Source organism: Thamnophis sirtalis, unplaced genomic scaffold (assembly GCF_051295495.1).
Source record: "Thamnophis sirtalis isolate CommonGarterSnake01/CBP01778 unplaced genomic scaffold, rThaSir2_p1.2 scaffold_11, whole genome shotgun sequence".
Classification (NCBI taxonomy): domain Eukaryota; kingdom Metazoa; phylum Chordata; class Lepidosauria; order Squamata; family Natricidae; genus Thamnophis; species Thamnophis sirtalis.
In genome coordinates, this window is record NW_028261391.1 from 64,176,250 (window position 1) to 64,424,776 (window position 248,527).

The window sequence follows — 248,527 nt, forward strand, 5'->3', positions numbered from 1 at the left end:
CACAACAGTCATACCATTCGAGACGGGGGCAACAGCTCTTTAGCCCCAGGCCTGTCGGAACAGCCAGGTTTTAAGGTTTAAGGTTTAAGGTTTTATTGGGATTTATATGCCGCCCTTTTCCCTGAGGGGACTCAGGGCGGCTTACAACCACAGGGGAGGGGGGTGCAAGGTCAAAAACAAAACAATATGTGCACAAAGAAAAAAAAAAAAAAAAAAAAAGAAAAAATAATAAAACACAACTTTCATTCAGCGATCAAACACTCGGGCGGGTAATTGGAAACCTATCCCCAGGCCTGCTGGGAGAGCCAGATCTTGAGGGCTGCGCGGAAGGTCTGGATAGTGGTGAGGGTACGGATCTCCATGGGGAGCTCGTTCCACAGGGTCGGGGCGGCAACAGAAAAGGCTCTCCTCCGTGTGGTCGCCAGTCGACATTGACTGGCAGATGGAATTCGGAGGAGGCCCAGTCTGTGCGATCTAATTGGTCGATTTAGGGAGGTAATCGGCAGAAGGCGGTCTCTCAAGTACCCAGACCCGCTACCATGGAGTGCTTTAAAGATGGTCATCAGTATCCTGAAGCGCACCCGGAGACCAACAGGCAGCCAATGCAGCTCGCGGAGGACAGGTGTAACGTGGGCGAACCGCGGTGCGCCCACTATCACTCGCGCGGCTGCATTTTGGACTAGCTGCAGTCGCCGGATGCACTTCAGGGGCAACCCCATGTAGAGCCCATTGCAGTATTCCAGTCTAGAGATCACAAGGGCTCGAGTGACTGTTGTGAGAGCCCCCCGGTCTAGGTAGGGCTTTGCGGAAGGCCTGGAGGGTGGTGAGGGTTCGAATCTCCACGGGGAGTTCGTTCCAGAGGGCCGGAGCAGCCACAGAGAAGGCTCTCCTCCGGGTGGTCGCCAGTCAACACTGGCCGGCGGATGGAATTCGGAGGAGGCCTAATCTGTGGGATCTAATCGGTCTAGTGGAGGTAATTGGCAGCAGGCGGTCTCTCAAATAGAAGTTTCATCAGATTAATTTAAAACTATTTAAATGTATCAGTTTTCAGATTCTGGTATATTAAATTTCTAATGCTGAAGTGGAAAAAATCATGGGTCATACAGACCTTTTACCCATCAGTATAATTAAAATATTGTTTCTTTTTTTAAAAAAGATGTTTTTTTTCCTTTCCTTTTCATTGGATTTTCTTATTTTGGGGGAAATACAATCAACTTCAATTTGCAAATGACAATATTTCTTTATTTTTATTTTATATTATTGTTATTATTATTTAAGATGTAACCTTCAATTTGATTTTCAGTCTGGGACTGGTAAAAACCTAACAGTTCAAGTCATACCCTAGAACCTAAGCTGTTAAGATAACATCGGAGCATAAAGGCAGTTCCAAGTAAGGTGGTTTTTTGCAAAGTCAGAATATTCAGGCCTGATAAGTTCAAAAGTTCCATGTTTCAAAGTTTCAAAGTTTAATAGCATTTGTATTCCACCCAATCCCGTAGGGGTTCCTATTCAAAAGGAATAGAAAAAAAGAAGAGATAGATTTAAAAACAAACCATGCACTCCATTCCATGTGGGGCTGGACCATATTTTGGGGTCAACAGCCCCAGGCCTGCCGGAACAGCCAGGTTTTAGTGGCCTTACGGAAGGGCGCGAGAGTGGGAAGGGTCCGGATCTCTGCGTATCTAGGCAGCCCTTTGGGTATTGCTACAAAGGCTCCTGTTAATATTGGTATTGATTTTTTTTTCCTTCCACAGTCCCTCAACTCCAATTTGCAGATCCCGATATTTCGTTATTTTTTTCTAGTTTCTCTTCAATTCATGCATCACCCGCTATCGCAGATCAATTATTAGTATTATTGTTATTCATATTAGTATTCACTCATAAACAGAGCAGCCTTTGAGGAAGGATACTGTATATGTGTGTGTGTGTCAATTGTATCTGTCTGATGAAAGCAATGTTGTCCCCCATCTCTAACTACTAAGAGCCGAGGTGGCGCAGTGGTTAAATGCAGCACTGCAGGCTACTTCAGCTGACTGCAGTTCTGCAGTTCGGCTGTTCAAATCTTACCGGCTCAAGGTTGACTCAGCCTTCCATCCTTCCGAGGTGGGTGAAATGAGGACCCGGATTGTTGTTGGGGGCAATATGCTGACTCTGTAAACCGCTTAGAGAGGGCTGAAAGCCCTATGAAGCGGTATATAAGTCTAACTGCTATTGCTATTGCTATTTTTTCATTGCTATAAACCAGTGATGGCACCATGTCCAAACAGGAACACACATGCGCGCATGCGCCGGAGCACTGGAAACCTGAAGACCAGCTGGCCAGTGCACATAGACCGGTCTTTGGGTTTCCAGTGCACACATGGACGCTAGTCAGTTGGTTTTGGGGTTTCCGCACTCTGGCATGCGCAAAGACCAGCTGACCAGCGTGCATGCTGATCTTTGGGTTTCCAATTCTCCGGCGCACAAGAAGACCGGTGTAAGAGCCGAAGTGGCTCAGTGGTTAGAGTGCTGTACTACAACCACTTCAGCTGACTGTTATCTGCAGTTCGGCGGTTCAAATCTCACCGACTCAAGGTTGACTCAGCCTTCCATCCTTCTGAGGTGGGTGAAATGAGGACCCAGACTGTGGGAGGCGATATGCTGACTGTGTAAACCGCTTAGAGAGGGCTGAAAGCCCTATGAAGCGGTATATAAGTCTAACTGCTATTGCTATTGTGCCGGAAACCAGAAGAACAGCTGGCGACGGCACGCATGCCCACAGAGAGTGCTCTGGGTGCCACCTCTGGCACATGTATATAAACATGTATATGTAATATACAGCTATACTTTCCATATATATCTAGGAACAAAAAGAAAAAAGAAAATATCCTCAGAAGACTATCACTCTTTTAATCATTCCCAGTTTTCTTTTCTTCTGTACCTATCTGCAAATCCTAGTCTTATCCCCTGCTTATTAATCCGAGAGCCGAGGTGGCACAGTGGTTAAATGCAGCACTGCAGGCTACTTCAGCTGACTGCAGTTCTGCAGTTCGGCTGTTCAAATCTCATCGGCTCAGGGTTGACTCAGCCTTCCATCCTTCCGAAGTGGGTGAAATGAGGACCCGGACTGTGGGGGCGATATGCTGACTCTGTAAACCGCATAGAGAGGGCTAAAAGCCCTATGAAGCTGTATATAAGTCTAACTGCTATTGCTATTGCTATCCTTCAAGTGACCTTTTATGCAAAGAGGCCTTTATAAACCAAAGGAGATACAGCCTTTGACCTTGCCCAGATTTCTGTTGATGTCTACTTAACAATGCTTGTCTGAGCACGACTTCTTCCAGTTTCTTCTGTTCAGACTGGCCATGTCGTGTTCTTATCCTTGGCTTATATCTGCTTCTTAAACAATGTTATTTTTTTTCCCCCCTTCAAGGCATTTGGCAACAGAATGAGAATATGATTGCACATTAATAGTAGTATATGATGCTGCACGATTCTGCTTCTCTTTTTGTTCGGCAAGAAGATGCATTGAAAATACCTAAGCAATGTAAGCTCTTGAGAAAAGATTGGGTGAGGCCAGTGGTGGGTTTCAAAAATTGTTCGAACCTACTCTGTGGGTGTGGCCTTCTTTGTGGGAGTGGCTTGCCACCCATGTGACTGGATGGGAGTGGTTTGCCGCCCATGTGACCGGATATGAAGATGCCGACGACACTTGTCAGAAGCACCTTAAATTACCTCACACACAGCACTGGCCTGCATAAGAATAGGATGTAAACTTGTTTTTTAAAAGGCATCTTTGGTTTGCGTTAAAACAACTTCAACACACGCAATGTTCTGGTTGCACCACAAACACAGTAGTCATCCTTACCTTTCACAGAGGCACTGAGTTTTATAAATAGGAGCATGATAGTGTAGAATAATCATATTCAAGGACCAGTGGTGGGTTTCAAAAAATTTTGGAACCTCTTCTGTAGGTGTGGCCTGCTTTCCGGGTCCACTGGTGGAACCTCTTCTAACCGGTTCGGTAAATTTGACGAACCGGTTCTACCAAATAGGTGCGAACTGGTAGGAACCCACCTCTGGGTGAGGCTGATAAGGCCATGACTCCATCATTTGATTAGTCAGTTCTCTAAAAGAGCAGGCCGTGTATTGATAATGTCTTGCTTAGATTATGGTTGTTGAAGTACTAACTGTTGGAGAATACAGGTGTATTCCTCGACTTACGACAGTTCATTTCGTGACCACTCAAAGTTACAACGGCCCTGAAAAAAGTGACTTGTGACCGGTTTTCACACTTGCAACCATTGCGGCGTCTCCAAGGCCATGTGATCAAAATTCAGGTGCTTGGCAACTGACTCATATTGACGATGGTGGATGTGTCCCAAGGTCATGTGATCACCTTTTGTGATCTTCCGACAAGCAAAATCAATGGAAAAGCCAGATTCACTTAACAACTGTGTTACTAACTTAGTACATGTAGTGATTCACTTAACAACTGTGGCAAGGAACGTTGTAAAATGGGACACTTAACAAATGTTTCACTTAGCAACATAAATTTTGGGCTCAGTTATGGTCATAGGTCGAGGGCTACCTGTACTATAATCATTTTATCCCAATGTTATATCATTCATTTTATCTTAAATGTGTATCCAGTTCAAGGATATAGTATATACAGTTCCCTGGGCCCCAATAATTGATTGCATCACCTTCAACCGATGTAAAAATTTGCATTTTTAGAATGATTGGAAGGAAAGGTGGCATTCACATCCATGAGTTTTTTTTAATTATTATTATTTTAATTTTATCAATTTCATATATACATTCACAATTATATGATCTCATAACTGTTATTAATAATATGTATTTATAACAATTTTTCCCTACTGTTGACAATATACTTGAAGATTGCTTTTTTAACATCCCATAGATCCATCTTATCTTACAACGGTCCTACTTCTTCTTCCCTCCCTCCCTCTTTCCTTCCCTCGTTTCTTCTCTCCTACTCCCCTTCCTTCCCTCCCTCCTTCCCCTTCCCTCCTTCTCTCCTTCCCTCCTTCCTTCCCTCCTTCCTTCCTTCCCTCCTTTCTTTCTCCTCCTCTCCTTCCTTTCCTCTTCCTTTCCTCCTTCCTTCCCCCCTTCCTTCTCTCCTACATTCCCTCCTTCCTTCCCTCCTTTCTTCTCTCCTTCTCTCCTTCCTTCCCTCCTTCCTTCCCACCCATGAGTTTTTAGTACCCTAGGCCGGTGCCGATTTGGCTGACTCAGATTGTATTATTCCTGGTGCCATCTAATTTATTTAAAAAAATACTGATTTTCACTCTACGAAAGCTATTGTATGTAAGAACTTCTTTTGTTCATATATTTTTATCCTTATCTAGAAATAATCAAATAACATCCTGCTCTAGTCCCATTCATATTCAGGATCAGTAGAAACTAAGGTGGCAAACTTGAGACATCGCGTTGTTGTCACATGACGTTTCATGATGTTTTTTCCCTTCCCGGAGCTGGGGTAGGTGTCGCCTGCACATGACGCATTCGACCCCCAGGCCCCCAATTTGACACCCCTGTCCTAGGTGAATCTGCTGGATGCTGTCAATCTTGGGGGTATCATGAGATTTGAATGCTTATTTTTAAACAAAAGATTGTTATTTTTTAAAATTCCAAATCAATGCTATAATTTGCTAGACTAATTCTGGATTGTTTGGCTGGTTATGTTCTGCTTTTAGAATGTCATAAATTTTATATCTTCATTTAGTTAGTTTATCCATTTATTATTGTTTTTATTGGTTTAAAAAGCTTTGCCTTAAAAAGCTTTGGTTACATGGAAGTTTTATAAATGAAATAAGTTTTCATATTTGACCAGTTCCTTTATTGGGGCCGCCGCGGGGCGCACGCATCGCAGCAGGCGGAACCCCGGGGCGACTCTGAATAAGCTTTAATGGGCTCGTCCGGCGACGGGGGTCCCGGGCATCGGGCCGAGCGCTGCCCCGGGTGGATGGGCCGGGCTGCCACCGCGAGCGGCCCGGGCATGGGGTGGGCGCGTCACGGGAAGGGCGTCATGCTGTAGAGGGAGTGGACTTGCTTGGAGCGGCTGGGCGAGGCGCTGCCCAGGCCGGCGGCGCGGGCAGGCGCCTTCTCCCTGAGCCGCTTGTTGGTCACGTAGGCGCTGGCCGAGAAGCCCGAGCCGGGCTTGCGGAAGTTGGGCAGGTGGTGGAAGTGCTGCAGGGTGGTTGGATCATAGATCACATTCATCTAAAAATAGGAGTAGAAGAATTATATTAAAGTTATTGTGGAATTGCCCTCATTTTAATAAAGGCAGTTAAGCCATTTATATATTCTTGTAGCCATTGTAATTCTATATATGTGTGGCATTTCAAGTCTCAGACAACCGACTTACAATGTTCTATGTAAATTCTCAGTGTAGTCCTCAAACTCCAAAGCAATTATCAAACATCAGGTCTCAAGAGTAATTTTTTCTTTAAATAGAGAAATGGGCTCTCTCGGGAGTCCTCAACCCCAGGACTGCAGCTCACTATCGGGCTGTGACCCAGTCGGAACTGGGTCACGGAAGCAGCCGGCGAGAGTGCGCGCAACTTCACTTGCATGAGCAACAGGCATGTGTGATTTTGGTTATTACCTTTGGTCTCTGTGGTTATAGGCAGCTGCCTTGAGCCACAATTAGTTGACTGGGCTATTGTTTCCATTTCCCAAATATTCTATCGCCTCCTGCCCCCCACTAGAGCTTAAAATTGAGATAATGGACAGCTTGTGTTGGGGATGGCTTCAATGCTACGTGACATGTTATTAATCTTGGGAAATCCTGTAACTAACCTGTTCTGACCCCCCTTCTCCGTCCAGGAATGAAAGCCGAAACCAACATAACTAAAAAGGTTTCTTTTAATCAGTCAAGACTCTCGTTGGCTGCAAGCCACGTAAACAAAGAGATAAGCACTCAGGCAGCAAGTCCTACAAAGCTTGGCAGCAATACACACAAACTCTGGCAGCAATCCAGCCTGCCAAGTTTGTTTCTTGTTAGTCCTTAACGTGAATGTTGACTTCTGCAAAAGGGCATGGCACAAGCAGTCTCTTTTATAATCAGGAGAGGATCTTAAGCATCAACTGAGCGTAATCATCTCCTATAATTACGCAGTTGTTCCTTCCTTCGAGTAGCCCTTCGACGGCGTGCATCCTGAAACAACTCCCAAATGTTTTCCTGAACATTCCCTTTGATCCAATGCTCTGCCGCCACTTGATGGCCAACCAGTCTCTCCTCGCCCTGCTCAGAGTCGACACCCTGTCCAGGGTCCTCCACCTCCTCCAGGGCCGACTCATAAGACCCCTCGCTGTCGGAGTCTGGCGGCAGCTCCAACGGCTCCTGCCAGGCCACAACACATACATACATAAGGAGCACTAAGACTGGTGTCTTAAAAAAGCAAAAACAAGTTAAACCTGAAAATATTTTTGCAAAGTATTTTCTTAGGCATTCACAGGACACTTGGAGTTGTCTGCCAAATGTGATTCCAGAAGAAACCTGAAAGAGATGTCAAATTGTGATCTGTCTTTTGTTCACTTCTTCCTCCAGGAAGGAAATGTTATAAATATAACAGAACCTTGGCTCCATTTTCATAAACTGGATAAATTATTCAAATATGGCTAGAACCATATTTTAAAGTTTTTCTTTGTGTATCACTACTCAAAGCCTTCATTAAATCATAACATTCAGAAGTCTATGTATATTGGACTGAAATGTGACAGCAACAATCTAGACTAAATCATTTATAAGAATACATGGTATTAACGTTATGGGTTGAAATATCACTAAGAAAACATCATACAGTGTCAAAACATATGCAGCGAAAGCCATTTTTTAAATACATAAGCTATATCATCATATACCCTGCTTCCCCAAAAATAAGATCTCCCTGGATAATAAGCCCAATCGGGCTTTTGAGCGCATGCACTAAAATAAGCCCTCCCCGACAATATTGCAACACAACAACAGCCATGAGGTGACCATGCTCGCTGCCTCCTGCACCTCAAAAATAATAAGACCTCCCCGAAAACAAGGCCAAGCACTTATTTCGGGGGTCAAAAGAAAATAAGGCCCTGTCTTATTTTTGAAAAAACACAGTATGAATTACTTTGCGGAAGTCTATAATGGATTAATTGTTACTAGGCTTTAGGACAAAGGATAAATTTTGGTTATTCCAAACAGTGGAATCTCTTTTGGGGATATTTGTGCACACAGTAACAGAGTAGATGGGTTTGTATTTGTTTCATTGAACACATACCGTATTTTTCAGAGTATAAGACGCACCTTTTTCTCCCCTAAAAGAGCGTGGAAACGTTGGTGTGTCTTATACACCGAATACAGCCATTTTTGGCCTCCTGAAGCCCCTTCCCTGCATCCCATTTTTGTGGGCCTTTTTTTGCAAAACCACTCTGCATTCTGCAGGCTTCAGCAGGGCTGGGGGAAGGCAAAAATGCCCCCATTTTTGTGAAAAACTGCCCATTTTCCATCCATTTTCCACAAAAACAGGGGCGTTTTTGCCTCCCCCCCTGCCTGCAGAGTGTTCTTGTGGGCCAGGGAGGACAAAAACTTTTTTTTCTTAACTTACCTCTTCAAAATCTTGGTGCGTCTTATATATCAGTGCTTCTTATAGTCCGAAAAATACAGTAAGTAGAAATTTTAAAATTAGGGCTAATGTGTAGCATCAGAAAAACTAGTAGTATTATTGAAAATTGTTAGGGACTTTCAGTATTAACCTATTTAATAGAAAACTATTGTCCTGTATCAAGGATACTATGTACAGCAGGACTGTCCACCCTTGGCAGTGACGTGCGGTCAGCTTTAGGGCTGGTGAGGCACTTTTTAGACTTGTGGACTTCAACTCCCAGAATTCCACAGCCAGGCATGCTCAGTTCCGATTTAAAGCGACAGCATTTTTCCCCCCTTGCAAAATAAGTTTTCCCATTTTTTTTCTTCTCCCTCCCCCTCCTCCCTCCCTCTCTCCCTCCCTCCCCCCTCTCTCAAACAGACACACGCACACAGAGAAATTGGATCCCTCTCTCACTCACACACTCACTCTCAAACAAACACAAACACAGAAGTTGGATTGGATATATTTTCCAAAGACTTGAAAGCAGCTCCTCTGCCATACCCCCTCCCCCGCATTCCCCTACTGCCTTCCGATCAAACTTTTTGAATTCCTCGCCCCTCCCCACACACGGACCTTTTCCAGCTGTTTCAGAGACGATTTCAACTCTTCTTCTCCCTGCCCTGCCCTCCCCTCATGAAAGGCCAGAGCTCTGTCAGACTGAGCTAGTTGCTCCCAGAGAACTCTAAAAAGCCTCTAAAAATGCCCTCTACAGGAGGCGAGAGAATACGTGCCTCATTTGCATAAGGAATTTTTTTGCTTGTTAACCCTTGCTTAACTCTTAAAAGCCGAAAAATTCCTTATGCAAAAGAGGCCCCTAGTTCTCTGGCCTCCTCCTATGGTTAACACAAAGCACTGTTCCAAGTCACTGTGAATCTGGCAGCAACTACCTTGGCTTTAATTATTTTTTAAAAATTCTTTAAAATTCTTTCCTTTTCCTCATGACTGGTGAGGCCACGTCTCCCTTGCCTCTAGTGACTGCACGTCCCTGACCCTTGGTATCTTTAAGCTTGTGGACTTTAACTCACAGAATTGATGCTGGCTAAGAAATTCTTGGAGTTGAAGTCCAGAAGTCTTAAAGTTGCCAAGATTGTACACCCCTGATCTACAGTTTACATAACCACGTTCTCAGAGGTAGATTATTGAATGGTAGCGCCTTTGCCCTGTGTTGAAATTATTTTATAGAATCCTTTGTGCTCTCTGACCTTGGCTGTTTTCTTGCAAATGTTTCATTACCCAACTGGGTAACATCATCAGTGCACAGATGGTTGGGTAATGAAATGTCTGCAAGAAAACAACCAAGCTCATAGGGCCTCAAGGTCTCCACAATTTAACCCTGAGCTGCAAATATTTTTTTCTTCTCTTGCTGACTTGTTAATAAATCTGTTTACTCTTTATAACTGTATTTAATCCATTTAAATTTATTTAAGTGCAATTGTATATTAAAACTAATTAAACATAACTGTTCTGACCCCCCCCTTCTTCGCTCGTTTAAAGACGACAGTCAGACAGACTTACAAGGAAATAACTTTATCAGTCCTGGCTTCCGCTGGCTGCGAGCCCAAAATAAACATAAATAAAGTCTCTGGCAAGAAGATAACAGAATGCAAAAACAAAGATCTCTTACGGCAACAACAGGTGTACAGAAAGAAAGCAAATCACTTCTCCAAGTGTCTCTTTGAATCAGGGTTACAGAAAGCAAATCACTTATCCAAGTGCCTCTCACAAACAAACCACGACCGATGAACAATGAACGTTGACTTCTGCAACCAGGGCGTGGCACCATCAGTCCTTTTATCTCCAGAAGACCACACTAACGAGCCCCAGCCGCATTGTTATTCCTGCATCCTGACTCAACTCACAGCAAACTTCTGCTGAGTCCCAACACATAACTAAATGGGAAGCTGACATGTCACATTCAGCATCACTTGCATTACTTTCTACAAGAATGCTTGTTAACCTGTGATTAGTTCCATAGACCTTCTTAGAAAAAAGAAATGGTGTGACGAAGTTAAGATTGTAGAGAGTGTTATAACCCAGCAACAACCTGTGTTGCATTCTAATTGGTTGGTCAAGGCACAGCATCTGATTGGCTGGCCTCGTGACAGTTGGGCTTGACAGTTGCTTCTGGCTAGTATAAATACCCTGACAGTTGCAGGGAACGTTTGAATCGCTTGTCATCTGGTACTAATAAAGATCTGTCTTGCATACATGGCTCCTGCGTGTCAATCCCTCACAACAACAACCCACACTCACAACACGAGTTTACAATACTGGCGACGAGGATGGGATTGATATGCGATTCCCGCAGGAGCCAAACAACATCAGCCAACTAGTAAGGAGCCACAGGACAGCCAGAAGCCTGTCGCTGCCTCCGTTCTCCGGCCGTGCTGCCTGCGCCCACTGCGAGCCTTGCCGCCCTGCCTCAACTCCTGCCGAAGCCGCTCATTGCAAGCCTTCGGCGCCTACATGCCTCCAGGGCACGAATTCCTCCCTGCGATGCCTCTGCAAGCATCTCAAAGCCCCTGTCTCCACTTCGCTGCCTCCAGGGCACGAATTCCTCCCCGCGATGCCTGCCTGACCAGGAGAGAGAGAGAGGAAGAAGGAGGAGGACTGAAGCGTGTCCCTGCCATCCGTCTCCTGCCTTGCTTCCTCGGCCTCCTGGCCTCAGCTCCGCGCCTCAACGAAGGGAAAGGAGAAGCCTGCCTTCTTGGACTTCCGACGCCTCCTCGGCCTTCCGTCGTTCCCTGTCTTAGCTGCCTCCAGGGCTTGAAATCCTCCTGTCCTGCCTGTCTCCTAAGATACAAACCTGCTTCCCACTCTGCTCGAGGCCTTCAACGAGCCTGGACTGGGGAATTCATTGGGCATGCGCAGGATTGTGAGGGAAAATGTAAATAAAGAAATAAAATGTGAAATGTGAGAAATGTAATTTTCAAAGTTGCTTGTTATTGCAAATATGCAAATGTAATTTCAAAGTTGCTTGTTATTGCAATGTAATTTTCAAAACTAATTGAAGCTACTAGCCCAGAATGTTCCTGGACAGAGTTGCTAAATTTCTACTTCTGTTACAAAGTTAAGCATTACATTAAAGTGGTTACAAGTGGTTACAGTTATCAGGTTGACTGGGGGGAAGGAGAGAACACAATTGCAAATGGTAAAACTGGAAGAAAAAAAATGTGAATGAATTGTACAACACAGAAGGGCAAATGTACAATGTACAATTGATTGGTTATTATACAAATAACTGGGGGGAAGGAGTGTTATAACCCAGCAACAACCTGTGTTGCATTCTAATTGGTTGGTCAAGGCACAGCATCTGATTGGCTGGCCTCGTGACAGTTGGGCTTGACAGTTGCTTCTGGCTAGTATAAATACCCTGACAGTTGCAGGGAACGTTTGAATCGCTTGTCATCTGGTACTAATAAAGATCTGTCTTGCATACATGGCTCCTGCGTGTCAATCCCTCACAACAACAACCCACACTCACAACACGAGTTTATAATAGAGAGAGTTCATAAGGATCAGATAGTCCAGAACAACCTTATCTGTTTTCTGATAAATAGGTATCCTGTGACTGACTAGAGCAATGATATGAATGCTCATACTTCATAGATACTCACTTCTCCTTATCTTTGCTGTACAAATGGAAAAGATTCAGGAAATGGTAGCAAGATAATTAAGATGTTAAAGCACAATATTTATAAAAAGCATTCAACATTTTAAAATGGAAAAAGCTGCATAGGAGGAATATAATAGGTACAAACGCTATTATTTATATTATGGGAAAAGTACATCTTTTCACTTTTTTAAGGAAACAGTTTTTCCCCATTAAATTGATTGGCAGTGGCTCTAGGATAAATAAAAGGAAACAACATGTCATAGAATACATAAACTGAAAGAATTTCAAGTACACTATAAGCTGAAAGAATTTCTTATTGCATTCCTTGGCAATGATGATAGCTACTAGTTTATATAACTTTAAAAAGGGTTTAGGCAAATTTATTGAGGATTACAGACACAAATACAATTTCAGAGTTATGATGGACCAGGTTTTTTGAAGCCTAAGCCATTTAGCTTCTGAAAAAAAATGATTGCTCTTAAATTAAAATTATTCTTTTATTATGATGACATTTTATAAACATGAAGTTGGGAAATACTTACCACCGACTGATCAAATCTGAATCAGTTGACATGCATAAGGGAACAATGCTTGCTATTTCCCTTAAGGGCAGATGGCTTTTACAGACCTGTTCATAGCACAGAAAATTGTATTATATCAACAGTTCATTCATGTTAAAATACTTTCTGCTTTAATTGCCTTTGTGTTGAAGGATTTGTTTTTTAATCATTATATATCATAATGCCTCAAGACTGTCTTCAGTTTAACTGATACCCCTTCCCCGTCTCCAAAAGTTAAAAATTTGTTTCCTCCTGGGTAAAACATAGTTGTAAAATACTTGAAAAAATGCCTAATATTATAAAACGTCACTATTTTAGACATGCTATATCTGGGCTGGAGAGGATTTATATTCCTTGAAGACAGCTGGTCATTTGCATCCTTCTAGAAGGTCATTGAAGCACTTGGAGGTTTATCTGTGTCCTCAGGGTCACCTGAGTAGTGTTCCTGGTTCCTGTATTTATTTATTTATCTATTTATCTATTTATCTATTTATCTATTTATCTGTTTATCTGTTTATCTGTTTGTTTGTTTGTTTGTTTGTTTGTCTTGTATGCCGCCCACTCCCGGAGGACTCCGGGCGGCTCACAAAAGACAAGGGAAAGGGGGAAAACGAGACAAAGACAACATATTAAAAACAAAACCAACATTCACAATTTCCGTGGAGGTAAACGGTTCTCAGCCGCCCCCCCCCCCCGCCCAGCCTGCTGGAACAGCCAGGACTTGGTGGCTTTGCAGAAGGCCGGGAGGGTAGTAAGGGTCCGGATCTCAACAGGGAGCTCGTTCCAGAGGGCCGGAGCTGCAACAGAGAAAGCTCTCCCCCGGGGAGTCGCCAGCCGACATTGGCTGGCAGATGGAATCCGGAGGAGACCTAACCTGTGCGATCTAATTGGTCTGAGAGAGGTAATCGGCAGGAGGCGGTCTCTCTTAGGTACCCAGGTCCAATGCCATGTAGCCTGCAACATTCCTACTCCCACACGGTTCAAAGGGTGTTCATCCCAAGTGGCATAGCTAAAATCTGTAGCGATTCTTAGTCATCCAGGTCATGGTTGTCCTAAAGGTGCTTTTTCAGGAGGCAACTGGACTTTCTTGTAGGTTTTTCCCCCAGTTTTTTTTTCCAGTCCAGTTGTCTTCTGAAAAAGCACCTTTGGGACAGCAATGACCTGGATGACAGAGAATCTTTACAGACAATTCGCACTTTACTTGGCAGAGACAGCAAATACATGTTCTACTTGAGCAATATCAAATTACTATGTAAGTATTGTCATTATATATGTGGGCTACGACCGGTACACCCCGGTACAGGCGTACTGGTGCCTGCCAGGAGCACCAGGAACCATTCCGATACGGTACTCCAGAAGGCCCACCCGCCCGCCCGCGCTCCTTACCGGTACTTGAGCTCTTTGGTGCTTCTGCGCACACAGCATATGGCACCTTCGCGACGCTCCACCGGCCAGCATCACATCACAAAACACTATTACCTTCCCACCAAAGTGGTACCTATTTATCTACTCGCATTTGCATGCTTTCAACTGCTAGGTTGGCAGGAGCTGGCGTAGGGACGAGAGCCACCCCATTGTATGGCGCTCGGGTCTCAAATCTGGGCTGCTGGCTTTTCAGCTGACAAGTACAGCATCTTAACCGCTGAGCCATCGCAATGCCCGTATACTACATAGTTCATAAATAATATTTTTTATGGGAACAAAGAAAAATGTGATAAAATGTTGTTGAATCAGGCCAAGGCATCATCATCATCATCATCAATAATAATAATAATAATAATAATAATAATAATAATAATAATAATAATAATAATAATAATAATAAAATTTATATGCCGCCCAATCCTGAAGGACTCCGGGCAGCTTACAAAAAAGAGGGGGGGAAAAAGACACATAACGAACACATAATGAGAAAAAAATGGTTTAAAATCGCAACATCACATACATTCATTCTAATCGGGGCTGGACCTCAACAGTGAGGTCAATAGCCCCAGGCCTGCCGGAACAGCCAGGTTTTTACAGCTTTCCTGAAGGCCATGAGAGTGGGTATGGTCCGGATCTCTGGGGGTAGCTGATTCCAAAGAGTCGGAGCAGCCACAGAGAAGGCTCTCCTCCGGGGGCCCGCCAGCCGACACTGTTTGGCTGACGGCATCTGAAGGAGGCCCAATCTGTGGGATCTTACTGGCCGCTGGGAGGTATGTGGCAGCAGGCGGTCTCGAAGGCATCTTGCTGAACCTCAGAATGTTAAGGGGGGGGGTTGTATGTTTCACTAACATTTCACTTGTGACTTTACAAAGCAAATAGCTGATATGAACATGCTAATGTGTCAGTCCCATCTGTTTTATCTGGTTATAACTCTAGCGGTAATAAGCTTCAACCAAACAGTTTCTAGGCAGCAAAATGGGAAGAGGCAGTTCACTTTCTAATTCAAGTATTTTATCCTTTTTACTAAACATGTGTTCCACATCATGTGCTTTCAATGCAACTATAGCTTAAGGCTTCCAAACAAAGCTATCAGACTAAATTGGCTACATGTTAAATATTCATGCCTTGCCTTTGTAAGAAGGGAACTCTTTCTCTCCCCACCATTCAGTCAAATAGTGCATTGTAATCATTTTCTTAAAGATTTTATTTAAGAAAGCTTGTGTTTGGCACATCCTGCCTTATATATCCATGAAGTTATTTTGGTGGAACTTATTGAGAAATGAATACTTAAGTCACCTATTATAGTCCTGTACCCTAAATCTACTCTTATTTTTTTTTCCTGTACACTGAACATATGTTAGCATAAAATGCAGATGCCTGCATTTTCCCTAAAATATATCTAATGTATGCTTTTTAAAGTCGTGCCTCTTATCTGCTTGGAATTGAGTTGCAAAAATTAGGAAAAGTTCATAAATGGAGAATGCCTGTCTTATGATTGCAAATCATATCAATTTGACATAAGATGATGACCAAGCAGTTTTGAAAATCTCTTGTCTTACCAAGAGCCGAGGTGGCGCAGTGATTAGGGTGCAGTACTGCAGGCCACTTCAGCTGATTGTTATCTGCAGTTCAGCGGTTCTAATCTCACCGGCTCAAGGTTGGCTCAGCCTTCCATCCTTCCGAGGTGGGTAAAATGAGGACCCAGACTGTGGGGGCGATATGCTGACTCTGTAAACCGCTTAGAGAGGGCTGAAAGCCCTATGAAGCGGTATATAAGTCTTACTGCTATTGCTATTGCTATAGGTGGAGTTAAGCAGGTGCGTAAAGGTGAAATAATTAGAGGAAGGGATGCATAGCCTGTTTCTGTTGTTTTTTTTACGTGTTTCCCTTGACTACCTTCAGAGTATAGCCAAGAGCAGTAGCTGGTGAAAAGATTTAGCAAATATACTAGTTTCCATAGATGTTAAGAGGCATTATGCTTTTAACTGCAGAATGTTGCAGAATGGAGGCAGTGAGGCTCTAAATGAATATTGAAATTTATGTTCTACTCCACTGTGTATTTTTGAATTCTTTTCATTGGAAGCTTAGAAGATAGCATTGTTATTTAATAATATTTAAAGGCTATTATATGTTGCTTGATCCTTCTATTCTGAATTTGTAATTTTGATTTTATGACGTAACTAACTTTAATCTGTTTTGAAATGGGGTTTTAGTTTTTCTTCTGTATAATGGTGGTATGAAAAAAGGATGACGTTTCTATTACAAATACTAATTGATCTGTTCTGTAAAAGCAGTTGCTATTTATCTTGAAATTATCACTCCGGGAATCTAAAAATTATCTTTCTTTTAAGAAAATTACTTCGGTTATTTGTATTTTGAGTTATTATATGAGAATTTGAATTTACCAATTTATGTTTCATTAACTCCAAAACTAATTCTTTTGTTTCTTCAAAAATAGCAATAGCAATTAGACACATATATTGCCCCATAGTGCTTTACAGAACTCTCTGGGTAGTTTACAATGTCAACATACTACCCCCAACAATCTGGGGTTTCATTTACCAATCTTAGAAGAATGGAAGGCAGAGTCAACCTTGAGCAGGTCAGGATTGAATTCCCGGCTGCGGGCAGAATTAGCCCGCAATACTGCATTCTAACCACTGCGCCACCAGGGCTCCATGATGTGAATGTCCCCTTAGCACTTGTTATGTGTAAAAAAGGCAACCTCTTTTTCTTTTTTAGAAAAACTAAAATCCTATCACCATACTTGCCTTCTGGAAGAGTAGTATAGCAATAGCAATAGCAGTTAGACTTATATACCGCTTCATAGGGCTTTCAGCCCTCTCTAAGCGGTTTAAAGAGTCAGCATATCGCCCCCACAGTCTGGGTCCTCATTTCACCCACCTCGAAAGGATGGAAGGCTGAGTCAACCTTGAGCCAGTGAGATTAGAACCGCTGAACTGCAGATAACAGTCAGCTGAAGTGGCCTGCAGTACTGCACCCTAACCACTGCGCCACCTCGGCTCTTTCCTTGAGATCCATCTTGTTCCCATCCTGCAATCCTTTTTGAAGGCCTTAAAAATCTTGCTCCCCTAGCAGGAGTCATCTGAGGTGGTTTCTAAATGTAATATGGTAAATTTAAGTTTTTATCTTTTCCTAGCATGGAATCTCTTTAACTGTTTTAATATTAATTCAATAATCTATATTTATTCAGTTCTTTGCAAACCTGCTTGACTCAATTGTGCAGCCCCCTAGATTTATTTAAATGAACATATAATTAAATAAATTGTGGAAAGGAATATATACGCTTGTCATTAATTAGCTACAGTAGCATCCATTGTTCATTCCAAGTTGTCTTTATTTATGTCAGAAGCACCTACAAACTATAGAAATATAATGTTCAACACTGAGCAAGTAAAACAGGCATTAAATAGGTCACAAAAATATAGCATGTTTAAAAGTATATAAAGTAAATAGGATTAAAACTAAATAACATTTGCCCAATATCAGGCCATGTTAGCAGCATTTTGTCATATGCGCTGAAGGAAATAGTATACACCGTAGCATGTGTGAGATGGATTCTCCCAAAGGTGTTTTTCAAGAAGCAACTGGGCTTTTCTTTGTGTTTCCTTGAAGAAGTTTCGCTTCCCATCCAAGAAGCTTCTTCAGTTCTAAAGATTCAGGAGATTCAAAAGCGAAGAATTATTTGCGATTCTAACTGTGGAAGGAACTGGGCTGTTTTAGAAATGTCGTGTTCTTGTAGGAATTTCTAGAGTTCACAAGTGCAAAATATTTCCTTCTCCTTCTCAAGAATGGCATTTCAGGAAGTTAATAGAATTCTTTTTATCTCTCATAATATTCTGAAGTGCTGTTTTGAGCAACTTTGTTGGAAATAGCTCAGCACTTAAACTTTTACAGACTTTGACTAAGTGTTCAGAGAATTTATGGGAATTTGTATACATTTATTGGGCAAAAAGACACATGAATTGTAAATGCTTACTGTGCCTCTGCTTTGCTGTTGCTTCGGCTGCCATGAAACGGGGAGGGAGGGCATGGTATTTGGGAGGGGTTACTCATTGAGCTGGAGGAAGGTTCTGGAGTTCAGCTGCCTGTCAGACTACCCGTGCGTGGGAGATTCCCGCCAGGACTAACGGCACCGACATTCCATCTTCGTGATGCCTTTTGAAGTTATCTCACACCTGACACTTGAGAGAATTATGATTGGACTGTAACTGTGATGCCAAGGGGTGGGGAATGGGCTATTCTATATATCAATCGCTTTCGCGCCTAAATAATCAGACTTCGCTTCGCTATGCCTTTAATCATTTATAATTAGTAAAAGTACACTTGATTTCTACACATGGAGTCTCGTGGTCTTCTTTCCTAATTATCTAATGGAGAGGTCCTGACACTTTCCCATAATTTTCCAATTGTGTTTCAAAAAAAGAAAAGTAAAGCAAAAAAGATTTTGAAAAAGGAAAACGCAGATAAGACTGTGTTTAGCATTTAAAGTTGTTTATGGAATGTATGCACAACAATTATGTATGTATTTATAAATATTTAATCCTCTTTGCAGCGTTAAAAAAACAAACCTGCCAACTAAGAATGATGCCCTGCAAACTTTTGAAAAGTGTTCTCTTTTTTTCAAAGCAGAATACATGAATAAGTCCAAACAGTCTGCTCAGTAAAATAAAGAGTTTTGTCCAAAAAGGGAAATGGCAAAATTCCCATTCTTAAGCTTTTTTTTTTTATTCTCACCAGAGCAACTACAGGAAGTTGAAACCTATCCTTTTAAAATGTTTTATGTTTCTCTTCCATTAGTTACAACCATACGAATGAGGCTAGAAAAAGGTGAGCACAGTTTGCATACCTGCAAATCTCATTGAGACCTTTTACCTTCCATGTTTTCCTCTCGCAAACCCAAACAAAATTATTTACACAGATGTTCCTTCAGAGCACATCAATCAGTCTCTTGTGAAATGCGCAACGCTTGGTTTCCAAATATCTACACTCATCCCCAACTGTTTCAGGATGTCTGTTTTCTGTCTTATTACCTTTCTTTTTTCCAAAATTTCTTTGAAGATAGAACTATGTGATAGCTGACTTGAGGCTCATGTGTTGCATCCTCCATCTGTTCTATTTCCGCAAAGGAATTCTTTTTATAAGTCTGTTTTTTCTTTTGTTTTTCTATAAAACAAAATAAAATTCATCATTACCGTCACAGATCAGGATATATGAACATCCAATAACAGTTAAGTCATTGTCATTTTCTCTGGGGAAATCAGAAATATTCGTTCTTGGAAATACTATTTTAAAATGTTCAGTTTTTTTAATTAAAAAAAACATATTGTGTCTCTGGGTTTTAAAAGTGGCGCAATTCCTTTAGAGACGGAGTGTATAACAAAATATGCATTGAGAATTTTGGCAAAAATATCCACAAGAGTTTTGAACGACAAGCTATTGGTAGCTATGAAGCGGTTATATTTTACCTCTAGCAGAGAAGAGAGTTACTTTCTATTGTCTGAGAACTGCTTCTCTTTTGATGTTGTTTATATTTGGTGTATTACCTGTTGTAGTACCTACACTTTGGATAACGTACCCGCTCAGCTTTATTAAGCCCCAACCAGTGGTGGGTTTCAAAAAAATTTCGAACCTACTCTGTGGGTGTGGCCTCCTTTGTGGGAGTGGCTTGCCAGCCATGTGACCTGGTGGGAGTGGCTTGCTGGCCACGTGTTCTCTCTCTCTCTCTCTCTTTCTCTCTCTCTCTCCCTCTCTCTGTCTGTCTCTTGCCTTCCTTTTGTCTCTCTGTCCCTTTTTCCTTTTTTTCTTTCATCTCTCACTTTTTCTTTCTTTTTTATTTATTTCTTCCTTTCTTTCTCTTTCTCTCTCTGTGTGAGTCTGTGTGTGTGTCTGTCTGTCAGTGGTGGGTTTCAAGAAATTTTGGAACCTCTTCTGTAGGTGTGGCCTGCTTTCCGGGTCCACTGGTGGAACCTCTTCTAACCGGTTCGGTAGATTTGACGAACCGGTTCTACCGAATAGGTGCGAACTGGTAGGAACCCACCTCTGACGTAGGTTATGTTATCATGCTAAGCAATCATTAACAATGGTTTATTGAATCATAAAAATCTTGATCATAGTTTAGAAAGCTACATTGGCTAAGTCAAAACATAATGTTTGCAGTATCCTAAACTTTGGCTATGTTCACATGTCAAACTTTGGTTCTACCGAATAGGTGCGAACTGGTAGGAACCCACCTCTGGCCCCAACACTGCTGGCATTTTAGAAATCCTTGAAGACCTGGATGTTCCCCCAAGTCTGAGGCCTGTAGGATGGATGACCCATCATGTAATTTTGTTAGCATGACTGTGGTTATCTGTCTGACTTAATTTCTCTCAAGCGCTGTTGTGTTGTTATTGTGTTATTGCTGTTTATTCATTAGTTTCATTTTGTTGGCTTTTATGTTTGCTGCCGAGACTTGGCAATTGCAATCATTGATATCATATAACAATATAACAAAGAAATAAATAGCAAAGTGTGTCTTATGCAAACGAAAAATGAGAAATATTAAAATCCTGAATAGGACAAGTGTCAATCCTTGGAGGTAGGCCAGAACAACGATCAGATTCCACAGGGACTATTAAAACTCGACAGTATTAATGCAGGGTATAATAATAGAATCTTGAAAGGCTGATCTTGTTTTTCTCTCCTCATCTTATATGAAATGCAACAAAGGCAGGGAGTTACTCCCTCCCTCCCTTCTGTTGGGTTTGGCCAATGGCTAGTTAACTACTTCTTTAAGGACATCTCTGTATTCCTCTGCAACAAATTAAGTAATGTAGCCAAAGATTATTTCTACTAAGGAAAAAGATTGCAGTAAAAGCACAGGTGCTGTGATTATCAGGTGACAACCACTGGTTCAGCAACTGTTCAAAATTACAGTGGCACAGAATGAGTGGTAGTTCTAACCAGTCCTTCTGGTTCTAACCAACCAAGTTCCGGCCATTGCAGCGCTCCTCCAGTCATGTGATCAAAATGTGGGCACTTGGGGAGTGGCCTGCGTTTACGACCTGTCACAGAATCCCACGGTCACATTCTGCTGAAAGGAGTTGAAGTACGAATCTGTATGCTTCAATTCCTTTCTCACCTATCTCTCTCATCTTTGCCTTTTAGATTGCCCCACAACTCACCTCTAACCTCTTCTACCTTCCCATTCTCATCTGACCTTGCCTTCTTCCTCCTGAAGCTGGCAGGCCAGGTCTTCGGGAACACATTGGAAATGGCTAACCGTTCACAAGGATGGAGGTGCAGGAGGAAGTCTGGGACAGTTGAGTAGAGGGCCTGCAGTAGGCTCTGTTGGCACTGGGTTTGCTCCCAACCCTTGCTGAAGTCCACAGTCCAATTCTCCATAATACTTCCAACATGAGCTGCAGAGTGTGCTGTATTCCTGTGCCGTGGCACGACAAAACCACGAAGCCCTTATCTGCGGAGACATAAGCGTGTCGCTAAAGCCGCGACGTCATCATCGCGCATCATCACCGCCGCGACAACAGCGCAGCAACAGAAGGGCGCTTTAAAACGGCGCCGTGGCAGAAAGCTGATTTCCATTAAGGTAAGGGTTAGGATTAAGTTTAGGGGTTTGTTTTAGGGTTAGGTTTAGGGTTAGGTTTAGGGTTAGGGTTAGGTTTAGGGTTAGGGTTAGGGTTAGGGTTAAGGTACTGAGTGCTTGGGAATACGCGGATTTGCCCTCCGCGATTATGTCATCGCGGTAGGGTCGCGTTTTTCCTTACCGCTTTGAACAGCGCGAATTAGTCTTCGCGCTTATGTCTCCGCGGATAAGGGCTTCGCGGATTTGTGGTGGAACCTCCCTGTGCACCTCCCACAGAGCTGCTACTTTCACCTAAAGAGCTGCATTGCTTGTCCCAGAGACACAGTTCACTGTGCCATGTGATGAGGGAGATGGGCAAGTCAAGAGAGTTAAAGTGAAGGGGAGCTGAGAACGGCAAGAGAAGCTTGAAGTCCTTGCTAATCACAACGCAGTCCTGACTTAAATTTAGACTGCTGGGGCTACTGTCACCAAGGGGCGTAGTCATATGATTTTTGCTTAATGAGTGCTTCCCTTAGTGATAGAAATTCCAGTCCTAATTAGGATTGTAACTCAAGGACTACTTGTACATTTAATTATGTGAAGGTTGCCTTTCAGTTCCCACTGGGACTGCTCTCCTTATTCCCAGAAGAAAATCTAATAGCGTAGGTGGCCTCACTTCTCATAACACTTAAGTGTTCTGCAGTTTCTTTACCTTATACATCTATTACCTCAACTTGAAAAGCGTTCGGAGACTGCAACTAGTCCAGAATGCAGCCGCCTATCCTCCGCGAGCTGCACTGGCTACCTATTGGTCTCCGGATGCAATTCAAGGTGTTGGTTATTACCTTTAAAGCCCTACATGGCCTAAGACCAGCATACCTGTGAGACCGCCTACTGCCACATTCCTCCCAGCGGCCGGTAAGATCCCACAGGATTGGCCTCCTTCAGATGCCGTCAGCCAGACAATGTCGGCTGGCGGCTCCCTGGAGGAGAGCCTTCTCTGTGGCTGCCCCGACCCTTTGGAACGAACTACCCCCAGAAATCCGGACCTCACCCACTCTCATGGCCTTCAGAAAAGCTGTCAAGACCTGGCTTTTCCGGCAGGCCTGGGCCTGTTGACCTCATTGTTGAGGTCCAGCCCCGACTGAAATGAATGTATCTATGTCGTTTTAACTTGTCTTATTTTATTTTTATTTTTTTATTTTCTTTCTTTTCCCTTCTGTAAGCCGCCCGGACTCCTTCGGGATTGGGCAGCCTATAAATAAAATTAAACTTACAAACTTAAACTTACTTACAAACTTACTTCCCTGTCTGTCTCTTAAAACCAGTTTTATAAGACTGTGGCCAGAAGATTGTGGGGGAAAAGATCAAGCTATCTTTCAGAAAGATCACTGGTAATAATAATGTTCAATTTATTGAACATTTACAATTTTCCTGAACACTTGTAAGATAATACTCAAGATTTTGCAATCTAAACTTCAATAAAACAGGCAACAAAAGCTTCTAGAAGTACCAGCTCATTTAAAAAAAATTAAAACCAGCAAGGCACAGATTTCCAGGAGATAGTGAAAAAGGCACAAAGTGTTTCAAAAATACATTTAGTTTTGCTTTAACACTTATTTATTGCTAACTTAATTCCACAGATAGCAATAGCAATAGCAGTTAGACTTATATACCGCTTCATAGGGCTTTCAGCCCTCTCTAAGCAGTTTGCAGAGTCAGCATATTGCCCCCAACAACAATCTGGGTCCTCATTTTACCCACCTCGGAAGGATGGAAGGCTGAGTCAACCCTGAGCCGGTGAGATTTGAACAGCCGAACTGCAGAACTGCAGTCAGCTGAAGTAGCCTGCAGTGCTGCATTTAACCACTGCGCCATCTCGGCAGATCAATTTTAGATGGCTAGCATTCAAAGATAAGAGCATACCCAGCCACTTCATCTGCATATTTAAGTTTTTGCACCTTGATGAAGAAAAAACAATCAGAACGGAATATGGGACCACATGGTGGTTCACAAGTAGGAAAGGAGTTGCCTATTGTTGCCTTGTGCATTTATTTATTCTATTTTTATTCTGCCACAAGCGTGAACTCACGGAGCACGTCATTAGAAATTTATCAGTTTATTTGCTTGCTAGCTTATTTTGATTTTCATTATTGTACGTGGAGTTGCTTCTTTGAAATGGACAGCCATCTAAATAAGAAGATGGATGCATGGGAATGGAGGGATGAAGGAAAGGAGTGGAGGGTAGAAGAGAGAGGAAGAGAAGGAGAGAAAGTAGGAGAGGAAGAAGAAGTGTGGAGGAGGGGTAAGGGAAGAAGAATGAGGTAAGGGAAGGTGGGTAGAAGGGAGAGAAAAAGAAGAAGAGGAGGGAGGAAGAGAAAGAAAGAGAAGGAGAAAATGTAGGAAGGAGAAGAAAAAGGGTAGGAGTAGGGAAGAGATAAGGGAAAGAAGAAGGGGATGGAGACGAGGAAGGAAGGAAGTAGAGAAGGGAGGGAGAAAAGAAAAGAAAGAGAAAACGAGGTGGTGTCTTAGCAGGTGCGAAGGATGGTAAACAAAGCATTTTAAACTATACCTTATAACCTTCCAAATGGAATAATAATAATATAAGAATGGCAAAGAAAAAGAATAATTATGTGAATGTATAATCTGTATGTAAGAGAATAAATGACAATAAAAATATAAAGCATAATATAGGTAAATAATATTTGGTCATAAGTAGCTAAGTTTAAATAAATAAAGGAATGTACATAAAAATGGATAACGAATAAGGAGATTATGAATGAAAGATAGAAATGTATAGTAGGGAAAACACTAACTGCAAAGAAACCAATTCGGAACTGCGGTATGATATACGATGGAACTTATTGTTCCTCTGTTGTTTTTAAGTTACGTGTTTGTTTTTGTTGATGTGCTTATGTGTTTAAAATATTTTTAAAAAATTAAAAAAAGAAGATGGATGCACGGATGCCTGGATGGATGGATGTGGGAGGGAAGGAGAGAGATTCAGGAATTAAAGTTGCTGAAGAAAAGATTGACAATCTCGGATATGCTAATAATGGCATTTCGGTGGCTGGAAGTGAGAAAGACTTAGGGAATATCTTGAGGAAGGTGAAGTACAAGGGTTACAGTCATACCGATTCTTAATTATTTTTTAAAAAAAGGGATGTCAGCTGTTAGAGGTAACTGAATGCAAATAGATGAAGATGAAGTAATGGAAATAGTAACAGACTTTATGTTCCTATGCTCAAAACTCCACAGGGATGTTGCTTGTAATTTTGACATAAATAGACATCTGCTACTCTGGGGGAAAGCTTGTAGCAAATCCCAACAAAATACTAAAGTACAGAAATATCAGGCTTCAGAAAAGGCATGGGTATGGTGTTCCCAGTCCAGTGGTGGGTTTCAAAAAATTTTGGAACCTACTCTGTGGGTGTGGCCTCCTTTGTGGGAGTGGCTTGCCAGCCATGTGACCTGGTGGGAGTGGCTTGCCGGCCATGTGTTCTCTCTCTCTCTCTCTCTCTCTCTCTCTCTCTCTCGCTCTCTCCCTCCCTCCCTCCCTCCCTCCCTCCCTCCCTCCCTCCCTCCCTCTTTCCTTCCTTTTGTCTCTCTGTCCCTTTTTTCTTTTTTTCTTTCATCTCTCACTCTTTTTCTTTCTTTTTTTCTTTTTTATTTATTTATTTCTTCCTTTCTTTCTCTTTCTCTCTCTCTCTCTCTCTCTCTCTCTCTCTCTCTCTCTCTCTCTCTGTCTATGTGTGCGTGTGTGGCAGTGGTGGGTTTCAAAAAAATTTGGAACCTCTTCTGTAGGTGTGGCCTGCTTTCCGGGTCCACTGGTGGAACCTCTTCTAACCCGTTCGGTAGATTTGACGAACCGGTTCTACCGAATAGGTGCGAACTGGTAGGAACCCACCTCTGTCCCTGTCATAATGTAAATGCTGGTTCACCGGAAAAGATGCTCAGGAAAAATCAGTGTTTTTCAACTGTGGTGCTGAAAAGAAATGCATTTAGAATACCTTGGACAGCAAAAAGAAAAAAAAGTCATTCAGTAATAGTTGTAAAACCAGAGAGTTCACTGGAAATGCTAATAATTAAGTACTAAGTGTTAAAATATAAGATTTAATAATAGCTGTTATAATGGGGAATCAACAGTCTTTGGAGAAGATACTAATGCTTGAAAAAAAAATCAAAGGCAATAGATAACTAGTCAACCTCACTGATTTCATGAGCTTTAGCTTACAGGTGAAACTCGAAAAATTAGAATATTGTGCAAAAGTTCATTTATTTCAGTAATGCAACTTAAAAGGTGAAATTAATATATGAGATAGACTCATTGCATGCAAAGCAAGGTAGTTCAAGCTGTGATTTGTCATAATTGTGATGATTATGGCTTACAGCTCATGAAAACCCCAAATCCACAATCTCAGAAAATTAGAATATTGTGAAAAGGTGCAATATTCTAGGCTCAAAAGTGTCCCCACTCTAATCAGCTAATTAAGCCATAACACCTGCAAAGGGTTCCTGAGCCTTTAAATGGTCTCCCAGTCTGGTTCAGTAGGAATCACAATCATGGGAAAGACTGCTGACCTGACAGTTGTGCAGAAAACCATCAGTGACACCCTCCATAAGGAGGGAAAGCCTCAAAAGGTAATTGCAAAAGAAGTTGGATGTTCCCAAAGTGTTGGATCAAAGCACATTAATAGAAAGTTATGTGGAAGGAAAAAGTGTGGAAGAAAAAGGTGCACAAGCAGCAGGGATGACCGCAGCCTGGAGAGGATTGTCAGGAAAAGGCCATTCAAAAGTGTTGGGGACTTTCACAAGGAGTGGACTGAGGCTGGAGTCAGTGCATCAAGAGCCACCACACACAGACAGATCCTGGACATGGGCTTCAAATATCGTATTCCTCTTGTCAAGCTGCTCCTGAACAACAAACAACGTCAGAAGCGTCTTACCTGGGCTAAAGAAAAACAGACCTAGTCTGTTGCTCAGTGGTCCAAAGTCCTCTTTTCTGATGAGAGCAACTTTTGCATCTCATTTGAAAACCAAGGACCCAGAGTATGGAGGAAGAATGGAGAGGCACACACTGCAAGATGCTTGAAGTCCAGTGTGAAGTTTCCACAGTCTGTGTTGATTTGGGGAGCCATGTCATCTGCTGGTGTTGGTCCACTGTGCTTCATTAAGTCCAGGGTCAATGCAGCTGTCTACCAGGAGATTTTGGAGCACTTCATGCTTTCTTCCACAGACGAGCTTTATGGGGATGCTGACTTCATTTTCCAGCAGGATTTTGCACCTGCCCACACTGCCAAAAGCACCAAAACCTGGTGGGATTACTGTGCTTGTTTGGCCAGTAAACTCACCTGACCTGAACCCCATAGAGAATCTATGGGGCATTGCCAAGAGAAAGATGAGAGACATGAGATTGAACAATGCAGAAGAGCTGAAGGTTGCTATTGAAGCATCCTGGTCTTCCATAAAACCTCAGCAGTGCCACAGGCTGATAGTTTCCATGCCACGCCACATTGAGGCAGTAATTGCTGCAAAAGGGGCCCAAACCAAGTACTGAGTACATATGCATGCTTATGCGTTTCAGAGGTCCGATATTGTTCTATATACAATCCTTGTTTTATTGATTGCATGTAATAGTCTAATTTTCTGAGATTGTGGATTTGGGGTTTTCATGAGCTGTAAGCCATAATCATCACAATTATGACAAATCACGGCTTGAACTATCTTGCTTTGCATGTAATGAGTCTTATCTCATATATTAGTTTCACCTTTTAAGTTGCATTACTGAAATAAATGAACTTTTGCACGATATTCTAATTTTTTGAGTTTCACCTGTACAATTGAGTTCAAAAGAGGGAGCTATTGGCAAACTCTTGTCCATCAAGCGTCAAAAGTGACTGGATGAAAAGAACAATTTAAAAGAATAAGGAACAGTTTCCCCCTCTTTTCCTAATGAAATCCAGGCCAATTATTTCTTTCCTTGTAGCAGTCCTCCCTTATAACCCAGACTTTGTTTGTTTAACTTCTTAAATCTGCATCCAAGACAACAAAATTAGGAAATTCCGAAATTATGTTCAGTTGACAAAAAGCAAAGCTTTATTGTCTTTGGAGAAATGCAATCTGTACTTGAAAAGAACTAGAACAGATGTTTGTTAACTGCACAATGCTTGGAAGAGACGAATTATCAGGTCTGCGGTTTCAAAGATTGGTTTGAATTCCAAGGAGGAAAGTATTGAAGAAAGCAAGGAAAGGGATCAAGTGGAGGAAGCAGCTGTGCGGATGGAGAAAAAGCAGCAAGAGATAAAAATCAATCCCCCATCCACCCATAGCCCAACACTTTGTATGAAGTACATAAAGCACCATTGCGAGTTGGATAAAAACATAAATTATGATGCACTAAATATTGTACTCTACTAAGCATCTCCAGTCATAAATTGTGATAGAATCCCTTATGCATTCACACTTTTTGAAACTATTCAAAAATTGCCAACCGCATTTTTAATATTAAGCCACCTGTGTTATGACTTCTCTTTGTGGAAAATTATGTCTTCTAATCTCACTCTAAATGCAGCTAATCTAATAAAGGAGGGATGTGGGGCAGATGTGTCAGGTCGTGGCACGACAAAACCGCGCTCGTCAAAATAGCGGTGATAAAACCGTGTCGCTAAAGCCACGACGTCATCACCGTGATGTCATCACCGCCGCGACAACAGCACGGCGACAGAAGGGCGCTTTAAAACAGCGCTACGGCAGAAAGCCGATAAATTAAGGTAAGGGTTAGGATTAGGTTTAGGGGTTTGCTTTAGGGTTGGGTTAGGGTTAGGGTTAGGGTGAGGTTTAGGGTGCTGAGTGCTTCGGAAGGCGCGGATTTGCTCTCCGCGGTTATGTCATCACGGTAGGGTCGCGTTTTTCCTTAGCACTTCGGACAGCGCGGATTTGCCCTCCGCACTTATGTCAGCGCAGATAAGGGCTTCGCGGTTTCGTGGTGGAACCGTGTCACGTGCTGGCCACACCCACCCCTGGTTTAGCGAAGGAAAAAGCTGTGATTTGTCATGTGATGATATGCCATTGCGAGTTTGACACCCCTGCAATAAAGCAATACAAACTTTACCAAATATGTACAATAACTAACCATTTTAACATACTTAAGGACTATAAAACTTATGTTAATGATTTCCATAATAATGAGAAGTTCAATTCATTCTGTTGCTTTGAATTGACCCGTTCTAAGTCAATGAAAAACATTGTCAGATTCAAGATCACTTGTGTTTTAGTAGATTACTCCTGTGCACCATTTAGCAGCAGAAAGAGCAGTGTGAAATCAAATTTAACTCTTGGAAATGATAATTAAAAATGATAGAAGGACAGAGTTTTATTCTCCTGTCACCTCAAATCTATCCACACTAAGGTGTATCATATGATCAACTGTATAGAAATATGGCTATAGACACTTAGGTATTCCCCTCAATCTAGCCATATGATTAAAGGTAAAGGTTCCCCTCGCACATATATGCTAGTCATTTCCGACTCTAGGGGGCAGTGCTCATCTCAGTTTCAAAGCTGAAGAGCCAGCGCTGTCCGAAGACATCTCCATGGTCATGTGGCCGGCATGACTAAATTCCGAAGGCGCACGGAACGCTGTTTCCTTCCCACCAAAGGTGGTTCCTATTTTTTCTACTTGCATTTTTACCCACTTTCGAACTGCTAGGTTGGCAGAAGCTGGGACAAGTACGGGAGCTCGCCCCGTTATGTGGCGCTAGGGATTCGAACTGCTGAGCTGCCGACTTTCTGATCGACAATCTCAACGTCTTAGCTGAGCCACTGCATCCCTATATGATGAAAGGGGGGGAGGGGGATAAGTACAAGATACTTCAGTTTTATCGAGGTAGGAAAGGGTTTATTTCCATCACTCAAAACAATCTCATCTTGAATTTGGGCAATCGCATCTTTTAGAGCAGTGATGGCGAACCTATGACACGCGTGTCAGTGCTGACACGCGTAGCCATTTGGGGTGACACGCACAGGATTTCATGCGATTCATCCTCGGCTCCTGCACGGCCGCCGAGGATGAAAGAATCTGTGCTGGAGGAACGGGGGGGGCGGGATGTGTGATCTCCCCCGCCCACACTCACTTACTGTATCGCCGCCGCCCCTTTCTGAGCGCAGGGGCTGCTGGTAAGGCGTGCGTGCCGTGCGCACACACGTCATCAGCGCGGTGAGGGAGGACCCGCAGGAGAGGAGCGCGGGAACAGTGCGCGCCTCTCTCCAGTCAGGCCGGCACAGAGAGTCTACTCCTGGGACTGTCGGTTACGACCGCACCACACTTATCTCAGTTCACGGCAGGGCTGTGGAGTCTGCTGCTTCCAGCTCCACGCCCTCATCAACATGCCGCTCCGGCCCGCCCCCGCTATGAATATTCATATTCTTCGCCCTCGCGTCACTAGGAATATTCATAGCAGGGGCGGGCTGGAGCGGCATGTTGATGAGGACGTGGAGCTGGAAGCAGCCGACTCCACAGCCCTGGTTCACGGCACCCCAAACAAGTTCAATAATATCAAGGGCAACATACGAAATCGACTGATGAACAAAGAAGTTACTAAGCAGGTATGTTAAATAATTTGTTTTTGGTTTATTAAATACAATTATATATTGCAATTATACATTTTTGTAGTTTAAACTATAAATTGCGCAAAATTATGTTTTTGTCGAAGTGACACACAACGCGAGTTATGCTCGATTTTTTGCCGATTTTTGACACACCACGCCAAAAAGGTTGCCCATCACTGTTTTAGAGCATGGATGTCATACTCACCATGTCACATTGCTGTCACATGACATATCTTAATTGTTCATCATGTTTCAGAGGCAGCCAGCCAATCGGATAGCTAACCTGCCTCATCCTGTGCATCTATAGAAAATATCCATTTGCTAAGCATAACAGGACTATTAGTATCTTTTAATGTAAGGGCCTGAAACAATACCAGAGAACGGCTGACAGGACATTGTGTCTCTCCTTCTTTAGTTATTCTTGCTCAGTATGACTCAGTGTTCTTATTAAACGGCTACATTAACACAAATATGTTGTTGCTTCAGGTAATTGTTGTCATTCTGGATTTGTTTAAATAAACTGAAACACGCTTCCCTTCCTTTTCCTTGAGCTATGGGCTTGCTTTCTATGCAATCAAAATTTCATTTCATTTCATTTTCATTTTATTACAATTATATGCCGCCCTTTTCCCCAAGGGGACTCAGGGCGGCTCACAACTCAAATCAGGGGAGGGGGATACAGACAAGAAATAAAAAGACAGAACATAACAATACATAATTTAAAAAACACACAGCAGTCATACCATTCGAGGCGGGGGGCAACAGCTCTTTAGCCCCAGGTCTGTCGGAACAGCCAGGTTTTAAGTGTTTTGCGGAAGGCCTGGAGGGTGGTGAGGGTTTGAATCTCCACGGGGAGCTCGTTCCAGAGGGTCGGAGCAGCCACAGAGAAGGCTCTCCTCCGGGTAGTCGCCAGTCGGCATTGGCCGGCGGATGGAATTCGGAGGAGGCCTAATCTGTGGGATCTAATCGGTCTATTGGAGGTAATTGGCAGCAGGCGGTCTCTCAAGTACCCAGGTCAGACCATGAAGGGCTTTATAAGTGGCGACTAGCGCCTTGAAGCGTATCCGAAGACCAATAGGCAGCCAGTGCAGCTCGCGGAGGATAGGTGTTATGTGGGTGAACCGAGGTGCACCCACGATCGCTCGCACGGCTGCATTCTGGACAAGCTGAAGTCTCCGAATGCTCTTCAAGGGCTGCCCCATGTAGAGCACGTTGCAGTAGTCCAGTCAACTTCATCCTTAGATGAGTTTCCAGCCTTGTTGCTAGCATTTGGAAAGCATTTCATAGCTTATTATCTCTGTACTCCTCCGAAGTTAAAACAGAAGGAAGCATGAACAAAATGTTTTTGACATATCAATATTATATATAATTCGTAATTCTTTACTTTTTTCCTGTCCAGAAAAACACACATTGCTTTCAGCTAGATCCACAGCCAATAACTGAAGACAATTTTTTCCCTGGAGGCTTGTAAGAAATATTTTGGCTCGCCAAAATATAAGAGGAAAGCATTATTTTTTTCCTTATATAGGTAGGAGGCAGTCCCATGAGGATGCTCTAATTTCTAATAAACTACAAAAATAGCTGTGCCCCGGTTAAGGCTCTTAATGGTCAGAATATTTATGAATATGTTCTTCTGTACAGAAATAGCTGGAAAAGGATTATTGCTATAAAATGGATTTGAAAATTCTTTCATTCTCTTTCTCCATCTCCGTCTCCCTGAGGAGTGTTCGGAGACTACAATTGGTCCAGAATGCAGCCGCGCAAGCGATATTGGGTGTACCAAGATACACCCATGTCACACCTATCCTCCGCGAGCTGCACTGGCTTCCTATCGGTCTCCGAACGCGTTTCAAGGTGCTGATTATTACCTTTAAAGCCCTACATGGCCTAGGACCCGGATAACTGCGAGACCGTCTTCTGCTGCATACCTCCCAACGGCCGATAAGATCACACAGGGTGGGCCTTCTCCGGGTACCGTCGACCGGACAATGTCATCTGGTGACCCCCGGGGGGAGGGCCTTCTCTGTAGCCGCTCCGACCCTATGGAACGATCTACCGCCGGAGATCCGGACCCTTTCCACTCTCGCGGCCTTCCGAAAGGCTACTAAAACCTGGCTATTCCGGCAGGCCTGGGGCTGTTGACCTCATGTACGAGGTCCAGCCCCGCCTAGATTGAGTGTATGAAGTGATCTTTTAATCTGTTTTTACTCTCTCTATTTTAATTTTTTTATTTTTGAAATGTATTTCTGTAAGCCGCCCGGAGTCCTTCGGGATTGGGCGGCCTATAAATTTATTAAACAGTTAAACAGTTAAACTCCCTCCCAGGTACACACCAGCTCTTATAATTTTAAAACCATGATGATATATTTGTATTTTTATTACAGAAAATGAATTCTCTTTTCTTGTACTTTGCAGCCATACTAATGCCATAGGAACATGGAGCCAAATTTCCACCTCTCCCAAAGATTAGGATAGAAGAGGCAGAATTTCTATACATAACCTTTCTAGAATTGTAGATTAGGAGGTAATAGTTACTTGCATAAAAGGGTGTCCGGTAAGACTGAATAAATAACCTATCTATCCTATTAATTTATGAGCAACAAATGATGCCCACTGTTGTCACTACAAGGTCCCACTTAATACTCTTTTACACTACATTAGCACATCAGGATATTATATCAAAATTGCAGTATAGTTACTAGCTTTTCTCTTGTGATTGCTACCCATGTGTTTTAATCGGTGTTAAGTAACCACTGAAAAAACCCCTGTATCTTATTTTAGGGATTTCATTATTACTATATAGGGTGTCAGCCAATATTACCCTGTGGGAAAGTTATTTTGAAGCATCTGGAATAATAGAGCTTGGAGCTCAGCCTTTACAAGATTATGGAAGTACTTTTACCCATTCATTTTAATAAAGCTCTGTGACTGAATTTAGGACACAGTATAGTGATTTATGTAATGAATGAACTTTATTGAAAATGAATGTCTGAAAATACAGCCATTATTTTGTAAATTCCACATACTAAGCTAGGAGAAAAAAATGGTATTTTTACATTAATAAAACCTCTATAAAATAACTTGACTTATTTTAATAGAATAAGGGAAAGAGATTGGCAATTATGGGATCTTTTTTTATTTACTCTGCAGCTTTATCAGCATTAAAAGAGTGCATAAACTATGTTTGCACATTTCACAAACCCATAACATATTCCATATATGAAGTGATTGGACTCACATAAAAACATTAGGCCAAAATCAAAACAAAACCATATTATAGCTTAGAAAAAGTATTAACTCAATCAAAGTCCTTCATTAGCTAGATCATACAAAGCTGGTTTGATGTATCAAAAGATCTAGAAAGACTTGTGTTTTGAATTTTTATTTATATATTTGGTACAGTTACAAGTACATAGCATTCCTTCTTGTAATTCCGCTCCCCCCCACAACACTACTATTGTTGGAGAGAGAGGGAGTGAATTATCCCCAAGTCATTCAATGAGCTTCCAAGCCTGATGGCAGACTTGAACCTGGAAAATGCTGGTCCCAGTCCAGTGGTGGGTTTCAAAAATTGTTCGAACCTACTCTGTGGGTGTGGCCTCCTTTGTGGGAGTGGCTTGCCACCCATGTGACCGGATGGGAGTGGCTTGCCGCCCATGTGACCGGATATGAAGATGCCGACGACACTTGTCAGAACCACCTTAAATTACCTCCCACACAGCACTGGCATGCATAAGAATGGGATGTAAACTTGTTTTTTAAAAGGCATCTTTGGTTTGCGTTAAAACAACTTCAACACACGCAATGTTCTGATTGCACCACAAACGCGGTAGTCATCCTTACCTTTCACAGAGGCACTGAGTTTTATACATATGAGCATGATAGTGTAGAATAATCATATCCAAGGACCAGTGGTGGGTTTCAAATTTTTTTGGAACCTCTTCTGTAGGTGTGGCCTGCTTTCTGGGTCCACTGGTGGAACCTCTTCTAACCGGTTCGGTAGATTTGACGAACCGGTTCTACCGAATAGGGGCGAACTGGTAGGAACTCACCTCTGTCCAACACTCTGCTCAAGCAGAAGATCCTACACCATTTCTGTCCAGTCTCTTCTTGAAATCCTCCAGTAGTGAAGCACCCACAACCTCTGAAGGCAAGCTGTTCCACTGGTTAATTGTTCTCCCTGTCATAAAATTTCTCCTTATTTCTAGGTTGAATCTCTCCTGGATCAATTTCCATCCATTGTTCTTTGTCTGGCCTTCCGGCGCTATGGAAAATAGGCTGTCCCTCTCCTCTCTGCGACAGTCCCTCAGATAATGGAATACTGCTAGCATGTCGCCCCTGGTCCTTCTCTTCATTAGACTAGCCATGCCCAGTTCTTGCAACATTCCTTCATATATTTTAGCATCTTGGTCTTAACAATTTAACATGAAAAAGCTTGACCTCTATTTTCTTTGAAACCATGGCATTATTTACCAGTCACTCCTAAAAAGTGAAACGCTTACATCCTGTATTTTCTATTTTGAGTTATCAGCTGTGTAAATCATCCACTTGTGATTGTCCCCAGAGACAATTTATCTCCGAATCTTATCTAGTTCCTCCCATAGCTACAGAAAACTCTCTAACTACCGAACCCCAATTCTCAACAATTATTAACTGTTGTGGAAAGTTATCACCCAGCCCTCTCCCAGAAAAATGAAATATCCTAGGAAATATTGAAAAGGCAGGATATTTCTCTGGGTGTGAAAAGGGAGAAACATTTTAAAGACAGAATAGCTTCCTGTAGCTTCCTGCCCCCACCCGGTTTGTCAATGGGCCATTAAGCCAGTCCCTTTACATAATAATAGCAATAGCAATAGCAGTTAGACTTATATACCGCTTCATAGGGCTTTCAGCCCTCTCTAAGCGGTTTACAGAGTCAGCATATCGCCCCCACAGTCTGGGTCCTCATTTCACCCACCTCGGAAGGATGGAAGGCTGAGTCAACCTTGAGCCGGTGAGATTAGAACCGCTGAACTGCAGATAACAGTCAGCTGAAGTGGCCTGCAGTACTGCACCCTAACCACTGCGCCACCTCGGCTCTTGTAAAATAAAGAGTTAAAAATAAAAGAATAATAAAGAGTTCTCCCCTCCAGCTCCAGGGGGATGGGATTAAGGCATGATAATATTGGCACGATACCCAACTCCCCACATGGCATCTGAGAACTCAACCAAACCTGGATTCAAATCGCAGCCTAGAGAGTTGCCCCTGCATGGCCCTATGGGAGTCTGACAACCAATCAGAATACAAGCTCAAGATCAAAGGCCAGAGAGGGCATAAAACCAGGGACTCAGCATCTCGGTCCTTCCTTCTTCACCAACACTGAAGCATGTGATCACCTTTTCTGTTCAGGACTCAAGCCATGTGGTCCTGACCACCAGTAAACCATCTTTCCAAGCAGCCTCCATGTCTCCAGTATCTTTTTCCCCACTTGGAGCCGAACCCAGAAGGATATTTCTTTCATCACTGTAAATAAGATTCTTTTTTCTTCATGTGCTCTAGTATTTATCTTTTCAGAACATTGTTTTAGTAAAATCATTCTTCTTAAATATGATTTAATACCATGACCACCTCCTTCACTTAACTTCATTAAAAAACCCTGGGAGGTAAAGGAAGCAAACAGAGAGAAAGTTCAGGGTTTTTGAGACATGTAAAACTGCGCATTGAATACAGTTCTACTTCTTTTTCCAATGCAATGGTATCTTAATTTACTTCTATTTGCTTCTGGAAATATTGTTTGCAGTGCAAGATTGAGATGAAGGTCGGGAGACTGCAGCCAAGAGGAAGTGGTGTGTAGCAGAAAACTAAACCTGGCTCCAATTTCTGGCATGTCTCAACTTGTAGACTAGTAGTTATGAACAATAAGAAAAGCAGAGTATTTAATAGCTGTAGTACATCCTCTGTTGTACAGCTTTTTTGTTTCAGGACTAAATAGAGATTTGATTCATTCCTCCACCTTAGCTACTATTCTACATTAATTGTTATATTAATATTCCTTTCTGATTTGACGATTAAAACTAACATTCTGCTTCAAATATTCTTCCATCCATTGAATAAATAGGTTGAATCTGTGATTTGTTTATATCATTTTACACTATTGGTAAAAATTCATGTCATTTTGAATTCTAAAAAAAAAAATTCTACATAGACTGGTTTATTAATTTAGCAGGAAGAAAGTTTGGCTGAAACAATTATGCCTGACTTAGCATTTTCCATGTGAAGGATTTTTGTTTATTTAATACTCAGCTATGGAACTTTACTTAAACCATTAGTTCCCTGTAAGGTTTTAAGTAGCATAGGTCACTCTACCACCATTGGCAGTGGAAAAACACAAGGTCCATTCTTTATTTTCAAAACATAGAAATTACAAAGGTGAAGAAGCAGAAGACGGGAACAAGGCCCATTGAAAGCTTTACAAATTGTGCACAGAGGTCAAAGTTCGTAAAGCGCATATTTTATGTACGTCCAAAGAAAATCGTGGGCTTGCTGTGAAATATAACAATCTTGAACAACTATTTCAAATTTTTCGTCCTGTCAAAAGGACCCCATGCCAAGTCCCTTCCCGTTTATTTTCCTCTGTAGTCATAAAAACTCTGCATATCATGAGGGCTGCTTGGATAATGTGGAGGGTAATACATTGGGCTGCGATTAACCTGGTCACTCAAGCAAGGCAGGTCGTTGTGAATAAATCAAACCAAGTCAGTGCCCCAGGCTGACATTTGGAAACTGTCTACTTCCTTCCATGCCTTTGTATGCTTGTACTGACCTTTACTGATGTGTATTGCAGACGCAGGAATACCACCACCTCAACAGAGGAAACTAATTTAAGAGTTGCCAGATAAAATTAAACAAAACCAAAACAGTTAGTGGCAATGATATAGAGACTATCTTAAAAGGAAAAGATGACATGCAGGATCAGACTTCCCCAAGTGATCACCCTGGGCGATCTGTACGGTTCACCGACAAATGCGCGCTCGACAAAAGTGCGCTGACAAAACTGCGGTAAAAAAATGGCAAGTTCGAAATCACAACGACGAATGAGCGCAGAAGCGCGCCGACAGAAGCGCGCCGACAGAAGCGCGCTCTAAACCTAACCCTAACCCTAACCCTAAACTTAACCCTAAACTTAACCCTAAACCTAACCCTAAACTTAACCCTAAACCTAAACCTAACCCTAAACTTAACCCTAAACCTAAACCTAACCCTAAACTTAACCCTAAACCTAACCCTAAACTTAACCCTAAACCTAACCCTAAACCTAACCCTAAACCTAACCCTTACCTTAACCGTAATCGCACTTCTGTCGCTGCTCTTTTGTCGGCGCGCCTTTGTGGGCACGCTGTCGACGTCGCGGTTCTATCGCCGCAGTTTTATTGGCGCGATGTTGTCGGGCGCGCATTTGTCGGGTCACGGATCTGTACAACTCTTTCCACAAAATCAGAACCAGCAAATGGACTGACTGGACAGTTCCATCCAACCAAAGATGTGTTATGTTAACAACTACAGTTGTAAGATAACCTGGAAAACCCAATTGTAGCCCTTCTTTGAAGAAAATGTGATTCTTGATTCCTCAATTAATAACCCACAATGTGAGCACAACTCCATTTTTAAACCGTTGGCTTTTATTCATTTAACAACTTTTACTATCTACTATCCCAGCTTGACTGCAGCTGTTTCAATCAAGGCTGCATCTCTTCATAATTCAATGGCTACTGTAGCGCACAGCACAAAAGAGACTTGAGAGACCGCCTGCTGCCAATTACCTCCCAAAGACCCATTAGATCACACAGGGTTGGCCTCCTCCGGCTTCCGTCTACTAGCCAATGCCACCTGGCTACTACCCGGGGGAGGGCCTTCTCTGTGGCAGCTCCGGCCGTCTGGAACGAACTCCCCGCAGGGATTCGAACCCTCATCTCTCTTCAGGCCTTCCGAAAAGCTGTCAAAACCTGGCTTTGCCGGCAGGCCTGGGGTTGATGAGTTCCCCTCCCCTCTCGACTTGTGTGGCTGTGTGATTCTTGCCTATTTTAATTATTCGTATTCTGTTCTATGTTCCCCTTTTCCCCTTTTGAGTTGTTCGCTGCCCTGAGTCCTTCCCGGAGAAGGGCGGCATACAAATAATAAAATTCAATTCAATTCAATTCAAAAAAGAACATTTTTCTAAACGTTAATTGTGCCCAGTTGTGGCTTACAGCCATGATAAGGTTCAGTTCTAGTCAACGTTCATAATTTCCTACTTAACAATGTATGTTGTTATTCATTATAAGAACTATCTGAAGGTTTCCACGGTCTGCTTCAAAGTTAACTGGAAGATATCTATAGAGATTCTCAATCATCCAGGTTATGGTTGCTCCAAAGATGCTTTTTCAAAAGGTCACTGGACTTTGTTTTTTTCCTTCAAATCATTTAACTTCTCATTCAAGAAGCGTCTTCAATGCTTGGATGAGAAGCAAAATGTCTTCAAGGAAAAACCAAAAAAGTCCATTTGCTTCTTGGAAAAGCACCTTTGGAACCGTGACCCGACAAAAGCGCGAACGTAATAAGCGCGCCGACAACACCGCGGCGCTAAAACCGCGATGTCAAAAGCACGCCGACAACAGCGCGCCGACAACAGCGCGCCGACAGAAGCACGATTTAATTTAAGGTAAGGTTTACAGTTAGGTTTAGGGTTAGGGTTAGGTTTAGGGTTAGGTTTAGGGTTAGGGTTAGGTTTAGGGTTAGGTTTAGGGTTACGTTACAGCGCGCTTCTGTCGGCGCGCTTTAGGGCTAATTCGTCGCTCATTCGTCGCGCGGTTTTGTCACCGCGGTTTAGTCACCGCGATTTAGTCAGGTGCGCTTTTGTTGTGCGCGCATTTGTGGTGGAACCCTTTGGAACAACCATGACCTGGATGACTGAGAATCTCCACAGACATTAAGAACTGAAGAAGTATCTTGGATGAGAAATGAAAAGTCTTCAAGGAAGAAACGAAGTCGAGTGGCTTTTTGAAAAGGCACCTTTGGGTTAACTGGAAGACTGAGTTATTCAATTCAAATGTCTGTACGTTCCTCCCTCTCTTTCATTTCTAGTTGAGTAGTACATTTTAAAGAGCAAATTTGCGTGTAGTAGTAAAAGCATCAGACTAAAAGACTGAGGAGTTTTAATCTCGCCTTAGGCACAAAATCAGCTGGATGGCTTTGGACTTTCTCTTAGCCCCAGGAAAGACACAATGGCAAACCGCTTTAGAAATACCTTGCCGAAAAAATTGCAGACTCCTAGAATTGGACATGAATTAATGGAAGAAAAAAAAAGAATGAATAAAACTTAATATAGAGAATTCCACTATTTACTTTTCCCTGTATTAACTATTTACCTTAATTTCTTAACCAACTGCTAATCTCTTAAAGCAGTGTTTCTCAACCTTAGCAACTTGAAGATGTCTGGACTTCAACTCCCGGAATTCCCCAGCCAGCGAATGCTGGCTGGGGAATTCCGGGAGTTGAAGTCCGGACATCTTCAAGTTGCCAAGGTTGAGAAACACTGTCTTAAAGGGTACCTCTTTTGATGCCAATTTAATTTCTTGCTTCTGGAGGGTCACTGATGAAGGCCCTTGTCAAAGATAATGATAGATGATAGATGATAGACAGACAGACAGACAGACAGAAAGAAAGAAAGAAAGAAAGAAAGAAAGAAAGAAAGAAAGAAAGAAAGAAAAAGAAGATAGATGGATATAAATAAATATTTTTTATTGGCCAATTGTGATTGGACACACAAGGAATTTGTGTATTGACACAAATTACTGAAATGAAAAAATATTGAAACAGATGTTGAAATAAGTAAATTGTACGTCAAAGGTCATCACGAATCACAATTTTGTAAGAACCTCATAGATGCTATGGGTTATGAAAAAAAATTGGTTTCTTTTGACAAACCTTTGACAAACTACCTTAGCATACTGTGGGGGTTTCTGAAAATAAGTACTGTTTTCAACAGTGGTTCCAGTTTATTGATCCAATACAAATATCGTTAGAAGAGATATTTGATAAACAGGAAACAGCATGATTTTTTTTCCCTTGTCTGTGCTCTCTTCTAACTCATTCCGAAAAGTGCATTAAAAAAAAAATCTTAGCTAAATATTGTTAACTTGGCCAAATAAAGATTTTTCCAAGTGTGGACTTGCAGTAATGTTGAAAATTAATTTACTGGATTCTTGTGTGGCTTTTGGACCTAACTCATCTTTCAGAAAAGAAAGAGTCAATATTTAAACTGAAACAAAACTAAAATTAAAATGCAGAAAGTATATGAAGAAAAATAAATATTAAAATGCAACTTCTGATCAAGTGAAAAGAAATATTGCTGAAAAATTCAAGGCTCCCAAGAGAGCTACTATGGTGATGTGTTCAGAGCAGATCTACTCACCTGGGACCTAAAAATATCCTAGATTGTAAATCCTAGATAGAACAGTGAATTCTAGTCCCTATCCATTTTGCACAATTTAAGTTTGTGAAAGGCTAATTCTTCAGTTAAGATCAATCAAAGCCAAGTTCAAAGATTAGGGTCTAATCCAAGCCATATTCAAATCTACAGTACTTTGCTCACTATGAGGTTATGAGGATAAAAGGGAAAATGGATGAAAGAATGCATATGCTAATCTGAAATTTGTGGAGGAACACCAGAATTAATTTTTTTTAATTACATTTAAAAATGTAATATATGATGTGAACCAGTGGTGGAATTCAAATTTTTTACTACTGGTTTTGTGGGCATGGCTTGGTGGGCATGGCATTGCTTGGTGGATGTGGCTTGGTGGGCATGACCAAGGGGAAGTTATAACGTTGTTTTCGCGTCCCACTATGTTGTTTGTTGATGGTGTGCCTTTGTGGGCGTCCTTTTGTGGGCGCGGTTTTGTCGGCGCGCATTTGTCGGGCGCGCATTTGTCGGTGAACCCATGTCTTGCTATATTGTACTCTGTATAAAGATCATGGATTCATTTCATAACTCCCCACCTGATAAAATATCTGGGAAATTTTGATCTTGTATGTGCAGCTATTTAAGTCTCCTTAAATGTAGCTGATAAACAAGCATCACGGTAAACAGAGGTATCAGCACGATAAACAGGAGTATCATAAGGAAAAGGAAGACTTCAAGCTTGAGATGTCACCTTTCCCCTGATCTTGAATGTTAACAGCTATATGTAAAAATCTAAATTGCCCACGATCTTCAAGTGCTAATTTTTATTTAGAATTTGCTTCCTCGTTTGGTTTGGAAATGTTTGGAAATGTTTATTACACTTGTATGCCGCCCTATTCCCGAGGGACTCAGGGTGGCTAACAAACCCAGATTGGGGGGGGGGGGAATACAAACAACAGACGAGACAAAAAACAAGTTAAAAGATAAACAACAGTCGCAACAAATTCGAGTGGGGCTGGGAACTCATCAGCCCCAGGCCTGCCGAAATAGCCAGGTCTTAATAGCTTTGCGGAAAGCCTGAAGGGTGGTGAGGGTCCGGATCTCCACGGGGAGATCGTTCCAGAGGGCCGGGGCAGCCACAGAGAAGGCCCTCCCCCGAGTGGTCGACAGTCGACATTGGCTAGCGGATGGTATTCGGAGGAGGCCCAATCTGTGGGATCTAATTGGTGGTAGGGAGGTATGTGTATGTTTTGTTTCAGGTTTCATATGTTGTTAGTAGGTTGGGGTAATTGTAAATTGTTCCATGGTTATATAGGATCCCATCCAACTATGCATCAGGAATTCAGCTCTTAAATTCATGGAAGGCATCACAGATGTCTTACCCTGGCAGCATAAGAGTAGATTTAATTGATAGTCTAGTTTATTGTGGAACATAATTTACTGTCCTCACCAATCCTGCCCCAATTTGTTTAAGCTCCTCTAACGCAGTGTTTCTCAACCTTGACAACTCTGGAATTCTGGGAGTTGAAGTCCACAGGACTTCAAGTTGCCAAGGTTGAGAAACACTGCTCTAAGGTACCTAGGGTTCAAATAGAAATTACACTTGAAGGAGCATGGGCTTCCTTTGGTACGTGGCTTATGGAAAAGACTCATTGCCATCTCAGTATCTTTGAGAAGGCCTAAAAACAAAGAAGATGTTTGAAATACAGTATTAATAAAGAAGAATTACACAAGGCGTTAATTGTTTAAGACAACCCAAGCATGAAAACTTGCAGCTGGTTTTCTATCATTTACATTTCTATCCAAACCACATCGTTTGGTTAAATCACTAACCTGAAAATTAGAGGGCTGTATGGAAATGCTGACAACTCTAAGCTTCAGCGGCACAGTAATCCTGAGGGCCATTTTAAACTAAGCTCAGAGTTGTCGTTGTTTTTTAAAAAAAATGCAATTTATGGGTGTCCTGGACCACAAAAATTAAATTACAGGCTTTCTTTTTCTGTCATACAGTGCTGCTCAAGATGATAACTAGTTCTAGGATTGGCCTTACAAACATACCAGTCCTGACATTTCTATCAACACCTCCATGTTTTCTCTGAAATGTTCCATTTCCTCTTTCTAGCTTGCATAGTCTCCCTTTAAACTGCCTGGTTCTCTTCTTGTTTTTATTCTGCCTTCTATGATTTTTACATTTTTGCTTTGATAATGATAGTAACTAAATTAGTGATGTCGCTAAAATGAAACAAGAAGACACCCCCCCCCACTGCTTTGTAACCAGAAATTTTCAGAGAGACCTCTCAAGTCAGCTCTGTAGAAAACAATTACAAAGAAAAAAAATGAAATTTAAGGGTAAATAAAACCCATAATGAATACATTTATCTGATAAATCTACAAGGACAAAATAAATTGGATGGCTGCTTTATTCTATTTTTGTGTGGGTTTTTCCCACTCACACAAAAGCTCCTATAATATGCATTGTTTTGCCTAAAACTAAAATGGGAAAAATGATAAGTGCATTAACAGCCCAAAGTCAGAGAGGACTTAGGACACAATCTGTCCATTATACTAAGCAATCAAAAAGTGTTTCTGAGTACATTTAAGAATATGTTTATTTACAAAAATTTTATGCTACCTTCAGACCGCACCTGGAGACTTTCAGCAGATTATTTAATTTTTAAAGCTGTATATGGCTTTGTTTGTTCCTAGGTATTTTTAGCACCATCTTCCCTATATAGAATAGGGTTCACCAACAAAAGCGTGCTCGACAAAAGCTCACCGACGAAACCGCGGTGAGAAAACCGCGAGGTCGAAATTGTGCCGACGAATGCGCGCAGAAGCGCGCCGACAACAGCACACCGACAAAAGCGCGACTTCAACAAACAACTAATAACAACCTAATAACCCTAATCCTAAACCTAACCCTAAACCTAACTCTAAACCTAACCCTGAACCTAACCCTAACCCTTACCTTAACTTAAATCGCGCTTTTGCACCGACAAAAGCACGACTTCAACAAACAACTAATAACAACCTAATAATCCTAACCCTAATCCTAAACCTAACCCTAAACCTAACTCTAAACCTAACCCTGAACCTAACCCTAACCCTTACCTTAACTTAAATCGCGCTTTTGTGGGCGCGCTTTTGTCGGCGCGTTGTTGTGGGCGCGTTTATGACGTCGCGGTTTTTTTCGCTGCGGTTTTGTCGGCGCGCTTTTGTCGTGTGCGCATTTGTCGGGTCACGTAAGAATAGACTAACCCAGTTCATGCTCCTTGGCAAAAATCTATTAACAGTTCTCAATTCTTGAAACGTAAAGAAGATAGGGGCTCAAACAATGTTGTTACTGCAGCACCCATGCTAATGCCCACCCTAATTGTTCTTCCTGGAGGGAGTAAAAACAGATTTTTTCTGAAATAAATCTGAGATAAGTTGGCATGATTGGGTTCCCCCCCCCATTTTAGAAAGTTTAGTTATTAATTTGTTATTGTTTTATTATTATTAATTATGCTGTAGGCTTCTCAAAGTAGTTTGAAATGAGATAGGAGGCAAAGAAAAATCAAGTAAGTAATTAGGCAGGCAGACAAGCAAGCAAATATGTTATATAATTCATGCTTATGACTGATTCCCAATCACTGGGACATCTTCCTTCTGTTTCTCATAGAACAGTCTTCTATGACACTGATGGAAAATGCTTATAAAGGAAGGAATAATTTTCTTTTTAAAATGCAATATGTAAGTCCTTAGATGGAGTAAATAATTAAATTATAATTGCTTTCTTTAAGAGCTGTAATCAAATCATTTCTTCCCAAAGGATTTAAGTTTTTCTGCAGGAATTATCTTAGGACTTTCAACAATGAAGCTCCACTGAATACTGTCCTTATTTTCTGGATTAAAATGAAGTTTCATTGAAAATCTTTGGCCTTGGAAATTAAATTACTTGAGTTGGCTCACAGACAACCTCAAGCAGGGGATATCATAACCTAGCCATGATTCGAAAGGCTAAAAATAATAAATTCATTCAGAACGGTCACGTAAATCAAGAAGAGTTGGCACATACAAGAGGCTTGCAAGCCTGTGACAGCTATCGCAATACAATATTTTCAGTTTAGATTAAAGAGCTATAAATGTATAGTAGCCCCAAAGAAATAAATTCAAAAGAGAGCTGTAAGAAAAGTCCGAATAAATAGAGGGCAGAATCTGGCCTCCTGTGAATTGGTACATTGAAAATGCTGAAGTAAAATGAAATATTGGCGTGTTCCCTATTCATAAAAATAAAATAATGTGAAATGGTAGCATTTTAGCACTTTCTACAGACACACTACAAATAAACAATTGCATTATTAAATAACTCTGGACAGGGGGAAAAAAGCGTAACATAAGATCTTTGCAATCCCTGAATCCAACACTTCTGATCAGCAGTTGGGAAAAAAAAGCAAGCTTTTTTAAAAGCTTGGGGTTTCATTGCTTTTTTGAATGTCTTGTCCCATAAATCAAGCAACAGCCCCAAATTTCAATGCACCAATGTGCATTTGACAAAGGGATAGTATTTGTTGGGAACTGGATAGCAACTGAATACTACGTCGCCTTCCCCTCCCCACCTCCCAAATCTGGTAGAGAGCCAGACAATTATAGCTTTCTTAGGGTTATTCCATTGCTAAATAATTTTTTTTCCTGTCAAAAGTTGTTACCTAGAATGCAAGGGCTGGATAAATCATTATATTCTTCCTTGGAGAGCGAGCTGATCTCTTGAATACATGGATTTATTCCAAGCAGAGTATGAGGCATGAACCATAGAGATTCCACTCTAAGCAATATACAGAATTGTGTACATATGGCACTATAATCTATTGTGCATTTAAGCTGCCATGGAGTGACACAACTGAATCATGCATTTTGAATAACCGTCAGTCTGGTCAAAAACTTCAGAATAAAGACATGAAAACTGGAAATCCCAGCCGAAGCAGAACAGAGATGAGTACTAACAAATCTAGGAAGAAGCAGACATCGTTTAGCGCCACAGAAGCCCTTAGAACAAAAAGATAATACCTTAACTGAACGTAGGATATTGCTCAACTAACAAAACCAGGAAGAATGACATTTGATTTAATCTCAGGGAGCTGCTGATAACAATGTATTTAGTTGCCTTGGCCAGGCCAAACATGGCAGCAATAAGAATTGTGTATTTATATAAGTTTGAAAATAGTACAGTTCAGTGGTGGGTTTCAAAAATTGTTCGAACTTTCTCTGTGGGTGTGGCCTCCTTTTTGGGAGTGGCTTGCTGCCCATGTGACCGGATGGGAGTGGCTTGCCGCCCATGTGACCGGATATGAAGATGCCGACGACACTTGTCAGAACCACCTTAAATTACCTCACACACAGCACTGGCATGCATAAGAATAGGATGTCAACTTGTTTTTTAAAAGGCATCTTTGGTTTGCGTTAAAACAACTTCAACACACGCAATGTTCTGATTGCACCACAAACGCAGTAGTCATCCTTAGCTTTCACAGAGGCACTGAGTTTTATAAATATGAGCATGGTAGAGTAGAATAATCATATCCAAGGACCAGGGGTGGGTTTCAAAAATTTTGGGAACCTCTTCTGTAGGTGTGGCCTGCTTTCCGGGTCCACTGGTGGAACCTCTTTTAACCAGTTCGGTAGATTTGATGAACCGGTTCTACCGAATAGGTGCGAACTGGTAGGAACCCACCTCTGGTACAGTTATAGTAGCGCAAGTTGCAGTTACAGTCTGAATATCAAATCTTTCTATCTCTCACAGACATGGATGCTTAAATAAATAGCAATAACCATGGCGATTTTTAAAACATCATTGCCTGACAAGGATATGGGATACAGTGATTTGAGGGTGATCTCTGGAAATATCTTATATTGTATATTTGCACAGTTCCCTTGTCCCTTCTGTGCATTTTTTTTTTTTTAGAATGCCCCAAATTCTACACTTTACTGGTAAAGACATCAGGCTAAAAAGTAGGAACTGTTCATTTGAGTGTTGCCTTAGTTATGAAAGCCTGCTGGATGATCTTGGGCGTTAATTCTCAGCCCAATTCACCTCCCATGCTTGTGGTTGCCAGAAAAATAGGAGGAGGAAGGTGCGTTGGATATGTTCATCGCATTGAGTTACTTGTTAAAATAATAAAGGTGGGATACTAACAGATGAGCAAACAAACAGATGTGTTCATTGAGCAGTTTTAGCATGTTTGAAGAATTTATGTTAGTCACTAAAACCTAGATCAAAAAGTGAATTGAATTGAATTTATTTCATTTATATGCCGCCCTTTTCCCCAAAGGGGACTCAGGGCGGCTCACAATCCAAGTCAAGGGAAGGGGTACAAATAAGAAATAAAAAGACGAACAGAACAATACACAATTTAAAAGCACACGACAACCATACCATTCGAGGGGGGGGCAAAAGCTCTTTAGCCCCAGGCCTGTCGGAACAGCCAGGTTTTAAGGGCTTTGCGGAAGGCCTGGAGGGTGGTGAGGGTTCGAATCTCCACGGGGAGCTCGTTCCAGAGGGTCGGAGCAGCCACAGAGAAGGCTCTCCTCCGGGTGGTCGCCAGTCGGCATTGGCCAGTAGATGGAATTCGGAGGAGGCCTAATCTGTGGGATCTAATCGGTCTATTGGAGGTAATTGGCAACCGTTTTAACAGGCAAATATATCTGAACCAATTCCTTCCCCCTCATCCTGCAGGAACATCACATTTCAAATAGGGCTAGTATGATATTTATCCCATTTGAGGGCAAACTTAAAAACCTTCTCAAAACCAGCTGGAAACAGGCAATCGGGTTGCAACATGTAAAATCCGAGTGAGGTTACAACTGTGGTTTTACCAAAATAAGCTCTGTGCTTGTTGTCAATTGGTTTCCATGGTACCCACTCACACAATCACTTTACTTATTAATATATCATTAAATTAGCCTCAAGAACTTTCAGGTTTGACCAATACAAGGAGAAGTTTACGGCAACACGAAGTTGGGGTGGAAGTTATGAGTAATTTACAAGCTGCTTTTCCCTGAACCACAAAGTTATGCTAAAGATTTGCAAAACAGCTTTTTGGTCTTGTCCGTGTACAAAAAGCTTTCATGAAAAAGCACCACCAGGAGTGTTTCTCCCCCCCCCCCAAAAAAAGCAAACACATACAAAAAAATAAATCAGATGGCAATGATGAATATAACATGAAAACATTTAATAGTTCTTCAGAAGAAAAAACTTGATTTATGAACTGCATGCCATGGTTATAAATAAACTGCATTTTGCTTCCAATGCAGCTGGTCAAGAAAATTAATGTTTTGTTTTCTGTAACCTTTGTACGTTCTCTTCCTCTGCTACTATGGTGAAGCTTAATGCATATTTAGCTGGTTTTTCTCAGGAAAATCATAGACTGTACCCAAGAAGTACTTGTAAAAGCTTTGATAGTGCTGAAGATGGAAGCCATAGCTTTGCACATTAGCCTTTTTCAGAGGTTTAACTTCTTGCTAGAATTTCTTTTTTGCAAGCATCAGCCCGCCTTCTATGTGTATCGGGAAAAAATGCTACAATGCTTACTTGTGTATAACTCTTGAAACTTCCAAATAAATAAAAATGTATTAAATTAAGGTAGAAGAAAAATGCCTGCCTGGATTGAACCAAAGTCTACAGTATTACAGTATAGTGCTAGACATTTAAATCAGGCAGGGAATGTAAGAGTAGGAAGAGGGGAGGAATGGGAAGAAGAGGGGAAGGGTAAAGGGGAGGAAGGGGAAGGAGAGAAGGGAAAGGAGAGGAGGAAGGAAGGAAGGAGAGAAGAAAGAAAAGAAAGGGGGTAGGAAGGAGGGAGGGAAGCAAGGAGGGAAGCAAGGAGGGAAGCAAGGAGAGAAGGAGAGAAGAAAGGAGGGAAGGAAGGAGGGAAGGAAGGAGAGAAGGAGAGAAGAAAAGGAAGGAAGGAGGGAATGTAGGAGAGAAGGAAGGGGGTAAGGAAGGAGGAAAGGAAGGAGAGAAGGAGAAAAGAAAGGAGGGAAGGAAGGAAGGAGGGAAGGAGAGAAGGAAGGAAGGGGAAGGAGGGAGGGAAGGAAGGGGAGTAGGAGAGAAGAAATGAGGGAAGGAAAGAGTGAGGGAGGGAAGAAGAAGTAGGACCGTTGTAAGATAAGATGGATCTATGGGATGTTAAAAAAGCAATCTTCAAGTATATTGTCAACAGTAGGGAAAAATTGTTATAAATACGTATTATTAATAACAGTTATGAGATCATATAATTGTGAATGTATATATGAAATTGATAAAATTAAAAAAATAAATAAATCAGGCAGAACCCATCTTGAGTGCAATAAGCTTGGATGAAATATTACAAATCAGCTTTAAAGTATTTTACAAATATTTTTCAAATGATGATAATGATTAATTTAAATGTATTGGCCATCAAACTCCAGTGGAACATTAAGTTCTGTAATGTGATGCTATTGAATGGTATTGTATACATTCAAATTGCTAACTAAATGAAATATAAAACTTTGTTTACATTAATATAAATTACTGTTGTACAGCAACAGCTACTTTCAATGGAAGAAAAGATTTCAGGATTGTTTTGCTGCCTAATTTTCTTTTGGGGGGGGGCTGGGGAAGCAAAAGCTTTTACTCAGGAATGCATTTGCTGAGAGAACAAAAAGAATAAGAGAAAAAGAAGTCTCTTTAGGCAACACAGGAATTATACTTGAAAGTAGATTCAGAAAACGGGTTTGCACAATGTGCTTTTTGGCAAAACAGAATCTCTACTTAAATAAGGAATAAAATCTGATGGATCTCTAGCCAACTATTGTTAATCACTTTTTGTGGTCTAGCTATTTCATACAGAGGTCAATGAAGTTATGAAATAAATAGTTTTTTTTAAAATAGCAAAGAAGATCATAAAAACAGTTAAGAAACGCCCTGAAATGAAATTGTATAGCACAGAAGTTAGGATTTACTGATGCCCTGAAGATGGTTAAAGACAGGCTGTGAAACAAAACAGCACTTTCAAGACTAACAATTTTTAAATCTATGATGCGGAATGTATTTGGAAGGCAAGTTCAAAAGAGCTACAATGGAAATAAACCTTGATTGGGTTTTATAAAAAAAATGTAAGCATAGATAGAAAATGGAAAAAGCCTATATTCATGTGATCTAGCTAAACACAGTTACACTGCTTCATAAAATATAAAAACCCAATTCACACACCACATTCAGTTGAGTACAGTTTACAATTTTGCTTGATCCAGACTTATAAGGGGAGGTCACGAGTGGGAATAATTAGCAGCCGTAGGCAAATGGAGAACATATTCTTTACTTTGGCATTGAAAGGATCAGAAGGACACCTCAGAAAAGGAAGTAAAAGAAGCAGAAATTACAAAAATGAGTAAAACATGGATTTTGAACTCCCAAACTCATCTTTGGGAAGTTACAAAGCTGTTGACCTTATATTTCCATATGAAATATAGACCCAGTGTGGTATCATAGTAAAGGTGTTGGACTGGGACAGAGGTGGGTTCCTACCAGTTCGCACCTATTCGGTAGAACCGATTCGCCAAATCTACCGAACCGGTTAGAAGAGGTTCCACCAGTGGACCCGGAAAGCAGGCCACACCTACAGAAGAGGTTCCAAAAATTTTTGAAACCCACCAACGGTCCTTGGATATGATTATTCTACACTATCATGCTCCTATTTATAAAACTCAGTGCCTCTGTGAAAGGTAAGGATGACTACTGCGTTTGTGGTGCAATCAGAACATTGCGTGTGTTGAAGTTGTTTCAACGCAAACCAAAGATGCCTTTTAAAAAACAAGTTGACATCCTATTCTTATGCATGCCAGTGCTGTGTGTGAGGTAATTTAAGGTGGTTCTGACAAGTGTCGTCGGCATCTTCATTTCCGGTCACATGGGCGGCAAGCCACTCCCATCCGGTCACATGGGTAGCAAGCCACTCCCACAAAGGAGGCCACACCCACAGAGTAGGTTCGAACAATTTTTGAAACCCAGCACTGATGTTGAACTATATAACCTACAAGATTGCTTCCAACTCTGTAAGGATTATATAGCATTTTATACTATACTATCACATTACATGCTGAGCCAAAAAAAGTATATTATGGCTTAATGTGTTGTATGAACCAATTCTGAAATTAAGGATGGTTTTTTTTCTGAAGCATGGGGTGCACATTTTTTTCTGTAGAAAACACACGGCTAGTTTAAAACTTGCAAACGAATGTATTTGTGCCCCCACTGATTTGAAATGCCACTTTGCCTTCAACTCCAAAGCGCTGCACAATCCTATAAATTAATTCTCCTCTATGCTGCTTTGAACAGATACATTGCTTTTATTACTTAACGATGCCTTCTCCCAATTTAATGCATCTACATGTAATACTTCAACTTTTTATTTGCTTTTATGGAAAAGCAAAACGACCATTGATTCCAACTCAGAAAAAGCCAGTTAAATTGATTGATGGTTGGTTTCTTTTTATAAAGTTTGCAAAAATTATCATTAAAACAGAGCAAAGTTTGGAATGAATCCATCCACTCAGTTTTTCTTTGAAAGCTAAAAGAAATATCTGAGTTAGACTCAATTTTTTTCCCTGACACAGTGACAGTTCTCAGTTCATTAATTAGTTCAGAAAAATTCTATGAATACTTCAGAGGTGTGAAGATTTTCACCTTTTAAAGCAATAGGAAATTAGAAGATATTATGCATTAAGGCCTGAGAAAGTTTTCAGAGGCCTGGATGTAAACATGGCTTGTTTCAGTTATATGTAATTTATCCTCTCCAACGTTTTGTGAAAACCAGACACAGAAATCCTACAAGCGAAAAAACCAGGTGGGGATTATTTATTTTATTTTTTGCTTTATGTTCCTTTTCTGTTCAAAACCTTTCTCTTCTAAATGTTTCCAGAAGTTTTCTCTTAACAAGAATAAAGCAATTCGGGTTATTTTTCTTTGCATATACAATATAATAGCAGAGTTAGAAGGGACCTTGGAGGTCTTCTAGTCCAACCCCCTGCCTAGGCAGGAAACCCTATACCCTTTTCAAGACAAATGGCTATCCAACATCTTCTTAAAGACTTCCAGTGTTGGGGCATTCACAGCTTCAGGAGGCAAGTTCTGTTCCACTGATTAATTGTTCTAACTGTCAGGAAATTTCTCCTTAGTTCTAAGTTGCTTCTCTCCTTGATTAGTTTCCACCCATTGCTTTGAGGAAGAAATAATAAATAATGATTAAAAAAAGAATGTCATTCTCTCTTCCAGTACTGTTTTTAAATTTAAATTTCCATTTAAATACAGAATGTGCACTGTATATAATCCATAGTTCGCCCCAGAGGAATTAAACATTGCTGGAGTCCAGTAAACTAAGAATTGTAGAAGTCCATCATCTAAAAGGCTATATTTAAATGTGCTGCTACTGATAAATCTGTATGGACCCTAAAATATGTTTGGTTGGTTGGTTGGTTTGGATGCAGAAACAGTGACGTGCAGTCAGGGGAGGCAGGGGAGGCAGACCCTCACCACTGTCATCATGAAAAGAAAAAAAAATTAAAAGGAAAAAGGCTGAAGTAGTTGCTGCCAGAGTCACAGTGGATGACTCTGCTTAGTGCTTAACTGTTTAAAAAAGCCTCTAAAAAAGTGCCCTCTACAGGAGGAGGCGGGAGAACCATGTGCCTCATTTAGTCTGACTTTATGATCACTCATTTCATTTCATTTTAATTTATTTGTATGCCGCCCTTTTCCCTAAGGGGACTCAGGGCGGCTCACAACTCAAGAAAGGAGGGGAAATATAAACAGAGTTACAAAAAACATAAAAACCATACATAGTTAAAAGCACAACAATCATACCATTTGAAGTGGGGCAGCGAGTCTTTAGCCCCAGGCCTGTCGGAACAGCCAGGTTTTAAGGGCTATGCGGAAGGCCTGGAGGGTGGTGAGGGTACGAATCTCCACGGGGAGTTCGTTCCAGAGGGTCGGAGCAGCCACAGAGAAGGCTCTCCTCCGGGTGGTCGCCAGTCGACACTGGCCAGCGGATGGAATTCGGAGGAGGCCTAGTCTGTGGGATCTAATCGGTCTAGTGGAGGTAATTGGCAGTAGGCAGTCTCTCGAGCAGAGTTAAGCAAGGGTTAAAAGGCGAAAAATTCCTTATGTAGATGAGGCACGTGGTTCTCTCGCCTCGTCCTGTAGAGGGCATTTTTTTAGAGGCTTTTTTAAACAGTTAAGCAGAGTCATCCATTGGAGGCTCTGGCAGCAGCTAACCCAGCTTGACCTCAGCAGCTCTTGCCTTTTTCCTTTTACATTTTGACATTTTCATCATGGCAGGCAAGAGCAGAGTTGAAATCCTCTGTGAAACAGCTGGAAAAGGTATATGGGTCGGAGGAAGGGGGAGGAATTCAAAATTAACGTAATTTGTAAGTGTATTATTGTAACTAATTTGTGTGTGTGTGTGTGTGTGTTTTACCGCCTTTGCTAGCACGTGGGCTGGCACTTTTTTTATGTCGGACACAGCGGCAGGGCTTTTGGTGCTGTGTCCGCCATAGAGGCGGGACACCTCTATGTCGGACATAGTGCCGGGGCGGCAGGGTGGCTTTTGCCTCTTGAAAGCTCTGCTGCGGGCGAAAGAAAGCGCTTTAATCAGTGGGGCGCTGGGAGAGAGGAGGGAATGCTCAGGCGTTCTGTCCTCTCCCCCGGCATCCCGCTGACTAAAGCGCTTCCTTTCGCCCGCCTGAGCTCTGCTGCGGGCAAAAGAAAGCGCTTTAATCAGTGGGGTGCCGAGGGAGAGGACTGCCTCACCAGCCATAAACTTCACCGCATGTCACTGTGCAGAAACAAGATTAGGTTGTATGACAGAAAAACCAGTCTTTTTTTCTTGGCCTTCTCTCCAAGAGTTTATCTCTGGGTTCAATAGGTTTTCTGTAGGTTTCCTTAGATTCTCTGCAGCTCTTTTTGAGATTTGTCTAAAAACAGTCCAGCTCTGTAATTTGTAAAGGAGAGAATTGCTTCAAGGTTACTTAACAGAGAAGAGGAACATTTTTACAAAGAACATCCTGGTGGAAGGTATTAAAGTAATCGAAAGATTTTTTTTAGAAAGTTTTAAATATGTGCATTGAACATACTCATTAATCCATTTTCTGTTGCTTTAGTCCGGCCAGCATAATTCCTAAATTGCTGTTTTTTTAAATGGTTGCTTGATTTCTTAAGCCAAGTATTCTTTATCTAAGCCATTGTATCTTTGATCTTTCCAGAGCTGCAAAAGTGTAGGAATTTTTATTACTATTATTATTTGCTCTGAATATTAGGCTGTTTGAATTACCCGAGTTCCACTTGACTTGGGATGGATATGATGATAGAATGTTTCAGTTTACTCTGTGCTTCATTGATGGAATTGGAATAGAGTTACATGCACGCTTCTCCTCTCCTCTTTTTTTCTTCCTAGCTATTCCTACACACCTTTCCCTTCCCTTTTCTCAGTTCCTACATTCTGATTGAAGTCTAAAACACTTACTTGTTCCATCCAAAATGGTACATTTTGTACACCTGTACATTTTGTTTTTCTTGCCTAAATGTAGAACCTTACTTTTTTCACCATTGAATTCGTTTTGTTAAATAGTGCCCAATGTTCAAGTTTGTCAAGATCCTTCTGTATCTTAAGCCTATCTTCTGGAGTGTTGGCTATTCCTGCCAACTTGGTGTCATCTGCAAATTTTTATGAGTTCCCCATTTATCCCCTCATCCAGATCATTGATGAAGATGTTGAAGAGTACCGGGCCTAAAACAGAGCCTTGGGGTACTCCACTGCATACCTCCCTCCATATAGATGGAGTTCCATTGTGGACTACACATTGAGTGCGGTTGGTCAGCCAGTTACGAATCCATCTGGTGGTGATGGTGTTTAACCCACATTTTTCTACTTTGTCTAGTAGTAGGTTATGGTCTACTTTATCAAATGCCTTACTGAAGTCCAAGTAAACTATATCGATGGCATTCCTCTGGTCCACTAATTTTGTCACTTTGTCAAAGAATGCAATAAGATTAGTCTGGCATGATCTATTTTTGACAAACCCTTGTTGGCTTTTGGCTATTACTTTGTTTACTTCTAGGTCTTTGCTAATTTGTTGCTTGATTATCTTTTCCAGAATCTTTCCTGGTATTGAAGTCAGGCTGATAGGTCTATAGTTTCCTGGATCTATTTTGTTTCCTTTTTTGAAGATGAGAACCACATCAGCTCTTTTCCAGTCCTCTGGCAGTTCCCCAGTACTCCAGGATCTCTGAAAGATATAGTTCAGTGGTTCTGGGATCTTGTTTGCCAGTTCATTCAGAACCCTGGGTTGTAATCCATCCGGTCCTGGTGATTTGAACTCGTCTAAGGTAGACAGGGGATCACTTACCATTTTCTTCCCTATTTCAACTTGTGTTCCTAATCTGATTTATATGGTGCTGTTTTTGGTAGGTTAGACTGTTTTTTCCCCTTTGTGTAAAGACAGATGCAAAAAATGAGTTAAATAGTTCTGCTTTCTCCCTGTTGCTTGTTACCTTCTTGCCATTTTCTCCCAGCAATGGACCAATTGTTTCCTTAACTTTTTCTTGTTTTTAACATGTTGGAAGAAGCTTTTTTGGTTATTTTTTACTTTTGTGGCAAGCCTTTCTTCATTGTGAGCCTTAGCTTTCCTCACTTCATCTTTACAGGCTCGGGCTATTTGCTGTTATTCTGCCTTAGTTATGTCCCCCCCTTTCCACTTTTTATATTTATCCTTTTTGTCTTTCAATTTGTCAGAGAGTTCTTTATGCAGCCATGCTGGTTTCTTTTGGGAGCTGTTATTTTTCTTCTTCATTGGTATTGTGCTAGACTGGGCTTTTATAATCTCATTTTTCAAAATTTCCCAAGCTTCTTGAGTTGTCTTCCCCTTGAGGATTCTCATCCATGGAATCCTTCCCAAGCTCTCTCTAGGTTTATTGAAATTAGCTCTCTTAAAGTCCAAAACTCTAGTTTGACTTTGTTCTACTACTTGTGTTTGCGTAATGTTGAATTCCAGTATTGCTTGATCGCTTGCCCACAAGGTTCCTGTAGCTTCAACACCTTCTATCATTTCCTCTCTGTTAGTGAGAATTAAGTCCAATATGGCCAATCCCCTTGTTTTCTTCTCTACCTTTTGGGAAACAAAGTTGTCTGCTAGGTTTGTTAGGAACTTTTGGGATCTTCCACTTGGTGCAGAGTTTGTTTCCCAGTTGATGTCAGGGTAATTAAAATCCCCCATTACTACTGTGGTGTGCTTCCTACATACCTTAGTTAGCTGACTAGCAAAAAGTTCATCTACTTCCTCTGCTTGGTTTGGTGGCCTGTAGTATAGACCTATGGCAATGTCATCCCCCCCCCTTTAATATTGACCGAAATGCATTCAAGATAGTTCTCATCAATGTTGTGCTCTATTTCTGTAGAGATGTAGTTATTTCTTATATATAGTGCAACTCCACCTCCTCTTTTATTTGGTCTATTTCTTTTAAATAATTTAAATCCTTCTAGATGTATGTTCCAATTGTGGGTTTCATCCCACCAAGTTTCTGTAATGGCAACAATATCATATCTGCCCTCATTTACTTGAATTTCTCATTCACTCTGTTTATTCCTCATACTGTGCATTGGTGTATAGACATTTGAGTCCATTTTGATTGACCCTGTGTTTACTGTCTACATAACCTGTGTTATGCCTGATTGCCCCTATTTTCTTGCCACTTGTATGATTTGTGCACATGGTATGGCATTCACTATTAAATGCTTGGTTTTGCTTGACAGCAGGACTGATAATCTTACCCGCACAAACATCTATGTCACATGCACTGATAACCCTATGAATTTTAGATTGCTGGGGACAGAAATGTTCTGTATCAATTAATTCTCTCTCCCCGCTGTTCAGTTTAAATATTTATCCAGAAAATCTGTGAATTTAATGCCAAGTAACTCAGTCCCTTTCTTGGATGAGTGCAAACCATCTCTTTTATACAGTTTTTCATTGGACCAGCTGCAGGCATCATGACTAATAAAACCAACGACTTTTTACACCACTCCTTTAGCTGCACATTAAACTCTGCTACACGCTGGCCCTTCCCTTTTTGTTCCTTATATACTGGTATAACCTCTGAGAAGATAAGCCTACAACCTATACTACTAAGTTCATACCCCAAGCTCTGGAAATAATTTTGCACAGAAAGTACATCTTTTTGGGACAGATCATTTGTGCCCAGATGTAAAATAGTATCAACATCACAGTCCTTACTTGCATTCTTGACTGTCTTAAGAATACACCTCTTGTCTCTACTGGCAGTAGCACTTGGCAGACACCTGACCTCTTTCGAAACCTCCATATCCTTTCTTAAATTTACATCCCTTACGATTGAATCACCAACCAGAAGGTGACTTCTCTTTTTAGATATCTTGCTCTTCTTGTGCAACTGATGTGTGATACCTGATTCACACTTTTGCCTTTCTGAAGTAAGTTCTTCGTTTTGGACCACGATCCCCTGCTTATTTGAGTCATCATTATCACAACTACCTTGACCTGTCTCTTTAGTGTCCCCATTAAGGTCAGCAAGGGCACCATATCTGTCATGCTGGGACACAGCAAAAGCTTTGTGTTTATGGTTCACAGTTCTCACCTTGCCAGATCCCACAGTTGTCCAGACTGCTCTTCTCTTGCGGGATCTTTGGGGTAGAGGGGGCTGGTAGCGTGGCAGAAGGCTGAAAATGTGTGCTGGAGTTGATGTGCTCGGCAGATATGGCTCTGCGTGCCACCTGTGGCACACATGCCATGGGTTCGATATCATGGCTATATAACAAGGAGGACATGTGGAAGAGCCTAAGAACCATTTCAGAAATGCTCAACAGTATCGTTCTTTCTGCTGTTATATGATTTAAAATATATATATTTATTTTATTTTATTAATTTTTATCTCCCCCCCCCCCTTTATTATTGATTTATAAATAACTCAAGGGAGTGAACATATCTAATATTCCTTCCTCGGTCAGCACCTTAACCATTAGATCAAACTATGTCTTTTAATTGTCTCAAGTGTGCTTGAATTTTCTTATTAATCTTATTTGTCACTCAGGTTTGTGGGTTATTTTATTTTTTTAACATTCTGTGAGCCTAGCAAACACTGCAATTTCCACATGAGATTAATTATCATGGCAAAAGCTGCAGGCCACAAATAAATACTTAACTGATCTCAATGCTGGATATGTAACTGAGAATCGCAGGTGGCAAAATTCCTTTTTCTTTTTACTCATGGAGCTTCCATGTAGACTAGAAAAAATGCATGTATTTTTATTTTAATAGAATAAATTACTAATATCAACTTTAATAATGGATTTATCTAGAATTGTATTGCACAACTTCTTAAAATCTACCTCTTTAAAAGCTTTACATTCAAATGCTGGGAAAGGTAAACAAAAGTTCATAAAAGAATTCTCTTTTGTTCTTTATACCTGAGAGTTGCTTAAAATATATATTTGTATTTACTGTATTTGCCATCTGCCCTCATTGCAGAACATTATGAGAGAGGTGAAACCTTAAATGAACAGGAGCATTAGTATGTTGGTCTGTGTTCACTATTTATATATAGAGAGAATTTAGTCACAACTGAGGATTTTTCTGACTCACTTAAGCACTTCAGTTTATTAAATGCAAACTTGAAGTATTAGCACTCTAGAAATAGAGGAGGTTCTTTACCATGGTTCACCGACAAATGCGCGGTCGACAAAAGCGCGCGGACAAAACCGTGGGGAGAAAAGTGCGAGTTCGAAATTGCGCCGACGAATGAGCAGAGAAGCGCGCCGACAACAGCGCGCCGACAGAAGCGCACTCTAAACCTAACCCTAAAGGTAACCCTAACCCTAACCTAACCCTAAACCTAACCCTAAACCTAACCCTAAACCTAAACGTAACCCTAATTCTAACCCTAACCCTTACCTTAACCGTAATGGTGCTTCTGTCAGCGCTCTTGTCGGCGCGCCTTTGTGGGCGCGCTGTCGACATCGCAGTTTTAGCGCCGCGGTTTTGTTGCCGCGCTGTTGTCGGGCGCGCATTTGTCGGGTCACGCTTTACCATATAGGTATTTCCTCACCCAAACTCTTTCTTTTCTGTATTCTTGTTTCACCCAACTCTCCAACCATAACAGAAGTCTACATATCCAGGGAGACATCAGAAGTGGATCTCAGCCTAAAGAAGAGTTTTGTTTAAAGTATAGGCATATATATGAGCATGAAACTGAAATTCTTTTGAAGACCTTTAATAACATATGAGAGTAAGCATTAAAACTGATTGTGAAACTGTAAGCTTATTCACTTCTGTAGTGGTTCTTTTCATATTGCATATGCTATATGTAAACAGATAATTATATTGGCCTCTTTTAACCCTCACTCAAGATAATACAAAGGCAAGCATATTTCTTAATTTTATTCAAGGCCAGTCCCATCACATGACAGGAAACGTAGCCCAGATATTTAAACTGTGTGTCAAATTGTTGAACATGTAATGCATCTTACAGCTCTTCATTGCGGGCTTTAAAATAGAGACATATCTATAGAAGTATTATGGCCAGGATATTTATGGTGATTACATCCTTCTTATTCAAAATTAAGGAAGAACTCAAGGAGTTGAGCAATGGTAAACACAAACATCAGTTAAATGTGAACAAAATCAGCAAAGGAATAGCAAAACAAAAAAAAAGAGCAAAAGTTAAATTAAAAATCAATGGCATATGAAAATAAGCAAAACCTAAACTTGTTTAGGTAAAATGGGCAACTTTTTCAGGTACTGAATACCATTGCATAAAGTCAATCCTTCTAGTGTACAAAATCTTTCGAAGTCATCATATCTCAGAAAAATTCAATGTCCTCACCTTTGAGATCTTTGCCATTTGCATCTTGAAACTTCAAAAAATTTGGAATTCTTTTTTTTTTAATTTATTAATTTTTTTTAATTTTATCAATTTCATATATACATTCACAATTATATGATCTCATAACTGTTATTAATAATATGTATTTATAACAATTTTTCCCTACTGTTGACAATATACTTGAAGATTGCTTTTTTAACATCCCATAGATCCATCTTATCTTACAACGGTCCTACTTCTTCTTCCCTCCCTCCCTCTTTCCTTCTCTCGTTTCTTCTCTCCTACTCCCCTTCCTTCCCTCCCTCCCTCCTTCCCCTTCCCTCCTTCTCTCCTTCCCTCCTTCCTTCCCTCCTTCCTTCCTTCCCTCCTTTCTTTTTTCCTTCTCTCCTTCCTTTCCCCCTTCCCTTCCTCCTTCCTTCCCCCCTTCCTTCTCTCCTACATTCCCTCCTTCCTTCCCTCCTTTCTTCTCTCCTTCTCTCCTTCCTTCCTTCCCTCCTTCCTTCCCTCCTTTCTTCTCTCCTTACTTCCCTCCTTACTTCCCTCCCTCCTTCCTACCCCCTTTCTTCTCTTTCTTCTCTCCTTCCTTCCTTCCTCCTCTCCTTTCCCTTCCTCCCCTTTACCCTTCCCCTCTTCTTCCCATTCCTCCCCTCTTTCCTACTCTTACATTCCCTCCCATTCTTCCTCTGCCTTTCCCTTTCTCCTATTTTGGAATTCTTATATGATGATCTTTGATGTCAACGGCCAGCATTTTGGTTTATAGATTTGATTGATCTCCATTGTCTTTCAGTAAAAAAATATATATCAATGTTGTAGGATGCTTAGCGTTCCAGTGAAGCAACAATGAGCTTCTTAAAGCAACTGTGACTGCAAATAAATCTTCCTTTATCTAACAGACACACCTGAGGTAGGCATTGATTATACACAAAACCTGTCCATTGTTTATGTAGTAACCTACCAGATCCAAAACCGACTTGTTGCCTAAGTAGTCAGGGGTACTTTTGTCTACTCAGAATTACATTTGTTAGGCTAATTCCAATTCCAAATATTGAGCAAGATTTTATTCATTCATTGAGTCAGTCAGTCAACTGGCAAACAACTTAAATGAATGTTCATCTAACCACAATTTAAAAAGAAAAACGAAGCATGAAAACAGAAATACAAGTCGAATACTGTTGATGAGTGTTTCTCAACCTTGACAACTTTAAGATGTGTGGACTTCAACTCCCCAAACTCCCCAGCCATCATAGGCTGATTGCCAAGGTGGCGCAGTGGTTAAATGCAGCACTGCAGGCTACTGCTAGATCAGCAGGTCAGCGGTTCAAATCTCACCGGCTCAGGGTTGACTCAGCCTTCCATCCTTCCGAGGTGGGTAAAATGAGGACCCAGATTGTTGGGGGCAATATGCTGACTCTCTGTAAACCGCTTAGAGAGGCCTGAAAGGCCTATGAAGCGGTATATAAGTCTACTGCTATTGATTGGAGAATTTTGGGAATTCCACGTGTCTTAAAAGTTTCCAAGGTTGAAAAACACTACTGTAGATAATTGATAGCTAGGATTAAAAAAAAAAATCCATAGAGATACAGTGCAAATATTTCAAGACAACTATTTTTCCAGATTCCAATAGACATTCTGATTCCCAAACCAATTCAAAGAACCATGTCTTCAGAGCCTTCCAAAAAACCAAGAGGGTCAGGACCTATCTGATCTACAGAAAGATGAGGTTCCACGGGGCAGATACAACAACAGGAACCTGAGGAATCTAAAGAAAGAGTAAACCATGTATTTCGTAGGCATATTTGGCGTTAGAACTACTTTTGGACATTTTTCTTCTGCGCTATTTGTTGTGGTTTTACTTTTCCATTTTCTATTGCACTTGAGTCATTGAAATAGTGATACTTCTTTGCCAAGAAGTAATAGTTATAAACCCAATTTTTAAGAACTACAGCAATATATTTTCTTATAGTTTTGTTGGCAATATGTACTCTGGAGTGTCAGCTTCTGCTTTGCTATCGCTTCAGCTGCCATGAAACGGGGAGGGAGGGCATGGTATTTGGGAGGGGTTACTCATTGTGCTGGTGGAAGGTTCTGGAGTTCACCGACTGATCGGACTGCGCATGCGTGGGTGTTTCCCGCCAGGTCTAACGGCACTGACATTCCATCTTCATGATGCCTTTTGAAGTTATCTTGCACCTGACATTTGGAAGACTTATGATTGGGCTGGGACTGTGATGCCAAGGGGTGGGGATTGGGCTATTCTATATATCAACTGCTTTCGCACCTAATTAATCAGACTTCGCTATGCATTGCCTTTAACCATTTTTAATTAGTAAAAGTACATTTGATTTCTACGCATGGAGTCTCATGGTCTTTCTTTCCTAATTAACTAATAGAGAGGAGCTGACATGGAGTACATGTCTTTGTGTCAAGATATCAGAGTGGTACTCCATAAGGTGAGTGATGATCTCCCCATACAGGGCCTTGTTACCCTGGCTGGTATCAGGCAGAACGGACAACAAGACCATAAGCTGTTATCTGCCAACGGAAGTTATATCAGGTTGAAATGAATATGTTAATCTTGGCTGCCTCCCTGTTTAAGTTTAAGTTTAAGTTTTAATAGATTTGTATGCCGCCCAATCCCGAAGGACTCCGGGCAGCTTACATAAAAACAGTTTAAAAACAAATACTAAAAAAGTTAAAATACAAAACAGCAGATTAAAAAGGGACACAACATACATTAGATGTTAATGGGGCTGAAGCTCAATCAGAGATCAGCAGTCCCAGGCTTGCCGGAACAGCCAGGTCTTAACAGACTTTTAGAAGGCCGAGAGAGTAGGGAGGGTCCGATCTCAGGGGGTAGATTGTTCCATGGGCCAGGGCAGCTACAGAGAAGGCTGTCCCCCGAGGAGCCGCCAGATGACATTGTGTAGCCGATGGCACCCAGAGAAGGCCCGCCCTGTGCGATCTTATTGGGCGCTGGGAGGTATGTTGCAGGAGGCGATCACGGAGATATCCAGGTCCTAAGCCATGTAGGGCTTTAAAGGTGATAACCAGCACCTTGAAGCGTGTTCGGAGACCAATAGAGAGCCAGTGCAGCTCATGGAGGATAGGTGTAACATGGGTATATCTAGGTACACTCAGTATCGTTCGCGCGGCTGCATTCTGGACCATTTGTAGTCTCCGAACACTTTTCAAGGGCAGCCCCATATAGAGCGCTGTTCTTTAATGGTCCCCAAGTTGCCCTTTTACTCCAGCCTCTATTGGCTTTGAGCATCTCTAACGAAACTTTTTCTGTTTTTCAAAGTTTTATTAATTTGATTCAAAATTTTGTCCAATCTACAACTATCCCAGATTGTTGGGGGCAATATGCTGACTCTCTGTAAACCGCTTAGAGAGGGCTGAAAGCCCTATGAAGCGGTATATAAGTCTACTGCTAAGTCTACTGCTATCCCATCTTTATTTGTAATTTGTAATTTGTAAGTTTATTTATAGGCTGCCCTTTTCCCTGGGGGGACTCAGGGCGGCTTACAACTTATAGGGAGGGGAATACAAACAATAACATATAAGCACAATACATAATTAAAACATAGAAACAACATTCATCATTCGGGTGGGGACGGATTACAATCTTTAACCCCAGGCCTGACGGGATAGCCAGATCTTGAGGGCTGTGCGGAAGGTCTGGAGGGTGGTGAGGGTACGAATCTCCACGGGGAGATCATTCCAAAGGGTCGGAGCTATTACTGAAAATCCCATCTTTATATCAATCATTTAGGATATTTAAATCCTAAAGAGCCAAGGTGGCGCAGTGGTTAAATGCAGCACTGCAGGCTACTGCTAGATCAGCAGGTCAGCGGTTCAAATCTCACCGGCTCAGGGTTGACTCAGCCTTCCATCCTTCCGAGGTGGGTAAAATGAGGACCCAGATTGTTGGGGGCAATATGCTGACTCTCTGTAAACCGCTTAGAGAGGCCTGAAAGGCCTATGAAGCGGTATATAAGTCTACTGCTATTGCTATTGCTAAATCCATGGTTCAATTAAAAAAAAGTGTCCTGATTAAATTCCAGGTAATGCAGAGATTTAAGAAGGCATGTTTAACCAATAATTTCTGCTTCCATAAAATATTTTATGAGAACAAAAGGAGATAAAAGAACCTATTAAAGAAAAAAAAAGAACAAATATGCCAAGGAATGCTTGGCAGAGAGTCAACAGACAAACAAAAATCATAAGATTATTTTGGCTTCTTATATAAAAAATCTGAAGTTCTCACAAGAACAGAAAACAATATTAATTCAACCCCCTCCCCTAATGCCTGGTATAGGCATTTTCAAAGTGTATTTTGACCCATTTAAGATTATTTCTCAGAAGTAATGCACCCCTTCTTGAGCCTGATAGACTCCACTCATTATGAGATTATTAATACTAAACGATAAATACTGGGTGTTTTGAATGCAGTCACAAAATCTTTATTTATAGCCTTAGCTTGTAGAAATTGTTTGTTGCCTCCAATGAATTGCTAATTTTATAGTGTTTCTTCCTCATATATATGTTGTCTTGCTATGTCTGTATGTATTGGTGTGCTGTATTTTAAATTTTGTGACTTTTGGATAGTTAGGTAGTTTGGATGGATGGAAGGATAGATGGATGGATGGATGGATGGATGGATGGATGGATGGATGGATGGATGGATGGATGGATGGACGGACAGACAGACGGATGCCTGCCTGCCTGCCTCATTTTGGGCCTTAGATGTTTTATAAACTTATGTTGATTGAACTGTATTCCATTATTATATATTTTTTCTTTTTATCATTGCTGACCAAGCAATATTGAAACATTAGAAGTATGTAGAATTGGGTTTCCTGAAGTAGATGTTCAACACATGCTTCAGTATGTTAAATTTAATCTTTGTGATTTAGAAAAAGAGTGGTAAATGGTATTGGAAACATCAAACGGGGAGTCAGATAAATGTGAAAAGATGTTTGACTGAGTTATCCTTCTCGTTCTTGAGCAAGAAGGATTTTCTGTGTCACTGAAACTCTATAATTAGCTCGCCAGAGCTGTGTCATCTCTCAATTACAGGAATAGAATCAAATTTCATTTTTACATCTTATATTTTACTGAAAGGTCATAAAGTAATAACGAGAGATAGATTGCATGATATGCCAACTTGTTTCTGTTTCTTTGATCTGTGGTGTAATTAATTCTACATAAATGCCTGGGTTTATATGGTGTTCCTATGAAGGAATGAATATACAGTACATACTCTTTCTCTATTATCTGTGCATAAAAGACACACACAGGTTTTTCCTTTCCTGTTTGTTAGGTTGATCCTTTTGCATCAGTGGAGGGAGACATCAATGTTTGTTTTCAGTCTTGGTGGGCAGATTGAACCAACCTCCTCAATGACCATTAAAGTTCCTGCGTTACTAGCAAATTATTATACAGGAAGCATAGAAGTAATGCTTTGTTGATAGAAGTGTTATTACCAATCCAGGCATTTCTAAAGAAAACCTACCTATTTAAAAAAATGTTATTTTCTGAGGCTACTATCTAATCCACATAATAGGCATAGGTTTTCATTAATATTGCTTCAGATAAACATCCTTTTTATATTATAAAAGTGGAAATCTGTATCTAAAAGTCAAATAGAATTTGTTTGGTCAAGTGGTTAGGACACCATGACTTCTAGTACTATGAAAGTTGGAGGGGTGACTTTGAGCCAGTTACTCTCTCTCAGTCTAGCCCACCCGGTGGTGGGTTTCAAAAATTGTTCGGACCTACTCTGTGGGTGTGGCCTCCTTTGTGGGAGTGGCTTGCCGCCCATGTGACCGGATGGGAGTGGCTTGCCGCCCATGTGACCGGATATGAAGATGCCGACGACACTTGTCAGAACCACCTTAAATTACCTCACACACAGCACTGGCATGCATAAGAATAGGATGTAAACTTGTTTTTCAAAAGGCATCTTTGGTTTGCGTTAAAGCAACTTCAACAAACGCAATGTTCTGGTTGCACCACAAACGCAGTAGCCATCCTTACCTTTCACAGAGGCACTGAGTTTTATAAATATGAGCATGATAGCGTAGAATAATCATATCCAAGGACCAGTGGTGGGTTTCAAAAATTTTTGGAACCTCTTCTGTAGGTGTGGCCTGCTTTCCGGGTCCACTGGTGGAACCTCTTCTAACCGGTTTGGTAGATTTGACGAACTGGTTCTACCAAATAGGTGCGAACTGGTAGGAACCCACCTCTGAGCCCACCTCAAAGGGTTGTTGTTACAGGGAAAATAAGAGGTGGAAGGCGTGTTAGGTATGTTTCCTGCCTTAAGTTATTTGTAAAAATAAAGGTGGGATATAAATAAATAAACCAAATTTTACTTGAGACAGATTAAATGATATTTTGGTAGGATTGTGCATTGAGTCCTCTTGTACATGGTCACCTCATGTGTAAGGATTGCCTTCCTAAATTATTATTAGCATATTTAATATACAGACTTGTATCTGCATTGCTCAATGTCGTTAGAAACTAAAATACTGGATTCCAGTTTTTTAGGCAGCTTGAGAGAAATCAAAAAGTGAACATCTCAAATACACCCTATGTAATTCTGTAGCCTAATTTCAAGTTTTTTTTTTATATTTGGAAGCCTATTTTTTTTCATGAAAGATTACTTTTCATGATAATATCGAATTACCATGATACAGAACAGGCCACTTGGGGGGGGGGGGGGGGAGAGATGGAGAGGAATCAACAATGTAGCTCACAATTAATAAAACCGAGTTACAGGGATATTAGCCCAGATTTAATCATTGAACTGAAAGCTCTTTTCACAATTTTCTCAATAAATTGGTCTAAGGGGATAAAATGGGAATAGTTACTGTTTCGGATGAGGGGAGGAGAAAGAGGCCCCGGTTTATTGAAAACAGCTGTGTTCCAGTCCCCAAAAACAGTTTTTCTTAGTGTATGTATATTATTGGATATATTATTACTAGTAGTAGTATATATTAGAGGGTTCACCGACAAACGTGCGCTCTACAAAAGCGCGCCGACGAAACCGCACTGAGAAAACCACGAGGTCGAAATGACGCCGACGAATGAGCGCAGAAGCGCGCCGACAACAGCGTGCTGACAAAAGCGCGGCTTCAACAAACAACTAATAACAACCTAATAACCTTAAACCTAATCCTAAACCTAACCCTAAACCTAACCCTAAACCTAACCTTAACTTAAATCACGCTTTTGTGGGCGCAGTTTTGTCGGCGCGTTGTTGTGGGCGCGTTTATGACATCGTGGTTTTCTCGCCACGGTTTTGTCGGCGCGCTTTTGTCGTGCGCCCATTTGTTGGGTCACGATATTAGAGGGGCTGTATAATTTTATATGTATGTATGTATGTATGTATGTATGTATGTATGTATGTATATACGTCTATCTATATCTATCTATCTATCTATCTATCTATCTATCTATCTATCTATCTATCTCTCTCTCTCTCTCTCTATCTATCTATCTATCTATCTATCTATCTATCTATCTATCTATCTATCATCTATCTATCTATCACCTCTAAGCCTACAGTCCTATCATTCTTTTCCATATGATAATTTAGCATCAATATAATCCCCAAATGCGTGACTTATTAGCCCGGAAAGGTTTTTAAAGTTAGCAGGTGAACCAAAAGGAAGAAAAGAGTAGATAAGAATTATCACCAAAAGGGTGGACGCTTTTGGTGATAATTCTTAAAAGCAAAGTGGCAAGTTTCAAATATCATCCCCAGGATTAGAGAAAACCACTAGAGGGTATTGTAGCTTTTTCATTCTTTCCAACCAAGGAGTTGTCTGATATTGAAGTATACATTCTGAGCATTGCCCAGAGCAGCTGGCAAAAGCGTCTCTCAGCACAGATAAGCAGACCAAGAAGCTTTTCCCGCAGTTGGGTGACCAGGCCCTGAGCAATATATAATGTGAATATATTGGTAGGCAACATTCAGCGCTCCATTTACGGCACGATGTAAAGGATTCCTTCTTTCCTTTTAATTATGTAATAACAAAGAATGTGCCTTTATATATTGTTTATACAAAGCGCACATCAAATGTACATGAATCAAATGCATTTACAAAGTTTTGAAATGTGACAACACTTTTCTGTGTCCGATTTTTGATTTTTTGCACAAAATATGCATACCGGGGGCAATGCCGAAACGAGCATTAAGGGCATGATAAGAACTGTGCACTAAATGGACCATTTTAGGAGTATTGTGCACAAGATGCAACTTCTTGTGACAGAATTTAGAAACTTGGCGTTAAACTCGCGACCAGGAAAATGAGTAACTGAGTGAAAAATCGATGAATTGAATCTATAACTAGTTGTAATAGGAAATAGCATGATTATCTTCCTTTTACTGCCATACATATTCTTCCCATAATTTTTGTTTTAAAGGGAAGGGGAAATATGATGAAACTAATAACTTTGCAGGGGGAACGTTCCAATGACAATAAAGTCTAAAAGGATGGTGTTGGAACACATGCTTTGCATACATTTGATCCAGATTTAATCCCTGTCATATTTAATTAGCAGTGAGAAAGACCTCTATTCAAAGTCCTAGAGAGTTACTAGGCTGAAATGATTAACAGATGTCTTGAGCAGTACAAATTGCTCTGGGAAAGGAAAGGCCGGTGATAAAAAAAAAATATCCTTTTTTTAAAACCAGACAGGACTATTGATTCATATTCACAAAGAAAATGAACATCCTTTAAGAATTCCATCCATATAATTAACAGTTTTATAGAACGGGGAGCTGGGACAATATCTGTTGCGGTTCTCCTTTTCACATCCCCATCACTGGTTGGGGAGAAGATTTATAAAGAGAAATATGCATGTTCAATATGTATGCATCTCACCAAAGACACACACGCCACAGTTCTGCAGATCAGTTTTATGTGGTTGCGAGACTTTTGACCTTCACGGGGATGTGGTGATTGGTTTGATTGAGGATGTGATTAGATGACATTTGCAAATTACCACATGTTAAGAAACCATAGCTCACCAGGTTAATTGTGATCACAATGTAAGTCTGCGCATTAATGAAAGTAATTACAGGGCTGAAAGGGATTCACCTCCTGGAATGGGGGAATTTGTTCCCTAAGGCAAAAAGGATTGTGTGAATCTTCCTTGGGAATTATGGAATAATGGTTTTGCTTCCTATGTACCTTTGCATTTTGTAAAATTTGATGTTGTCTGGACTTAGGATAAATGCTACTAGCATGTGTTATTTTATAGATGTTGAGAGCCGAGGTGGCGCAGTGGTTAGAGTGCAGTACTGCAGGCCACTTTAGCTGACCGCTGCAGTTCAGCGGTTCTAATCTCACCGGCTCAAGGTCAACTCAGCCTTCCATCCTTCCGAGGTGGGCGAAATGAGGACCCGGACTGTGGGGGCAAGTTGCTGACTCAATTTGCTAAAAAAATTGTAAACCGCTTAGAGAGGGCTAAAAGCCCTATGAAGCGGTATATAAGTCTAATAAATAAATAAATAAATAATTTACTCTTCAAAATAATAAAAATAAACTTTATTTCATCTATGAGAGACACTGAATAGTTCTAGGAGATTTATTCCCCCTTTTGTGCGAATATATATTTACTGTCCTTGGGGGTGTATTTAACTGAAATTCTTTGAAGCTGAAGAGTTGAAAGAACCAGCTAAACAGATCTCATTACTATTAAAATTACTGTTTAACTGTAATTATATATTGTTTTGCTCTTACCACTGTATTTTGTTGTTGTTGTACATTGATTTAGCTGTTGCTTCTGTAAACTATAGTTTCTTTGAAGTAGTTTATAAATGCATAGCAAATACCTATTTCTAAAGAAAAACTTAATTTAATATGATGATAATTAGATTATCATTGTATAATTATTTATGTAAATGTAAATTTTACAGCATTGATCTTAGTGAAAATTATGGGTATACAGTAGCATATTACCTCAAAGAAGTGGCAAAACTGAAATTTTGCTTCTTAAATTCGTATGTTTGAAGCAGCATGAACCCTGGTATAAGAGGGAGGGAGGGAAGGGGGAACAGAGAGTGGGGGGAGAGAGAGAGAGAGATTGACAATATTTCATAATTAGGCTATGACTGTCTAGAATCCTTCTTTCTTACATTTCCAGAAAGTGATGATGGGATATAACCCATGGCAACATGGTTCAAAGTTCAAGATTCATTTTATTTATATGCCGCCCTATTCCCGGGGGGACTCAGGGCGGCGCACAAACCCAAGGAGGGGAAGGGAAACACAAGAACTACAACAAAAAGTACAGGGCATTTAAAACAACCAACAGCCACACGATTCGAGAGGGGAAGGGAACTCATCGACCCCAGGCCTGCCGACACAGCCAGGTTTTAACAGCTTTTCGGAAGGCCTGGAGAGAGGTGAGGGTCCGGATCTCTGCGGGGAGCTCGTTCCAAAGGGCCGGAGCCGCCACAGAGAAGGCCCTCCCCCGGGTAGTAGCCAGATGACATTGGCTAGTAGACGGAACCCGGAGGAGGCCTACTCTGTGTGATCTAATGGGTCTTTGGGAGGTAATTGGCAGCAGGCGGCGGTCTCTCAAGTACCCAGGTCCAATACCATGAAGGGCTTTATAAGTGACGACTAGCGCCTTGAAGCGTATCCGGAGACCAATCGGTAACCAGTGCAGCTCGCGGAGGATAGGTGTAACGTGGGTGTACCGAGGTGCACCCACAATCGCTCGCGTGGCTGCATTCTGGACGAGCTGGAGTCTCCGAATGCTCTTCAAAGGCTTCAAAGGCAGCAAACAGATTTGATACATAAATTAAAAAAATAAATAAATACCAATAGCAGAAGGAGTGTGTACTCAACTGTCATATTCTCCAAAGCTCCTTCCTATTCAGGGATTTGAGTCCGATCCCTGATATCCTGAGAAGAGACTGGGAGCATTTAGCAACTAGTCATGCAACATACAATTAAAATCAGTAAACAAGGGGTTCTTGATTACATGGTTGACAGTAGATTAGCTAATGCATTGTCTATTTGCTGCCTTCTTATTTCATCTTTGAGAGCCAGAGGTGTTTAGAAAGCAGAGATGCATCAAGGACAGCTATTGTTATGGTTGACAGACATTGATATAATTAAGATGCCTAACGCACATAAGAAGCAGATTAGAGTTGGAAGAACTGCTTAATGTGAAACTTGTTTATACTGGAACTAGAGTCTTATTTTCATCAATAATTCTTGCCCGCCAGAAAGCAGACTGCAGTCACTCTGCCAGAAGTGGTTGAGAAAGTAGATTTGTAAAAATATCCCTGGTTTTCAATCAGTTGCACAGCCAGTGATCATTTTCACAGTATGAGTGCTTTCAATCTTATCTTCCCTTGTTTTGTTTATCGTTTCTCTTTCTTAACTGCACATATTTGTCTTTAGAAGTGTATTGTGGAATACATGTAAAATGAATGCAATTATCTGCAGTTATTTATTCTCATTAACAAAACTCCAGCATTCTAATACTAGATTTTACCGTACTCTGCAACGATTCTCAACCTTGGCAACTGTGAGATGTGTGGACTTCAGCTCCCAGAACTCCCCAGCTCAATGCTGGCTAGGAAATTCTGGGAGCTAACTTTATGCCAAGGCTGAGAAACACTGCTCTGAAACTTTATTTTAATTAAATCACTGAAATTTGCTCTTGGGTGGCAGAGGAAAAGCAAAAAAAAACTAGAAACCTAAATGCTATCATAAAGCAGAAGGCTTCCCGCTATTTTTATTCATTTTGATTCAATACGCGCTCTTATCCTATGAAATTTAATGGGATTTTCGTTCTAAATGTGGAGGCATGAGCCTGTATTTTTAGTAACAATGCTAAGGTGATACAGGAAAAGAAGAACTTGATAAGTTGGTGTTTGCACTATGAAGTTGTATGTATTTATTCTGTAGCACATGGGATTGCTTTGGAATAATGGAAAATTGTAGTTGCTGTAGGAAACTGGCTTTGCTCCAGCACAATAGAATCACTTTTGAAAAATCATACGATGCTTCCATTTTCTACGCACCAAAGTTGCGCAGGAATTCTTCCCTAGTGATCTTTATCTTCACTTTGTTAGCTTTCTTCTCTGTTCATCAGGAATATGATGGAGCCATATTGTTAATTATTTATTCGTATTGTTAATAGTCATCTGACAATTGTGAACCAAAACAAAGGACTTGGAGCAAGGTGACAAGTCCGTTCTCTCTAATTCTCTCTCTAATGCTTCCTGCCAAATCTACCCAGCATCCTCAGTTTGCACACGCAGTATTTTACAGTGCCAACCAGTTGTGGGTTTCAAAAATTGTTCGAACCTACTCTGTGGGTGTGGCCTCCTTTGTGGGAGTGGCTTGCCACCCAATGTGACCAGATATGAAGATGTTGTCAGAACCACCTTAAATTACTCACACATAGCACTGGCATGCATAAGAATAGGATGTAAACTTGTTTTTTAAAAGGCATCTTTGGTTTGCGTTAAAACAACTTCAACACACGCAATGTTCTGATTGCATCACAAACACAGTAGTCATCCTTACCTTTCACAGAGGCACTGAGTTTTATAAATATGAGCAAGATAGTGTAGAATAATCATATCCAAGGACCAGTGGTGGGTTTCAAAAATTTTTGGAACCTCTTCTGTAGGTGTGGCCTGCTTTCCGGGTCCACTGGTGGAACCTCTTCTAACCGGTTCAGTAGATTTGACGAACCGGTTCTACTGAATAGGTGTGAACTGGTAGGAACCCACCTCTGGTGCCAACCTATCAGAGGTGGGTTCCTATCAGTTCTCACCTATTCGGTAAAACCGGTTCATCAAATCTACCGAACTGGTTAGAAGAGGTTCCACCAGTGGACCCGGAAAGCAGGCCACACCTACAGAAGAGGTTCCAAAATTTTTTGAAACCCACCACTGGCAAGGATCTTGTAACTTGACAGCTTTAAGACTTGCATGCTTCAATGCCAGAGTTTCTGAATAGCTACTTGGACCGACCTAAGTAATTCAAAATTTCATATCCGGTCACATGGGCAGCAAGCCACTCCCATCCGGTCACATGGCCGGCAAGCCACTCCCACAAAGGAGGCCACACCCACAGAGTAGTTTCCAACAATTTTTGAAACCCACCACTGCAACCTATGATCTTCAGGCATCAAGGATATTGAAGAGGAGAGCAAAAAACACGAGGTTCCTGTATCAAAATGCAAACTTGTTGGTCTCTGAGGTAAATCTCCTTGGCCAGCTCTTTTATTTTATCAGCATGCAGACTTGCTGGAAAAAAACAGTAGCAGGAAACACAAGACAAAGACTGGGGTTTCCTGACATTATTCAATTTACCTATTTATTTATGGAAATAATTATTTTACCTTCCTGATTATGTACAGTCTTCTTCCCAGCGTTATTCCCGCGTTATGCCAGGGTTCGCTGATTCCCGCTACGGATTGGTCCTTTCCTGTGCAGTGAAGAAAAATATAAATCTATGGTCAGTTATCTGGTCTGTCCATGATAAATAATCTTAATGTGATGAGCTTTTTACATGATGAGCTCTAATGTCTTTATTTTACTCCCTCCCTCCTTATTAAAACTGTGCAGGGAATAATTTCATTAGCTGAATGTAGTCGCCATTTTAAATATCGTACGTTGCATCTCTCCTTTTGATAGTATTTAGAAATTAAAAGAGAGCGCGTTTTTTTTTTTAATCACATAAAAGAAACAAATAGCAGATTATGTGCTTTAAATTAAGCTGACATTTACAGTAAAACAGAATCTTCCATTTAAAAGAACTTGGTTCTTGGCCCGGAAGAAATAATGCAATCCTAGCCATGGAAAAATGGTGGGTGGCTGCAGCTAATGTCTCTGAAAGTCAAAGAACAAAACTATTGAAACTTTAAAAACAAAACAAAACGTGGCTTTGTATGACAGTGTCTTCTGCGCAGGCAACTCCTGAGTCCTGTATTTGTGCATGGGACTAGATTAAGATAATCAAGGGTGGATCACTTGTTATTCAGGCTTATTCGGAAATGGAATCAATTAGTCTGCGTGGGCATGCTTGCCACAAGATTTATGGCTTAGCATGAGATGTGAACAAAGTCATTATCTGAGTTCCCACATCACAGTCAGCCATAGTTCACAGATCTCTTAGACCAAAGCTGTAGGGGGCACAGTTCAGTATGTGAATACTCTGTGTTTGTTGTTACAATATATTCCTTTACATCTTTTGGTAATATAGTGTGTATGCATATTTATATTCATTTAGATATTTTTTTTTTGATCCAATGTACCCAAAGAATTGTGGAGTATCAGCCCAGCTTAAAATACTGATTTATTAATTTTACATTAGGATATTTGGGAGGAGTGTATGCTTAAATCTTGGCTCCAGCGTAGAATATATGATAGCAATAGCAATAGCAGTTAAGACTTATATACCGCTTCATAGAGGTTTCAATCACCAGTAACTGATTCAGACAGAGGCTGTAAATGGTCTCAATATTAATTAGCAATAGCAATAGCAGTTAGACTTATATACCGCTTCATGGGGCTTTCAGCCCTCTCTAAGCGGTTTACAGAGTCAGCATATCGCCCCCCAACAACAATCCGGGTCCTCATTTTACCCACCTTGGAAGGATGGAAGGCTGAGTCAACCTTGAGCCGGTGAGATTTGAACAGCCGAACTGCAGAACTGCAGTCAGCTGAAGTAGCCTGCAGTGCTGCACTCCAACCACTGCGCCACCTCGGCTGATGGAACTTGCTTCAGAGAGATACAATAGCATGTGCTTGTACATTTATTGACTCTTGTTTAATTAATTTCAAGTATCTTGTCTTTTAAGATACAAATCCTTCTTAAGTAACGTCATTAATAATAAATATAATTATATATTATTTTTAAAACAATGACATTCTTTTGAAACTCCCTCCCCAAAAGCAGTTTCTGCTAATGTCAAGTGAGAGTTGAGGAAGACAAATTTGCAATAGGTTTTTAGGATTATCTTTATTTGTTGCCCTCCATTCTTTCCTTTATATTCTGGATGCAAAGAAACCTGACCGATGCCTCAAGACAAAAGTCTCCATATTTTTATTAATAACTTTTAAACACCCTACCAGTTATCTTTTGGATGCAATTTAAGATGCTAGTTGTTTCAGGACATAGCACCTGGTGGAACTTCAACAAGTGTAATATAACTATACTCCATTTAGATTTATCCCTCTAAATTTAGGATGGAGGCAACTTCCTCCAATCCATTTGAGTTGGAGTTTAGTCTCCACAATTTCAATATACGCGTTGATCAATCTGGGGAAGATCAGAGATGGGTTCCTACCAGTTCGCACCTATTCGGTAGAACCGGTTCGTCAAATCTACCAAACAGGTTAGAAGAGGTTCCACCAGTGGACCCGGAAAGCAGGCCACACCTACAGAAGAGGTTCCAAAATTTTTTGAAACCCACCCCTGGATATGATTATTCTGCACTATCATGCTCCTATTTATAAAACTCAGTGCCTCTGTGAAAGGTAAGGATGACTACTGCGTTTGTGGTGCAATCAGAACATTGCGTGTGTTGAAGTTGTTTTAACGCAAACCAAAGAGGCCTTTTAAAAAACAAGTTTACATCATATTCTTATGCATGCCAGTGCTGTGTGTGAGGTAATTTAAGGTGGTTCTGACAAGTGTCGTCGGCATCTTGATATCCAGTCACATGGGCGGCAAGCCACTCCCATCCGGTCACATGGGCGGCAAGCCACTCCCACAAAGGAGGCCACCCCCACAGAGAAGGTTCGAACAATTTTTGAAACCCACCACTGGGCAGGATGCATAGGAGTTGGAGCCAACACATCTGGGAAACATCAGATTGGGAAGGGAAAGGTTGGTCTTCGTGTAGAAAAATATTTCAGAAAATGAATGGAACTACAGGGAGTCCTCGACTTAAGACCACAATTGAACCCCACATTTCTGTTGCTAAGCGAGACATTTCTTAAATGAATTTTGCCCCATTTGATGACCTTTCTTGCCGCAGTTGTTAAGTGAATCCCTGCAGTTGTTAAGTTAGTAACACAGTTGTTAAGTGAATCTGGCTTCCCCATTGACTTTGCTTGTCAGAGGTCGCAAAAGGTGATCACATGATCCGGGGACACTGCAACTGTCATAAATACAAGTCAGTTTCCTAGCATCTGAATTTTGATCACGTGATCATGCTGCAACAGTTGTAAGCCTGAAAAGTGGTCCTCAGTCACTTTTTTCAGTGCCGTTATAATTTTGAATGGTCGCTCAATGAACTGTTGTGAGTTGAAGACTACCGATGATCCAGCATTTTAGGTTCACAAACCTTGGATGTCATCAACAACAAGGCACAATTATGCTATTTAAATTAATACAGAGTTGATATATGTAATTGCCTAGGGATGTTAAAAACAAGAGTTATCTTTTTTTCTGCTAACCAATAGCAATAGCAGTAGACTTATATACCGCTTCATAGGGCTTTCAGCCCTCTCTAAGCGGTTTACAGAGAGTCAGCATATTGCCCCCAACAATCTGGGTCCTCATTTTACCCACCTCGGAAGGATGGAAGGCTGAGTCAACCCTGAGCCGGTGAGATTTGAACCGCTGAACTGCTGATCTAGCAGTAGCCTGCAGTGCTGCATTTTAACCACTGCGCCACCTTGACCACAATGTGGGCAGATGAGCAAAAGAAGAACCATGCATTATGATACTTGGTTCCACCACAAAACCGCGGACGACAAAATCGCGCTCGACGAAAGCGCGTACGTGACGTCATCACAGCGCGACGAAAACATCGCGCTGTGATCGATAAATGTAAAAATAAAGCGAAAACCTTATCCTAACCCCCCCAAACCTAACCCTAAACCTAACCCTTAACCTAACCCTAAATCTAACCCTAAACCTAACCCTTAACCTAACCCTAAACCTAACGCTAACCCTTAACCTAACGCTAAACGTAACCCTAACGCTCTAAACCTAACCCTTAACCTAACCCTAACCCTAAACCTAAACCTAACCCTTACCTTTATGTGAATCACCTTGCTTTAATTTTATTTTTATTTAAATTTTTAATTTTTTTCGTTGCGCTGTGATGACGTCAAATGCGCGCTTTCGGCGAGTGCGCTTTTGTGGACCGCGGTTTTGACGGGTCACGATGATACTTTACAGCATGGGCTGTTGGCGTGAGCTCCGAGCTTGGCAATTCGTTTGCAAACGTTTCATCACCATTCAAGGAGACCTTGTTAGTGCGCTTTTAATTTTGCTCATCTGTCCGAGCGCTGGCCTTTAAATACCTTTTTATGTGATGCAAATTAGTGTGGATGTTGTTTGTTTGGCTACTTCTGAGTCATGGTCTGATTTCGGGCTGTTTGATTGGCTGGTTGTTGTGCTCTGACAGACAAGCACAACTCAAAGTACACTGACGATGTCTCCCTGAATGGTGATGAAACGTTTGCAACCAAATTGCCAAGCTCAGAGCTCAAACCAACAACCTAACTACCAACCCGAGTTACTTATATTCAAATATATTTCATATTTTACAGTATGTAATGGGCATAACTTGCATTGTAATGTCATGGCACACCGTTGTCATTTTGAGAAAATCTTGGCTTGCTGCAGATAGGCCTGGACCACATAAAAGTCACAATATTCCAAAATCATCTAACAGTGAATTAAAGAATTGTCCTTGTCCGCATTAGCCAAATGCATACCAGCATGTAACTCTTCATTTTGCAATGGTCGAAATTCTTCACATATTTCCAACCTAGCATTCCTGCAGAATGCTAAATGGGGCGCTCTACATGGGGCAGCCTTTGAAGAGTATTCGGAGACTTCAACTCGTCCAGAATGCAGCCGCGCGAGCGATTGTGGGTGCACCTCGGTACACCCACGTTACACCTATCCTCCGCGAGCTGCACTGGCTACCGATCGGTCTCCGGATACGCTTCAAAGTGCTAGTCATAACATATAAAGCCCTTCATGGTATTGGACCTGGGTACTTGAGAGACCGCCTGCTGCCAATTACCTCCCAAAGACCCGTTAGATCACACAGGGTCGGCCTCCTCCGGGTTCCGTCCACCAGCCAATGCCATCTGGCTACTACCCGGGGGAGGGCCTTCTCTGTAGCAGTTCTGGCCCTTTGGAATGAACTCCCCGCGGAGATCCGGACCCTCACCTCTCTCCAGGCCTTCCGGAAAGCCGTCAAAACCTGGCTGTGCTGGCAGGCCTGGGGTTGATGAGTTCCCCTCCCCTCTCGACTGGTATGGCTGTGTGATTTTCGTGTATTTTAATTATGTGTATTGTGTTTATGTCCCCTTTCCCCCCTGAGTTGCTCACCGTCCTGAGTCCCTCCTGGAGAAGGGCGGCATACAAATAAACCAAATACAGTACAATACAATACAATAATATTTCATTGATTTGGCTTGAAATCTTTCACTGCTAAACAAACAAACAAATAAATAATAAATAAACAAACAAACAAACAAATAATAAATAAATAAATAATCAATGAATCCTGTGTCTTATTAACTCTCTTGAAAGTCCATATTCCTCTAATACACTTTGATTTAATAGGCAATGTCCTTAACAGCTTATTAAATTGAAATATTATTTTTTCAATTCTTATATTAAATTTGCTCCTCGGCTAAGCGGCCCTATTGAAAAATGTGTGCACATATGCTCAAAATTAATTGTAAAAAAAAAATACAATTTGAAAATTGTATTGGGAAAATATGAAATATTTTCCAAATCAGCGTCAAGGCTTGAATTTATCCTGTGAAATGAAACTTTCCATGTGTCAGCAATGGTTTTCTTGTCTATTAAAAAGTGAAATTCATTACCATAAGAAGCATTTGCTCATAGATTCTGGCATCTCACTAAATGCTCATGTGTGAAAAGGAAAGAAAACACATTCCTTTGAACATTGGACTTTATTTTTGAGCTCTACAAAGGAAACTGCAAAATAAACAGCAGATTACCAGATGGTCTGATGTATCAACAATAATAAAAATTTCTAAGCTCAAGGTTACGAGATATTAGGATATGATTATCTGCTGTAATGCACTAACTCTGAAGTTACTGCTTTAATAAAGAAAGACAGCACTGTTTATAATTACAGTGTACAAACCCAGAAAATGATGGGCGTGTAATGCATACACTGAAAGCTTTAATTTTCTGCATTAAAGGATGCATTTTACACCATTCCTCATCTGAAAATATAGCTTACAAATATCATAAGTGAAACAATCCTTTCTTGCAGAAATTACAGATTTAAAAACATAGAACAAAACAGGATTAGAAAGAATAGGGAAAGTGTCGAATCAGAGCCAAGTGGTTTTCAGTACCACAATCAGCAGATTAAAAGAGTTAGAGTTAGAGTTTTATTGATTTGTATGCCGCCCACTCCCGAAGGACTCCGGGCGGCTTACAATAAAACAAGGGAGGGGGGATAATACACAAACAACATATTAAAATATACAACAGTCACAATTTCCGAGGGGCTGGATATTTCGAGAGCCCCCCGGCCTGCTGGAGCAGCCAGGACTTAACGGCTTTGCGGAAGGCCAGGAGGGTAGTAAGGGTCCGGATCTCCACAGGGAGATCGTTCCAGAGGGCTGGAGCTGCAACAGAGAAGGTTCTCCCCCGGGGAATTGCCAGCCGACATTGGCTGGCAGATGGAATCCGGAGGAGACCTAACCTGTGTGATCTAATCGGCCTATGGGAGGTGATCGGCAGGAGGCGGTCTCTCAGGTACCCAGGTCCGATGCCATGAAGGGCTTTATAGGTAACGACCAGCGCCTTGAAGCGGATCCGGAGACTAATGGGTAACCATTAAAGAGATGGATCTGCCCCAGAAGTGGGTTGCTCCTGGTTTGGCCCGGATCGGGTGAACCGGAAGTGGCAGCAGCGGGAGTCTCCGCCCATCCACCTGCATATGTGCAGAAGCGTAGTGTGTGCACATGAAAGCACGAATGAACCGATAGCGCCGTAATTTGCAACCCACTTCTGATCTGCCTATAAACAAGCTGTTATATTCCATTACTCATGTGGCCTTGGGCACAGTGAGTGACTGGAGAGATTTTACAACTATATATTTCTATTTACCCAAAGAACAGGTCTGGGTTTGCCAAACTGGACATAGTATAAATAACTGCATCAATTCTATATTGGAAGTCTAGCACTAGTTACAAGCTTTTTCACAGCCTTAATTCGAGAGGCTTGTTTTAAGTTTTAACACCCTAAATGCTTTTAAATTGCAGAGTAAAGCATTTCTGTTATTATGGATAACAGAACAGAACATTATGGAACAGAGCCAAGGTGGCGCAGTGGTTAAATGCAGCACTGCAGGCTACTTCAGCTGACTGCAGTTCTGCAGTTCGGCTGTTCTAATCTCACCGGCTCAAGGTTGACTCAGCCTTCCATCCTTCCGAGGTGGGTAAAATGAGGACCCGGATTGTTGTTGGGGGCAATATGCTGACTCTGTAAACCGCTTAGAGAGGGCTGAAAGCCCTATGAAGCGGTATATAAGTCTAAATGCTATTGCTATTGCTATAATAATTTCTCAGGATAATTTTTCAGTTATCAAAGCTACAAAGGGACTACCCTCCAGAGTTTGGAAGCAACATAGTGTTTTTTTTTTTAAAGACTCTTGCCTTATTTGTGACGCTGTCATTAGTCTCTGTATTCCTTGTTTCTACAAAGAATATGAAAAAAGAGCATCAAGGAGCAGCACTTGAAGAGCATCCGGAAGCTCCAGTTGATACAAAATGCAGCGTCCCAAATGGTTTAGTGCACACCTTACTGTCTACATGTATCACCTCGCCTGCAATAGCAATAGCAGTTAGACTTATATACCGCTTCATAGGGCTTTCAGCCCTCTCTAAGCGGTTTACAGAGTCAGCATATCGCCCCCCACAGTCTGGGTCCTCATTTTACCCACCTCAGAAGGATGGAAGGCTGAGTCAACCTTGAGCCGGTGAGATTTGAACCGCCGAACTGCAGATAACAGTCAGCTGAAGTGGCCTGCAGTACTGCACCCTAACCACTGCGCCACCTCGGCTCTGCATTGGTTGCCGATTTGCTTCTGGGTGCAATTCAAGGGGCTGGTTGTCACCTTTAAAGCCCTTCATGACTTAGGACTAGGTTATCTGAGAGACCATCTCTTGCTGGTCACATCTACTTAACCCACCAGAGCAAGGAGTCAAGAATTGTTGTGGGTCCCATCCCCTAGGACAATGATGGCTAACCTTTTTCTGAAGGTGTGCCAAAATCGCACATGTGCGCTATTGCATGCATGCACATTCCCATCCATGTGCATGTATGCACAACCACCACTGCCTGTACATGCGTGCACGCTCCCCCTGCACATGCGCCCCTGCGGGGGGAGTTTTCACCCTCCCCAGGCTACGGAGGCTTTCCTGAAGCCTGGGGAGGGCAGAAATGGCCTCCCCAGAGGGTCGGGGGAGGGCTGGGGGAAGTCAAAAAGTGGTCCACAACTGGAAGTTCAGGAACAAACTTCTGGTTTGCCCGTTGGATCTGTTTTTCCCCCTCCCTAGGCTTCAGGAAAGCCTCCAGAGCCTGGGGAGGGTGAAAAACAGGGCCAACCGGAAGTTTGTTCCCAAACTTCCGGTTGGGCCATTGGGCTGCTTCCCCCCCACCCCAGGCTTCAGGAAAGCCTCCAGAGCCTGGGGAGGGTGAAAAACAGGGCCAACCGGAAGTTTGTTCCCAAACTTCCGGTTGGGCCATTGGGCTGCTTCCCCCCCACCCCAGGCTTCAGGAAAGCCTCCAGAGCCTGGGGAGGGTGAAAAACAGGGCCAACCGGAAGTTTGTTCCCAAACTTCCGGTTGGGCCATTGGGCTGATTCCCCCCCACCCCAGGCTTCAGGAAAGCCTCCAGAGCCTGGGGAAGGTGAAAAGCGGCCCAACCAGAAGTTCAAGAACGAATTTTGGCTCCCTCTCTCTGCAACATCATTCCCCCAGAGATTAGAATGGGCCCCACTCTGACACTCTTCCAGAAGGCCCTGAAGACCTGGTTCTGCCAGCGGGCCTGGGGAACCCAGAGTGGGAAGGAGCCCATTAAATGGCTTGTGTGATGTGTTGTCACCTGAAGGGGGGGGGTTATTTTATTATATACGATTCTTTTATTAGTTTTATTGTTTTTGTATGATGTTTTTATATTCTTAGAAGCTGACTTGAGTCACCGTGTGTGAATAGGCAGCTAAATAAATAAATACATAAATAATAAAAAGCAACCTTATTATAAGTACCACTTAATCGTTTTATTTTTTTAATTATTGCTAATGACTACATCACTACTTGGACATTTCATTATCCTATCGATTTCTGGTGGTTGTTTTTTAAATTCTTCTATAGTGTTGTGTTCTATAGTGACCTGGGTACTTGAGAGACCGCCTGCTGCCAATTACCTCCAATAGACCGATCAGATCCCACAGATTAGGCCTCCTCCGAATTCCATCCGCTGGCCAATGCTGACTGGCGACCACCCGGAGGAGAGCCTTCTCTGTGGCTGCTCCGACCCTCTGGAACGAGCTCCCCGTGGAGATTCGAACCCTCACCACCCTCCAGGCCTTCCGCAGAGCCCTTAAAACCTGGCTGTTCCGACAGGCCTGGGGCTAAAGAGCTTTTGCCCCCCCCCCTCGAATGGTATGGTTGTTGTGTGCTTTTAAATTGTGTATTGTTCTGTTCGTCTTTTTTATCTCTTATCTGTACCCCCTTCCCTGACTTGGATTGTGAGCCGCCCTGAGTCCCCTTCGGGGAAAAGGGTGGCATATAAATGCAATAAATTCAATTCAATTCAATTCAGTTTTCACAAAAGTGAAATTCTCTGAATAAATAGAAGAAAGTTTTAATCTCATACACTGACTGTGTGGCAAGTTAGAGATGTTTGATCAGTGGACTAACAGTGAAGAGTCAGTCTAAACAGTATAAATGAGGACTTTCATCCATTTGAGGAACAAAGATAATTTCACAGCATTATCAAAAGGGAAAACTCCCCGGAAGCCTCGCCCCGAATCAAATATATGATTTGTGATGACAAGTGTGTTGAATCCTGAAAATCAGTCATTAATAGCTTTATCTTCACCGGTTGAGAAATAAATAAAACCTTGAGTTTTAAACTGGTTGAATAAAAATAGAACCAGTGGCTGAAGCTGCACTGATTCTGATTCCTGTCTTTGAAGCCCAGAGAACCAAGATGATTTCATCAGATGGTCTTAAGCAGGGGTGGGTTTCAACCAGTTCGCAGCGGTCCCTGCGAACCGGTTGGTCGGCGAACCCGGAAGTAAGTAACTTCCGGGAACGGCGAAGGGCCCACCTGCCGCCCGCGCTCCTTACCCCGTTTTGACGAGTTCTGCGCTTCCACGCATGCGCAGGACGCATACAGCGCCTGCGTGATCCTCCAGGAGCAGCTGGAGCATCGCACAGATGCTAGTACGCATGCATGCACCGCGCGCGTGCACGAGGACGCCACCGGCCCCATTCCAACCGAACCGGTTGGAACGGGGCGAGAAACCCACCCCTGGTCTTAAGATATCTCAAGATATCACCTTCATTCCAAAATATCACTTCAAGGTATCACCTTGGATCATTCCAAAAAGAAGCTCATTGAAGACTGCAGCTGCAGTCAAATCTGCAATCAAAATATATAAAATATACCAAAAGTCAGACTCCCTAAGCCAATAGATGATGTAAAAGAGACCTTCCCATTAGAACTCACATTAGAGGAAATATTACTGTGTATTCATAGGTCATGAGTTAAAGGAATCAGGAAGTATTTAGAACAAACTGGCAGCCAATTTGAACGTTAATAAATCGTGTGTCAGGCTTGGAAGCCTGAGGGTATAGGGCCTCAAGCCTGCCACATATTCAAACGTAGTAACTATGGGAACGTGGGAGGAGGGACGGTATCAGAGGTGGGTTCCTACCAGTTCGCACCTATTCGGTAGAACCGGTTCGTCAAATCTACCGAACCGGTTAGAAGAGGTTCTACCAGTGGACCCGGAAAGCAGGCCACACCTACAGAAGAGGTTCCAAATTTTTTTGAAACCCACCACTGGCAAGGATCTTGTAACTTGATAGCTTTAAGATTTGCATGCTTCAATGCCAGAGTTTCTGAATAGCTACTTGGACCGACCTAAGTACTAATTCATAATTTCATATCCCGTCACATGGGCGGCAAGCCACTCCTATTCAGTCACATGAGTAGCAAGCCACTCCCATCTGGTCAGAGAGTAGGTTCCAACAATTTTTGAAACCCATCACTGGATGGTATGGAGCTTGAGAGATATGTAGCCAAAACAACATTCCTTCTCAGAAAATCAAGGTCGCCTTGTCCCTATACCTGGACGGATGGGGATGGGAGGAATTTTCATTGGATTGGACCAAGTGATGGACTTGTGGGGGCTGGGGCAGGGTCTTGAACTTACAACTAGATGGGGGAAACCTGGAGGCTTTCAGATTCGGGTCTTCCCAATTGTGCCAACATGGCTCTTCTTGGTGTTTTGAGGAATCTCTTGCCTTGCATTCTTACTTTATTGAGGACGCTATTTGAAACCCAGATATCATGTTATACGGGACTATGGGACTAGCCCTTATTTCAAGATGTTACGAATAAAATATATGTGAAATTGATCACCATTTTGCAGTGCTTAACAAGAAGTGATTTAGTGTAATTACTAAAGGGAGCATTTGGCAAGTTACTCTGCATACTAACCATGACCCATTCAATAATTATAATGTGAGTAGAAGTGGGATCCTCCTTTAATTTCCTAAGTATTAAGAAGGATGGGTGTTTGTTTTTGTAACTTCATCACTGGCACTGAACAACATGTTCAAACCTTAAAATTTGTGGGTATTTTGTGGGTAAATTAACTTAACATAAAATTACATAAATTGATTGATTGATTGATTGATTGATTGCATTTATATGCCGCCCTTTTCCCCGAAGGGGACTCAGGGCTGCTCACAATTCAATCAGGGAAGGGGGTACAAACAGGGGGATAAAAAGACGAAGCATAACAATACAAAATTTAAAAACACACAACAACCATACCATTCGAGAAGGGGGGCAAAAACTCTTTAGTCCCAGGCCTGTCAGAACAGCCAGGTTTTAAGGGCTTTGCGGAAGGCCTGGAGGGTGGTGAGGGTTCGAATCTCCATGGGGAGCTCGTTCCAGAGGGTCGGAGCAGCCACAGAGAAGGCCCTCCTCCGGGTAGTCGCCAGTCGGCATTGGCCGGCGGATGGAATTCGGAGGAGGCCTAATCTGTGGGGTCTATTGGAGGTAAGCAGGCGGTCTCTCAAGTACCCAGGTCCAATACCATGAAGGGCTTTATAAGTGACGACTAGCGCCTTGAAGTGTATCCGAAGACCAACAGGCAGCCAGTGCAGCTCGCGGAGGATAGGTGTTACGTGGGTGAACCGAGGTACACCCACAATCGCTCGCGCGGCTGCATTCTGGACAAGCTGAAGTCTCCGAATACTCTTCAAGGGCTGCCCCATGTAGAGCACATTGCAGTAGAGGTCACAACAACTTAGTGGATAGGATTAATTAGTGTCTCCTTTGTCATAGAACAGAACAGTCCATTTGTAGATGTGGTTCATAGTTTATTGGTTTTGGTAAGAAGAAAGAAGGTGTCAGTGACCAGATTGATGACACAAAGGGGGCAGGACTCCTATTTAAGTCCTATTAAGGTGAATGATGGCCTGATTTTATAGACACTGAGTTTTACAGTTTAAATGTAAAATATAACATGTAGGAATTTCAGGGATTCTTTGAACAATGTTTGTGGTTTACTGTCCCATAATGGTAGGAAAAGCCCACTACAGATTGTTAGGACTTGCACTGCCAACATGTGGGTGATGTGTTTGGAAGTGGTTCAGTGGTGGGTTTCAAAAATAGTTCGAACCTACTCTGTGAGTGTGGCCTCCTTTGTGAGAGTGGCTTGCCGGCCATGTGACCGGATGGGAGTGGCTTGCCGCCCATGTGACTGGATATGAAGATGCCGACGACCCTTGTCAGAACCACCTTAAATTACCTCACACACAGCACTGGCATGCATAAGAATATGATGTCAACTTGTTTTTTAAAAGGCATCTTTGGTTTGCGTTAAAACAACTTCAACACACGCAATGTTCTGATTGCACCACAAACGCAGGAGTCATCCTTACCTTTGACAGAGGCACTGAGTTTTATAAATATGAGCATGATAGCATAGAATAATCATATCCAAGGACCAGTGGTGGGTTTCAAAAAATTTTGGAACCTCTTCTGTAGGTGTGGCCTGATTTCCGGGTCCACTGGTGGAGCCTCTTCTAACCGGTTCGGTAGATTTGACGAACCGGTTCTACTGAATAGGTGCGAACTGGTAGGAACCCACCTCTGAAGTGGTTCCAGGGATTGCAAAAAGAAAAAAAAAAAAAAAGGGAATTCAGGGCTGGTATTTGCCTAATCCTGCTCAAAACCATGTCCGTACAAGCAATAGCAATAGCAATAGCAGTTAGACTTATATACCGCTTCATAGGGCTTTCAGCCCTCTCTAAGCAGTTTACAGAATCAGCATATTGCCCACAACAACAATCCGGGTCCTCATTTTACCCACCATTTTACCCAAGTAGCCTGCAGTGCTGCATTTAACCACTGCGCCACCTCGGCTCTAGGGGTAAGCAACCCCTACAATAAGTGCACGGACAAACACATCACAAAGCTGGGGTGGGAGTGGGGGGGGGAGATAAAGTTCAAAATTTGCTGTGGGCCATGTTCATTACATCTTTGTTTAAACATTGACTCATGGCTAAAAGAGACAGAAGGCACCGTGTGAAGTAACACTAGGAAATTAGAACTCCGCGGAAATGAAATTGTGTAACTCGCTATTGTTTACGTGCCCCAATTCACCCTCTCGCTGTTTTGTGCTTTTATCCCCCTTTGCAGACCTTGTGATGAGCAGCATCCAGAAGTCAAAGCCGACCTTTATGTGAACAACCTGGCAGAAGCTGTCGATACAATTCTCAAGTATTTGCCTAAATAAAAATGCTGCAGGAGTCCATTCTAGGCAGATGTTAATGTGAGATCTTTGGCATAGCTGCAACATTTCTAGCAATGTTCAAGCCTTCCTCCATTGTTTACGGACTAATTGGGAAGCTATTTACAGTCCCACATAGATGCCTCCAGCAGTCTAGTTTAATTTGCCATTGTATCCAGCTAAAGTGATGTACTGTATTAACCACACAAAAAAATCCCCAAAGTAATAGAAATCATTTGAATTTTGTTTGTCTGATTTGGGGATCCTGTAACACATAACTGAATAAACCTCTGTGCCATGTGAACTGTTTTTTGTGTTGGCCATTTTTTATCATTAGGTTTAAGTTTAGGTTTATTAGATTTATATGCCGCCCTTCTCCCAAGGACCCAGGGCGGCGTACAACATTAAAAGAAACACATAATACATGATGTGTATATATACTTATTTCTTGCAAAAAAGAACCCTATAGGCAGGGGTGTCAAACTCAATTTCATTGAGGTCCACATCAATGAGCCGAGGTGGTGCAGTGGTTAGGGTGCAGTATTGCAGGCCACTTCAGCTGACTGTTATCTGCAGTTCAGCGGTTCTAATCTCACCGGCTCAAGGTTGACTCAGCCTTCCAGCCTTCCGAGGTGGGTGAAATGAGGACCCAGACTGTGGGGGCAATATGCTGACTCTGTAAACCGCTTAGAGAGGGCTGAAAAAGCCCTATGAAGCGGTATATAAGTCTAACTGCTAAGGTTGTGTTTGATTTCAGGGGGCCAGGGTGCGTGTGGCTAGGGTAGGCATGGCCAGCTCAGCATCACTCGTGTTGGGAGCACCTATGCTGGCCCAAGCACTCTGCCAGCAAAAACAGGCTCCCGAGCTCCATGTTTGGTTGCCTCCTGCAACCCTCTGCCAGTGAAAACGGAGCTCGGGAGAGCCGCTTGTAGCCCTCCCAACCTCCGTTTTCACTTGCAGAGGCACCACAAGCCTCCCCCGGGTTGGATCTGGCCCGTGGACCTTGGTTTGGACACCCCTGCCCTACAGAAAGCAATCACTGCAGATTCTATGGTATTGCACAGTCAAGAGCCGAGGTGGCGCAGTGGTTAGAGTGCAGTACTGCAGGCCACTTCAGCTGACTGCTATCTGCAGTTCAGCGGTTCAAATCTAACCGGCTCAAGGTTGACTCAGCCTTCCATCCTTCCGAGGTGGGTGAAATGAGGACCCAGACTGTGGGGGCAATATGCTGACTCTGTAAACCGCTTAGAGAGGGCTGAAAGCGCTATGAGGCGGTATATAAGTCTAACTGCTATTGCTACTGCTATTCTAAAGAGTTTTGTGCAGAATTGCCTCAGCAGACACAAGTAAGATCACATCTTTGGATAATTTTTCATTTTCATTGTCTCCACCCTTTCAGTAGGAAAAAGGAAAGGATGATGCTAAGGAATATAGACAGATGTTTATACAACAGTCAGAGTGTTGATCATCATCCATACTTCAGCTGGCCCAAATGTTTCCTTCTCCTTCCTCTGGGGCGGGACGGATCTTCCAAGTTTTCAATAGAGGCTGGTTTTCCAGTGTTCTGAGGGTGGCGTCCTGTAGCATCAAAACAAAAGTTTCCACACTCCCAGTCCCTGAAGCAATTTTGCTTTCTTTTAATCTGTTTTAACAAGAAGATGAATGGACATAATTCAGAACATGTAGATGGTTTTAAGATGCATGCAGCCTTCCTGAAATATTAAAGGAGGAACCACAGATTCTGAACCAGCGTTTGAATCACGGGTGAGCGTACATCTGCTACTTTAGTTTTAAACCTGGATTGAAAATCCACGTACGGTGGGTGCTATTTTTTTATTATGTTTATACATTACAATTCTCCTTTGAAACTTGAACATTATTACAGGTAGTCCTTGACTTACAATCATCGATTTAGCGACTATTCAAAGTTGCAACGGCACTGAAAAAAATGTCTTATGACTGTTTTTTTTTTTACAGGAATCCGGACTATCCCTGGGTAGTTTCAAAAAATACTTGACCTTCAGTTATTGTGACCTCCTGATGAAACCCAAATTAAATAAGAGCTCATCAGTTTGATATTTTGCGTACAGGTAATCCCCAGATTAGGAGCATTCCCTTAGCCGAAGTTACATGATAAGGACCCCCTAGTGTTTATGAACAAACCCCTTGCAGCCCCATGGAAGTTGTTGGCCCTTACAAACAACCACAGAGGCTCTGCAACCGCCTCCTGCCAATTACCTCCCTTCGACCTATTAGATCGCACAGATTAGGCCTCCTCAGAGTTCCATCCGCCAGTCAATGCCGACTGGCGACTACGCGGAGGAGGGCCTTCTCTGTTGCAGCTCCGGCCCTCTTAAGCAATGTAAGCTCTTGAGAAAAGATTGGGTGAGGCCAGTGGTGGGTTTCAAAAATTGTTCGAACCTACTCTGTGGATGTGGCCTTCTTTGTGGGAGTGGCTTGCTGCCCATGTGATCGGATGGGAGTGGCTTGCCGCCCATGTGACCGCATATGAAGATGCCGACGACACTTGTCAGAGCCACCTTAAATTACCTCATACACAGCACCGGCATACATAAGAATAGGATGTAAACTTGTTTTTTAAAAGGCATCTTTGGTTTGCGTTAAAACAACTTCAACACACGCAATGTTCTGATTGCACCACAAACGCAGTAGTCATCCTTACCTTTCACAGAGGCACTGAGTTTTATAAATATGAGCATGATAGTGTAGAATAATCATATCCAACGACCAGTGGTGGGTTTCAAAAAATTTTGGAACCTCTTCTGTAGGTGTGGCCTGCTTTGCGGGTCCACTGGTGGAACCTCTTCTAACCGGTTCGGTAGATTTGACGAACCGGTTCTACTGAATAGGTGTGAACTGGTAGGAACCCACCTCTGGGTGAGGCTGATAAGGCCGTGACTCCATCATTTGATTAGTCAGTTCTCTAAAAGAGCAGGCCGTGTATTGATAACGTCTTGCTTAGATTATGGTTGTTGAAGTACTAACTCTTGGAGAATACAGGTGTATTCCTCGACTTACGACAGTTCATTTCGTGACCACTCAAAGTTACAACGGCCCTGAAAAAAGTGACTTGTGACCGGTTTTCACACTTACAACCATTGCGGCGTCTCCAAGGTCATGTGATCAAAATTCAGGTGCTCAGGTCCCAAGGTCATGTGATCACCTTTTGTGATCTTCCGACAAACAAAATCAATGGAAAAGCCAGATTCACTTAACGACTATATTACTAACTTAATACATGTAGTGATTCACTTAACAACTGTGGCAAGGAACGTTGTAAAATGGGACACTTAACAAATGTTTCACTTAGCAACATAAATTTTGGGCTCAGTTATGGTCATAGGTCGAGGGCTACCTGTACTATACAGGTGCTACTTACCACCTACAAAGCCCTTCATGGTAGTGGATCTAGGTACTTGAGAGACCGCCTCCTGCCAATTACCTCCTCACGACCCATTAGATCGCATAGATTGGGCCTCCTCCGAGTTCCATCTGCCAGTCAGTGTCGACTGGCAACTACGCGGAGGAGAGCCTTTTCAATAGCAGCTCCGACCCTTTGGAACGATCTCCCCGTGGAGATTCGTACCCTCACCACCGTCCAGACCTTCCGCACAGCCCTTAAGATCTGGCTATCCCGTCAGGCCTGGGGATAAGGATTACGCCGCCCCACCCGAATGTTGAATGACTGTTGTGTTTTATTGTTATTATTTTGTTTATTCACGTATTGTGTTATATTGTCTTGCACTCCCCTTCCCATGAATTGTAAGCCCCCCTGAGTCCCCTCAGGGAAAAGGGCGGCCTATAAATAATAAACAATTCAATTCAATTCAATCCTCAACGTTCATCGATTACTGTAACGCGCCCTACATGGGGCTGCCCTTGAAGAGTGTTCGAAGACTTCAGTTAGTCCAGAACGCAGCCGCGTGAGCGATTGTGGGTGCACCTAGGTACACCCACGTTACACCTATCCTCCGCGAGCTGCACTGGCTGCCCATTGGTTTCCGGACTCGCTTCAAAGTGCTAGTCGTTACTTATAAAGCCCTACATGGCATCGGACCCGGGTACCTGAGAGACCGCCTCCTGCCAATTACCTCCCAAAGACCGATTCGATCGCACAGACTTGGCCTTCTCCAGATTCCATCTGCCAGCCAATGCCGGCTGGTGACCCCCCCGGGGGAGAGACTTCTCTGTTGCAGCTCCAGCCCTCTGGAACGAGCTCCCGTGGAAATCCGGACCCTTACTACCCTCCCGGCTTTCCGTAAAGCCACTAAGTCCTGGCTGTTCCAGCAGGCCGGGGGCTGTTGAAGTATCCATTCCCACTGTAACTATGAATGCTCTTGTATTTTAAATTGTTGTATTGTCTTATTTATCCCCTTCCCCTTTTTATTGTAAGCCGCCCGGAGTCCTTTGGGAGTGGGCGGCATACAAAACTAATAAAACCAAACCAGAGCCAACCAACCATCCTGCATTTTGCCAGCCAAAATGGAGCACCGGAGTGGCGGGCCTACCCCTCTGAAGCTCCATTTTGGTAGGCAAATTGCCAGATGAGGCCTGCGCAGGCCAAAACAGAGCATTGGAGGGGCAGGCCTGCCCCTCCAAAGCTCCGTTTTGGCCAGCAAAGTGTGGGCAAGCCGTGCACAGGCCAAAATGGAGCTACAGAGGGCTCCAGAGGGCTGAGAGGCTGGAGAGGGGGGCAGCTTGCTAGATCTTCACACGGTAACTGACTTGACGCAGCAAGTTGGAGTGAGCAATTGTGGGGAGCATGAGGTATTTCAGCAGGTCGGGGAGGCCTTAAGCAGGTGGGCTGTTCCATCACTAGCTGCCCCCCCACCCATGCCCTTTCCCACTCTGAAATATCTCATGTGCACTTAGCAATAGTGGCATCTTTGGTTTGCGTTAAAACAACTTCAACACACGCAATGTTCTGATTGCTCCACAAACGCAGTAGTCATCCTTACCTTTCACCAGAGGCACTGAGTTTTATAAATAGGAGCATGATAGTGTAGAATAATCATATCCAAGGACCAGTGGTGGGTTTCAAAAATTTTGGAACCTCTTCTGTAGGTGTGGCCTGCTTTCCGGGTCCACTGGTGGAACCTCTTCTAATCGGTTCGGTAGATTTGATGAACCGGTTCTACCGAATAGGTGCGAACTGGTAGGAGCCCACCTCTGGTACCAACAGTTCAGTTATTTTATTTAGTGTATTGCAGCACCCAGGACTTCTAGTTGCTTCTAGCAAATACTATCGCCTACAATGTGTATCTCCAGACATAATATTTTCCAAGCTAATTTTGTGTGGCAGCAGAACCAGCACAAAATGGTGATGTGTTTGGATACTAACCTGAGGACTTTTATTCAATCAATTGATTCCCCAGCTCAAGAGGCACTGAGTTTTATAAATATGAACATGATAGTGTAGAATAATCATATCCAAGGACCAGTGGTGGGTTTCAAAAAAGTTTGGAACCTCTTCTGTAGGTGTGTCCTGCTTTCCGGGTCCACTGGTGGAACCTCTTCTAACCGGTTCGGTAGATTTGACGAACCGGTTCTACCGAATAGGTGCAAACTGGTAGGAACCCACCTCTGTATGCCACCCAGAGTGGCTATATAAATTTGTGCATAAACAAACTAATTAATAAAATAGTATCTCAAGAAAAGGGAAAAGAAACACTAGTTGTAGTGATATGGCTGGTGTGTCATACTTATTGGAAATGGCCAGATGTTATTCAGTGGGGTTTAAATCAAGTAATCGAAGTCATGGCGTGTATTTGTAATCATACTCACTTTAGATGTCTATACTGTAGAAACTACAACCAATTTCTGCAGGTAGTCCTCAACTTAGGACTGCAATTGAGCCCCAAATTTATGTTGCTCGGTGGGAAATTTGTTAAGTTTTCCCGCATTTTACGATTTTTCTTGCCGCATTTGTTAAGTAAATCACTGCAGTTGTTAAGTTAGTGACACAGTTAAGTGAATCTGCCTTACCCATCGACTTTGCTCGTCAGGTTACAAAAGGTGAACGAATGACCCTGGGACACTGCAACTGTCATAAATATGAACCACTTGTCAAGCATCAAAATATAAGTCACGTGACCAGGAAGCTGCCGCAATGGTCATATGTGTGAAAAATGGTCATAAGTCACTTTTCAATGCTGTTGTAACTTTGGGCACTAAATGAACTGTTGTAAACCAAGGACCACCTGTATGTGAAATCACCTGTGCAGATGCATCCTAAAAGCGATGTCATTTTGTTCAGTTTTGAGATATATAAATTTCCTTAAGATATTTCCCCGACATGGAAGAAAAATAGCAATAGCAATAGCAGTTAGACTTATATACCGCTTCATAGGGCTTTCAGCCCTCTCTAAGCGGTTTACAGAGTCAGCATATTGCCCCCAACAACAATCCGGGTCCTCATTTTACCCACCTCGGAAGGGTGGAAGGCTGAGTCAACCCTGAGCCGGTGAGATTTGAACCGCCGAACTGCAGAACTGCAGTCAGCTGAAGTAGCCTGCAGTGCTGCATTTAACCACTGCGCCACCTTGGCTCAGGAGTCAGGCACAAAGGCATATCCTTCTACTTAAAGCCACCTCTCCTTCAGATCAAGTCCTTCACATTTAAATATAAATCCCCTCTTAACACCATCTAATTACATGAATTGTTCTGTCAAATTTAATTACAACCTGGTTGCGAATCATACCCAATACACAATTGGCTTCTCATCAAACTGGCATTCAAGATCCCAGGCTTCATGAGGCCATGCGTTTTGCAGTGACAGTCTTTCTTTGCTGGGTATGGATTGACATTTCCATTTATAATATTCCATAAAGTAAAGGAATTAAGACATTAATGAATGTTAATTATTACTTGGAATTTCACTTGGTGGCTTCCAAATTCTTCATCAAAAGTATCTTTGCAAATCTAAAAATAATGAGATAGACTTGCAATAGTTGGGGGCTTGAAGAAGAGCGGGGCAGAGCAGAGAAAATGTACTTTTGTAGAGTTTTCTATATTGTTTTAACTTAGCAAAATATTTAAGTCTCTCTGATGATGGCTGTCTGTCTGGAGAATGCTGGGAGTTGAAGTTGACAGGTCTTAAAGTTTCCAAGGTTGAGCACCCCTAAATCTACACAAATATCTTTGCAAAATTCTTCAGTTTGCACTATCAGTACTAAGCTGTTGTAACCAGATCTCTTTCCTGCATAAATACATATATTCTTGTTTGGATCTGTTACCACAGAAACATTTTTGATTTGGTGCCACACCATAACAGTATTTTAGAAGGTTTACCTAGAATTCAAAACTCTCCAGAGTCATAAAAGTTGAAAAAAAGTGGATGTGATCAACGTTGGTTTTATGCTTCATTTATAGATACGACTAGATGTTGCCCCAATTGGAAGAGAAAGCATTAGCTATACATGTCTTACTATAAATGATATACTAATTCCTGTGCGGAAGTGTTTTATAACATTTATCTGTGACTAAGCTGAATCTTAGCTTTAACAGATCTGACAACTACCACATCTATTCATATATATTTATGTGCTATTGAAAGGAGATTTTTGATTTGAAACATTGCGTTGTATGAAACATATGGGTACACTGATAGTTAATGCCAAAACAATTTGTAAACATTCACTATTCCTTTCACAATGTTAACAGATGCTAATGAAAAAAAGAATCTGATTAGTCATTATCAAATCCTTTTTTGGCAACTGTTTACTCAATGTGAGAGAGGTCACTCTAACATCTGCATATTTTCATATTTATGTTCCTTAAATTGTTTTCTCATAGGCATTTTCATGGTTCAATGCTTCTTAAACATGTTTTTTAATCTTTTATTTTACCAAAAATATTTTTATTCTGCATTTTTTCCTCCAAAACACTCCTTTTTCCAAGGAATAACATTAACTCCATGGGAAAAGGCATATGTGGGGTGGCAACAGATTTCCTGAGTCAAAACTCAGCTGAAAGACTTGAGCTGGGGAATCAATTGATTGAATAAAAGTCCTCATGTTAGTATCCAAACACATCACCATTTTGTGCTGGTTTTGCTGCCACACAAAATTGGCTTGGAAAATATTATGTCTGGAGATACACATTGTAGGCGATAGTATTTGCTAGAAGCAACTAGAGGTCCTGGGTGCTGCAATACACTAAATAAAATAACTGAACTGTTGGTACCAGAGGTGGGTTCCTACTAGTTTGCACCTATTCGGTAGAACCGGTTCATCAAGTCTACCGAACCGGTTAGAAGAGGTTCCACCAGTGGACCCGGAAAGCAGGCCACACCTACAGAAGAGGTTCCAAAAATTTTTGAAACCCACCACTTGTCCTTGGATATGATTATTCTACACTATCATGCTCATATTTATAAAACTCAGTGCCTCTGTGAAAGGTAAGGATGACTACTGCGTTTGTGGTGCAATCAGAACGTTGCGTTTGTTGAAGTTGTTTTTAACGCAAACCAAAGATGCCTTTTAAAAAACAAGTTGACATCCTATTCTTATGCATGCCAGTGCTGTGTGTGAGGTAATTTAAGGTGGTTCTGACAAGTGTCGTCGGCATCTTCATATCCGGTCACCTGGGCGGCAAGCCACTCCCATCCAGTCACATGGGTGGCAAGCCACTCCCACAAGGGAGGCCACACCCACAGAGTAGGTTCGAAACAATTTTTGAAACCCACCACTGGTTGGTAGGATGGAAATCCTCTGATCCTACCAAACATTTTTCTAGAGCCCATCCTGTCAGATTTCCGGGGAATCAGACTTAGGAGAACCTTCTCTTTTTATTCTCTTGATAAAGGGATCACCATGATTAAGTGGACTGACAAATCACATAAGCAAGGTTGGATTTAGAAAAAATCCTTCTGAAAAACGTGATGGACAATTTATATTAATTGAAAGCCCCTAGTGAATTCAGAGGTTACCACCGCTTTATGAACACCTGAGCCCAGAAATATAATCCTTGTGTCATTATTCTCATTGGCCCTTGGCTCAAATTTTACTCTTGTTACCGTCTGTGTATGGCCAAAATTATTCAATATTTCCTTCTAGGACTAGGATAGCAAATTTTGCTTCTGTAAAACCCGAGTAGACTTGTGAGAGGCAGGGAGATGGATGCAAATGAAAGAAAATATTTCGTTGACTGCTTACACTACAGAGCATGAAATCTATGGCTGTTTATTGCAAAGAAATTAAATTAGCAGTTTAGATGGTCACTGAAGAGCAAGGAAATTACTTTTAGATGACTTTTATTCTGCTAAATCAGGGGGTTTTCAAATGTTGCGATGTTTGCCCACTAAAACATTAATTTGCCTCTCCCTCCTATTGATGGGTAGCATAGTGAGTTTGGTGCCATGATAGATAGATAGATAGATAGATAGATAGATAGATAGATAGATAGATAGATAGATAGATAGATAGATAGATAGATAGATAGATAGATAGAAGTTTATTTATATGCCGCCCTTTTCCCTGGGGGGACTCAGGGCGGCTCACAATCCAAGAGGGAGGGGGAGACAAACTTTTTAACATATAAGACAATACATAATTAAAAAACACAACATTCATACCATTCGGGCGGGTTACAGTCTTAGCCCCAGGCCTGACGGGATAGCCAGATTCTGAGGGCTGTGCGGAAGGTCTGGAGGGTGGTGAGGGTACGAATCTCCAAGGGGAGATCGTTCCATAGGGTCGGAGCTGCCACCGAGAAGGTCCTCTTCCGCGTAGTTGCCAGTCGGCATTGACCGGCAGATGGAACTCGGAGGAGGCCTAATCGATGAGATCTAATAGGTCGCGTGGAGGTAATTGGCAGTAGGCGGTCTCTCAAGTGATCTCTTCCCAAATCAGATGGGTACTTGACTTTCAATTTTCAGATAAAATGAGAGGCTTTTGATAAGCTAAGTATACAGGCAACTATACTCAGCTGTGTTAAAAAAAAATTGCAGATTCAGCTATAAGGTAGTCCTCAACTTACAAAAGTTCATTTATGACCATTTGAAGTTACAACAGCACTGAAAAAAACATGAACATTTTTACACGGGTAACCGTTGCAGCATTTTCATGGTCACGTAATCAAAATTCACATGCTTGGTAACTGACTTGTATTTATGACGGTTGCAGTGTCCTGGGGTCGTGTGATTTATTTTGCAACCCCCTGACAGGCAAAGTGAATGGAGGAGACCGATTCACTTAACAACCATTTTTACTAACTTCACAACTGTGGCAAGAAAGATCATAAAGTGGGGCAGAATTCACTGAACGTGTCTCACTTAGCAACGGAAATGTTGGGCTCAATCGTGGTCGTAAGTCAAGGACCACCGGGTCTTTCCATCTTGCTGGCAACTGCTGTGTAAATCTTTACATTTTCTGGAATTTATCTAAGTTACTCTTCTCCAACCTTGTGTTCTCCAGCTGAGTTGGATTCAGAATGCAAATGCATCAGGTCATATGATGCTCCCGTACTCTAAAATTACTCTGAGATATAGCTGCCATTCACTCTAATGCTGGTAGTATCATGCTAGTAGACGGGAAATCACCAGCTGTCAGCCTCTGCTTTGCTATCGCTTCGGCTGCCATGAAACGGGGAGGGAGGGCATGGTAATTGGGAGGGGTTACTCATTGTGCTGGAGGAAGGTTCTGGAGTTCACCGACTGATCGGACTACGCATGCGTGGGTGTTTCCCGCCAGGACTAACGGCACAGACATTCCATCTTCGTGATGCCTTTTGAAGTTATCTCACACCTGACACTTGCAAGAATTATGATTGGACTGGGACTGTGATGCCAAGGGGTGGGGAATGGGCTATTATATATATCAATCGCTTTCGCGCCTAAATATTCAGACTTCGCTACGCTTTGCCTTTAATCATTCTTAATTAGTAAAAGTACACTTGATTCCAAACATGGAGTCTCGTGGTCTTTCTTTCCTAATTAATTAATGGAGAGGAGCTGACACCAGCAGTGGTAACTAGATGTGCATCTGAGCCAAGACGGTTTACATGTTTAGAACAGGCATAAACCTTTGGGAAAGTTTTCTTCCAAAAATGCAGATTCCACATAAATGAAAGCATATTTTATTCTGGTCAGAAGGTAGGGACACTGCAAAAGACATGATTATCCAACTCAAGATCTGCTTCTTCCATCTTTTACTAATTATGTTTCAAGGCAAGGTAACTTCTGGGTAACTGAATCATCACTTATTGCATTGTCCCATGGTGACTCAACTCCAGTGGACAACAGTTGGATTGATCTACCATATTTTTGGACTATAAGATGCACCTTTCCCCCCCTAAAAGAGCATGGAAATGTTGGTGCGTCTTATATAAAGAATACAGCCATTTTTGGCCTCCCGAAGCCCCACCCCTGCATCCCATTTTTGTGAAACATGGGCCGTTTTTCACAAAACCTCAGGCATTTTCCCCTTCCTCCAGCCCTGCTGAAGCCTGCAGAATGCTCCTGGGGGCTGGAGAAAGGGGGAAAAAGCCTCTGTTTTTGCAAAAAATGGCCCATTTTTTTTGCAAAAATTGGGGGATTTTCCCCTTCCCCCCAGCCCTGCTGAAGTCTGCAGAATACTCCTGGGGGGCGGGGAAGGACAAAAACCTTTTTTTTCTGACTTACCTCTTTGAAATCTTGGTGCGCCTTATACACCAATGCATCTTATAGTCTGAAAAATACAGTGATTTGCCTAGGAGAATCTGCTAATAATGGAAGGAAGCAAAAAGTGTAGACAAAACACCCCCTATCCAGTTCCCTTCCACTATTTGATTGGTTGACTGTACCTTGGACTCAGTGTTGACTTCTAGTCACTGTGTGCATGGCCAGCGTGACACACATCCAGCCTGCGGGATACGTGTTTGACACCCCCATTATATACAGCAAATGCTTTACTGTAATTCTAACATTATACTAGTATTCTGCCATCGTAATGCTTCTTTTGGCAGTTCTGAACATTTTTCTGCACAGCAGGGGTGGGTTTCAACTGGTTTGCGGCAGTCCCCGCGAACCGGTTGGTCGGCGAACCTGGAAGTAAGTAACTTCCTGGAACGGTGAAGGGCCCACCCGCCCACTCTCCTTACCGGTCTTTGAAGGCTTCTGCGCTTCCACGCAGGCGCATGGCACATACAGAGCCTGCATGATTCTCCGCGAGCAGCTGGATGGCACATACAGCACCTGCGCGATTCTCTGCGAGCAGCTGGAGCATCGCGCAGGCGCTAAGACGCATGCATGAACTGCACGTGTGCACGAGGAGGCCACTGGCCCCGTTCCAACCGAACCGGTTGAAACAGGATTAGCAACCCACCACTACTGCACAGTAATAGTTAAGTTTAAAAAGAATATGCTTCATCTCATTACAGGTAGTCTTTGACTTACGACCATAATTGAGCCCAAAATTTATGTTGCTGAGAAATTTGTTAAGTTAGTTTTGGTCCATTTTGCGACTTTTTTTATCACATTTATTTGACTGAATCACAGCAATTGTGAAATTAGTAACACGGTTGATAAACAAACCTGATTTTCCCATTAACTTTGCTTGTCAGAAAGTTGCAAAAGGTGATCACAACACTACAACCGTCATAAAAGTGAGTCAAGCATCCAAATGTAAATTATATGACCATGGAGATGCTGCAATGATCATAAGTGTGAAAAATGGTCATAAGTCACTTTTTCCAGTGTCATAACTTCAAACAGTCACTGAACAAACTGTTGTAAATTAAGGACTACCTGTATAATTTTATGGAGGACTTGCTTGAATCTCCTTGTGCTTTGAGCTAACGTGACCAATTTAAAAATATGTTAAATAATGAATATACCGTATTTATCGGCGTATAACACGCAGTTTTAAAACTAAAATTGCAAGCTTAAACCCTGCCTGCGTGTTATACGCCGATACTGCGTGTTATACGCCGATAAATACGGTATTTTGTACGCCGGGTCCACTGTTCCCTCTAAGGTGCGCGGCCGCGCACATGGCAAGAAACCCCCGCGCAGAGGTTTCTAACTCCCGCGCAGAGGTTTCTTTCAAAGCAAACGTGGGGAAGTCCTTTGCAGGCAGCTAGAACTGGCTGGCTGCAAAGGACCTCCCCAAACTTGTTTCAGCGGCAGCTCTCAGCCTGGCGGCAGCGTCACACAGACTGTGGAAGGAGGGGGAGGAGGAGGGAACCAAAGAGAGCTTTTACCGAGTCTGCGCCCCACAGCCAGGACCGTCCTGGCGCCTCCAGCCGCGTTTCTTCCCCGCAAAGCCCTTCGGGCAACCCGAGAGTTCCGCTTGACGCCAGAAGGGCTTTGCAGGAAGAAACGCGGCGTTTCTTCCTGCAAAGCCCTTCTGGCGTCAAGCAGAACTCTCGGGTTGCCCGAAGGGCTTTGCGGGGAAGAAACGCGGCTGGAGGGGCGCAAGGACGGTCCTGGCTGTGGGGTGCAGACTCGGTAAAAGCTCTCTTTGGTTCCCTCCTCCTCCTCCTTCTTTCTGGAGCCCCTTCCTCAAAGATTTGGTACCAAAGCAATGGCGGTGAGGAAGTTGTGTCTTTTGGATTTTGCACTGTTGTCTTTTCAATGGTTCTCAGACTGGTTGAACCTTTAGCAGCTGGGGTGATATTCTTTACTGTTAAGGTTACAATTGGATGTGTTGGACAAATCTTAAAAGATGAAACTTTTATTAAAACGTTTGACTTAACTAAAAACGTCTTCCTTTTTCTTCTTCTTCTTAAATATGATTTATTTATTTATTTTTACTTCAGAAGTTTGATGACCGTTGTACAAACTAATCCAACCTAAATGTAGAGGAGGAGAAGAAGGGGGGGGATTTAAAAAGAGCAGAGGAAAAAGAAAAGAAAGCATGAAGAAAACATAAAGAAAGGGATGGGAGGGAGGGAAGGAAGGAAGGCACTTTATGTTGAAACAGAAAATATTATATAAGGAAGAAAATGGAAATAACTTTTTGCTCAAAGAGGTGTTTTTTCATTTCATATTTGCCTTTTAAGAGGAGTTAATGTTATAATTCATGTTCTAATGTTATAAATTTTAATCCAACATTAAGTTCCGAGCTTCCAAGTCATTTATTTTTAATGAAAAAAATTTTTACTCAAATTTTTGTGTTAAAATGGGGGATGCGTGTTATACGCCGGTGCGTGTTATACGCCGATAAATACGGTATTCAGAATACAGATATACTCCTGCAACTGAAGAGGCACAATTTTTCAGCAGCTGAATATATTTAACAATGGCATAATACAAGGGGAAAAAAAATAGAGCTGAGTAGCAGTTACAGAATCAGAAAAGCTTTATTTACACAGAGTAACAAGTAAATTCCTGAGACTGCGCTGTTCTATAGTGCAATAAAGTCATTTGAGAGAGTACAAATCAGCAGTTTTCTTAATTTTTCATGTCAGGGAACAGTCTTCACCAACATTAGATTTTGAACAAACACCAACTACAGAGCTGACTTCGTATACATGTCAATATGTTTGCATCTGTGCAATTACCATGAACAAAAAGACACATACATACATGTGTACGTGTGCACACCCACGCATACCCACACACTCTTGGAACTAAACATCCCTAGACTTCATGGATTTTCAAAGGCTGTTTGGCCATCATCATGTTCTGATTCATTAGTTCTTTAGACACTGAAAATATAAAATTCTGAAAAAAGACTGCTATCATTCTAAAAATATTTTCTAGCCCTGTTTCAACAAGGAGTATCTAAAATGTATTTATTATACAATTATTATTGGGCCAAAGAAACTATGCTACTTGTGGAAAGTTAACAGTAAGATCTAGAAATATGTTCCATTTCATCTTATTTTCTTTCAGTGTGTCATTAAATATAAACTTTCGTGAAAACCAGTTCTAAATAGCCATGACTGTAGATCTACAATACATTCCCTATAAGAACATTCATCAGTGCTAATAGGACAAAACCCTTCCCTAAAAGTTGCATTTAAAAACTTTTTGTTTTTTTTAAAAAAGGGAAAATGATTGACATTTATTGCTGTTGTCGTTACATTTCCACAGTACAGATTGATCCGTGTGCCAACTAAGATGTTGTCCGTCTCCCTGTTGATTTGAATGTGTACTGCTTGGCAAATAAAAATATTTGTTGCGATGGTAGTAAATGTTCACCAAAAAAAAGAAGTCAATATACCTGATCAAAACCTGCTACCGAACCTAGTTCCAGTAAATGGTTCCACCACAAAACCATGTTCGACTAAAGTGCGCTCGACGAAACCGCGTAGCTGACGTCATCACAGGGCGACAACAGCACAGAGACAGAAGCACGCTGTAAACGCTAAACCTAAAATTAACCCCTAAACCTAAACCTAACCCCCCTGAACCTAATCCTAAACCTAACTCTAAACCTAACCCTAAACCTAATCCTAACCCTTAACCTAACCCTAACCCTAACCCTAACCCTTAACCTAACCCTAACCCTAACCCTAACCCTAACCCTTACCTTGAATTGAATCGGCTTGCTGTTGTCGCCCTGTTGATGACATCAGCGACGCGGTTTAATCGGGCGCGCTTTAGTCGAGCGCGGTTTTGTCGTGCCACGCCAGTAAACTAACCAATCCGGCAGGAGCATAGGATCCCCAGTAGAGGAATCCAAAGGATTTTTTTTTTCCAGTGGATATGACCAAGCATAGATGCAGCTGAACATCAATATCTTTTTTTGAACAGCACCCCTGTATGTTATCATCAAAAGTATTTTCCGTAAACATAAACTTATATTTCAGATGTCTACATTTTGTGTCAATGTACATATATGCACATACGTCTCCCTCTATATATACACCCATACATACGTATACACACATATCCTTACATCCCATAACATTTTGCTTCTATTAAAAAAAAAAAAGTAAGGCTTTAAAGACTCGGTTTTAATACATAAATCATACAACACCACCAAAACCCAATGCAATCCAATGAAACGCCACCTGGGATTAATCTTAGGCAAACGCTATATTGTTAAGTATGCAGATGTGTTCACCGTAAGGCCATTTGCTAGTGAAGCATCATTGCTAAGGCAAAAAAAGTTTGCAGCTATATAAATTAAGCTACAGCTAGGCGAGTTGGGTAGTGATCCTGGGGGGGGGGGCGCACTTTCCTACTCTGTGTACTTAGCTTCTCATGGCTTGTAGCCCTTTTTGTTTTTAGAAAGCCCTTATGCATGAAAACCCCAAATAAGAAAAGGCTGCCTCTACAGCACTAAAGACAAAGCAAACTCTCATTAATCAAGATGTATGTTAAGTAAAAGCGGATAACACTATCTCAAAAAAGCATAAGGTTAATGGCATAAGATGTACTCTCTTGTTGGCAAGCCCACATCAAAATGCTATGATTAGCAATCATTAATTCCAAGTGAAAATGTGATAGCAAAGAACATGCTATGTTTGTGCACGGCAGACGGGGGTAACCATTTCTCTGAGGATAGGACATGTTTAGTTAAAAAAAAAAAAATCAATGTAATTCAAGTTGGTGGGGAGAATTTTGACCGAACCATGCAATATAATGGAAAATAAATCCAGTGGGTTGGATCCAGATTAAATGAAATGAAGATACCACTTACTGAAATTAATGAGTCTTCGGTAACTTACCGCACAACCCTACACATTTACTCAGAAGTAAGTCACACCAAACTCAGTTACTTTGATGTAAATATATATATATATATATACAACTACAATCATGATATGGATCTGATCCAAAAATTGCAATTATTTTAACAGTACCACAGCTCAATGCAGCGTGTTATATTTGCACAGCGTGCTATTTTTTTTCCCAAAAGAAAAAAACAGGAACAGAAATATGGATCAATGTGCCATATGCGACATTGTTAATAGCCTAAGTAATGATCCATTTGAGTGCTTGTTCCATTATGCCATGGTAGGAATTTTCAAGCATTGCTCAACAGATCTCTGATGGTACACATGTATAGCCTGAATATCAAATCTATTATTCAAAGTTTGCATTGACAACGCTCTTTGGGTAAGCCATAAGCCACCTGATTGGCTGTCCAGATGTTATACAACCAAAACCTATATCTAATAACATGATATGCGTACTTGCACATCACGCCCTACAGGCTGCACTTTGTTCATATCAATAATTAAAGATGATTCATTTGCCATTATGATTTTTGCTCATAGTGACATCCAGTTGATAAACAACAGGCTTCGTTTGTCAGCATGGATGTATTTAATTATTGGATATCCCTTGAACAAAGGCAAATTTTATAGCACCATTTGACTCTGGTGCTGTCCTCAGCAACTTGTATGGTTAAAAATGATATATTTTATTATTTCTCCTTTATCACAAAATACTGTATTTTCCAACCTCTCTGCCATTCATTTCACCTCCTCTTTCTCCAGGTTCTTCCATGTAGGAAGAAATCCTCAAGAAGAAAATATGATTTCCTTGGAGTGGTGTTGCGAAGGGCTTTGTGTTCAGGCTGCAGAAGCTCCTGTCCCTAAAGCAGCACACTAAACTATCTTAACACTTTTGTAGCGCAGCAAACTTCAGGAAAAAGAAAAACACAATTTTCTTTTCGGTGTCCGTAATCGCCAAGCATCTTCCTCCCAGTGTGCCTTAGAAAAGGTCTCAAACTTGCGGCCCGCAGGTCAAAATGCATCACGCGCTGCCCACGCCCTCCCTTATTTTAGCGAAGGGGGGGGAGAAGTCGTGATACGCCACGTGACGACAACGTGACCCTGTGAGTTTGACACCCCTGCCGTATAAGCTTTCTTTTGATCAGGAAGGATCAACTTTAGCAGTACTAATGGAGCCTGAAGTCTGAAAGTGGGTAATTTTGCCTTGCGGGGAAAATGGTAATCTTAACTTTCAGATGATCAATATCAACTCAAAGCTGGGATTTGTTTTAGAGTTAGCTAGACACATACACACCAACCACTGTTTTATCCTTACACCAAAAACGGATGGAAGGACTGGAATATATCTTTTTGTGGGGCAAAAAAACCCCCAAGAGCTACAGGAATTACAGAATGTTGGTATAAGTACAATTTTTAGGAGCTCGGTGCCCATGACGAATCCAGACACATTTACCTGGAGCAGTGGAATTGATACTATTGCCAAGGTAAGAGATTTTCTCTGAGCGCCTAACATTCAGTGTTCATAATAACATTGCTACATAATTACAGCCACTATCATTACCTGATAATATTGATGGGGAAGGGACAAAAGTTTTACAAGAGAGAGAGAGACAGAAGGAAGACTTCCAGATCTGTCGTGATCCTGATAACCCAGTGAGATCTAAAATTAATCAATTCAGACCAAATTATCATAACAAAACAAACCCCAATTCCAACTCAAATCTATGAAAACTTGCCCCTTGTAACTTTTCTATGTTAACACAGATTTTGCAAGCATGAAAATGGAGCCTTTTCATAAGGACCAACAAGTTACTCCGTGGCACCAAAATGTAAATAGATATTCCAGCTTAGTACTATTTTTATTTTCACTTGCCTATCTGTTACTGCGCATACACACATCCACATATGGCTTATACGTCACATAAGCTTCAGAGGGAAAATAATAAAAAATGAACATGTGAAGAAATAAAGCTTACTATGAAAGTTTAAATGAGGAATTGTAAAGCTTTAGCTTAGATGAGATCTTCTGTGATTTTTAGATGCCGTTCGGATTAATGCCATTATGGGAAAAGTTAAAACTAGGATACCCTTTTAAAGAAATAACCTCTTGTTTTTCCTTTCATAAACTGGATTTCATTCATAACTGAATAACTTGATTGTGTCATTGCGTGCTAAATTATCATGGTTGGATGTCCAGCGTAAGGAGTTAAGAGGTGGAAGATAAACTATTGGAGTGTCAAGTGAATATTAGGATCTCAAAACAGCATTTTGTATTACTTTTGTTATAGCAAAAACCCCAAGCCTTTGCCACCCACATAATTTAAACTAAGCCTGTTGTGAATTCATGGGATTATAATCACAATGTATTAGAGGATACTCAAGTGAGAAAGGCTATTTTAAAATATGCATTGAACATCATGGTGGTTAAACACATGTTCCAGCAATATAATGGAAAAATCAACTGAATAGTTGCGGTCTAAAACTCTTCTCATTATCTATTGTGACTCATCTGTCCCTGTTTATATAGCTATGTGATCAAGTTTCCTTAGAATGAAATATAAAATGCATAAGGAAAACTGAATTCCATTCTCCTTCATAATGTATCTTGAAACCACTGTTTCATAATCTGCAAACTATGATCTATGCTTGCCAACCAAATAACAATTGTAAGGAATAGGTTGATCGTGGATTATAATCTTATTTTAGAAGAGAAATGCAAACACTATTTTTGGCAATTTGCATCCTTTGACAATGAAGGCTTGTTTTGCCTTTACTAAAGCATGGCTTGGTGTTGCAATTGAATAAAACCTTCTGTTACTTTAGATATCTTGACAATCAAGTCAAAACTGCACCAAGTTTAGACGAGGACATTTCTGTCACATTGGTGTGAAGATTTACTTAGCATGGCTGTGGTTTCCTGGGTTTTTATGCTGAGCGCAAAGTTTAGCCTCCTGAATATCAAGACTTATTTTACAAAAGCCACACCACATGCACGCACACACACACACACCTGTGCACATTCATTTGTTTCTAGAAATAAACTAGATGTACTTTGAAGAAAAACAGAATCCGGAGCTGTGGCTGAGCAGAATTTCCAGTGTTTGGAAACAGAAGCCTGGTTCTGCTTGATTATTTGCACCGTCTTTGGAAGATGCATATTAAATTGGCTAGTGAATTTGGGGATGCTACATGTAATATGATTTAATACATTGCAGAACTGAAAGCCGAGAATGAGGCTAGCAAAATCAGGGTGGGCATCAAACGAAAGGGTGAGAAAAATCTATAAATAACCACAACAGGAAGTGAGTGATGACATCTTTCTCACAGGACTTAATGTAACTATCATAAGTCAGGCGGTGTAAACTGCTTCTGCAGTGAAACACTAAACCATCATAAAGTCAAAGCAAACCAATCCTAAAATAAAACAGAGCTATTTGCCCCAGACAAGAATTTCTCAACCTCAGCAATTTGAAGATGCATGGACTTCAATCCCAGTACGGTGGATGGGAAAGTCTTCTTTAAATTAAACATTAATCAAGACTTTTGGGGGGGTATTAAAAAGGAAGGGGAATATAAGGAAACTAGTGGAGGTATCTTTTAGAATCTAAAGCTAGGCTTGCCAATGCTCACATACAGCAGGGTCCGATGTGACATAAGTCAATGGAAATGCTGAATGATGCACTCAATTTTTCCTTTTCCTTTTTGACAATAATACACTTTTCAAGATTTGGTTGTATTTTGTACTAGGTTTAATTTCTTCTACGGCAAATTAAGGAAACAGGGAAGTGGGGTTTCTGTTGGATGTCTTTTATTTTTCTCTTCGTTATTATATTCATGCTTATCTCCCATAGTAGCAGTGGCAGAAAGTGTCATCTGTAATCTGACATGTGCCATGTGGGCTCAAACTATTGGGCTATTGCTGTTCACCTAAGATAGAAGTAACACAATGCTGTATATAGTCTATATTATTTCTATTTTTTCACTTGATGAAAATACCTAAATACTGAGTGATGGCTGAAAAACGAGATTTATCTTTAATTTTTTTTTCTACTGATGAATGTGATAGACTATATATCAAGGACGAGAAATGGTGCAAAATGCAGGTTTAAGAGACTTCACCCCGGATAAGAGCCATGATCCCTTTTCAGATGCCAACAACTAAATTATCTCTCTCTCCCCCATATTAAACCATATACCTGAAATCAGCAGTTCGTCACAGGTTATAGTATCACCAATTTAATTTCATTATTCCTTGAGATTTCACTAAAATATCAAGAGTGCAAAAATGTTCTCAATATTTTTACTTTTCTAGACAAAGCCTCTGCCCTCTTCTTGCTGGTAAGTTAATAGCAACCATGAACTAGCAGTCAAAGAGTGCATCCAACCCATTAAATCTGGTCCAGGTGAAGATGAGGAAGAGCGCATTGCGAATGATACCTGTATGTTTGATTTGTATCAGGAGGCCTCTTAATAAGCACAGATCTCTTTTACTAATATGGATGAAAATCCACTGTGCTTTCTTTTCATATTATTGGTGTTTGTGTGTGTGTGTGTGTGTGTTTAGTAAATCATAACAAACCACTGTGATTCTTGGAATTATGACTTTACATAGAGCATGAGAAATTTGATTTGTGAGATTCTGTAAGATCTATGAATAGGTGATCTAAAAAGAAAGACAGAAAATGAATTCAAATCATAATGCTAATCTCCACTTTTTGCTCCTTTGATAAGGATAGCGGAGGTGCAATTTATATCAGCCAACAGCAAAAAAAAAAAAAAAAAAAAAAGCTTATTTATATTACCAAATGCCGTTCCCATCAAGAGATGGACCTGTTGACTCTCTAGGCGGCAAATTAACCTACTTTGAAGAAGAAAAAAAAATGACCAGGAATTTTTGGTCTTTCCTTTCAAGTTTTGATACATCCACAGAGCTTTTTCGTTTAAATACGTTGATGTTAACATTGGGAGTTTTCCCTATGAAGAGCTACAGTAGTTCTAATAAGTTCCCCCCAAAAAAGCTAAACACATTTTGGCGAAGCTTTTTGTACTGGTTGACCTGCCAAGGAGAGGGGAAAATGTGGAATTTTCTCCTCTGGTTTGCGTTAACATGTGTGAGTTTGCCACTGCTAAAAGCCTTGGTGCAGGCAAAACCTTCCCCCCTTAGTGCTCTCAGTTGTTTTCTATTTGCTCAATATCTAATTCACCCCCCAACTGAAAGATGTTATCCCCACCAGTCCCACTGTTCCTCCATGAGGAGTGCTCAACTTCTTTCCTACTATTCTCATCTTCTGTCGCACAGAAATCTGAGTCTTCGTAGGAGAAGTCTTCTTCCTGGCTAGGGTGATGTTCTTCTGAATTTGAGTGAGGCTCTGGCACAGGGGTGCAGGCTGGTGTCCGGCCAGGCATGACGTCCACGTTGGGGGCCCATGAGTTATTGCTGCTGGTGCCAAGGGAGAACTGGTTCTGCTGAGGGCAGTCATCAACCGTGGTGCTAAGACTGTTGAAAGTTTGACAGTTCTGCAAAAAGATAAAAGGAAGAAGGCGACTGAATGTGCAGCAATCAATACATAGCAATAGCAGTTAGACTTATATACCGCTTCATAGGGCTTTCAGCCCTCTCTAAGCGGTTTACAGAGTCAGCATATTGCCCCCAACCACAATCCGGGTCCTCATTTTACCCACCTCGGAAGGATGGAAGGCTGAGTCAACCTTGAGCCGGTGAGATTTGAACAGCCGAACTGCAGAACTGCAGTCAGCTGAAGTAGCCTGCAGTGCTGCACTCTAACCACTGCGCCACCTCGGCTCACTGATATACATGAACACAAGTATTTCCCTCTTAGGATTCCATTATTTATTCTATTGCATCGTCATCTTATCATTTTAGGATGACTTTCCAAAGCTTAAATAAGATTTTTTTTTTAATTCACTGCCATAAAGAAATACGTACAAAACATGAGTGGTGCCAAGAAACCAGCCTTATCCCAAGAATATGAACAGTGAGAGATGTTAATTACATTTTATTGAAATTTTAGCAGACCTGATTAAAATTGATTGTGCATACTCCCCGCAGGAGTGGTTGAGGCTTTATATACCAGTGGTTCTCAACCTGTGGGTCGGGACCCCTTTGGGGGGGTGTCGAACGACCCTTTCACAAGGGTCGCCTAAGACCATCAGAAAACACACATCTTAGGAACAGAGACACCAATGTTATGGTTGGGGGTCACCACAACATGAGGAACTTGTCAGCCTCTGCTTCGCTGCTGCTTTTCGGCTGCCATTGAAACGGGGAGGGGGGCATGGTATTTGGGAGGGGACTCATTATGTGCTGGAGGATTGTTATTAGAAGCTGTCCTGACCATCTATCTGCACATGTGGAAGAAGGGAGTTTCCCGCCAAGGCCAACTGTCCAGCATTCCACCCTGATGATGCTTTTTGAAGACATCTCCCACCTGACGGTTGGGTGAATTATTATTGGACTATAAAATGGGGTGCCAAGGGGAGGGGATTGAATTATACATGATATCCATTGCTTTCACGCGCCAATTTACTCAGACTCAGCTTTGCTTTGCTACTCATCGTTTGTAATTAGTAAAAGTACACTTAATTCTAAGCGTGGAGTTGAGTGGTTTCTTTCTTGATTATTAAACGAAGGAGCACCTTAAAGGGTCACGGCATTGGGAAGGTTGAGAACCACTGCTTTATGCTATGCTATGCTTTGCTATCCTATGCTATTATATATTAGAATATATTAATAATTAATATATTGATATATGTTAATAATAATATATAGTATAATATATTATAGTATATTATATTAGTATATTATTATTATAGTATAAACTGCCCAAAGAGCTGCTGATTCTGTTCTACAGAGGAATTATTGAGTCTGTCATCTGCAATTCTCCAATTCTCCAATTGTCTGGTTCGTTTCTGCAACCCAACAATTGGAGAATTGGAGTGCAGATGACAGACACAGACTTCAATGGATAATTAGAACTGCAGAAAAAGCAATTACTACCAACCTCCCTTCCATCAAAGACCTGTATACTGCATAGGTCAAAAAGAGGGCTGTGAAAATAACTACAGACCCTTCACATCCTGGACATAAATTTTTTCAACTCCTACCCTCAAAACGACACAATACAGTGCTGCACACCAGAACAACTAGACACAAGGACAGTTTTCCCCCCCGAATGCCATCACTCTGCTAAACAACTATCCACAACACTGTGATATTACCTAATAAGACTGTATTACTATTATTCTTCTCTTTCTTCCTAGTACCTATCTCTTCCCACTTAACCATGTTGCTTGTATCTTTAAAATTTATATTGTTTTACTTGTTTCCTAGTATAATTTGATTGCTTACTAGTTACCTGTTCTGACCCCCCTTCTTCGCTCGTTCACAGACGACAGTCAGACAGAACTTCAAAGGAAATAACTTTATCAGTCCTGGCTCAAGCTGACTGCGAGCCCAAAAATAAACGTAGATAAAGTCTCTGGCAAAAAGGTACACAGCAAAAGCAAAAACAAAAAGCTCTTACAGCAAAACCAGGTTTACAGAAAGAAAGCAAAATCACTTATCCAAGTGCCTCTTCGAATCAGGGTTACAAAAAGCAAATCACTTATCCAAGTGCCTCTCAAGAACAACAAACCATGACCGATGAACGACGAACCACGAACGAACGTTGACTTCTGCCACTAAGGCGTGGCACCATCCGTCTTTTATCTGCAGAAGACGACACTAACGAGCAACAGCTGCTCATTATTCCTGCATCCCGACGCAACTCACAGCAAGCTTCTGCTGAGTCACAAGAGTTACCTATGACTTTCACTAAATGTTGTATTTTATGATTCTTGATGAATATATTCTATTTTATTTTTCTTTATGTACACTGAGAGCATCTGCACCAAAGACAAATTACTTGTGTGTCTAATCACACTTGGTCAATAAAGAATTCAATTATATTCTATTCTATTTGTAGTATAAAACTACTGCAGGGAGTATACGCAATCGAAGTATAAAGCCTAATTCTAGACTTCAATGAAAAGATTTTATTGCATGATTCTTAAGACTGCAATCTTTAGGTCATAGGAGAGGTCAAGATTTCCCATCTCCCAAACACAGGAACTAGATCTGAACTTCAGAGGAGGAAGAACATGATCAAGTTCGCCTGGTGCGCCAGTTGCGACCCTACCTGAACCGGGAGGCCCTCACAACAGTCACTCGGGCCCTTGTGACCTCTAGGCTGGAATACTGCAATGTGCTCTACATGGGGCTGCCCTTGAAGAGCATCCGGCGACTTCAGCTAGTCCAGAACGCAGCCGCGCGAGTGATTGTGGGTGCACCTCGGTTCGCCCACATAACACCTATCCTCCGCGAGCTGCGCTGGCTACCTGTTGATCTCCGGGTGCGCTTCAAGGTGCTACTTGTCACTCATAAAGCCCTCCATGGTAGTGGATCTGCGTACTTGAGAGACCGCCTCCTGCCAATTACCTCCCTGCGACCAATTAGATCGCATAGATTAGGCCTCCTCCGAGTTCCATCTGCCAGTCAGTGCCGACTGGCAACCACACGGAGGAGAGCCTTTTCAGTAGTAGCTCCGACCCTTTGGAACGATCTCCCCGTGGAGATTCGTACCCTCACCACCGTCCAGACCTTCCGCACAGCCCTTAAGACCTGGCTATCCCGTCAGGCCTGGGGATAAAGATAATCTGTCCCCACCCGAATGATGAATGAATGTTGCTTACTATTTTATTTTATGTATTGTTCTACGTCTATTGTCTGTACCCCCCTTTCCTTATTTTATGTAAGCCGCCCTGAGTCCCCTCAGGGAAAAGGGCGGCCTATAAATACGAATAAAATACAAAAAATACAAAATACAAAAAGTTGCTTGTTCTCCCTGTTTGTCAGCCTCGAGAAACATTCAAGAACTTAAACAGAGGCCAGGTAGGGGCTGACATGAAATCTTTTAGACCCAAAAGACCGGAGATTTACTCTTCGGTTTGCAAAGAGGTAGGTAATTATTTTTAAAACATGGATTAAAATAAAACCATAGATCAGCTCTGCTTTCTTACTTTCCTTTGTTGTTTTTTTTCCTTTTTGGACCTGCAAGTAGTAAGATAGATGATTTAGCTCAAGTTATAGGAAAGGCTTAGAACCACTCATTAGAAACCATCTAGGGTTATGGATTAAATTCATGCATTGAGAAGATTACAGGGGCACAGATTTCTACTTCTGAATTGCTGTCATTCTGGTGTCCCGTCTTGTCCCGTCCCCCCACAAAAAAGGCTTCAATTCAATTCAATTTATTAGATTTATAGGCCGCCCAATCCCGGAGGACTCCGGGCAGCTTACAAAGAACAAGAGAAGAAAGCAAAATAAAATAAAAAATAATTTAAAAATTCCCCAACACGCATACATTCTGATCGGGGCTGGACCCTACATAATAAGGTCAACAGCCCCAGGCCTGCCGGAACAGCCAGATTTTTACAGCTTTTCTGACAGGCTTGACCTCTTTATAGAGTTACAAATCAGAAAGATCACATTTGCAAGCTTCCTTCCCCATCCTTGAAATCCACAAACCAAGTTTGCCCATACTGAAAGGTGTCAGACCTGGAAGCCATCTTTTTACCTTCTGGATTTCAGCCCTGCCACATTTTCTACTGTGGGAAAATGGGAGGGGGGATTATACAGAGTGTGGGTGATACGTAGCCATAACAACATTATTTCTCAGAAAGTCAAGGTCATCTGGCCCTCCAGCCATGATCAGGTGACTGGGAGGAATCTCCTGTTTTGGATGGTACCTGATTGGATCATGTGATGGACGTGTAGGTGCTGGGAAGGAACCTGAACTTTTTTGGGGGGGAGAGGAAACCTGGAAGCTTTCAGATTCGGGTTTTCCCAGATGTGTCGATATGACATCTCTAATAAAAAGAAACTTTAAGGAAATTCAAGCCTTGGGGTCTTCTTTTGTTGGGGGTGTTAAAACCCTGACAAAAGTTTTCCTAGAGTTTGGGGGAAAGGATGGCTCTGTTGGGAGGGAGGAATTGAGCCGAGGTGGCGCAGTGGTTAGGGTGCAGTACTGCAGGCCACTTCAGCTGACTGTTATCTGCAGTTCAGCGGTTCAAATCTCACCGGCTCAAGGTTGACTCAGCCTTCCATCCTTCCAAGGTAGGTGAAATGAGGACCCAGACTGTGGGGGCAATATGCTGACTCTGTAAACCACTTAGAGAGGGCTGAAAGCCCTATGAAGCGGTATATAAGTCTAATAAATAGATAGATAGATAGATAGATAGATAGATAGATAGATAGATAGATAGATAGATAGATAAATAGATAGATGACTTTGTTGCAGTTGTAAGCTTATTAGCAGAGGAAGCATTTGTTAATAATGAGGTCCCAGCAATCTGACTCGGGACTTTGCTTTCCAGTTACCTGGTAACTACCAAAAAAACATTTCGTTTGCAAACACTCCTGCAAATGAAGTGGCTTAGTTCTCCGAATGGCACTTTTCACTCCCCTCTGCTCAGAAAGCAATTGTGTCAACACCTGTTCTCTTGTGTGCCAGGATTAAAGGTGTATGCTATCTTGCACTGAAAGGGATCTTTTCAGTTTTTTAATTGCAGTTCTCTTGATTATAAGTCCATCCTTGGAGGAGCCCTCCCAAGATTTCGCGGGGCAGCCTTCCTTCGTCTCCTCTTTATGATAAATAAAATTCAGGAGCACCAAACACCTTTCTAAAACGTTCGTCGTTTGCGAGGCAGAGAAACCTAACTAATTAATTGGTTAGCCTGAACCATTGTATAATTGCTGTGGACTAGATGAGAGGGGGGAAGCGCAATTCTGCTGGAGCTTTTCGAAATCAAAACACAGCACTGCCTTTAAACAGCAATCCACCGGCCTTGCCAGTTTTATCCCGAGAAGCCCCAGGTGATGTTCTAAAGTTCGCAGAGACAAAAGATAATATCCCGCTGAATTCTGCACCCGTTTGCAAAATTCAAGTGACAAGCAGATGATTTGCTCATTCCTGGGGTGCTAAGCTCAAGGCCGGTTCCCAGACACAAGTTCGAACAGCTCGTGGTTTTATTGTAATTATCAAATATTAGGAGAGGGCAGGGCAGGTTTACTGATTTTTTTTTTTTGGGTAGGCCCTGAGTAAACATGAAGCTATGGGAACAGATCTTCTCTCCAAAAAAGCCAACAACACATCATCTCCAAAGACGAGAGATACCAAGTTAGGTAGCAAATAGCGTGACCCGTCAAAACCACGTTCCACAAAAGCGCGGTCGACGAAAGCGCGTATGTGACGTCATCACAGCGCGACGAAAAAGATCGAAAAATTGAAATGAAAATTAAATTACAGCAAGCCGATTCACATAAAGGTAAGGGTTAGGTTTAGGGTTAGGGTTAGGTTAAGGGTTAGGGTTAGGTTTAGAGCGTTAGCATTACATTTAGCGTTAGGTTAAGGGTTAGCGTTAGGTTTTTCGTTAGGTTAAGGGTTAGGTTTAGGTTTAGGTTTAGGGTTAGGTTAAGGGTTAGGCTTAGGGTTAGGTTTAGGGTTAGGTTTGGGGGGGTTAGGGTAAGGTTTTCGCTTTATTTTTACATTTTTCGATCTTTTTCGTCGCGCTGTGATGACGTCACATACGCGCTTTCGTCGACCGCGCTTTCGTCTACCGCGGTTTTGTGGTGGAACCAGCAAATAGTAGTTCCCATTGTAATTCTATTGTTTCAAGGTCATGCCACCTCTGAAAATATGTGCCCTGGGAACACACTGTGCAGCTGCTACCCACCTCAATCTCCCTTTTATAAGCCGTCTTGCAAAACAACTTCCCTGCATTGATGTGAGCCACCATCTAGCTCTTCTTCCTCCATCCATTGTTTCGTACTATAAAAAGTTGGTTGGAAATCTAGCAACAAGATGGAGCAAAGAGGGGGTTCTTGGTTGCACAGAGTGGGAGCAGGGCTTCCCTTTTAATGAATTTATTGCCGCAATAAAATACTGCCTTTAAATAAAGACATTCACATAATGACATGGGGGGGAGAAGATGTCTCAGCTTGTGAAAAGGGGAATGGAAATGAGGACTGGACTGATCAGAAGCCCAAACTGATGCATACTTTACTAGATTCTGGGTGACTCGGTCAACAAGGATTCCTGCTTCCAAACTGATTAACAAATGGCAGAGATTTAATTTATTTATTTTTAATTTTAATTTAATTAATTTAATAAAATTCGTATGCCGCCCAATCCCGTAGGACACTGGGCGGCTTACAGAAACAAGAGAAAAAAACATTTAAAAATTTAAGAATAAAAATACAGTTATTAAAATTACACACCATCCATTCTGTTTAGGTGGGGCTGGACACTGATCAACAGCCCCAGGCCTGCCGGAACAGCCAGGTTTTGGTGGCTTTTCGGAAGGCCGAGAGAGTGGAAAGGGTCCGGATCTCTACGGGTAGATCGTTCCACAGGGTCGGCGCAGCTACAGAGAAGGCCCTCCCCCGGGAAGCCGCCAGCCGGCATTGTCCGGCTGATGGCACCCGGAGGAGGCCCAACCTGTGGGATCTTGTTGGTCGTTGGGGGGCATATGGCAGGAGGCGGTCTCTCAGGTAGCCAGGTCCTAAACCATGTAGGGCTCTTGGGTAGCCAGGTCCTAAACCATGTAGGGATAACTGGTTTCCACCATATCATCACAACGTGTTTCAGAGACAAGAGAGATCAGGAGTGGAACATTTTGAATTCTGATGCTCCAAAAAAAAAGAAAAATTCTGAGCTTTAAGATCTTCAGTTCAGCGTGCACGTCTTTTGCACATGTTAGATCTTCTAGAATGCATTAAAAAAAAATAAAACTATTCCCCCCAAAATCTGAAATTTTCCCCTTCCTTGAAATAAGGAATCATCAATAACGTTACAAGGGATTAGAAAAAGATGAAGTGATACTCCAGGCGAGAGTCATTGTATACTGATTTAAGATATGGGATAATAACATGCGGTCTTTGATGTCCCATTCTGTATGGTTCTTCAGTGTAACAAGAGGCAGAAAATAGAGCTTGTTTCATTATGCAGAAAGAAGACTCCAAACACAGGGAAAATGTATCTGTGCCGAAGCTACTCAACTCCACAGCATCTGGATAAGGCAGCTGCAAAACCTGACCAGGCGCTCGCGGTTCCACCTACTGAAATCATAATGCAAGATGCCTTGAATGCTTCTCTCAAATCCACAGAATGTGTACTTGTTAAGATTCCTTAAAATTGGGTTTCATCATTGGGTAGGCACCCTAAAGTAGCTTGTTACAATTCCAGAAATGAAAAATCTAAATATAGGTAGTCCTTGACTCGTGACCCGACAAAAGGGCGAACGACAAAACCGCGCTCGACTAAACCACGTCGCAAAACCGCAACGTCATCAACAGCGCGGCAACAACAGCGTGGAGACAGAAGGGCGCTTTACAACAGCGGGTCGACAGAAAGCCGATTTAACTTAAGGTAAGGGTTAGATTTAGGGTTAGGTTTAGGGTTAGGTTTAGCGTTACGGTTAGGGTTAGGGTTAGCGTTATGTTTAGGGTTAGGTTTAGTTTTACAGCGCGCTTCTGTCGCCGCACTGTTGTCGGCGCGATTCAGTGCTCATTCATCGGAGTGCTTTAGAACACGCGATTTTGTCACCGCAGTTTAGTCGGGCGCGGTTTTGTCATTTGCCCTTTTGTCGGTGAACCCCTTGACTTACCACTACACAATTAAGCCCAACGTTTCTATTGCTAAGCGAGACAGTAGTTAAGTGAGTTTTGACCCATTTTATAACCTTTCCTGCCACAATTGTTAAGTGGGACTCTGCAGTTGTGAAGTTAGTAATGTGGTCGTTGAGTGAATGAATCTGCCTTCCCCCATTGACTTTGCTTGCCAGAAGGTCGCAAAAAGGGATCACATAACCCTGGGACAGTGTAACCGTCATAAATATGAGTTGCCAAGCGTCTGAATTTTGATCATGCGTGACCATGGGGATGCTGCAATGGTCATAAGTGTGAAAAATGGTCGTAAGTCACTTTTTCCAGGGCCCTTGTAACTCTGAACAAGTCACTAAACAAATTGTTGTAAGTTGAGGCTACTTGTATTGGATTTTTGGAGGAATCATGACGTGACCTGATTGGATCTCTATGGCTCTTATATGTACTTATCTGAGATAGAAATCACTATATAAGCTTGGTTGAATCGGGCAGCTATAGAAATTGAACGAATGAACAAACAATTCTTTTGCAAAAATCTGCAGTATACCCTCAGACCAATAAGATCACACAGGATGGGCCTCATCCTGGTACCTTCAGCGGGACAATGCCGGCTGGCGACGCCTAGGAGTAGGGCCTTCTCTGTTGCCGCTCTGGCCCTATGGAATGAGCTGCCCCCGGAGATCTGGTCCCTACCCACTCTCATGGCCTTCCGAAAAGCCATTAAAACCTGGCTTTTCCGGTAGGCCTGGGGCCGTTGACCCCTTGATGGTGGTCCAGCCCCGTCTGATTGGGTGTCTGTTGTGTTCCTTTTTACCTTGTTGTGTCCCATTGTTTTAATCATTCTTTTTAATTCTTTTTCATTTCTGTAAGCCGCCCGGAGTCCTCCGGGATTGGGCGGCACAGAAATTCAATAAATGAAATGAAATGAGATACCAAATGATCAACTTTAAAATGCTTCCGTAGATTTTTAACCAAATTAATTGGCTTGGGAGTTTTGTGGATAACTACTATAAGCTTTGCCCTTATATAATCTTATGGAGGAAAGCACAAAGACAGCTACAACTGAAACAGATGAAAGATCAAAGCTAGCAGCGTTTTTAGAGCCAGGGCAGAGATCAACATAGCTCAGATAAAAGAGAAGGTGACAATAAGCTATGAAGATAAGGTTATGATCTTTAATAGGTGCAATGCAAAGAAAGAAAACTTAATAGGCAACTCTAGACTTGTTTATTTTTAGTTACGGATAGCAAGCTTTACTCTAATTTGCATTAATGAAATCCATATCCAATAATTTACTTATTTTCTGATAGATGAAAAAGCTCCCCATGCGGAGATACAAGAGACAATTAAAGTAATAAAGACACCCAACAGTCAACATTTTAAAAGAAAGTATATACATATATTGCTATAAGCGTATAAAGGAGTACAAAGTAGAGCTTATTCAATCTGATTTTAAAATAATAACAACATAAATATAGAACTTTCAACCTTACCAAATCTCTAAAGGTGACGTTGCACGTTCTAGGCACAAATGCTTATATTTAAACATTATAAATCAGAGCTATCTTATCTAATTGTGTAATTCATCCATAATTTCATGGCAAGGGTCCTGATAGTATATTCCAAATTGCACCCAGTTTTGTCCAATTATGTGCATGCCAACCTCATCCCCTTAAATCTGGTGCTGTTTTTCACTGCATCTATAATGTTCCTCCTTCCCCATGCGTGACCCGTCAAAACCGCGTTCCACAAAAGCGCGGTCGACGAAATCGCGTATGTGATGTCATCACAGCGCGATGAAAAAGATCGAAAAATTGAAATAAAAATTAAATTACAGCAAGCCGATTCACATAAAGGTAAGCGTTAGGTTAAGGGTTAGGGTTAGGTTAAGGGTTAGGGTTACAGCGTTAGCGTTACGTTTAGCGTTAGGTTAAGGGTTAGCGTTAGGTTTTTCGTTAGGTTAAGGGTTAGGTTTAGGGTTAGGTTAAGGGTTAGGTTTAGGGTTAGGTTTGGGGGGGTTAGGGTAAGGTTTTCGCTTTATTTTTACATTTTTCGATCTTTTTCGTCGCGCTGTGATGACGTCACATGCGCGCTTTCATCGACCGCGATTTTGTCGTCCGCGGTTTTGTGGTGGAACCTCCCCATGTGCTACTGCCATGGGAAATAGCGAAGCTTCCATTATTACTGATCTTCTCTGGATTCGACACAAATGGAAAATGGGTTATTGGATAGCAAGAACAAAGGCTCCCGAAAGGAAGTTATGGTTACACTTTGATCCTCCTACTATATGAAAACAGGATTATCCTGTGATTATTAAGTTTTATTTCCCATGAAGTAGAAGCAGACACGTTCTGTTCATTATGTGATCCCAGATATTGGTACTTCAAGGAGTAAAGGGACCATCACAATGAGTAACACAGGCAGTCCTCAACTTCATTTAGTAACCGTTCAAAGCCACAACAGTATTGAAAAAAGTGAATGATGACTGTTTTTTCAATCATTTACCACCATTGCAACATCCTCAGGTCACGTGATCAAACTTTGGACGCTTGGCAACGGGTTCCTATTTATGACGGTTGCAGTGTCTCGGGGTCATGTGACTCTCCTTTTGTAACCTTCTGAGAAGCAAAGTCAATGCAGAAACCAGATTCACTTAACAACCCTGTTACTGAACAACTCTCTCACTTAACAACAGAAATCGGGAGCTCAACTCTAATCGTAAGTCGAGGTTTATCTGCAGTTTTCCATACTTTACAATCTGATGTCATGAATTTTCCATTTCCATTGGTTGGCACATTGCCAGGAAAACGTAGCAGAATCATTTCATCCAAACACAGGGTACCGTATTTTTCGGAGTATAAGACGCACCCCCCAAAAAAGAGGGTGAAAATCTGGGTGCGTCTTATACACTAAATACAGCATTTTTGGCCTACCGAAACCCCACCCTCTTTGCAAAAATGGATGTGCAGAGGATTTGGGACGCCTGCAAAGTGCTCCTGGGGGCTGGGGAGAGCAAAAATGAGCAAACAAAATGGGCCATTTTTGCTCCCCAGCCCCCGGGAGCACTCTACAAGCCTCCCAAAGTCTCTACATGCCCTCTTGCAAAAAAAACAGCCCATTTTTGTGAAAAATTGCCCCCCCTTTTTTTTGCTCCCCCTCCCAGCCCTCAGGAGCACTCTACAAGCCTCCCAAGCATCTCCATGGCCTGCAGATGGTTTGGGAGGCAAGAGTGCAAAAAACTTTTTTAAAAAAATTACCTCTTCAAAATCATGGTGCATCTTATACTCCGGTGCGTCTTATAGTCCGAAAAATACGGTAAATGTGACGGAAGGACAGGGAAAACTGGGAGACAGATATTCTAGCTGTAGCCTGGTATCTGCCACCATAGGTTAGCTAATCTTGATATAGACAGATGCAGAGAAAAATACCGCAGTGTAAGAGGGGAGAAAAAGTGTTGACACATCATCTATCAAAATGTGTCTCTACACAAAGATCTAGATTCCATGGTCTGTTTGCTTGGTCCAACATTCCTTAAATTCCAGAGCTGATTCTCAGCTGACTACTTGGGAATAAGCACTATATGTTTGGTCCTGAGAAAAAAAAAGGTTTGGTTTATCAGCATACCCAGGTCTAAGATTCTGCAAACATGCCTTGTCATGCCAATACAAGCCTTAGCTTGGCATCTCCTTATGTCATTAGTTTGAAAAGGCTGGGAATGTTATTTTTAAAAACCATGGTTTGGGGGAGTGGGTTTATATACATGTTTCAGCATGTATTTTTTTTTTATTTTTTAGCATTCTGAAACCAGGTTTTTCAAAGGGCTTTTGACTGAAGGACTAACTCACTAGGAGACTTAAAACGTTGGGTCTACAGCCAAACTTTCAATTGAATGCCCAGATTAAAATCAATTATGCTCAAGAAATTCAACACCAAAATAAACATTGCTTTTCTGATTATAAGGAAGGATATCTTCCCAGGCATACCTTTATACGACGTTCAAGAAAAAAAAGAAGGTAATGTTACTTGGATTGTTTTATTCAATCTTTTAAAAAGATAAAAACCATCACATTGAATGGTATAATGATTAGCCAAACACCTATAAGAAGTTCACAACACGATCATGGACACAATAGCACCCTCACAATCATTTCACTAAGCAACTGATATCAAGAGGCATTCTCCCTCCAATGTAAAAAGAAATGCACAATCATTTGGACCCAGTAATTAGCCTTATTTTCCATAAAACAGCTTATTCCTCTTTAATGCTGACCATGACAGCTGTCATTATTAGAACTTTGAAATAGTAAATGTATTAATATGCCTGCTGCATGAAGAAATACTTCTTTTAATCTCTGAATCTCTTTTTTCCCCTCTTTCCATGCAGTTTCACCACATACAGGTAGCCTTTGACTTACAACCATTTGTTTAGTGGCCGTTTGAAGTTACAAGGGACTGGAAAAAGTGACTTATGACAGTTACACATACAACATACTTACAATTGTTGCAACAATTGTTGTTGGTCATGTGATCAAAATTCAGATACTTGGCAACTGGCATGTATTTGTGACAGTTGCAGTGTCCCAGGGTCATGTGATCACTTGTTACGACATTCTGGCAAGCAAAATGAGCCGAGGTGGCGCAGTGGTTAGGGTGCAGTACTGCAGGCCACTTCAGCTGACTGTTATCTGCAGTTCAACGGTTCTAATCTCACCGGCTCAAGGTTGACTCAGCCTTCCATCCTTCCGAGGTGGGTGAAATGAGGACCCTTCTTTCTGTTCCCCGGTTTTTGTCAATATTGTATGTGAGAGTTTGGGGCCAGAAGGTATGGAATACCAAGCTCACACAATTAAATTTCTATAACGGCATTGTGATACTGGCACTTTTATTTTCCAAACTTTTCTTATATATTCTCAGCTTAAAAATGGCTTTTTCCATGTTACTTGCTCAGTGAGTCATTGTTTTAGCCAAGCAAGCTGTCAATGTTAATTAAATTTTAGTGTGATCTTGTAATCTTGTATGTGCTCTGCAAATGCAACAAATACTCCAATCAAGAAACTGTAAAGTTATTATTGACAGAAAAGAACTAATTTCTTTTTTTGTTGTTGTTTTTCTATTGCTGACAGTCAGTGAGAGAAATAAATAATGTATTGTCCACTTGAAAGAATATCTCCGTCAATTGGAAATACACTCATTTGGCTTCTAGCATTTCTTCAAGTATTGTCTTCATATTTATAGGCATCGCTTTCCAACCACAAGGCATAAAAATATTTCTGTTTACTTTTCAAATGAATCCTGTGGGTTTTCTGTAGCAGACCGCACAATATTGCCCATATAGCTCCGTTCATCCCACATCAATCTAGGAAAAAATTGAACATATGCTTGGAAAGAAATGGAACGCTTTGATAGCCAAAGACTTTTTTTTTTAAAATCAGTATTACAAAAATCCAAAATTCTCTGTGTTATCTGTAACTTTGTGATTTAATAGCTTTGCTATTTAAGAGCTCTCAATCCAATAATTGATCTGCTCCTAAATCAATAGGTTTTTTTTTTCATTCAAAGGTGAAATCAGCACAGAGGCCATTAATACCATCCCTAACTGCCTACAACCTGCTCGTAATTGAATTTACAGCTTATTTCACTTAATGCAGAGCAAGTGGCTTCTTGCCATGGGATGGTGTGCGCCCCATTTTCCATAAGCGCCTTCTATCCTCAAACATCCCCAGGCAACGAAGGCCAATTGAGATCATATTTCTTTACAAGGATTGGAACTCCCAAAGAGAATTTCCCAGCTTCCCTGATCACGCAAGTACCTGGGAGAATTCACAGCAGCAACAATAGAGATTAATAACGACAAATAAACATGGATTGTAAGCAAGGAAAATCACAGTGCGAGGGCTTCAACTTATGTAATGAGATTTAACAGAGGCCATCTTTTCCCCAACTCCCAGAGTGCCTAAAAGCTGAGGATTTTAGAATTTGGTCTAATAAATCAAGAAAGGCACCAGGTTAGAGAAAGTTGATAAAGCAACCTAGGATAATTATTTTGATACATATGGTGAAAAACCTACAACTGAGCCGAGGTGGCGCAGTGGTTGGGGTGCAGTACTGCAGGCCACTTCAGCTGACTGTTATCTGCAGTTCAGCGGTTCTAATCTCACCGGCTCAAGGTTGACTCAGCCTTCCATCCTTCCGAGGTGGGTGAAATGAAGACCCAGACTGTATGCTGACTCTGTAAACCGCTTAGAGAAGGCTGAAAGCCCTATGAAGCGGTATATAAGTCTAACTGCTATTGCTACAACATAGGCCTGTCAAACTGGCAGCCCACGGGCCGGATACATCACGAACAGGCCATGCCCACAAAAAAAATATCACCATCTGGCCCGTGACGCAATTGAGTTTGACATCCGTACTATAACAAAACTGCATGTAGTGGAATATATGTGAACTGGGACTATGAGATAAGACAATAAATTATCATGGCTTATCAATGTAACCTTATACAGTGCATTTTTTCAGTTAAAGATATATACAATAAATATCCAGAATATCAGTTTTCAAACTATTTCTCGGGCTCAGCAGTCTTTATACGCTATATAGTCAGAAACCTTCAAATCCTATAAAAATTTTCATTAAAATAAAGAATCCCTAAGCAACTATAGCAATAGCAATAGCAGTTAGACTTATATACCGCTTCATAGGGTTTTCAGCCCTCTCTAAGCGGTTTACAGAGTCAGCATATCGCCCCCACAGTCTGGGTCCTCATTTTGCCCACCTTGGAAGGATGGAAGGCTGAGTCAACCTTGAGCCTGTGAGATTTGAACAGCCGAACTGCAGAACTGCAGTCAGCGGAAGTAGCCTGCAGTGCTGCATTTAACCACTGCACCACCTCGACTCTTAAGGACTCAGTGGCTAAGTGGCTAAGACACTGAGCTTGTCGATCAGAAGGTCGGCAGTTCAGCAGTGAGTTCCCATTACTTGTCCCAGCTTCTGCCAACCTAGAGCCAGAAATGACTAGCACATATGTGCGAGAGAACCTTTACCTTTAAGCAACTATTCTAGAAGAATTATTAATCAGTTCCCTCCCTCACCAAATATTCAAAAAGTTTCCTTGTTACCAGCTCTAAACAATATCAGTCTTACCTATTCATCTATTACCATCTGTCATTTACTACTTTGCTAAAATGTTTTTTCTTTCCACAGAGCTGGAAAAAACCAACCAGCTTCTAAGAAGGAAATACAAACATGTTATTGAGTCTCCTTTAAGAAGCTGGTTTCTCAAGAAGGTGCAAAGAGGACTCCATACAGACTTGTTTAAAAAGATGTTTGGAGAATTGGATCCACAAATGGCAGTAGACATAAGATTGTTTTGCTATTGGAGAGATACAGGTTGATAGATGGAAGAGTATAATTTAAAATTAGCTAAACTTAGTTAAATCCAGTGATAAAAGGTATAGTTAAATAAAAATTGATCAGAAGAAAGGGGGGTAGGAAGGAGGGAGGGAAGCAAGGAGGGAAGGAAGGAGGGAAGGAAGGAGGGAAGGAAGGAAGGAGAGAAGAAAGGAGGGAAGGAAGGAGGGAAGGAAGGAGAGAAGGAGAGAAGAAAGGAGGGAAGGAAGGAGGAAATGTAGGAGAGAAGGAAGGGGGGAAGGAAGGAGAGAAGGAGAAAAGAAAGGAGGGAAGGAAGGAAGGAGGGTAGGAAGGAGGGAAGGAGGAGGGAGGGAAGTTGAAGGAGGGAGGGAAGGAGAAGGAGGGAGGGAAGAAAGGAGGGAAGGAAGGAAGGGGAGTAGGGGAGAAGAAACGAGGGAAGGAAAAAGGGAGGGAGGGAGGGAAGAAGTAGGACCGTTGTAAGATAAGATGGAGCTATGGGATGTTAAGAAAGCAATCTTCAAGTATATTGTCAACTGTAGGGAAAAATTGTTATAAATACATATTATTAATAACAGTTATGAGATCATATAATTATGAATGTATATATGAAATTGATAAAATAAAAAATTAAAATAATAATAATTTAAAAATTGATAATGATAGTAATGCATACAATGTTGAGCTGTTATGATAAGTAATAATTGGATATGAGAAGGGAAGGTTAGAAATATTTTTGGACTATATATAAAGATTATTAATAACAATAATAATAAAAAAAACAAAATTAGACACAGTTGGGTTTTAACTAATGGGGGAAAATGTTATGATATAGGATATAGGTAAATAAAGAAAGGATAATGATAATAAATTATATACATGGAGGATTAGAAAATTTTGGTATTAAATGTTATGGATGTTTAGCTAAAACAGGATATGAGGATTTAATGTTAATGGAGGATTTTATAAATAAGTAAATGAAATGCCAGCATGTGGTTATGTATTAAATCTTGGTATATTTTAGGATGAAGGACGTTTAAATAACTATAGTCAAATAAAAGTGGAGGCATGATGATGGTAATATAATAAATATCTGAGTTAAGATATTTGAATTAATATGAATTATATTTGATGACGGTGGAAGAGATGCACAAAAGCCTTTTGTAACCAGCTACAGTATGTAAAGAAGGAGGATTTGTATGCTTGTTTTGAAAAAAAAAAAACATTTTTACAAAAAAAAAAAAAAGAAGAAGCTGGTTTCTCTATGAATTTGGTTCCCTCCCCCCCCAATGTGCACATAAGGATGTCTTCATTTACATATGTTATATAATTATCAACTGGGACCTTATAGATGTTACTCCCAAAACCTTTAAATTGCAGGGAACATCAGCTTTCTTTTCCAAAGTAATTAACAAGACGGGAAATGTTTTGCACAAGCAAATAATCTCTTTGAGATTCTTAGGAAATCTTTTAGTAGTCTAAATGACTTCAACATTAAAAGATTAGAGTTAAAACCATATATGTGCTCTGCAAGTGGTTTTTATCCTAATGACATGTCTTTCCATCTTAAATTGCTCATCTCTTAAATAAGGAGTCCTAGTAAGACTTAAAAAGGCACTTGAAAGGTGAAAGGAGAAATATAGTCCAATAAATTTGCCAATTGGTTTTATTTAATTCCTGATTTTCTTGACTATAAGTACCTTTTTAGATTCTTGTTAGCAATCTGTCAAACATTCTTAACTTTCATAAAAAGTCATTTAAGTGTATTTCCATTTCCTTTAATGTATACATTCTTGGAAACCAGCACTTAATATTGGGATATTTCTGTAATTTGGGTGGTGGTGGGGGTGGTAATTGCATTAAAATATTCTAAAATGTTTTATTTTGGGACATACAAATGCATTCCAATTCAAATCTAGGCAAAAATTGGTTGCACTGTCTCAACAAGGAAATAATTTTTCCATCTCTATATTAAGGAGGTAATTAACACTGTAACAGATTTCTGAAAAAAAAATCAATAATTACTGTTGAGTAGAAACTCGCTGTCAAATACAAACTTGACTGCTGTAAAATACTGTAATAGCCAATGTTTTCCCAAATCAATTACAATGAATCCATTGACTGGTTTTAGGCCATACAACCAACTCTTTATTCTTTATGGAGCTTGGGTTAGGCTGAAATGGTATTTTCATTAACTGACTTCAAACATCACCTGATTTGATAAGGTGAAATGAGTACTGAAATATTTTGTTCAAAATTTGTCCAGTTAATCATTTAAACCAACTCTTTGTCAACAAGGTGGAGGCTAAAAGGACAATGTTCCATTGTTATTGTTCATGTGTGCTTTAACAATTCTTAGAATAATTATACTTAGGTACTTAAAGGAAAAGTATGCATCATCATTATTATTCTTTAGCAGCCAATTTTAAACAAGGTTTTTAAAAAAAAGGTTGACTGTGGATAGATGTTATTAATGATATAAAGAAGCTTTCCTTGTGCTTCTATGCTTATTTTATTCCTGGGATACAGCTGCAAAGTTAGAAGAATCTCTTTCATTTTAATCACAGTATAAAAACAATCTAAGACCACGTTTTTGTGTAGTGGTAAAGGTTAAAGGGACTGGGTTAGAAAATGGGAGACTGTACATTTGAAGCCAAATACAGGTAGTCCTCAACTTACAACAGTGACTTCAAAGTTACAACAGCATTGAAAAAAGTGACTTACGACCACTTTTCACACTTAACATTTGCAGCATCCCCTTCGCCATGTGGTCAAAATTTGGATGCTTGGCAACTGGTTCATATTTATGACAGTTGCAGAGTCCAAGGGCCATGTGGTCCTGTTTTGTGACCTTCTGATGAGCAAAATCAATGGGGAAGCCATATTCACTTAATCATGCTATTAACTTGACAACTCCAATGACCCACTTAGCAACTGTGGCAAGAAAGGTCATAAAATGGGACAAACTTCACTTAACCAATCTTTCACTTAGCAACAGACATTTTTGGGTTCAATTGAAGTCATACAATTGGATTACTGTAACGCACTCTACATGGGGCTGCCCTTGAAGAGTGCTCGAAGACTGCAGTTGGTCCAGAATGCAGCCGCACGAGCGATAATGGGTGTACCTAGATACACCCATGTTACACCTATCCTCCGCGAGCTGCACTGGCTCCCCATTGGTCTCCGGACACGCTTCAAGGTGCTAGTCGTTACTTTTAAAGCCCTATATGGTTTAGAACCTGGCTACCTGAGAGACCGCCTCCTGCCATTTACCTCCCAAAGACCGATAAGATCACACAGATTGGGCCTCCTCTGAGTACCATCGGGCGGTCAATGTCGACTGGCGACCCCCCGGGGGAGGGCCTTCTCTGTTGCTGCCCTGGCCCTATGGAATGATCTCCCCATTGAGATCCGGACCCTCACTACTCTTCCGGCCTTCCGTAAAGCCACTAAGACCTGGCTGTTCCGGCAGGCCTGGGGCTGTTGATTAGTATCCAGCCCCACTTTAATTAGTATGTATGTTGTGTAATTTTAAACAATTGTATTTCTATTTTTAATTTTTATATATTCCCTTGTTTGTCTGTAAGCCACCCAGAGTCCCTAGGGAGTGGGCGGCATACAAATGTCAATAAACTTCCAAAAAGTCAAGGACTACCTGTAGGTGACTCTGGGCCAGTCACTTGCTCTTAGCCCTAGGAAGAAACAAAGGCAAAACTGAAAATATGAATGAATGAATGAATGAATGAATGAATGAATGAATGAATGAATGAATGAATGACTCTCCTATCAAACAAATCATCTATGAAATTAACTACAGTTCCGAGAAAGTATTTCTAATTCAAAGCAGAAACTAGCATTTCTAAGTTGTTCCTCAAGTTGTTGGAATAAGATGTCCGGATATTTGAGACTGAATTTTTCTGACATTCCATGATATTCAAGCATTAAAATGAAATATATGGAGGGTCCTAATGTCAGTGTAGACACCTAATATTCTATGTTAATTGCTTTGGGTTTTTAATTTGCATCCTGACCTGAGCTTAGCTCCAAAAGATGTTGAAAGATACGGCTGTTTTAATGCTCCCAGCAGCACTTGGTCAACTTTGCCAGTATACACTAAAGCAGTAAAGGAAAAACCAAAGAATTCCAAGATCAACATCTACATAGAGAAAAGGGGCGACTATAACGCTGGCAAATTTTCCCCCTGGCTTGAACTTCTCAAGTGATGAATGAAGTGTCAGGAAAACATATGACAGCAATGCTTAGGGGAAAAAAACCGACACAGAAAGTGAGTTATAAGTTGCATGAAAGATAAACAGAATACTGTATGTCTGGCAGAAATTCTGAATTGGGTTATAAACTAAGGAAACAGGTTCTTGCCAATGTTACTGTGCCAGTGAATTCTGCCTGACCAGTCTTGTTTTGGCTGCATATGAATAGTTTATGGTATTTAACTAATTATTTCATCAACTATTGCTACATCCGTCACTCTGCTTTCTTTGATCAGAAAAATGTATAAATTGGGGCTCAGCCAGCATAAACACGGAATATCACTATCCTCATAGTTGATATATATTTATTTATTTATTTATTTATTTATTTATTTATTTATTTATTTATTTATTTATTAGACTTAGATATGTTTCTATTTGAGCATTATTTTCTTTCTTGATAAAGATATGGCACAAATTTCAGTCGCAAACATTTGAAGAGTCCTGTAAGGAGTTATTTTTGAAGTGCACACGAACATCATCATTCAACATGGATAAAATTATGACTGCAATTATGGTCATACATTGAGGACTACCTATATACCAGCAAACAGATCAGATACTGCCAGAAACAGTTCAGGGAAATTCATTATTTTATACCAAGGATTTCTACTGGCAGGTTTGTATAACTGATAAAAACGGTTCACCGACAAATGCGCGCACGACAAAAGCGCGGCAACAAAACCACGGTGAGATAACCGCGACTTTGAAATCGCGCCCACAACAGCGCGCCGACAACAGCGCGCCTTCAACAAACAACGGGGAAACAACATAATAACCCTAACCCTAACCCTGAACCTAACCCTAACCTTAACCCTAATTGCGCTGTTATCGGTGCGATTTCAAAGTCGCGGTTATCTCACCGCGGTTTTGTCGGCGCGGTTTTGTCATGCGCGCATTTGTTGGGTCACAGATAAAAACAATGATGAAACAGATATGAAAACAAACTGTCACAATAGTCTTCCAAGGTTTTAGGATTACAATTCCCACTCTTTATTCCTAACTTCTCAAGCAACACCTGGTGGTATTAATTTGAGGAAAGCTGATTTACATCAGGCCAGAAGCTGAATTTGGCCTGAATGAACGAGGCAGCCCCCGTGTTCTTATCTTAAGGCAATAAGACATCATTTGTAGCTCCTCAGAGCTGTTCCAAATATTACCAAAAGTTTTTAATGCAAGAAAGGATGGTGTCATATAAACAGAGAATCAGATTAATCCCATTAGATCAAATTAAATTTAATCACATTCATGTACACCAAACTTAGCTTTTATCCTAGGCTCAAGTACTCACAAATATTGAGGGCAGGCCTTGGACCAAAAAAGAATCCTAAACATGAGCAAAATAAAGATTAAAGAGCTGCATCTGTTTTTCAGTAAATTCCTGTGTCTTCATAAAACAAACTCATTTTTAACTCATGTTTTCTGGAATAATTCTTCTTGCATTAATTAAATTTAGTAATTTATTTAACCAATTTTGTGTGTGTTATATACACATTCACACGATGAAAACTTCAGTATTTCCATTCATTAATACTGAGAGTTTCTTTTAGCTGTATGTATGGTATAGAATAAGTTTATCTCTAATGAATCAGGTGAAACAACTTATCTTCTCTGCTGCAGGCTATCAGCTTCTGCACCAAGAAATTCCAAACCCTGTGATCTGTATAAATTGACTAGATTTATACTGATTTAGTAACCTGGTATAATTTATCTTATTTTGTGTAATTCATCCTGATTGTGAGTCATTGAAGAGGGAGGAATATAGCAATGCGGGAACCCATGTCCCAGCCCCATGATTTAAAACTGTTTCGCTTGGTTCTGAAAAAATTCTACCAGTTAGTCTATAAGACAAAGGTAAAGGTTCCCCCGCACATATGTGGTAGTTGTTTCCAGCTCTAGGGGCAGTGCTCATCTCCGTTTCTAAGCCAAAGAACCAGCGCTGTGTGAAGATGTGTTCTTGTGGCCAGCATCATGACCCGACAAATGCACGCCCGACAACAGCGCGCCGACAAAACCGCCGTGATAAAACCGCGATGTTGACAACGCACCAACAAAGGTGCGCAGACAAAACAGCGCTGACAGAAGCGCGATTATGGTTAAGGTAAGGGTTAGGGTAAGGGTTAGGGTTAGGTTCAGGATTAGGTTTAAGGTTAGGTTTAGAGCGCGCTTCTCTCGGTGCGCTGTTGTCAGCGCGCTTCTGAGCTCATTCGTCGGTGTGATTTCAAACTCGCGGTTTTCTCCCCGCGGTTTCGTCGGCGCGCTTTTGTCAAGCGCGCATTTGTCAGTGAACCGGCCGGCATGACTCAATGCCGAAAGTGCACGGAGTGCTATTACCTTCCCACCAAAGTGGTCCCTATTTTTCTACTTGCATTTTTTTACGTGCTTTCAGATTGCTAGGTTGGCAGAAGCTAGGATAAGTAACGGGAGCTTACCCCGTTACGTGATGCTAGGGATTCGAACTGCCGAACTGCCGATCTGAACGATCGACAAGCCCCAACATCTTAGCCCCTGAGTTAGTCTATAGACAAGAGCTAAAAACCTCTATTTTAACAGGGAGAGATGATCAGGACACAAATATCCTATTTGTGATACCACAGATACAACCTATTGTTTATAAAAAATATCCAGAGAGTACATATGACTATTAATTCACTGTTGTGCTTTGCCAGTAAGCAAATGTTATGCCCTGAGAGTCAATGGCAAAACAAGGAAACAATTGTATCACAAATATAAGTGGGGCCAGCCCTAATGAACAAGGAAGGCCTCGTTTTATTTCAACAGCTGCCAATAAATAATTGCTACCCCCCACATAAAGCTCTCTCGTATGCTACACAAAACCAGCTTTATTTGCAGAGCATGGATAAAGAACAAGCCAGCAGTATGAGACAGAACTGGTCCCTCGAGGTACCATGTTTCAGCTGTCACTACTGAAAATCACGCAAACTAAAACATGTTAACTTCAAAGCAAGCTGGTATAAGACATATACAGCCTTGCTGTTTTATTATAGTTGTGTTTAAACTGAAAGACAGATGATATCTGCTGTGAAAACGGGACGATTTTTGCAAAAAAAAAAAAAAACAATGCGCAAACTTTTCTTAACACCATCCCTTGAAGAGTTGCAATCTTCCCCGTGATGTGAAAAAGATGACATAAACGTTGTGACTGATTTGGGTGTCTAGAACTTTTTAAAATTTATATTTGCTCTTCAAGGTAAAAATCATATAGATTAAGAAAGCATATGAGCTAATAAAGGCGATTTCTTCCCACCCACCCTCCCACTGCCAAAAAGCTTTATCCGATAGCAGATGCAATTTGCAAGTCGACAATGCAACATGAGTTTCTTAAACAATCACACAAAGCAGCCTGTTTCCCACTATTATTTTCTCAGCGGTTTAGTCAGGCTATATATGTGTGTGTGTGTGTGTGTGTGTGTATGTATATATGTATGTATGCATGTATGTATATATGTGTGTATATATACATATATATATATATATTTGTGCTGATAAATAAATAAAGGGAGACTAGTATAGATCTATTTCAAGCTATTTAGCTCTCATCAGCTAGCCATACCCTTGCTGGGAATCGAACCTGTGACTTTATACACACACACACACACACACACACACGCACACACATATATATACACATATACATATATATATGTATGTATGTATGTATGTATATATATATATATATGTGTGTGTGTGTATATATATATATATATATATATATATATATATATATATATATATATATATATATATATATATATATATATATATATATATATATATATATATATATATATATATATTTATATATTTATATATTTATATATTTATATATTTATATATTTATATTTAGTGTCACAACCCCTGGTAAGCCCCAATTATGGGAGGAAGCTAACTCCCATAATTGGGGCTTACCAGGGGTTGTGACACTAAATATATACCTTCTTCCCTGGCTTCAGCTGATAAGGAGGAGACCTGTGGCTTAATGGCTAAGACGATTGCCTAAGATGCAATACAGTACAGGTTCGAATCCCAGTAAGGGTATGGGTAGCTGATGAGAGCTAAATAGCTTGAAATACATCTATACTAGTCTCCCTTTATTTATTTATCAGCACAAATAAAACACACACACACACACACACACACACACACACACACACACATATCAGCCTCCCATGCAATGAAAATGGAAACTTAGCATAAGATAGTATTCACTGTGGGGAAATTATCAGCCTCCTGGCTACTTTTATAGAATGAAAAAAAAGATTTCACGAGCCAGCGGAGCTTTATCAGGGTCCCAAACCATATTGATCTCTTTCCATTTCAAAGCTGAAAAATGTGACCAACGTATTGGTATGGCGCGAGACGGAGGAAACTTGCTTTAAGTAATTTCAGAATATACAACATCTAATATGCAACTCAGAATTGCTATGGGTACAGAAATTAGAATGATCTTCTAAGCTGTATAATAGAGGTGTCCAACTTGGCAACTTTTAAGACTTATGGAATTCAACTCCCATGCTGTCTGGTGAATTCTGGGAGTTGGAGTCCAGAGGTCTTAAAAGTTGCTAAGGTTGGACACCCCTGCTATAGAGTCTCAAAACAAGAACAGAACGATAGATGGAAGAGCATAATACAAAATTAGCTAAACTTAGTTAAATCCATTGGTAATAGGTATAGTTAAATAAAAATTGATAACGATAGTAATGTGTACAATGTTGAGCTGTTATGATAAGTAATAATTGGATATGAGAAGGGAAGGTTAGAAATATTTTTGGACTATATATAAAGATTATTAATAACAATAATAATTATAATAAAAAAACAAAACTATATAGAGTTAAATTTTAACTAATAGGGGGGAAATGTTACGATATAGGATATAGTTAAATAAAGAAAGGATAATGATAATAAATTATATACATGGAGGATTAGAAAATTTTGGTATTAAATATTATGGATGTTTAGCTAAAACAGGATATGAGGACTTAATGTTAATGGAAGATTTTACAAATAAGTAAATGAAATGCCAGCATGTGGTTATGTATTGAATCTTGGTATACTTAAGGATGAAGGATGTTTAAATAACTGTAGTCAAATAAAAGTGGAGGTATGATGATGTCAATATAGTAAATATTTGAGTTAAGATATCTGAATTAATATGAATTATATTTGATGACGGTGGAAGAGATGCACAAAAGCTTTTTGTAACCAGCTGATATACTTTTTACAATATATGTTTGTTTTGAAAATAAATAAATAAATAAAAAATTAGTTTAAAAAAAATAAACAAGAACAGAACAATTGGAAGATAAGATACCCCAGGAAGATGATGACTGGATTTGGCCTGGGAGCCAAACCCTTAATACCCCGTCATCTTCTCCATTAAACTTTGCCCTCAGATCATCATCTGTGCATCAGGGAAGTACAGAGATGACTTGCTTAGGCCAGTTAATGCAGAGAAGCATCCCCAGTTTATTTTTAATGTTTGTATAAAATATATAGAAAATGCATTTCTCCAAACAAAAAGGCACAAGGTGACCAAATAAGGGACATGCTCTGTAGCATTCCATTTGGAATTCATTCTCTGACAAAGAAAAGAGGTGATTTTGTGACCCAAGGGTCCAGGTGTATTTCTGGGAGTCACGCAAATGCCTTTTATTTCAAAAATAGGAAAAAAAGAAGAATCAGGAGTCTGAGATTATTTCGTTTTCTATTAATACTTGGAAAGATTCTAGGATAAAATAACAAAGCTGTTGGGTCTGTAAATATCTTGGAAGCATTTGTGGTCACGGCAGAGGTGGGTTCCTACCAGTTCACACCTATTCGGTAAAACCAGTTCGTCAAATCTACCGAACTGGTTAGAAGAGGTTCCCCCAGTGGACCCGGAAAGCAGGCCACACCTAGAGAAGAGGTTCCAAAAAATTTTGAAACCCACCACTGGTCCTTGGATATGATTATTCTAGACTATCATGCTCCTATTTATAAAACTCAGTGCCTCTGTGAAAGATAAGGATGACTACTGCGTTTGTGGTGCAATTAGAACATTGCGTGTGTTGAAGTTGTTTTAACGCAAACCAAAGATGCCTTTTAAAAAACAAGTTGACATCCTATTCTTATGCCTGCCAGTGCTGTGTGTGAGGTAATTTAAGGTGGTTCTGACAAGTGTCGTCGGCATCTTCATATCCGGTCACATGGGCAGCAAGCCACTCCCATCCGGTCACATGGGTGGCAAGCCACTCCCATCCGGTCACATGGGGGGCAAGCCACTCCCACAAAGGAGGCCACACTCACAGAGTAGGTTCGAACAATTTTTGAAACCCACCACTGGGTCACTGGGTTTGTCAAAAACGAGTCTTGCCAGATTAACTGTCGTCTTTTTCAACTGTACAACTTCCTTAACAGATGCTGGGAATGCTGTAGTCAGAACATATCTTACATTTGACAAAGTACCTCATGACGGTGATTAGGAAGTACAGTTAAGTATAGTTTAGATAATCTGACAATCAATGGCTACATAACCAGATGAAATAAAATTATATCTATACAGCATTGATTCTTTTCTCTGTCCATTCCTGTTACAATCCTGCTTTTCTTTGTTGCTTAGTCTTCTATTATAGCCTGTTACCAGTTAGGAGTAGTTTAAATTTATCCAAATCTGATCTAAAATAAGGTAAAATTTCTTTTATATTTTAAGTCTGTTTAAATACAATGCAAAATCATTGTATTGGATAATCTATCTGCCCACTGGAAAATTATTGGAACGCACTAAGATATATGGACTGATAGAATACAGTTTGGAAATGATATTTAAGGGTTATTGATAATGATCCAGATTGGGAGCAATATGCTAACTCTGTAAACTGCTTAGAGAGTACTACAAAGCACTATGAAGCGGTGTATAAGTCTAAGTGCTAGCTAAGAATTATCGCTATCTAAGAATTATTGCAAGAACATACTTTAGTCATAAATGGTTTTATTTTTTTAATAAAAGCCCTTTATTTTATTTTTTTATGACTTTATAGTCCCAATTCGTATAGAATCAGGACGACTGGATGGAGCTGAACATTTACTTGCCTGATGACCATGTTGAGTTCACAGCAAATATTTTTCTTTGCACCCTCAGGGAGAAACATCTGGTACCTAGGATTGAACTTTCAACCTTCTGAGTGGGAGGCAAGCATCTTCACCACTAGGCCACCACACCACTCATGTCACACTATGTATTCCATTAATCAGTTCTGGAATTATTCTACATTCACTCTTTCACAGATATATAATAGTAAACAGTAACATTTGAACATCCACAAATGCCTTAATTTGTTTGTCTAAAATTGAGTAACATATTTGCTTTAATCCAACAATGAGCTACTTTTCTTGGTTGTGCTACAATCATAATACTTAGGAAATGCTGCAGGTTTGGGATGCAATAGCAATAGCAGTTAGACTTATATACCGCTTCATAGGGCTTTCAGCCCTCTCTAAGCGGTTTACAGAGTTTGCATATTGCCCCCAACAATCCGGGTCCTCATTTCACCCACCTTGGAAGAATGGAAGGCTGAGTCAACCTTGAGCCGGTGAGATTTGAACCGCTGAACTGCAGGTAACAGTCAGCTGAAGTGGCCTGCAGTACTGCACCCTAACCACTGCGTCACCTCGGCTCTAGGAAGTGGAAAGTTGGAAAGTTAATCTAATGGGTAGGTGATAAGTGCTAGGCATGCTCCAAATCAGCATCTACTAATGGGTCTGAAAAGCAGCACAGTGTGAGTAGTTCAACCTTCATTCAAGCTGAACCAGGAAACAAATTGCTCTTATCAATATTAGCAGGTAAAATGGGAAAATTGCATATTGCATTAGAATCACAAAAATAGGAGATGGGGGAAGGGGGGAGGGAAGCATTCAAATTAATATCATATAATATTTTTTAATCTTTCCCCAGACCACAAATTATCCCCATGGTGTAGCTCCACATATTGTCTTGTTCTTTGTCATTAAAAACACCGTTAGCGCTATCAGAATCAGAGATTGAAAAATCTCATGCAGACTATGAATACATATAAAGATATGGAAATCTACTTGAAACAGAAAACTCCCCAGCTGGCTCAAACAAAGCAAATTAAGGACATAAATAACAGCTATACAATTTACCTGCAGATTTCTAGCCTGCAAATATTACATTATCACACCTGCCATTTTCAGAAAATACCTTATTATTTGAATTTGACGAGAGAAGAGTTCATTTTAATTTTTTTCGTTATGTCCATTGCACAAAATCATTTTGAAATTAGAACAATTCCTTAAGATCAAACAGAAGCAGGCACCAGATAATTATTATTAATTAGCTCCCCCCCAAAAAAAAAATTCTTTGTTTTTAGAAACAAAGACAATTTTGAGTTAAGAATAAAATCACATCATAAAATTAGTCAGAACATTATATAAGTCAAAACATTACGGCGTCTAGCTCAAGACTACCCTTTTCCCTGAAAATAAGACCCCGATAATAAGGCCAATCGGGCTTTTGAGCGCATGCACTCAAATAAGCCCTCCCCCCAAAATAAGCCTTCCCTGAAAATATTGCAACACAGCAGCAGCCATGAGGTCACCACACTCGCTGCCTCCTACACCTCAAAAATAATAAGCCCTCCCCAAAAATAAGGCCAACTGCTTATTTCCGGGGACCCTGTCTTATTTTTGGGGAAACACAGTATCTGGGTATCTACTGCTATCAAGTAGAAACACTCTCCTCTCAATTAATATTGAGACCATTTACAGCCTCTGTCTGAATCAGGTACTGGTGATTGTGCACAAATAATATAAAAATGTTCCTCCTGTGCTAATTTCTGATTACAGAAATGTTTCCTTGTGCTGGCTTATTATTATTTTTTTGCACAGAAATCAAAGGAATATTGGGTTAATTCACTAATTCCAATTCATTTATACATTAGATTATGCTCTATCTCGCTTCCGGCAAGGATGTATCTTTCTATCTAACTGAAATTTCAAAGATCTTCACACCAGTTGTATTTGCAAACTCGTAGTCAATACAATATTGTTGTGGTCAGCCCATAGTCGCATGATTGTTACTTCCAGCTTCCCTGCCAGCTTCTCACAAGCAAAGTCAATGGAAAAACCAGCATGAAGTCAGAAGTAATTCCCTCTTACACTTCCTTTTTTATTGCCTGCAACCATTCTGTTTCTCTGTTTAGGAAAGGAAATGTGTTTGAAATATTGGGTCATGAGATGTCTTGTTCACTATATAAATATAGTTTGCTCTAGCAAGGATAGCTTCTATTTTAGGCCACACAGATTTCTTACATAAGTATCTCACCGACTCTATAAATAAACATGTCTCCCTATAGATTAAAATTAAATTTATTTCTAAGTGATTTTCAGTTCTCAACAGCAATGCATTATAAAACCCTTATATAGGCCCTTTGAATACAAATGTCAAATAAAAACTCTCTACCTATCAGACATTTATTATGTTCCATGAAAAGACGGACAATTTCAGGAAGACAAATAGCAGTTATTTGACAGAAGGATGTCCTTCAAAATAGATGTTAAAATATCTTGCAAAGAATTAATGTATAAGACCAATCATACATTTTGGACACAGAGAAGTTACACAGAACAAAAATCAGTTTTTCATATAAGCATAGTTTTTTTTGAAAAGGCATTTCAGGATGAAGATAGAAAATATTTAACATCGTTATGCATGCTGTATTTTAAGAAGGACGTTGACAAACTGAATCAGTTCCAAAGGAAAGAATCATAAGAAACCTTAATAATACTAATGATGTTGATGAAAAAGTTGGAAACACTGCCTTCATTTAACTAGGAAAAGAGAAATGTTAAGGAGAAATATGACGGCTATCTTCAATATGAAATAATGTTGTGTTGATGAAGAACATTTGTTGAAGTATTGTTCCAAAATAGTAGATAGGAAACTGTTCTGTCCCCACTTCTTCACTCGTTCAAAGACGAAAGGCAGACAGACTTAAAAGGAAATAACTTTATCAGTCATGGCTTCCGCTGGCTGCGAGCCCAAAAATAAACAGAAATAAAGTCTCGGGCAAGTAGATAACAGAATGCAAAAACAAAGATCTCTTACGGCAACAACAGGTGTATAGAAAGAAAACAAATCACTTCTCCAAGTGTCTCTTTGAATCAGGGTTACAGAAAGCAAATCACTTATCCAAGTGCCTCTCACAAACTACGACTGATGAACGATGAACGTTGACTTCTGCAACCAGGGCGTGGCACCATCAGTCCTTTTATCTTCAGAAGACCACACTAATGAGACCCAGCTGCATTGTTATTCCTGCATCCCAACTCAACTCACAGTAAACTTCTGCTGAAGTTTAAATGTTCTGATATTATAGCCAAATTTGCAATGTTAATTGCTCCAATAGTTTTGAAAAGGGGTTCACTGACAAATGCACGCACGACAAATGTGCGCCAACAAAACCGCGGCGAGAAAACTGCGATGTCGAAATCGCGCCAACAAAAGCGTGCCATCAACAAACAACACGAAAACAACGTAATAACCCTATCCCTAACCCTAACCCTAACCCTAACCCTAACCCTAAACCTTACCCATAATCGCGCTTTTGTTGGCGCGCTGTTGTGGGCGTGATTTCAACATCGCGGTTTTCTCACCGCTGTTTTGTAGGTGCGGTTTTGCCAGCGCGTTTTTGTCGGGTCACGTTGAAAAGGTAATTAGCAATTGCTACACTGTATCATAATAATTGCTACAATTAGTAAGAAAAAATATCTTCAGCAAAAGAAGATGCAATTTACTCTAGGTATTCAGAGTAACATGCCCAGAGAATCTATTCATCACAGCAAAACTGAAATTGGCAATGGAGCTGAAATGGCATTGTCCTGTCATGCATCTTGTTTGGATGCCGCCCCTGTTTTGTCTATTTTCCTTTCCTTTAAAGCATTCTTCATCAGCCCCAAACCAAAAACAAAGAGACAACTATTAAAAGAGGAAGAGTGGGTTGAACTTATTAATGTTTCTACACTGTTTTTGGTTTGGCTCGAAATGAAGACAGATGAAGGTCTCAAGCCAAGGGAACAGCCAAGGATTTCTAGAAAACTTCTTAAGCTATCACGAACAAATGCTTTTTGGCTGCCACTTTACAGTATGTCAGTATGTCAGGCATCTGGCAGCGGCTCTCAAGAATTGGCCACTCTTCTTCATACCAACTCAGCAAAGAGACTATACAGTATTTGTGCTTAAAATAGAGGCAGCAGGCGGGTACGGTTCACTTTCATTTGTGCATTTCAGCTACCTACTCTAGAATCAGTGGTGGGTTTCAAAAATTGTTGGAACCTACTCTGTGGGTGTGGCCTCCTTTGTGGGAGTGGCTTGCCACCCATGTGACCGAATGGGAGTGGCTTGCCGCCCATGTGATCGGATATGAAATTATGAATTAGTACTTAGGTCGGTCCAAGTAGCTATTCAGAAACTCTGGCATTGAAGCATGCAAGTCTTAAAACTGTCAAGTTACAAGATCCTTGCCAGTGGTGGGTTTCAAAAAGTTTTGGAACCTCTTCTGTAGGTGTGGCCTGCTTTCCGGGTCCACTGGTGGAACCTCTTCTAACCGGTTCAGTAGATTTGACGAACCGGTTCTACCGAATAGGTGTGAACTGGTAGGAACCCACCTCTGAGTTACATTCAAAGTCACAACACATCTCAAAAAACCTATTTATGACCCAATTTTGAAGTGAAGATGGCCACACCCTGTGGTCATGAAATCACATTTTGGGCATTTGGCAATTGTCTCCCCTTTATAGCTGTTTGATGACTGTGATTTTTGACATCTTTTTGAAGGATTCTGATATCTACTTCTAATTTTCAGCAAAAAAACAAAAAACAAAAAACCAAACCCTCCCATTGGGTAATATTGCTTAATGACCTCCATTCCATGTTCACTTAATGGCCATGGCATTCATTTAATGACTGCCATGAAAAATGTTGTAACTTAAAAATCACAACCACTTATGAACATAATTCAGGGTTTATCATTGTAAATCAAGGACTACCTGTGTTTTGTATTGAAGAACAATTTTGGGAGTATTGTTTTATTATTAATTTTATTAATAATAAAGCCTCGTCTATTAGGGAATGGAAATCAAAGAGAGTTGTTAGCACATTCTCTCCTCATAAAAAACAAACATAGCCTGAAGTGAATTACATTTATGCAGGCTTTCCTCTTAATAAACAAATACATTATAATTTCACGGTGACTGTTCAGTTCAAAATAGATTCTCCTAAAATTTAAAAAGAAACTAATGGTCTGTAATTTTAAAGGTAGATTAAAGCTTGATTTAAGACTGGTTGTATAACCTTGGATTCATCAAAGGCCATAAAAATGACCTTTAAAAAAAAATTGCTATTAAACTATGTGATATTCTAAGTCAACTAAGTTAACAATTTCAGATCCATTTACTTTCTGAACCAGAGTGAACAAAAGTTTAATACTGAATAATGAATTTAATATTTAATATTGGCTAGCTGAATTTCAAAATATAATAGCTGAAGTTTTATCAGTTTTATCTCAGCTGAGTTTATGCCCTGTAAAAGAGCATAAAATCCAATCCAGAAAACAGCAGAACTAGTAAGAAAAAAAACAAGCAATTTCAGCAGAATGATAAGATATCTTAAAGGCCTTACCTAGGGGAAAGGCTACAAGATTTTGGACACTGCTTAGCAGACAAAATTACATGCACAAGGTTCGAACTCTCTTAAAGCTCTATAGCCATGATGGAGAACCTATGGCACAGAGGTGACATACGGAGCCCTCTCTGTGGGTACACGCGCCATTGCCAGCTGCTGTTCTGGTTTTTGATGCGCATGTGGTCTTTATGAGCGCTGAAGTGCCAGAAAACTCCCTCAAAACCCCCCCAAAACCGGGTGGTTTGGGGGGGGCATTTTCAGGCCATTTTTTGGACCGAAAATTGCCCCACAACGGTCCCAAAACTGGCATATGTACACCAGTTAGCTGGTCTTTGGTTTTCCTGTGCTCCGGCTCATACACGCGCATTCCGGTTTGGGCACTCAGTGCCGAAAGGGTTCGCCATCCCTGCTCTATAGCCAAGATCACCCAAGGAAGTGGATTCTACTGCACTGTGTCACAGGGAGGAGCAACTAAAGAAGCTGAAGATCTTAGAGATCTATTACATAAACATGGGAAAAGATGTTTCTACAAGTAGTCGAAGCAGTGCGCTATCCTTGAAAAGTGTTCGGAGACTGCAGTTAGTCCAGAATGCGGCCGCGCGAGCGATATTGGGTACACCGAGTTACACCCACGTCACACCTGTCCTCCGCAAGCTGCACTGGCTACCAATTGGTCTTCGGACGCAATTCAAGGCCTTTAAAGCCCTACATGGCTTAGGGTCAGCGTACCTTCAAGACCTCCTACTGCCACATACCTCCCAGCGGCCAATAAGATCCCAAAGATTGGGCCTCCTTCAGATGCCGTCAGCCAGACAGTGTCGGCTGGCGGGCCCCCGAAGGAGAGCCTTCTCTGTGGCTGCTCCGACTCTTTGGAATCAGCTACCCCCAGAGATCCGGACCATACCCACTCTCATGGCCTTCAGGAAAGCTGTAAAAACCTGGCTGTTCCAGCAGGCCTGGGGCTGTTGACCTCACTGTTGAGGTCCAGCCCCGATTAGAATGAATGTATGTGGGGTGTTGCGATTTTAAACCGTTTTTTCTTTCTTTCTTTTTCTTTTTCTTTCTCTTTTTTGTAAGCCGCCCGGAGTCCTCCGGGATTGGGCGGCATATAAATTTTATAGATAGATAGATAGATAGATAGATAGATAGATAGATAGATAGATAGATAGATAGATAGATAGATAGATAGATAAGCCTCAAGCAATCTGAATTGGTCTCAGAAAGAGAGCTAGCAGGTAAGAAAGATTGGTATAATATGATTGTATCAGCTGACTCCAATTAACCACCTAATTGGATCTTTCTGAATTCTTTGAAGTTTTAGAACTGTTTCCAAAAGGGAGGGTACCAGCCTCACTACGGTAAGACTGTCTTTGGCCACGACATGGCGGATATCTTAACAGGCTTATTTGTGTTACAGATAATAATTTTTTGAGAGTTTGCTTGGTACACACTGCTCTTACAAAATGAAAAGAGATTATATTGACCATGTGAAGGAGGGTTCAGAATAACCAGGCTATTAAACTGCACCTGTCATGCTAATATCATAGCTACTTCAATCCAGGAAACTGTAGGAGGATGCTAGAAGTATTTCAAGAAACTGAAATCAATATGCCTTATCATTATTATTTTCTTATGAATGCAGAATTTAATGATCATACCCTTTTGCCACTGGCACAGCATTACACTGCCCACAAGAGAGTGGGTTATAACATAATTTATACCTAACGCAACCAGAGAATTAATTCTCTTGTTAGGATAAACAAATAGTCAAACACATAGCTTCATCCACAAGCTATTTTATAAAAGGTCAGTGGTCATATCCCCGATTACAGAAAATTAAAATATAAACTGGTGCAAATCAGATAGGATGGAATTATTGTCATAAGAGCAGGGGTGGGTTCCTACTGGTTTAGACTGGTTCGGATGAACCGGCAGTGGTTTGACAGCCTGGGTTGCTGGCACCCGCAGCGACCCAGGCCTGCCACACCCCCAAATCGGTTCCCTGGGCAGTACCGTGGGTGGCGCCATCTTGTTTTTCAGTTCTACACATATGCAGAACAATTTTAATTGCACTGTGTATGCGGGTGAAGCATGCACATGCGCAAATTGGCAGTAGTGCCTGGCGGAACCCACCCCTGCATAAGAGGAATGGCAAATAGATTGATCATCTGATTGTTCTGGTTGCATGGTTTCCAATTTAGTTACAGAATAATATCATAAGTTAATGTTGAGATGCAGTCTTTACAGAGATTTTAAAGTTAATAGTAGGATTACAGAGATATTTTAAAAAATAGAAATATGTACCCAGAAACACCTTTATCAAGAATTGAGTTTGCAAGCAACACTGCTTTTCATCTGTACCTCATCTGTACCTCTGGGCTATTAAGTAATAATAATCAGAGAGCTAGAAAAATAATTATTCTGTTGTTTTCATTATATAACAGTCCTTTTTTCAAACTGAAAATAAACGGTAACGGTCAAAAATCAATACTAGTTTCTGAGAGTCTGATAGCATATGTTTAATAAACTAATAATGATCAATACACTATTATTAGGTAAATAACGTTTCATTCTTGGAAAAAAAAATACCTTAGTTTATATAATATAACATTCAACTGCAAAGTTATTCATCTGCAAAACTTTTCAATTTGGATTTTGGCATTTCTAGATAAGTTATGAAAAAACTTATGGTACTGACCCATGGTCAGTCACTGAACAGCCAGAGTAAGTCCTTCCAGATGTTGAATTCCCATTTTCATCATCCCTTACTATTATTCAAGCTGCTAGAGCTCATTAAAAACTTGGAATCCAACCACATTTGAAGGATCTTACATAGTCTGCTCTTGCTAGAGACAGCAGTAATCTAGATAGGCCAATGGTAAAGCCTCTGGATCAGGAAATTCATTTCTTGGAATATTGTTTAGTACAAGTGGTTTATAATAACAGTTGTTACTGCTCCAGGAAACAAACTTTATTTGTTTCTTTCAGGGAAAATGCATGAAAATTTGAAATACACAATAAATGTGATAGCAAACTAAGTTCCTTGTAACAACCGAATGCTTTTCTGCATATTATTTCTGTCCCTAAATACATTTTAAAAACCAATATACCTGATAAAAAATGTGGATCTAGAGATAAGAAGTAGAATGCTGTTAGATTTCCTTATTTTGCTAGAGAGAGTTTCAGCTATTAAATGAGAACATTTAAAACAAGAAAAAAGTCCCAGAAAAAAAGGGTGGGGGGGAAGGAGGTTACAGATCACAGACCGTGACGAAAGTAAATATAAATAGACTTGAATATCACACAAGCCGAAAGCTTACAAATATGCACTAGCAGAGGGAGCTCATATGTCAGAGTAGGAGGCTATGAGGTGCTGCCAGTACTCCATGGAGAACCTTTACTCACACTAAGGGAGTTTAAGTAACAGGAGAATTTCATGAAAAATATTCTCCATCACAATGGACTCTTCTCCCAACAAGGATGAGTCTTATGTCCCACCAGGCAGCTGACAGAATTAGAGCATGCATGCACAAGGGAGCACAACGGAGACTGTAATTGTAAAAAAGAACATTTCTTGAGAGTATGGGAAAAAGAGTTCCTTGATTTAAAAATACCTCAAGACTCTCGGTAGAAATTCAAAGCCAGATAAGTACGATTGCCCAAGTTTTTATTTCTAGAAACACTAAAAGTATTATCTGAAAATTACAATTTTATGTGAGTTTTCTTGTTTTGTTAATATTTGCGCTTCAGAATATAGAAGTATACTGTATATAGTTGTGTCGGCATGTTGTTGAATCATAGGAAAAGGACTCTTGTAAAAACTATTATTGGGAAATTCAAAAAGTACCACTCAAATAAGCACAGATAAATACCTTGATCAGAAGGATAACAATGCATCCCTCTGAAATTTGAAATCACCATGAATCTATGAGAAATGCTAGTGCTTAATGGGATATAGTTTCAATTTTTGCATATGACAAGAATGTAATTTACACAATGGTAAAGGAAAATAATTCACAACAAACTTATCTCATTTCAATTTAACGTGCACCAGAGGTGGTATGCACACACCTCAGGTCTGACCAGTTCTGGAGAACCGGTAGCGGAAATTTTGAGTAGTTCGGAGAACCAGTAAATACTACCTCTGACTGACCCTGCCCCCATCTATTCTTTGCCTCCTGAGTCCCAGCTGATTGGGAAGAAATGGTGATTTTGCAGTAACCTTCCGCTAGAGTGGGTGGGGATGGAGACTTTTACAGTGTCCTTCCCCTGCCTCACCCATCAAGCCATGCCCACCAAGCCACGCGACAGAACCAGTAGTAGGTTTCCAAGTTTAATAGAATTTGTATGCCGCCCACTCCCATTGGGACTCTGGGCGGATCACAACAAAACAAGAAACACTTAAAGTTTAAAAAATAGAAATAAAAATACAATATTAAAATTCACATTACTCATTCCATCTAAGCGGGGCTGGATATCAATCAATAGCCAGGTCTTGACGGCTTTACAGAAGGCCGGGAGAGTGGTAAGGGTCCGGATCTCTGCAGGTAATAGCAATAGCAATAGCAGTAGACTTATATACCGCTTCATAGGTAGATCGTTCCACAGGGCCGGTGCAGCAACAGAGTAGGCCCTCCCCCGGGGAGCCGCCAGCCGGCATTGTCCGGTTGACGGCACCCAGAGGAGGCCCAACCTGTGCGATTTTGTTGGTCGTTGGGAGGCACGTGGCAGGAGGCGGTCTCTCAGGTAACCAGATCCTAAACCATGTAGGGCTTTAAAAGTAACGACTAGCACCTTGAAGCGCGTCCGGAGACCAATAGGGAGCCAGTGCAGCTCGCAGAGGATAGGTGTAACATGGGTGTATCTAGATACACCCCATATCACAGTAGTAAACATTTTTGAATCCCACCACTGACCTGCACTAATACCTAGTAAGAAGAAACAAACCAGATTAACTATGTTAGCAGTTTTGCACATACTTGGGAGAATATGGTAGTGTGAGTAGGCCTATATCTTAGACCTTACTATACCTTAATTAGGGGGTCCCCCCCCCCAAACTATTATATTTCTGACATTTCTTATTTAGAATTTTTGCTCAAAGCACATACTTTATATTTCATTCAAGAACTGCAATTCAGAGCATACTACCACTCCCTCTACATTTATACTTACAAGTGAAGCTTGAAATATGGCAAGCCAGAAAGGAGTGAGTTAGTATTTAAAAACAAACTTTGGAAAACCTCTTTTACCCCCCCCCCCAAAAAAAAAAGGTTTTCAGATGAGGCATGAAATGGGTCTCTGGGTCTACTTCTGTTAAAAGTGTGACCTATGCATTGCTTTAGGTATAATAATTTTCAAATACTGACACACCAAAAAGAAGCTAAATTTATTTGCTCCCCTTGCAGCTGGAAGTATTCAAGTGACATCATAGTAAAGCATACACCATTTTAGAAACTGTTGTGGTGGTTAATGTAATAGACTGAAAAAGGTGAGTTTGAAAATTAACATAGTACTTGGACTGGGTTCAGTTTAATGAAGAAGTATGAGCCCAAAGGCAAAATGCACATTAACTGAACTAATCACATTTGGATTAGAAGAGAAGAAAGAATTCAGCTTTCTTTCTTGCCTGAAATGAACTTTAAAGAAAAGGGATCTAGAATATCTTATGTTGGCTGAATGGTTTAAAAATTAGGTACACAACTTACTAAGAGTTCTTTTTTTCCTGTTTGCTACCCTGAGATCCTCTGACAAACAGGCAGTTAAACAAATATTAAGGAAGCAAAGAAGGTAGGTAGGTCTTAGTAGCTGGATAGTACCTGACTGGCCTCAAAATCTAACCCATGTTGGACTTGATACTTAAATAGGAGGCTAGATTGGATAATTATAAAACGTCATAGAAAATGGAAACGAAAAACAACTTCTTTACTGTTGCCAAGAATGGAAGAATATATTCATGTCATTATGAGTTGACATCATGAATACATTCACTAAAGATTCAAAGGCATCATTATCTTTTCAAGGGCCAGAACATAATTCTCAACCAGGAAGAATTTTTGAGTTTTTCAACAGATTATTCCACCTCAGTCCACTCTTAATAGTAAAGGCACACTGACATCCTCTTCACCCAAAAAATTTCACAAACACTCTTTTTTAATATTTACTAATAACATGCCCTAAATATTAATGAATGAAGATTATTGCTTCTGAGTAGTAATAACCTAAATTTATTTCTTACTTCTACCATGACACTAAGCTTCCATTATAACTACTGTATATGAACAATATTGAGAGGGAGTGTGATAGGAAAAATATTTTCAGAATTTATTAATAAGTAGTTACAACTACAGATTAAGTCAATTGAGTATTTAAATGTCTTCAATATAATTTAAGCATTTAGAAGTCTGGTCATTTCACTCCTAAAGAAAAGATTTTTAAAAAAGAATTACTTACACATGAAATAAATATAAATAAATAAATAAATATATATATATATATATATATATATATATATATATATATATATATATATATATATATATATATATATATATATATATATATATATATATATATATATATATATATATATATATTCTACAATGTTCATTATAAATAACTACTACAGATACATTTGCTAAATATACATGGCATAAATACTTAAAGCAGATCTTAATTTGCTGGCTTTCAAAACTATAATTTAAGATTATATAAATTTATTAAACATCAAATATCAAACATCAAGATTATATGAATTGTAAAATTTTGGCCAGAAAGGAGACACAAAAATGACAATGTGTATAGTTGTTTTTGTGTCTGCTTTCTGGCCAAAATTTTACAATATCGCTCTACAATATTACTTCAACAATTCTAAAAAAAACTGTTGTCGATACCAACACTAAGAATGGAAGAATCTTCTTCCTAATCTCAGAGTGCTAATATAATTTTGGGAAGACCATGTTCTGTACGATAATGCTGGTGCATTAGAAAATAAGCAAAAATGATTAATAGAAACATGACAGGTAAAATTGATCAATGTACTTACTCCCTAAAATAGAGGTGAATAATTTTGATGCCTTGTTGTAAGCCAACTACTTTATAAATCCTTATGCAGTTAAGTCAAAACTTTTATATTATACATACTATATATCCGCATAAAGGTATCATAATTTAGAAATTATTGTCGGTAGCAATATGTTTCAAAGAATTGCAAATTTGGCTAAATTTAAAAGTAGAGTAAATTATTGCAGGACTGGTTCCACATGATGTAAACAACTAGATAGGAGTGCAACAACAGGATTTTGTTCATGTTTTGCTCCATCTCTTGTGAAGAAAGAATTGCCAAGAATCATGACATTCTAAACAAAACAAGATTAAGGATGTACATATTAGATTATCAATTATGGATTAAGCATGGATATAGAATTATAAATCCATTTCTTACAATACTTTTTTTTTACTAATGTTCATTCTATAAAAGATTTTTTCCATAAGAGTCTAACATTTTTTTGCGATTCTATGAACGGAACTAAATATTACAAAATCTGTAATATTTTAGAAATGGCATAATTACTGCCACCATAATTTTGAAATATGCTATTTGAGTAACCTAGTTATGGATTTTAATATTCTCTTAACAATTAAACTTTCTTTGTGAGTGACAGATTACATTCTTTACCACTACCTTGTCGTAGATTCTGATATCCTCCTGATAATTAAGTTTCCTTAATAACTGATTTATTAAGTTATTTAGTTGATGCATAGCAATGACTGGTAGGACATGAACTTGTTCGGTACTATAAGAAGCTACTTTCTGTTGAAATATGGTTGTAATTATAGCAGCCAGTCATAGGAAGTATGCAAGGATCATGAGAAATTCATGGATATGAAAAGCCTTAAATCTTTATTAGAGGATTTCAGAGTGTCATTGTTTGAACTACATTGAAAGCCGCAGTTTGCCAAAAACAATACAATAACAAAATAATAAAAATATCAAAACCCACCCAATATTTAACATTCTCTACTTCTAAATTTAATCAGCTACAATGAAAACTCTCATTAGATTTAATTAGGTGCTCATTATATATGTACAGTATACTCCAGTTCACAGAGTTCACTCATAGCAACAGCCTTGTCAATAGCAATAGCAGTTAGACTTATACACCGCTTCATAGGGCTTTCAGCCCTCTCTAAGCGGTTTACAGAGTCAGCATATCGCCCCCACAGTCTGGGTCCTTATTTCACCCACCTCGGAAGGATGGAAGGCTCAGTTAACCTTGAGCCGGTGTGATTAGAACCGCTGAACTGCAGATAACAGTCAGCTGTAGTGGCCTTCAGTACAGCACCCTAACCACTGCGCCACCTCACCCTAACCACTGCGCCACCTCGGCTCGAATGATCATCTCCTTTCCTTCAATGTTCTTCATGCTGAAGTCACTACAGGTCTTAATCATAGGTTGCAGCAATGGACACAGCAAATATGTACAGAATATTAAATTTATGGCATAAATGTTTTTAATAAATATAAAATGTTTTAATAAAGATGAAAGAAAAACATCATTTAAGATCAGTTGATAACTACATCTTTTAGCTAACAAAACAAAACTAAACAAAACAAGACTACAGTCACAGAAACTAGATTGCCAGCTATTCCATTTATATGTTAGATTTTTCCTATAAAAATACCTGATCAGCAAAATCAATATAAAATCCCTTACGAGTTGAATATGGTTCCAGATGATCTCATGAACATATTCTGAGTTGTTTTCTTGGCAATTATTTGAAATGGTTTGCCATTATCTTCTTCAAGGATAGCAATAGCAATAGCAGTTAGACTTATATACTGCTTTGTAGGGCTTTCAGCCCTCTCTAAGCGGTTTTACAGAGTCAGCATATCGCCCCCAGAGTCTGGGTCCTCATTTCACCCACCTCGGAAGGATGGAAGGCTGAGTCAACCTTGAGCTGGTGAGATTAGAACCGCTGAACTGCAGATAACAGTCAGCTGAAGTGGCCTGCAGTACTGCACCCTAACCACTGCACCACCTCGGCTCTTCAAGATATGGGTTGGTGTTTTTCAAATCTCCCTGTCTAGCCTATATTCATCTGGCTTTCTCGGTTTTTCCTAGATTTTTCCTAGATTTTCAAGATGAACAATATGTGATTCTGGGGAAAATTTAGGGAAAACGATATAGTGTACTCCACCTTGAGTTTCTTAATGAAACATGATGTATTATGTAGTGGGAGGAGAGAAAATAATATTTATTTTTCCTTATTTCTTCAGGTTTTCTCTTTGTGGTTTGTAGATTTAGAAATAAAACAATATTACCAATCAGAGGTGGGTTCCTATCAGTTCGCACCTATTTGGTACAACCGGTTTGTCAAATCTACCGAACTGGTTAGAAGAGGTTCCACCAGTGGACCCAGAAAGCAGGCCACACTTACAGAAGAGGTTCCAAAATTTTTTGAAACCCCCCACTGGTCCTCGGATATGATTATTCTACACTATCATGCTCATATTTATAAAACTCAGTGCCTCTGTGGAAGGTAAGGATGACTACTGCGTTTGTGGTGCAATCAGAACATTGCGTGTGTTGAAGTTGTTTTAACGCAAACCAAAGATGCCTTTTAAAAAACAAGTTTACATCATATTCTTATGCATGCCAGTGCTGTGTGTGAGGTAATTTAAGGTGGTTCTGACAAGTGTCGTCGGCATCTTCATATCCAGTCACATGGGCGGCAAGCCACTCCCATCCGGTCACATGGGTGGCAAGCCACTCCCACAAAGGAGTCCACACCCACAGAGTAGGTTCGAACAATTTTTGAAACCCACCACTGTTACCAATGCTATGAATATTGGAATATCTAAATGATGCAAATGTATTAAGAAGCTAAAAAAAAAAAGCATTTCATCATAGGTTGACTAGATAGGATATGATATAAATCCCAGGATTTTTCTTCAAATTACTGCTGCAGTAGATCTTGGAGAGTTTTACTTTTTTTAGTACTGTGTGGTATAAATGCTAGAGGACCTGAACAACTAAGATTTGATTTATTTTTGTTTAGCTTTGTTTCTCTCGTCCTGTACTTTGCAGTTACTAGTTAGCAGCCAACATCTCAAATAAGCTTCTCCATAATCTGTTTTGGATGTTAGGCAGCTCTTGTTTCTATACAAAGGTCGGCCTTGTTGACTTTCATTCCAATTTTCAGTCACACAACATGGCAAAGCAATTCCATGAAGGCGAGAATATTCCTAGAAAAATTATGCAATGTAAATTCCCCTCTTCAAAAATAACTCTCCATCAGGTTTAATGGAGTTAATGCCAAGTAAGGAAAAGTATGATTCCTTCGGGAGTCCTTCGAGATTGGGCAGCCTATAAATTTAATAAATAAATAAATAAATAAATAAATAAATAAATAAATAATAATAATAATAATCAGCTGCTGTAAAAAAATCACGCAGACTGATTATAAATTTCGGCACAATTCAGTAGCACAAATGATCCATTGGAATTTGTGCAAAAATTATAATATTAAAACAGCAACAAACTGGTGGGAACATCAGCCTGAAAAAGTCACCGAAAATCAGATGGTCAAGATCTTGTGGGATTTTCGCATACGAACAGACAAAATACTGGCGCATAATACACCAGACATCACACTGGTTGAGAAAAACAAGGTTACAATCATAGACATCGCAATACCAGGTGATAGCAGGGTCGCCGAGAAGGAACATAAAAAAAATCGTGAAATACCAGGACTTAAAAATCGAAATTCAACGACTATGGCACAAACCAGCAGTGGTAATTCCAGTGGTAATCGGCACACTGGGTGCTATTCCAAAAGCACTGGAATTACATTTAAAACAGTTAAAAATTGACAAAATCACCATCAGTCAAATGCAAAAAGCCGCACTGCTTGGATCTGCACGCATATTACGAAAATACGTTACGACGTCCTAGGCCCCTGGGTGGGGCCCGACTAGTAACCAATGCCAAATCCGGCGAAACAACTGGCTGCTGTGATACAATTGTATAATAACAACAACAACAACAACAACAACAACAACAACAACAACAACAAAGAGATTAAAAAGCTAGCACCAAGAAAGGACCCTTTTTCAAATCGCAATGGGAATAAAAAGCAGGTATTAAATGTACCACTACTTCAGGGAACTGGTTTCAGATTTCCATGATAATCCAATTATGGCACAGGCAGTTCTGTAACATTTTCTAAATGACCTATCACCCCAAACTGTCTAGACAGCTCAAGAGTCCAAGACAAACTATGAACTACATTGACATGTGCGCTGGGTTGTTGGTACATGGGATGGAAATAGGTGTCTCAGGTTCAGGAGTAAATCAACCAGACTGACAAGTCTGCCATTTATTAAGAGAAACACTTCTAAAACAAGAACTATAATGCATTTCCTTTCGAATTAAGTGCATGGCCAGAGACACCGCACAACATTTAGCAATGTAATTCCTTAGGATTACATGGAAGATACATTGGGGAGAACGGAATCAGCTATTTCAACAGTCCCTTTTCCCCCAAATTATGCCTTGCTCAAATACTCTAAATCATCAAAGTACTATTTATGCATCTAAGTTCAACTTTCATTATCCTGTTGTAGAAGTGCTCACATTTTAAAAAGATTCTAATTTTAAAGGACACAAAAGTATTTCTGAGAAAAAAAAATTAAAATCAAATTTTTAAAAATGTATGCTATATATATATATCTTTTTATAATTTCATATTTTACAATACTGTTGAGAATTAACAATGATAAGCAAATGGTTCAGCAAATTTATTTTATAAAATAAAAGTGAAGTTTTTTAAAACTCCGAAAGTTACCTAGGATTAATTTTATATAGAAGCTACCTTAAGCCTTTCCACTCATATTCTATTGCAAATTGAACGGATAAGATACTGTCTACAATTGTTATTTTTCAAAGTCCCAGCATTACCGCTCACACAATTGTGGTAATTAAAGTTAAATAATAATAAAACTTCATAGAGTTTTTTTTCCCCAATAGTATAAGCCTGATGAAAAAATATGAATTTACAAGTCTTTATTTATAAGAATTTATAAGACATATAAAATATGTCACTTATAAGCAAATTTTGGTATATGCATAGCAATTTTTTTTTCTTGTAAATATACTTTTTTATTTTCCATTTTCATAACATGCAACCACATGTATACTATTACATAGCCAGTATCCTATTATATTAAGTAGCAATTACATCAGTTCCTCTTGTCATCCACACCCAAAAAGATAAAAACCCATTATTAGCTCTTCTCCTCTCCATACACCTCTTTCTTCTATCTCTCTCCTACCTCCTTTCTTCCCTCCATCATCCTTTTCTACTCTACTTCCCCTTCCTTTCTCCTTCTCCTCTCTCTTCATTCCACTCCTCCTTATCCTCCTCATCTTCCCCCCTTACCCTCTCTCCTATCCCTCTCTTCCTATCTTTCTTCTCTCCTCTGTTTCCCACTCTTACTCTCATTGGTGTATTTCAGCTTCTGAGCAAACTCCATTCTATGTTGATGGTATTTATGCTTCCATAACAATATACTTAACATATCCTAGTTCTAAAGAAAAAATAAGAGAAGACAGTATACATGGGCAATCATGTTACATTAAAATCTAACACCCCTCCCTCCCACGATGCATAGCAAATATTGAATGCAGCTATAGTCATTCATATTCATTTTTCCAACTAAAGATATGTGATAGAACTCATCTATTAATGAACTGGAAGATAAGAAAGCAAAAGATCTTGCCATTGTTCCTTCTTGTGTACTATTATGGAATGACATGAGTAACAACATACAAACTGTACCTTTACTCACAGATCAAATTGCACACTACAATAATCAATGCTCAGTATACAAGATGGTGATATGAGACTGCATAATTTACTGCCAGATTAATTTAGCCTACATGCCAAACAATCAAAACTCCTGCATGAAATAGATGTGACCTAGCTTATATATGTCATTAATGCACCCCAACTGGAAAAGGGGAAGAGAAACAAGAACGACACATGAATGATAATGGATAATTTTTACTTATTTTTAGTGCAATTATACACAGTGACAATCACTCTTCCGGCAATTCTTGTTTTTAGCATCATAACTCAAGCAGAACAAGGGCAGGACTCTTCCAACATCCTTTTTGCCTGAAAAATTTGGTCCAGCCTCTTTGTAATATCAAAAGTTTCCCTCTGCTATGAAAATTAGCTCCACCAAAGTCAAGAATGTTGACTCTAACTTGTCAAATCCTGCTGTGTTCTTCTCTGCAAGCTAGCATATTACTCCCACATAGATGTAATTTGTCTTCCGCATCTGCTTTGGCAAAACTGTTTTCTTTGGAATACCAATAATAATTTTAAAACTTCAAGGAAGATATATAATTTTAGTCCTCATCTCAGTCTTATCAATGACAATCCTTCTAAGGTCCAAGCGGAATGAATTACACTGTGTTGTTCTATTCGCTTTTAAATGCAACCTCCCACTGCGATAATTGAAAAATCTGGATTTATTGTGATGACTATCATCATAATGGATGTTCTACTGTTCTATTTACGGTTTGTCGAAACTGCTCAACACTAGAGGCCTATGTTGTTCAGGTAATATGGCCAGAAGTGAATCTTGTACCAGAATACCAGTGGTGGGTTTCAAAAGTTGTTCGAACCTACTCTGTGGGTGTGGCCTCCTTTGTGGGAGTGGCTTGCCGCCCATGTGACCGGATGGGAGTGGCTTGCCGCCCATGTGACCGGATATGAAGATGCCGACGACACTTGTCAGAACCACCTTAAATTACCTCACACACAGCACTGGCAGGCATAAGAATAGGATGTAAACTTGTTTTTCAAAAGGCATCTTTGGTTTGCGTTAAAACAACTTCAACACACACAACGTTCTGATTGCACCACAAACGCAGTAGTCATCCTTACCTTTCACAGAGGCACTGAGTTTTATAAATATGAGCATGATAGTGTAGAATAATCATATCCAAGGACCAGTGGTGGGTTTCAAAAAAGTTTGGAACCTCTTCTGTAGGTGTGGCCTGCTTTCCGGGTCCACTGGTGGAACCTCTTCTAAGCGGTTCGATAGATTTCACGAACCGGTTCTACAGAATAGGTGCGAACTGGTAGGAGCCAAACTCTGCAGAATACTATGGATACAAAGTGTGGGGCCAGGGACATCAAAGTACTAGATGATATTTCCCTTGGCAGCCAACAAACTGTCCCTTCTATTCAAAAGCAATTTTTAAGAATATCAAAGTAACTAAGTTTGAATCTAGCTTGTTCCAAACCAAGTCAGTAATGCCTAATATAGCATTAGACATTCTCTCTCTACCTCCATAGGTTGAGAAACTTTCTTAGAACAGTCTAATGTCTGCCTTTATGACAGAAAAAAAGGGAAGGAAGGTTAAAAATAACCACACCAGGTTGCCTTATGGTTGATGGTGTTTTCTGAGTAATCCTACCTCTAAAGCAGCCTTTTATTTTTTAACAGCAGTCAACATATTTTCAAAATTCCAAATGGGCCTACTTGTCCAAAGAAATTGCCTATCCCTGGCCTAGCCTTAGCAGCGCATGTTTTGGTAACCTCTAGGTTAGCTCTGCATGGGACACCCTTTGAAGGCAGTTCGGAATGGCACCCGTTCAGATGTGAACAGCTATATTACTAATCGAAACCAGGTGTTAGGATGGTATTATGCTGATTTCTGCCAGCTGTAGTGCTCTCAAGTCTCTTTGGAAGCACAGCTAAGCATGCTGATTTCGACCTCCCGAGCCTTGTATGTGAAGTTAGAAATGCAATTTGGACATTGCAAATTTGTTGCATCATGGTATGGACAAGTCCTTAATCAGAAATAGTTTGCAAGACGCAGATCTTATAAAACACATTAGGAAAGTCCCAGAAGTAGTAATATTAAAGTTGGAAGGGAGTGATAAGATTTGTTGAGAAAAGCATACAGAAACACACTATTTCCATAGACTAAAGCAGTGGTAGTCAACCTGGTCCCTACTGCCCACTAGTGGGCGTTCCAGAGCCGAGGTGGCGCAGTGGTTAAATGCAGCACTGCAGGCTACTTCAGCTGACTGCAGTTCTGCAGTTCGGCTGTTCAAATCTCACCGGCTCAGGGTTGACTCAGCCTTCTATCCTTCCGAGGTGGGTAAAATGAGGACCCGGATTGTTGTTGGGGGCAATATGCTGACTCTGTAAACCGCTTAGAGAGGGCTGAAAGCCCTATGAAGCGGTATATAAGTCTAACTGCTATTGCTATTTCATGGTGGGCGGTAGGGGTTTTGTCCAATACTGAAGCACTTCCCTTTTTAAAAAAAATTAATTGACTTTAAAAAAAAATGTCATAGCATTATTTAAAAACATTTTCATTAGGTTTTCATAAAATCACCATTACCGTGGAACCGGTGGGCGGTTAGAAAATTTTACTACTAACAGAGATACAAAAGTGGGCGGTAGGTATAAAACGGTTGACTACCCCTGGACTAAAGGAAGAGACGTTCCTGAAAGAAATGAGTTATTAAGAGAGTCTTCCTGCATTTTTTTCCAGCAACACATTTCCATCGTTACATATAATGAGAACCATTTTTAGCTAAAATGTCCAGGAGAATCCTTGGAGAATAATTGTCAAAAATGCAAATAAAATACAATTAATGTTTGCTTTTGCATCCTGTCCCAGAAATAGCTGGGTTTCACGAAAGGTTATTTCCTTTTAAAACAGAAAACGAGGACGGCGCTTCAGACCAGCTTTTCCAGGTTTTGTTATCCTTACACCAAAGAAATTGGATTTGCATGCATATGTCCTTGTGTTATACTCATGAATTATTTTTTCCTCCAGTACTTTTGCTCTCCTTATGCCTTTCTATTTTGAGAAGTGAGGGAAATGCAAATGTATAGCACACTAGATTCTACAGGCAGTTTGCTCAAACTTATGTACTTACCAAAGATTATTTCTAAACAACCTTTGCAAAAAAAACCAGATCCTGTTCAAAATAACCAAAGTTGTATTTTTAACATCCAGTTATCGGATCTTAATAAATTTTAGCTGCTATTAGGAGATGGCGGTTAGACAAAATAATAGAAAGGGTGTGCAGTGCTTGCTTCTATAATTTTTAAACTGAAATATAAACAAGTTAGACCAAGAGTGAGTGCGGTTGGGAAGATTGTCCAATTATCTCTTGAAAGAGCAGAGAAAAAAGACTGCTGCTATTTCATATCAGTTCAGATAACAGATGGTAGAGAGAAAATGCTGTCCATATGGTACTGGTTTTGCTTTTTTCAAAAGCTCACTAAAAGAAATAAAAAAGCTAATGTCAAAATATTAGGAAAAATTGCTATTCGATTGGATTGCTTTAGCAACATTTATCATAAGAACAATGTTCATTTGTATGGAATGGATCTGGGGGGGGGAAACTACTAAATGGCATGACACCTACAACAGCAATTATATTTCAGCCTTATGCTGCACCTATTTTTACATCATATAGTACAAAATACTTCATGATATGCCTTCTTTTTCTGTCCCATGACCATTCATCTTGCTTTGAAAGTTATGAAAAAACAACTTGGATTTCTACAGAGTTTTTCAACCAATTTGTTTAACTTTTACAGTTCCCAAGTATACTTCTGTTATCAGGGACGTGCAGTCTGGGGAGGCAGAGCCTCACCACTGTCATCATGAAAAGAAAAAAAAATGTAAAAGGAAAAAGGCTGAGCTAGTTGCTGCCAGATGACTCTGCTTAGCGCTTAACTGTTTAAAAAAGCCTCTTAAAAAGTGTCCTCTACAGGAGGAGGCGGGAGAACGACGTGCCTCATCTAGTCTGGTGTTTTATCATCCCTCGAGCAGAGTTAAGCAAGGGTTAAAAGCCGAAAAATTCCTAATGTAGATGAGGCACTTCTGTGTTTGAGAGTGAGTGAGTGAGAGAGGGATCTCTGTGTGCGTGTGTCTGTTTGAGAGAGGGGGAGGGAGGGAGGGAGGAAAGAGGGGGAGGGAGAAGAAAAAGAATGAAGGAAAACTTTTTCGCAAAGGAGAAAAAGAGCCAAGGTGGCGCAGTGGTTAAATGCAGCACTGCAGGCTACTGCTAGATCAGCAGGTCAGTGGTTCAAATCTCACTGGCTCAGGGTTGACTCAGCCTTCCATCCTTCCGAGGTGGGTAAAATGAGGACCCAGATTGTTGGGGGCAATATGCTGACTCTCTGTAAACCGCTTAGAGAGGCCTGAAAGGCCTATGAAGCGGTATATAAGTCTACTGCTATTGCTAATAATAAAAAAACAAATGCTGTCGCTTTAAATCGGAACTGAGCATGCCTGGCTGTGGAATTCTGGGAGTTGAAGTCCACAAGTCTAAAAAAATTTGAAACCCCTGTTCCAGTGCCTCACCAGCCATAAACCTCACCGCACGTCACTGTCTGTTATGCTAGATGGAGTTCTAGACATTGTGGTGACTGAAATGATGCATGTATTGACATAATAACTCAAATCCTTTCCTTGGATACTTGTATCCCTGTATCTAACACAATATTTTGTCACTTGCCTCCCAATGTCCCCTCTTGTGGTTATATATAAGAATTGGGGTCCAATAAATTGAAGGGAGGCTAGCTGGAGCAAACTTATGTACTCCAAATAAATGATTGTGCTACCACTACCATCTGATTACACATCTCGTTAGGAAGCTATGCAAACTTCTTGTCTTCTTACATTTTGGCTGGAAAAGAGTTTGGCCCACGCAGAGGTCAGAACTTTGCGGGAATAAGCTGTTATTCCGGCTGCATAAACCACACCCCTTATCAAGAGCGTGGCACGACAAAACCGCGCTAGTCAAAATCGCGGTGATAAAATCACGGCGCTAAAGCCGCGACGTCATCACCGCGCGTCATCACCGCCGCAACAACAGAAGGGCGCTTTAAAACGGCAGCAGAAAGCCGACTTCAATTAAGGTAAGGGTTAGGATTAGGTTTACGGGTTTGTTTTAGGGTTTGTTTTAGGGTTAGGTTTAGGGTTAGGTTTAGGGTTAAGTTTAGGGTTAGGTTTAGGTTTAGGTTTAGGGTTAGGTTTAGCGTTAGGTTTAGCGTTAAGTTTACGGTTAGGTTTACGGTTAGGTTTAGGGTTAGGTTTAGGGTTAGGTTTAGGGTTAGGTTTAGGGTACTGAGTGCTTGGGAATGCGCGATTTTGCCCTCCGCTATTATGTCATTGCGGTAGGGTCACGTTTTTCCTTAGCGCTTAGAACGGCGCAAATTAGTCTTCGCGCTTATGTCTCCGCGGATAAGGGCTTCGTGGATTTGTGGTGGAACCTATCAAGAGAACATCAAGCAGATATGGGAAAAGATGGGGGGAGGGAGGGAGGGAGGGAGGGAGGGAGGGAGGGAGGGAGAGAGAGAGAGAGAGAGAGAGAGAGAGAGAGAGAGAGAGAGAGAGAGAGAGAGAGAGAGAGAGAGAGAGAGAGAGAGAGAGAATGGGTGGCCCAGATTAGCCCCATGTTTAATGGGAAGGGCTCTGAGAGGTCATAGTAGTCTTCCAGGAAGAGGTAGTGGATTACTCCATGTGAAAAAAGAGAATCCTATATAGATACATCACTCCCTACACCTAAAGTCAGTAGTTTAGGAGTTACACCTATGACAAACATGAAGATCTGCTGCCTATTTAGAAGAGGATATCATCTAAGTAGGCATGAGATGTCTTCTAAAAGGATTTAAAATTTGAATAATATGAAAACTCTACTCTATAGCCATTCTAAAGCAAAGAAGAAAAGCAGTTTATTCTGCAAATGAGTCCTGCTACTGTAATTATACTAAATTCAGCGGCTGACCAGAATTATGTTGTTATTTGATATGAAAAATTCCCCTCCAGGACCCAAACTGAGTTGAAATTGGCTCACTTCCATATTTTGCTTCTGCTGGCATATCATTCTTGAGAGTTCTGCAGCAAAGGCAGAAGCAACTTAATAGGACTCTGTTAAATAAAAGTTCAGGTTCATTTTGTAAAATCTCTTTCGTTATACCCTCTGCATCTACTACAGCAGTGTTTCTCAACCTTGTCAACTTGAAGATGTCTGGACTTCAACTCCCAGAATTCCCCAGCCAGCATTCGCTGGCTGGGGAATTCTGGGAGTTGAAGTCCAGACATCTTCAAGTTGACAAGGTTGAGAAACACTGTACTACAGAATGTAAGGCACAGCCAACGCTTCTATCTCTGTGCAATGTTGTTAAGTGATTCACACTTAATTATACTGAATTGGCTAATGTCCCCCAGCCAACGTACAGAGGTTACATGTTAAACTTGTTTGCTATAACTATACCTGGTGATAAAGGTAGAAGCTTGCAAGAACTGTAAATCACTGGTTGTAGGGAGGGGGAGGATTGCTTATTTCCACATTTTTCATTCAGTCGGACTAAAAGGGGGGGGCAAATTCTGAGAGATCCTTCTACAGCAATGCCTTTCCCAAGGACCCTCTATCTCTTGAGAAATGCATAAAATTAGTCAATAAGAATATACATGAATATAAGCTTTTCGTTTTGCTTTGCTTTTCTTTTTTTCCTCATAGAATTTTTTTTTATTTTCCATTTTCATAATCACATGTATACTACACATAGTCAATATCATGTTGTATTATTAAGTAATTACATCAATTCATCTTACCATCAACTACCAAAGGGGGGGGGACCAGTTATTGGCCAAGAGCCAAGGTGGCGCAGTGGTTAAATGCAGCACTGCAGGCTACTGCTAGATCAGCAGGTCAGCGGTTCAAATCTCACCGGCTCAGGGTTGACTCAGCCTTCCATCCTTCCGAGGTGGGTAAAATGAGGACCCAGATTGTTGGGGGCAATATGCTGACTCTCTGTAAACCGCTTAGAGAGGCCTGAAAGGCCTATGAAGTGGTATATAAGTCTACTGCTATTCTGCTCTCCATACACCATATTTATCCAACACTTTCTTCCCCCTCTCTCCTCCCCTTTTCTACATCCTTTCTTCCCTCCATCATTTTCTACTCTACTTCCCCTTCCTTTCTCCTTCTCCTCTCTCCCCTTATCACTCCTCCTTATACAGCTCATCTTCCCCCTTCACCATATCTCCTATCCCTCTCTTCCTATCTTTCTTCTTTCCTCTGCTTCCCACTCTTCCTCTAGTTCACTTGGTGTATTTCAGCTTCTGAGCAAACTCCCTTTTGTGTTGATGGTGTTTATAATTCCATTTCAATATACATAAAAAAGAAAAAATAGCGTAGCAAGAAGAAGCTAAGATCGATGTAGAGATGTTATTAACCCTTTTTTATTTCTTTTTTCTCAATATATCTTAGATATATTGTACGGGCTCTGGGAAGTCGGGGGGGAAGGGAGGTGGGGTGTTGGGGGGAAGGGTGGGGGGAGGGAGGGAGGGATATATACTAGGTTAGATACGATGTGTTAGATTTCAATGTAATGCAACCTCACAGGTATACTGTTTTTCTTTAATTTCTCTGTAAAAATAGGATAAGTTAAGTACATTGACATATAGTGGAAGTACACCAAGGGGAGGAGGAGTGGGATAGAAGAAAGATGGGTAGAGAGGGTGGGAGAGAGGATGGGAGGGAAGGTAACAAGGAAGGGTGGGAATGGAATGGGAGAAAGGAGTGGTAGAGGGGGAGGGGAAGTAGGGTAGAGGGGGATGATGGAGGGAAGATAGAAAGTTGGTGGGGGGGTGGAAGAAAGAGGAGTACGGAGAGTGAAAGAGGTATACTGGGTTTCTATTTTTTGTGGTATTGTTGATAAGAGGAATTGCTGTGATTATTGTTTAATGTTGTATGGCGCTGGCTATGCACAGTATATATGTGAGTGTATGAAAATGAAAAAATGGAAAATAAAAACCTTTTTTAAAAAAAAAATAGCAGTATACATGTACAATCATAATACCTTAAAATCCAACACCCCTCCTCCAACTTAGTAAACTCCGCTCCCTCCCACCCGACCCCCCCCAACCTTCCCCCCCACTGACTTCCCAGAACCAATACAAGGTATGAATCTTTAACAAAAACCGTTTAAAATATACTTAAAGAGAAAGTAGAAAATTAATAACGTCTTTGAATTGAGCTTAGCTCCTCCTTGCTAGGCTAACTATAAACAATTTGTATCATTTCTGATCTTAATCATAAGCTATCTGAAATTTCCTAGACCCATATTTATTTTGAATGTAGTCAATCCATTTTTTCCCAGTCTCGTTTATATCTCTCGTTTGAATAGTCCTTAAGATATTCTCATATCTTAAGAATATAAGCTTTTCAATAGCACTTTAAAAAAAGACAGCTGACTCAAATGAAATACGGTTTCAGGACAATCTAGGGCAAAAACGCAAGTAATAAATAGAATGACATCTAAAGAATATAGTTACCGAGGATGATTCAGACTAGCAATGTTTGGAGAGAAACTGTCAGCACTTTCACAAGCATTTAAGTTGTGTCTCTCATTCTTTACTGCATCCCTGACCTCTTTTAAAGTATTTAAGTATTTAATAAATTTATAGGCCGCCCAATCCCGAAGGACTCCGGGCGGCTTACAGGAAATACATTTAAAAAGAATTAAAAAATTAAAAAGCAGAGAAAACAGATTAAAAACCACATCATGCACTCAATCTGGTCGGGGCTGGGCCACAGTCATAAGGTCAACAGCCCCAGGCCTGCCGGAATAGCCAGGTTTTGGTAGCCTTTCCGAAGGCCATGAGAGTGGGCAGGGTCTGGATCTCTGGGGGTAGTTCATTCCATAGGGTCGGAGCGGCTACAGAGAAGGCCCTCCCCCGGGGACCGGCCAGCCGACATTGTCTGGTAGAATCAACCACCTGCCTTCTTAAGATAGCAATAGCAGTTAGACTTATATACCGCTTCATAGGGCTTTCAGCCCTCTCTAAGCGGTTTACAGAGTCAGCATATCGCCCCCACAGTCTGGGTCCTCATTTCACCCACCTCGGAAGGATGGAAGGCTGAGTCAACCTTGAGCCGGTGAGATTAGAACCGCTGAACTGCAGATAACATTCAGCTGAAGTGGCCTACAGTACTGCACCCTAACCACTGTGCCACCTCGGCTCTTGCCGCATGATACCAAGAAAAGATGTAGCTGAGGTATCCCTGGTGCTGCTTTAGCATTTAAAAAAAAAATGGAACTACTACACAACTTTAAAGGCTATGACTTCCCTACTTTCCCTATTGCCATTCAGGATCCAAATCTATTTGTAACTATTAGGATGTACCCCCCTTTTTTTATGGTCAACTGCATTCAAATGGTGGGATAACCAACCACCTGTTTTGCCCTGCCAACTTCCAAGAGCCTCATTCATATTTGACTGGTTTGCAGGGTCTCGCGTAGAATGCGAAATCGGCAAGAGAGAAATACTCGGACATTGGAGAAGCCAAGCAAATGCCTCTTCACTTGGCACGTTAATAATATCATCTTATTGTCCTAGTACAGATGCATCTTTGCTGACAAGAATTAACTTCATACCATTTCTGACTGCAGCTAGCTTTTCTGCCAAACATTTAATGCCACATAATCCACATTGCAGCTGTTGAAATTTTATTACTAAATACATTTTCTGCTTTGACACATGGCTGTTTTAACTCTCTTTGCTCAGAGTATTGTTGGGGGATTAGCTTTGCTGTTGATGTTCCTTTCGTTGCTTTGCTCCAATTTCCTTTCCATTTTAATCTTCTAATGTGAGTTTCCTTCCTGAAAGTTGCTTATTTATTATTTATTTGTTAAATTTATTGGCCACCTATCTTGCCATGTGGGGGCTATTCTAGATGGCTTCCCATTCTCCTCTTATGAAGCTTGATTTTGAATTATGAAACTTGATTTTGCATGGCACGAAGTCTTTTCAGATAAGTAAAATTAATTTATTCAGGACAGATATTATCAAGCTGGGGAAATATATGGTGGCAGATTGAATAAAAATTATTACATGCATGTCCCAGCACAAATATCCCATATTATGGAAACAGCAATATACCTGCTAATTATATAATATTTTATCCTGGGTCATTCATCATGCAAAGTCATGATTTGATTACAGCATGTTTGTTATAGACTGCAGAACAAACTAAGCTTCAAAGTGAATTCACATTATGAATTGTGATTTGAGAATCCAGCAATTTTGTTATCTTGGTGTACAAAAATTAAGATCCTAGCCTGAAACCTAAATTATAATATTAATGTTTTCCATTCAATCCAACAGATTTCTATTCCTTTTTCATATTTTTCTGTGCTTTTAGATTACAAAAATTTAAGTTTCATTATTGGGCATATTGTCTGAGAAATCTACTCTTTACAGTTTAAGAAATTCCGTTCACATACTGCTTTGCAAGTTCTCAACATTATAGAACATTTGTTCTTATTCACTTAAAAGTGGTTCTGTCTTCTCAGCTTTTTAAAAAAAGGGCATATATTCACATATTCCGCTTAGCATTTCAAAGGCTACTTTTGATAATGCAAGAATTATGCACAGTACACCATTTTCAGTACTGCTCATTTCATTCCTCACGCAAAGCCATGGCTAACATGCTATTGAGATCTGGGTTTACTGTTCCAAAAGTTACACAAAGAGGCATTACTTGAGCTTTTTTTCCCCTTTGCTGGATTAATATAACTATTTAGGAACCTGGTGCTGTGTTTGGGGCACTTACCATACAGCTGCAGATACAAGATTTCCCCTCCTGTAAACGAAAAATGCAAATATGCACAACCTCAATCTTGACCTTAAATTAATCTTTTATAAGCAGCTCCCTTCGTACCTCGCCTGCCCCATTTCTTTGGGGGAATCTGTCCATTTTATGAACATTTGACCCATACCATGCCAGGCCTGTTTTCTTTATTAATGATTAAGCCATAGTATATTTAGCACAAAGAACAGAATCTTTTTTATTTCCTCTTTCCATATGCTCCTACGTTAGCAGGGAAACAAAGGCCGCCGTATATTCAACTGACAAATTGCTGTCTCAATGCATTTGTCTGTCAAGGCTGCCTGAGAAATAATGAACATTTATGAGTCTGTAGTGCAGCTGTCTGCTGAAAAACTACACCTGCCCATTCTTTACAAGCACTGCTAATAATCCAAAGGAGTCTGCATATCTTGCTTACTACTAGACTCAAGCCTAGAGTTAGAAAAGGTCTTGCGGGTCTGGTACCACGACTATACAATTCACTATATAACTCGCCCGTCCCCCAAATCTAGTTGTCTTAGGGCCCAGACCAGAGGTGGGTTCTTACCGGTTCGCACCAGTTCGGTAGAACCGGTTCGTCAAATCTACCGAACCGGTTAGAAGAGGTTCCACCAGTGGACCCGGAAAGCAGGCCACACCTACAGAAGAGGTTCCAAAATTTTTTGAAACCCACCACTGCCACACACACACACACACACACACACACAGACTCACACAGAGAAAGAAAGAGAAAGAAAGGAAGAAAGAAATAAAGAAAAAAAGAAAGAAAAAGTGAGAGATGAAAGAAAAAAAGGAAAAAGGGACAGAGACACAAAAGGAAGGAAAGAGAGAGAGAGAGAGAACACATGGCCGGCAAGCCACTCCCACCAGGTCACATGGCCGGCAAGCCACTCCCACAAAGGAGGCCACACACACAGAGTAGGTTCCAAAAAATTTGGCCCAGACATATTAAATTACTGCATAGCTGTGGTCTCTTTGCTTCCATGCACAAATTCTAAATCCTGTGAATGTTCAGGTTGTCAAGCCCTCAATCTTGATAATTTCAGAGCTAACTACAGATTTAAGATGATTTAGGGGGGGGATTCTTTCATATCTCCCAGGAATCTCTAGAGGTATTTAGAATGTATAAAAGATCTGTACAGAAAATAAAATATTTTTCCTCAACATGATAGTAGTCATTACGTAGTCTAAAACAACAGCAACTTTGAAAATATGTAATTTGCTTGCTTTTAATTATACAAAGATGTTAGTTGTCCGTATTATACAGAAAAAAAAATATTCAAAACAAATCTCCTTAATCATATTGTATTAATACCAGATATGTATTTTAGGAGCTAGCTGTAGTTTCTACCCATATGGGAACAAGCTTGAAGAAAGATGCAATATTTGATAGGATTTGTATATATCTTGTTCGTTCTCTAACCACTTGCTAGTATCTTATATTCACACATCTATAAATATTCAATACTCCATGCTCCTTACACATTGAGAAGTGGTTAAAAGTTCTGCGTTGGGACAATGGAACCTCTCTACATTAAAAATCCATACATTCCTTCAGGTTTCTGCTTTTTTCAGATCTATATAAACCATCGTGTATGTGTTAATCTATTTAAGATGTGCAGACGAGACAAGCATCATTAAGATAAAGCTTAGTTCTTCCAGAATCTTTTGCATCTCTTCCACAAACTTTAGTCCTATCCTTATGGATATTCAAGGCAATTCTACAGGACACTCTTGATAAACTCGGGCAGAAACTTGAGTCCTGGGAAAAGGCTCACATCTTATTGGAAAAGACAATACATATATGTTTCAAATAAATATTTGGTGATTCATGCATACTTTAGTTTGAGAGGTGGCAATATTGCTAAAATAGCACTGTATTCTCTGGCTGTTCCTCCTCTGTCGAGGAGCCGAGGTGGCGCAGTGGTTAGAGTGCAGCACTGCAGGCTACTTCAGCTGACTGCAGTTCGGCTGTTCAAATCTCACCGGCTCAAGGTTGACTCAGCCTTCCATCCTTCCGAGGTGGGTAAAATGAGGACCCGGATTGTTGTTGGGGGCAATATGCTGACTCTGTAAACCGCTTAGAGAGGGCTGAAAGCCCTATGAAGCGGTATATAAGTCTAACTGCTATTGCTATTGCTATTGCTTCTTTTCACAAAGCGTTTATCAATGTATATAAAATCCTTGTTAAAAGAAAACATTGAATGCACCTACAGAAGTCCATGAAACCTTATATTAATTGTTAGCTTAGAAAATGTAGTAAGAAATTACACTACAACATATTTATCAAAAAGTTACATTACCCTTATGGAGATGGGATCATAAGCCTAAATCCGGATCTTTCCTTACCCTGAATAAAATTAAGACGAATGGGCGCCAGTACATCTAAAAAACATTTACAGCACAATCCTGTGAAAATTCCTGCCTTGATTGTAATCCATGAAGTTGACATTAGATATTTTGTTGCCCTTATGCCTTTATGCTCCAAATAATTTCTATTGGTTATTACTTTTCAGGCAATACGGTTTATATAGCTGCATTCTAGCAAGATATTTTCCTGTGACTTACTTTATTTATTTTGAAAATCACTTTGTTTAAGGCTGCTGACCTTCAAAAGCAGTGCTATCTCATATTTGGTTGAAGTCGAGGTGGCGCAGTGGTTAGGGTGCAGTACTGCAGGCCACATCAGCTGACTGTTATCTGCAGTTCAGCGGTTCAAATCTCACTGGCTCAAGGTCGACTCAGCCTTCCATCCTTCCGAGGTGGGTGAAATGAGGACCTGGCCTGCGGGGGCAAGTTGCTGACTCAATTTGCTAAAAAATTTGTAAACCGCTTAGAGAGGGCTGAAAGCCCTTTGAAGCGGTATATAAGTCTAATAAATAAATAAATAAGTATGGTAATTGACATCTACTATAAATCCATTTTTTAATTAAAAATGCTTCTTTGAAGGTTTAATCTTACTTTTTCCCATACATTGAAAATACATTACATACTTTTTTTTTTCCTCATAAGAAAAGGAAGAAAGATTCAGGTGTTAGCTGAACTTTGGGGTTGTTTTAAAGCAGAAGAGCCAAGGTGGCGCAGTGGTTAAATGCAGCACTGCAGGCTACTGCTAGATCAGCAGTTCAGCGGTTCAAATCTCACCGGCTCAGGGTTGACTCAGCCTTCCATCCTTCCGAGGTGGGTAAAATGAGGACCCAGACTGTTGGGGGCAATATGCTGACTCTCTGTAAACCGCTTAGAGAGGGCTGAAAGCCCTATGAAGCGGTATATAAGTCTACTGCTATTGCTATTGCTATAACTCTTCTGGCTCCACTCTTGGCGGCGGTGGAAAGCGGAAGATTGTGTGTGCATGTCCACTGCTCGTACAAATGGAGCTTCATGCACTTGCCTGCTACTTGCGTGGCTCAGTTCCCAATGGGCATGGCATGGGGTTCACCGACAGAAGGGCGAACGACAAAAGCGCGCCCGACTAAAACGCGGTGACAAAACTGCAAGTTCTAAAGCGCTCCGACGAATGAGCGCCGAATCGCGGCGACAACAGCGCAGCGACAAATGCGTGCTGTAAACCTCAACCTAACACTAAACCTAACCATAAACGTAACGCTAACCCTAAACCTAACCTTAAACCTAACCCTAAACCTAACCCTAAACCTAACCCTTACCTTAACTTAAATCGACGCGCTGTTGTAAATCGCCCTTCTGTCGCCGTGCTGTTGTCACCGCGCTGTTGTTGGCGCGTTGATGACGTTGTGGTTTTAGCATCACGCTTTTGTCGGCACGCTTTTGTCGGGTCACGATGGCATGGTACTAGGCTGTAGACCCGGGGGCTGGGAAATCCCTGTTTTAAAGTATTCAACCTCTATCTACTATCTTTCATTAAAGCTTCAAAAACCCCTCTTGGCTCATGATTCACTTTTCATGTTGACAATAACTGTCATGCATTTTAAATAGTAGGTGCTAAGAGAACTGGCCACAAATCTCTGGTCTCCTGATTAATTATGTCACCATCAGTGAAGCCATTAAGAAATAATATGGATCGCATATGGGATATTCCATGCAATTGTTTATTTTGAATTTATTGCTTATTGCTATTTATTTTAAATGCATATTTATTGCCTAGCATGAAAGATCACATTCATATAAACACAGATTTAAAATCCATCAAACTAAATCAGTTATAAAATTGAATCAAAAACTGTTAAAGGCTCCATCACCAATCTTGAATGCAATGCAAATAAAAACCATGTGCCTAAACTGTAACAAAGTAGATATATGGTGTGTGTGTTTTTGGTGCCGAGGTGGCGCAGTGGTTAAATGCAGCACTGCAGGCTACTTCAGCTGACTGCAGTTCTGCAGTTCGGCTGTTCAAATCTCACCGGCTCAGGGTTGACTCAGCCTTCCATCCTTCCGAGGTGGGTAAAATGAGGACCCGGATTGTTGTTGGGGGCAATATGCTGACTCTGTAAACCGCTTAGAGAGGGCTGAAAGCCCTATGAGGCGGTATATAAATCTAACTGCTATTGCTATTGCTATGGTGCAGAAAATTCATACTGTAACAGAATATCGTAGCAATGAACTTCTATACAATAGAGCAGGAAAGAAAATCCTCTCCTACTCAGGTCATAGTAGTTGATAAAACTGGTTTGGAAGTTATTGCCTCTGTGGTTACTTCCACAAGTAAGGCAAAGTCTGAATGTGGTTTCTTTCTGACGTATCTATGACCTGCGGTCCAATAAGCCAAGACTTAGTATGATAAATGAACATCCTTTTCACCTCTGCACATCCTTTCTTTTTACACTTAGCATAATTGCGTAACACTTGAACCCTATCTACTTTGCTCACTGTAGCTCTGAACCTTTCTCAAGACAGCTGACAACTTTGACATGACTTACCTGGCTGGTATTTGATACTGCATTGCTCCCATCCTACTGGACCAACAAGGACCATGGATTTATGGCATCCATACAATGAACTTGAGTGGTTTTGATGCTTTCTTGCACAGGCAATTAAATTCACGCAGGTAGTTAAATTAAGTCATTTACTATAGATATTTAACAGTTCCCTTCAAAGTCTCCGCAGTACTATTCACCAACCTCATTCATCCAACTAAAGGGAGAAATTAATGTGATTCTATTATACAAATCTATCTCCCGCCTTCCCCAATCAGAGAGAAGCATGTCAAGTTCAATGCTAGAACCGATTGTGCTTCTGTGACCCTTTTGAGGGCTGTGGTTTGATTGATGTCTGGGATTAAAACAAGACTAAAAAAAACGAAAAGGAGGGAAAGGAAGCTCTATAGGCAGCTGTTGTGATTCTGCACGAACAAAAAGAGACAAAAAAACCCACTTACTGTTCCTCAAATGCTAAAAGTGCTATATGCGCTGGAGGTTTTGAATACCTAAACTTGCCTGAATGCAACGTTTCTCACACATATATTTTTTAAACTGAAAGCTTTTCAGTCTTCAAAGGATGGAACAGCCTCCTTTTCAATTGCTCCGTAGGGGGGCAGCAGGAGAGGCAGTCCCTCCAGAAGCTGTATATTTGCACAAATCACTCCAAAGTCACCAACGAAATTCCTTTCAAAGAAGTGACAGCATTAAGGGCCACAATGTTCATTCCTCCCCCCTCTCTCAAGAGTATGTGTGTGTGTGTGTCCATGCCTAACTGCCTATCCAAATTCCCACAGGAACTAAAATCCTACTGAAATTTTAAACTGAGTGCCTACTCCCACCCCCTTCACCACAATCACAAGGAACCTGGCAGAATTGCCTGCAAATGAAAACACGAGATCTTTGCTGTGGCATCCCAAGCAGATTTTTCTTGCACACAAACCAGTTTCCAAGTTAGCAGTTAGAGTTATATACCGCTTCATAGGGCTTTCAGCCCTCTCTAAGCGGTTTACAGAGTCAGCATATTGCCCCCAACAACAATCCGGGTCCTCATTTTTACCCACCTCGGAAGGATGGAAGGCTGAGTCAACCTTGAGCCGGTGAGATTTGAACAGCCGAACTGCAGAACTGCAGTCAGCTGAAGTAGCCTGCAGTGCTGCATTTAACCACTGCGCCACCTTGGCTCTGAGTTGGCTCTCAGCTGTGCACATGCAGGATTTCAATATTAGGTAATTATGAAGAGTGAATGTAAATCCAGGCCTAAGCATATATGTGATCACTAAGTGGTTACAAACAATAATACTTAGCTTTCTTTCACAAACCTCTGTGGAGGGAAATATAAGAGGTAGCATGGCAGTTCCATTTCAGCCTCGACTGTATGTTACTCATTAAACTACTAAATTTGGGTGTGTTTATTCAGGCTATTTGACAGTGGAAAATTATGACAGTAAATTATTATTAAAAGTGGTTTGCTGTTGCCTTCGTAGGGCTGAGAAAGTGACTGGCCTAAGGAATAGCAATAGCAATTAGACTTATATACCGCTTCATAGGGCTTTCAGCCCTCTCTAAGCAGTTTACAGAGTCAGCATATCGCCCCCACAGTCTGGGTCCTCATTTCACCCACCTCGGAAGGATGGAAGGCTGAGTCAACCCTGAGCCGGTGAGATTAGAACCGCCGAACTGCAGCTAACAATCAGCTGAAGTAGCCTGCAGTGCTGCACTCTAACCACTGCGCCACCTCGGCTGACTTTGTGCCTAAGGCAGGACCAGAACTCAGTTTTCTGGTTTCTAGCTTAATGCCTTAAGCATTATGCCAAACTAGCTCTCTAATCCAATTATATATTTATAATTTATAATGTAAATTATGCCTTTATGTAATTTATAAATTTAAATTATGTTTTCTGAAAAACAATAATGTAAAAATTCTATATATGTAACTATATAGGATTTGTAAACTATTTTGTTGAAAATAGTATAAATATATACTACAGGAATAATAAAACTTCACAGTTTGACAGTATGGGAGACATAGGAATTGGTGATTTTTAAATGAAACGAAATCTATTTTCCAGTAAGTTGTTCAAATCGGCTTACGAAATATTTGGAATAAAAGAATTTATTAAAGCTTTACTATGGTAATTTCTTTTTTTAAAAAGCTAGCAATCAGCAATCAAAATTCATCTATAGAATGCTTATTGACAAAGAATGTTCAACTATTGGCAGTGTGCAGATAAAGAGGAATAAGCTCTTACAGAAAGATATGTCCACACATATTGTGACTGCCAAATGCATTCTTGCACATAGCTACTAGCCATACTTTCATGGTTAATAGCATATACAAAAGGAGCACAAGAATTACCATATTTTTCAGAGTATAAGATGCACCAGAGTATAAGACGCAGCAAGGTTTTGAAGAGGAAAATTTAAAACCTCCAAAAACGGCCCGTTTTTTGCGAAAAAGGGCATGAATAGCCTTTAGGGGGCTTTTAGGGTGCTCCTGGGGGGGTGGGCAGCCAAAAATGAGCAAAAAACAGCCTGTTTTTTGTCAAACAAAGAGCATGGATAGCCTTTAGGAAGCTTATAGAGTGTTGATGGGGGCAAGGGGGGGCAAAGAACGGGCCGTTTTTTGCTCATTTCTGCCCTCCAGGAGCTCTCTGAAAGCCTTCTAAAAGCTATGCACGGCACCTGCTTACTGGCTTGCTTTCAAGTCGCCTCAGGAGCCGAGGTGGCGCAGTGGTTAGGGTGCAGTACTGCAGGCCACTTCAGCTGACTGTTATCTGCAGCTCAGCAGTTCTAATCTCACCGGCTCAAGGTTGACTCAGCCTTCCATCCTTCCGAGGTGGGTGGAATGAGGACCCAGATTGTGGGGGCAATATGCTGACTCTGTAAACCGCTTAGAGAGGGCTGAAAGCCCCATGAAGCGGTATATAAGTCTATTTAAAACAAAAAACTTGTTTCCACTCTTTTCTTCAAAGCCTACTTTCTAGGAATCTTTGTGACTTTTAAGAACAGCGATCGATTATCACTCACAAAAACTCTTTGAGGAGCAGAAAAAAATATAACCCTGAACAATTTGCCTTGGTCACACAGAAAAAACTAAGGAAAGATTGAGAACAGGGACCCTTAAGTCTCCTGAATTACTCCAGCGCCTTGGGCAAAGTTCTTTCATGCCTGTCACAACAAATAACTTCATTGTGTTCCTACCAGAATACATACAAATACAGATTTCGGTTCTATGAATTTTCACTGCATCAATATGTGTCTAATGTTCTTGCGCAATAATGCAATTCTTCATAAAGGCAATTCTATTGGAGTCCAGGCAGTGTGGGAAAAAATCTGCAGAAGGTAAACATACCTAACCTTTAATATCATTTTTTGTGTTTTGGGTCATATTTTTGCTGAATGCGTTTTTTTTAAAAAAAAAAAAGAAAAGAAAAATCAACTCAATAATCTTGTAGTATTTCTAACAATGGATAGATTCTGGAGAACAGATCCAGCAGTCTTAAGTATGTATTAGCATAAAAATATAGATAGTCCTCACAACCTGTAAAACGCAATGTCATGTGACCATACCTTCGGGATTGGGCGGCCTATAAATTTTATTAATAAATAAATACTATTTAGCAACAGCAATCACAGTAGTCTCAATTGTTAAGTGATGATTGCTAGTTATTCAGAAGGTGAAGACTTCATGTGACTGAATTCCTGCCAACTTCCCACAAGCAAAATCAATGGGGTTGCAAATCTTGGTCATGGCAAGCTTTTCCTTAGGCAATAGCAATAGCAATAGCAGTTAGACATTTATTTATTTATTTATTTATTTATTTATTTATTTATTTATTTATTCATTCATTCATTTATTTATTTATTAGACTTATATACCGCTTCATAGGGCTTTCAGCCCTCTCTAAGCGGTTTACAGAGTCAGCATATCGCCCCACAGTCTGGGTCCTCATTTCACCCACCTCAGAAGGATGGAAGGCTGAGTCAACCTTGAGCCGGTGAGATTAGAACCGCCGAACTGCAGCTAACAGTCAGCTGAAGTGGCTGCAGTACTGCACTCTAACCACTGCGCCACCTCGGCTCATGAGGCGACTTGAAAGCAAGCCAGTAAGCAGGTGGGTGCTATGGAATGTGGGCCAGGGAGGTGCTGTATGAGTGCAGGCATGTGGGTAGGCGCATTGAGGTTGTGTCAAGGAGAAAAGCCAGCTATTTATTCGAGTGACATGTGACCTCCTACTAGCTTCTCCATTGACTTTACGTTTGGGAAGCCAACAGGGAAGGTTGCAAATTGCAATCATGTGACTACAGTATGTTGCAACTATTGTAAGTGGGAGTGACCCCAAAAACTAATTGCTTGCATTGTAACCACATAACCACAGGATTATTGTGATGGCCACATGTTTGGGGGGCAGTTGTAAAACCTGCTTGGTTCACCACCATTGTGATCCCGAAAAGTATCAGTGTTAGTGTTAATGTAAGGAGAATCTCTACTAAAAACTCTCTAGTTTTTATCCATTTGGGAGAATGTCCTAACCTGACAATCAGGATTAATAAATTCTGATATTTCTACCTTATTTTTTAAAAACCTATCTATATTATATTTCAGTAGGTGTACATCTACAACCTTTCCTGTATCTTTACATTTGTTAGGCCTAAAACAATCATGGTGAATTAAAGTAAGGGCTGAAATGTTAAAAATTGTTATTCATTTAATAGCAATAGCAGTTAGACATATACCGCTTCATAGGGCTTTCAGCCCTCTCTAAGCGGTTTACAGAGTCAGCATATCGCCCCCAACAACAATCCGGGTCCTCATTTTACCCACCTTGGAAGGATGGAAGGCTGAGTCAACCCTGAGCCGGTGAGATTTGAACAGCCGAACTGCAGAACTGCAGTCAGCTGAAGTAGCCTGCAGTGCTGCACTCTAACCACTGCACCACCTCGGCGCAGTGGTTAAAGACTATTAACTATTAAGACTACTCAGTATTCAATTTATAATGAAAGCTTTCTGGTTTTTCAGAGTACCTCTAACATGTGCTGGAAATTGTTAAGATTTAGCATTTGTGTGCGAAGTTCAAGAACTATTTTCAATTCCTTTTGCCCCACTCCATTTCAATCCTCACTACAACAGCTTCTGCCCAGCCCCCTTTTTCAGGGTTTATTTTAAAAAAAAATTAATTGGCTGCAGCCCATTTCTTAGGGAAATGTTTTCTGATTTCCTGGAAGGTAGATTTATGAAATGGTATTTTGAGCAAAGCAATACGAAAAATTTGTTAATGTGAACTGAAATGATGGCGTCTAAGTAACTAATAAATTAGGAAAATGGTTTTTTGTTTTTTTTCCTGGTGGCTGGTTCGGTTTTTCTCCCCCCCCCCTTTTCTTGCATTCATTAAATCCAGCATATGATGAAAAAGACTGATCACAATTACAATTACATGGAAGCCTGCTTTGCCTGAATGCCTCCTTGTAATATTCTATCAAAACCTTTTTAGATCTCTGATTTGCCATTTGGGACTAATTTATTTAGTTCTTTCATCCAGATGGTTAAGATCACACAAGGACCCACACAACAGAAATGGTTAACTTCAATGCTGGATCTTGCATTGTTTTGCACAGTAGGGATCTTGCTGTACAGCAGAACATATTGTGTTCCTCTCCATCACTGTCAGATATAGTGAGTACCCCATCAACGTTTGAGGGCACCCTTAACAGAAAATGTACTTAAAGTGTGAAAATGCTACTTTTCTCACTGAGGCATTTATATACTTGATGGCATACAAGATTGTTCTTCTAACTGTCTGAATTTTCAGGATAAAGTAGGAATATTTTAAAAATATTTTAGCAATCAAATAAATTATTTGTAACAACTACATTAAAAGTATTTTAGACTTTGGTATCCAGGACACTATAATGACTAAAAAAAACCCCCAAATTAATTTAGAGAATATCTAAAGTTATAAAACACTCTGAACTTAGTTTAGGTTTATTAAAATAACTTAAAAACAACAACTACAGTTCTACAATTAAAGGAAAGTTTGTATTATATTACCAAATTCTATTTCAGATTATCGTTTTTTGGTACAGGAAGTTTAACTGGATCCTCAATAAATTAAGACAGCAATAATTCTCTCTGTTTAATTCTTTGTGATTTAAAACACACACATCATTTTCCAACAGTAGAAAAGACAATATAGATATTTACATGTAAAAATAAGCTGTACTTACAGAATGAAACCTTCAGTTCATGACAAAGTGCAGAAAACAAATTTATTTATTCTGCATCAATTAATGTAGCCTACAATTGGACTTTGTAACATTTTAACCTGAAACTAGATCAGGCATGAATGGAAATCAAATTAAGATTAAATTCTTATTTAATCGGGAAGAGTAAGAGTGAGAGTGAGAGAGATTGCTGCTAAATTATAAAGCAATATTAATACTGTTGATGCAATACATGAAGAGTAAGGTAAGTTTTCTGATTTCTTTAAGGAAACCTACATCAACACTTGAAAAAGTCATTTAAATTAATAATTCTGAGAGGCTTAAATAATTGAGATTGGAGTGCTTTTTTAAAAGCGCCGTTCTTCCTTTGATACCAACACCGTTTAAATTATCTCGCTTATTTCATTGGGATCGAAGTTCAATTTGCAGATTAGATTTATACCCTAATATTTACCTTATGGTTCTAGCAATCTTCTTGGGGGTAAATATATAACAGCAGATCCAAGTTTATCACTGTCCTACCTTTATTCTTCTTTGGTAAGACATGAATTTTGTTGTACATTTTCCTATTCCAGAGCAACTCCAAAGGCACACCTTTTCACTACAGTTGCCCTTAATCTTTTTATCCCAATAAAGCAATTGAAAGTCCCCAATGCTCTCCTGAATGTATGCAAGATATATTTAAAGCCCTGCTGATTAAAAAAAAATTAAGTAATACAAAAAATGCTTCATTTAGAAATTCCTTTTCTGGCTTCCTTCCTTAATACTCAAATATTCCTAGATATAGACACAAAGAACTATATATTTTTAAAGATTTCTGCAAGTACAAGAGACTAAAAAACTTCTGGGAAATCCAAGTAGTAGAATTTCAACTTGGGACTCCTAAAGTATAATAATATATAAAGTATAATGTATAAAGTATAATTTTTAACTACTTATCTAGTTTATTGGCTAATAAAAGTATATTAGCATATTACATTTCACACATTTTCAGGCATGAATTCCAAAGCAGTTTAATCAGGCGTAGGTTCCGGCCAGTTCTAACCTCTTCCACAAATCTACAGTGCCATTTAGAACCGGTTCCAGCTCCCTCCCCCTGCCCGTCCGCACATCATCAAGATGAAGAGCGAGAGGAGGAATTCTGGGAGTTGAAGTCCACAAGTCTTAAAGCTGTCAAGTTTGAACACCCCTGGGGTTTTGCTTCTAAAGGATTAGGGGTGCAAGGGTCTTGTAACTTGACAGCTTTAAGACTTGTGTGCTTCAAATGCCAGAGTTCCTGAGCCAACATTTTGGTTGCTAAGCAAGAGCGTTGTTAAGTGAGTTTCACCACATTTTACAAGTTGGCCATGCCTACCCAGTCACATGGCTGCCAAGCCACTCCCACTTGGTCACATGACCAGCAAGCCACTCCCACAAAGCGGGCCACACCTACAGAAGAGGTTCTAAAAAGTTTTGAAACCCACCACTGAGTTTAATGCATTATTTGCCCCCGAAGTCACCCCTGCATATATCTCCTTACCCAAACTTCATTAGGGAATAAAAAGTTTAAACAAAAACAAATCAACTTTTTGCATCAGCCAAGGGTATACGGTATATAGAATACATCACAGAAAGGAGAGGAGAAAAGTTCCTTCCATCAAGAGATATTTTAATCAGGTAAATAGCAATAGCAATAGCAGTTCGACTTATATACTGCTTCATAGGGCTTTCAGCCCTCTCTAAGCGGTTTACAAAGTCAGCATATCGCCCCCACAGTCTGTGTCCTCATTTCACCCACCTTGGAAGGATGGAAGGCTGAGTCAACCCTGAGCCGGTGAGATTTGAACCGCTGAACTGCTGATAACAGTCAGCTGAAGTGGCCTGAAGTACTGCACCCTAACCACTGCGCCACCTCGGTTCTAAAGTAAAAACAAAAACGAAAAAGAGCACTTGGTGAAGAAATAGGCTCTTAAGAAAAACTATAGAGCCGAGGTGGCGCAGTGGTTAAATGCAGCACTGCAGGCTACTTCAGCTGACTGCAGTTCTGCAGTTCGGCTGTTCAAATCTCACCGGCTCAGGGTTGACTCAGCCTTCCATCCTTCCGAGGTGGGTAAAATGAGGACCCGGATTGTTGTTGGGGGCAATATGCTGTCTCTGTAAACCGCTTAGAGAGGGCTGAAAGCCCTATGAAGCGGTATATAAGTCTAATTGCTATTGCTATAGGAACATTTACTGCAGCATATTTTATTCGGAAGAAATACCAAAATTCAAGGTAACTAATACCAAAGCCTCCTCAAGATACGTGGCTGTTTTACAGATCTACAGCCAGTGTCTGTAGCCTTATGACTATGTAGGCCAGACCATAGACATGTCATGGTAGCAAAACTGGAATTCTGATAGAAAAGCAAAATTAATGCACAAGTTACTTTTCAAGTCTGATATATCTCTGGATTATACAAAAGTGCTGATATTTTATTAAGTAGCATAAGCTCCTAAAATTAATGACAATAGAACTGCTGAATCATAACACTTCAGTTATTAGATACAAGAATGAAAGGGACTTGGCATGCTTTAAGGATTCTTTACTTTAAGAGTTCTTACAGCTCACTTAGGCAGCACACACTTTTTAAAAACATTTTTTTGTTGTTCTGAAAGTAAAAATGTATGGGTGTCACATCCTCCGATATATAGTTCAGATCTCTTATCTGTTCAGCTCTTTGGATCCCTGAGTGAACAGGAAAATACTGCTGCTTGAAGAGAAGAGCAACAACGAAGTGGAAAATTACAGACGTTGTGACTCTGAAGTCAAAACTCATTTAGACAATGAACTCCCCAGTTTAGAGAATTCAAAACAGAAAATAAGTGAGCACCGGTGCCGTTGAGGTTTCCTCCAGTTTCCACGGTATATAAGCCACCTCTTCAACAGTTAATTATATAAGGTCAAAAAATATTGCCAATATCTTTCTTCCTAGAGGAAAACAACTCGGTTTAAAATAATGCTGAACTGTAAGAAATTTATTTATTTGAAAGTTACATTATAAGGTGAGTAATTTTTTTAAAAAAGTTTCAGAAGAGCTTTGTTCAGAATAAAAATGAAAATAGTCTTCAAACGCAGGGGAGTTAAGAGAAAATATTAATTACAGTAATCATGAATTTTGACCCATGCACAGAAAGAAGATAAGGAATTAGGTAAAGAACTAAAACTAGATGAAGAAAGTATTCAGTTTTCAGAGTTTTAACTCTGACAGTGTCAAAATAGTGCAGACATCCGTGACCCGTCAAAACTGCAGTCCACAAAAGCGTGATCGACGAAAGCGCGCATTTGACGTCATCACAGCGCGACGAAAAAAATTAAAAATTGAAATAAAAATTAAATTAAAGCAAGCCGATTCACATAAAAGTAAGGGTTAGGTTTAGGGTTAGGTTAAGGGTTAGGGTTAGGGTTAGGTTTAGAGCGTTAGGGTTACGTTTAGCATTAGGTTAAGGGTTAGCGTTAGGTTTAGCGTTACGTTAACGGTTAGGTTTAGGGTTAGATTTAGGGTTAGGTTAAGGGTTAGGTTTAAGGTTAGGTTTAGGGTTAGGTTTAGGGTTAGGTTTGGGGGGGTTAGGGTAAGGTTTTCGCTTTATTTTTACATTTTTCGATCACAGCGCGATGTTTTCGTCGCGCTGTGATGACGTCAAATGCGCGCTTTCGTCGACCGCGATTTTGTCGTCCGCGGTTTTGTGGTGGAACCCAGACATCAATGCATACACAAACCCCTTCGTGTTGTTTTGTAAATGTCAAGTTTGACCATGCTATTCCCAGTGTGAAATAATCGATTCTTACCTGTGTCATCTTGACAAGGTCCAATGAAGGTCTTTGTTCCTTTATCTCTTCAGGTCGTCTTCGCTTAATTCCAACTTTCTTGTCATTAAGGACGCATGGTTGAGACCGACTTCGAGAAAGCCCATTGGAGCGCCTTGTCAACTCTGGTGTCGAGGCAGGTGTGCTGTTTGCTGAGGGCAGACAATATTCCGAAAAGGAAATTTGATCATGGGAACAAGAGAGAGATCGCTGAATGTCAATCCTGCCACTCTCAGGAGAGCCATGGTCATTACCCCAAATATCACTTGTCTGTCCGTACGTGGCTGACTTTCGCATTCCGTGGCATGGCGGACAGCCAAATCTATTGCTAAATCCCATCTGGTCGTATGATGAGGAAAGAGTACTCGACCTGGAAGGGAGGCTAAAGCTTGAACTTCTCTGCATGGTTGTGAATCCATTGGAGTAACGCTGCACGCTTCCCCCGCTGTAGCAGCGTCTCTTTTCTACAGGAGTCCAGACCTTTGATCCCATGGGCCGCCATGAAGCCCGACAACTAGACATCTCATCGGAAAAAGAGAGTGATCGGCACTGGCGTTTGCTGGGAGGTGCTGAAGGGTTGCCATTGCGGTCGCTAAGGCTGAGATCCTTGATCAAGTTGGTTACTGAGCATGCGTTAGCTGGCTCCCTCTGCCACAAGGAGCTTTCATCACTTTTGTTAGACAAGCAGTCCCAAATGTTGGCACTTGGCTGTTCGACCTGAAGGGGGTATTTCCTGCTGAGATCTCTCCATCTGTCATTTTCTAGTTTTAAAGGATAAAATGATATACAATCAATCAGTCAAATATTTATTGCAGTCAAATTAAAAATGCTCAAAGAGTAAATAGCAATAGCAATAGCAGTTAGACTTATATACCGCTTCATAGGGCTTTCAGCCCTCTCTAAGCGGTTTACAGAGTCAGCATATCGCCCCCACAGTCTGGGTTCCTCATTTCACCCACCTCGGAAGGATGGAAGGCTGAGTCAACCTTGAGCCGGTGAGATTAGAACCGCTGAACTGCAGATAACAGTCAGCTGAAGTGGCCTGCAGTATTGCACCCTAACCACTGCGCCACCTTGGCTCATTGTAAAACAACACACAACAAATAAAATCTATGTTGAAGTCATAACTTAGCAGCCTATCTGTCAGTGGCACATGCACAAGAGCAAGGCCTAAGCTATAATATAATATTAGGCTTTAAATTGTGAATGCCTATATTTATTAGGTAATAATAAAAGTACAACGGGTTGATGATATCAAAAGATTTAGTGCATTAATAATATAAAATAGTTATAATGGATTATTCATCAGGTTCTGGCAAATCTTTAGTGCTGCTGCATAGAATCTAGCTACCTGTGCTATGACTACCATTCATTCGTCTTTAAGCAACCACGGAAGAGAAATGGTGTCGGAATGGACAAGATATCTATTCATTATCAGAAAAATAAATTTTGTTCAAATGTCACTATAAAAAGAGCGGCAAAGATGGGTGTATCCAGAGGCTTCTACCTGTCCAGAATCACAGACATATAGCCTTTCAACAAGTGGTATCCTGTTCTGACCCCACTCCTCCGTCCAGGAACGAAAGCCGAAACCAACGTAAATGAGAAGGTTTCTTTTAATCAGTCCAGACTCTCGTTGGCTGCAAGCCACATAAACAAAGAGATAAGCACTCTGGCAGCAAGTCCTACAAACCCTGGCAGCAATGCAAACAAACTCTGGCAGCAATCCAGCCTGCCAAGTTTGTTTCTGGATAGTCCTTAACGTTGACTTCTGCAGAAAGGCGTGGCACAAGCAGTCTCTTTTATAATCAGGAGGGGATCTTAATGAGCCTCAGCTGAGCGTAATCACCTCTTGTAATTACGCCGTTGTTCTTGACGCCCTTCGACGGCGTGCATCCCGGAACAACTCACAGGTGTTTTCTGGATCACTCACTCTTGTCTCCTCCCCACTGATCCAAGGCTCAGACGCCACCTGGTGGCTAACCAGTCTCTCCTCGCCCTGCTCGGAGTCGGAACCCTGTCCAGGGTCCTCCACCTCCTCCAGGGCCGACCCATAAGACCCCTCGCTGTTGGAGTCTGGCGGCAGCTCCAATGGCTCCTGCCGGGCCACAACAGTATCCCTTTGTATTTGCTGTCTAATAATATACATTCATTAGTGCTATTTATCCCTTATCACCTGTATAATTGAAAAGCACAATACATTACAAGAAAAATCTCCAGGGACTCTTTAGGATTAATCCTTAAGATTTGTTTTTGTAGGTTATTGACTTAAAATGGAGCATGATACAAGTTGTGGTGGTGCAGTGATTGATTGTTGCGGGCAAGACTCTGTAAACTGCTTAGAGAGGGCTGTAAAACACTGTGAAGTGGTATATAAGTCTAAGTGCTATTGCTAAGTGCTATTGCTTTAGAAAAAGTAGTATTTCTTATCATACATAGTAGTCCTTATGAGATCTAACTATATTACTAAAAATCAGAGTCTACATTTGGTTCTTTATGTCTTTCAGAGATCTTTTCATTCACAATATTCTCCTTTCAAAAGACTCTGGTATCTAGATTTAAGCAAATTTAGTGTCACACAAATCCTAAACAATGGTTAATTTTATGTACAATAAGATTCTTTCAAATAGTCCTGTAAAGTATTATGTAAAATTGGCTTGATTTCCTCTAGCAATAGCAATAGCAGTAGACTTATATACCGCTTCATAGGCCTTTCAGGCCTCTCTAAGCAGTTTACAGAGAGTCAGCATATTGCCCCCAACAATCTGGGTCCTCATTTTACCCACCTCGGAAGGATGGAAGGCTGAGTCAACCCTGAGCCGGTGAGATTTGAACCGCTGACCTGCTGATCTAGCAGTAGCCTGCAGTGCTGCATTTAACCACTGCGCCACCTTGGCTCTAACTATCGCTACAGTAAATCTTGGTCATCTGGATTTGGATGAAGTTGGTTCTCTAAATTGGAAGGAGGGGGAAGGAGACATGGGGAAAACAGATGACCCCGATGCTTATAGCAATTTATTCCCATGGTGCTCAACAATATGTTAATCATAAATTTAAATATTACGTCCAAACAACCTTCATCTATATTTTATTGTCCTTACGTTTTGCTCATACTCAGCACTTGAATTTAGGAAAAAATATTTTTTTCCATTGGGAAAAAACCATTCACCTTTAATATGTACTGCCATGGATCAGTTCATGCTATGGCCAATCCAGAAACCTCTTTTAAGTTCATTGTGATCTTAAAGATACATTACTGTGTTGTTGGAATGTGGGTCAGAGACAGAGGTGGGTTCCTACCAGTTCGCACCTATTCGGTAGAACCGGTTCGTCAAATCTACCGAACCGGTTAGAAGAGGTTCCACCAGTGGACCCGGAAAGCAGGCCACACCTACAGAAGAGGTTCCAAAAAGTTTTGAAACCCTCCACTGGTCCTTGGATATGATTATTCTACACTATCATGCTCCTATTTATAAAACTCAGTGCCTCTGTGAAAGGTAAGGATGACTACTGCGTTTGTGGTGCAACCAGAACATTGCGTGTGTTGAAGTTGTTTTAACGCAAACCAAAGATGCCCTTTAAAAAACAAGTTTACATCCTATTCTTATGCATGCCAGTGCTGTGTGTGAGGTAATTTAAGGCGGTTCTGACAAGTGTCGTCGGCATCTTCATATCCGGTCACATGGGCAGCAAGCTACTCCCATCTGGTCACATGGGCAGCAAGCCACTCCCACAAAGGAGGCCACACCAAAGGAGGCCACACCCACAGAGTAGGTTCGAACAATTTTTGAAACCCACCACTGGTCAGTGAGCAGGAAAATCCCGAATATGTGGACTCTTCCCTCCCCCGACTTTTGGTTAAAAATGAAACCATCTAGAATTATACCTCCATTGTAAGCTGCCATGAGCTACTGATTCATTTCAACATCTCACCTACATCTGCTGTGGTTGACAGTTATTAAAGTTCTGACTTAAATTCAGCTGACGGTAGCTTTGTTAAGAAACAAACCATGAGAATAGCGGCAGAGAAAAGCAACAGATTCTGTACTATTATCAGGAGTGGTGGCTTGTTTCTTCTACTTTGTTCTCTCTTCTAAGAGACAAAGGAAATCAGAAGATTGGAACTGAAACTGCTTACGCATGAAATATAGTTTTAGCCATATCTGAATGGCCATTTAATATCTTATTCAGCATGAAGCAAAAATACTGGGGATTACAGCACTGAGAACATTTTTTTAAACCTCTACGTTATTAAGGCTTACAATCAATCTCAAAGCGTTAGACTGCAAATTTAATTGTGCTCGAAAGCAGCTCAGTATCCTAACAATTTGGATGAATGAAAGGACTATTTAAGCAGAATGACATGGGGGTGTACATAGGGTGGATTCAATTTCAAAGACTTGAGTGATGAAGGTTTTAATAAGAGGAAATTCTGTTCTTAGTGATGTGTGTGTATCTATTATGAATATTTATTAGGAGAAAAGCCTGCAAAGAAAATACATGAGATCAACAAAATACATGAAAACTTAATCTGAAATACATTTATTGTGGTTTGCTCTATAAAATGCCAAACCTTCCAATTAGTTCAGGAATCAGCAAATAATGTCTGTAGTTAGACTAAAAGGGTAGGCTAAAAGGTTTTTTAAAAAATGTGTTTTTAAAAAGACATGTATAGCAAGCATAGTTCACATTAGGAGCCGAGGTGGCGCAGTGGTTAGAGTGCAGCACTGCAGGCTACTTCAGCTGACTGCAGTTCTGCAGTTCGGCTGTTCAAATCTCACCGGCTCAGGGTTGACTCAGCCTTCCATCCTTCCGAGGTGGGTAAAATGAGAACCCGGATTGTTGTTGGGGGCAATATGCTGACTCTGTAAACCGCTTAGAGAGGGCTGAAAGCCCTTTGAAGCGGTATATAAGTCTAACTGCTATTGCTACATTTCCAAGAAGTCATGAATCACCTCTGTGTGAGTTGGCGGCTGTATAAATTTAATAAATAAGTTACAATGTAAAGTAACTTACAAGTGTTCCTCACACTTACAATGGTTGCAGAGTCCCTGTGGTGATGTGATTGCAATTTGGCATCTTGCAACCAGCATGTATTTTACATTGGTTGCAGCATCCTAGGATCATGTGATCGCCATTTGCGACATTCCCAAGGGGTTTCCAACAAAATCAAAGGGGGGGGAGAGAGGGTGGATTTGCTTAACGATCACGTCGTTCACATAATGACCCCAGCAAATAAAACTGTAAAATTGGCCATGATTCACTGCTTTCTTTAGTGACTGGAGTTTGTGGTTCTAATTGTGGTATATCAAGGACTACTTATAGTGTTCAACAATTAAAATTGCATGTCACCTATAAAAACTGTAAAATGTTTATAATACTACAAAACATAATGCAAACCATTATACTTAAATTGTTAAAATATACTAATATCTCCCTTCAATATGGGAAACTAGAATGTAATTCATTATTTTAGTTGGCCTTCTCCTTTGGTATTTTATTTAATTCATTAGTTATGTTGATTTAAACTAGTTCATCCTGCTTACATCCGACCCTCCATCTTCCTCTTTAAATGATAAGCAAAAATCTCATACTAGCTATAGCCAATAATAACAGGATCCTGGAGCCTTATTTATATCGTATTTGTTCACAAAATAATTTCTGAGTCACCTTTCAACCCAGTAGCTACCTGGAAGATGGTTTACAAGTTAAAGGGCTTGAACAAGGCCATTCTACCCACAGAATGGAAAGCTTTGATAATGCAGTCTCTGAACCATCCCAAGCTCTGCCAACAGAGAGGAAAAGAGGTTTTTTTCATTTGTTTAATTCTATGTTTTCTTTTTAAGTCATCCCTCTGTACAATAAACTGGCATAACTTCACCACTGAATTGCATTGATTTTATTTCTGAATATACACATGTTTCGTCAACTTCAGAAAACAAGGATATTTTTAAAAAGTACAAGCGTATAAGATAAAGGAAAACAGTACTTTGAACTGTGTGAAAACAACTGTTAGCCTGTAAAACGAAGACAAGATAAGCTTATGATACAACAAAGCAAGAACTAAAAAGCAAACCAATGATTGCATTTTGCACTAACCCAAGTTCTAAGCATGCTTCGAGCGTGAGTTGCAGCAATTATATATGAAAGCATGGACAACTAATACTAGATCTAGCTTCTCAAGAAAGGAGGATAACTGGTATATAAGCTGAACCTGGGCACAAGTGCTATGCAGCCATATCTACCATGGACTGAGCCGCCAATTAAAAACAACTTCTTACCAATGGAATACCTGTCTTATTTAGACTAAGCACCAACATTAGTCAACTAACGTAAATATAGATATTAATCAGTGGTGGGTTTCAAAAATTGTTCAAACCTACTCTGTGGATGTGGGAGTGCCTTGCCACCCATGTGACTGGGTGGGAGTGGCTTGCCACCCATGTGACCAGATATGAAGATGCCGACGACACTTGTCAGAACCACCTTAAATTACCTCACACACAGCGCTGGCATGCATAAGAATATGATGTAAACTTGTTTTTTAAAAGGCATCTTTGGTTTGCGTTAAAACAACTTCAACACATGCAATGTTCTGATTGCACCACAAACGCAGTAGTCATCCTTACCTTTCACAGAGGCCCTGAGTTTTATAAATAGGAGCATGATAGTGTAGAATAATCATATCCAAGGACCAGTGGTGGGTTTCAAAAACTTTTGGAACCTCTTCTGTAGGTGTGGCCTGCTTTCCGGGTTCACTGGTGGAACCTCTTCTAACCGGTTTAGATTTGACAAACCAGTTCTACCGAATAGGTGCGAACTGGTAGGAACCCACCTCTGATATTAATACACTGATGAGATACTTAAAATTCTCCCAGCAGGTTCATATAAAAACTTATAGAAGATAGTTTCAAAAAATTTTGGAACCTCTTCTGTAGGTGTGGCCTGCTTTCCGGGTCCACTGGTGGAACCTCTTCTAACTGGTTCGGTAGATTTGATGAACTGGTTCTACCGAATAGGTGCGAACTAGTAGGAACCCACCTCTGATATTAATACACTGATGAGATACTTAAAATTCTCCCAGCAGGTTCATATAAAAACTTATAGAAGATAAAAAAACTGCCGTGTCGGTGACAATAGAAATAATATCCATGCAATTTCTCTGTTATACAAATATTATCTTAAATGGGAGCAGGAGCAAGATTAAAACTAAAACTGAGCAAATTTATTTAAGATGATGACAGCCGAAAAAGAAGAAAAAGAAACAAGGAAATCTTTGGAACATTGTATGTTCTAGAGATGAGGTTTGCTAGTCTTCCAGAATAGTGTGAAGACCTGTCTCTGCTAATTGAGCATGACCTGACAAAACCGCATCCGACAAAACCGTGCCCACAAAAACAAACAACATAGTGGGACGCGAAAACAACGTTATATAGAGTTAGGGTTATAACGTTGTTTTCGCGTCCCACTATGTTGTTTGTTAATGGCGTGCTTTTGTGGGCGCGGTTTTGTCGGCACGGTTTTGTCGGACGCGCATTTGTCGGGCGCGCATTTGTCGGTGAACCCTAATTGAGATGGGGCTCTACAAGTGCTATGCAGCCATGAGACGGTCGGTGGATTGAGGCTGCTCCCTCCGTCTCTTTAACTTAACATCTTAATTTTTAACTTTGTTCTTAATTTTGTTTTCTAATTTATATTTTTACACAGCTGTTTGTTATGGTAAATTGCCCAGAGTCATTAAGTTAACATGAGGGGTTTAGAAATTTGATAAGTAAAAGCATCCACAATCTTTTGTTTCAGTTATTTCAAGTGCTTCTTTTGTAAATACATTATAAAACTTACGAATTAAAGACACAAAAATAAGTTAAATGCATCATGATTTGCCCTTCTGCTCTGTTCTCCTCCACAATCCTCTTCTTTATAATAACTTACAAAAGTAATTTACAGCAGTATATCACATAATTATGGACTTTAAATATTTTTGAAATATGGGTATGCTTTTGAGCATGGCATATAGAACAAGGCTATTTTTAGCCAATGTTTTTATCACACATCTGTTGAGTGAAGCAGTTGCATCTAATTCATCAAGCATTAATCTACATCACATGCTGGAAACCAGTGGCCTTCACATTGTTCCTTCTATTTATTTACGACAAGCGGCTTCTCATTAAGGGATGTGTTTCGCTGCAACAATAAAAGATGTCTAAAATACAAGGATTTCTTTCTTTGGCGCATTTAAAAATCATAAAAGACATCTGGGTGGTGTGTTAGCAAAGGAAAAGGAATAAGAGCATAATTTTTATCTTTTCAAAATACAAGTAGTGCTCAACAATCACTAGGCTAATAAAGGAGAATATTTTTGGCTCAGGGTTGAAATGAGGGGTCCTCGATGCTCTCTGAGCTTGGTTACTCTCGGAACTCAATTGTTTTCTTGCAGACATTTCATTACCCAAAGCAGGTAATCATCAGTGCTAGTAAGGAATGAGGTTTGCTCTCAATTTATATTCTAGTGGCTTGCCCGCTCGGTGTCGGTGGGAGTGGTTTTGGAAATTCTTTGCTTGAGCTGTTTACGGTTAGCTTGTTTGGCAGTTCCTTGATTGGGGTATTGATTGGACTCGTGACCCGACAAATGCGCGCATGACAAAGAAAACGGCGAGAAAACCGCGACGTTGAAATCGCGCCCACAACAGCGCGCCGACAAAAGTGCAATTAGGGTTAAGGTAAGGGTTAGGGTTAGGTTTAGGTTTATTACCTTGTTTTCGCGTTGTTTGTTGATGGTGCGCTTTTGTTGGCACGCTGTTGTCGGCGCACTGTTGTGCGTGCGATTTCGACATCGCGGTTTTCTCGCCGCGGTTTTGTGGGCGCGCTTTTGTCGTGTGCGCATTTGTCGGTGAAACGATTGGACTAGTTGTTTAGCACTTGTCTGAACTTATGACAGACTTTAAAAGAGCTATATACAATCTGTCCTCAAAGTTATGATTGCCATACCCCACCCCAGGTCTACGGGTGAGGAGAGGTCGCATGAGTGCAATCCTACCCAGAGCCACAGTCACCTTCCTATTCCAAACAGTGACTAAGAGCTCGGCTGGACTGCAGAGCAGATCTGCATTTATAACCCTTCTTCTGGAACCCATTAGTTGTAGAGGGCGGACCAATCTAATAGGTCCTACCTCCCTGCAGGGTGGGGGATGGGGTGGGGTACAGCTCTTGAGAAACTCATTGCCACCAGACTGTGATCTGACCATGACCGGGAGACCAAGGACAAGTCCACCAATTCCAGGTCATAGGCACTGCTGGGACAAGAACACCAAATCAGGTGTGTGACCACTATTCCTAGTCGAGCCCTGGATGACCTGGGGCAGGCCCATGGAAGTTATGGTTTCCATTAAATCTTGCGCTACCTCTGACCCTACCCCCCAAGGATGGCAGGATAAAGTCCCCCAGAACTATAAGCCTCGGGAATTCCACCGCCTACCCCCTGGCGAGGTCCAGGAGCTCGGGAGGGAAGCACAGTAGGGAGGCTGGTTCAGCAGTAGCAATCCCACATGATCCCTTAAGCCTTTAACCTAAGAAAAAGGATCTCACAGCTGGACATTTGTGGAACAGTGGCCCTGGAGGCTGCTAGAGATTCTCTGATTACAACAGCCACACAGCCCTTCCCGGCCCTGAGGTCTAGACTGGTGCCATGCTCAAGAGCCCACTTAGCACATTTCTAAGAGGAAAACACTTCCCTCTGGGCCCAGCCAGGTCTTGGTTATACAAACCAGATCAGCCTTCTCTTCAAGGATGAAATCAGCAATAAGGCTAGCCTTACTGCAGGCTGATCTGACATTTAAAAGCAGCAGCCTAAGACCAGGGCCACCACAGATCTGCTGACCAGGTAAATGAGGTGATTGCAAGGGGGCAGAACACAAGACTGGTACTAAACACTGAGGGTTGCACCACCTGTGCCTGCCCCCCCCTTTATCTCCCTATCTCCCATTACCTGACACCACTGAAATAGAACACCCATCTCTGCTTTCCTTGAAAATCATTCTATTCCCCATCACTAAAACCCTTAAAAAGGGGGGAAAAACCCCTCCAACTGACAAACTGTCAGGGGCAAGGTCAGCCTTACAGGCACTATAGCACTTGCTCTCAGTGCCTTCAAACTCGCACCACTCCTTCCTCACTGCCACAGAGGGATCACATCCAGCACCCCCTTATCTCCCAACACACTCATAATACATCCACTCAATGCACCAGCAGTACCCTGGCCAGTCGCTCTCACCTGCCAAGCAGGCAGCCACTCCTCCCTCCCAGCTCTCACCCAGGGGAGAGGGACCAACACAGTCACCTCGCGCGAGCGATATCGGGTGTACCCAGGTACATCCATGTTACACCTATCCTCTGCGAGCTGCACTGGCTTCCCATCAGTCTCCGAATGCGCTTCACTTTTTTTTATTTTTTTTTATTTTTATCAATTTCATATATACATTCACAATTATATGATCTCATAACTGTTATTAATAATATGTATTTATAACATTTTTCCCTACAGTTGACAATATACTTGAAGATTGCTTTCTTACCATCCCATAGATCCATCTTATCTTACAACGGTCCTACTTCTTCTTCCCTCCCTCCCTCTTTCTTTCCCTCGTTTCTTCTCTCCTACTCTCCTTCCTTCCCTCCTTCCTTCCCTCCCTTCCTTCCCCCTTCCCTCCTTCTCTCCTTCCCTTTCTTCTCTCCTTCCTTTCCCCCTTCCTTTCCTCCTTCATTCCCCCCTTCCTTCTCTCCTACATTCCCTCCTTCCTTCCCTCCTTTCTTCTCTCCTTCCTTCCCTCCTTCCTTCCGTCCTTGCTTCCCTCCCTCCTTCCCTCCCTCCTTCCTACCCCCCTTTCTTCTTGAATGCGCTTCAAGGTGCTGGTCGTTACCTTTAAAGCCCTACATGGCTTAGGACCTGGATACCCACGGGACCGCCTCCTGCCACATACCTCCCAACGACCTATAAGATCTCACAGATTGGGCCCCCTTCGGGTACCGTCGACCGGGCAATGCCGGTTGGCGATTACTCGGGGGAGGTCTTTCTCTGTAGCTGCTCCGGCCCTGTGGAATGATCTCCCCGCAGAGATCCGGACCCTTCCCACTCTCTCGGCTTTCCGTAAGGCCACTAAAACCTGGCTGTTCCGGCAGGCCTGGGGCTGTTGACCCCAAAATATGGTCCAGCCCCACTTGGAATGGAGTGCATGGTGTGTTTTTAAATCTATCTCTTCTTTTTTTCTATTCCTTTTGATTTATTTGTATTGTTAGCCGCCCGGAGTCCTACGGGATTGGGCGGCATACAAATGCTATTAAACTTTGAAACCTCTCACTCAACTTTCCCTTTCAGCCCCAGAATTCCCTGAGCAGCCTTTGCCAGGCTCGATTACAGAACATTCGGAAAATTGCAAAAAGTAGTCAAGAGAAGAAGCCAGAAGGCCTGCTATGTTGCACTAGATATTGTAGCAGCTGTGTAGTCCTACAATGTCTCCTGAAGTTCACATAGTTCCAAGCTCCCACTCGCCAGTTAAACCTCAAAAAATCCCAACGGCAGTCTGCCAACAGCATTGGTGACCACATGAGTAGGCCTAGCTGTTGACAATAGCCAGGGAAGCTTGTTTCTTCTGTCAGCTCTGCCTGTATCAGAAGATACATGCTATCATTCAGAGCTGCAGCTGCTGGCCCTTGGGCTCTTAGACCAAGGTTTAGCTCCAGCTTATTACTGCACCTTGAAGACAGTTCAAAGAGATCCAGGGGAATCCAGGGTGAGTCCAGGGAAGCCACAGAGTCATAAATCATTTGCCTCCTCTGCTCTCTCTCTCACTTTCCAACTGCCCCTTTCTGACCTCTCTACTCTTCAAGCTTCTTGGCCTTTCTGCTTTTCCACCTCTCCTTCTATGTGCTGGGTCAAAGGTCATGCTGGTCAGGAATTCCAGGAAATGATATCCTATATATCTACAAGAAGACATGCTGGCTAACTAGCGCATTCCAGTTTTTTGCACTGAAGACCTATAATGGAATTTCCACTTATATTTTCTTGTGTCATCTGATATTTGGACAATAAAACAAATTGCAAAGTCCTCTTTATACCTTCCCAGTCTACTGTTATTGCTACCAATCATCATCAACAACAACAGCAGCATCATCTTAGCCATTGTCTATTGACTGCGAAATGAAGGCCTCTTCCAAAAGTTTCCAACCAATATGATCCTGGGCTTTCTTTTGCTAATTGGGCCTGCAATACATACATACATACATACATACATACATACATACATACTTACTTACTTACTTACTTACTTACTTACTTACTTACTTACTTTCTTTCTTTCTTTCTTTCTTTCTTTCTTTCTTTCTTTCTTTCTTTCTTTCTTTCTTTCTTTCTTTCTTTTATTTATTTAATTTGTATGCCGCCCACTCTCAAAGAGACTCAGGGCGGCTTACAAGTAAAAAAGGGGAAGGGAAGGACATACAAAAACAAGACAACATTGAAAGATCCACAACATTCACAACTTAGGATGGGGCTGGACAAAGTCAACAGCCCCAGGCCTGCCGGAACAGCCAGGTCTTGGTCGCTTTGCGGAAGGCCGGAAGGGTAGTAAGGGTCCGGATCTCCGCGGGAAGATCGTTCCATAGGGCCGGAGCAGCAACAGAGAAGGCCCTCCCCCGGGGAGTCGCCAGCCGACATTGACCGGCAGATGGAATCTGGAGGAGGCCTAATCTGTGCGATCTTATAGGCCTCAGGGAGGTAATTGGCAGGAGGCGGTCTTTCAAGTAGCCAAGGTCCAATACCATGTAGGGCTTTAAAAGTAACGACTAGCATTTTGAAGCATTTCCGGAGACCAATGGGAAGCCAGTGCAGCTTGCGGAGGATAGCTGTAACGTGGGTGTACCTAGGTGCACCCACTATCGCTCGCGCGGCTGCGTTCTGGACTAACTGGAGTCTTTGAACACTCTTCAAAGGCAGCCCCATGTAGAGCGTGTTACAGTAATCCAGTCTTGAGGTTACTTGTTGATCCATATATCTCAATTGCTACCAATAGAGAACTAAATATGGGGAAAACCAAAGTTAAAAGAAGAGAATGTTGCCCGCCTCAAAAAACTGGGGTCTTTTCAGGAATTTTTAGAAATACAAGTGCTTCGTTGATATAAAACTGAAGAACATTTGAACTGTCACATATTCTGTGTAGTTGAGCATAATCTTTGGTTGGCCTTGGTTATTCAACAGCTACCAATGCTGTTTTTCCTGATGAATCTAAATGTTTGGAGAGAATTGCTTTCTTTTTTTTTCCTTTTGTGAAGATCTTTTGCCAACGTGTCTACGTGTGGTTGGATAAATGTTCTGGAAAACATCTGCTCACAACATAAAAACATATTTAAAGGGAAAAAAATAAACCCATCATCACAGGAGAATGATGGATAGATCAATCTATACCCAAGAAGAGCAGGTGGCAGTCATGGCTAGGAGGACCTTTGCTCAACTTCATATTGTATGCCAGTTGTGCCTGGTTCCTAGACTAAGAAGCATCACTCATAGCAATAGCAGTTAGACTTATATACCGCTTCATAGGGCTTTCAGCCCTCTCTAAGCAGTTTACAGAGTCAGCATATCTCCCCCACAGCCTGGGTCCTCATTCCACCCACCTCGGAAGGATGGAAGGCTGAGTCAACCTTGAGCCGGTGAGATTAGAACCGCTGAACTGCAGATAACAGTCAGCTGAAGTGGCCTGCAGTACTGCACCCTAACCACTGCGCCACCTCGGCTCTTCATGGTCACTCATGCCCCTAGTCACCTCCTGGTTGGATGATTGTAATGTGCTCCCCATGGGCAATAGACTCTACAAGTCCTTGAAATGTATCTGGAACATTCACCTGGTCCAAAATGCAGCAGCACAGGCAGTTATGTTTACAGAAGAACATATTACACCTCTGCTTCACGAGCTGCATTGGTTTCCAGTCGGTTTCTGGGTCAAAGCGAGGGGCTGTTTTTGACCTTTAAAGTCCTACAAGACATAGGATTGAGTTATCTAAGGCAGTGTTTCCCAACCTTGGTGACTTTAAGTCCTGTGGACTTCAACTCCCAGAATTCCCCAGCCAGCTATGCTGGCTGGGGGATTCTGGGAGTTGAAGTCCACAGGACTTAAAGTCACCAAGGTTGGGAAACACTGATCTAAGGGACCTGCCTCTCCTGATTACATCTGTCCATCCTACCAGATCCAGCAGAAAGAGCATGCTGTGAGTCCTGTCAGCTAGGGAACTACATTTGGCTGGTCATTGTTGACCCTTCATGGTATTGGACCTGGGTACTTGAGAGACCGCCTGCTGCCAATTACCTCCCAAAGACCCATTAGATCACACACAGTCGGCCTCCTCCAGGTTCTGTCTACCAGCCAATGCCACCTGGCTACTACCCGGGGGAGGGCCTTCTCTGTGGCAGCTCCGGCCCTCTGGAACGAACTTCCCGCAGGGATTTGGACCCTCACCTCTCTCCAGGCCTTCCGAAAAGCCGTCAAAACCTGGCTTTGCCGGCAGGCCTGGGGTTGATGAGTTCCCCTCCCCTCTCAACTTGTGTGGTCGTGTGATTCTTGGCTATTTTAACTTCTTGTATTGTGTTCTATGTTTCCCTTTCCCCCCTTGAGTTGTTCGCCGCTCTGAGTCCCTCCCGGAGAAGGGCGGCATACAAATAAAATAAATCTAAATCTAAGTGCGCTTATAAATGTTAATTTCATTACATCATTTATTTACATCTAGCAACACTTTTTATTTTCTTCTGACTCTTATAAAACTCATAAAATATAAAATGTAAATATAAAATATCCATGTAATTATACTGTCGTATCTATCTTACCTTTACAAATCCCTTGAGTAAGTAAATATGGGTAAACAGTGATAGGAAAATCCCCGCTACATGTCACCAAATATAAACTCATATAAGAATAACTTCCCTGACTAAATGTGCTTCTAATTATTTTACTTTTTTAATTTCAGTCAGGATTTCATGAAATGATCCATACTAATGTTATCTCTTTTTTTTTTTCAATAAACAGAGAGATTAAATGCTTTCAAGGTCGGCATTAGCTTTATGCAACAGCAAATTAGCAATTATTTAGTTCCACAAGGTATTTTACTTCTATGATAATCTATTTTTCCCTAAATGTTTCTATTCACTTCTTTTCCAGATCTGATCTATTTTAACCCAAACTGAGATGGGACTGATGAGTTTTCCTGATTACGTCTCACATTCCCTTGAAATCACTCCTTCTTTATGACAAAAGCAACCGGACAGATGGATTCAGTTAAAAGTTTAAGTCAGATATTGGCTGCATTCTAACACAGCTAAATAAGCCCATAATTTCCACTTGGAAATGATATCTTGCTTTTTTTCCCCATTAGACTAGGCTTCCATCATTCAAGCAAAGAATGACACAAGGAATGAGATCTTCTAGTCCTCCTAATGCTGCTTTAAAGAGGTGCTCTTTCAAAACTTGGTATTTCCCTCAGAAACAGCTCGATAGCTACTGCAATTGCTAGTGAAGCCTTTCTTGCTGCAATTGACTGCTGGTTACTCTGAGGTGGGTTCCTACCAGTTCGCAGCTATTCGGTAGAACCGGTTCGTCAAATCTACCGAACCAGTTAGAAGAGGTTCCACCAGTGGAGCCGGAAAGCAGGCCACACCTACAGAAGAGGTTCCAAAAATTTTTGAAACCCACCACTGGTCCTTGGATATGATTATTCTACACTATCATGCTCATATTTATAAAACTCAGTGCCTCTGTGAAAGGTAAGGATGACTACTGCGTTTGTGGTGCAATCAGAACATTGTGAGTGTTGAAGTTGTTTTAACGCAAACTAAAGATGCCTTTTAAAAAACAAGTTTACATCATATTCCTATGCATGCCAGTGCTGTGTGTGAGGTGATTTAAGGTGGTTCTGACAAGTGTCATCAGCATCTTCATATACAGTCACATGGGTGGCAAGCCACTCCCATCCGGTCACATGGGCAGCAAGTCACTCCCACAAAGGAGGCCACACCCACAGAGTAGGTTCGAACAATTTTTGACACCCACCACTGTCTGAGTATTATATTTGTTGAAAGTTCAGGTTTAATATTTGAGTGAGGATTTATTCAAAGTTTCTAATAACTTTTATTAGATGAACATTAAAAAGGCTAACTGCCAAACCATGAAAGTAAACTAGTTTTCTTCACTGATTCTCTTATTATGTTTGCAACTCTTATGAAGGGTAGGATGAAATATTGGTAGCGGAGAAATTTTTTTTTAAAAAAAAGGTGGGGGGAATCTCATGTCCATGACTCAAGAGCTACTAGCCCAAGTCACATAAAATTGTTCTTGCTCAGTTTGCAGCAATACATTTCTTAATCCAGGGGGGTCCAACCTGCAGCCCATCGTCCGGGCGCGTCACGCCCACACCCGTTTTAGCGAAGGGGGGAAATGCCATGATACATCACATGACAACACTGTGACGATGCGAGTTTGACACCCCTATCTTAATCCTTTTCTAGCAAAGCAAAAACTCAGAACAAATTTTACTTTCTTGAAGCCAACAAGTATTTACTTCACACATCTAAAAAGTAAAAATACTCTTAATCCTTTTTAAGAATTGTGGAGAACCAATAATGTTGGATACATGGGAAAATATATGGGTAAGAAATGTAAAATTCACACAAGCCCAAAATTTGAGAGAGAACTTTTATAAGATGTTTTATAGACGGCATGTAGATCCTAAAAAACTGGCCTGTATGTATCCGAATTTACAACCTAAATACTGGAGATAGGATTGTGTCGATGCTACATATTACCATACCCCCAGTTATTCTTGTTAGGTATAACTACTGATTGTATTGTTACAGAGACTAACTTGATTTTGTATTTAATAATGGCAGCAAGACTGTTGGTGGCGCAATACTGGAAGAAGGAAGATTTGCCTACTATTCAAGAATGGACATTAAAAGTCACAAACTTAGCAGAGATGGCTAAAATATCAGCATATCTCAAGGACTAAGAAATTCCAGATAGTTTATGACTGAAGAAGCAAGGAATGATATAATCTGTTTAGAGTTAGCCTAACAAAAGAGGAGTTAAAGCTCAAATGAAAGAGGTTACTAACTTTCTTTAAGTTTATTTTAGAACATCTTTGTTAAAGATTTATACCCTGTATTTGTTCTGGGAAGTCGGGGGGGGGGAGAAGTTTGGGGGGGAGGTTCGGAGGGGAGGAGATTCGGGTGGGGAGGGAGGGGGACGGGAGGTAAATATTTGTAAAAGTTTTTTCCCCAAAAAATTTTCAATTAAAAAAAAAAAAAGAATTGTGGAATGTTGTGGCCTATTTAAACATTCATTGAAAATGCAGCACAAAAAAGTGTGAGCAGACATTCTTAGCAATAGCAATAGCAGTAGACTTATATACCGCTTCATAGGCCTTTCAGGCCTCTCTAAGCGGTTTACAGAGAGTCAGCATATTGCCCCCAACAATCTGGGTCCTCATTTTACCCACCTCGGAAGGATGGAAGGCTGAGTCAACCCTGAGCCGGTGAGATTTGAACCGCTGACCTGCTGATCTAGCAGTAGCCTGCAGTGCTGCATTTAACCACTGCGCCACCTTGGCTCTTAGGACCTTTGAGATATTTATGTGAAATATTAAATGTTGCAGCATATGCAAACTTATAACCAGTCAAGTAAGTTTTCTTTCAAATTAAAAAGAGATACCATTGGACTGAAAGATACCCAGTCATTGGTTCAGCATCTTTTTCTAACTGTTTAACATAATAGCTATGACGATAAGAAAGATAATACAAATGGACCATTTATACTTTCTATATAAAGCAACTATACAATATTGTATTTGTTCCTTGCTCTCCATGATGACAACAGTTGCAAGCAATGACTGTGGTGAATGAGAACGAACAGATATTAAAACATTAAAGACAGAAGAAAATATTTGCCCTGCTGTAGACCTAAAAGGTAAATGATTGCAGAGCAGTATTCACAAGGCACTGACTTGATTATAAATCCTAAAAAGTAGTAGTTTTTGCAAAAAAAATAGAAAATCACGCAGCATTTTATTTATGAGCTAAATGCAAATTTGTTCTGTTGGCTCAGATTTTAGGAAAGCTCACGTATTGTAAATAAAGATGGAGAATATGATGCATAGTTTTTCTCTAAATTTTGAGTGAAGCTACAGCATGCAAAAATGAAACAGGGATATTATAAAAAGGCACCAGTATTCCTAAGACAAAGATTTTTTTATAGTGCCAGGCCTTGCCTAGCCTTCTCCTTCGGGCAAATTGGCAAGACTTTCAGAATAAATAAAAAAATAGTTTTCCCATGGCTTATGCAGTAAGAATTCACCCTGAGTCACTATTCTCAATTTGTTTCAGTTTATAACCTAAGAGGCAGAATGATCTATACAGCAATCTCTGTCAAAGTTCCTTAGCCCAGTTCCAAACCAGAATTCTTGGTTGCACTCTAGCACATTGAGAGAGAGAGAGAGTTTGGGTTTGAGAAACGTTGGCCTATCCAACTACTATTCAATTTACACAATATGGTGTTAAAGACCATCACAATTTATTCAATGGACTAACCAGCTTTGGTAAGGCCTACATTTTTTTGCATCTGTTGAAAGGCAAATGGACAATTAGTTCTAAAGACCCCCTACTCCTCTTGACCAAGAAAGGAAGCCAGGTTCCCTCCCTCTTTCAAAGAAGTCCCATAAGGCACTTTATTTCTTCAGTTTCTAATCCAAAGTTGAAAGGATGTATTTGTCTCAATCTTCTGTGAAAACAAGAGCATAGTTATCTAATCGGAAATAGCCTAACAGTTTGAAATTCACTGTGGCTGTCAGCATTGAACCTATCTGAACAAGTTTCAACAATGACTTGGCTGGTTGATCTGGGCCAGTTAAAAGCCAAAATAAAAAGTTCTGGGAAAAATGCCTAAAATTACAAGGAAAAACAAAAATAGAGCCAATTGGATTTGATCATCTTGATTTGGGCATAACAAAGACAATTGAACAGGAGGAGCCATGGTCAGCAAGATTAGGTTGCGTTAGAAACAGGTTATTGTAGCAAACAAGATCAGCAATAACATAAGTAAGCCTTGCCCAATGGGTGCTCCCTAAAGAGGCTGGCCTACAGTTCTAAAGATGATACGGCTTCTGGGTTAAAAAGATCTTATCAACCCTTTTCAATGTTGCTAATATTTGAACTATTCTTCAATTCTTCTTATTATTATTATTTATTATTTATTTGTCTTGTATGCCGCCCACTCCCGGAGGACTCCGGGCGGCTCACAAAAGACAAGGGAAAGGGGGGAACGAGACAAAGACAACATATTAAAAACAAAACCAACATTCACAATTTCCGTGGAGGTAGATGCTTCTCAGCTCCCCCCAGCCTGCTGGAACAGCCAGGACTTGGTGGCTTTGCGGAAGGCCGGGAGGGTAGTAAGGGTCCGGATCTCAACAGGGAGCTCGTTCCAGAGGGCCGGAGCTGCAACAGAGAAGGCCCTCCCCCGGGGAGTCGCCAGCCGACATTGGCTGGCAGATGGAATCCGGAGGAGACCCAACTCAGTTGAATCTGAAGCTTAGGTCTTTAAAGACATGTGCTTATTTACAAACAATCTCCCATTCAATCAACACTTACACTATATACATTTTTTTCAGCCTACTTCCATTTCTGGAAATCTTGAAAAACGACTCCCTCCATATAATTGTTCAATCCTATTCATTCTAATCAAGTTATGCCTATGAATGGAGCAGAGGTGGGTTCCTACCAGTTCGCACCTACTCGGTAGAACCGGTTCGTTAAATCTACCGAACCGGTTAGAAGAGGTTCCACCAGTGGACCCGGAAAGCAGGCCACACCTACAGAAGAGGTTCCAAAATCTTTTGAAACCCACCACTGGTCCTTGGATATGATTATTCTACACTATCATGCTCATATGTATAAAACTCAGTGCCTCTGTGAAAGGTAAGGATGACCACTGCGTTTGTGGTGCAATCAGAACATTGCGTGTGTTGAAGTTGTTTTAATGCAAACCAAAGATGCCTTTTAAAAAACAAGTTTACATCCTATTCTTATGCATGCCAGGGCTGTGTGTGAGGTAATTTAAGGTGGTTCTGACAAGTGTCGTCGGCATCTTCATATCCGGTTACATGGGCGGCAAGCCACTCCCATCCAGTCACATGGGTGACAAGCCACTCCCACAAAGGAGGCCACACCCAGAGAGTAGGTTCGAACAATTTTTGAAACCCACCACTGGAATGGAGGGAACAGATGCTTTGTTTGGAAAGCACCGGCTTTCGTGACAGCATGGCTAGCTTCAAAGTTTACCTAATATTTAATTGGTACTAGAAGTCATTGTTCAGTCGTATAAAAAATAAAAGACTACAATGCAGGACTAATCTTTCAAAAAACATCTAGTCCTTTAAGAGCAATCAGCAACACTTGAAACCATTATAAATTTCAATATATTTCTCAAGTCAAATGGATGGTGGTTTATATGCCAGCACAGAATCTCATTATTGGCAGCAGCACAAGGTTACCAGTTAAACAATGACTGCTCTGCTACTTTTAAAGTCTAGGAATTGGTCTTACATTTGACCTAATAAATTATAGGACACATAATTAATGAAAAAACAGTTTCAGAACAAAGGATACTTTTGAAATACCCCATATTACAAAAAAAAATTAATCTTGGAGCATATGAAGAATTATAAGTAATTTTTGAGGAGGAGCCAACATTGCGACGATACGGATGTGCAGTCTCGATGCTCCGAGACCGCTGCCGATACTTTTGCCGCTGGGTGGTCCAATCAGACCTAAACCATCCCGTAGAGATGGTGAACAGGAAGAATACGTCTTGCTGATCGCAGGGACACCGCAAAGTCCCTGATCGATCCAAGAGAAGTTCTTCAAGCCGGCGACAAAAAGTCCAGCCCCAGGCTGATGAAATTAGGACATCTCCGGAATGGAAGGGAAGCGGAAAGTGAAAATGTGTCCATCTGGTGAGGAAACTTTTGGAAAAGACTGCCCCCCGAAAAAAATTTTTAAGTTAAATTAAATCCAAAAGCAGAAGAAAATAAGCGGCGAGATTAACCTATATTGGATTGCTTTGGATAGTGTGTTTAATTTTACTTTGTGGATTGAAGTGCTCGCAACTTTTTTTTTTTAAAGAGAACGGATCAATTTTTCTTCTTCTATTTTTTTATTTTTATTTTTTAACCTATGGATTAAAATCTTCTTTATTTCAACAAGGACTTTTATTGCTTGCTATTAATTCCATTTAAGAACTGTTTCTTTTAAGTTTGAAATAAAGTAAGTAGGACCTTGCACTTCAAGGTCCTACTTACCATTCATAAAGCGCTCCATGGTAGTGGATCTGGCTATTTGAGAGACCGCCTTCTGCCAATTACCTCCCTTCGTCCCATCAGATTGCATAGAGTAGGCCTCCTCCGAATTCCATCCGCCAGTCAGTGCCGACTGGCGACTATGCGGAGGAGAGCCTTCTCAGTTGCAGCCCCGACGCTATGGAACAATCTCCCCGTGGAGATCCGCACCCTCACCACCGTCCAGGCCTTCCGCACAGCCCTCAAGATCTGGCTATCCCGTCAGGCTTGGGGATAGGACTTTACTCTCGCCCCTCCCGAATGTTGAGTGAATGTTGTGTGCTAATTATTTTTACTCACATTTTCTTTTTGTGTTTTGTCCTGCACTCCCCTCCCCTATTATTGTAAGCCGCCCTGAGTCCCCTCAGGGAAAAGGGCGGCCTATAAATGTTTAATAAAAGTAAAAAAAAAAAAACATTAGAGAGTGGGAAGCAATACTGCCACTTGGAGGCTGGAGGCTTGAGCTTTTGAAACAATGCACTTTCCCTTTTCCTTTTGATCTCACTGACTTTGTATCTCAAGGCTTGGCAACTTGTTTATAGAAAGTGATAAGAAGCAAGGGCACGAATTGTTTTTACAGGTGTACCTTGAGAGCCTTACTGGCAGTGGGAGGGGAAAAGAAACAGAACCTTCTTTTTTAAAGTTTATAAATGAACTTGTTTTTAAGCTAATTTAATATGAAGCCTTGAAAGCCAGAGTGGCAGTATCTACTAGCTTGTCAAAATGGCACAATATCCAAAAGAAAAAATAACTTTGCAAAACATCTTGGCTGGAATTCAATTCTTTTTAGAAATAACAGAGAGAATTGAGAAGATGATGGAAAAAATAGAGTTTATAACAGCAAGAAATGATGGTGTCAGAGTGCCAAAAATTGACGGGGAAAATGATTATAAAGACAAGACAACTGATTACTTTACCAGTGGAGTGAACGTGGTTGAAAGTGGGAAAAGGGGAGTATGGAAAAGGGAATTAGATTGACAGGAACTATACCCTGGATTTCAAGGCATGGAAAAAGAAAAAAGAGGAAAAACGATGGATTTAAGGAGAGAAAACTTCTCAGAAGCACGATTGACAACCAAAGATAACTTGATTAAAATAGCAGATGGAGGACATCGAGATTACTAAAGTGATGTTACAAGCAAAAAGGAGAAAAGTCCACAAAAATTTTATTAAGGAAATAAATAGATCAATTCCATAAATGACAAAAGAAATAAGTCTGTATTATTACTGGAAGGATACAAGCTGATATATGAAAGTTGATAATAAAAAATTAGTTAATTTTAGTAATTAGTGATTGTAATTTAGTAATTTCTAGAGTGCTATGTTAAATAAATAATTGATAAGGATAATAAGGTACATACATGGGTTGGTTTGATTAGGAAATTTGATATAATTAGCGAATGAATTTTTGTTAATAAATAATATCTATAACAATAACAATCAAATGACAAGGGATATAGTGAACAATATATATATGTACTGGTTTAATAAAAGGAATTGGGATATAAATTGTAAACAGCGATTTGGAAAGGAGGATCAGAAGCCTTGTTATCAAACATAATTAATTTTTACTTAGAATATGCTATAAAGGGATAATGTTATTAGATGATTAGAAATAATTAATGAAATGGTACTAGGTGCTTGTGTTTTTTAATTTTGGACTATTTTATGTAAAAGGATGTTAAAACAACTACAGTCAAATGAGAAGCGTGGTATGTTGATAGTAAGATGTTGTGACTCAGCAGCAGCTTGCTGTGAGTTGCGTCGGGATGCAGGAATAATGAGCAGCTGTTGCTCGTTAGGGTCGTCTTCTGCAGATAAAAGACAGATGGTGCCACGCCTTAGTGGCAGAAGTCAATGTTTGTGGTTCGCCGTTCGTCGTGTGTGGTTCATCGTTTCGAGATTCAAAGAGGCACTTGGATAAGTGATTTGCTTTCTGTAAACCTGATTCAAAGAGGCATTTGAATAAGGGATTTGCTTTCTGTAAACCTGATTCAAAGAGGCACTTGGATAAGTGATTTGCTTTCTGTAAACCTGGTTTGCTGTAAGAGCTTTTTGTTTTTGTTTTTGCATTATAACTTTTTGCCAGAGACTTTATCTACGTTTATTTTTGGGCTCGCAGCCAGCTTGAGCCAGGACTGATAAATATATTTCCTTTGAAGTTCTGTCTGACTGTCATTTGTGAATGAGCGAAAGGGGGGGGGGGGTCAGAACAGTAAGATATATAAAGATTTTTGATTTAAAATACATAATGTGATTTAAATTGTAAGCAATGACTGTGGAAGAGATGCATGAAAGTTATTTGTAACCAATCGACAACACACTTCTACAATATGATTAGTGATTAGTAATTTAGTAATCTTTAGAGTGATATGTTAAATAAATAATTGATAATGATAACAAGGTACACACGTGTTGGTTTGAAGAGAGGAAACCTGATATAATTAGCGAATGAATTTCTATAAATAAATAACAATTATAATAATAACAATGAAATGACAAGGGATATACTTAACAATATATATATGTACTGGCTCAATAAAAGGTATTGGGATACAAATAGTAAACAGCGACTTGGAAAAGAGGATTAGAAATTTTGTTATCAATCATAATTAATTCTTACTTAGAACATGTTATAAAGGTGTAATGTTATTGGATGATTTTAGAAATAATTAATGAAATGTCATTATGTGGTTGTGTTTTTCAATTTTGGATTATTTTATGCAAAAGGATGTTAAAACAATTATAGTCAAATGAGAATTCTGGGAATGTTGATTGTAAGATATATAAATATTTTTGATTTAAAATATATAATGTGATATGAATTATAAATAATGACTGTGGAAGAGATGCACTTAAGTTATTTGTAACCAATCGACACACTTCTACAGTATGTAACAAAAGATGATTTTAGTTTATTTTTTTTTGTGTTGTGTTTGTCTGTTTAACCAAAAATAAAAAATTCTTTTCAAAAAAAGGAAAAAGTATTATAAGTAATTTTTATTACATATCCATGAGTAAGTAAAATTTGATTACTAAGAACCAGAAAATCAAAGTTTGAATGTACCAGATGTGCCAATTAACAGTTTTAGGTATAGACTATGTTCTCTCTCTATTACCCCAATTAAGTACATCTGGTTTAGAATGGAGAGGTTAGATGACTTATCAGATACACAATACTTGAGATGTGTCAAAGGTCACAAAAGTTTTTGATGCGCAGAACAGCCAGTTGGAAATTTACACACAAAAACATATCAGCTGAGTGCTGTGTTATATAATATAAACCAGATCTGAACTTAACGATATGAAGTTCAAAGAGAAACACATGTAAAATTTGGAAATGGGTTTTTTAGCTTGCAAAAGAAAGAGCAACGTATTCTTCGTTAAAAGGAAGCAATGAAAATCTATTTCAAAATCCATAGTGTTTCTTCGTAATATTCATTCGTATCATATGAGAGTTGGGAGGCAAAAGGCAGCAATACTCACCCATCATTCCACATGAGAAGAGTGTGGATCCTTGACTCATCTTCTTTGGAGTGTGCTGAAAAGAAACATAAGACCTAATCACACATTTTTACAAATTATGCTAAAATCCAGGCCATGCATTGTAACATCTTCACTGTCCTAATAGCAATAGCAATAGCAGTTAGACTTATATACCGCTTCATAGGGCTTTCAGCCCTCTCTAAGCGGTTTCAGCATATTGCCCCCACAATCTGGGTCCTCATTTTACCCACCTCGGAAGGATGGAAGGCTGAGTCAACCTTGAGCCGGTGAGATTAGAACCGCTGAACTGCAGATAGCAGTCAGCTGAAGTGGCCTGCAGTACTGCACCCTAACCACTGCGCCACCTCGGCTCTAATGGCAGACTGGCTGTAAATTCAAGAATACAAGAAAAGCTGAAGTGACAATAATAATCCTGAAAACACCTTGTTCTACTATTTTGTAGTTTTCACTCATGGTAATGGTTCCCCCTCACACAATATTCAAACTGCACAAAAGGCTAATCCAGGGGAAATATTAAGTTGTAAACATGTGTAGGAGATATAAGATTTGCTCCACTTCATTGTTTTTAATAATTCCTTAGAATTACATTGTTTATTTTAAAAAAGAAATGATATTTAAAATGGCATTTTGAAAAAAAAAGGATACTACTTCCAAAACATTTCTAAATTGATTTCATAGGTCTTGTTCTTAGTTGAACGGAGTTGAAGCAAAATCAAAATTGCTCCGTACAGAATGAGAAATAATCTAAACTGTCTTGTTGTAAATCTTTTTAAACTATTCATTTACTATGCCAGTATTGTTGTCATTGGAAAAACAGAGACAGTGTAGGAATCAGTAAGAGAAATTTATCCAGCGACTCCAGTAATGGTTCTAAAGTTTAACTAGCTGGCTCGGTTTTTAATAAATCTTGTGCTGTCCCTTCATATTTTGTTCCTCTTTCCCCCTTCTAAATGATTTAGATAATTTATTATAGAAGAAAAGACACTTAAATGTATATTAACAACGTTGTATTTGGGTACAACATTAATGTTGTTAATAAATTTTATCTTTTTCCCCCCTGACTCATGTAACACAATGTATCTATTGAGAAATAAGTTTTATTGAACTAAATAGATTGTGTGCTAAGTAAATTCAAGATTCATACTGTATGCACTAAAAATTAAGCTGGAGTGCCAAGAAGTTACACTAAATTAAAAATGTAACATTTCCAGGAATGTTGAAGCACTAGCAAAATACTGTTTTCCAGAGGGAGGGAGAGGAGAGAGTTGGGAGGGGAGAATAAAATATATACAATGCTTATTTTAGCATCCTTTATAGATATAAAGTCATTTTAATTTCATAAAATGCATAACATATAACTTGGGATCCTCATAAAACATGTTTGTTGTACAAAATGCTAAAGGGGGTGAAGTGGGAAGCGAGGCTCGAAATATATTTATTGCCATATGAGATATTATTTAATCAATCTCTGTAGCAACCTCATCCTACATTCACTGACACTCAGCCACATCTGATTTGCAATTAATGAGGTATGGCTTCAATTACATATGCTGGAACATTATCTAAAACATCTTTCTGCTGGATACGAAAGTTGAAATCTTAGAATAAACTGGGAAGGATGGCAGGATGAAGCAGAAGATTCCCAACATCCACCTGAGCTCTTATTAAAGTTTGCGATCCGTTGTGGCCCAGCAGGAGCCGTTGGAGCTGCCACCAGACTCCAACAGCAAGGGGCCTTATGAGTCGGCCCTGGAGGATGTGGAGGACCCTGGACAGGGTTCTGACTCCGAGCAGGGTGCAGGGAGACTGGTTGGTCACCAGGTGGCGCCTGAACCTTGGATCAGTGGGGAGGAGACAAGAGAGAATGATCCAGAAACCAGCTGTGAGTTGTTCCGGGATGCACGTCGTCGAAGGGCTACTCGGTGTCAAGAACAACTACGTAATTACAGGAGGTAATTACGCTCAGCTGATGCTCATTAAGATCATCTCCCAATTATAAAAGAGACTGCTTGTGCCACGCCCTTCTTGCAGAAGTCAACGTTAGGGACTAACGAGAAACAAACTTGCACGACATCGAAAATGAGGCTACATAGGACGTTTTGGAGCTGTGGCAGGTGGGCGTTTCGGCACTATCGCAGTTCGGCACTACCCGTTCAGGTTCAGGTAAACCAGTCTGAACTGGCTGAATACCATCTTTGGGGCCGGTGTAAGCTCTTAGCAATAGCAGTTAGACTTATATACCGCTTCATAGAGCCTTCAGCCCTCTCTAAGCGGTTTACAGAGTCAGCATATTGCCCCCAACAATCCGGGTCCTCATTTCACCCACCTCGGAAGGATGGAAGGCTGAGTCAACCTTGAGCCGGTGAGATTTGAACCGCTGAACTGCAGATAACAGTCAGCTGAAGTGGCCTGCAGTACTGCACCCTAACCACTGCGCCACCTTGGCTCTTAATTGACATCATGTATGTTCATACACCTACCAGAAGACACACCAACTCAGCTGGTTTGTTTGGATCTAAAGGGCTTCGGGAAAAGGAATCTGAGACTGCCACCTTTTTACCTCACAGGTTCAACTCTTATTTCATCAATCTTGCATACTAAGTTTTTCAAATCCTATCTTTATTATTTAATATATTTATAACACTTTGACAAAAAATATTTGCCAATATTGAAATAAGTTTATCTACTCATTTGTCTTTAGTTTCTTTCCTGATCTGGTTATAAGTATTTTAAAATTCACAAATTTGTTTCATAACTTAATAACCATGTTATTAAGCATTGCTTGAAATTGACATAGTAGGGTATTTTCCATAATCATTTTGCACTACATTGAAAAACTGCAATCCTTTTAATGTTATGGTATATTATAAAGAACAACAACAAAACAACAACAAAAACTGGGGTTTTCCTAATCCTTTCACTTTTTCTTTCCCTTACTTTGAAAATCGACCTTTATCACTTATTGATAAGGCAACGCTTAGATCCAAGAACAGGTAAAAATGAGGAAATGAGACATTTTAAGGTAGACATTTATGTCTGTCTTAACTGCAATTTCATTTCATAATGATTAAACCATTTATCAAAATTGGGAAGTAAAGGAATATGTTATTCATCATTTACAATACTTCTCTTCCAATAAGGAAAAACATTATTTTCTAAATTTCTACTCAGATAACTTGATCCATATACTTTGTGAACAATAAGATGTTTTTTTCTGTTTATCTACCCCTGCTTTGCAAAAGTTTTTTTTTTGGATGCCAGGAAATATTAAATGTTACTGTTATGTTAAGACATGCCAGACACTTACTATTCATCAAAATATAGTGTCTAAAAAAAGGAGCCAAGTGAAAAATTGGCATTAAATCCCTATTTCCATGCTGAGAATAAAATAAGGGGGGGGGATATATGTATACACAACTACATACAAGAGATTAATTATTATGTGAGAACACAAACAATGAAGGAATATACATAGAATTACTGTGGAATTGGAATTATTCGGTGAAAGGTGAAGTGGATGTTCTCTAGAGATCTAATTATGTTGACTGTGATGTTTTGAAAACTAATCCATATTAATGAATAGTACGGTAGAAGAGATTTAAATTTAAAATTGGGAGGTATTTTATTATTTTTAAAGGAGGCAGATATTTTATCACATAGCCATCTTGTAAGCTGGTTGCCAAGTGCCCAGAACATGGTTACGTGACTGCAGAGATGCTGTGATAGCTGGAATCTCGAGGACCAGTTGTAACTACACATTTGTTATTGAGGCCTACCTGTAACTGTTCTGAAAACCCATCACAGCAGCCTTGACATTCTGGAAGTCTCCCCTTGCTACTTTGCATGTGAAGAAATAAAATTACAAGGATTTCTTCGAAATTTGCCATAAATTATACTTCCTGCCTCAGTTTAATTTAAAGGAAACATATTAAAGTTTGCACATATCTTGTTGTTAACCACTGTATTAAAATTGCAACATGATCCTAATTAATGTCTTATTTGATAACTGATTATATTTTGCACAACTGTGATTTCTGGCATCTTCCATGTGTAACAGAAAGTTCAATTTATTACAACATGAAACATTTGCAGATGAAAGGAAAAAGAGGGATATGGAATGGGTGGCATTTAAGGGAACATGTTTATCTTTTCTCCACATTTTTTTTGTCCTTTAATGCCAAAACTCACTGTAGCAAAAATTGCTAGTTTTCTTTTAGATTTCAATGGTGAAATTGCAGGCAATCCCTTGGGAAGCTTCAGCCACCACAACTTGCCCCTGCAACAGAGGTGGGTTCCTACCAGTTCGCACCTATTCGGTAGAACCGCTTTGTCAAATCTACCGAACCGGTTAGAAGAGGTTCCACCAGTGGACCCGGAAAACAGGCCACACCTACAGAAGAGGTTCCAAATTTTTTTGAAACCCACCACTGGTCCTTGGATATGATTATTCTACACTATCATGCTCATATTTATAAAACTCAGTGCCTCTGTGAAAGGCAAGGATGACTACTGCGTTTGTGGTGCAATCAGAACATTGCGTGTGTTGAAGTTGTTTTAACGCAAACCAAAGATGCCTTTTAAAAAACAAGTTTACATCCTATTCTTATGCAGGCCAGTGCTGTGTGTGAGGTAATTTAAGGCGGTTCTGACAAGTGTCGTCGGCATCTTGATATCTGGTCACATGGGCGGCAAGCCACTCCCATCCGGTCACATGGGCGGCAAGCCACTCCCACAAAAGAGGCCACACCCACAGAGTAGGTTCGAACAATTTTTGAAACCCACCACTGCCCTGCAAGCACCAGAAAGCATTACAAGGCATTCCAAGACAGCTTTATGAAGACAGTGCTGGGTTCAGAAAGAAGGCAAAAAGGAGGAAAGCTTTAATGGAGAAGCTGGCTCTAAAACGTAGACAGCAAAAAATGAATGGTTGGTGAAAGGCAGCTAGGCAAACAAATATAAGATGGACTGGGGTTGGGGTGGGGTGGGCAGCAAATGAATGCTTGCTGGCATTTGCTGGCCAATGAGTCACGTGGGGCTGGGACAGAATACATCTGGGTGAATGAATGCTTGCTGGGGTGGCACAGTGGTTAGGGTGCAGTATTCAGCTGACTGCAGTTCGGCTGTTCAAATCTCACCGGCTCAAGGTTGACTCAGCCTTCCATCCTTCCGAGGTGGGTGAAATGAGGACCCAGACTGTGGGGGCGATATGCTGACTCTGTAAACCGCTTAGAGAGGGCTGAAAGCCCTATGAAGCGGTATATAAGTCTAACTGCTATTACTATTGCTATTGCTATAGCAAGCAGTCCTACAGCCACACAATTCTGGGGCTGCTTGCTGCCCCACAAAGCCAAATGGACATAGATGAGGAGGTGCAGGCAGTCCCGACCTTATTGAGGCTCGGTGTACAGGGACCAAACCCACAATGGCTTGGAGGTAGTTGCTTAACAACCCATGGTTGTTGGTTAATTACCCAACGGGGGAATGCTGGGAGTGCTGTTGTAAATCGGTGCAGTTACATAATGTCTCACTTTATGACCCCATCAATTTATGGTAGCAACCCCAGTCCGTGTTATGGTGGCAAGTTGAGGGCTGTGTATATGGGCAAGACAGTATTGTTTTCTAAATGAGATATTTAGATATCAAGAGCCGAGGTGGCGCAGTGGCTAGGGTGCAGTACTGCAGACCACTTCAGCTGACTGTTATCTGCAGTTCAGCGGTTCTAATCTCACCGGCTCAAGGTTGACTCAGCCTTCCATCCTTCCGAGGTGGGTGAAATGAGGACCCAGACTGTGGGGGGCGATATGCTGACTCTGTAAACCGCTTAGAGATGGCTGAAAGCCCTATGAAGCGGTATATAAGTCTAACTGCTATTGCTATTGCTATATTGGGCATACAAAACTCTTCTTGTTCACTCATTGTTATCCTCACATTGGTTTACAGCCACACAATCACTATAGTTCCACATGTTGCCGTCTAAAATGGGAGCAGAGCTCTGTAATCTGAAAGACGTAAGTGCTAGTCTATAAACTAAGCCATCAGGGTGACGTGAACTCTTACCAGTTCAGTCCTGCATGATAGAGAATCAGCACCTTTGTTTTCCAGAGTTGTAGTAGCTAAGATCATCACCATGGTAACAAAGTCATGAACTCGGGTCCATTCCAGTAGAGGTAAAGGTCACAATTGGCCATATTAGGCAGAATCTCCCATTCAGTGCATTTTTCCAGATGAAAGGATCAACGGCACCAATTCCCATTTGTTTTGTCGACTGGACAGCTTGACAAAAAGTAGTCCAAAATATTCACTTTCTGGAAGGAGAGGGGAGGGAGAGATAAAATACAAATACTCTGTGGTTATTCTTCAGTTCCACAAATCATTGCACGAACTTTATATCTTTTGTGGAAAATCTGCCCTTGCAATAAATCTGACAAGTACTTGCATTTCTCATGTGTACCAGAGAAGAACACAGTGACCAGAGGATTAAATTATACCTGCAGGAAGAACAGACAAACCCTTTCCTTCCTACTTGAACTCTGCAGTTGCAAGAGACAGACTGTTAATTAAAGAGGACAGTGAGTAAATGGGGAGCAGTACAATCCTGGCAGCAATCCGCAAAGCAATCAGTGAAGTAAGAAGAAAAGAAAGCTATATATGCTGCCAACCCAGAAAGAAGAGTCATAGGCAGGCGTGACACGACAAATGCGCGCACGACAAAAGTGCAGACAAAACCGCAGCGAAAAAACCACGACGTCATAAACGCGCCCACAACAATGCGCCGACAAAACCGCGCCCACAAAAGCGTGATTGAAGTTAAGGTAAGGGTTAGGTTCAGGTTTAAGGTTAGATTTAGGGTTAGGGTTAGGATTATTAGGTTGTTATTAGTTGTTTGTTGAAGGCGCGCTTTTCTCGGCGCGCTGTTGTCGGCGCGCTTCTGCGCTCATTCGTCGGTACAACTTCAACCTCTTGGTTTTCTCGCCACGGTTTCGTCGGCGCGCTTTTGTCGAGCGGACATTTGTCGGTGAACCATAGGCAGGGGCTAAATAATTCCAAGTTACCTCTAAATTCCAACTTTTCAGGAGCTGCAAATGTGTGTGTGTGTGTGCATGCACACGCCCGTGCGCACATACATACACTTTAGAAATTAGACTCTATTGAAACATGAAATGTAGTCATTACAAATGGCTCCAGCTATAGGAAATGGTCACACACACACACCCAAGGGCCCTGCTATGAAAGACACCTGTATGAAGGTGTGCTTCCACAGATAAGCAGGTATTCGTGCTCCAATTCAAGCCACCTCAAGGGTAATGAAACATTTTTGTGCGGTAAAATATATTAAACAGGAGAATATATTTACTTGATATGTCTTGGATCATTAGTTGATAGTGAGTTGAGGGGAAAATAGGGATTCCTCATTGTGTAGAACAGCTTATTGGTTTTTCAATTTGCACACTGATTTGCGTAATAAAGGTACATGTGCTATATTCTGAGTCTATGGAATTAGATAAGATAGAATAGAATTCTTTATTGACGAAATGTGATTAGACACACAAGGAATTTGTCTCTGATGCTCTCAGTGTACATACAACAATAGTGATGGATCATTATCATAGTCATTGTAAAAATACATTTATCATAAAACATTAGCTACAACGCTTAGTGATAGTCATGGATACTAAATAAATCATACTAGGATACTAAATAAACAATGTAAATCATAAAATAAAAGTAACAAAGTTATAATAAGAAGATAAGGAGAAAGATAATAGGGAAGATGAGAATAATGATGGTAATACTGCCTTTCTAGATAGTTTGACAATGTTATGGGAATTAGTTGTTTAGCAGAGTGATGGCATGGGGGAAACTGTCCTTATATCGAGTTGTTCTGACATGCAGTGCCCTATAACGTTGTTTTTGAGCGTAGAAGTTGAAACAGTAACAACAAAACTATAAGAGCATTTCACCGAAACTCATTGGCGGTGCTATCTTGAAGTGAAGAGCTATCTTATCTTATCTTATCTTATCTTCAGAAAAGGTAAATAACCTTTATTGTCATCTTTTTCTGTGGGACTCTGGCACACATTAAAAATGAAATTTCATTGCTTACTCTCAAAAGTGTACACATACCTAACACACATATAGATATGCTATAAACATACATATGTATGTTTTCTGAGGTTTTCGCGGGTGTTAGCATGTAGGTCTTTGGTTGTTCGGGTTTTCTCCCGCGTAAAATTGGAGGTGTCTTGGCGACGTTTCGACGAAGTCTCATTCGTCATCTTCAGGCTTCGTGCTTCCAGGAGCACGATCCAGAAGCACGAAGCCTGAAGATGACGAATGAGACTTCATCGAAACGTCGGCAAGAGACCTCCTATGTTACGTGGGAGAAAACCCGAACAACCAAAGACCTACATACATATGTATATACCTACACATTAACATATAAATACACATAAATATTAATCACTATCCATCTTGAATACATAGCGGAAAGAGGAAGCTTGAGAGTTCATGAGGTTGATACTGTATACAATTAAAAGCTTTGGCTTTAGCGAACAACAGTACTGATATGCATTAGGTAGATTTCTGCAGTACTGATTGATGGGTAGCTGTTTTACAGTGAGAAATAAGATAGAGAGAGAGAGAGATAGCTGGGATAAGAAGGAATTTCCTGACTCTGGGAGCCATTAAGCAGTGAAACATCCTGTCTCCTGAAGTAGTGTTTGCTCCATCAGCAGAGCTTTTGATAAAAGTTTGGATTGCATCTGAATTCAAAATTTAGAGCTTTTGTTTAGTGCGCATCAATTCCTTTTGGGTCTTCTTGGCAGAACAAATGAAAATTGGTCAAACAAACTGTGATTAGCTAACTAGCTAGCTAGAGTTAAAACATACTCGTATCCTGACAATATTATACTTCAAGCCTATCACACATATCAAAATATTTAATCGAGGTCCAGGAGGAGGATTCTCGTTTGGAATGAAATTAAAAGTTGAATAACTATTTTGTAATTCATGAATTTGTTTACACATGATTCAATTTACTCTTTCTTTTTTCAATTTATATAATGTTCTAGATCAGTGTTTCTCAACCTTGGCAACTTGAAGATGTCTGGACATCTTCAAGTTGCCAAGGTTGAGAAACACTGTTCTAGATGCCTTCAAATCCTTTCAAACTGAAATTCAAACAGCTAAAATACATTCATTTGAACTACAAATAGAATAGGAAAGCAGTCAGATAGCCAAGAAAACATTTTTTTTCATTTTTTTTGTGGCAAACAGGGCAGCTAAATACTTAAATACAAAAACGAACAGATTACAAATAAGATTAATTTGAAAATAATTTTCCAACATAATTCCATAATCCTGTTTAAAATGCTGCTTTTTGCCAATATAAAGAAAAGGGGGAAAGCCATTACCTAAAACACACTAAACATTTAGTCTCTAGCCGAGGTGGCGCAGTGGTTAAATGCAGCACTGCAGGCTACTTCAGCTGACTGCAGTTCAGCAGTTCGGCTGTTCAAATCTCACCGGCTCAAGGTTGACTCAGCCTTCCATCCTTCCGAGGTGGGTAAAATGAGGACCCGGATTGTTGTTGGGGGCGATATGCTGACTCTGTAAACCGCTTAGAGAGGGCTGAAAGCCCTATGAAGCGGTATATAAGTCTTAACTGCTATTGCTAAATTCAAGCAGTCTTATATAATGGAATGGAATGATTAGTATTAGAACTCAGTAAGAGCCAAAATTAATTCTCCTCTCAGCTTATAAATCATATTCTTCTTGCTTATTTGTATTTCGATGCAGAAGTAAGTGCCATTATGAATATTCGCTTAAAGATCAGCTGCATAGTAAAGAAAAATTGTCTACTCTGTTTGATCAGAACTAGGTTCCCCTAGAGTGCAGAACTATGAAAGGAATAAAATGAATACATTTTCTCAATATTTACTACAGAAAAAAAATGAAATATGGAGTTTGATCTTTATGAGCATAATCAAATACAGTTTGATGCTTGTTTCCTCATTAATCAGTGAACAACCTAATGACATTAAGGAATCATGAAAACAACAATGTGTAAAACATTCTCTTTGCTATGAAAGATGTGTTTTATTAATGGCTCAAATGCCCAACACATAAAATGTTCATTGTACAGCTCACCTTCTCTTTTTTATTTATTCTAGTCTAAAAATAATGATTTCTGATCTAGGCTGAGACTATCACTCATGGGAAGGTGAGGCTTAATTATTCCGCCCAACCTTTGATTGAAAACATTTCATATATTTATAATTCATATATGGGTGCTGGGATTTTTTTTTAAAAAAAGTACTTTAAAATTGACTCTGAAATCTTATGATTCATGCATGTTGACACTCTCATACAAATAACCCTTTGTTCATATTATTATTAATTTTTACTCATTAAGCATGAAACTCGGTCAACTGAACATTTAAAAATGTATCACAAATATCACTGACTGATGCTGATGATATGGGTTGATGCCAGCATCCTAGGTATCAACCAAGTATCTTGGTTCCGAGTAGCACAGTTTTTTCAGTTCCGCCGGTGTTATTGCAGGAAGCTGCAATTTATTGAGGAGCCGAGGTGGCGCAGTGGTTAAATGCAGCACTGCAGGCTACTTCAGCTGACTGCAGTTCAGCAGTTCGGCTGTTCAAATCCCACTAGGCTCAAGGTTGACTCAGCCTTCCATCCTTCCGAGGTGGGTAAAATGAGGACCCAGATTGTTGTTGGGGGCAATATATGCTGACTCTGTAAACCGCTTAGAGAGGGCTGAAAGCCCTATGAAGCGGTATGTAAGTCTAACTATTGGATTGGATTGGATCTCCTGTACAGTGATACGTATCAATAAATTGTACGCTTCGGTTTTCGACAACTGTGATATCTGGTGTGTTGTGTTCCAAATGACAATCCGTCTGTATTCGAAAGTCCCACCTCATTTTTTCCACTTTATGTTCCCATATCTATTCAAATACAGGTAAGTCGTATTTTTTACATAATGACCAGTGGATTAATTTAGCAACTCGGTCATGTCTAGCTTTGTAAATGAGTTTTCACAATTTTCCCGCACTCACATATTAAATGTGAAACAGTTTCAACTTTGTCATTGCAATGTCAGCAGTTGTTGCTATCATTATTATTGGCTATTATGGTCTCATATATATACAAGAACAGCATAAGATATTATTATGAGGTATTATTGTGCAAGGTTTTAAGAGCCGGTGTGATGTAGAAGTTAAGATGATAAATTGGGTGCAGGGAAACTCTGTTTCTAGTTTTCCATTATGCATGGAAGCCAGCTAGGAGACTTTGGTCCAGTACATTCTTTCTCAATCCTAGACTGGGAATCAATCAAACCTATCTGTTGTGGCTCGGCAGGAGCCGTTGGAGCTGCCGCCAGACTCCGACAGCGAAGGGTCTTATGAGTCGGCCCTGGAGGAGGTGGAGGACCCTGGACAGGGTGCCGACTCCGAGCAGGGCGAGGAGAGACTGGTTGGCCACCAGGTGGCAGCAGAGCCTTGGATCAAAGGGAGTGTTCAGGAAAACACTTGTGAGTTGTTTCAGGATGCATGCCGTCGAAGGGCTACTCGGCGGCAAGAACAACTGAGTAATTGTAGGAGATGATTATGCTTAGCTGATGCTTATTAAGTTCCTCTCCTGATTATAAAAGAGACTGCTTGTGCCACGCCCTTTTGCAGAAGTCAATGTTCATGACTCAGAGAAACCAACTTGGAGAAGTGGTCTGCTGTGAGAGCTTGTTTGCATTGCCTAGTTTTGTAGGACTTGCTGCCAGAGTGCTTATCTCTTTGTTTATTTTGGGCTTGCAGCCAATGAGAGTCTGGACTGATTAAAAGTATTCTTATTTACATTGGTTTTAGCGTTCGTTCTTGGACGGAGAAGGAGGGTCAGAACACCTATCCATCAACTTGCATGGGATCAATATTATAGATTGCACTCTATATCCTACAGTGATGAGACCTTGTTTCTCCAGTGAGCTGATTTGATCTGATATAAACATACAGTTATATTCCACTCATACTCTTTCTTTTTTTCAATTTAAATGCCTCCTTCCATTGCAATGTTGCATCATATAGAAGCTATTCTACTCATTGTCTGCAGCTTTACCAGCTCTATCAAACTTTTTGTTGAAGTGTAATTATCATTGCAAGGCTAAGAGGAAAGTAATGAGTTGAAAATGAGTTGAAATGGCTAACAGCAATTTCTGGGAAATTCAATCTCTGAGAACTGGAACAGGCCTAAGTATATTTTCAGACTGCCTACTTGCTCTTAAAGAATAAGCACCTTTCATATCTTACATGTCTCAGAGCATTAACACAAAGAACAAGGGTTAGAGGCCATCTTTTTTCAAGCAGAAACACTTCAGATTGATTAAGAATTCCTTTGAATGTTGCAAGAAACAGTAATTAGCTATGCTTCTTTTGTGTGTGTCTCAGTATCTCGCTATACAATCAATTCTTGATTATAATCTGAATTGGACCAAATAATGAATGTTGAATTGGACTTTAAAATCTTACAAAATTTCCTTGAACTTCCATACATGGAGTGATAGGAAGAAAGGTTTGACTGGTAGCAACTATTTCAATGATACAGCAAAATAGACAAAAAGGAATATCTAGTTAATGGGGAAAAAAACCTACTAATTTTTATTTAAATAGAAATAAATAGCTAGAGATACTGTACTGCAAAGCCTTAAAAGCCCAAAAAGTACAAATATTACTGCCTGGTAAGACAAAGAAGAAAGAATGGAAAGAGAGGAAAAAAACATATAAAAGTAAAAAAAGTATAATGAGAAATTAGAACTAAGCAAAGAAAAAAATAGAATTATTAGCAGCAAGCAGATTTTGCCAAATAAAATGATCTTATAACACTTACTGAAGATAAAAATCTGTAACTATAATTTATTTTTTTAAAAAACTACCAGTAAAAATCTTATGAAAATGAGAATATTCTGAAAACAAATTACTGACATACAGTATCTTATTCTGTATTAATTATTTAGGAATATCACTACTGCCTATTTATTTCCTTTGAAAGCTTTTTTTTGAAGGCTAATTCAAGCTGTTCGGTTTTTCTCTTAAAACTGCCTTTCTTTGGGGGGGGAAAAGTCAACAATGTAAATGTTTACCACTACACTTAACATATAATCAAGACATTTTTTCATATTATGAAGAACTTTGAGTATAAGATTTATGCTATAGTTAAAGACAAGACACAGTTGTTGTTAAAAACAAATGTGGAAAATTGTATCTGGTCCTAGTACCTCGTGCCAGAAAAACCACTAGGGAGGATGCTGTGAGCTATATAGTGGCATCAGGACATTTCTTCTATTCGATCCGTGCCCTGCACGAACCAAATAAAATAAACTAGTAAACTATAAAAACAGTCAATTTTTCTACTGTTCTCCTCGAATTGTCACTCCTGCAGTTATAAATGCTACATGCAGACATAAAGCTTGGTACTTGCCAAAAGCCTATTTAACCTAAACTTTTATACTACCGTTATGCCAATATTAAAATTTCTTCCCCACCGAGGACTTTTATTTTTGAAATAATAGTGCATAGTCCAGTGCTGCGTAACTTGATATTTGTACACATCATAAATGTTCGCCATTAGGAAGTGGCAGCTCCACATGCTTCGTGGCCAATATCTCCTGCAGCAAGATAGAGGCGATGAGAAAATGACCTCTTGCTCGACCTCATTCCTACAGGCTAAAGCTACCAAGCTAGTGACCCCAAAGAGTCCTGAACCTTGACACCAAACCAAGAAAGTTGAGTTTCTGATTGGTTAAACTCACAAAAGCAGAAACATACACAAACTAGTGTTACTAAGCCAGTGACCTTCCAGGGCTCTCTCCCATGACATTTTATTGACAAGCAAATCACTCACCTCCCAGAGCATCCAGAACATTAATTTAGCCCGCCGGTGGAACTGACTTAGTTATGTCACACAAGTGCGTGACTTCACCGCAGAACCGTTAACTAGCAAAGCAAAAGAGAAGTCCTTGAAAGTACAGCAGCTAATAATTGATAGCATACCAGCCGAATTTGAAACAAATCATGCACCAATGTCAAGTAATGAGAGGAGATCTGAGCAACTGAATCTCATAAACGGATATTATAGAAGCTTCCTGGGAGGTGAAGGGGGGAATGAAAGGGGAGGAGGATGAAAAACAGGAGGTTCTGCTCATCTGGCAGACATAAAAACGAGCCCCTCGCTCTCCTTTTCACTTGTCATTCTTACAATAAAGCAAGAGGCAAAAACTAAAACAAAGACGAGAAGAATGTCTGAGTAAGGAGCAGTTTTATAGAATCACCATCCTGACCTTCGTCCAGTCTAGATGTACTTGGATTGTAACTCTCGTCATTATCAGCTACTGTCGGCTTTCTGTACCGTTCCATTTCGGGAATACTGAAAATGTAGCCTTCAGATGTTGATGAAATAGAGCAGGAGTGTCAAACTGGCAGCTCATGGGCCGGATGCGTCACACGCAGGCCACGCCCACCTCAGCTCCGCGAATGGGGAAAACATCGCGAAACGTCACGTGACGCCAAAAGTTTGACACCCATTATTAAATAGAGCTTCTAGACCAGTGTTTCTCAACCATGGCGACTTTAAGTCCTGTGGACTTCAACTCTCAGAATCCCCCAGCCAGCACAGCTGTGCTGGCTGGGGAATTCTGGGAGTTGAAGTCCACAGGACTTAAAGTCGCCAAGGTTGAGAAACACTGGTCTAGACCTTTTCATTGTTGACATTCCAGTTTGGCTTACTGGAAATTGTAACTTCTCTAGGTGGCCACGCATTAGGGACCACACGTTAGGGGAAGTACCACAGCAGCGGCGGCAGCTGATTTAGTTTGGAATTTAATTTTATTCGAAATCCTCATTTTTATTTTTTAAAAAAGACTGACAGTTAGTTACAGGCATCTTTCAAGGCAGCTGTTTTCTGCAAAATGAATTGTTTTTATCAGCACTTGGCTTGCCCTGGGAGTAGAGAAGCAATTAAGTTCTGAAAAGGGCACAGAGCTGTGTTTTTTCTTTACACTGATAAAAACAGTAAGTACTCAAGGGAGTTTTCTTGGCATTGTTAATAATTAATGAAATATCATAAGCAAAAAACTTATGAGAAAGGAATGTTAGATAAATATGTTCACCAAAGATTCAAGAGTTATGTACTCATCTCTATGCAGGAGCATGCCAATGCATTTTTCATTTTTGCCCGCTTCAAATGAGAGCAAAACAGGCAAACTTTTTTTTAAAAAAACTTACCATGGCATCAATTTCATCTCAGCTGCAAACATTTATATAACTGTGGCATTTAAATCGTCAGTGGGCACAAGGCAATGTAAGTGCTATAAGCACTTTAGAATATAGCAGACCACGTGGAAGTCTACAAGGTATTTGAATTATAAGTCTTATCAACCTAGATAACATGAACAAGACAAAAGGATCCCAGTTCTAAAAATTTGATTTGATTTGATTGTATTTCTATGCCACCCTATTCCCACAGGGACTCAGGGCGGCTCACAAACCAAGTCCGGGGGGGGGGGGGGGATACAAACAGGAAAAAAGACACGGACAAAACAACATCACAATTTAAAAACAATCAACAGCCACACCATTCGAGCGGGGACAGGAACTCATCAGCCCCAGGCCTGTCTCAACAGCCAGGTTTTAAGGGCTTTGCGGAAAGCCTGGAGGGTGGTGAGGGTTCGAATCTCCACGGGGAGCTCGTTCCAGAGGGCCGGAGCAGCCACAGAGAAGGCCCTCCTCCGGGTGGTAGCCAATCGGCATTGGCCAGTGGATGGAATTCAGAGGAGGCCTAATCTGTGGGATCTAATCGGTCTGTTGGAGGTAATTGGCAGCAGGCGGTCTCTCAAGTACCCAGGTCCAATACCATGAAGGGCTTTATAAGTGACGACTAGCACCTTGAAGCGTATCTGAAGACCAATAGGCAGCCAGTGCAGCTCGCGGAGGATAGGTGTGACGTGGGTGTACCGAGGTGCACCCACGATCGCTCGCACGGCTGCATTCTGGACAAGCTGAAGTCTCCAAATGCTCTTCAAGGGCTGCCCCTCTGAAAGATACCACTTAACCAATCACTGATATATAAGAATATATGAATTTGCATATTATTGTGTGAGTGATACACCTGCTCGATCTTCAGCTAAGGTCCACTGAAGTCTTGTCATAAAAAAACAATGATTTAAGACACAGAAATCATGCGTTCTTCTACCACAGTGGGAAAAAGAAATGCTTAAAAGACACTTGGAAATATTTATCACTAAATATAAGCAATATGTATTCATTAAATTTATATGCTGTCCAGAATCACTTTTGATGAGATTGGCAGTCATATAAATTTGATAAATAAAATAACTTCTGCACTAAACCACCATACCAACAAGCACTATGGTGTTTTAAAACCCATCCCTACTCTTGGGCAGCAGTTAAATGTTACCTTGGATCAAAACAAATTTTCTCCAAGGATAATTATATTTTCCTTAAAGTAATGATTAATGCTTTTGCAGAAACTCAAAAGATTTACATTGATAATGCAAGTACAGGCAAAATACATCTTAAAAGGACATCCTGTTACATATATAAACATGTGGGAAGAGTGTAAAGAAATAATATATTTGTTTTCCTCCCCCTAAATGGAAGTTTTACTTAAATGCACATTTGACTTTTCAGAGGAACAACTGCAGGCCTAGTTCTTCAGTTTCCAGATGCTTGGGGAAAGAGAATTTAATCTCTTTGTCCCTGGGAAAAAGTGATCTTGATGCCCTTCCAAAAACTTTTTTCAAGAACAGCACTAGCCTTCCCTTTTCCACACAGCAATCCAGGGTTTTGATATTACATGAGTCCAAAACTATGCCAAGTTCTGCCATAGTTTTAAGTAATTAAACTAGGAACTGGCAATGTAAAATATACATGCTGTTACGCTTGAAGAATGGACTCATGCTTACTTTTGATTACATCAATATGCCACAAAAGCTCGGATTTATAAACATTTTATTACTTATTTGATTTATATGCTGCTTTTTTTTCCAATGGTTCAATGCTACATATATAGTAATCCTCCAATTTATACTAACACTCCAGCAAATTCACCCAATGGTCTTCCATGCCTGATTGAAACAGATTTCAACTAGGTCCCTGTCCATAGTTTAACTACTATACCACTTGGTGTCCCTCTTCATCAAAAAGCTAGACAAAGAAACAAACAGCTGTCACAATTAAAAGTTTGTCTGTTTACAAAGTATTTTTGTCCCATGAAGGAAACAAGAGGACCTTTTGGAGAAAAACCTGTTAATTTTGTAATACCACCAGATAAAAAACTTCTATTTGATAATCTACAACAGGGGTGTCCAACTCGAGGCCCATGGGCCAGCTGCATCACATGCTGGTCCCATCCCCGCTGGGTTTAGTGAACGGGGGGGAGTCGCAATAGATCACATGACGACGCCATGATGACACGAGTTTGACACCCCCGATCTACAATATGCATACAGTCACTCTTATTGACAAGCACATATATACGTCACCACTTTTGCTTTTATAGATGGCAGATTGCTATTTATTTAATATTGGTAATAAATAGACAAAACTTCCTTCCTTCTGAAGAAAGAAACATTTTATGTCTCCTTGAAGGGGACCTAAAATAAACTGCAAGTGAATAAATTATCGAAAATGAATCATTCCTGTGAATTGTCGGGCAGCCACATTTTGAGTATCTTAAAATATTCCAGACATCTCATCTTAATGCACCTTGTTACAATCCAACTTAGGAGTGGAATGTGGTCAGGAGGCATACATAACTTCAGAAAGAAAGTTCTAATTAATTTGGAATCATGAATCTCCTTCCATAGACTCGAGACCAGGGGTGTCAAACTCAATTGAATTAAGGGCTGCATCAGGGCTGTGGTTGACCTCAAGGGACCGAGTGGGCATGGCCAACTGGGTGGGTGTGGCTAACTGGGTGGACATGGCCAGCTTGACGCCACTCCCCAAATTGTTGGCACGTTCCCTCTTTGCATTGGGTAGACTGGGCCGAAGCCACACTGGCCCGATGTTTCCGTACTTGAGAGACCGCCTACTGCCAATCACCTCCACCCGACCAATTAGAACCCATAGATTAGGCCTCCTCCGAGTTCCATCAGCCGGTCAGTGTCGACTGGCAACCACGCGAGGAGAGCCTTCTCGGTGGCAGCTCCGACCCTATGGAACGAACTCCCCGTGGAGATTCGTACCCTCACCACCCTCCAGACCTTCCGCATAGCCCTCAAAACCTGGCTGTCCCGACAGGCCTGGGGCTAAAGACCTCAACCCCGCCCGAATTGTTTGAATGTTGTGCTTTTAGCGATGTATTGTCTTATGTGTTTAATCTGGTTTGTCCTCCCTTCCCTCTGAACTGTGAGCCGCCCTGAGTCCCCCCAGGGAAAAGGGCGGCATACAAATAAAGCACCTATACCTATACCTATACCTTTGTATTGGGTAGACCGGGCTGAAGCAATGCGGGACAGCCTCTTAAATTTTCCAGGACAGCCCCACAGGCCGGATCCAATCACATTACAGGCTAGTTGCGGCCCGCGGATCTTGTTGTTTGACACCCCTGTTCTAGACCCATGTATGCAGAACTTATATTACAGGCTCTCCTCTTTTCCCTAAGCATAACTTTCCTTCAGCATAAAGCTTCTCAGATACATTACCTTTCACTTCCTCTCTGGCTTTAATTGATAAATGTTATGACTGTAGTGTAAACTCCAATGCTTAAGGAATGGCAAGTACCTCCAAGTCACTAAGGCATTATGATGTAATGGGACGTACCATTCACTTCTCTTTTCTTGCCTGGTAAGCTAATTTTTAAGTCATGGGGTTTATTTGAGTTTGGCTTCTGTGCCATGGTGCAATCCAGACACTGCAGTTTATAAATCATATTTACGCTCAGGATATATTGCAGATCCAAACTAATTGTGGCTTATGCAACAAATAGCTAAACAAATGATATATCAACATCCTCATCCTTTTCTTTTTCCAAGATACTCCTGAGTTATACAAGGAAAAAGACAATAAAAACTGGGATTGAATTCCCACAGTTCAGAAAAAAAACAATCAAATGTTATTGATGTATTGATTAAAATTATAGGTTCTATCTATATTTTTTTAATTATTCAATTTATGTAACTTTCCATCTCATGTGGGACTCTGGGTCAGTTTTAAAACCTCAAGATTAAGCAAAATATAAATACAAATAAAAAGCAGCATAAAAAACTAACATCCTGTAAATTAACTTTTAAAAAAATCCAATTTTATGTTACGTGGAATTAGTACCTTCAAAAATAAAACATTAAATATTTATATAAACATTAAATAAAATGTGTTGGATATGTTCGTCACCTTGGCTGTTTGTAAAAATAATAAAAACAGGATACAAATAGATAAATTTGCCACATCCATTTTTTGAGGGGTGGGAGACATTGTTCCTAGGACATAGTTTTATCTGAATTGACAGCAAGTTACATAACCCAACATAGTCAAAATCCTCCCCTCCAACAAATTCTCGTGCATTCCATCTATTTTCCTTCCTTTTAACTACATCTTCTCAACCTGTTTGTTTGTTTCTGTTTGTTTCTGTTTATTAGGATTTATAGGCCGCCCTTTTCCCTGAGGGGACTCAGGGCGGCTTACAATCATTAGGAAGGGGGTGCAATTCAAAAATAAACAGTATGTGAACAAAGTAAAATAATAAAAACACAACTTGCATTCAACACTCAACACTCGGGTGGGGCAAATTAGAAGCTTATCCCCTATTCCTATACAACGTTTAAAAAACATTATCGTTTCTTTCCATGCATAGTAATAGCACTGTTGAGATGACAATCACAAACACTGGCAAGAATAACCATAAATACTCAATATGTGGAAATTGGAAACTTTGAGCTAATAATCGTTTTTCCATACTCGTGAAAAAAAATCCCAAAGAGCAAAATAAAATAGAAAGAACCAGTTTATCATGCTCTCTACAACAATTATTAAATACAAAGGTTGCCATGGGTTCTCTTCATAATGTAAAACAAAACAATGAGCCGTTTTTTTTCTTATTGAGTATCACTAAAATCTCTACTGTTATGTGTGGAATTTAAGATAATTGTCAGAATATAACAGCAGCTATTTATCTTCTAATATACTAATCTATTTTGCAGCGCTAGACTCAGTGAAATGCTTAGCACGTCTTTATAATAAACACACACTTGGATTATAATGGGAGTGATCCAGTATTAATTCATATTTTATTAGAAACAAATTTAACAATTAGATGAATAGGAAATCAAGCAATTAACTCAAACAAACAATGTGATTACCAAATGATCTGCAGACAAGCAGTAGAGCATGGGGTCATATGTATTATGGGACCTATTTTATTTGAACCAATAAAATAAAGGCACAAAATCATTCATCTTGATGCCCTTAAACCACAATGTCAATTCCCTCTTCCATGACTTCTGTTAATTAATCTAAAATTATCTGTCTTATAAAGAAAAATGTACTTTGTGGGTAAGAGTCCCAATGTTTCTAACAACATGTTCCTTCTCAACCTGTGGCTAAGTTTACTCACCATGCTACACCAAACCTTGCTTTAATGATAGTTTGCTGAAGGAACCCTAGTTAAGTGGTTCTCAATGCAGGATTGTGACTTTTATTATTCAGCACTACCTTCCAGAGGTGGGTTCCTACCAGTTCGCACCAGTTCGGTAGAACCGGTTCGTCAAATCTACCGAACCGGTTAGAAGAGGTTCCACCAGTGGACCCGGAAAGCAGGCCACACCTACAGAAGAGGTTCCACAAATTTTTGAAACCCACCACTGACACACACACACACACACACACACAGACAGACAGACTCACAGAGAGAGAAAGAGAAAGAAAGAAAGAAAAAAAGAAAGAAAAAAAGGAAAGGAAAAGTGAGAGATGAAAGAAAAAAAGGAAAAAGGGACAGAGAGACAAAAGGAAGGAGAGAGAGAGAGAGAGAGAGAGAGAGAGAGAGAGAGAGAGAGAGAAAGAAAACACATGGCCGGCAAGCCACTCCCATCAGGTCACATGGGCGGCAAGCCACTCCCACAAAGGAGGCCACACCCACAGAGTAGGTTCGAAAATTTTTTGAAACCCACCACTGCTACCTTCTATAGTCTGAAATAAAATAGATACCATTATAACACTGCAAGCTACTGCTTGTCTGGAGGCAGTTACTGAGATAGCTTGATTAATATAAACTGATAAGCTTCCTTAAAAAATAGCTTTGTGAACAAAGTAGAGACAACTAAAGACAAACATCTAGTATCATCTCGCTGTGAAGCAAATCCCTTCAAATAACTGCTTGTTCAACAGCATGTCTTCAAACTAAATTCATTATTTCACAACTACCATTAAGTTGGAAGAAGAAGTTCCTTCTAGCGGGTCATGAAGGACATCACTTGGAACTCTCCAAACAAAACTATAATATTAGTCACAATAGCCATGTCAAAGAGAGTGCTCTGCAGATATGTCTGTCTGCATTACCATAATCCTAGGCATTATGTTTGTTGGCTTGCTGACGAGGGATGATGGGTGTTAGTGTCCAACAATAACCGTTTGACTAAAGCTGATCTATGTATTTGGCTTCTTTAAGAAGACAAGTACTGACTAGCCAGTAATAAGATATTTTTACCCACTTGTGGAGAACAGCTGTTCAGTCTTCTCTCCTCAATCCTATTTGTTACTGTGAGTCCCCTTACTTTGTCTACATTGTATTTAAAATGAATTGTTGTGATACCCTGTGTGAATCTGGCTGGAGGGTGGGAAAAGTACGTCTGAACACTATTTTTAATATAATTTATGTGAATTTCTTCTCCATTAATTGAGCATACGCCACAATCTTGTGCTGGAGTTTTACTACTATCTATGAATGATACAATTTCCTTATGTCATTCCGTAAGCAGATCAGAGGTGGGTTCCTACCAGTTTGCACCTCTTCGGTAGAACCGGTTCGTCAAATCTACCAAACCAGTTAGAAGAGGTTCCACCAGTGGACCCGGAAAGCAGGCCACACCTACAGAAGAGGTTCCAAACATTTTTTGAAACCCACCACTGGTCCTTGGATAGGATTATTCTACACTATCATGCTCCTATTTATAAAACTCAGTGCCTCTGTGAAAGGTAAGGATGACTACTGCGTTTGTGGTGCAATCAGAACATTGCGTGTGTTGAAGTTGTTTTAACGCAAACCAAAGATGCCTTTTAAAAAAGAAGTTTACATCATATTCTTATGCATGCCAGTGCTGTGCATGAGGTAATTTAAGGTGGTTCTGACAAGTGTCGTCGGCATCTTCATATCCAGTCACGTGGGCGGCAAGCCACTCCCATCCAGTCACATGCGCGGCAAGCCACTCCCACAAAGGAGGCCACACCCACAGGGTAAGTTCGAACAATTTTTGAAACCCACCACTGAAGCAGATGAACATTAATCTAATTTATTAATTAAATTTATCTGCCACCCAACTCCCAAAGACTGATGTTTTCTTTAAAAAAAATTTTTTTTTGAAATTTTAATGTATAGAATGATCTCAGCAGTTCAGTACTCCCCTGCTTGAGGGCATATATAATTAGGATGGCCAGAGATGACTCTAAAGGCATGCAAAGATGCACCACATACCCAATCTCTTCCTTTGTTTTTTCCATGACTTTATGTGGGGCAGGCAGAATGCAAACAATAACAATACCCAATGCTCAAGCCTTAAGAGGTAAACAAGAAAGAAAAAACAAGAAAATGGTTCACAGTTGTTATCAAGTATGCCCCAGCATGGCTAGAAGCCTGTTAGTTCATGAAGAAAATTGAGTGCAACTCTATCATTCATTCCTCTGATAGAAATTCTCAGTGAATCCATATTTAATCAACTTTTAACTTTAACTTTTAATAAATTTATATACTGCCCAATCCCGTAGGACTCCGGGCGGCTTACAGAAACAAGATTAAAATAAGGGGTTAAAAATAGAACAAGAGAAACAATTTAAAAATAGAAAAATAAAAACAATTTAAAAACAACGCACCATACACTCAATCTGAGTTGGGCTGGACCTCATTCATGAGGTCAACAGCCCCAGGCCTGCCAGAATAGCCAGGTTTTAGTGGCTTTTCGGAAGGCCGAGAGAGTGGGAAGGGTCCGGATCTCTACGGGTAGATCGTTCCACAGGGTTGGAGCAGCTACAGAGAAGGCTCTCCCCCGGGGGGCCGCCAGCCGGCATTGTCCGGTCGACGGCACCCGGAGAAGGCCCAGCCTGTGAGTTCTTATCGGCCGTTGGGAGGTATCAAAAATATGCATCTTGTGTAAGCAGATGTCTATTTTTCTATGGTGATTTTTTTTTAAGTGATGCATGGGTGGGTATTCTGACAAACCAAATGTTACTCAAGAGTTGCTTCAAAACACACAAGCAAATGGATTAAGATTTAGAAGGATTCTGAACATGGATTATGGCAGGTAGAAATTCATCAATTTATCAGGGTTTTCTAACAATGTATGTTTATGTCCTGTGATATAAATACAAAATATAATAAGCCACTGTAACATGGTTTAACAAAGTCATTGCTACTTCACCTATCAGCTGCATAAGGTTGTTATATGAATTGCAGAAGTAGGGGAAAAATCACGCATTTGATACTTACAGCAATAGCAATAGCACTTAGACTTAAATACCGCTTCATAGTGCTTTTACAGCGCTCTCTAAGCAGTCTACAGAGTCAGCATATTGCTCCCAACAATCTGGGTCCTCATTTATCCACCTCGAAAGGATGGAAGGCTGAGTCAACCTTGAACTGGTGAGATTTGAACTGCCAAAGTGCAGCTAGCAGTCGGATGAAGTAGCCTGCAGTACTGCACTCTAACCACTACACCACCTCGTCTCGTCTCTTATTCTTCTGAAGAAAGCTGGGATAAAAATATTATCAGGCATCCAAGAATGTGAGACAGTTAAAGAAAGGGAAGTAAAAAAAAGCCAACGCTTGCTTGTTGGTTATAGGAAAAAAATTCAACCTTGGCACCCTGCAAAAGATTTCCAAACCAGACTTGAGACAGGAATTGCCAGGCTGACACAGCTGTAACAGTGCAAAACCATCACATACTGTTAGATATATTTTTGCATAGAAAATCTCCACTGTTGTTTTTGCACATTCTTGATCCTGAAATGTTGTGATTCTGCTATTGTAGGCCAAACATATTTTAAATTAATTAATAAATTTAATGTTACAATCTATGGAGGCTCTGCTTCCATTTCTAGCTAATATAGTTTGGACCAACATCAAGCACCGCGCTCGACTAAACCGCGCCCGACTAAACCGCGTCACTGATGTCATCAACAGGGCGACAACAGCGCGGAGACAGAAGTACGCTGTAAACCCTAAACCTAAAATTAACCCCTAAACCTAATCCTAAACCTAATCCTAAACCTAACCCTTAACCTAACCCTAAACCTAATCCTAACCCTAACCCTAAACTTACCCTAACCCTAACCCTTAACCTAACCCTAAAGCTAACCCTAAACCTAACCCTAAACCTAACCCTTACCTTAAGTTGAACCGGCTTGCTTTCAAAGCGCTATTTAAAGCGCCCTTCTTTCTCCGTGCTGGCTGTTGTCGCCCTGTTGATGACGTCAGCGACGCGGTTTAATCGGGCGCGGTTTAGTCGAGCGCGGTTTTGACGGGTCACGTCAAGCACCAATGTTCTACGAACACTGCATGCAACCTCCTAATGTTATCCAGTTCCTTAAGCAAAAGGATTGCCAAACTCTTCCTTAAGAATATGCTAAATTTCCGTTGAATGTTACCCAAAAATGAACTTTCAAAGACTAGTCAGACGATGAAAGAAATACGTTAATCTAAAACCAACCAGAGACAGCGGAAGAGGGGTAAGCTGCTTTAGGCTGTGGCTCTTGAAAATAAATAGAAAGCAAATGATCCTTCTGTACGACACCAAATAGAGGCCCTTCTCCAAGAGAAATTTTGCAGTCATATTTTCAGCTGACATAACAATACCCACCATCACAACACATTTAAAACTTAACTATGCAAGCTCTATTGCTGAGTCATGGAGAGCATACAGAATTAGATATTCTAGGATTTCTAACAGCCTCAGATGCTGCCTTACATGGAATTCTAGAATAGGGTTGGACTGGATGTCCCTTTTTATGTTTTCTTTCCACATTGTTAAAACTCAACAGTTACGCAAATACCTAAATCTGCCGATTTCTGTGCTGCTTCAAGTCCATGTTATAAGAGAGAGGCATTCCCACATCTAGTGGCACAATTGAATTCTGACCTCCCACTATTCCAGTAGATTTAAAAGGGTTGTTTTTTTAATCAGCATCATTAAGCAAGGTATTTGAATAGCACCAGATAGAAAGTGTGCCTGAAGGAGCAGATGAAAGGTAGAATAAAAGTTATAAATAGCATGTGGTATTCTGTGTTCTTTGAGTAACTGTTCCCACACATTATACAGATCACAGAATATCCTTGGAATTCTGATTAAGCAGGCATAGAAAAAGTATCTGACAAGACTATAGATTAAAGGGAGGTTATTAAAATAACTCCTCAATCTGACTAAAACAAATTTGCCAACTCCGGTGCCCCTCAAAAACTGCCTGAATTTCCAACCAGCATGGCCAAAGGGAATTCAGGGAACCATAATCATTTGGGAGGCACCTTCTTGGAGAACCACAGATTCAGAGTTGTTTAGAAGTATTTGAGTAGATATTTTATTAAGCTGATCTGATTGTATATTTTTACTAGGCTACATGCGGCCCAAGTAGAAACAGAAAGACTTCAAAAGGTGTGTACAAGTTCAATGACAATAACAAATTGTAGCAATTCAGCATCCCAAAAAGTCCCATCCAAGAAAATCCTATTTAATAATATTGACAAGGCACTACACAAACTGAAGTGATCCAGCAAGGACATATTTTGGCTCTAATGTGTAAGCACAAGCAGATGTGAGCAGATCTCAAATTCTATGCCAAATATTATTCGACTTGACTTGTGGAAAACACATCACAAACAACTTCACAATTTTTTTTTCATATTTCTTTGAATATGCCCAGTAGAATTTGCAATGAATTTCCACACTTGCCCATTTAGAAGAAAGCCACATTGTGTTCAGTTTGACTTGAGTCCCAGATAAGGGAGTCATAACAACTTGAATTTTGATGAGAATTTATCAAATCATTCGTCCAGCAAAGACTGTACTTCTTCTGAACACAGAAATGAGCAAACTATCTAAAAGGTAACGGTTAAAATTATATTTCTACCCAACTTTTCAACAAATGAATACCGCCACTGCATTCTGTTTACAATATGGGTAGCATCGCCAAAGGGCTTTCAATGTATCAGATACAAACCTCTCCTAATGAAGGAGATGCTAAACAGCTGCAGTTGTTCTAATTAGTGCAAATTTAGCAGATTGAACAGTGAGTCTATATTGCCCCGCAGCCTTTAAAATGTCTTACTTTCCTCAGATTCATTAAATACATTATGGTCTGTTCCCTGAAGATGGCCCCTACGTGCGTTGGCTGCAAAGGGATCAGAGCTGCCATTTCTAATTGAGGTATGAATATGTAGGAGGATTTGAACGCTCCCTTTCCATTTCACATACTTTCTTAAGAGTGCAAGAGAAACCATCTGCAGGCTCTCTCTTCAACCATGCAAACTGCAGTGAAGTTTTCTGTGACATCATTTAACCCATGCTAAAAGGGCTGTGTATATCTCTTGTACCGCCATAATCTAAATCCTTTAATTTGTATAATGTATTCTGCAGATGATGAAAAGGAAGAAGCGGCATTTATAGTTTTTCCTCTCATTCATAAGAGTTCGTAGTGCTGTTAATGCTACTAATATGTTAATTGGGATTCTGATTTTAAGAACTGGAATGATGTTATGGAGAAACAACTCAAATCTAGGGCCAGGCGTAATTCATAGATAAATTTGGCCAAGTCCCTCTTTCTCAACCCAGCCTATTTATTTAGAGCATTATAGAAAAACAAAATAAAGGAGAGAGGAGAAGCTGGGGAGAAGAGGCAAATGTAACTCTAATGAATAAGCCTAATATATATGGTAAAATTACATTTTTAAAAAAGTCATTATTATATATTGATCTGTAAATGGCGTTCTAAATTTCTTGCAGACTTTTAGCTAAGAAAAAAAGAATACATTGAGAGGCTGACATGGCAAGTTTTCATCTCTCTGGAGGATGAGTCACTTTTGGGTGTTTTGTGTGTCAAAAATAGGAAGCTCTTTAATGACCAAAACTCATAGAAGCAATAGAGAATGCATCTTTATAGTTAAAATTAATTTAAGAACTAAATATTTAAGGTGGCTGCAACTCTTTAAAATGAATGAAGCTGGCAGAATAATTTTATCAGATTGCTAACGTTCAATCTTCTAGAAAGTGTTTGCAAGATTTTATTTTATAATAAGAGCAGTTTGTACCAAATCCAATTCAAATTTCTAGAGAATCATGCAGATGATAAAGCATATGGTCATGCTCGGTGCAATCATCTTTCCTGAGACAGATTCCTAATTGTCAATTGCCTGTAATTAAATATAATCCTGACTACAACATTAGACGGGCAGAAATAAAAAGAAACCAAGACATCCCATCAAAGTGATGCAAATGTAATTCAAATTCTAAGAAGGCTGATCAGACTTGAATGCCAATGTATGTGCTTCATACACCGATGGAAGAAAACTTTCCATCCAGACTTTTTAATTTGGTGATCAATCAGCTCGGCTAAGTACAAAATCACTCAACCTGGTGATTCAAATTTGGTTGTGATTATCTCTGTTACAGGGGTGGGTTTCTCGGCCGTTCCAACCGGTTCGGTTGGAACGGGGCCGGCAGCATCCTTGTGCATGCGCGCAGTGCACGCATGCGTACTAGCGTCTGTGCGATGCTCCAGCTGCTCCTGGAGGATCATGCAGGCGCTGTATGCGTCCTGCGCATGCATGGAAGCGCAGAACTCGTCAAAAACGGGTAAGAAACGCAGGCGGGCAGGTGGACCCTTCGGCGTTCCCGGAAGTTACTTACTTCCGGGTTTGCCAACCAACCGGTTCGCGGGGACCGCCGTGAACCGCCTGAAACCCACCCCTGTTCTGTTACCTTATAGCAGTGTTTCTCATCTTCTCCGGGTGCCGTCAACTAGACAATATCGTTTGGCGGCTCCTCGGGGGAAGGCCTTCTCTGTAGCTGCTCCGGCCCTATGGAACAATCTACCCCCAGAGATCCAGACCCTCCCCACTCTTGCGGCCTTCAAAAAGTCTATTAAGACCTGGCTTTTCCGGCAGGCCTGGGGCTGTTGACCTCTTGAATGAGGTCCAGCCCCACTATGGTTGAGTGAGTGTTGTGTTTTAACTTGCTTTGTCTTTTACGTTTTAAACTTTTTTAGTACTTTTTAAATTGTCTTTTATGTAAGCCGCCCGGAGTCCTTCGGGATTGGGCGGCATATAAATTTTATTAAACTAAACTAAACTTCAACAACTCTAAGATGCAACTCCCAGAATTCCCTAGTGAGCATGAGGAATTCTGGGAGTTGAAGTCCACACATCTGAAAAGTTGCTAAGGTTGAGAAACACTTACAGGAAAAAGAAAAGACGCATTGGCAGGATTAAAGCACTCTTTCCACATTATGCTATTTGACATGGCTGCATATTTTCTCTCTCCATTCCATTATTTCCTGCTTCTCAAAACAAAGAACCATATTTATCATCCACAAAATGGAGCCGCCCCACCTAGTGAAGGACTGCCAACGTTTTAACAACAGGCCTTCACATAAATATCCCCCGTGGCCTACAATACATACAGCTGTATTTTAAAAAAAAAAAAACCAGTTGCCTTGTGGGCTTTTCTGCCTGGGAGAATTTCTAAATCATTTCATAGTTTGGGATATTGCCACTCCTACTCATTTCTGTAGTAATATATTATCAAAACACTTGTAGCTATTCTGCCATTCTTCCCTGACTTCAAACTCTGTGACTTTTATCATTTAGGTAGCTTATCTTCTTGGCTGTTTTGCTGACGTGTGTCTTTATCTCTTTGCAAAGTGACTGATAGGCGTTTTTTCCCCAGTGAGTTGCTGCTCCCCCCCCCACACACAACAGACACATCTGCTGTTTCCGTGTTTCTTACAGAAACCAAGAAAAATTCTTTTACCCTCAGATCAAATACTCTACCTCCGAGATAGCTTCCTTTCCTTCTTTTTTTACAAACCCCCTTCACTCATGAGCACTCAATGTACTTTTTACTACGGGGGCAGTTTAATAAAGCATTGGATACAACAGATAACATTTGTCCTTCCACATTTAGTTCACGTACAATAGCAAAAAGGAAAAACTTGTGGCACTTATGTAAATAAAACCACGTTAAGCGGGGTAGGAAGGAGGGAAGGAGGGAGGGAAGCAAGGAGGGGAGGAAGGAGGGAAGGAAGGAGAGAAGAAAGGAGGGAAGGAAGGAGGGAAGGAAGAAGAGAAGGAGAGAAGAAAGGAGGGAAGGAAGGAGGGAAGGAAGGAGGGAATGTAGGAAAGGGGGAAGGAAGGAGGAAAGGAAGGGGGAAAGGAAGGAGAGAAGGAGAAAAGAAAGGAGGGAAGGAAGGAAGGAGGGAAGGAAGGAGGGAATGAGAGAAGGAGGGAAATGTATAATTCAACCCCAATTTGCATGCACTGCAGCTGTTCTGATATAAAGATATAAGATCAGGTTTGTACAATTTGATTTGCAATCTATCCTATTAAAAAAAATAAAAAAATGCACAAATTGTGCAAGCAGGATACATACAAGTATACAATCATGTACAGTAATCTGAATGAGGGACTTTGGACATGCACAGACCTATGAGACTTCCAGATGGCTTTCTGTATCAGTTGTGGAAAGTCTGTAAATAGCAAATGATGCTGAGAAAATCCTTCTTCTTAGTTGTGGATGCAAAGCAGTGGTGGGTTTCGAAAATTTTTGGAACCTACTCTGTGGGTGTGGCCTCCTTTGTGGGAGTGGCTTGCCGGCCATGTGACCTGGTGGGAGTGGCTTGCTGGCCATGTGTTCTCTCTCTCTCTCTTTCCTTTCCCTCCTTTGAGGGAGTGGCTTGCTGGCCATGTGATCTGGTGGGAGTGGCTTGCCGGCCATGTGTTCTCTCTCTCTCTCTTTCCTTTCTTTTGACTCTGTCCCTTTTTTCTTTTTTTCTTTCATATCTCTCTCAACTTTTTCTTTCTTTTTTCTTTCTTTCTTTCTTTCTTCCTTCCTCTCTCTCTGTCTCCCTCTCTCTCTCTCTGTCTCTCTCCCTCTCTCTCTCTCTCCCTCTGTCTCTCTCTCTCTCTCTCTCTCTCTCTCTGTCTCTCTCCCTCTCTCTCTCTGTCTCTCTCCCTCTCTCTCTCTCTCTGTCAGTCTGTGTGTAGGGGGGGGGGGTAGTGGTGGGTTTCAAAAATTTTTGGAACCTCTTCTGTAGGTGTAGCCTGCTTTCCGGGTCCACTGGTGGAACCTCTTCTAACCGGTTCAGTAGATTTGATGAACCGGTTCTACCGAATAGGTGCGAACTGGTAGGACCCCACCTCTGATGCAAAGATTGACCAGGAATGCCCCAACCAAGTGACCCTTTAATAGAATAACTGTTGATTCCAGACTCTGCAAACTCTTAATTGTGAAAGAATCAGTAGAGGAACAGACAGCTGAAGAAGTCTGGTGTGAATAGATAGGAGGAAAAGGAGGAAGCCTCAAACCTTAGTGGGCAGTATACAGAATATCAAGATTATGTCTCAATATAAGTAATGCTGTTTTATTTCTTTAACAATCTCTGTCTAAAGTCGTCAACTTTCTTCTAACAATTTTCTTATCACAAAGAAAAGACAAAAATTGGCACAACAAATTTCATTAAATGGTAATAACAGATCCATTTACAGAAATAATTCTGTAATACTAGAGATAAGGCTGGAAAGTACAGCAACTGAATATACTTGAAACAATGATTTGTTGTAATGTTGTGTATTTTCATTTAACAAATGAGCTGGTTTCTCAATTTTTTTTTCTTTTTCTGCCTACACTTGAGGTTATTGTGAGTTTAAAGCTCATACAGCTAAGTGTATGATAGTATTTAAAATGAAGGACAGAATCCAACACTGAATACCCATGCATTAGTAGCAAAAGTTATAAGGCAATTATTTTTATGCATAAGTAATCAATTATAAATGGAGTTTGTTATGGCTGTGGATGATGGGAATTCATAAGAGCAGCAAATTGGTATGAAACAGCCATAAAACAGTACTGGACTCATAGAAAATTTACTATGGCTTCAATCCCCAATCATCCCATCCCATCCCATCTACAAGCTGATTACAATAACAATTTGTTAACAGATGGCTTTGGAAGTTCAACCTTCTCTCATTACTGTTCACAATTTTTATTACTTGTATACATTTACATAATGTTCATTATTATTATTTTCCTATTAACAATTTTGTTACCAGTATTAATAAAGTTTATAACAGGCTACCTGGACCGGGAGGCACTTCAAATGGCCACTCATGCTCTCGTCACCTCTAGGCTTGATTACTGCAATGCGCTTTACATGGGGCTGCCCCTGAAGAGTGTTCGGAGACTACAATTGGTCCAGAATGCGGTCGCGCGAGCGATATCGGGTGTACCTAGATACACCTATGTTACACCTATCCTCCGTGAGCTGCACTGGCTTCCGATCGGTCTCCGAACGCGCTTCAAGGTGCTGGTTATTACCTTTAAAGCCCTACATGGCTTGGGACCTGGATATCTGCGGGACCGCCTCCTGCCACATACCTCCCAACGACCCATTAGATCTCACAGGCTGGGCCTCCTTCGGGTATCGTCGACCGGGCAATGCCGGCTGGCGACTACTCGGGGGAGGTCTTTCTCTGTAGCTGCTCCGGCCCTGTGGAACGATCTACCCGCGGAGATCCGGACCCTTCCCACTCTCTCGGCCTTGCGGAAAGCCACTAAAACCTGGCTGTTCCGGCAAGCCTGGGACTGTTGACCCTAAAATACAGTCCAGCCCCATTTAGAACGGAGTATATGGTTTGTTGTTTTTTAAATCTATCTTTTGGCGCAGTGGTTAGAGTGCAGTACTGCAGGCCACTTCAGCTGACTGCAGTTCAGCGGTTCAAATCTCACGGTTGACTCAGCCTTCCATCCTTCCGAGGTGGGTGAAATGAGGACCCAGACTGTGGGGGTGATATGTTGACTCTGTAAACCGCTTAGAGAGGGTTGAAAGCCCTATGAAGTGGTATATAAGTCTATCTGCTATTGCTATTTCTTTTTCCCTGTATTTTATTTTTGATTTTATTTCTGTATTGTAAGCCGCCCAGAGTCCTACGGGATTGGGCGGCATATAAATGTTACTAAATTCAAATTCAAAAACTGTAAATAGATTTAGAAATTTAACAGTTTAAAATTCTTTTTGCCTGTTTTGCAAGGGGTGGAAAACCAACATTGCTGTATTATATTAACCAGAATTCAACTAGGGAGGATGTTATGTGTATATGTGTTAGTTGTTTTCTTTTTGAAAAGAGTCTTTCTTGTTAATTTTTTTATTATGTTTTTTTCTTTTGTCCTTTTTAAAAATATTTTAGCGTTTTCTATCTTAACCTTCTTTGAATAAACTAAAATTTTCCATTAAAAAAAAAAGTACTGAACATTTTTTAATTGTGAATTAGGCAATATTTTCTCCATAAGCAGAAAGGACTCACTGTTTTTTAAAAATACATATTTTCCCTCTGAAAAGAGGATAACATGAAATCTTATTTTCGCCCCTCCCGAATGCTGAGTGAATGTTGAGTTTTATTGTCTAATTTACTTTGTGCACATTTCTTTTTTCGTATTGTCCTACACTCCCCTTCCTTTTTGATTGTAAGCCGCCCTGAGTCCCCTCAGGGAAAAGGGCGGCCAAAATAGATAAAGAGATAATAAAAGAGAGATAAAGTTCTTACAATTTTGGATATGTATTCTTGCTCTGTTTCTTGACCATCTCTATTTCTGGAACCAGTAAGCAATTGAAGATTAAAGTGAAAGTCCTAACATAAAAGGCTACAGTTATATCTTTGCTTATCAATTGTAACACTAATTATTTTCTTTTTCTTTTTTGGAAAACTGGTAGTACTTCAGTTGTCTTGCTTTGCAGTTTATTCCATAAATCTAAATGCAATTCATATGATTTTTTTTCTAATAGAAATATAAAACTAAGAGTGATTGTTGACCGTAGCAATTGCCTATTTTATGTCCAACTATATAGACCTCTCAAAATCCAGATATACATAAATCTTTCTACACTAAGGTAAAAAAGCTGAACTAATTCTGTAATAGATGTTCCACCTGGATCACAGCCATGAGCAATGTTACGTTGGCTTGCAAGGTGGCACCTGAATTTCAAATTCTAGCTTGCATAGAATACCATGACAATGCTGCAAGTAAAACTTCCATTGGTATGACATACATACGCCAAAATTTATGAGTTTTATCCTTATAGTTAGCAGGGCAGTGTGTGGTACAAGAGTGAGTAAAACTGATATCCTACTTCAGTGTTTGCCAAACTTGGCAACTTTAAGACTTGCGGACTTCAACTCCCAGAGTTCTCCAGCCAGAAGAGCTAGCTGGAGAATTCTGGGAGTTGAAGTCCACAAGTCCACAAGTTGCCAAGTTTGGGAACCACTGTCCTACTTTATTCCTGTTCTGTATTACTAAAAAGGCTTGATTTAACAAAAACATCATAGATAGTAGGGATCAATATCTAAGGCCTAAATGGCGTGTTAGAGACTGAAACTTTGCAAATCAGAACAGTAAATGGTAAAAAGCCGTGACCCGTCAAAACCGTGCTCAACTAAGCCGCACCCGATTAAACCACGTCGTTGACGTCATCAACAGGGCGACAACAGCCAGCGCGGAGAAAGAAGGGCGCTTTAAATAGCGCTTTGAAAGCAAGCCGATTCAACTTAAGGTAAGGGTTAGGGTTAGTTTTAGGGTTAGGTTAAGGGTTAGGTTTAGGGTTAGGTTAAGGGTTAGGATTAGGTTAAGGGTTAGGGTTAGGGTTAGGTTTAGGGTTAGGTTTAGGATTAGGTTTAGGGGGGTTAGGTTTAGGTTTAGGGGTTAATTTTAGGTTTAGGGTTTACAGCGTGCTTCTATCTCCGCGCTGTTGTCGCCCTTTTGATGACGTCAGCGACGCGGTTTAGCCGAGCGCGGTTTTGTGGTGGAACCGTAAAAAGCATGAGGGTAAGAAAAACAAATATGTATTTGTTCCTATGAAATTAAGAGAATGATACAGAGGACATGAATGAAAATAAGCAGATTGTATAGGATGGAGTTGATGAATACAAGCAATGAACTAAAAGTGTAAGCTTAATTATGCAAGAAAGAGGTAAAATAGCAGATGTATGAGTACATGAATGTATGAGTACAATAAAGTATGTTATCAGTTTTATGAAACTATGAAACCATAGGTTGACGATAGACTCTAGTCAATAGTGATAATAAAAGAATCTGAGATGAGTTCCGGGAGAAATTGTGCAACATTCTAAATGCATGTAATCCAAAGGGGGAGGGGAGATTCTGTTGGGTAACATGAATAAATGAATGGGAGTGAGACAGGAAAATATGAAAAAGAATATGAATTATGATGGTTCTGTGATCATCTACTTAGGAAAAAAATCAGTTTTTTAACATAAATCATGTTTAGGTACACATGGTTAATAGAATGAATTAAAAAGCATAAATAATTTGTTTAGTAAAAGATTGAAAGAATTAGCCAAGAATACAAGAGATTCTGAATATGCTATGTATCATTAATTGTAGCATCAAGAAATGGAAGAAATAATAATAAAGAATAAGGTAAAATGATTACTGGAACAGAACATCTTACACTTATATACTTACATGAAAAAGTACCAGAAGATAGATTAATATCTCAAATAAATGAATGGAAAACAGACCTAAGAAAGGATAAGTATAAAATTACGTGAAACAGTTTGAAAATAATTATATTATAGAATAACCCAGAAGTTGTGTCATTATGCTAATGGATGTTTCCAGTTGATTGCTCACTTCCTCAGTGGCAGTTCTAGGAAGTAAACATAATTCTAAAAAAACAAAATGAAATCACTCAAAAGTAACTTTGCCACCAATCCTCGTACTTATGACCTTTACAGGTCTGTCAAACAAAGGAGAGCTGAAATAAGATGATAAGTCATGGTGTTACTTAGTGACTTCACTTAATGACCAATTTGCCAGCCCCAGCTGTTGCTAAATGAATACCACTAGTATGTAATCCATTTTTGTTGTTCAATGCTATAGTTTTATGATGTTAAAATTGTTGCATTTTATTGTCATTGAAATAATTGGGGGGATCGCGGTATTGTTACCTCTGAATGGTATACTAGAGTATAGCTTTACTGAAATTGACTAACCATTAAAACTGTAATGTACGGTATAGTACATTCAGTAACCTACCTATTGTGAAATGACTAAATTGTTGTATTTTATTGTCATTGAAATAACTGGGGGGATCGCGGTATTGTTACCTCTGAATCAGTGGTGGGTTTCAAAATGCTTTGGAACCTACTCTGTGGGTGTGGCCTCCTTTGTGGGAGTGGCTTGACGGCCATGTGACCTGGTGGGAGTGGCTTGCCGGCCATGTGTTCTCTCTCTCTCCCCCCCTCTCCTTCCTTTTGTCTCTCTGTCTTTTTTTCTTTCATCTCTCTCTCACTCTTTTTCTTTCTTTTTTCTTTCTTTCTTCCTTTCTTTCTCTTTCTCTCTCTCTATGTCAGTCTGTCTGTGTGTGTGTGTGAGTGTGTGTGTGTCAGTGGTGGGTTTCAAAAATTTTTGGAACCTCTTCTGTAGGTGTGGCCTGCTTTCCGGGTCCACTGGTGGAACCTCTTCTAACCGGTTCGGTAGATTTGACGAACCGGTTCTACCGAATAGGTGCGAACTGGTAGGAACCCACCTCTGCTCTGAATGGTATATTAGAGTATAGCTTTACTGAAATTGACTAATCATTAAAGCTGTAATGTACGGTATACTATGTTGTCCTACATTCAGTAACCTACCTATTGTGAAATGACTAAAGTGGCATAAAAGCACAAGGAAGGGAAGAGGTTATGCAAAAGGATAGTTTGGTGGGTTGAGGCAGTGAATGAGGAAAAGGAATGTTAAGAAAATCATGACTGCATAACAAGGGAGGAAGGAAGTCCAAGCTTAGCAAAACCGAAACTTTACCTACCCCAACAGAGAAAAGAAAGCTGACAGAATCTACTCAAGATCTTGTTAACAGATATCCTTCTGCCCCCAAAGAACAACTGAAGGGAAACAGAGATAGGCCTTGCCATCAAGAAGAAGGCAGATATCAACTTGCAGAAGTAGTACTGATATCAACCGGCTTTCCTTTGTAGCTGCATAAATTCAAACCTTTTTCCTCCTCTGTGAAAGCTTTATAAGCATACTCACCCACATGAGTATTGAACTTTGTTCATTCGTTGTAATCTTGCCCTTTCTAACATCCTAATTTGTATATTTGGGAAGCTCTCGTTAATGTTTATGGAAACACAAGAGGAGTTAGCTCAGTGTTTCTCAACCTTGGCGACTTTAAGTCCTGTGGACTTCAACTCCCAGAATCCCCCAGCCAGCACAGCTGTGCTGGCTGGGGGATTCTGGGAGTTGAAGTCCACAGGACTTAAAGTCGCCAAGGTCGAGAAACACTGAGTTAGCTATTCAACTCCCGTATGCATTTCAAATCGAGCTTGCATTGAAGAAACTAATTTTGGTTTATTGCTTCAAGTTATTCCATTCTCAAAGTTCATCCTGTGAGTGATATTTCAGATGCTTTTTTAAAAAAAGTAAAAGGTGTTTCAGAAGGACCACCCAGATTCAGGAACTGATCTAGTAATGCCTCAAAGGCAATAGAACACTATCTGAGAATGACATGAGGGTAATTCAACTTTACTGTACACTTAAATAGAAAGGTGGTGTATAAATGCAATATTAAAAGAGTGAAACTTAAGAAATGCAATGTCACTAAGAGCAATTAAAATGGTTAGTTTTAATGAAGTTCTCAGGAAGAAAAACCTCTGAAGTGTTTTACAAACTGGCAGTCTGGATTAATCATTAATATCTAAGAAATAATTATAAATATGCATGGAGTTATACTATGTTCCATAATGTAATCCATTGAGTTAAGTGGAATTTATTTCCAAGGAAATGTGAACAGCAATATTAGTCAAGTAGATTTCAATTCAATATGTGTTCATTCCTGTATTGGTAGTAATTTTATCTGGGAATACAAGGCGTTATTTCCACACTATTTCTTGCATTTCATTATAAACACCCCAATAATGTCTGAACTTTTCAATATCCATCTTTCAAATAGCTGAGATAAGATTAAGACACGCAGAATGAGCCATGCTACACAATGTTTTGTACCTTTAAAATGCAGATCCTCCCATGATCTTTCTGTGTGACTCTTTGTATTGTCAGGAAGCAATTATGACTGCCATCTTCTCTTACCTGTTAGAAAATTTTTGAAATAAAGTAGAAACTATGAATTTAACATTAAAAATGTTAACTGTATCTGTAAATAAAGCTAAGTAATATTTGAATATTCGGACATGTTCCATCTTTGGGGCTAAATGGACTAGCATCCCCCCCGCCCAGGGGTGGGTTTCAACCGGTTCGCGGCGGTACCCGCGAACCGGTTGGTTGGCGAACCCGGAAGTAAGTAACTTCCGGGAACGGCAAAGGGCCCACCCGCCAGCCCGCGCTCCTTACCGGTCTTTGAAGGCTTCTGCGCTTCCACGCAGGCACATGGCACATACAGCACCTGCGCGATTCTCCGCGAGCAGCTGGATGGCACATACAGCGCCTGCACGAGTCTCCGCGAGCAGCTGGAGCATCATGCAGGCGCTACAACGCATGCGTGAACTGCGCACGTGCACGAGGACGCCACCGGCCCCGTTCCAACCGAACCGGTTGGAACGGGATAAGCAACCCACCACTGCCCCCGCCCATCCAGGGCTAATGTCCAACGGGGGGGGTGTCTTTCTGAACTCTTAGTTCCTACTTCGGAAGCAGGTGACACCTGCTTCAGAAGCTTCATGACATCACCAAGAAGGGATTTGTACAAACTCAACTAGTGCGCTAATTGTACTCATTCCTAGACCAAGAAGCCTGTTCTTACTCTCAGTTATGCTATAGACAGTTTGCCAGTGAGTTATTGCAATAGGGTCTACATGGGGCTATCAATCAAAACTACTTTAAAGCTAATCTGGTCTAGAATAATAGGGCATGAACAGTGAAGGGAGGGCTCATTATACCTATATAACATCTCTATTTCATAAGCCATATTGGTTACCATGAAGCTTCTGGGCATTTACATTATCAACATTTAATCATTCCTCGGTGTTGACCTATGTCATTTATACCCAATACAGAAAATGATCCTCCCGTAGCAATAAAGAAACAATTTATTAACTAATGCATGATTATCAGTTTTTCATTAATATCCCAAATCTGCTATTGGAAGAACTTCATCTGATCACACACTGTACCAAGTCATTTTAACAAACCACAACCAGGCGCCAAGGTGGCGCAGTGGTTAAATGCAGCACTGCAGGCTACTGCTAGATCAGCAGTTCAGCGGTTCAAATCTCACCGGCTCAGGGTTGACTCAGCCTTCCATCCTTTCGAGGTGGGTAAAATGAGGACCCAGATTGTTGGGGGCAATATGCTGACTCTCTGTAAACCGCTTAGAGAGGCCTGAAAGGCCTATGAAGCGGTATATAAGTCTACTGCTATTGCTATTATTGCTACAACTGGCTTGCTTTATGCAGTCTGATAAACCAACTTCAAACCTCTTAGAAAAGTGACTTAATACTACAGATGAGGTCAACCTCTAAGACAGAGCCTATTTTTCTCTGATATGCTAAGAGTATTCATATTTTCAAGCCATATTAACAGAGTAACTTCAAAACCTGGGTACCTGAGAGACCGCCTCCTGCCGATTACCTCCCTCAGACCGATAAGATCTCACAGGTTAGGTCTCCTCCGGATTCCATCTGCCAGCCAATGTCGGCTGGCGACCCCCCGGGGGGAGAGCCTTCTCTGTTGCAGCTCCGGCCCTCTGGAATGTCCACCCCGTGGAGATCCGGACCCTTACTACCCTCCCGGCCTTCCGCAAAGCCACCAAGTCCTGGCTGCTCCAGCAGGCCGGGGGGGCTTGTGAAACACCCAGCCCCAGGGAAATTGTGAATGTTGCGTCTTTTTTTAAAGTGTTGTCTTGTCTATTTATCCCCTTTCCCTTGTCTGTTGTGAGCCGCCCGGAGTCCTCCGGGAGTGGGCGGCATACAAGACAAATAAAATGAAATGAAAAACTAGGATGGCTTTGAGTCTGATAGTATATCCAGAACATTTCCCAATCAAATATTTTTGAAGTGCCAGCAGTGATTTCACTTGGTTAGTATAATGTCTGTGGTACTCCTCCCTGGTTCTTGCTCCAGTAAACATAATTCTGTTACGTCCTTCAGTTTCAGAAACGGAAGAAAAAAATAGGCTAAGTTAACATTTTTTTTTCTGCTTTGCAGGAGCACTGAACATCACAACAACACTAAGTAGCTTTTGCCTTCCAGATATTGATTCTCCTCCTTTCTTCGCCTTACAGTTATCATTCTGTTTACAACAATGAGCTAGTCACCAATAGCAATAGCAGTTAGACTTATATACCGCTTCATAGGGCTTTCGGCCCTCTCTAAGCAGTTTACAGAGTCAGCATATCGCCCCCAACAATCCGGGTCCTCATTTTACCCACCTCGGAAGGATGGAAGGCTGAGTCAACCTTGAGCAGGTGAGATTTGAACAGCCGAACTGCAGTCAGCTGAAGTAGCCTGCAGTGCTGCATTTAACCACTGCACCACCTCGGCTCTTAAGACTTCTTGCAAGTTACAGTAGGCTCCAAAACTGACATCAATACATTTTTAGAACAAATGATTATTAGTAAACATCTACAGCTTTTAAAAATGATTAAAACTTAATGAGGATAGGCTGCTTCCAGTTTTTTTCCATTCATGCATAAGAAAGCCAAAATTTACTAACACCCCTTCTACTAAGTGAACTGAAAAGTTGCTCCTTGCATGTATTCTTGATAAATAGAAGAGTGGCAGCTTAATTTATCTTGGGCAGTTTCACTGAACTAAACAACAGCCAAAGGCATAATCATGCTAGCCTGTTGTACCAAATTTAAATCAAGGTCTTGAGGCTCCGTAAAGGATAACATATGTACAACAGCATGAGCTTATGTGGCCCAGATGAAATGGAGTATTCCTTGAAAGCCTACACTGAAATTGATTTGTTAATCTTCAAGAAGCCACAAAGGTCTTTGATGTTTGAACACTTAATTTTTTTTTTATTCAATGGAACAGCTTGCTGAAGGCATAATGAGTAAAAAGGCTACTGGAGGGAGAACAAATATATATCACATTCTTTCGTAAAAAGAGGCAGAGAAATCTTAAAACTTAAATAATCATTCATCTATATTAAGATAGCATTTACATATAGTATGTTAAGACTGGATTGGAAACAAGGGGAGGGGAGCAAATACTAATCTCCATCAAACTCTCCCTGGACAATTTGGCCCGATTACTATCTCTCCAGCCATTCAACTCATTTTTTCCCAAGGACAAAATAAATATCTTTTCAGTACGCATCACCTTGAACTCCTACAGAGAGGTGGAAAGTCTGCCTTCAGCTGCTGGGCCCACAAATCAAACCACTAAAATAGGCTGAGATACTGTGTGATTTTTAGCAGCCCTCCACTAGAAGGATGAATTCCACAATTTAATATTACCTATTAACAACCACCCCCTCCCAAAAACCTGATCATTTTTGAACCTTCTCTTCCTGTGCCATTAGCAGATCACCAAAATACATTACTGTGCAACTCTCAGAAAAATATATATATGTGTTAGAGCCATATAAATATGAAGGGAACTCCAATTACATTTTATTGTTCTTCCTTTATGTATATACTTACTATTCCCAGAGTATACTAAAAATAGAACAGCTGCACACAATTTGTTAAACTGGATCAAGATATACTTCCTCTCTCCTGCCCACTCCCAAAATATCAGAAACTATGACAAAATCATTTTTAAAGGCAAATCTAAGTGATCAGGGCATGTGATTAAGCAAGAACCTAAGTCTGCTCCTAAAACTGAGAAGTTTTAGAAGTCTAATTCTTGCAAGTCAGTCTTACTTTATGAAACATGGAAACATGGAGAATTCAGTAAGAAAGCATTAACATCTGGGTTAAATCTAAAGCCAACACTTCTATCAATGTACTTATACAATAAATTGTGATTTTATTAAATATAAAAAGCACTATACTTCTTCATTATCTTAGGTTAACTGAGAAGAAATAATTATGAGAAGTTCTTTTTAATAACCGACTTAAAACTTATATCTAGATAAAGAAGATGTATGATAAAACTATAAAACTAAATATGGTTTTTTTTTAAATTAGATTTTTCTTTTTGCAACCTTATCTGTCCGTCCATCCATCCATCCATCCATCCATCCAAACAATTCCTAGTATCTCTTAATTGTGGGGAAAAATGGGGATGGTAAAATAGCAATAGCAGCAATAGCAGTTAGACTTATATACCGCTTCATAGGGCTTTCAGCCCTCTCTAAGCGGTTTACAGAGCCAGCATATTGCCCCCAACAATCCGGGTCCTCATTTTACCCACCTCGGAAGGATGGAAGGCTGAGTCAACCTTGAGCCGGTGAGATTTGAACAGCCGAACTGCAGAACTGCAGTCAGCTGAAGTAGCCTGCAGTGCTGCATTTAACCACTGCGCCACCTCGGCTCTACCCTACCCTTTACGCCTACCCTACAGATGCAACAATAGGATTTTTCCATACGATCAACAATTCCTGAAAAATTGGATTACTATGAAGCTATATAGTTGGAGGAGAGGTACATGAAAGCATCCTAACCACACCTCCGGTACAATATTGAGAATTAAAATGAAAGTATGCCATTTAGACGGGGGGTGCGATGGTTCAGCGGTTAAAGATGCTGAGCTTGTCAGCAGGAAAGCTGACAGCGCAGATTCAAGACCTGAGCGCCATGCAACGGAACTCCCGTTCCTACCCCAACATGACTGTATATAGAAACCTTTACCCAGGGCCGGATTTTCCTATAGGCTAACTAGGCTTCAGCTTAGGGCCTCAAGATCAAGAGGGGCCTACATTCAAATTGTTAGCAAAATTAAAATTACACTATTCTAAAAACAGTGAACACTAAAACACTGAACCGAAAATAAGGAGAAATTCTACGCATATGACTAATAAACAAACATAAAAATGTATTGGTTAAGATCGTTCCAGCGCCGCGGCAGTTGGGGAGCCTGCCCACATTCCCGGTACCGGCGGTCGGGCGAGAGGCACGGCCACTCCCAGTAGCCGCCCCGTCGACGCGGAGCCCACCAGCGGCCAGGCAGGTGAGGGCGAGGGGGCCGAGCCGGGCAGCTGAGCGCAGCAGGGGAGGCGGCTGGCCTCGCTGCCTTTGCCGCAGAGCAGAGCCGCCCTCCGTCGGGAGGCCAGCTATATATATTGATATATATTGATATATATCACAGTAATGATGTTTTTATTGTCTCTCATGTAATTTACAAACTTAAAAATGGGAGGTGAAAGGGCCTCATAAGTGGAATAGCCTAGGGCCTCTTTTCATCTAAATCCGGCACTGCCTTTACCTTATCCCAATTATCAAGGAGTTCTGGCCATTAAATATCTCCATCAATATTCAAGCCTCACCTGAACTTTCATATAGCATTTTATCAATCAAGAGTGAAACTTACAGATGATTCAATTTATTGGGAGTCTGTAATTATATTCGGTTCTCTGCCTATATGACGTCAACTTTATTTATACAGCTCTATCTTTAAACACGGGTTTTGTTATGATATTTTTAGGTTTTCCATTGTGCCACAAGAACTCCACAGAGGAGTTTGAACTAAAGGAATCATTATCGTTATCCAGGAATTGTAGTCGTCATTCTCACAATTTCAAGCCAACTTGAACTTTGTGATTGTGATATCTTAAATTTTGGAATGTATCATCTCAATAACAATTGGGAGGTGTTTTTGTGGGGAAATGCTTAAGTATAGCTTTACTCTTGCTCCACTGGGCATGCTCATATGCCTCCTGCTGGCGAGCTGATTTTTGGGCGTCTTCGGTGCATGCTCGGGGAGATATGACGCATGTAGGAGACACGTGCACATGCTGAGGGGGGTGTTGCACATGTATGTGCAGGGGACAGGGGAGTGCGGGGGCACGTGGCGCCCCTACACAGCCCGTTTTAAGTCCCG

At 40.6% G+C, this 248,527-nt stretch overlaps 2 protein-coding genes and 1 long non-coding RNA gene across 7 annotated transcripts in view; 1 reads left to right on the forward strand and 2 right to left on the reverse strand.

Moving 5' to 3' along the window:
- The window catches only part of LHPP (phospholysine phosphohistidine inorganic pyrophosphate phosphatase), a 170,824-nt gene extending 83,805 nt beyond the window's left edge, over window positions 1–87,019 (forward strand). For 2 of the 3 annotated variants that reach the window (XM_087725949.1, XM_087725950.1), the window contains one exon: window positions 86,709–87,019. In XM_087725949.1, coding sequence (XP_087582075.1) covers window positions 86,709–86,805 — 97 coding nt within the window. In that variant the 3' untranslated portion in view covers window positions 86,806–87,019. Of the gene's footprint in view, window positions 1–34,637; window positions 35,727–86,708 lie in introns of those variants that run through there. The other variant, XM_087725951.1, reaches the window with a different exon arrangement.
- Window positions 87,020–101,081: 14,062 nt separating this feature from the next.
- On the reverse strand, window positions 101,082–242,660 carry FAM53B (family with sequence similarity 53 member B). Of its 3 annotated transcripts, XM_087725953.1 has the most exons (6): window positions 242,586–242,660; window positions 240,048–240,103; window positions 211,127–211,374; window positions 205,049–205,103; window positions 180,122–180,900; window positions 101,082–108,948 (listed from the first exon to the last, which is right to left on the reverse strand). In XM_087725953.1, exons 3-6 carry the CDS (start codon window positions 211,196–211,198, stop codon window positions 108,601–108,603), a joined length of 1,254 nt encoding a protein of 417 aa, XP_087582079.1. In that variant the 5' UTR covers window positions 211,199–211,374; window positions 240,048–240,103; window positions 242,586–242,660; the 3' UTR covers window positions 101,082–108,600. The 3 variants fall into 3 exon arrangements, with proteins under 3 accessions (XP_087582079.1, XP_087582078.1, XP_087582080.1); XM_087725952.1 differs by lacking the exon at window positions 240,048–240,103; XM_087725954.1 differs by lacking the exons at window positions 240,048–240,103; window positions 242,586–242,660 and adding an exon at window positions 212,424–212,524.
- On the reverse strand, window positions 202,713–204,480 carry LOC148043682 (uncharacterized). Its single transcript, XR_015697972.1, has 2 exons — window positions 203,597–204,480; window positions 202,713–203,506 (listed from the first exon to the last, which is right to left on the reverse strand). It is a non-coding gene; the product is annotated as an uncharacterized LOC148043682 (long non-coding RNA).
- Window positions 242,661–248,527: the final 5,867 nt, after the last annotated feature.

Coding starts and splice junctions, on each gene's coding strand:
- FAM53B (XM_087725952.1), bottom strand. CDS start 211,198: ATGGTGATGATCTTAGCTACTACAACTCTGGAAAACAAAGGTGCTGAT. Junction 205,104..211,126: donor TATCATGCAGGACTGAACTG/GTAAGAGTTCAC, acceptor GTTTCTTTTCAG/CACACTCCAAAGAAGATGAG. Junction 108,949..180,121: donor ACCTTGTCAAGATGACACAG/GTAAGAATCGAT, acceptor ATCTTTTTGCAG/AACTGTCAAACTTTCAACAG.